The sequence below is a fragment of the Colius striatus genome, chromosome 12 (assembly GCF_028858725.1).
Source record: "Colius striatus isolate bColStr4 chromosome 12, bColStr4.1.hap1, whole genome shotgun sequence".
Classification (NCBI taxonomy): Eukaryota; Metazoa; Chordata; class Aves; order Coliiformes; family Coliidae; genus Colius; species Colius striatus.
Window position 1 is genome coordinate 25,665,195 of NC_084770.1, and position 283,114 is coordinate 25,948,308.

The 283,114-nt window shown below is 50.2% G+C and overlaps 7 protein-coding genes and 1 long non-coding RNA gene across 16 annotated transcripts; 5 read left to right on the top strand and 3 right to left on the bottom strand.

The window, feature by feature from the left end:
- Nucleotides 1-22,204: 22,204 nt before the first annotated feature.
- Nucleotides 22,205-42,639, top strand: KY (kyphoscoliosis peptidase). Its single transcript, XM_062005930.1, has 12 exons — nt 22,205-22,337; nt 23,258-23,320; nt 25,472-25,534; nt 27,613-27,730; nt 28,142-28,155; nt 28,575-28,625; nt 30,411-30,493; nt 30,779-30,887; nt 32,999-33,116; nt 39,007-39,195; nt 40,199-40,389; nt 41,554-42,639. Exons 1-12 carry the CDS (start codon nt 22,205-22,207, stop codon nt 42,453-42,455), a joined length of 2,034 nt encoding a protein of 677 aa, XP_061861914.1. The 3' UTR covers nt 42,456-42,639.
- A 4,276-nt stretch (nt 42,640-46,915) lies between these two features.
- CEP63 (centrosomal protein 63) lies at nt 46,916-68,068 on the bottom strand. Of its 4 annotated transcripts, none has more exons than XM_062005516.1 (15): nt 68,015-68,068; nt 65,958-66,093; nt 64,100-64,280; nt 62,785-62,880; nt 60,561-60,677; nt 59,603-59,716; nt 56,997-57,230; nt 56,617-56,762; nt 55,702-55,836; nt 54,952-55,066; nt 52,932-53,129; nt 52,404-52,490; nt 49,867-50,072; nt 48,995-49,301; nt 46,916-47,424 (listed from the first exon to the last, which is right to left on the bottom strand). In XM_062005516.1, exons 2-15 carry the CDS (start codon nt 65,999-66,001, stop codon nt 47,266-47,268), a joined length of 2,139 nt encoding a protein of 712 aa, XP_061861500.1. In that variant the 5' UTR covers nt 66,002-66,093; nt 68,015-68,068; the 3' UTR covers nt 46,916-47,265. The 4 variants fall into 4 exon arrangements, with proteins under 4 accessions (XP_061861500.1, XP_061861498.1, XP_061861497.1 ...); XM_062005514.1 differs by having other exon boundaries at nt 67,957-68,039; XM_062005513.1 differs by lacking the exon at nt 68,015-68,068 and adding an exon at nt 66,847-66,896.
- Nucleotides 68,069-68,078: 10 nt separating this feature from the next.
- ANAPC13 (anaphase promoting complex subunit 13) lies at nt 68,079-71,414 on the top strand. Of its 2 annotated transcripts, none has more exons than XM_062005519.1 (3): nt 68,079-68,119; nt 68,805-68,930; nt 70,964-71,414. In XM_062005519.1, exons 2-3 carry the CDS (start codon nt 68,832-68,834, stop codon nt 71,087-71,089), a joined length of 225 nt encoding a protein of 74 aa, XP_061861503.1. In that variant the 5' UTR covers nt 68,079-68,119; nt 68,805-68,831; the 3' UTR covers nt 71,090-71,414. The 2 variants fall into 2 exon arrangements, with proteins under 2 accessions (XP_061861503.1, XP_061861502.1); XM_062005518.1 differs by lacking the exon at nt 68,079-68,119 and adding an exon at nt 68,195-68,326.
- LOC133626430 (uncharacterized) lies at nt 69,832-86,621 on the bottom strand. 2 transcript variants are annotated; one of them, XR_009819509.1, is made up of 6 exons: nt 86,410-86,621; nt 86,112-86,305; nt 73,351-73,439; nt 72,764-72,946; nt 71,924-72,082; nt 69,832-70,536 (listed from the first exon to the last, which is right to left on the bottom strand). It is a non-coding gene; the product is annotated as an uncharacterized LOC133626430 (long non-coding RNA). The 2 variants fall into 2 exon arrangements; XR_009819508.1 differs by lacking the exon at nt 86,112-86,305.
- Nucleotides 73,555-86,434, top strand: LOC104550794 (lipase member H). Its single transcript, XM_010195656.2, has 10 exons — nt 73,555-73,606; nt 76,764-77,131; nt 77,860-77,968; nt 78,066-78,167; nt 79,645-79,734; nt 80,646-80,813; nt 81,843-81,938; nt 83,491-83,602; nt 84,658-84,831; nt 86,278-86,434. The coding sequence occupies exons 1-10, from the start codon at nt 73,555-73,557 to the stop codon at nt 86,360-86,362; spliced, it is 1,356 nt and encodes a 451-aa protein (XP_010193958.2). The 3' UTR covers nt 86,363-86,434.
- Nucleotides 86,622-87,288: 667 nt separating the features above from the next.
- Nucleotides 87,289-89,324, top strand: TMEM41A (transmembrane protein 41A). The gene is made up of 5 exons (XM_062005529.1): nt 87,289-87,415; nt 87,490-87,643; nt 87,907-88,068; nt 88,506-88,644; nt 88,936-89,324. Exons 1-5 carry the CDS (start codon nt 87,318-87,320, stop codon nt 89,154-89,156), a joined length of 774 nt encoding a protein of 257 aa, XP_061861513.1. The 5' UTR covers nt 87,289-87,317; the 3' UTR covers nt 89,157-89,324.
- A 1,285-nt stretch (nt 89,325-90,609) lies between these two features.
- Nucleotides 90,610-170,699, bottom strand: MAP3K13 (mitogen-activated protein kinase kinase kinase 13). 4 transcript variants are annotated; one of them, XM_062005525.1, is made up of 17 exons: nt 170,642-170,699; nt 161,767-161,883; nt 140,741-140,886; nt 117,631-118,205; nt 110,492-110,675; nt 109,889-110,080; nt 108,903-109,061; nt 106,318-106,476; nt 104,637-104,745; nt 103,660-103,769; nt 102,466-102,582; nt 101,796-101,933; nt 99,660-100,395; nt 97,941-98,011; nt 95,219-95,516; nt 94,243-94,340; nt 90,610-94,154 (listed from the first exon to the last, which is right to left on the bottom strand). In XM_062005525.1, the coding sequence occupies exons 4-17, from the start codon at nt 118,130-118,132 to the stop codon at nt 94,118-94,120; spliced, it is 2,910 nt and encodes a 969-aa protein (XP_061861509.1). In that variant the 5' UTR covers nt 118,133-118,205; nt 140,741-140,886; nt 161,767-161,883; nt 170,642-170,699; the 3' UTR covers nt 90,610-94,117. The 4 variants fall into 4 exon arrangements, with proteins under 4 accessions (XP_061861509.1, XP_061861512.1, XP_061861510.1 ...); XM_062005528.1 differs by having other exon boundaries at nt 90,610-94,340; XM_062005526.1 differs by lacking the exons at nt 161,767-161,883; nt 170,642-170,699 and adding an exon at nt 152,608-152,650.
- Nucleotides 170,700-177,195: 6,496 nt separating this feature from the next.
- Nucleotides 177,196-181,555, top strand: LOC133626404 (coiled-coil domain-containing protein 183-like). The gene is made up of 14 exons (XM_062005308.1): nt 177,196-177,262; nt 177,364-177,485; nt 177,627-177,725; nt 178,107-178,274; nt 178,385-178,489; nt 178,661-178,783; nt 179,173-179,274; nt 179,427-179,487; nt 179,571-179,671; nt 179,933-180,095; nt 180,471-180,631; nt 180,727-180,852; nt 181,098-181,194; nt 181,449-181,555. Exons 1-14 carry the CDS (start codon nt 177,196-177,198, stop codon nt 181,553-181,555), a joined length of 1,602 nt encoding a protein of 533 aa, XP_061861292.1.
- Nucleotides 181,556-283,114: the final 101,559 nt, after the last annotated feature.

Here is a 283,114-nt window from a genome sequence, read left to right on the forward strand (position 1 = left end):
GGTGCTCTTCCTCCCTTTAAATAAGGGACTCTTCAACACTGATTGAGCCTGGGGAAATGTTTTCATCTAAGTAGAAGGGGGAAGGGAGAAGGGAGGGAGATACAGGTGGAGGGAGGGAAAACACAAACAGCTTTTTTACTTGGACAAAAATCACAGCTTTCAGATCAAAACCTGCAAAGACTGAGCAGAGCCTGAAAGAAACCAACCCACCCCACTTTTAACTGTTACCTACATTTCCATGTTTAAAGCCCAACAAGGAAACCAAATAGTTTCCATTTACAAATCCTGGGGTTTGGTTACAAAAAGCCAATTAGAAAAAGCTGCTTTGGGATAAAAATAATCAGGCTGCTCTGATCTCTCAGCCAAAACTTGAAGCTTATTCAGGGGTAAGCTCTGCACACCAACAAGCACGTGCTGGAACAGCTTGTGAAGTACCATCACTTGCAGCCAGATGATTTCACTGTGGGCAAAAGGATGATCTCCACCAGAGCAGCATCCCCTGCCCCTGCCTGTTTGCCAGCTTCTGCCACAGCCCAGCCTGGGCAGGCAATGGCCTGCAGCAGGGAAGGGTAACAGAGCAGTGAGGCACATTTTCCAGTTAGAAGACATCGTCCTAGCAAAGTCAGAACACATCTGCTGCCTCTCTGCAGCCATTCCTCCTGCCTGTGTGCCCAGCCCCCTTTCCATGTTGCACCTCGCTGCCTCAGGCCCCCCCCCAGGCAGAGGCAGCTCAGCACAGCCTTTGGGACAGGTCTCAAGGAAAGCTCTGCCCCTGAGCACGGGGCACTGGGAAGGTCTGTCCCCACCACTACAGCCTCAGCCTACCCTGACATGGAACAGAATCGTAGAATCAGTTTGGTGTGAAAAGCCCCTGAAGCTGCTGCAGTCCCAGCCCTGCCCTCACCCTGCCCAGCCCAGCACTGACCCACAGCCCTCAGCACCTCAGCTCCATGGCTTTGGGATCCCTCCAGGGCTGGGCACTCCCCCAGCTCCCTGGGCAGCCTGGCACAGGGGCTCACACCCCTCTCAGGGAAACAGTTCTGCCTCAGCTCCAACCTCAACCTCCCCTTGGCCAACTGGAGCCCCTTTCCTCTGGTCCTGTCATTCAATACTGGGGAGCAGAGCCTGCAACTCCCTGGCAGGAGGCTGCAGTGAGCTGGGGGTCAGGGAGTGCTCCTGTCTCCCCTCAGCCTCCTCTTCTCCAGGCTCCACACCCCCATTCCCTCAGCCCCTCCCCAGCCCCCTGTGCTCCAGCCCCTTCCCCAGCTCTGTGCCCAGCTCTGGCCACGCTGCAGCCCCTCAGTGTCCCTGTGGCAGTGAGTGAGGGGCCCAGCACTGAGCACAGCCCTGGAGCTGCAGCATCCTCCAGCCCAGGCAGCAGCTGACAGGTCCAGCAGTGGGTGGGGAGCTGTGTAGCCCCTCAGCATGGAGAAGGGCTCCTTGCAGGTACAGTTTAGCTGAGCCCCCTTGGTTTGCACCCGAGACAGGAGAACTGCTTGAGCCTTCACCCAGACCAGCTGCCTCCACTCCCTTAGGCAGACTCCAGCCACCCTGTTCCAGGCCAGCACCCCGAGTTCCCTCAGGCCACAGAGCTGCCTGAGGTTTTCTCCCACCAACCTCTGGAGGTCAGCAACCGGCAGCGCTGGGGCTCTGCCTTGGCAGCCGCTGCCGGGGAAAACAAACCCACACAAAACACAACCCCACCAGCCAGGAAAGAAATGCGATGCACAGAGGGACCCTGGGGTCTGGGCACAGGGCTCTCCCTCCATACCACAGGTGACCCCAAACATTTGCAGGAGCCAGACACATACCCCCCTGCACCACCCTCCCTCCCTGCAGGACCTTCCTCCTTCATAGGAAAGGCTTCCTGGCCAAAGGCTGCTTTGCCCAGGGTCTCGTGCCTGTTTGCCCACAAAGCAGCCCCTTTGCTGGGAACAGGGAACAAATCCACATTTCACTTTGCCAGCCTCCAACGTCATTTTCTCATTCTGTGCCTGAAGGACACTCCAGCAAACCCTTTACAGCTAAATCATTACTGAATTTACAGAGGTTAGGAGTAGATGGTAATGTAGAAAAACCCACCCTTGGTAAATTTATTACCTGGAATCTGACATTGGCTTGCATAAATCTCAGTGCTCCTGGTAAATACAAAGACTTCCAGTAAATGAAAGACACCAAAGAAACTGTAGGTTGCCTGGTGTGGAGGGAGAGCAAGGCAGAGACCACATCCAGCCCTGTTAGAAACCCCCAGCACAACCCACTGTTGTTGGAAACATCTCCCTCAGAGAGGTAAACACTGGGGGAGGAAAGTCCAGGCAGAGGTTAACATCACTCACACTTAAAACCAGACTGAAATTCTGTGGGTTTTAACCTGCCAGGAGGCTGCAGGGAGCTGGGGGTCAGGCTCTGCTCCCCAAGAATGAAGGACAGGACATATGGAAAGAGCCTCCAGTTGCCCCAGGGGAGGCTGAGGTTGGAGCTGAGGCAGAACTGTCTCCCTGAGAGGGGTGTCAGCCCCTGTGCCAGGCTGCCCAGGGAGCTGGGAGAGTGCCCAGCCCTGGAGGGATCCCAGAGCCGTGGGGCTGAGGTGCTGAGGGCTGTGGGTCAGTGCTGGGCTGGGCAGGGTGAGAGGAGAGCTGAGACTCCAGCAGCTTCAAGGGCTTTTCCAGCCAAAATGAGTCCATGATTCTCTGGTTATTCCTCCCACACAAGGGTATGGCCAGAGGCTGCCCAAAGGCCGTCCTGCCTCAGCCCTCAGCGCTGCCTCTGCCTTCTCAAGGAGAGCTGAGCCTTTTGGCACATGTGGTCTTCTCTGCAGAGTCAAGTCTGCTGAGAGCTGCCCTAAAGCCCTCAGCAAAGCCCCAACATGCCATCCATCAATCACTACTCCAATACACATATCCCTTTGCTGCCCCTCACCAGCAGTGAGCCAGGCCAACGTGTGCCAGAGCACGGGAATGGGCACACTGCTGCTGCCTTGGGGCCAGGCAGCACCTCAGGGCTGGCACACACCAGCTCTAACCAAACCTCCCATTTCATCACTGTATGTATAAAATCATCTACTTCATTCTCTCTTAAAAAAAGCCCAAATCCCTGAGTGGGGAAGCACAGCACAGCAGACAAGCTGAGCCGTGAGCCCCTGATCTTGGTATGAGACGCTGCACTCAAACACAACGACGCAAGGAGTGGAACGTACCAATTTGGGTAAGTGCTGAGGGCCTGAGAGGGTGTGTGCTCTCAGCCCAGGCTGAGCTGCTTGCCTTAACTTCTATGTGTATTTACAGTGCCAGCTTGTTTGCATTGCTGATGAGCTGAGAAGCTAATCAGCTCTTCCAGCACACACAATCAGTCTCTCTGCTCTGGGCTGGGTGAGGCCACCGGAGCTGCCAACCACCATTAAACTGCTCAATGGAGCAGGGGAAGGCTGCTGCCCACACCAGGCACTGGCAGCAGATGCTCCCTGGAGCCAGGAGGGCAGCTGGGCACCGTGTGGAGCTGGAGGTGGGTGAGCACCGACGGCACCGGCCGCCGTGGGACCGCATCTGTGAGGCCGTTACAGTTCCAAGCCCGAGCGTTGGCTCAACTCGTCTCGCTGGATGTCAGCGCTCCCATTCCCTCACCTCAAACCCACTTGAGTAATCAACTCTGAAGCTAATGACTCGGGCCCCAAATCAGCAAAGTACTTGAGCACATGCTGAAGTCCCATCGAAAGGAACGAGCCGCGAGCGGGCGCTTTGCTCGGAGGGGAGGGGAGGGGGCTTTACGTCAAAAGGAGCAGGGAGCCGGATCAAATTAGGTGTAATGGTTTATGGCAGCAAATCCTACCTGCTCAAGTGGCCTCTGAGCACCCTCACAGGGACCTGTCTGAAGCACAGGAAACGTAAAACCGTAGAGCTGGCTTTGTTTTGTTGGCAACCAGACTCCAAAAGGCTCCAGGGGACAGCCCTGGGAGCCCAGCTCCTGCACACCCTGCAGCTGTGCTGTGAGAGCAGCTCCTGGGCAGGGCAGGCGGGCAGGGACTGAAGGGCACAGCACCCACACTCACCCCAAGCGGGACCAGCGTGACCAGTGTGTCTGCGTGGTGCCACGCTCAAGCACTGGGATCCCCCCAGAGAGCTGCAGCCAGGCTCTGACCAGCACAGCTCCCCACAATGGCACAGCAGGCAGGGTCACAGCCTGGGGACCCCGAGATGAGCCCCCTCCTCACCAGCAGCACTGCCCTGGCTGTTCCAAACACGAGTGCCCGGGCAGGACTGCGTCTGCACATTCCCTCAGCGGCATGGTCTGTGGTCCCACCGCACCAATGCCCCTGGGCTCACACAAACCCTGCATCCCACCTCCCACCACTGCTACCCAGTGACAGGAGGAGCAAAGATCAAGCTTCCCTGTCCACTGGAGAACAGGAACAGCCTTTGCTGCTGCCAAGGGCAGCACCTGGCCCTGGCAGGTTGTGCAGGTAAGCACCCAGCACTGAAACCTGCCCACAGCCTCGCTGGGCAACAGGCCTGTTGAGCCCCAGGCCGTGGGACTGCAGAGATGCACCAATGTGCATATGTATCAATAACCAACCTGGTGGAAGCAGACAGTTCCCCTGGAAGTTTTCCAGCACCTGGATATCTTTATTATGGTGAATTACTTAGGTCAAAGCCCTAACTTGTGTAAACTGGCACAGCTCTGCTGAAATCAATACCCCTACGCCAGCTCCTGCTGTTTGATGAGGTGGCCCAGGATCTCTATATTGGTTTTACTGTCTGCTGCCATCATCTCCCCAGCTCCCATTTCAGGGTCTTTTGCTGAAGTTTGTCTTCATAAAGAAATTCAACCAGGAGGCAAGTGCTCAGGCTAAAAGAAGGTGTCAAGAGGGATGAGAGGGAGGGAGGGAGAGAGGGAGAAGGTGAGATGTGCTGTGCTGGAACTGCTCAGTGCTGAGATGCACATCCAGCCAGCATCCATCCCCCAGCTGCTGGAAGTCAGTTCAGCCCAGAGACAGGGACACCAGGGAGGCTTTTGGAAGCAGTAACAAAGACTGAGCTACTCGGGTAGGCTGAGCAGAGCTGACCCTGAAGGTACAAGGCACTGCTGCCCTGCACCAACACAGTGCCTCAGGCTCTACCCTCTCCTCTGTGGATTAAAGAGCAAAATGCAACCCCATCCCTCCAGCTAACCTAGCCAGAACTGCTCTAAGCAAACTGAGAGGCTCAACATGTACCTAGCAGTTCTTAAAAGTTACCAGATGCTTTTCATTTTCAGCTTGAGTTGCTTGTGGAGTCCTGGGCAGAGGGACCCGAACAGCTTTCCATGTAACTGAGAAGTCCAGCTGCATTCACCATCTTAGGGAGGATTTGATTCTTTGGGTCTTCCAGCACTTTGGAGATTGCTCTTTGGTTTCCCCAGGTCTGACACTTCCTCTTAAGCCCACCTAAAGTGGTGTCCAGGCCAGAGACTGAGCACGGGGCCAGCTGGGACATGGAGGACCAAGAGAAGTTCTTGCTCTCTCACGTGCACACAGAGTGAAGAGACCCCTGCAAAAACAACAGGGAAAACCCTCTTTATTAGAACTGCCTTTTGCAGAGAGTCAAAAGCAAAGTCACAACAGGCATCTTTTACAGAGGCAGCTGCAGGCAGCGGGGTGAAAGAGAAGGCCACGCTCGGCCTCTGCAGCGGGGCTGAACCAGCTTACGTGTTAATCCCAGTGTGAGCAACCAGAGCTGGCAGCAGCCAGGGCCAGTTGTCTGACTTCAGCATTTGGCAGAGAGGGACAGATGAACAAAAATATGTAGTGCAGGAGCTGGCTGCCCAGAGCCACGGGGCCTTCGCTGTCAGCACATGGAGCCTGACGGGAAAACAAACACCGAGAACATCTTGGGCTTGGAGAGCGATCCCTGAGCTCCAGGCACAGCTCCCCCGTGTCTGTGCAACACCTGAGGCACAGCAGGGCAGCGAGGGCGAAGAAGGGGCTTTGGCAGGAGGGAGGTGATGTGGGGGGCTGTGTTCCAGGGGGTGGCAGCTCCATGCTCTCACGGGATGGCTGGTGCCAGCCCTGGGCTGGAGCTGCCGTCCCCACGGATGCCTCTGCAAAGGCCACCTGTGCATGTGCCACACGGCAAGACACGGCTGGCACCCAGCTGGCAGCACGGACAGGCAGGCAGGGAGGGTGCCAGGCAGCCTGCAGGTCTAAATAAGGCCACAGAGGTAAAGGCAGGATCATTTGGACAGTTGAGGTTTCATCTTAATGGATATCACAAGGGAGAAAACAGCCCTGATGGGCAAAGGGTGCACTGGGCTGCACGGGACAACGGGGTTTGTGGCTGCCCCTCGCTGAGGAAACGAAGCACATCCACATCTGTGCACCCCTCCCCACCCCACAACTTGGTGGGTGATCTCAGGCAGGTCAGAGGAGGGAATCAGCAACTTCATCAACCCCCTGGATGAGGGGACAGAGTGACCCTCAGGAAGTTCCCTGATGACACCAAACTGAGAGGACTGGCTGATTCCCCAGAGGCTGTGCTGCCTCCAGTGAGATCTGGGCAGGTTGATAGCTGGATATAGAGGAACCTCCTGAGGGTCACCAAGGGCAAGGGCAGAGTCCTGCAGCTAGGCAGGAACAACCCCATGCACCAGCACAGGCTGGGGGTGACCTGCTGGAGAGCAGCTCTGCAGAGAGAGACCTGGCAGTGCTGGTGGGCTGCAAATAAACATGAGCAGCAACGTGCCCTCGTGGGCAAGAGCCAGTGGCAGCCTGAGGGCATCAAGAAGAGTGTGGGCATAGAGAATTCTATGAGTCTATGTCTCCCTTCCTCCTCAGGGAAGTGGAGACAGCCAGGTTGGGCACAGTCCCACTCACAGAGCCTGCTGGTACCCCAGAACACAAACTCCACTTGTGCCCTCTGGCCAGCAGCTGCCCAGAGGCTTTAGATCTGTATCTATCTAAGCTTTAAGGCAAAACCAAGTAGGAATGGCTGAATACTGATCCTGCTCCTCTTCCCAGCAGTGCATCCACCAAAGCCTCTCTATTTGCAGCAAAACAAAGCCTAAACTATTTCCACTGCTGCAGCCAAAGGGCCAAACCCCAGCTGCACTCCTCCAGCGCCCTTCCGATTTGTATTTCAAACTCTACCCTTCAGCTTCTCCAGCTTGAACAGCCCAGATCTCCAAGCACCTCACAGGGGTGTACCTCACCTTCTCCCAAAAATCACCCCACTCAGCAGTTCTGGGCCAGATCAGGCAGCTGTCTGCTGGAAATAATCAGGGTGGGAGCTGGTGGTGCCTTGGCACGCTGGAGGCTTCAGCCAGCCCTTCTTTTACAGGTCTGTGCTTCTGCACCAGGGTAAACTCACTGCCACTTCAGCAGATTGGCTCAGGGATGGCTAACTGGGGAAAGCTGAGCAAACCAGTCCTTGGAAATAACTGCAGCAGGGAGCCTCACATCTGTCCATCCCTCTGAAGGAAGAAGCCAGCCCATTTTCTCACACTTTCAATGTGGAAATCATCATTTCCCACAGCACAACCTGACTCCAAACCCTCCCAAGCATTTGCTGGCAAACCATGGCACCAGCGCATCCACTCTGAAACCAAGAGGGTGAACTTCCCTCTCTCTCAAAGGCCCTACTTCAGAGGACAGAAGGGTTTCCTCACTCCTCCTGAGGTTGGCTGGTGCCTGACATCACCCCTGGACTCCAGCACCCAGCAGTACCTGTGGGGAGGAAGGTGGTGTGCCCGAGAGGAGGGGTGCCAGGTGAAACCCGTCACCAAGCAGAATCACAGCAGCAATTGCTTCACAGGCTGGTTTTTTTCCTGGTCTGTTCTAAATCTCCTTTGGATTTGGGGCCAGAGGGGTTGCCCAGCTCCTGTTGCAGTCCCACTGGCTCTGCCATGGCATGGGGGAATGCAAAGTGAAACGTGGGCCAGGTGAGGAGCAGCGGGGCTGGAAGGCAAGCTGCAATATTTCCCTTTTGAAAGAGCAGCCGGGCAGGAGCTGGAAGTGACGTGGCAATTGATCTGACTTGTGCAGAACAGCACTGCAAAGCACACTGTTAGGGATCAGCTGCCCATTGCCATTTCTGTTTCACAGGGTTGATGGCAGGCTCCAGCTGCCCCAAGGGACAGGAGAAACAGCACAGCCCTCCTAACAAAGCACCAAGAGCACGAACCACCCCACCAGCAGCGTTTGTGAGTGGAAAAGCCCTCCCCAGGCGCTCACCCGGAGCTGCTGCTCTCCCACAGGCCCTCTCAGGAGAAAAGGCAGCTCTAAGCCCCTCAACTTCTCCCTTCACTGTGCCAGTGGGTGGGCTCAGCTGGCAGCCCTGGGGCTGGCTATTGGCATGAGCTGCAACACATGTGGGTGCCCACCGAGCCACACAGCCCTGGCTCATGGGAGCAAACGCGGCGGCTGAGCCCATCACCACAGCTTCAGACACCAAGGGGAAGGTGGGTGCACTGCTCCTGAAGCTGAGGGGTCTCCAGCCATTTACCCAGTGCTCAGGCTGCTCCCACCTCTCTGTATTTGGACACTGAGTGGAAGCTCATCTGGAAATGACCGTGTTTTAAGCCTGATGGGCCTGAGCCCAAGCATTGCCCTTGGTGCTTTTAACAGCGCGGCACCTCTCTGGTGTCTGTGCAGACAGGCAATGTCATCTTCCTGCAGCTCTCTTAACTGCTTATCGATCCCAAAGAGCCTTGGAATGGATTTCTCTGGCTAGCTATCATCCTGCACAGCCTGGGAGATCCCTTCTAAAGCAGACATCTCACTTATAGCTTTATTTACTGCGAATGAGCAATTAAGCCATCCCAGGTCGATTTATAGCCAGCACAGATAACTCCTCTTAACACAAGCCAAGGCCAGTTTAACTTCTGGATGCTTTCCTCTTACCAAGTGCAAAAAAACCACCCCCAACACAACCCCAAACCCAACAACCCAGCATTTGGGAGCATTTTTCAAGTCTCTAGGCCAAATTCAAACCTCATGTGTGATCAGTGGGAAATGATTCCCCAGAAATGTGCCTGACGGATTACCACTGAGCTCACTTGCAGCCACAAAGTCAGAGCTCAGCTCATCCAGCTGTATCTGCTGAAAGCCACATGCTGAGGGTGGTATTTGGGATGTGGGTGCTTTCAGTACCCAGAGGGACTGAAACCTACAGCTCTGTATTCAGGACAGCAGGGAGGTTCTGCTCCCCCTCTGCTCTGCCCTGCTGAGGCCTCATCTGGAGGGCTGTGTCCAGTTCTGGGCTCCCCAGCTCAAGAGGGACAGGGAACTGCTGGAGAGAGGCCAGTGCAGGGCTCCCAAGGTCAGCACCCCAGCACACAAAGCCCCCCATGGGCCTGAGCCTCTGTTCCAACAGTTTTTGATGGATAATGGTTTGTGCTTTATGGCAAATCACCCAGACTGATGCAGAGCTGCACTTGGTTCATTCTTGCAACTGTCAGCAGCGAATTAATCAGGTTGGAGACTGATCCAAGCTCCCAATAACACCCAGCTTTTCCACATTATCAAATCCATTTGCCATTACCTGTTAGGGCAGGTGGAGTTGCAGCTGGTGGATCACCTCCATGTCGCTGAGTGTGCTCCTTCCAGCCAGCCAACAGCCCTCCGAGAGCACGAGTGCCTGAGGGGTGTCCTCTCAGGGTCACAGCCTGTCAATAGTTAAAGAAAACCTCTTTTAAACTCACTTCTTTATGCCATGGCAGGACAGAGCATAAAGACTGGGGCGAGCAAGGGGGAAGCACTACGCACTTCTGCCTTAAGAAGCTGCTGCACAGCGCTGGTTTTTAACAGACATTGTACCAGTGGCCGCCTTTCCTCTCAAGAGATGGTTTGTTGGGTCAGAAACAGGCTTAATCTCACCTTTCCCCAGCCAAGCTCTGCTGCATTTGGCTCAGCAGCAGGTGCTGATGTGCCCAATGTGCTGGGATGCAGCCCACCTTCCCCCACAGCCCCCGCCAAAGTGCTGCTGTGGCCAGGCAGCTCTCTCCTCCTGCTCATTAGCTGAACACCCAGTTTCTGGTTTTGGCCTCATTTGTTCCCTGGCATGAGATGCTTCCCTGGCTGGTGGCCTGGAGACTGTTTCTGAGGGTCCTACAAGAACGATGGGAGCATCCCCTCAGCTGCTCACACCCTGAGCACCCCCTGGCACGGATCAGAGCCTCGCTGCATCCCAGGGACAGTGGGAAACATCTCAAGGTGCTGCTTTGTCCTAATGGTACTCTTAGAAAGGTCCTAAATAAGACATAAATCAATCAAAACCTCGATGATAGCCTGGTGATTTCAGAGCTGAACACGGGGGTGGGCTACACCGTGCATGCCAGCCCTGCTAAGGTGCTGTTGCTGCCTCGGGGTTCAGTTGCCTGAGTGAAGTGAGATGAGTTTGTTTGCCAGCCCTATCAGTGTTCCCAGAGCAGCAGTTCTGGGGTGTTTGCGTGGAGCACTCCGGTGACAGCCCCGAGAGGGCTTTGAAAGGCAGCCACAGCCTGCCTCAGTAAACAGCTCCTGCCTCAGTAAACAGCTCCTCCCTGCACTACTGCAGGTGCCACCACCCAGCAAACCTGCTTCCCGTATGCTCTCCACTCCCCAGCCCTCCCAGCAGCAGAGGGGAATGGGCAGGTAACTTGTCCCAGCTTGTTTACCCCATGCTTCTGTGTGCTCTGTGTTCCCTGCACATATCTGCACTTCCTGATGAATTCCCACACATGCTTTCAGGCAAAAAAAACCACCCCAGCCCACGTTTCAGCCTGTGCATCTGCAGCAAACCCATCCAGGTGAAGGGAGCTCCTCCTTTGTGAGCTCACGCAAAGGGCACCGCAGCCGGGACTCCAGCTCCTGGGTACAAAGATCAGCCCCAGCCGGAGCACCTGCTTCACCTCCCGTCTTCCTTTTCCCATAACTCACCCCACTTAAGGAAAGCAAAGCTGTGACCTGCTTCACCAAGTCCCAGCAGCCCAGAGGCCTTGCTCACATCCTCACCTCCATATGGGAAACATCAGAAGCTTCTGCATCGCCTGGGCAAGGAGGTAACGACCGTCCCGGGAGGCTCAGCACCCACAGGGCTTCAGTAGGCATTGTCCCCTGGGATGGGAGGTGTGCTGGTGTAGACTGGGAGCACTGGGACAGCCCCTGTGAGCCTTTTGCTGGTACAGCTTACCCGGCTCTTTGCTCCCAGACATAAAACAAGAGGGGAACAGAATCAAGACCTCCACCCCTTCTGGTTTTTTCCCCCTGCAAGCACTTGGGATGATGTCTGAATGTTAATTCAGCAACTTGCAGGGCAGCAGCCTTATTGTATGGTGACAAATTAATTTAGGAGTGAAAGAAAACCCAGCCCCATTCAGCATGTGCAATAGAGTATTACTTCCTGCAGCATTAATTGGTGGCATGGGCACGGTGTTACTGGGGGCATACTTCTGTGAGGCTTCATTTCCTTAAAAGCAGGGCACTTAATTAGGCAGGAAGGGCCTGGCAGCACTGAGCACAGCCAGGCAACAGCTACACTGGAGGCTGGTGAGCTGTGGGTGGAAATGCCAGCACTCCCCTGGCACCTGAGCATCCCTTTACTCCGAGGCAGGTGTTGAGGGTTTGCACCAGCTGAGCACCTGCCCCCTCTGTGTTTGAGCACAGGAGGAGGATTCGCCTCATCTAAGCAATATATGGCAACATTTAGTCATCAGCATTGGTTTCTGAAGGCAGCTGAGTTCCTGAGGGTGCCTTTTCTGAGTGATGCCCTCGGTAAGGCAGTCCCTCAGGCAGCGCTGGGGCCGTGCTGCCGTCAGCCCTGTGATGACACAGGCCCCATAAATCACAGCCCTTCTGCACACACCAGAATTGCCTGTGAGTTTCTTCTTCACCTGAGGGACTCTGGGTGGGAAAGCACCCACCCATCCTAAAAGCAAACAACGTGAAGCTTCATGTGAAGCATCTTATCCTCCCTCCCTGGTCTCATCCATCTCATAGCACCAAGACAGCTCAGCCTCCTCCTCCTCCAACAGCCACCCTCCAGCCCTGGCACATGGAGGATGCCCATGACACAGCACTGTGGGGCTGAAACTGGCCCTGAGGGCAGTGTAGATGTTCCCTGTGCAAAGCTCTGGCGCTTCCTCAGCGCCCTCCCATCTCTCCCCTGACCAGGAACGCTGTGCTGCCATTCAGTGAGATCTGGGCAGGCTGAGAGTTGGGCACAGAGGAACCTGCTGTGGTTCACCAAGGGCAAGGGCAGAGTCCTGCAGCTGGGGAGGAACAAGCCCCTGCACCAGCACAGGCTGGGGATGACCTGCTGGAGAGCAGCTCTGCAGAGAGACCTGGCAGTGCTGGTGGGCAGCAAATAAACATGAGCAGCAACATGCCCCCGTGGGCAAGAGTCAATGGAAGCCTGGGGGCATCAAGAGGAGTGTGGGCAGCAGGTTGAGGGAGGTTCTGCTCCCCCTCTGCTCTGCCCTGCTGAGGCCTCATCTGGAGTCCTGTGTCCAGTTCTGGGCTCCCCAGCTCCAGAGGGACAGGGAACTGCTGCAGAGAGGCCAGTGCAGGGACACCAAGATGCTGAGGGGATGGAACATGTGTGTGAGGAGGAAAGGCTGCGGGACCTGGGGCTGTTGAGCCTGGGGAAGAGAAGCCTGAGCTCAGGGGCACCTTAGCAACGCTGAGAAATACCTCAAGGGTGGGTGTCAGGAAGATGGAACCAGTCTTTCAGTGACAGGACAAGGGGTAACAGGTCAGAGGATGCTGCAGGACTGTAACCAAAATAAGAACTCAAAAAAATGGCAATGACTGCAGAAAGGTGCTGGAGAGGCAGCCAGCTCCCACTGGCACCAGAGGAGCCTGTCCTCCTTCCTCCCCCAGCAGCATTCGTCAGCACTGAGGCAGAATTAAGGCTGCAGTTTCTTCAGTCTGAGTCAGAAATATGCTTGGGCCTTTCGCTGGAAAAACAAAAACGCTTCCCCCAGCCAAGATCCTGCAGAATTACTGTCTCCTGGGCCTTTGCTGTAAAGCACAGTCAATACTTCTTTATGGGGTCAGAATGAAAACAGACAAGGGCTCTGATATCACCAGTGCGATGAGTTACGACACTTCTTAACCACCCTAAAAGCATCTTTTATCATTTTAAGCAGCATGAGATGTATAGAACCAGGGAAGGAGTTCATCTGGAAGCATTGCTGGGATCTGCCAGCCCAAGGCACAGCTTGAGCACCAACATTCCACCTCCTTTGTGACTTCTCGCTAGCAACAAAAAGAGCTGAGAAGTCCAAACTGAGTGTGTCCAGGGGTGCTCTGACCTGGCACAAGGATGGGTTACCCTGAGCAAACCTTCCCACGTTTTACAGTGCCTCAGAATTTCTTCTCAGACGATACCCCTTGGACACAAGCACTGTGTGCTCATATAAACCCGACCCTTTCAGAGCTGCCCTGCGCGCTCCTTGGGGGTTGCAGATAAACCCAGCACGAAACATTTCAGCCAACAGCTTCAGGATGACTTGTGGGTAAAATTCAGGGCTGAGGGCAGCAGAAAAGAGGCAGGCTCAGAAAATGAAGCGCTAAAGAGAAACGTGGCTCTAACCTCAGCTCCACAGCAGGTTCACGAGATGCTTCACCCCCAGACCCCAGCCCTCACTCTCCAGGACGCAGGCAGGAGCTCAGATGACCTCTTTAAGGGGTGCCAAGGTCCCCGAGGACAAAAACTAGAGGTGCAGCAGTGACTTTAGCTGCCAGAATCCTAAAAAAAAACCACCCCCCAAGTCCTGTGGGTCAGCAAATAGCAGAAATGTTCTAGGATTTAGGGGAAAAAAACCCTCCTGCTCCAGGGGCCTCGTATAAAAGGCCCTTCCGACAGGTAACTTGATAACTCTGTCATCAAACTGCCACTGAAGCGGCTCAGAAACAGCTTGAGGCCTCAAGTCATAGCTGATAGCTGGTGGCAATGAATTTCCCAAGGCAGGGCTCCCGGGATTAACATTTACCAAAGTCACGAGACCCTGACGGATCCTGACGCTAAGTCTCATGACCTTTCAGTCAACTAGATTCAGGTTTCTTTTTCTCTGACTCTTGCTGTGCTTTTGGGATGGGGATAAAAGCCCTTGATGGGTGTAGGGAACACTGCAGGGAGCCACTGTCGCCCATTTCTTGCCCTAGACTCCATCCTGGTAGGCTGTGGTTGATGTTTAGGTGGCTCTTTCCAGCGCTGACACGTTTTAGCAAGCCTTGTTTTTAAACCAAATGGCGAAAGATTCCAAACCCTGGTTGAAATGAATCTCCCTTTGAAGCTCAGTCTGACCAAACCCAGCATTAAGCAGGTCCTGAAGTACCTCCAAGCCCTCTGGTCTCGCTGATGCAGGAGTGGCTTTACCCATTTTACAAGGAGAGGACTGAGACTCCAAGACACAAGTTAGAGAGCTCCCTAACGCTGAGGTCCTGAAGCACAACCCCTTGCTGCACCCTGTCCCTGGGCACACAGTGCCCAAGCAGCCTTCATTCGACCCTTTCACCACCTTTCTGCCTTTGGTAACGATTCCCCCTGAAAAGTCAGAGCTGAGTGCAGGGAAAGCCTCACAGGGCAGAGCATTAGCTGGGGTGGCTGAAATCAAAGTGCAGAGTCAGGGGGTCGGTGGCTGAGCAAAAGCCCTTTTCCTGCCTCTCTTCTGCCTTGCCAAGGTGTGTATTTTGGATTACAAGTCCCATTTCTGACTGAGGCACTCACTGCTGCTCCCAGAGTGGGAGGACAGGGGCCGCTCCTGCTCCCCCTCGTCCTCCTCACCATCCCCACGCCCCTCCCGGCCCTTGGCTCTACTCTCAGGGCAGCAACCCTCGACATCCCCTTCAAATGCCCACGTTCAGCAGCCCGCCACGTTCTGCCTGGCTGGCTGCTGCCCTGCAAGCTGCCAGGCTGGATGGAGCCCAGGGCACGGGGCTGCCGGCCCGGCACGGCTCAGCCCCTCACAGCCCACTCCCATGGCCAGACGAGCCTGGAGAAGGCAGAGCTGGAGGGACACAGCCAGCTCCTCTCTGCAGCCCTCCAGCTCCTGTTCCCCTGGTGCTGGGCAGCCACACACTGTGTGCTGCAGCCCTGGGCCTGGCACGGCGCGGAGCAGATGGTCAGAGCAGCTTGGCCCGTGGCCACCGGCAGCCCCCGGCTCCTTGCCTCACGTGGTTTTCAGCGTGCCACCTGGGCCTCCCGTGAGCCAGCCAGGCCGGCCAGGACACCAGGCGGCCAGGGGCAAAGCCAGAGCCGCTGCTGGGGATGTGGCAGGGGTTAACACTGAACAGTCCCCCGAAACTAGCAGGGTCGTGGTGCCCTGGCATCTCCATCTGCCACGGGACTCTGCCCCTGCTGCAGCCTGAGCAATGGGTGGCTGTGGGCAGATGCTGCAGGGACGGCCATCCCCAGCAATGCTGCGTGGCAGGAGGACTGCAGGACCTCAGGCAAATCCTCAGGGGCCTCATTGTCACCCAGGAATCACCTGCTCTAGGTGATGCAGTCTTGCCCCGCTGCTGCCCAGAGGTCCCAGGAAGCATCTGCTGCTGTGTGCCCCTAAGACAAGGGCCCAAGGGGCAGCAAACAGCAGAGCTGGGCTTGTGGAGAGGGATGCAGGAGGAACAGGGGGAGAGGGAGCAATACAGGGACAGAAAGCAGGTCCTGTGCCCAGCTGAGGGGCCAGAGGGCTGCAGGGAGCCACGTGCAGGCAGCTACAAGCATCACTTGGGTGCTTCCACCCCCACAAATCAGAGGGTTTGCACCGTCACCAGTTAACTGGGGGTTTTCTCACCAAGAGCAGTAGCTGCTGTGGGCAATGCAGGAGGGTCCCCACGGCGCTGGGGCTGGGCTGGGAGTCCCTGCAGCCCTCAGCCCCTGTGCCCTCCCCAGCAGAGCCCGTGGGAGGAGAGGCAGCAGCAGCAGCACTCCAGCTTCCTGGCACTCGGAGAATCTCCTGGATCGTGTTACCTCCATGTGTCCTTGGCTCATCTCTGTACAGTTGAAAAACACTGTAAGGGGAGGGGGGGACAGTTAATTGAGACAACAGTCCTGCAGAGCAAAACCCAGGGCAACAGCTCCTTTCCATTATGCTTAACTGGAGCCCCATTGCTTTAACCAAACCAGCCTATTGGCACAGCCCTGCTTTTGGGTGCTGCTCTGCAGCTCACCTGAGCCTGCCAGACAGGATGAGAGGGGCTCTGCTGCCCAACCAAGACCTACATTGCCCCCAGGCTGCTCAACAACATTAAAAGGCTGAGGAGGGACCTCATCAACACAGTACCTAAAGGATGGGTGTCAGGAGGATGAGGGGACACTTGTTTCTGTGGTGCCCAGTGACAGCACTGGGGGTGATGGACATCAGCTGGAACACAAACAGTTCCCCTGGCACAGGAGGAGAAAGTCCTTTGGTGCTGAGCTGAGGGAGCCCTGGCCCAGGCTGCCCAGGGAGGGTGTGGAGTCTAGGAAGAAAATCAACTCTATCCCAGCTGAAACCACAGTGGTCACAGGGATTGGGTCTTTTTTAGCTTGAGTAACCCCAGAGCAGACAGGGACACAAATTAGGAGAGTGAGACTCTGAGCCCAAAGCTCCCAACGCAGCCCCAAGCCTGCAGGCCAGGAGAAGGCAAAAGATGCTGCCATGTGCATGTCACCAATGGCTCCCTGCTTGAGATAAACCCTGGGAAAGAAGCAAAGCACAGACCTGTTGAACTACTCACTTCCAGGCAGGCAGCTTGGCTGCTTGAGAACTGCAAGCTGACAGTCATATTACCCTTGCAGGCTCTGCCACTGCTGTGGGACAAGAGATGACGACAAAGCTGACAACCTCAGTAAGTCTGTTGTGGGACCAGCACTACCAGTAGATCAGATGACACTGGTATTTAAAGATGTAACCCAAAGTATAGCATGCTGGGGGTTCCTGGAGCTCTAGCTCCAATACTCAAGCCAACATGCTGTTGCTTTCCCCTCCTTCTTTCCCCCATTTCTTTGTCTTTCTCCAAGCAAAGCACGATGCATCTCAGCAGACTCACATCACACCACCCAACACTCTGCTTCCTGAAACTCTGCAGGCATAACAAAACACAGAGTGGGGGGTTTTGGTCAGCTCTCCAAAGCACAATCTAACCATGTTTTCTCCTGTTTCCAACAGCTGAGGTGGAGGTGGGAGCAGCAACCGGCCGGGACAGACAGCCCAGCTCCACGGGTGAGCTCATTCCTTCCCGAGCACAGAAATCTTTCCTCACTGCTTTCTTCTCTCCTGGAGCTGAAGGGATCTATTTCAGTGCTGCTGATGTTGCTTAGGATGCCCTGGCTTCCTGCCAGGTCTGTGACAAGTTAGAGATGCCCATCAGGCATCTCTGTGGCAACCCCAGGGTGCTCATTCCAGCCAGGAATGCTACAGGCTGTGGGGCTGGCATTTTGGGTGGCCAGGCAGCCTGAGAGAAGGAGAAGCCCTCAAGGAAGGCAGGAGATGTGCTCTAGGGCCATGGCACCAGTGCCAGCTTGACAGAGCAAACCCATGTGTTTGCCTCCTGGCCCACAGCATAATGCGGGGAAGGGGCAGCTCCAGCCACCAGCTCCAAACCCGCCTGCACATGTTCCTGTGCCCCCTGATCGGGGGGAACCTGCTTGAGCAGGGGCTTGGGCTGGAGGAGCTCTGTAGAGCCCTTCCAACCCCTACCATTCTATGACTGTATGAAAGCAGGAGAAGCCTTCAGAAGTGTTTGCAGCCCTCTCTCTCTGAGCTGAACAGAGTTGTGACACTTGTGTTTCCTGAGCCACAGCCCTACTCCTCACCCAGTGCCGTACTCGCCACACGGCTACTTCCAGCACCTCTGTGCAGTGGAACAAGTGCTGTGCCAGATCACTAGCCAGGGGCCAGCCAGGCTTGGCTTTTATAGACCAGCAAGCCCACTTTATAGAGACACTGTCTCCTGCCAGAGGCTCTCCCACCCGAGGCAAGCAGACTCCAGCTTCAAAGCATCGCCCTGGCTGTGTCTCACCCTGGAGGTCGTGGCATTCGATTCCATTCTGCACCAACCCTCATTATCTCCCTGCAATCTAAATACACCCTGACCTCTACTCACAGGACTATCCCAGCCATCATTTAGCTTCCTGGTTGTGTGGATACCAGGAAACTGAATCCATGGGTTGAGAGTTCAGTGGAAAGTTCTGCTGCCGTCTTAAATCATAAAGCACAGCTGCTGACACAGCAGAAGCTGCGAAACCAACGGAGCATCTGAGCAGTCTGGGCTTTGGAAGCCGCTGGGAGGAGAAAAGCAGTGTCTTGCAGCTCTGTTGGAGAGAGGAAGAAACGACAGGAAGGCCAAAAGAGCAGATTAAAACTCATCAGAGCCCAATTGTGATGCGTTACACAACCTGAATGCTCCCAAGTTAACTCGCCATTGAGAGAGAGAAGGGCAGCTGAGATTCAATGGCTACACATGCAAAGTAATGCCTGGGAAAGGAAAACATCCAAAAAAACCCAGACTCCACATAAATATGCACACACACACACACAATAATGGGCCCTAAATGAGCTATTCTGAGTCCAGAGACGGATCTTTGTGGATAGTTCTGTGCAAATGGGCGCTGGGTGTGAGGGAAACAGCGAAGCTGGTGCTGGGATGGGGCTCCAACAGCCAGGGCATGGAGAGCAGGACAGGAACCATGGCCATGCCTGCACATGGAGCAGCACACGTGGGTCCCCTGTCTCACAGGGGCATGGAGGAGGAGGAGCAGCAGTGGGTAAGAACTGCCCCAAGGCCCTGCAGCTTGGAGGCAGCTGCTGCTGCCGCCTTCACCGATGGAGCTGGGAGCAGAAACAGAACCTGACAAAAGAACCATCGGCACCAAATGAAAGGCAAAAGCTTTAAAGCAATGAGCTGCCAAAGATGTCACCAAAGACCTGTTCCAAGCCAAATGGGATCCATCTTTAGGTGACATCAGTGTTGCCTCCACTGGAGTTACATGGAATCATTTCAGCTGGAAGAGACCTCTGAGATCATCGAGCCCAGCCCAGGCTTCCTCTCCAGACACCAGAGACCCTGTAACACCAAGGTGTAAGCCATCTTCCCTGGGGTGGACAGCCACAGCAGGTGAGGAGAAGGTGCCCCATGTCTGTGCACTAAGAAGGGCAGCCTTAGCACTTTTTCCAGGTGCAGGCATCTACAACACTCTTGGAGAAGCATTTGGACACCCTCAGCCACAGCCCTGGCAGGAGCAAGGTCTCCAGCAGCACCCTCCAGCACGGTGCAAGCAGAGCATCTTCCCACCACACCTTCTGCTGGAGCCTTCAAGGACCAGCAGCAAAGGCAACACACCTGCACAAGAGTTAAAAATGCCTTCTCAGGGAACACAGCCTGCAATTTTCCTTCTTACCCAACGAGTTTCAAATCACCTGATTCTTGCTCCACATTCGTCCCGTCTCTCTCCCCCAGCTCACCCCTGGAGAAATGACAGCCATGTGGTAAATACATGTAATCAATGCCTCTCTGATAGCTCTTCTTGTTCTCTGGCCATTAATTCATCTTCCTGGGACTTAGGTGAACATTTTCAACCCTGCAGCCAATTCCAAGAGCTGCCTTTAAGTTTCAAATCAACACAGCAGTAAAAGGCTTTTTTTCCTTTCCCCTCCTCAAAATGCAGCAATTTTTTCTTGTTTGGCTTCACAAATCTGCTGCCACACAGATGCTGCTGGTTGTGACCTTATCCCAAGGCCAATGACAGGCTTCCTATGCATGAGAAATCACACAGCCACGTCAAGCCCTCAAAGCAGGGCTTGCTGCTGCGGGGGGAGGCGGCAGCACCCACCTCCATCCAGCAAAGCCTCTGCCCTCTCCTAAAGACACGGCCACAAACCCTCCCTTCCCTCTCTCGAGGTAGCCTTTTGTTGGGGGAAAAAGGGAAGAGAAAAGAAAATGCAGGAGAGCCTTCCAGAAACAGCTCCCTTCTCCCCGGTGCCCGTTTATCGAGGGGAGCAGAACCTTGCTGCAGATGCTGTGGCTGTGCTGGGAGCGGGATTTGGCTGCAGGCAGCCAGGGCTGGTGCTCAGCCCGCAGTACCGCAGCGGCCAGCAGCAGCCAGCTCACCGCTAAGGGGAAGAAAAGCAAGCTCTGCTGATTTTTACCACCCGCCTGGAAGGAAAGCAGGGGCAGGACCCGAGGCAGCAGCCACCATGTGCTCGGCTGTGGAAGCTCCAGCTCAGAGCTACCAGGGAAGAGCATCGGCGGGAGCGTGGAGCGTCTGCAGCGAGGGCAGCTCAGCGCTCAGGCTGACACGGCAACCACGGAAACCTCCTTCTACCAACGTCCCCGGCACAGGGGGGTACTTTCCTTTGTGTTGTCACCCTCCTGGAGCTGGAGAGGAAGGAGGCTGGGAGCAGAGCTGCGGGATGTGCAGGGCAATGGCTGTGGATGGGAGGCAGCAGCGTGCCAGGAGGATGCGTTGGGTCTGGCTCACACCAGGACTAAGGTTCAGCTGCGCTGAGGAAATGTGGAGGAAATCAGCCCATCCCACCTGGGAACGGGAGGGACCTGCAGGAGCAAGGGCTGAGGTCGGGCGAGAGCTGGGCCAGGGGGGAGGAAAGGGTGCTGCTGTGCGGGCAGCTCGGGGCCAGCGACAGGTGAGGGGGGGAGGGGGGTAAAGGCCAACGGGCAGATGGTGAAACTGTGATTAGAAAGTCACTGCAGCCATAAATCTCAGGGACCCGAACCGGAGACGGGCGAGCCCCAGATGGCTCGGAAAGTGCCTGGCACAGCCCGGCACGTCTTGGCGTGCGGCCGTCCCTCCTGCTCCTCCTCAGGTCCAGCCGCCTCCGCTGAGCTCCTTACAGCTGGAGCTCAACCGGGGATGCCCGAAGCTAAAACTGCTCCAGGGAACAAACTAAAGAGCAAAAACCACTTCCCAGACCCCACCAGCGCCGTTACCCGTCCCCAGCACGGGTCTGTCGCCGTGTCACTGGGGGTTAGGTGACCACCCCTGGTGGCAGGGATGCTGCGGGCACGGTGCAGGGGGGCACACGGGGTGCAGGGCCATGCAACGGTGCAAAGCTGGATGGAGGAAGGGTGCCACGCTATTTCTGGATCAGCTGCAGAGCTGCTGAGAGCTGGATTTGCAGGCAAGCACGGGGGCATATCAGCTGTCCGTGCTTTGGAAGGGGCTCAGGAACGGCGAAGGGGCAGGAGATTGGGAGGGGGCAGGATTTATATAGAGATCCACGGGGAAAACCCGTGTCTCTGAGCACGAGTAACCTAACACCGGGCAGTAGTAGCGGCCCCTGCCCGCAGACCCGGGACGACAACAGCCAGAGGCACGGGCTGTGCCTCCCCGCTGCGACACGCACGGAGCGGCCCCGCGCTCCCGCCCAGCTCCCGACCCCCGCAGCCCCCCAGCTCTGCCCGAGGCCGGCGGCGTGTCCCCGGCGCACAGGTGCCGCAGCTCCCCCGGGAGCGCGGGCAGGGCCGAGCCGAGCCGGGCCGGGCCGAGGCGCCGGGGCTGGCAGCGCCGACAGCACCGCGGCCAGGGATAAAATTAGAGCTCGTGTCCCTGCCAGCCTCTGCTCGGAGCTGCAGGCACCCGCGGGGTCCCGCTGCTCACCGCGCGTTGCGGGCTTGGGAGGGGTTCTGCAAGCGCAGCTTCGCTCCGGGAGCGGGGCCGCCCGGGCTGCTCGGGCACAGGGAGCTGGCGATTCGCTTCGGGCTCCTCTGGGCCGGGCCGGCTCTCACCCTGCCCTTCCCTCTGTCACTGTGGCAGCCCTGCACACGCGGGTCCTTCCCCCTGCTCGTGCCCCCTCCCTGAGCTGCCGCGCTGCTCTGCCTCCTGCAGCGCTCAGCCTCGTTGTTCCTGCTCCTAAGCATCCTTTATGTTTCTTTGCCGGGGGAGCGGATCAAAAGACAAAGCCTTTTAAGGTTTCGTGGCGGGGCAGGGAAGCGAATCCCCCCCAGCGCTGCCGGGGGATTTGAGTGCAGACAAGTGCTTAAAGCCGGTAAAGGGCAGAGAGAAGGGGAGGGGGAGCCGGGGGCACGCTCTGAAACCAGAACCACCACCCCCGGGGGCCAAAACACAGCTCCTTCCTCTGCTTTAGGAAACGGATCCCTGCCGCGGTTTCCTTTCCAAGGTGCCTTGTAAGCCGCTGCCTCCGTGCCGGCGCTGGCAGAGCCCCGATGGTGCTGGCGGCGCGGCCAGCGCGGGGCTGCTGCAGCGCGGGGGGCTCCCGGCCGCCGGCTCCGCAGCGCAGCCCCTGCCCCGCGCGCATGGGGACCGTGGCCATGACGGCAGATCCCAGCGCCCTAACCATCAATCTGCTGCTCATTGTCCAGCTCGAGGAGGCGGCGGGCAAGCAGAGGGGGCAGAGGGGGAGGCCGGCGGAGGGCTGCCGGGGCGCAGGTAGGTCGGGGTGCGGGGGAGGGCTGCGCGGAGCTGCGGCCGCGGAGCGGAGTTTGGGGGAGGTTCCCTTCCCCCCAGTCTCTTTCTCCTCTTTGGCTTTGCGGACATGCTGCAGACCCCCTAACGTCAGGCTTTGGGGGTTTTGCTCGGTGCCGTCGCCCGTGCTCCCCGCGCAGGAGGGTCCCGGCGCGCACAAGGCTGCGTGTTGCTGGGGGTCCGGCTGGGGTTGCTGGGTGCAGGAGGAGGGGACACGCACACAGATACTAAGCTGAGGATACTAATGCGTCGCTGTGCCCTGCCACAGCCCCGAGATGCCTCCCAAGGCTCAGGAGCCGGGCAGCTTCACCCTGGACCAGCGCCTACTACAGCAGAACACAGGGAAAACTCTTCTGTTTGAAACGTGTGGAGCCTTTGTCTCCAAAGATAACCACCCTGAGCCATTTATAGCTACAGTTTGGGACAGGTTCCCTGGCCCTGCTCCTGTCCCTTCAGGGGATATTCCAAAAAGCTGTGCTCTGCAACTGTAAGGGAGCCCTCCCTGCAGAAGTAAAAGAGTCTTCCTGCTCTAAAACCCTGAGCAAAAGCCAGGCTTTGAGCCACCCAGTTCCAGACTAACAAGGGTAGGCAAAGCTGACACAGGAGTCATGCTCATGCTTCACCTAACACGGCAGCCAGCACCCACCCAGATAAACCTAAGCCCTGTCAAAACATCTCAGAGCTGGACTATTGCACTTCTTTCCTTTCCTACTGTAGCAACGGGGGCTATAACAAACTCTGCAGGCAAGGCAGAGAAGGGGGATCCCAGTGACACCTGGGTTCAGTCGGAATGGTGGCTTACATGAAAGGTTTTGGGGCCTCCAGGCAGTGCCAAAGCTCACTGCAGGAGGCCAGCCTGCCACCCTCATGTTGGTATTTTCTAGGTCTGCAGGACGATGGCAATGGAAACAGCAGAGCACAGCCACCTCAGGGGACAGACCTTAACGGTAAGCCACATCTTCTCACTCCACTGCCACTGGCCCCACACCCTGCCACATTGATTTGCAAGCTTTTAGCACCCAGCTGTGCCTCTGGAGCAGCAACATGCTGCAAACAACTCATCCTTTCCCAGCACTTTGGGCTGGCTTTGAGCCACGTGCCATGGGAAGTGTCCCCTCCATCCCTCCTCTGCCCTGTGGTGGGGACACAGGGCTGTGGCACCACCAAGCCAGCACACAGCCACGTGCAGAGGACTCTCCCACGAGCTGCCCTGGAGCTCAGCCATATTGCAGGTGTACAGAGCTCTTATGTTTCACAGCCAGCTGAGAAATTCAGTGCTTCAAATTGCTCAGGTTGCAGATAGAGCTTCCAGAGACTTCCTCAGCACTCACACAGCTTAAGGCGGCATCTGGCATGGGCAAGAAACCTTTGGGGTTTCAACCCATCTATCCACCAGTCCCCTCTCATCTGCCCCAGTGCTGAGCACAAGGCAGGTGGGATTGCTGGCCAGGAGCAATGTGACTACTGGTCTTGAGTGTTCTGCTGCCAGCTGCTCACCCCTCTGCCCTGAAAGGGTTCAGAAGGAGCATCTGAAGAGGTTACCCTGGCTGCAGGACTGGGGTGCAACAGGACAGAGCAGCTCCCAGGGAAGGGAATCAGCCCCTCTGACTTGCTGTCCTGGTAGTCTCAGCCTAAGGTGGTGTCATAGGGGCAAAGATAAAGCGAGACAACAGGTAATTCTCACAGTACCAAAGAGTGGGTTTGAGTTGTACCAAAGAGAAGCTTTGCTTCCCAGGCATCAGGAGCAGATAAAAGCCACAGCTGTGTCCAGAACCATGCCCATAGGAGCCCTGGTCCAAGCCCCCCTCAAATCAGTGGGGGCTGGATGGCACTCACAAGCCTTGGGCAAGCCATGGTTCATGGCAAGATACAACTCTGAGGCTGGTTTGGATTTTTCTTTACAAACCTGATGCTCTCAGACACTAGATAACAAAAGCCTCCACTCTGGGAGGCAAGACAAGTATTCAGCCCTCTCCCTCTCCTCTGTCACACTCCAGAGGGTCTGCAGCCACAGCACAAGCACAAGCCAGAGCCTCCAGATGAGCACAAGCATTGACCATTTAACACCCTGAACTAACAGCAGGAAGACTTGGTGTGCATGTGGGAAACCTTCCCTTCAGCCCTACCTTAGGCACAGTCTGGATGCCTGTGAGGACTACTGCAGAGCAAGCAGAGCTTCCTTTCACCAGCCCTGTTAGCATCTGCATGAAGCCTTGGACACCACTGGCAGTATTTACAAACAGCATTGCACAAGCACCCTGGCCCACAGCTCTCACTCCAGCCCTTCCCTGGGCTGCATCTCAGAGTCAGAATCATTTTGGCTGGAAAAGCCCCTGAAGCTGCTGCAGTCCCAGCCCTGCCCTCACCCTGCCCAGCCCAGCACTGACCACAGCCCTCAGCACCTCAGCTCCAGGGCTCTGGGATCCCTCCAGGGCTGGGCACTCCCCCAGCTCCCTGGGCAGCCTGGCACAGGGGCTGACACCCCTCTCAGGGAAACAGTTCTGCCTCAGCTCCAACCTCAACCTCCCCTGGGGCAACTCCAGCCCCTTTCCTCTGGTCCTGTCATTCACTGCTGGGGAGCAGAGACTGCAACTCCCTGACAGGAGGCTGCAGTGAGCTGGGGGTCAGAGAGTGCTGCTGTCTCCCCTCAGCCTCCTCTTCTCCAGGCTCAACACCCCCATTCCCTCAGCCCCTCCCCAGCCCCTTGTGCTCCAGCCCCTTCCCCAGCTCTGTGCCCGGCTCTGGCCACGCTGCAGCCCCTCAGTGTCCCTGTGGCAGTGAGTGAGGTGCCCAGCACTGAGCACAGCCCTGGAGCTGCAGCCTCCCCAGGGCCCAGCACAGGGGGACAATCCCTGCCCTGCTCCTGCTGCCACCCCAGTGCTGATCCCAGCCAGGATGCCCTTGACCTTGCCCCTCTGGGCACGCTGCTGGACATCCCTCGTGAGCGGGGCCAGGCGCTCCTGGACCACGAGCAATTGGGTCAGGCTTTGTGTGTTGTTACTTACCTGGCTGCTGAGCAAAGGCACAGATTTAACCCTCCCATGCTGGGCATTTTCACTCTCTTGGAGGCACTGAGATGCTTTTCTTTGTGTAAGCAGGCCGGCGAGTCTCCAGGGAGTCCTGCAAGCAGACACAGACCCTCACCTCCTACACCAACGAAGGTATGTGGCCACCCGGGGGCTGTGGGGGCTTCAGAGCAGGACTTCAGTGAGCTCCCTCCCAAGCTCTGCCTGTCATAAAATAACCTCAGAACACTCCAAAAGAGAGAGATAAAAAAACAAAAGCCCCACTCTGACAATGTTATGATCTTGAGAGCAAAGAATCAACATCCCAGAGGAGCCTGGAGAACCCTTGGGTCTCCGTGGATGCATGGAGGTGGGTCCTGAAGCAGCTGGGTTCCCACCATCCCCCTGACCACCAGGACACAGCACAGCCAGGATCAGAAAGCACAGCAAGAACATACTCCTGCCAATATCAGATATTGCCAGTGCTGATGGAAGGGTACAAGGGCTGGGAGAAATAACACTGGCACAAGTTTAGCTCGAGACAGCTGGCTGCAGAAATCCATTCACAGGGTAGATCCTTGCAAGGAACCAACCCTGCACTGGAGCAGGAGCAGTGCTGGGTCAGCTGCACCCCAGAGCACACACACTGGCCAAGGACTGCTCAGGCCACAGAGAACAAGGAGCAGAGCAAGTGTTTCTTTCTGAAGGAGAGCTTGATTTAAAAACCCAGCATCAGTACCTCTTGCATGCCATCAGCTGTCAAAGCAAAGGATGTAGCACGTGGGAAAACTCGTGGGGAATGCCATTTTCCCCATTTGTTAAATGCCTTTTAGGCTTCCTGGCAGGAGCCCTCTCTGTTAGATCTGGTTCTTGAAAAGAAAGAGGTTTAACTAATGGGGGGGAGGGGGGAACATGGAGAAGAGAACCCACCAACCCACAGATAATCTTGAGAAATGAAGAAGGATCCATGGACATATGAACAACCTGAAGGAAACCACACTGCTTGCACACAGCCACCCCCTTGGAGAAACAACTTCATTTTACCTTCAAATTGCCTGTCAGAATGCAGCAGCCAGCTCTCATCCTCACACCCTGATATCTGCAGTCAGCCCACAACTGGAGCCAAGCTCCAGCCTTTAAAAGGGGTAGGGGGATACAGTTTTGACAGTTTGTCTTGCTTTCTGCTTTTAGGGCTTAAAAGACATCAAACCTTTCTGTGTAATCACAGGAGATGCTTAAATCTCAAGGGTTGGAAGGGAAAGCTCATCCAGCCCAACCCCTCTGCCAGAGCAGGACCACCTAGAGCAGGTCACACAGGAACTCGTCCCTGAAGTTACATGCTGTGGGAAAATTGATGATGAAAGTGCAGGTTTCTTACCTAAGGAGCTGTTTCCAAGAGGTGGCTTTCAAGGGAAACCCCAAATGTCACAGGAATTTGGATGACATTGCAGGAGGTAACATGTAGGACTGGATGGCAGCTCTGAGGTGCATCATCAGCTTGACCTTCAGTCTCCAAAGTCACCTCTGGCTGATCCACAAGCATGTGCAGATCCTCCTGGAGCCTGGGGGCTTGCAAAACCACCTGAAATATCTGGCCAAAAAAAGGGCAGTCTCTGTCAAAAACCTCATGCAATTCCAATAAGACTGTCCTGAACTTTCTTCCCCTTGCACTTCTCTGAAACTGCCCCCAGGTTTGCAGGTGAGGTTGCTCTGGAGCATCTCAGCACACGGGGCAGGAGTCCTTCAGCACGGCCAGGACGCTGCCTCTGACTTGTTTGCCTTTGCCAAACAAGTTCATACCAAGAGTCAAACCACTTCCATAGCACTCAGCCTTCCTCTGTTTGATCCCAAGAAAAATCCATGGCAGGAATTGATTCCTTGCTTACTGCTTAGCCAGGGCTATTGAATACGGTGATTAAGCTTTTCTTTCCCCAAGCTGCCAGGGAACCCTTGCTGGGGACCTCCTGCTTTATTTACCAGCTGCTTTATCACCTGGTTGGGTTAGAACAGGCTGAATTGTCTCTTCTGAGAATCACAAGTCACACTGGAGGTGGCCACAGGCTTTCTGACCATACAGTCTATCTTAAGGGTGCTTTGTTTTGCCCAAGTGCTTTGATACCTTCTCGATCACCAGGGCTGCTGCTTCTGAAGTTCAGAGTTGGCTTGCAGAGACAGTGCTGCCTGCTGGGAACTTTTCCCTTTCTTAGGGAGTTTGTCATCAATTTTCTTTGCAGGAACCCAAGTGACAGTGGAGATTCATCCCAAGGATACAACTCCACAACTCTTCAAGAAACTCTCCTTTGGAAAAGGTACATCCTGGGCTTTCAGCCCTGGGGCAGAGAGGGTGGGAGGGTGAAAGGGCCATATCCTTCCCTCTGCAGAAAGAGGTAAATCCCACAATGGTGGAGGTTGGAAGGGCCCTGCAGAGTTCATCCTGGTCCTGGGCCAGGGGGTTGTTCTCCTCCTGCAGCCCTGGGATAAGATGGGCAGTGACAGTCTGGGGGCCACAGTGTCCCTCAGAAATCCTCCAGCTGCTGCAGAGCTCTCTGCAGGGTTATCATCTGGGGCTCAGCTCTCCCTTCTTCCATGCCTGGAGAGGTTTGCCTTCGGGGTGGGCAGGGGTTGGACGTCCCCAGGGGCTGAATGTCCCCAGCCTTCAGGCTAGAACAGGAGATGCCTGAGCGCTGGGGAATGTGGCCTCTGCAGAGCTGTAGAGGGGTGGGAGGGGATGCAGAGTACACTGCAGCCCCCTCCCCTTGGCAGCCACACTCCTCAGGGTGCTGACATCCATGTCCCAAGGGAATGGGCACTCACCACAGGACTTGGGGGTGATGGACATGAGCTGGAACACAAACAGTTCCCTTGGCACAGGAGGAGAAAGTCCTTTGGTGCTGAGCTGAGGGAGCCCTGGCCCAGGCTGCCCAGGGAGGGTGTGGAGGCTCCCAGAGAGAGGTTCCCAAACCCACCTGGACACATTCCTGTGCCCCCTGAGCCAGGGGAACCTGCTTGAGCAGGGGCTGGGGCTGGAGCAGCTCTGCAGGGCCCTTCCCACCCCCATTTACCATGCTGGGATGCTGTGAAAGCCTCCACTCCAGCTTTTCCCACCCAGCCCTGCTCCCCAGAATCACTTCTTTCCATCACTCTTCCTTCTCCTGCCACCAGCTGCTCACCTCACGCTCCCTTCCCCGTTTTCCAGGGTTCCGGAGGACCGAAGCCCCGCGGCCCCCGGGAGGAAAAGACCTACACGGTACCTACCTGCTGTCCCCTCAGCACACCCTGCTGCTGCCTCACCAGGGCAGCCCCACACAGGGAGCACATCACTCCTGCAAGCAAAGCTTGCCCTGCTGCCAGCCCAGACTGAATGGCATGGGCAAGGGGTTTGCTTCCCATTGCCAGGAGGAGCACTCAGCATTCTCCAGGGACGGTTCTGGGGTGCCTGAGGCTTTCCCCAGGCTACTGAGGGAGGCAAACAGGAACAATGGACCCTGCAGCTGCAGGGAGCCTTGGCAGCTCTATCCTGGCAGAGACAAAAAAAGCTGATAACCCATCCTGTTCCCAACAGGCAAAAAGTAACTTTCAGAGCTGTGCGAGAGTGGGAACTATGAAATACATAAATCTGCTTTGGCTCTCTTCAGGTCAGTGTAACAGCCCTTAACGGCAATGAGAGAGCTAAACAAACAGGCCTTGCTGAAGAAACAGATGCCCTGTGCCTACCTGCTGATCTTGGCACAGGGATGCTGCTGTGTTGTGCCTGGCAGGCTGCAGCATCCCTGGGATGTGGGATGCCCCACAACCCCTCTCTGGGGCAGAGGTTTCCAAGCAGAGCGGGGCTCATGTGAACAAAGCACCTCTGTGAGTCAGGAATAGACCTTCTGGCCCCCTCCCCAGCTGGCCAGAGCTGGCAGCCATGGGGCCAGAGCCCCATTTGAGAGAGATGGGGAGGGATCAGGTCATGAATATAGATTGCAGAAGCACTGCTGGCTTCTCAGCTAGGACAGGACGCTCTCAGAGCCTCTTGTGCATCAGCGAGCAGGCAGAGGGGCATCCTGCTTGCCTGGCAAGGGGCAGGAATGAAGTAGCATGCAACCAGCCAAAACCCAGGGCAGTTCACTCCCTGGCAGCTCCTTCCAGGCAACCAGTGTCCCTACAGCACCACTCACCCACCTCTCCCAGCACTCTGGGAGTCACACAACAGCATTTTCCCTTTGGGATCTCTTTTTTTTTAAGCCCTTTGTTCTTTTCTCCAGAGAAATAACGATCCTACAGAGACAGCTGGAAGAATCTCTTTAGTCCTAAATGGCTTTGACAGGCTCTGACAGGGGGACAGATTGCTGTAGAGCTCAGTTCTCACCAGCTCAGAAGGGAGGGCTGAGCAGACGGCGGTCCAGGGCAGACGTCCACCCGATACCTCTGTGCGCTGAGCTAGAGCTGCAGCACTCAGGTGGCTCTGATGAGAGACAACAGTGTCAGCTCCCTCAGAAACTGTTAGAAAATCAGTTAACTGATTAATTAGGGCAAGTTATTAACCCTTCATGCCCACTGAGGAGATCTGGGAGGCTACAGCCTGCAAAGATGCAGGCACAGCAGTGGCAGTCCGACTGCTCCCCACGTTGAATCAGCACAGGACTGTGGCCCTTTCCTGTGCCAAACAGTCATTGCTTTCAGCAAAACTACCGGAGAAATCCAGCTCTTTGCTGGTTTTGTTTCTTCAAGTTCCATTTTTTGGACTTCCAGGACTCCCACAGCACAGATTTTCCCTGGTACTTCAGCCTTAAACCTCACGCGCCTCAGCCCAACAGCCCGGGGTTTCCTATGCTGGGACAGAGTGCCAGAGACACAGGGGCCCCTCTGCTCCAGCATGGCCCAAATTATACCAGACTAGACAGGATGGCTCCTGCTCCCTGTGCAGCTGGCAGGGACCTCTGCGAGTGCCCTCGTGTCCTCTGCTCCCTGAGCACCCTGCACCGGGCTCTCAGGCAGCCAAACACATCCCCTCCCCTTCCCCAGACAATGACAGCTTGTTTCTCCCCAGCATATCCGTGGGACAAATCCTCTTTGAAATCCATGCCAGTAGATCTGCAGCAATTTGAGAAGCTGGATGCCTATGCATTAAAAGTAAGTCTTGCTTTTGCTTCTGTCCCTCTCCCAGCTCTGACCTACTGGGGCCCAAAAATCTCCCAAATGAGTGAAAAACCATTTCTCCCCTCCCTCAAACCTCATAATGAGAGATCCCACTATGACCAAAAAGACTTGCTGGAAATAGAGGGGTGCAGCTTTGTGTTTCTGAGTGAAGCTCGAGTTAGAGCAGTCTCCCGGCAGGTGGGGTCTCGCTGGCTTCAGGAGAAGAAAGGAGATCTCCCACAGCAAGGTCTTCACCACAGTTTTCCTCCTCACAAACAGGTGAATGTCCAGAACAGCGTGGAGGAACTGGTGAAAGCTCTGCTGAGACAAGCCCGGAGTGATCTGGAGAAGGTCCGAGCCATCTGGATGTGGATCTGCCATCACATCGGTAGGCTGAGAGCTTCGCGGCTGCTGTCACCCCCCCTGCGGTTCCCCACCACCCTGGGGGCTGGGTGGCTGGGAGGGACCAAAGCTTTCTGGTCCAGAAATGGGACTCAGAGATTCTCTCACCAACCAGGCCCTACAAAGCTCCTGTGGCAATGATCTCTTTCCACATGAGGAATCTGTAACTCCTGCCTGACTTGAAGGTCTAACAGTACCAGTCCCTCCTCCCTAAGCAGCCAGAGCACAAAGCCAGGCTACCAAGCACGTTAGCTGTCACAATCACAGCACCTCAAGTTTCATCTCCCCCACTGTCCTGACCCCCCACCTCCCAGTGCAGCCCCTCCTCTGTCCCTTCCCACCACTGAAGTGTCAGAAACAACTAAGATGTGAAGAGGCTGAGGAAGGAGGAGGCAGCATCATCCACAGCCTCTCCAGTCTGGCACTTCAGAGAGGGCAAAAGGCTCCTTTGCTCCCCCAAACTCCTTGGGGCTGGGGGGGAACTGGATGTGCAACATGACTGCCTTTTGCATGGCACATGCACAAATGCTTCTTTCCCATTGAGTCTTGGGGGCAGAAGGGGAGAAGTACAGCTCTTCCTCCTCTTACCTCTTAGCTGTGCCAAGGGGCTGTGGTGTGGTTTGCCAGAGAGCAGCAGGGCAATGTGGGAAGCACTGGCCTAATCCCATGCCCGCTGAGGTCAGCAGAGCTGTGCCAGCAGCTGCAGGGTTGGCATAGTTTGGTCTGTCCCAAGCAGCTTTAATCTTGCCCTTAAACGTGCAGACTGCATCTCCTGAAACTGGGCATCTGACTCATCCCAGTGCCAAGCTCCAGGCAGCCCCTGGTCACTCACAGCCTTGTGGCATGACACTCATGCCACTAACTCGTTTCTGCCTCCCACTGCCTGGGCTGCATCCCACTGGGGATGGCTGCTCTGGTTTGAGTCTGCCCATTGACCTCACACAGGTTCCCAGGCTGCCCCTGACCCCTGACAGGTATGCTGGGACAGCCTCAGGAGGTTTTGTTACACCATCTTGGCCCTGGTTCTCTTTCCTTCCTGCAGAGACTGATCCCTGGTTACATGCATGGGAAATAAACACTGTCAGGAATCTAAACTGGCTCACAAAAATGCAATGTCTCTACCCTGGAAGAGCATCCTAACTCCCTCCTTGTTTGGATTTGAAGTGAGAAGACTGCTCCCTGGGTGTCTCTTCCCACCCAATCCAGCTCCCTGCCTGTGAAGGGCAGCTACCTCCATGCAGCAGCAGCACTAAAAGAAACCATTTTAGCTATTATTTCTAGTATAACTACAGAACCACATGCAGGCAGCCAGCTCTCCCAACCCCTCAAAGCGCTCTGCAGCTCTGCTGGTGGCCCAGTGAAGAGCCCAGGTGGAGAAAGCCACCAGCAGCCCCCTGAGCCAGCCGTCAGCTGAGCCCCTTGGATAGAAGGGCAGCACTTGCAGCATTTCATCAGCAAAGCACACACAGAGAGTTGCCAGTCTTTTTCCTCTTGCACAGCATTAAAGGGAGCTGATGCAGCATTCCTTAGAGCTTTGTCAGAGCTTTGTGTTCATATTTTAAGGAAGAGGTTATGGACCTGGCCAAGGTTGGTTGGTATTGAATTAACCTTCCCAGACCAGTTCCTCCAGCTCTGGCTGCAGGAACCCTCCTGTGCCTCTTCTGCATTCATTCCACCACCATTTCCTACCCTTCCAGGCATTAACATGACTCACTTGAAACAAATCCTTCCAAGTTATTTCCCAACAAGCTGCTTTCCAGGTATTTTAAAGACAAATTGCCTGTAAAGAGTGCACAAAGCTCAAAGGTTTCCTTAAACAGAGCCACAGCCCGAGTCCCCCTAACGCAGAGCGCTTTGCTTTCTGTGGGGACCTCTCGAGGTTGGTGGATGTCCCTACCCAAGGGCAGCCCCTAAAACACCCCCCAGAGTTTTCTTCCCGTGTGGATTTAACCTCTGAATCCCAGCTCAGGCTTAGAGGAGGTGAGCAACTGTCCTTGACGTCCTTGCACAGCACACACACGCCACAGCCTGCGTTTCCCTGCTCAGCCCATTGCCTCAGGCTTCTAAAGGAACCTTCCCCTGTGTTCCCTCCTGCAGAATACGATGTAGTGGGTTACCACAACAAAAGCCAAGCGTCCATCGAGCCCATGGACGTGCTGCAGAGGGGGAAGAGCATCTGTGAAGGATACGCCGGGCTCTTCGAGCGGATGTGCAGGTAAATCGGGTTCAGAAGCGTTCAGTGCCAGGGTGAGCTCCTGTTCCTTGTCACCCCCTGCCTCTTCTGTCTGCCTTTGCATTCACTGATGTGACTTTAAGCAGGACGTGGAACTTTAGCTCTCAAGCCACGCTGTGGAAAACCAGCAAGTCCCAGAAAGGTCAAGTTTTGCTTTCTCCTCCATCCCCCCACCCCCTCCTCAGCATAATTTACTTTGTGCCATCTGCTGAGCTTCGCGTTGCATTAACATAATGGCAGATGAAAACACAGAGCTAATTTGGTTAGAAGCAGCCAGGGTTCTTCCTTTGAGTGCCTGTGTGTGAAGGTTAAAAGCATGGCAATACTTGAACAAGGAGTGTTGTCTCCCACAGGCTCCCATGCAACAGGCAGGCAGAGTGCCAGGAGCAGGGACACTGCCTCACGCTCATCCCACTGTTTGCTGCAGCCACTCTCAGCTCCCCTGAGGCCAACACTGCAGTTCCCATGTTATAGCTGTGTCAGCATGTAGTGACTAAAATCCATTCCCCTGCCTACAAAACCTTGTTGACTTCACTGGGGATTAGTTGCATCAGTGAGTGGGGTTTCTCCCACAAATAAGTCACAAGGGCATTTGAGAGAGGAGGCAGCCCCTTCCTTCCCTGGCTGGGAGCACAGGTGCCTTCAATGTGAATTCAGCACAAATCCCTTCTCACTCACATTCCTCCAACCCAGAAAAGAAAGGAGATGGTCACTGCACAAAGCCACAACAGCAAAGACCTCACCTCTCACAGCTGTATGCAATAGTTTGGCTTAGAGGAGTAGTGAAGGCAATGAAGGTGCCTGGCAAGTTTGGGAGCAGCTTTATGTAGAAGGGTTGTCCAAGAGGTAAAAAAAACCAACCTGGAAGGGTTTCCTAACACCAGAAAGTAATGGTGTGGCTTCCTAAGAGTGTGGGCTTGCATGATGGTTCTGTCAGGGAGCAGCTTCTCAGGAGAGCAGCTTCCATTTACAAGATAGCTTGGGGAAAGAAATGAAAGGGCAGTTACTGTTTGGCATGTGTGAGTAACAACTGGCTTCCCACGCCATTCAGAGAGATTTGGGATGGTTTTCACCACAAAGCAAACACCTTTTTCAGGGAAAAGGACAGATTAGTTCAAAAGTACTGTACCAGATGCTGAGGTGGAGAGTGCTTCCAAGCAGTAATGTATCCCACGCTGCAGGATCCTGCTTTCTAAAGAGTAAAATGAAGAAATAAGGTGAAGCATGACTTTATAACCACATCCCATGGAACAGTTCTTAGCAGTTACAAGTGGGGGGAATTTGCATCTGTTCATTACAAAGCATATGCTTAGTTCATTAGTCTTGCCAAGGATATCTTTTACCATTTAAAGGCTCTGGGGGTTTACTCTCAATTCCTCAGTTCCAGGTTGATTATTCATTTTGTGCTTTGGGAAACCTCCCAGTCACTCAGCCTATTACTTTTGTCAAACATTAGCTAAATGTTTAACTCTTTCCCTGAAGAGCTACAACCAAAGACAACAGCCCTTTCTTGCAAGGGGATCTCCTCATCCCTCCTTCTTGCCTGCTGTTCATCTCCCATGCTGTCTAAGCAGAAGGGCAGGAGGCAGAGAGCAGTCTTTTTGTGGAAAGGTTTTTCAAGGCCAAATTTGGGGGAAAAACCCCATGTTTCAGCATGCTTTTTTTCCCTCCTTATCTCCTGTTGAGGCAACTTAACAAACAGCTCAATTTGTCAGTCACCAGGAGTGCCCCTAAAGGTCCTGCTGGAGTCAACGGTTGACACTGATTGAGTCCTACTTGTCCCAGTGCCAGCAGAGAGGAGAGTTCCTCATGCAGACACCACACTGACACTCCTGACCACAGCTTTGGCAGCCAGGCTTCTTGCCATTAGCTGAGGCTGCTGTCCCAGAGGAAGGAAAGGTGGGCACGGACAGTGGGAAGCTGGCCACGAACCATCAGCTTCCAACCATCAGGTGTGACAGCAGTGAGAAGCAGCACAGGCTCCTGACCAAGATTCAAGCAACATTTATCAAGAACTGGCTTCTCAGCTGACAACTCAACTCAAGGAGGAAATGTGGCTGAGGCAAAACTCATTCATTCCATTCAGGGCAAAACCTAGCAGTCTGGATTTAGGAAGAAACTCACCAGAATTAATGATGAAAGCAAAACAATGATTTGCACCCGGGAGGCTTCAGCAGCATCTCTGGGAGCAAAGCTGACCACACTCCCTACCAGGGATCTGCCCACTGAGCTGCTCATTACTCATAGTTAGCCTGCAAATAATCCAGGTTTCATAATCCTCTTGCTTTTCCCGTTCTCTTCAGTCAGGAGCTTTCCTTCTTTTCAAGCTCAAGAGTGTACACCCACCTACCATGGTATAAACCATTCTGTCTCCCCCTGGAGAAGCCAGATTTGCTTCTCTTTTAGATGAAATCATCAAAGTCAATGTGAAATCAAAGGGAAGAAGGTGCCACTGAATTCCAGGTTCTTTCCTACTCTCTTTGAAGCAGAAAAGAAACACAGCTTTTGACCTCCTTGCTGCACCAAGCAGATCTTGCCAATTGTTTCTTTATTCAGTTCTTCCAGTGCACCTTGCATTGAAGGTCACCTTCTATCATCACATTGCCATTTTAAGCATTTCTGGTGTTCTTCTCAGCCCTGTCTCTGCCAACTTACACAAGAACAGAGACCCAGTCACCCTTCGAACCAATGCAGGATTGGTGAAGCATCTTTTAAGGGATGTTTAGCCTTAGTTCTTTTGCCTGTCCATTGTTAGAGAGAGCACTGTTTAAATGCACCTTTAATGACCTGCCTTGAACACATCCCAGCACAAACCCTTCTGGCTGCTTTGCTAAAGTTCATTGGAAGTGAGAGCACAGAGAGAAGGAAGGGCAGAACTTGTTCCTTACTGTTCCCTCTGAATAGCCCAGCTAACAAGGCTGCCTAGAGAAGCCTAGAAGGATTAGACACCAATCCCCATGAAATTAGTGGGAATTTGGTACTTAGCTGCTGTTAGGCCCCTTCCAAACTCCCAGGATCAAATCTTCCTTAAAGTTCCCAGGCCAGCTCCTGTCTCAGTTACACCCCATAAATCCAGGCTCTCACCAGTCTCATCAGTGGAGTTGCTCCAGATTTACTGCCCGGCTCAAATTTGGCTGAGAGGCGGCTGCAGGCTGGCAGAGACTTTCCAGCCCACCTACCACAGCAGCTTTCTCCATGGCCATTCCTTCCAGGCTCACCACGCTCACTGGCAGTACCCCTGTGCCAGGCAGTGCCTCAGCGTGGCTACACAACAGCCCAGGCTGAACAGGAGCTGGCTGGCACACTCCCTCTCCCTCTGTGCTGGCCATCTTTAGCAGGGGAGGGGGACTCTCACATTTCTCCATGTAACTTTGTCTTCCCTCTGCAGGCTGCCCAAGGTGAGCTCCCAGCTGGCTCTCCCTCAGCCCTCTCTGCAGTTGTCATTCTATTTGTGATGTTCTTTCTAAGGGAACCTGAGAAAGAATGTAAAGAAATGTGATCTCTTTCTTGAGAAGCATAAAAAAAGCCAACACAAAACCATCCAGGTGGGAGTTTAGGATGGATGGGAAGCTGAAGTGACCACCTTCCCCCTAAAGCAGCCCACCTGGATGTGTTCCTGTGTGAGCTGATCTAGGCAGACCTGCTTTAGCAGAGGGGTTGGACTGGATGATCTGCAAAAGTCTCTTTCAGCCCCCACCATGCTGTGATTCTGTGCTTACCTCTGTGAAACAAGCAGGCCTGCCTACAAGCACTGCTGCACTGACAGTCACTAGCCACTGTCCCTTATCAGATCTCCACTTCTTAATGATTCTCTTCCCCATAAATATCACTTTTCTTCTGAGTCAAAGCCACGTTGTGCAGCCACGATATTGCCTCGAAGCGTGCACACTTGATTACTCAGGGTACTTGTTCCATTTATGTGCCTTTCAATGGAAAAGAAAAATGGCAATATCATCCCACACAAAAGACAATTTCTAAGTGAAGCAGTTGTAGATTAATGCTGAAATAAGATGCCAAGGATAGGATCCACTGCTAGCAGCAGCAGAGAGCTTATTAACACAGCACTTCCATAAATCTTATTTACACATCAACACAGATATTCATTAGTTTGTTAAAAAGAGACTCTTTAATCAATTGTACCCTGGGCTAGCACAAGGCTCACACTCTTTGAGGGAACTAAATCAGCATCCATGACCCTGTGAGGCCTGAGATATCTCAGCTGGTGTCAAACACTGGGCTGACAGAGAGAACAGACACGTTTTTAATTCATAATTACACAGGCTAATTGTGGACAGCATCAAAGGGATGCCACTGGGTAACAAGACAGAGAGCAATTAAGCACACTTCATCTTTGTCATCCTCTGCTAACAACACTGAATTGATGGGGCATCACACAAAAAGCAGGGAATGTGCAAAAGCTGGAAGAGAAAAGGCCCTTCCTCCAGTGGGATGTGCTGTCCAGAGGCTGCAAGGGAAAACAGCCCCTGCACAGGCATCCTTACCCACAACTGCTCAAAGGCTGCAAGGGAAAACAGCCCCTGCACATGCATCCTTATCCACAACTGCTCAAAGGCTGCAAGGGAAAACAGCCCCTGCACATGCATCCTTACCCACAACTGCTCAAAGGCTGCAAGGGAAAACAGTCCCTGCACATGCATCCTTACCCACAACTGCTCAAAGGCTGCAAGGGAAAACAGCCCCTGCACAGGCATCCTTACCTACAACTGCTCAAAGGCTGCAAGGGAAAACAGCCCCTGCACAGGCATCCTTACCCACAACTGCTCAAAGGCTGCAAGGGAAAACAGCCCCTGCACAGGCATCCTTACCCACAACTGCTCAAAGGCTGCAAGGGAAAACAGCCCCTGCACATGCATCCTTACCCACAACTGCTCAAAGGATGCAAGGGAAAACAGCCCCTGCACATGCATCCTTACCCACAACTGCTCAAAGGCTGCAAGGGAAAACAGGCCCTGCACATGCATCCTTACCCACAACTGCTCAAAGGATGCAAGGGAAAACAGCCCCTGCACAGGCATCCTTACCCACAACTGCTCAAAGGCTGCAAGGGAAAACAGGCCCTGCACATGCATCCTTACCCACAACTGCTCAAAGGCTGCAAGGGAAAACAGCCCCTGCACATGCATCCTTACCCACAACTGCTCAAAGGCTGCAAGGGAAAACAGGCCCTGCACATGCATCCTTACCCACAACTGCTCAAAGGCTGCAAGGGAAAACAGCCCCTGCACATGCATCCTTACCCACAACTGCTCAAAGGCTGCAAGGGAAAACAGCCCCTGCACATGCATCCTTACCCACAACTGCTCAAAGGCTGCAAGGGAAAACAGGCCCTGCACAGGCATCCTTACCTACAACTGCTCAAAGGCTGCAAGGGAAAACAGCCCCTGCACACCACCTCAGGCATCCTTACCCACAACTGCTCCCCTGTCCCTGCCCCCTGGGACGGGGGTCTCTACAGGATGTCAGTGGTCAGAAGGGAGAACGTGCCCATCCTGAGAGGTGCTGCCAGGCTGCTGTGGGAAGGCAGTTAGAAGAAAGCCATGCAAAGTGCAGAGATTCCCCCCCATCCAGAGAAATGCAGTGCCCCAGGCAGCAGCAAGCTTTGCAAATAGGGAAACAGTGCAACAACCTAAGCATTTAGCACAGTCTGGCACCAGGGTCACAAGTTGGAGGTTTCAGAGACACATATGCTTGGACACTCAAACTCCCCAACTCCCCTGGGACTGAAATGCAAGGAGGCCCCTGAGGAGCTGATGGAGCTGCTCCACTTGACTGGAGTTCTGCAGACTTTGCTCCTCCTTTTGTTCTTCCATAGACAGGTTTAAAACAGAAGTTTCCCATTGTTTCCTTTTAGCATTGCAGGAATCCAGTGCATGAAGCTCTCGGGATACTCTAAGGGGTATGGGTACAAGATGGGGCAGACCTTCACAGGGGACTCTGACCATGCCTGGAATGCTGTCTACCTTGAGGGAAGGTGGCATCTACTCGACAGCACCTGGGGAAGTGGTTCTGTTGATGATTCTTGCACCAAGTTCACCTTCAGGTAAAGAACTGTCCTCTCTGTTAATACATAAACCTACCACAAAGGCAGGAGAAAAGCTGATGGTTTTGGCACGATACATGAAATGTTGGCTCCCACAGCAGGACTCAAAGCTCTGAGCAAGGTTTCTGGGCTGCTTACACAAGGGATGGAGCATGCACCTGCAGAAAGACAGCAGCCCTGAGCAGCAAGCCACTGAACTGCTGAAAGATGAGGAGGGGACTGAAACATCTTTATTATAAAGGAAAGGCTGTGGGACCTAGGGCTGTTCAGCCTGCAAAATAGGCTGAGGGGGGATCTCATCAACACTTCTGAGTAGCTAAAGGAGGGGTATCAGGAGGATGGGGGGATGCTTTTTTCTACAGTAGCCAGTGACAGCACTGGGGGTAATGGACATCAGCTGCAACACAAACAGTTCCCCTGGCACAGGAGGAGAAAGTCTTTTGGTGCTGAGCTGAGGGAGCCCTGGCCCAGGCTGCCCAGGGAGGGTGTGGAGGCTCCTTCTCAGGAGGTTCCCAAACCCACCTGGACACATTCCTGTGCCCCCTGAACGAGGGGAACCTGCTTGAGCAGGGGGTTGGGCTGGAGCAGCTCTGCAGGGCCCTTCCCACCCTCAACATTCTGGGATTCTATGATTCTGTAAAAGTGAACCTCCTTTGCCTGTACATCTCTGGTTTATGCAATACTTCGTGGCACTTAATTCATAGCTTTCAGCTGCCTGAGAGAGGGTGTCCCCACTTTCAGACAGCAGCAGTGCCTCCCTCATTCTTCAGGAGCCCAAGGCTGCAGCAGGGAGTGCAAATATCCTGGCATTACCCAAAAGCTCAGTGTGTGCCCTGGATATGGAAGCCTAAAGCTCAGGTTCCTTCTTTGCCTAGAGAATTTCAAACCCACTAACCTTGGTTTCTCAGCAGCCCAAAACACTCTGACTTCCTCCTGCTCAAGTCATCACCAGGGTGCAAAGGAAGAATCAACTGTTTCTCACCTCTCTTCCTTCTTCTTCCAGGTACAATGAGTTTTACTTTCTGACTCACCCAGCTCTGTTCATTAACAATCACTTCCCAGACAACAGTAACTGGCAGCTTCTCAAACCAACCCTGACGCTGAAGGAGTTTGAGAAGAACATGCTGCACAGCAGTAACTTTTACATGTTGGGCCTGCTGACTGCACACCCAGAGACAGCCATCATCCAAACAGGTAACAGCCTGGGGAGGGCAAGCTGCAGAGCATCTTCCCTCCTGCAGCCCCACATCCACCACACACCGTCCTGCCTGCAGGAAATGACGTTCCCAGCTCTGCTCTGGCAAGCAAACTGCACTCAAAGCTCTTAGGGCTCAGGAGGGGTTGGTTTCTCTCTCTGTCTCTCCTCTCCTCTCCTCTCCTCTCCTCTCCTCTCCTCTCCTCTCCTCTCCTCTCCTCTCCTCTCCTCTCCTCTCCTCTCCTCTCCTCTCCTCTCCTCCTTTTCCCTCTCTCTTTTTTTCCCCAAGCTGTGAAAAACTGTAGTACCCCCTGGGTTTAAAAGAAAGCCTCAGGCAGCAGCTGAAGATGAGTTCCTCTACCAGCTGGCATCAGTGGTGCAAAATGAGAAGTATTGCTATTGTATGTTAGCAGGTCAGTCTTGAAAATGAAATGAAAAACCTTTCCTGGTGTTCCAAAAGCTTGAATTACTGAATAATCCCTACATAGGCACCTCTTTATGCAATCCTGAGCACCCTAAGTCCAGCAGCTCTTCTAACCCAAAACTATTCAGGGTAACACCACTGAAGCACAGGGTCCACATTTACTATCACCTTCCTCAGTTCTTTTAAAAGAATTGCATGAGATGGCTAATTCATGGATGCTCAGAACACAGAGTTAAAGCTTCAAGTCAAAAAACGCTTTAGGATTTAATGTTGTCTTCAAGCTGTTTGGGAACAGGCTCACAGGGAGGTCGATTATCTTCTATGTCCGTACTGGAGGGTTCCTGCACTTTTCTCTGCAGCTTCTCAGAACAGCTACTGGACTAGCAATCAGGTCTAATTGTATCTAATGAAACCCTTCTGGAGCACGAGGGCTGACAGTACTTTCAGTTGTATTTCATATAGGCTTTTATATTCTATAGGACCACAGCTCCATTTCAGAGCATACCAGAACAGGATACATGCACATCTCCAAAACAAAAGGCACTCCTCACTTCATTCTGAGGGACACTGGTCTAAGCAGACAGCTGACAAGCTCTGACCTGTCAACTGCAGCTCTTTGTCTTTACTGTTAGAGAAGCAGCAAGTCACTGGGAGAGATTAGCCTTCCCAGAACGGGGTGTGCATGCAAAGAAAATGGCCTGAAAGTCCCATGCAGCTCCTTTCCTTTTGTATTTTGTAGTCAATGGAAAAGCCTCGGTGTCCGTGGACTGTCGCTCTGCCACGCTGTTTTCGTTTAAGCTGAAGGGAACGGAGGAACGTGGCCTACTGACTTTGAGAAAGCACGGAATGGAGCTGGATATCTACCCCCGGGAGACAGGGAGTCACAAGCTGCAGATCTTTGCCAAGCCTTCCAAAGCCTCAGACGACGTCTACAGCTGCGTGCTGGAGTACGTGGTGGAGTGTGAGTCTGTGGACGAGGCCGTGCGTCTCCCCAAGGACCTGCACCAGCCCGTGGGCCCCAGCTGGTGGACGGAGCGCCAGGGCTTCCTGAGGCCCTCCCAGCCCAGCCCCGTCATCCACAGCAACGACGGACGCTGCGCTCTCACCTTCACGCTGGGCAAAGACATCAGCGTCCTGGCCTCGCTGCACGCGGACGGCGGCAGCCTGCCGGAGGACGCCAGCCGGCGGCACATCATGCAGATCCGCCGCGGGAACCAGATGGAGCTGAAGATCCACCTCCCCCACGCAGGGAGCTTCGTCCTCAAGCTCTACGCCAAGAAGAAATCGGACCCGGGCAATTACGACTACGTCTTCAACTACCTCATCACCTGCCTCAACACTGAGGTGAAGTGGCCGGCTTTCCCTCAGAGCTACAGCAAGTGGCTGGAAGAGTACGAGATCCTGGAGCCGCTGTCCGGCTTGCTGCCGGCGAACCGCAACGTGCAGTTCAAGCTCAGAATGCCCGGGATAGCCAAGGTGCTCGTTCAAGCTGAGAACACTTACCCTCTCACCCAGAGCAGGGGCTACTGGGAGGGAACCTGCAACACCTCGGGATGCAGGGAGCTGTTTGTGATGGTGCACGAGAACGCAAACCACAGCTTTTACTCGCACGTCCTGAAATACGAAGTCGAGAACCAGTAAGGGCCCCTCCTTGTTCTGCCTCAACCAACCTCTCCAACGTGCCCAAAACCAACACAGCTTTAGGAGATTGCTCACTCTCTCCATCCAACCTGTTCTGCCAACGAACGCGGGGCGACACTCGCCGGCTTGTGCAAGATCACAGGCTCAGAGAAGTAAATCCTGTTAAGAAGGGGAGCAGCAGTGGGAGAAATGAAATAAACCCCTCACCTGCGTTTCAGTAATACCACCCAGACAATCACTTTGAAGACTACAACTGACTGTCTGGCCACAGATCATCTTGTGCCAGCAGGGATTACTGGTTTCCAGGCAATGGACCATAAACAAAGTCTTACACTGGCTACCCCAAGATGAATCCACCGAGGTCCGGGGCAGGATGAAGAAAGCACACCCTGGTTTTGAGCAGCGCTACTGGACACGAGGAACTGGGCACAAGCAACTTCAGGCTGTTTTAACCGTGTTTCTGTTTATCTTGAGTTGCACAGTACATCTCAGGAGGGAGAAGTGTTAGGAAGAAGACACAAGATGAAGTTTCCTTGTGCACTTCATTGTCTTACAAACGTCAGCGATGCCGCGAAACTCCTTTTTACACTGACTCTGAAACACAAGAAACAAAAGCATTTCTACCTTTTTATATTAGAGTATTTGAACTGTAAACACTTGTTTTCTTTTCCTGCAATATTAACACTGTAATCCTGTCTCAAGCATAGAGGTGTTTGTATAACTACAGCTACAGTGAAACGGAGAATAAAGGTCTCAAAAAGTCTTTGCTCCTGCTTGCCTGTGCGGTACTGCAGCTGAAAAACAAAGGGGTTGTGTGGAACAGCAGGCTGAGTGACGTTATCAGCATGTAAAAAGCTATTTGGCACTGTACTCTTGGAAAACCCCTACATGCACCAGGGAGAGGTGGTCTCCTAGTGAATCTCACCACAAACACACATCACGAGATCAAGCAGCACTTGCAGAAACGATTCGGGTGTCCCCAGGTGTCAGCATGACCCCAGAGGTGTTATGTTTTGAGCTTCAATTCAACATAAACCTGTTGTGGTTTGTGCATCCTATTTCATTGACCAAACCATACAAATTCCCACTCACAAAGCTGCTCTTTTCCACCCAAAGCCCGTGGGTTATGCCTGCAACTCCTCCTCTGCAGAGACAGGGAGCCCCAAGTTCCACAGGATGGCAAACAGCTCCCTGTCTGCCGCAGGCTCGCTGCCTCTCAGCCCTCCTACATTCCTCCCTCTACCCCAGCAGCCACATCTGAGTCCCTGTTGTAAGCAAGTTGAGCGAGTGTGTGGCTACATGGAGCCACGTTCAAGCAGCAGAACTCTCAGGGAGGATGCAGACTACTGCAGACAGGAGTTGCAAGTAGAAGCACAAAGTGTAAGCTAACTCTACTATGCCAGGAGTAGAGCAATGCTTTGGGGTCTTTTTGTACTTAGAGACAAGGAGGCTCCATGACATAAAAGCAGGTCTAAGTCCTCCCTAACAAAAAAAAAGCTGAGTGTCTTTGCCCTCACAAACTGGCAGCAGCAGCAGCTCCTCCCTGCAGGATCACTAACAAGCCTTGTAGCCCAGCAGGCATCCGCTCCCTGGACGGCAGCACAGACTGAACAGCACAGATGCAAGAAAGACTTGGGGATTTTTTTTTGATTGCCTGAGACCTTGAAGGCCAAAGCAAACTTTGTCTGTAAGCACAGACAGCCCTGGTTTAATCCTGGTGCCTAGCAGAAGAATCCTTTTTTCTTAGATGCCATTTTTCAGAGCAGGGAGGACACGTTTCCACAGCTTTCATTTTACAGGTCAAGCTGATCCAGTTCAATGCATCACTTCTTACAACAGGAGGATAAGGAGGCATCCCAGAGAGCTTAGGAGCTAAAGAAAACTACTGATCCACACAACAGAGTCAGAGATACCAAACTACACACATCCTTCATGAAACCAGATACTTGATGTTCACTTACACAAACAGGCACAAGTGGGCAGCCACAGTAAAGTGCCTTTCACGAGGTCTCTCTCTAACCCTCCACACTCTATTTCTGTCTCAAGATGGCAGGGGAGGGAAAAAGTTATCCCAAGGGAGCAGAGAGAGGACAGCTGATACACTATTGCCCCCTACCTAGCAAGATCTCAGGGAGTGTTCCCTCCTCCCCCAGCAAAACACTGCCAAACTCAGGTACCTGCAGCTACACACCTGGATACAGGCACAGACTCACTTAACTCCTGAAAGCAGAGTGATCCAAAGCCCTGTCACACCCACAGAAGAACATCTGTAGTACACTAAAGACAGGCAGAGCCTGCAACAGCTTCCCACTTTGGAGATGCTGGGCTGGTACAAACACAAGCGCTGCAAACAAATGTCCACGTTTCTGTTTCAAACAGAACACAAACGTCTGGCTCAGCCCTGCAGACGTGTTAGAAATTCTTTAGTGCTGTTGAAGGCACAAAGACACAAAAACCCCCTCTGCAGCTTCATTAATTATAAAGCTTCCAGGGCCAGGGGATTATTCCATGGGATGCTTGACACTGCAAAGGCAGAGAAGGGTGTCTGAGAAACCCTGCAGCCCCAGATAAAAGCACCTCAGAAGCCTGTACTTGCGGTGACATGTCCCTCCAGGATAAACAAGTCTTTTCCTCCTCCCCCTCATAAAACATGCACATTCCTCAGCGCTGCCAACGCTTAACAGCAGGAGAACATCTCTGGGACTGACTCCTCCGTTATCATGGGACTATCAGCTCTTCCATTTCAGCCAGAGCTCTCCCGTGGCAGGCCTTGGGACTGAACAGTTTTTGTCATTCCTACAGCACCCAGAGGTGCAATTCCTTCATGCCAGGAATTCAGATCAGTTTGCAAACTTCTTGCTTCTCAGTGAAGGTAACCTAAGTATGTGTAGAGCAGGTTTTTCAACCAGTGGCAAGAGTATCTCTGTCCTCTCACCTACTCAGGAACAAAAGCAGTTAGGATACCATCAGATGTGCTTCTTTTTCCTTGCTGGCTGTGAGAATGGCACATGCTTCAAAAGGAGCAATGCAGGAAACTGTTCAGCCTCTATCCTCCTGTCCCACTGGAGCACAGCAGCTCCAAAAGCAGCGGGCACACGACCCTGCAGCACTGCACATCTGCAAAGAGAGATGGGGAAAGACACAGTACATTCAGCAGCACACATTCAGCAGTTCCCCTGTTCCAAATTTGACTCATTAGATCACTTGGGATCCAATTTTTACAGCCTACTCCCTGAATAAAGCTACTTATTACATGTATTAGAAGTTGATAACAGCTGCTACTTAAAAGGAGCAGCTTCAGTTTTGCTTCTCACTTCTTCAGAGATATTTGACATATTGATGGTGGCAGGAAAGGGATATGGAAGCAAACATCAACCATGGTTTATCCCCACTCATGGGCAGGTCAACACCTCATTTCAACACTCCACAAGGAGAATCCAGAGTGGATTTGAAGGTTTTATCCTTGTTCAAAAGAACTCCAGAATAAAAGGAGTTTTTGAGTCCAAATGGTTTTGAACTCTGGGACGTAGAACTGCTTGGCCAAGCGCAGTCAGGCCCATTTCATGGCATGAAGAGGCTGCAGCCTGCAGACAGGCAGCTCCTTTTCTGAGCTCACCTCCTAATCCAACAGTTGGCTTTTGCATGCATATGTTGCTTTTGAATTCCTGTTTCTTGACAGCACTAAGCTGCTCTCAGTCCAGGTGAAGCTGAAAACAGGAAGCTTAGAGACACGGACAGGGGACATCTCCATTCCTAGGTCTGCCTGGACAAGGGCTGTGAAGGCTCAGCCACAGAAGAACTGCAAAGTGCCCCTGGAAGAAAGGCAAGTGCATAGGGAAGAGGTTCTGTTTGCTCATTAACAACTTGCTGTCCTTGAGGAAGGACTGAATATACTCCTCAAAACAGATCACAGATGTATTTTAATGCAGCAGCTCAACTTGACTGGACAGCATCTGAGACTGCCTGGATGCCGAGCAGGCTGATATCAGCTTGCACAGGAGCTGCAGCTACCTCTGCTGTACAGATGAATCTCATCTCTTTGCATGTTCCCCTCCCATTCAATTTCATTTCCATTTCCAAATACTCTCTTCTGTAAGAGCTGTGTCCACAGTCAGAATTCAGCCATTCATTCCTTAGCTATTCTGCAATACTTCAAGCAACACGCAAAGCAAGATAGACACCAGATATTATACAAACAGCAAAAGGGCAGAAGATGCAAGAACCAGGAAATACTGAGAAATTCCACTATGGGGAAAGAACTGGAGAAAATACAGGTAGCCTCAAGGAAAGAACCTTCACAAAGAACCTTATGTTTCACTAAGAACATGGCTACGCTGGGAGGGAAAGGATGTTGATCAAAGCTCCCGATGAAAAGGCAAGATAAGCCACAAGAGATTTACCCTGTATTCCTCTTATGAACAAGAAAAGAGGTGGTTTTCCATTCTTTTATTTCAGTGCTTTTACATGTATAAAACATACTTAAAATACTTTACATTAAAATTAGCAAATGGTTTGCTTCTAAAGAACACCTTCATCTTGTGACACTTCCAACCCACGAGCGAGCGCACCGACACATACCTCTGATGCAGCTTCTTGATCTACAGCAAGCTGACTAAAGTGTTTGTGGTGCAATACCCTCCAGTAGATCAAACATGGAGTTCCTCCCCTCAATGCTCACCCTGCTGATTCAGCTCAAACTGGCAGATACAGCCTCTTGCTCAAGCTCTAATGGCAATTGGTTTACAGGTACCTCCCCCGTCGCAGTTTTGAACCATCTAAGTAAACCAGCATTCAAACTGAGCAAGAAACACTACTCCTGGTGTCCAAACTGCCTCACTATCTTCTCACTCTCTTTTTTCAGTTCCTCAACATGAGCATTTAGGCACTCCTGGATGTGCTGAGATCTCAGTTCTTCCTCTTCCAGGTATCTTGCAGCTATGGATCCAACTGGAGCTGTAGGCAGGGGACACTAAAGGGAAACAAAGGGACGTCAGGTACTCCTTCATTCCAGGTTTCACACAGAAACACTGCTGATCCACGAACCACACAACTAAATGTGCTTCTAAAGGGCTCTGGTGTCATTTTTGTCTACTTGGGCAGACTAAGCACTCCAGTCTTATGCTTGTGCACCAAGAGCATACAGCTGGTTATTTCCAAACCCTGGAGTCTCATGGTTTGTCCAAAGCCTGGAACAAAGGGAAGCAGAAGGAAGGCTGCAGACAACAAGAAAATCTCTCCCTCCCAGCTATTGCCCACTGATGAGAATTCCCCTCTCTTCATGTTAAAGGAACTGAGTTAAAGACACTGGAGCCTGATCACAAGCAGGGAGTCTCGGTCAACACCAGGAGAGACGTGTTGTTAAAGACCTTACGTGTACCTCAGAAGAAATAGCAGCCCATTCTCTTCCACTGAACAACATGCCCTAGACCTTCTCAGATCCTGAAGTGGTCTGAAGACCCTGAACTGTTTGCACTTCAGTTCCAAGCTTGCAATCTGAAGAGCTTCCATTTAGAATGTTACAGTTCCTTAAGCTCCCAACACTTGTTTTCTGGACATGCCCACGAGCTCCTTGAAACAATCAAGACCTGCTCCTGGTAGTAAACCTCATCAGGACCTCCAAACCTGACAAGTCTTCACTTATCTGCGCACCAGCCTTAGAGACTCTTCTCTGGGCTCCCCACAAAACAAAAACACTCCTTGGCACTCTTAGCAACAGACAACCAGAGGAAAGAAGACTGAAGGGGCAACACATCTGGAACCAGGACCAACACTCAGGATTCTCCCCTCTCTGAACTACTAAAACACTGTGTGACCCAGGGAAGGGTCCCTCTTCCATTCCCCTCCCTGCCCCTGTCAGCCTACAGCCTGGTCACACAGTGGGTACTGGGATTAGATGGTCTGAACCACCAGAGGAAGCTGCGTGAGTCTGAGTTTCCTGTAGCCTGGGCAAGTGCTCCAGCAACTGATCTGAGGTAAAAGGACAGAGAAAGTCTCAACACTGCTTCCTAGTCAAAAAACACAATCAATGACTGGGAGAAATAACAGCCTCTCCTTGCAGAGCAAAGCATTGACTTCAGCTCTCCTGTCAGACAGCATCAGTAGCTTTAAGTTCAGTGTGCTGACTGCTGCAGTCCCATCCAGAGGGGTCAGACACATCCTGTGCATTACACTGAATACAGCCTTGCAGCACCAGAAACTGTACATTGAAAACTCAGTACTCTGCATCCACTCCCAGCCTCCAATACAGACCCAAGCCAAGAGCTGAGGCATAAGTGACACCAGCAGCCCATGGTACACACTGCAGTACAGCACCAGTATGGAGAGAACCATGAGCTGCTAGAATTAGCTGAGCAATTACACCGAACACAAAGACCAGAGGGTTCTGAAGAATTAACATATGACTCCCATTGTTCAAGCATTAACCATCCAGCAGTGGTTTTCTCTCCATTTCAGGTCTGATGTGTTGCTTACAGAGTCATATACTCTGTGAGGCCAAATCATACACCCAAAAAGCAACCAGCTTCTACCCAACTGCTTACCAAAAGTACAGATTCTCTCTGATGGTTTGACATGGACTGCTTAGATGTTTCATCTGAAAAATCTTTGCTTCCATCCAGCACTTGGTGCAAAGTATCTGCTTCCAGAGAGGTGCCCAAAGCAAGTGACTCCAAGTGGTTCTTCCTGCAGCCCTGAGAGGGCAGCTCGCCCTTCTCAGAGGTCATAGTTCCCATTTCAGCAGCCTCATGTCTCTGGGGCTCCCCTTGATGATGCTGAACAGTCCCCTCAGGCTTGTGCTCTGTTGTCTCTGCTTGTTCATCATGTTTGTGCTGTGCTTCCCCAGTTGTCCTGGAAGGCAGGTTTACATAACTGTTAGTTTGCCTCTCAGCAGCTGAATATCAGCAAAAGCGTGTGCAGAGATAACCAATAACACAGATTTTACTACCAACAGCCCTGGCAATCCCACTGGCTCTTGTTTGCATGGAACTTCCAGAGTCCCATCTAGTCTTTAGGGAATTCTCTCTCACTCTTCTGCTATTATAGATACCAAAAACTTACAGCCTGCACATGCTGGTAGTGTAGAAGAGGGAGCACAGGCACCTGGGTCAAATCTAATCTCTTCATGAAAAAGAGCACTCACTGCTTCTCAGGCAGAGGAAAAGGCAAAGGCAGGCAAAAGGCAATCAAACACAGGCTGGCTTTGCACAACACAAGCCAGCTGGGACTAAAAGCTCCTGCACTACATAAAGCATAAAGGCAGATTCCAAACCAGCCCTGGTGTTCTGCTCTAAGTATGACGTGCTGGCGATAGATAATACATGTAAAACACATCACTAAAAGGCCACACATCCCCACACCCTCTGCTCTCCTTCCTCATAAGGAAGCAGCATCCTTGGGGTGATGGAGCACTCACCTGCACTGCACATCCCCAGCCTGAGGCTCTTTGTCTTGCACGTGCTGAGCAGTGCCCTGGGGCTCACCCTGGCAGATCTCCCGAGGGAGCTCCAGTTTTGCTCTGGCCTCTGCCAGATCCTTCCGCAGCTGCTGGTTCTCAGCTTTTAATGTATTTAGTTCCAAAGCAGAGTCTTCACTGAGTGCTCCTCCAGGAACATCTTTTCCCTAACAGACAAGAGAAGGGCTGGAGTCAGAACTTCCAATTGGCAAGACACCAAGTCAAATCCAGAGCAAAGGCTGGTGAGCGATTCCTTCAGGCGTATCCTCTGATCTCAGTTTTGACTGGCAACATTTTCAAGGCTTTCATAAGAGCAGATCAATGGCATATGCCTCATCGTGCCTGCCTCCAGACAAGCTGTGCTGATCTGCCTAGGCAGGGAAGTCCCTCTCACCACTGGATGCTTTTGAAAGCAGGGAAGTACAGATCAAGAAGAGTTCAGATGTATCTGCCTCTGGCCTTGGGATGATGAGAAGGACTACATGCCCTCAAGTTCTTCTCCAGCTGTATACTCTAGGATCATCTTATCTCAGCTAAGGTGCAAGCCTCTCAGCCAAAGCTGGGAACACTCAGGTGACACCCCCATAAACTGTCTCCTGAGCAGCTCCCTGGGTGCCTGAGCAGCAGGCTCTGCCAGATGCTTCCTCCAGGGGTGAGGAAACACACACCCCAGGGCCTCACCAGCTGATAAGTAGCTCCCACTCCGTGTGAAACTACTTTCCCTGTGATCTACCAGCAGAGCTGATTGCAAGAATGCTTCTAGATTTCCTCCCTCAACTTAGCAAAGGCCTCTGGGAATAATTACACAAGACTGTGCATACACCTCCCCACCTGGCACCACCCAGAGTCCTGGAGAAACCTTCACTGCTGAAAGTGAATGATTCTTTTCTACTTTTGCAAAGCCTGAATAACATACTTACCTCCATCTTCTCCTTACCAGGCTCAGTGGATACCATTTCCACTGTTTCTACTCCTGTGACATTCCCACTTTCTGTCTTGCCAACTCTGTTACATTCAGATGCTTAATTCATTCTCACTGCTGTTGCATCTGAGGACTTTCAACACGTGCACTAGGAGAAGTGGTCCAAAACCAGGAGCTCCTGTGCCACAGTGCTCTGAGGCTTTTGCTTTATTTCTTGGGTTTTTTTACAAAGAAAACCCAAAACCAAATAACAAGCCCTCAGGTTTCCTGCTTTGCATTTTGCTATTAAGTTTTTGGCAAGTCAGGCAGGCAAAAGCTCAGCAGGCACTTTGAGCAGGATGGAATGGGCTTTAGGTCATTTCAGTCTCCAATCAGCCCTCCAGAAAGATCTGGTTTTAGTCCATCTCACCAGCCACAAGCTTCTGTTCAATGTTTTCCCAAGGACTTGGCACATTTGACAATCACCTCAAACTATTATTAGGTGCTGAGTATTTCCTTCCCACAGATCTGACAGGATAAAAAGCTCTGATGGTGTATTACCCTTCAGTTTTCAGCTGTCTGAACACACACGAAGCATCCAACTTGGTTTATCTGAGATAAAACTTGCAAACCAACCATTTCTGCCTTCAGGCAGGCACTAAAATGAACCACCTTCAAGGTGTTATTCCTGCCCAGATTGCATCTGTGCCATGCAGGCTCTCCTCCTCCCCCCTGGAGGTGGTGGCTTCACCAGCCTCAAGAGTGAGCATGAGCCAGCAGCGTGCCCAGGTGGCCAAGAAGGCCAGTGGCATCCTGGCTTGTAACAGCACTGGTGTGGCAGCAGCTCCAGGGCTGTGCTCAGTGCTGGGCCCCTCACTCACTGCCACAGGGACACTGAGGGGCTGCAGCGTGGCCAGAGCTGGGCACAGAGCTGGGGAAGGGGCTGGAGCACAAGGGGCTGGGGAGGAGCTGAGGGAATGGGGGTGCTGAGCCTGGAGAAGAGGAGGCTGAGGGGACACAGCAGCACTCTCTGACACTCCCTGACAGGAGGCTACAGGGAGCTAGGAGTTGGCCTCTTCTCTCTACAGCAGCTTCAAGGGCTTTATCAACACAAATGATTCTATGATCAGCAGGAGCCCTTTTCCCAGCACACCGTCCCAAGACATCCAACTCCTATTACCAGGCTGCAAACTGGAGTGGAAGGGACAGCCCTGCAGAATGGCTCCTCACCAGGAGGGGAACATGCTCTCAGCCCAGCAACTGCAAGGACCAGAGCAGTTACAGCTCTGAGACAGGTCAAAAGGACACCATGGATTTAGAATCAGAAGTTTGAGGTAGAGTGGCATAAGATGGAAATGTAACAAAATGTACTGAAGCACACGGGCCACACTCCATGGAGAAGAAGCTGAGCTAATGGCTCTGTTTCTGTCTTCTACTCACTCTGACCAAACAAGATGCTCGTTATTTCTGTTAATTATTTCCTCATAAATTGCCCCTTTTGCTTGGGTTTTAAGTTCACTAAACTCTATCAAGCTTCCTGTTCCCAGGCAGCGATACACAGCACCAATCCCTTCCCACCTCTGTCCCTGATGCAAACCTCTGGCACAGCACACTCTGTTTTCTCCAGCATCTCTGACAGTTGGCGGTTTTCCAGCCTCAAGGTTTCCAGCTGGACCAGAATTACCTTGAGGAGACAAGAAGCAAACAACAAGCTCAGAAACAAGAGCTCAAACACAACACATGCCCACAACACCCTACAGGCATTTTCCACCCTCAATTCAAGCACAAGTGCAAAGCAAGTTTTGGGCTGTTAGTTCTGCAGGGAAAGCCACACAAACGGCCATGCATGGTCACTGAGGTCAGCTTTCAAAGATGTCATCATCCAGGCCTGGTTAGCATGAGTGACCTCAAAGAATTCTGTGGGACTGTCAGTTTCTGGTTTGAAAAGAAGCAAGATCGATTCAGTCAAGATCATACATTAGCAGATCTCATCAGAAGAGTCTCAAAGTCATTGTTCAGAGGATGAAGACAGAAGGAAAGTATTAACAGAGCCAAGGGCTAGGATGGCATTCCAAGCCTTCAGATCCCTTAAAGAGACAGCAGAGGAGTCTTCTGCCTTCCTTACCCTGTGCTCCACTGCCTTCCTCTCTGCTCTTTCCACCTCTGCTCTCAGCCGTTGCTCGAGGTCTGACGTGTTGCTGCTTGCAGACGCAATTGCCACGTCCCGCTGCTGTAGCTCTTGTGTCAGCACCGAGATTTCCCTCCTCATCCCTTCTAGCTCACTGTTGTGAGTTTGTTCAGCTTGAGAGAGCTGCTCCTTCAGCTGCAGGAAGATATGCACACGCCACCCATGAGCTTTTAAAAGGTGTTTCAGCACGAAAGTAAAAGCACTGCACATGGTAATGTGAATTCTAAGCAGTGGAAAACCAGAAGCTCTGTGTAACAAGCCCTTGAGCATCATCGTCTTTCTTGATTTAAAACCACCTCATCCCAATCTTTTCCCACAACATAAACTGCCAACTGGGGCAAGACATAAGTTACATGCTGTGGAGTACTTGAGAGGACCCATAATTGATCAAATCACAAAGTCTTTAGCTCACCATTCTGCCCCTGTGGTCAACAACAGATACTCAAAGGTTTACCGTCACTAGGCAAGCACGGTAACACTTTCATAATATAACCTGGCTCCTGAGGCAGAGATAAAAATAGCTCTAGCCAGACTTTTTTTGCCATTAATTTGCCCTGAGTCTTTTTAATCAGTATCAGACTGCAGCAACTAAAGCTACCCATGGCAAGCTTCCACACGCCAGCTATACACAGGGTAAAAATACACCTCTTTGTTTTCATAGCTCCATTTGATGACCACTAGTCCCTGCATTATGAGAGAATAATCATTCCCTATTTACTTTCCACATGACAGGCGCGATTTTATTTTTAGTACTTTCAATCTCATTTATCTCTCCCAACTTTGCCACGTCCTATTCCATGCAGCTGTTCCTTGTGTAAAAACCACTCCATCCTCTTGGTCATCTTTTTCCATACCTTATCTCGTTTTCCAGACTCTTGTTTGAGGTGGCAGGCTTGCCCTGCATCCAATATTCTGGGAGGCACACTGTGTATTTATTCAGTGACATAACAAAACAACATTGCATCATTTCTTCCCTGCTATTCCATCCCATTAGGCAGAAATATTAACCACCCAAACCTCCAGGATTCTTCTGAGAATTACAACCACTCTAGCAAATGGGACCAGATGATCTCTGCCTAGCCATGTAAATACTATACATATGGTGATTTATCTCCATGTCACCTCAATGCCTCCCAAGTATATAAAATAGAAACAACCACAATAAATCTCCCTTTCCTCCCCAGCAGCCTGTAGGAGATTCATTTACCGCGTGGCTGTTTCAATGTGTAACCAAGAACGTGTGGCTGGCGAGATGTGCAGCTCTGTGCATCCTGAATAAAGGAGGACAGATTTGCACAGAAGTCAGATTTTTCACTCAAGTCCAATAAGGTTTTTTCTCTAAGCAGGCTCAAGTGCAAGCTCTCACACTAACTCATCTAGCCCACTATTGAAAGCCAGGCATTCTGGAGGGCTTGCACAGATCAGTAAGGTGAGGGCCTTGTGGTAGATGGGCTCCTCCATTCCTTGCAGCCGTTGAATTCACATCTAGGTACCAAGCCTGAAACAAACTCCCTTATTCACAAACTAGGACATATTTGAAGCTTTGCCTCAAGTGTGATAGGACATATTACAGCAAAAGGCAACTCTCTGTCTCTGTTCTTCCTCCTGTCGAGAGCCAGTATTAGGCTTAAACTCGGGACTCCAGGCGGTAGTTTCTTTGCATATTTACCCCTCCAGCACTAATTCAAGAATCCCCACACTGCAGAGAAGTACTGTGATGTAGGGATAGGCCTAAGAGATGCTCACAAAGCAAACTGCACAGTCACATCCAGAAACCTGCAGAGCTGTCCTCTCAGCTCCCTCTTTGCCAGGCCAGCCTACCCCTGCCTCCACTCCACTCCTGGCCTTTGGTCCCCCCAGGAGCTTTGCTAACCCTGCTGCTTAGGCAGATGACACACACCAGGACAGCTGACTCCACAAGTGCCTTTCCCACTCTCCAAGCACAAAGCCACTTTACCTTTTTAATCTCTGCCTGTGACTCAGTCTGGTGCTCTTCCATTGACTGCAGCTCTTTGATACTGTCATCCAGTTCTTCACTCAGCTGTACACACCTTGCCTTTGCAGACACCAGGCTGGGTGCCAAATGTAAAACTACAGATTAGAATACCCCAAGGACGATATGATCAGAGAAACTTTGATCTTCCAAGCAGTCTCCTATGTCCACTGTAACAGAAGCTGGTCTCTTAAGCCCCAAGTTCCCTCCCAACTCTTTGGTTTTGTTTGCCAAAATCATTTCAAAAGAGATCATGAAGCTGATCTATCAGATAATAGCTGTTTCTTGGTTGCTGCTTTACCATACTAAGATTGCAAACTTCCCATGCAAACATAGTCTGAAAACCACAAACTCAGAGAGGAAGAGTTGTTTACAATTCTTATTTAACTGGAAGGTCTAGATCTGGTTCTCACCAGCTGACTAACAAAGACTCCTTAACCTATTATGAGTGAAGGTGCCAAGCCTACTCAGGTTAAAACACTGAAAAACACCCACAGAGTGCAGTGAAAAGTAGCAAACCAATTAGCAAAACAGTCTGTTACACAGCAAAATGAATAGCATTTGATTTCTTTAGCCCTTTGATACTTAAAATAAGCCTACCAAAAAAAAATCAGTGGGACTGGTTCACTTGATGAATACAGTATGTAAGGATAATAATACCATATTATTATCCACATTTCCTTGCACATCCAGGGGAAGCAAGCAGGTGGCTACCTGTTCTCAAGGTGAGTCACCTCTGACTCCAAGTGCTGTTCCTTCTTCTGGGCAACATCCAGCTGCAGTAGCAGATGCTCCAGCTCCAGCCCGGGAGAAGACAATTGTTTCTCTTGCAAACGTTCCTCCAAGGCCCTTAAGCAGAAACATAAACTTTAATCTGAGTGCAGTCATGTCAGAGTTCACAGATACACGGAACACAACCATCATTTGCTTGGCACTCTTTGAGAAACACACAAAACCCAACAGTAGGTGACACCTGTGTGCACTGTGAATAAGCAAACAAACCAGCAGGATGACAGCCCCCTGTCTGAGTCCAGGCTGATTAAAAAGGACTCCATCCTATCTGCTGTTGGCCTGCCTGATCCAGACAGCTTCCCTGCCATTAGCTGACACCCAGCCTGCAAGAGGCAGCGTGGCTGTGAGGAAACATATGCCAAACCTTTTGACACAGCCATCAGACACCTATAACTCTTCCATGTTGCCAGTGCAGAAGGGCCCACGTGTAGTTAACTTACCAAGACTCTAATCTGACCTCACTAAATCAGTGAGAATTTTCACCTATGTTAACAAGCACATTATTAAATCCTGAAAGTTCCCCAGCACTTGACTGAAAATGCCTGGGGGGGGCAGAAAAAAGACCTCAAAAGCCCTGTGCTGCCTCCAGAAACACAGCCAAGCAGAAAGCTGACTCTTTCCTCCTTCTTCACTTAGTGTCAGTTGATTTCAAAAGCAATGCAATTTGGCAAATGCTGCAAGGAAGCACAGCACTTGTGAGGATCTACAGTGTGCCGTTCTATATATCAAGCAATACACATCCAGTCGTGTGGAAGCGCTTCTACTGTCCTCAGTGGGAAAACCTCAAATCTAGATGTGGAGTCAAGAGCACAAGTTCCAGTCAGACACAGACACTACCTGATGAGGAGCTCTTTTGTGCAAAGAGTTTCAGTCACCCTGTCCAGGTCTTTCTGTAACTGCTCCTGGTACATCCTGGAGCTCTCAATGAAATCTTCTTGAGACTGCAAAGTGGCTCTAAGTTCCATCTTCTCATCCTGTAGCACCTGGATGGGAGGGAGAAGGAAGGAGAGTTCCAAGATGGACCAAACCAGTTTGCTGTAACGCAATGAGAGGTTGATCAGGAACTCTTGGAAATACTGCAGAGCACCACATGGGTACAAAGAGAGTTTTGAGGCCAATCAGCAACTTTACAAAGGCTGTAGAAAGAGATGGGAGCTCTGGGATGAAGAGTCTCCCTGCTGCTTTCTATTCCATTTCCTAACAGTGCCTCTGCTGACCTCTATCATTTTCTTGGATTGCCTTAATTCTTCCTGAAGCCTTTGCTGATCTTCCAGGATCATCCGATTGTCTTCAGTCAGGTTGTCCACTCTCAGGTTGAGCCTCTGCACCTCCAGCTCGTTGGCAGAGATGGTGTCCTCAGCCCTCTCCAGCTTGCTGGTTAGGTGCTGGATTTCTGAGCGGCTGGCCAGCTCCACCGACTCCAGGATCTGCTTCCGATTGTCAAGCTGAGTCTGCCAAGAGCAACTGGTTTGCATTAAAGCTAAATGGTGGGAAACACAGTATCAAAACTACATTTCCAAGCACCGCTCATCTGTCTAACGAGCCACCTTAAGCTAAGCAACACTGCCTTTCAGGGAATTAGGGACACTATTGTTCCAGGCTTACATGATGGGTAAAACTTCTAAAGGCAAGGAGAATTAAAAGAGTAAGACCTCTGATTCCCAAAGGAGTTCAAAGGGAACCTGCCAAAAGGGGATCTCATGTTGTCTGAGTATGAGCAATGTAAGAACAAAGCTGCCTCCCATTTTTCGATCCTTAACCTAAGGCTAGGCCAGGAGAAAAAGAGCAACACTTAAGGAACACCTAAAAAGGTTTGTAAATACCATATACAAGCTGAAGATGATCCATTTGTTAATTCCACACCAGGACAGAAAGCAACTCTTGGTGCACAATGAAGAACAAAACCACAACCACCAAAGAGATCACACAAACTGGGTTTAACAGTCAATCATGTTTGACTTTATGCATAAATAACTGGTTCTAACAGCTTACAAGAATGCTCACTTTGAATGCCTCAATGTTTTCATGGCAGGCAAGAAAAGTTATCAGGAATATTATGACTAGAAAAACAATACAAGCTCTATTATTTATAGGCACAATACTTCATTTCATAGCATTTCTTTCCACACAGCTAGCTGGTGAGATTTAACAAGTCAGCTCTCATACAAGCCTCTGAGAATATTCAGTTCATATATTCTCTTTTCACAGAGTACTTTGTGATTTTTTTAAAGGCTGAAACAAAACATTTGAGTAGTCTTTTACTCCCCATTTCCAAGAGCAGCAATTCCTGCCAGCTTCAGAACCTTCAGTGCCTTGATTTGTTGCCTGACACATAATGTCTCAACTCAGAAAACTACAGAACTGTGCATTTGGAAGACTGTGGTAGAACTCTGGTTACAGCCTTCTCACTATTTGAGTAGTCATGACAGAAAACTTAATCAGGAGGGGCAAGAGATTAAAGAGCCTTTCTTCACTCAAGAAACCAAAGCAGCAAGCTCCTTGAATATTTAATTCTGCATTAAGACAACATTTCAGCTGTCTCCTATTTCCAGCCACAGAACATGCAGGACAGCACAGAATTCCAAGCTTCACCTGCTGACTTTAAAGGCTGCAGATGCTACAGGAAGGTGCCCATCACTGGGGAAGAATGCCAGGCTTCCCTAAGCTGTCAGAGATACAGGGGGAAGCCAGCTAAGGGGAAGTGCTGCATGGTCACAGATCTCAGCTTGACTTTGTGACAGAAAAAAAATAACCAGCCAACCATATAAAACACACAGAAGTATCCAAGGCAAAAAAATAGCACTTTCGTGCTGAGCTTTTCAAAGAACTTGAGGATTCAGGCAGCCTGTTCAAGGTACCTGTTTATCTAAGTCATCTAGACCGGTTAGGAAAAAATCTCCCCACAGTCCTGTTTTCTTGCTGCACAGCAAGAAGGGTTTCTCTGTGCTCCAGTGTAGCAGCACGCACTCCAAGGACACATCTGTTCCCAGACAGTTGAGCTATCAATGATACAAGGCCTTCTGTTCAATGACTCTCTGCATGTGTAGATCTACTAGTGTCAGCCTCTCACAAAGGCCCTGTCAGAGCCAGTTTCAATCCTGTCATCACAACCTTCTTCCTTGCAGGAGCTTCCACTCAAGAGCAACTCAGGAGCCCATTAAGTGGAAAGCCCCCAGCACGAGCTTCTTATCAGTGTCTGCTGTGATTGTGTCAGTGTGACTTCACAGCTGTGCTCTAGGTCAATTCATCTTGCTCTGCTGCAGCACCACTAACTCACTGAAGGACTAGGTTTTTAGGAAAGGCAGCCCCACTACTTCTTGCCTTTAAAAGACTTTAAACAAAAAAGAAAGGGGAGGGGGTGTCTGGTTGAAAACATCTGTTACCTCAGCACTTTGTGGAACACTTTTTTCCAACATTATCCTTTGAGCTGGACCCACAAGGTACACATTCAGCTAGTGGCAGGTACACAGCTTTGAACTAGACAACATGATGTAACAGCCAACTTAAAAGTGTTATATGCTGTGGTCTCTGCCTCTTAGGGAAAGCTTCATTCTCCTGTCCTCTCTGGTAATCAGAGGGGTGACAGGGAGAGTTGCACAAGGTTTATCTAACCTCTGCTGACAGATTCCAGATCTTTTTTCCATGCAGCACTCATACAAGTAAACCTTATTCCACCAGGGCATTAAAGGTCATTTCAATGGCAACCTAAACTGGATTCAAGCCTGAGAGATTTCATTAGTCTCTCCCTTTCCCCAGCACACCCCTTCCCTTCCCGCCTGCTGCTACAAACAAAACAAAAACTTTGAGCAGATATTAATTGTACCTGAATGAGCTCAGACTGCTCAGCCAAAGCCTTCCTCTGTGCCTCCAGTGATGCCACCTGCTGCTGGTAAAGCAAACGCTGCTTCTCCCAGGCAAGTGATTTCTGACGAAACTCCTGCAAGGACAGCAGGGGTGGCTGGAGCAGCAGGGCCAGCCCGTTGACGAGGCCCCCTTCTAGTTCAGCTCCATGTTTGCTTTCTCTCTCCACCACATCTCACACACCTTTCCCCACAGCAGGGAAACCATTAGCCAGTCATTTGATGCACCAACTCAGCAGTGTAAAACCCCTCACACACTGTGCTTGCTGTGTTTCTTCCCCTCCCGAGTGAAAGCCTCAGTGTCAATTACGGCTGTTTACAAATGTTAAGTGCTAAAAGAGTCATAGTTGCTTGCATGGGTTTGCTGTCAGAGGCTTAACAATTCAGACTGGCTTTAGCTTCCAAACGTTTTGCTATTGAAATCACTAAGATGACAAGTATGAACTAGAGAATTTTAATGCTAATCTCTGCTCCAGAAATTGGACACTACATCAGTCAGATGTGACTGTTAACCACATCTTCAGGGCACAGCAGAAGGAACTGGAGTGTGCCTGAGTTGAAAGATTAAAAGGTGAGACAGAGTTGAGAAGAACTTTGACATGTTGCTCCCTTCTCCTCAAAGGCATGAGATGACAACCTCACCGCACTGCAATTCATTCCATCCATGTAATTAATTGCCCTGCAGCACCTTCTTCCTTTTATTTACTCTAAAAATAAGAATAGCAGCATTCTGCGTCCTCAGAGGCCCAACACAGCAAAGTGCCTTTATGACACAAAAAGCTGAGAAGAGCTACACCTGGAGAGCACTTCTAAACAGGATTTATAATCCACTTCCTAGGTGACAATTCAGTCACAAGTGAAGCCCACAAAGTCAGTTAATACATACAAACTGTAATTAGCACTTTCTTCTCCACTAGATACCTCCAGCTTCCTGGTCAGCCGGCTCATTTCAAACTGCTCCTCCCCTTCTTGCCTCTTGGTAGCTTCTCTTAGTTGTTTCTTCTGCAGTTTCTCATAGCTCCTCCTCAGCCTAGACAACTGCAAAGAGAAGGAACTTCGTTCTAGGCCTCAAGGCAAGAATTAAACAGCACTTTGAAAGAAAGCACACAAAAACAGCTTCACACAAACAATTCCCCTAATCAAAGCCACACAGCTTGCAAGTGAAGACTTCCATTTGTCTAACGAGCCTATTATACTGACAGGACTGCAAAATGTGCTGAGTTGTACAAGAGCAGCAAGATGTCACTGAAGACGTGACATCAGCAGCTCTAATTAGACCTCTGTCTTACTCCTGTTAAAACATGACTAAAATATTGATGATGGAGGTTTCCACGATGATGGAAGCTGCTTATCCAGCAAGAGCATGGCAGCCCTGTCTCTGCAGGTGTCTCCCAGGTGCAGTGCTAGCAGGCAGAACCTGTGGCTGATCTCCTCATACAGAGGGGCACTCCACACCATGCAGGGAGTGGGAGGTAGTTCTACACTGAGGCACAACCTCCTGTGTGATTAAAATACACTTGTGAAGGCCAGGTGGGAACTGGAACTCTTCTGCTTAGTGGGAGAAGGGAGATTGGAGAATTGCCATTATACATAACATCAGCACTGCTTTATCTGTCACTTTCTGCCCAGATACACTATGTACTTCACAATGAGTGGAGAATGCCAACAGAAAACATCACTCCTACGCCTACTGCTACAACACTGAACTCCCATCAGGAGCAGGAATGAGGACAAAACTCTTGACATTTAAGTGACCCTCTTGTGCAAATCATCACTTGCAACTCGTATGGAATTTTCCATCTGATTAGCTCCCCCCAGCTTGACTATTAAATATAAAGTTCCCAAGCAGCCAGATGAATGTGAGAAAGTCACCATTCCCATTTTACTGGTGGAGAAAGCTAAGCCTGGGGATGAGCAGAAGGGCTGGGAGAAGATAAAAAGGTCTTCATACACTTGTCACAAAAGGTTCTCCAGAACCCTGAGCAAGCACTTAGGCATGTTCAATGGGAATGGACAGACACGCAGGCTTAGAGTTAATATACCAACATCTTTTGCCAAGCATGTCAGAAGATTACAAGCACAGCTTGCTTCTTTCCACAGTCTCAGTGAGTTAAGACACTGTACCTGTAATTGTACTGGCAATGGTGGTAAACTGAGACAGAAAGAATTTCCCCAGACAGTACTAAGAACAGAAGACTGAGGAATACTGGAGCTCAATGTCATCAACATTAATACCATGTGGGTAAAATACCAACATTGTGCAACTTTGGCCACAACAAACACTTTATTTTTAGCCTTAGCAATTTAGGCAGATCTGCCAATGCACTTCAGCTTTGCTTTGCAGCTTATCCACAATTCCAGTGAGAACATCCAGGGTACTAGGACTGTCATACTGACTGGCAAAGTGTTTTAAATGAGGACAGATGCCTTTTGTCATCAGAGACTACCAAATTAACTTCCAGCTTACAGTGAGCATGAAGTAGGCCCAAGCCTCCAGAGAAAACAGGGCAATGCTCTGCTAGCTGTTTGTACCATTTCACTCACTCCTACTGACAAGCAGGTGGAGACAAGGCCAACAGTGAAGGCACAAACGTGGAATGCTATTGTACCACCTGCAGGACATTCCACAAAGAGAATTTACTGACTGCAGAGATGAAAGCTCTGAAATTCTTTTCAAAAAAATGCTAAGTATACTTAGTTTTTATTAAATGTACTGACTCATATGCCTTGAGAGAACTAAATCCTTACCAACACAATCAGAGTCAACGGAGGCAAAAAGATGAGAGACTGCATACCATCCCCATCTTTTGACTCCATCCCATCAAGGCCACTTACACCACCACCCTCTTTTAATGTCACGAGATGTCTAACACAGGAAAATTGCACCAATACATTTAGCACACATTTCTATTCCCAACTGTTCATCACCAAGTCCCTCTAAGTGCAAAAACCCAGCCCTCATGAAGCATAACAACGTCACTTTGTCTATGCTCAGTGCTCTTGTTTAGTAATAACATCAACACTAGAAGAACAGAAGTTTTCAAACCATGTCATTATAACAGAAGTAATGATGCAAAGTCTTTCATGTATCAGACAGCAGGTCATTTCACAACTAAAAACCTACTCTTCTCTTTCTGCAACTCACCTCCTCTTGGAATTTCTTCAGCTGTTGCTCATATTCTCTAACCATGTCCTGTTTAGCTTTTTCCAAGTCTTCCACCTGTCGACGCAAGGTGCCAACCTGAGTGAGTTAGAGAGCAAATAAAAGGACAGAAGTGGCCTTTGTTGTCAGAAGGTACCAGGGTTAGTTTTAATTTCATAAATACACGTTACAGTAGGAGTGGTAAATGACTACTAAAAGATGCCAGTAGCTCAGTATGATAACCTGTATGATCGCAATCACAATTCTTGCAAATGAAAATCCTGTGCCATGACTCCAGATTTGACAACAAACATTCCAGAACTTGCCATGCAGACCAGAAGCAGCACCTGACCACATGAACAAGAAACTACAGAGCTCTTAAACCCTCTGTTAGGCTGTCACATTTCTCTTTATTTTACTAGATTTACTGCCAGTTACTAAATTACTAAGAAGCAGTTCTTGGGTCATTTTGAGGACGTATATTTTGGGGTACAGGCACCTCAAAAACCCAACTGCTTGTGCAGTTATGAGCTGGCTTTCAACCCAAGAAGTCAAAGCAACTTCATCAGAGCTGACAAAACACAATGAGTAGCAAAGCACCTGATGAAAGATAGGACACAGCAGCTATGAATGTAAGGACAAATTTTAAACACTTTCAGAAAAAATGTGGATCTTAAGATGCAGCCACCCAGCCTCCTGCTGGTTTCCTCTGATCCAAGAAAAGATACATCACTTCATGTGCACAGGAGAGAGTTTACGGTCCACAACAAAGAACTTCACTTACTGATATTGTCTCCACTGACAAGAATTTTTTTTGCACTTCCCCCAGGCCTTTAATTAAAGGCTCCAAAACCTGAGCTGCATAAAACAGCCCCTGGAGAATGTCCCAGCAATACCTTGATGTAGTTTGCTCTATCAAAGGCTTTTTCTACCACTGGCTGCAGGTCACTGGGCTGTTGATTACTGTTGTTGCCAGATTTGGTGTCTCTGGGTTCAATTCAATCTGTAGACTTCCACCAACCCTTAGGGAGCAGACCACTTGACTTTCATTGAATTGTGAATCGCACAACTTGTTCCAAAAGACTCCTTTGGAGATTCTGTCCCCAATTTCCAACTATGAGACAGGCTCCTGTCTCGCTTAGCACAGCTCTTTGCTAAAAGTTAACCCCTTTCTTTTGGCTCAGCTTTTAAATATTAGGGAAAAAAATCCAACCAAAACAACCTGATGAAACAATAACAAAAGTCCAACTCTCAAATTCAGGTTCGGCCAATACAACATAAACACACATACAAAACACACAGTATGAGCCTGACATACCTCCTTATATTTTTCCTGCAGAGCAGCCCTGGCAGAGGCAAGTTCCTGCTCTCGAACATTCAGGCAAGATTCCAAAGCCTGTGTCTGTCCTTCCCATTCAGCCTTCTTGTGAGCCACCATGATGTCAATCTGCTTCATCAGCTCCTGCAGCTCAGCCTCACAGGAAGTCAAGAACCCACCGCTGCAAGGGAAAGGACTTGAAGTTACAAAACCAGCAATGCCCAGCACAGGTCTGGTGTCCCACAGTAGCAAAGTCATCAGAACAAACTGACTTGCACCAAGAGACCAACTCTGCATATGCAGTGCTTTCAACTCTGTGCTTGCAGAGAAATACACTTATCGCTTACACATTCATCCCATTCTCTACAGCAGCACCTCACAAGTGGAATGTTCATATCACTGGGCAGCGACCTAAATTGGGAAATGACCAACAAAGGATGCTTGTGAAATCCCTGTGAGAACCATGACCTACACACCTTAAATGTAAGGAGCTTATCTTCTACAGAGTGAACTGTTATAAGCCCATATAAACACTTAGTTCTTTTGCCTCAGTACTACACATTATCTAAGTAAACTGGAGAATGTTTTACCCACATTTTGTATTTGCCTTAATTGCTCTCCAGGCAGAGGCATTTTATACCGAGTTTCAGTCACCAGAGAAATCTTACAGCCAAGCTATCAGCTCCTGAAAACAGAAGTTTATCATAAATGCAGACAAATCCCTGAGTAGAGGGGGTTGGATGACAACATGATAATGAAGAATAAAACATTTACAATCCACTGGGAGAGCACGCTCCCTAGTGATGCTGCAGCTTCTCATTTGGTGCAGTAATTATTGATGCCAATCCAACTAACTCCTCTAAAAGTTTGGAAGCTGCTAAGCCAGGCACAATATTAAGGCTTGCAAGACATAGCCCTAGAGGGTGGTGAACTCCACGATGATCTTTACCCCTTTAATTTGCCTGTCAATCAGGCAGCCCTGAAAAGAAATGGAAATCAATAGGTGAAGGCAGTGAAATTTCTCTGTTCCCACAGAGCATATGCACATTTCACAATTTGGCAGTTTTTCCATAGGGAAAGAAATACTTCTTAAAGGAGCCAAAAACCAGCTACATTTGAAGTTCGCTCTGTCCTGCAAGTTAACAAAAAATTAGCAGCTCCTATGCAGAGCAAGAACAATTCCTTCACAGCACTTCTAGTGTAAAGCTAAGTCTAAACCTGCTTTCAGCAGATAGGGTATCAGTAAACTTGAGTCATATTCTCAGAGATGACTATGAACATGACACAAAGAACTTTTGCTTCACGCTTGTTTAAAACATAAAACATTTTCCCCCCCATTATTGGCATTACAGTCTCTCTCAGGGATCTAGAAGTCTAGGTACTTTCACCTAAGACAGAGCATTCAGGATTCTTCAGGGATGAATGGGACTCTGCAGCTTAACCATGAGCAGGAAACAGTCAATTCTTTTCAATCAAAACAGATCAAGCCATGTCTCATTAACCTTGCAAGGCTGTAATAAAAAACCCTTTTATTCACATCTTTAATTACTACTGCTCCTGATGTTAGGCAGGAAGAAGTGTTTGGCACAAGAGCAACAAAGAGGCAAGGTTTTCAAGACAATGTAAAACTAAATTGCTAACAATTTAGACTGCAACGTGTGGCAAGGGATTGCTGCAAAGCTGGCTCACCGGGACTTTACTTCTGCACCAGCTGGATTTGTCCACCGGCGTGCGCTAGAGGACAAACTCCAGAGCCCTTATTTATGCAACAGGAGCTCTGTCGATACCAGAGGATTTGATGCTGAGTGAGAGGGAAGGTTAATACTTAAACGGTTTTGAATGACTGGTGCATACATACCTCCCCTGCCCATTTCTTTGCATTCCTTCCAGCAAAGCCTCCATCTCCAAATCCAAGTGGCTTTAGAAGCTAGGGAAGTACAGAACAGCAGCGGGCACCCATGGCAATGTACAAACGAGGCTGCTTCTCCATCCAGCTGCAGAACAAGTCCACAGAGGAAAGAGGTTAAAAAAACTACACTTAGCATGTAATTACAACACTTTTGTGATCTTACAAGCCAAGAACCTCTCAAATATGGAAAACAGATTTTTCTGCCAAGAAAAGAAACACCCAATGCAACCAACTATCAAACTTCAACTATCAAATTGCTGTGATATAATCATGTGATGTAACCAATGGAATAACTCAAACAACAGCAGCGAAAGACAATCTGCCGAGGGGCAAACTCAGCACACTGGGACTGGCAGATGTCCTGTCTCCTGGGCACACCGAACTGCAGAGGATTGGGCGCACTCAGGGACTTCCCAGGGGCCAATGCAAGATCCATCTCTGACAGAGGTATGTAACATAGAATGGCAAGGGTTGGAAGGCACCTGCAGAGATCATCCAGTCCAAACCCCCTGCAGAAGCAGCTCCCACGTAGATCAGGTCACACAGGAACGTGTCCAGGTGGGTTTTGAAGCCCTGCAGAGAAGGAGACTCCATACCCTCCCTGGGCAGCCTGGGCCAGGGCTCCCTCACTGAAACAGTGAAAGTTTCTCCTTATGTTTAAATGGAACTGTTTGTGTTCCAGCTTCTTTCCATTACATTTCACTGAGGAAATTCCTATCCCTATTCTGATCCAGCATTTTGTCTCTCTGGTCCTGCTGACTGCACTCCAAGAGAGTGGCCCAGGTGGCAACAGCAGACATCAGGGGTAGCTCTTGTGCTTCATTCTAATCACACCTACCCAGTTTCAGTGGGTAACAGAGAGATCTGATCCTTCACCAGAGAACACCTGCCAAAATTCAAGAAGAAAAACCAGACCCCAGGTCCTTTATCAGCAGCTCCTTCTGTGAGAGGTTGGGATTAGTTCAACACTGAGAGCTTTGATGCCATGAGGAGCCAGACAGCACTCACTTCTGTTAGGCTGTAAGCAGGGCACCCAAGATGCCTGGAAGCTTTGCACACTTGCCAGCTTATTTCCGTTTAAAATCAGACACCTGCAGCCAGTTTTCTGCTACATCAGGTTTGTTGACTTTGTCTTACAAGTTGCTCTCTCAACCTTGCAAGTTGCAAGTTACAGGCAACTGAGTCAAGACTCAGAGAGACACTGCAAGAGGGAATCTTCTCTGCCACTAACTACAGCTGAAGAGACAAGAGCTGGTTTGTCAGTTCTGAAACTGAAGAAAAAAACAAGCGTTTGACGAAAAAAAGAAAAGCAGGAAGAGACAAAACACTTTAAAGCCAACGTGGTTTAGCATATGAACTCAAGAAGGAATGGCAGAGTAGAGCCAACCTGAGCGAACTGGGCAATATTCAGGAGGACTTGAGAATACTGTGACAAAAGGATTGCTTTGCATTTTAAAACCGAAGTAGGATGCAATTCTGAAGCGTTGTTGGAAGCAAGCTTGCAGTGAACAGAAAAGCGGGATGCACGCTGCAGTTATGACTTCCCCGAAGGGCACTAAACACGCCCTGAACCTGCCAGCCGCTGGCAATGCCATCTCCGGCTGCTGCGCGCCCAGCCGGGCGCTGTGGCAGCCAGCTCAGCGCAGCCGCCGCTCCGCCGGGACTGGTGACCCGGCACTCGGGTGGTGCTCCGCGCACAGCCAGGCGGCCTCTCCCCGGCCCCTGCGGACGGAGCCCCTGTGTCCTACCGCGGCCCACCTCCGCAGCGACACTGAGCCCGTCCACACGCGTCCCTCGCTATCAGCCAGGCGCTGCCCGAAGCCCTTCCAGCTCCGCTCCCCGGGGACACGCTCCGCGCTCCCCGGCCCGGCCGCGGGCGGTCGGCGGCCGTTACCGACGGCGGGCGGCAGGCAGCTGGCCGGACTGGGCTCGCCATGCCTCGCCTCACCTCTCCTCCCAGCCAGCACCCCCGCGTCGACCCGTCCGTCTTCCCCCCCACCACCGACCTGACGGCGGGGCCGGGCCGGGCCTCGGCGGCGGGGAGCGCTGCGGCTGCGCGGGGCCCGCGGCTGCGCACTGCCGCGCCGAGCCGCCCGCCGCGGGTGCCCACGGTAGGCGCGGGCAGCGGCAGCCGGGCTGCTGGGGAAGCCGCGGGAGGGGCAGCGGGGTCGCGGGGGTGGGATGTGCTCAGGCCCGTACCGGCGCCCAGCCGGGGCCGCCTCCGGGGTGCCTCGGGGTCCCCGCGGCGCTGCGAGCAGAGCGAGGCCCGTCCGGCGCCCGCCGAGCTCCACGGCCGGGTTGGGTTTCACTGAACACCGGTAAGTTCCAAGCCTGGCGCCTGAATTTCATCCTGGATGTCAGGATTTGGCAGCAGTCTCCGTGCCCTTAATTACTTTGTTCTGACTCTTTCCCAGACACACGAAGGTGCGGGTGAGTTAACTGCTCGGGGACAGCAAGCACTGAGCAGTGGTTTTGTGCAGAACTAGAGGGGAAGGGGGAGCTCTCGGTCCTCAAGCTCACTCACAAGAGGCTTCTAAAGTTCAGTAGGTTTAAACAGAAGTAAATCTCTATGTAAAACTTGCCAGTTAGTTATGACATTCATCTCTGACGCTTATCAATCTGCAGTTTAGTTTGAGAGTGTTCTTTTCCAACGAAACAGTTCTCCTGTCCTTGTAACCCCTTTTCCAGTGCCTTAGGAAAATCAAAGTTTTCTATTCAAAGGTTAAGCTTCATAGGAATTGGATCAAAACTGGAGCAACTGTGGATGTTGGCGTTACTGACTGCTTTGTGTCCCAGCCGTAGGTGCCGGCGGCTGCCCCAGCGATGGACAGCGAGATGCAAAGGGATGGCAGAATCCTGGACCTGATCGATGACGCGTGGAGGGAAGATAAACTGCCGTACGAGGACGTGGCCATCCCTCTGGTAGGTGAAGTGCTGCTTACCAACCTGAGTGAAGACTGGTGTGTTTATCACAGCCCCTTCCAAGAAATGGCACCGAGAGTATGGCTTGTGGCAGAGGGTTCTCGGGAGGGATCCCACTCGCTCTTTTCTTGTCCTAATGTGCCAGTCATTGCTGTGTGCCTAGGAGGATGTTGGGGATGTTTTCTCTCCCTCTGACCAGCTGCCTAGTCTCCTCAGAACTGGAATGCCCTTCCCATTGCAGGGTTCTAGGCTTGGCATCAGGGAGAAGTGGAATTGTCCTTTCTCTGTGCTTCCCACTCACATTACCCGTGTTTGAGGTGGCTTCCCAGTTGCTTTGTAAAACACGGAGGATTGGTTGCATGCTCACAGCTGCAGTTTTGGTTACACTTTATTTCCACTTCCTGAAATTCCATTTTTAAAAGCTAAATGTTTTTCAAACCTCTTCCAAATGAGTCTCTCCCAGATGCAGCCTTGCTGTTGCCAGTCCAATGAACCTACCTGCAGTAGGACTCTTGCTTGAGCTCATCCAGTGTACAGCTTCTTGTGCAGCTACAAGGCCAGCGAAGTGCAGCTGGGGAAAAGCCACCCCTCCCTCATCCCACAAGGCCCAGAGTTGAAGCTTCACATCTTCCACACTGATGCCTTTCCATAGCAATTTTGAATCTCCCTGGGAAGTCAGAGGCACCTGAGCATTCTCCTTGTTCTCCCTGGTATGCAAAAGCCTGGCTCTACAAGCTTTAGCCCTTAGACCAGTGTCTTTTCAGAGAGGGCAAGGAGCGGATACACACCTCCAAAATCCACATATACAGTACACAGGTTTTCCTGCCAAGATTTGGGCCCGAGGGAATGATCTTGAAGAAGTGTGGTTCTCAGATACAACAGCCCAGTCCCCCTTTGCTTGGGATAACCTTTATTAGGCAGGCAGAACATCAAAATTGTTTAGGTTGATAAAGACTTAAAAAAATCATATTATGAACCAGTTCCTTGCTTTTACTCTGTGTCCAAACATTACTGTTTCTCTCCTCACAGCCATTTCTTGAGCTACTTACAGTCACATATAGAGGGCAGCCTCAGAGCAGGGAGCCTCAGCTACTAACAATAGGAAGAAAGGCTTGGCTGTGGGTATAAAAATCCACAGGGATGGAATTGACTCTGATCACTTACTAAACCAGCACAAGTTCGCAGGAGAGTTACTCAGCAGCACTGTAAGGGAGCAAACAGATTGGCTGTGAAGTGGCATTTGAGACTGTCCTGAGCATCTGATGCAGTGCTCAGTGGAGAGATTCCTGGGAACTCAGAAGGCTCCAATTATATGCTGGTTTCAAAACTGAAATATTTAGCTCGTGGTGGGCCCAGAGACCTAGAACTCAGAATTCTTGCCCAAATGGCACCTAGCAGAATAGCACACACTGTGTGGCTGCACCAATACAGCAACACAGAAAACAAACGATACAAGGAAGGGAAATGAAGTCTCAGCTAAGCTATGCCGCCTCCTTACTCTGCTGTGAGCAGCTCTGCATTGCACCTGGTAGGGCTTTCTGACTTCTCCTATTGATACAGCACAGCCACACCCAAGTTCAGCACGTAGACAGGAGGGATTTCTCACCTGCAGTAAGAAAACAACATGTTACAGAACCAGTTGTCTTAATCACAGCTAGAGGAAATGCAGTATCTGCATTCTTGGCAACAGCAGAAGAAACCCTTTGCAAACAAGCAATGCAGTAACTGCATCCTATTGTTAATTATTCTGCATGTTCTCCTTCCTCACTGCATGTAGAGCAGTCTGAGTCTATAGCAAGGCCCCAGGATCCAGGAAAGTAAATTCACCTTCCAGATTTCTGTGAGAAGAACATTGGTGATAAGTGGGCTGGGTAATGTTTTGAAGCAGATCAGTGTCTGGTGTGCAGTGTTCAGGTGCACCCTCTGGTCTCGTTTGTGGATTTCTGTATTTATCCATGTCAAGTCTGAGCAACCTGCTCCTTTCAGGAAGTGTATTACGTGTGTAATGCATTGTTTCTCTGTTCTGTTCTCAGAATGAGCTTCCTGAACCAGAGCAAGACAACGGTGGCACAACCGAGTCTGTGAAAGAACAAGAGATGAAGTGGACAGATTTGGCTCTCCAGTATCTCCATGAAAACATTCCACCTACAGGAAACTAGTGAACTGGTGAGATTTCCTGCAGTGGATGCAGGAATGGAGTATAAAAACATGTCCTTCAGCTCACTGCCACTGTCATACACTTCTCTAAGCAGCGTTTCTGAAGAAGGATTGGATTCAAACAATGGTTCTGCTCACAGTGACCCAGCAGTTTCAAATGCCTGTGTGACAAGTGTGGCATAACAATGGCTTCCTGACACCTCAGACCTAACAGCACAATGTTTCTCATGTAAAATTCCTTCAGATCCTCTGCTAAATTGTTTTGATGTTGATGCCAATTGGGATCTTAAATGTTTTCCACATATGATAAAAGTAGTTTTTACTGTCTCAAGTTGTGATTGATTTCAGAGCTCACAATGGGATCCTTTCTGACTCTGAAGGCTTATGTCCCAAGAAATATTGCTCTGTGTTCTCTGGTTTAGGGTTCAGTCAGTTACCATCTTTAACGAGTGTGTGGCTGAGCAAGGTTGCATGGGGCAGGCATGAAAGGTGGTCAGCAGGATTCAAGAGCTGGAAGTAAACACCAGTAGTTATTGGAAGTCACCTCAGGATTTCATGTGGTGACAGATAGCATTGCCAGTGCTGACATCCAGGGTATGTTTGCCAACCTGCATACTGTAAACAGTCTAATTGATGCTAAAATGGTTGTTACTCAAAATCATTGTCTTTTGAGGGATGACTGACTGAGATTTACAAGGCAGAGCCTGCCAGTCTTAGCACCACCTACTGAACTGACAGCCACTTGGCTGAGCTATCTCAGATGGGAGATGGGAATCTGAGGAAAGTGGTGGGGAAAAGAAACACGTGGGGTTTAGCTTCAGGCAATAAAGTGTTACCTCTTTTTTTTGTGCTGAGAAGAAAGGCAAGGCTCTCTTGATTTCTTTCTCTCATTTTATCTCTGATTCTCAAATGTCTCTTGCAATAGGTAAAAGCCTTCTGTTCATCTTGCATGTTTCACTGTTGGACTGATTCCTTCACACCATTGGCAGAACTTGCTAAGGAGAAAATATTTTGACACAGTTTAGAATAACTGGTAGAGGTGAGAAAGGAACTGAAAGGAAAACAATATTTCAAATGGTTTTCTTTTGCCAGTGCATCAGAAAAAGCACTTTCCTGGAGCTTGCAGCTTCCAGCCTCCACAGGAATTTTTTGCTGTCATTTCTCAATGTTTCTCCTCTTCAAAATAGCAATAAAAACCAACTTTTGCCCATGTGATTAGCAAATGGAATCACAGCACAGCGAGTGTCCTGTGACACTGTGATTGCTGAGTTGCATGAGGACCGAGGGCTCAAGGTGCTTTGAAAAACTCCTGTATCTTGTTGCTGGGTGCAGTCCTCTGAGGTGTAATCTGTGCCTGCACCAGGCAAGCAGCATGCCCTTGTCTGAACAAGAAGGAGCTGTAGCCAGCCAACAAGCAGAGTTAAGGATTAACCCAAGAATTAGCAAAGTCAAGAAGCTCAGTATGTACCACAGAGACTAAAGGAACAGCTATGCAGCTGGGAGCTGAAAGAGTTCAGCTCCACATTGTATCATCACAGGGGAGAAAACAGAGCCTGTGCTTAATGAGGTGTTTCTGCTCCTGCCCACGTTCCTTTTCCCTGGCCTACCGTGGAAGGGTTTGCTAACAAAAGATAAGGCAAAGCTACGACACAGCTGCCACCCCTGTTCTCTCTCACCTCTTTATGATCTCCCCATCGCCCCTCATCTTTCCAGTTTTGCCACTAGATCTTCCAGCTCCAATTTCAGATTTGTTTCCTGCCCCTGACGGTTGTCCTTGCATCTGCCATCTTCTTCCCATCCAGCAGGTAAAAAGCCTTTCTTACTCCAGTTACAGCCGGCTTCATCAGGCTCCAGCAGGTCTGCAGGAAAAATGTGGTGGGGATGCAGATGGACGAGCACTGTGCAAGACAGCGGTTACTTGGCAGCCCAAGGGAGGCCCAGACTGACTCAAAGTGCTCTGGGGAGCTGGAGGGCCATGGGAGGACAGGGATTGTCATGAATACTACCAACGTAGGGCCCTGTGAAACCAAGTGCTGGCCCTGCCCAGATGCTTATCAGGCTTGCAGTGACACCTACATTCTCTGCTGCCTTTTGACATTCTTTGCAAAAGACAAATAGAGGTGCAGTAATTCTCTTCCTTTCAATGTGTGGTCACATTGGTGCTTACAGCATGATACCAAACCACTTGTGTCTTAGATTAGTCATTCCCCAGGGCAAACTATATTTAAAATATGGAAACCTGGTAGAATAGAAGGTGCCCCACCTTTTTAAGAAGAAGCTTTAGTTGTATAACTAAAGACTGGTCTTCATTTCTTGGTTGGTAACTTCCTCCTTGCACCACACCTACTGTTCCTGGCAGGAAAAAAAAAAAGAGAGCAAAGTGTTGACAGAGACAGCAAACACCTGACAAAGAAATTGTGGGATCCTTGAAACCTTTTCCCTGTGGAAGTTCCATGTGGAAGTCCGTATGCTGAGGCTGTGTGCCGTGTTCATCTGCCTTCTGTGTGGGGTGAAAACAGGTAAGAAATCAATCATCTGCTTGGAATGATTTTATCAAATAGAACACGCTTTCTGTGCTTTGCAGAAACAGGAATATGTCTGTCCTCTGCATTACAGTTACTGTATAAGGGTTTTCACTAGCCTTATTTCTTTGGGGAAAGCTAATTAGATTGGTTACATGCAAGCAGTTGGCTCTAAGAGTTCCAATTGTAAAACCAGAGACATTTTTATGATCTTTTCCTCACTTTGCAAATATTTCTCTCCAATAAGTGCTACCCATCAACACTGAAAGTGTCATTAGAAACCTTCAGAGAAGAGTGATTTCTTTGCAGCAGTGTCTTACATGACAGATGTGAAGGAGGAACTACCATTTATGAACAAAAAGCCTCATTTGATATCCTCACAGCCCTATCAAGAATCAACCCGTGTAACAATAAACAAATGTGCTGCCTTGTGTTAGCATACACATGGGAGCAAGTCACGTTATAGCTCTCTGCTTTGTAGGGAAAACAAAGGGGGTTAGAAAAAACACCCAACCACCAGTATTCTTATAAATACTAACTTGTATTGCATCGGGTTCTCTGGAGCAATCTTGGGGTCACACTTGGCTTACTTTGTAAAATATACTGTAGGAAATGTGGTCATAAGAAGTGGGAAAAGAGAACTGTGTGAAAAGGCATGAAAGAAACCCAGGCAGATACTGAAGACCAGTTTAAGAGGTAGAGGGCACACTCTCACTGTGGAGAAGTGAGGCAAATCTTCACTTAACACCACTGGAGAAAGTACTTCAGTAGCACTGCCTGCAGTAAATCCCAATGAGTCTCCCTGGGATTAGTCTCATGGCTGCTACACTCCTCCCTGGGAGTATATCACTTCAGAATAGATACATGTATGTAGCTTTAGAACCAAGTTACTCTGAAGATGCCTCACCAGTGCCTCCAGAGGCTGATCTCAAGCTTGAGACAAAAGATGCCCAGCTCCCATGTAGGAACATGGGTTTTAACAGACCGGTGTGGCCCCTGCTATAGGTGCTGAGATGTCAGAGCTTGATGCCCAGGATATTAGTGTTTGCTGTCCTATTTTATTCATCAGAAAACAGAGCAGAGGAACTGCCTGAAGCTGTTTGGCAAGCCAATGGCTTATTGGGACATTGTTATTGGGACATTGGGTTAATTGCCATATTTATTCACCTTTCCTCAAGGGAAATGGGCTGTTGGACGTGAGTTAAGCACAGTGCCAAGTCCACCTCACTTAATTTGTTTGCAGAGTTAATCTCAATAAGCCTCTTGCTCCATCACAGAAATCCTGTTGCAGTTTCAAAGACACTTCCAGCCATTTGGGTAGGATTCACTGTGCTTATCAGAATGAAGAGCAAAGCCAGGATAACTGGCTGTCCTCCTGTGTCAGCTTTTGTAACACATGGTGGATGAGTCTGGGATATGCACCAGCCTGCCAGAGGAGAAGAAGCTGGCAGGTTTCCCCCCCCACTATTAGCCCTGATCTGATTTTGTTAATCAAAATAGAACAAATCTAACAGACTTGGTGCAGATGTAACAAAGCTTTTTAAACAGTTCCCGTGTAAGGTATTAGCAAATGCCAATCAGCTCTTGAAAAGCTTTTCTTTGCCAGAAGGTTTGGGCTGTGCTGGTGACAAACACAGTGCTCCTCTGGGCAAGTCTCAGCACAATGCAGAAGATACAGAAACAAATTAAGCAACCAGTGCAATCTTGCACCATACAGAAGTCAGGCTTGCCTGGCATTTCTACTTCTGTTACTACAGCTTCAGTGGTGGTAAAGAAGATTAACAATACTATAATTAAAACAATTTCTAGATACCAGTAAAAAAAATGAATCTAATAGTATTTTGTTACGTTGCAGTAGCACTTAGAGGACAGCTGTTGAGTACCACTGTGTCTGCTGGTGTGAATCAGCAAAAATGATAACTTCTCTCTGCTAGTTACTTTGAGATCTCCACGTGAGCAGAGGCTTAGGAGAACTCCTGCTGCTTTTTCTCTGGAGCATCCTGGCTCTCTAAGAAGAAGGTGAGAGCAAGCTGTCGAGCAGACAGCCCCTCAGGTCACCTTTCCTCTCACAAGCAGGACGCAGAGCCACAGTGCCCCGGAGAGCCCTGACTGAAGAACTGCAGAGGCACAACACCCTCAGTTCAAAACTCAAAGGTTTTAACCAATGTTAACTGGGCCTGGCCAAGGTTCATTTTCCACTCCTGTTATTCATGTTTTACCACAAGCTTCATACAGGGACTCCATGGATTTGAAACATTACAATTTATTTCTGAATTTATGGGAGCAATTTAAAATATCCAGTTGGACTTGAATACAACATCCTTTAGCCTATTAACTTTTATTTCTGGAGCTCCAGGGGCTTCTACAGAGTAATTAGCAGAACTATGGCTATTGAGCAGATTGTTTGATGTGCTGGGCATAGAACATTTACATCCTTCTCATGCTGCTGATTTGCACAGGAGGAGAAAAGGGAAAGTTGCTCATTGTAGAAACTGAGAGTTTCATCATTTAGAAATTCCAATGAAGAGAGTATTGGAGATTTGCTAGAGCACAGTTAGCTTGCAGCTGCAGGTTTTCTAAACCCTTCTACCTACTGCACAGGTCTTCACACAACAGAGGTCAGAAAGACATCTCTAGCAACTGCAGTCTGAGTAATTCTTGCAGCCCAGGGCACACGTGTGAGAGAGACATTCTCTCCCACAAGGTTCTTCAATAAGACTATGGGAATTTGGGAAAAAGGATTGGGAGCTGGGAAGAGGCTAGAAAATCTGAGAGGGCCTTCACAAGCAGTGTCTGTCTGGAGACAGTTACTCCATTCCCTGCCAGTGCCCTGTCTGGAGACAGTTACTCCATTCCCTGCCAGTGCCCTGCCCTAACATGAGTCCTCTGCCCCAACACTATGGTGTTGTCTGGGGTTGTTGCAACCCAGGACCCAGCCCAGAGCCTTGTTGAACCTCCACGTGCTGCCTTTTTTCCAACATGGTAAGGACACCTAAGTTTCAGGCTAACCCCACTCACGGACATGATGGAGAGGAAATAAGCAGCCCTGGCTTAGACAGCATGCAACATCTGTTCCTGTGCTGGGCTGGCAGGTAGGAAAGGTGAAAGCAAGCACACTGGTGTTACCTCAGGATTGCCACACTGCTCTTTTCAGATCCTGGGGAGACATGCCCTGCATTCACAGCTCTCAGCATCAGCAATGCTTTGGTAGGAACCGACCTGAAGGTGAAGCTGCTGCTCTACACCAGACAGAACCAAAACTGTGCTGAAGAGCTTAATTCAACAGCCTCCAGGTACCTAGATGTGACCAAGAAAACAACCTTCATCATCCACGGATACCGACTCACAGGCTCTGCCCCTGTCTGGATCCCTGACTTGGTGCATCTTCTGCTTTCTGTAGAAGACATGAATGTGATCCTTGTGGATTGGAACCGGGGAGCAACAACTCTCATCTACAGTAATGCTTCCAGAAACTGCAAAAAAGTTGCTGAGATTCTGAAGAAATTTATTGATGAAATGCTGGTAAGTTGAATGTTCACACTATGACACAGCCATTGGCACATGCTGTGGAAAGGGCCCAAAGAAAGGGTCTGAAAATGCTCCCTTTAAAGAAGCAACTTTCAAGTTAAATGCCTGGGAAGATGAAAATCCTGAAAAGGAATACATTAACTTTTGGAAGTGCAGCTATACTGCAGTGCCAAATTCTACCTCTAGACTCGGTACAATGGCCATTTGTTGCAATATTCAGCTTACACTCTTAAACCCTCACATTTCTGAATAAACAACTCTACAGATATGTTTTCCCATGCACAGAAACTCTACTTCCACTTTTTGTAAGTCCAAAAGTCAGCTTAAGGGTATCAGCTACAGTTTGCAGCTCCTCTGAGCTGTTGCACAGTCAATGACAACACTGTACCATTATGATCATTCTGTCTGGTATCACCTTGTAGGAACCACGTGTGTGCAGCTGGAGTTGTGTGGACCATAAATACCTGCTCCTGTCCACACTTACAGTCACTGTCCCAGGAAAATGCAACCATTGCCTGAACTGTTGTCATTGCAGCTCTTTCAGCTACTGGCCTCAAGCATCAGTGCTGGATGTACTGGGGGACTAGCAAAGGGAGAACATTTACATAGCATGGAATACACCAAGGGAAAGTCTGGGAAAAACAGGGAGGTGATTTTACATTCCTCATCTTGATATTTTTTATGCCTTTCACTTGCTTAAAATCTGTGACCACAAATTGCAGGTTGCTGGAGCATCACTTGCCTCCTTGCACATGATAGGAGTGAGCCTGGGAGCACACATCTCTGGCTTTGTGGGACAGATGTTCCAAGGAACACTTGGAAGAATCACAGGTAAGCCCTTCCCCTGGCAGTCCTCCTGCTTGGAGGGGAGCTGTGGGCTGTGAGCTGCAGGGTGTTGAGCGATGGACACATGGGGGTTCTATTGCAGGCCTTGACCCCGCAGGACCCCTGTACAGAGGAAAGCCGCCGGGGGAGAGGCTCGATCCCACAGACGCACAGTTTGTTGACGTCATTCATTCTGACACTGACGGTATGTGACATTTCTCCTCTTTACCATGACCATAGAATCACAGAAACCCTGAATAGTGGGGGTGGGAAGGGCCCTGCAGAGCTCATCCAGCTCAACCCCCTGCTCAGGCAGGTTCCCCTCGCTCAGGGGGCACAGGAATGTGTCCAGGTGACACATTCCAGGAACCTCCCAAGAAGGAGCCTCCACACCCTCCCTGGGCAGCCTGGGCCAGGGCTCCCTCACCTCAGCACCAAAGGAGCTTCTCCTACTGTTTCAGTAGAACTGCTTGTGTTCCAGCTTATGTCCATTACCCCCATCCTGTCAGTGGGCTACTACACAAAAAAAGTGCTACCCCATCCTCCTGACACCTACCCTTTAGGTACTTGTAAGTGTTGATGGATCTCCCCTCAGTCTTCTCTTCTCCATGCTGAACAGCCTCAGGGTCCACAGCCTTTCCTCCTCACAGAGCTGTTTCAGTCCCCTCAGCATCCTGGGAGCCCTCCACGCACTGGCCTTTCTCCAGCAGTTCTCTGTCCCTCTTGAGCTGGGGAGCCCAGAACTAGACACAGGACTCCAGATGAGGCCTCCCCATGGCAGAGCAGAGGGTGAACAGAACCTCCCTTGACCTGCTGCCCACACTCTTCTTGATACATTGCAGAACTGAGGCAATGCAGACACTAATGGGAAGCAGGGGAAAGCAGGGGCTCTGCTAGGCAGCAGTGCTGGGGCATCCTCGCTCCTTTGGCCCAAGAGAACAGCAGTCTCCTTCCCTGGTGCTCTGTGGCCCTGCTCTGCCCACACTGTCATCAGCACTCCCTTGGGAGCTGCTGGTTTATTTGTTTTGAAACGTGCTGCTGTTTCACAGCAATTCTGGCCTCGTGGCCCATGAAGCACAAGGCCTTGGTCAGTGGTGCAGGAGCGCCCACAGCACACAGCCCCAAGGGAGCAGTTCCACACTGCGGGGTCAGGCTGCCAGCCAGTCACACAGCCCAGTGCCTCACACATCACATCAGCCATCTCTGATCCCAGGGCTCCCTACTTGACGGAATAAACATCCAGCCAGGCCAGCAGTGCCATGCAAACCCTCCAGTCTGCTCCCACTGGCATCCTGCCCCTAGCACTTGACTTTCTCACCTCATTGCTGCTGCTCATCTTCTCCTAGCCCTTCCGAGAACCCAGGCTTCAGCAGCACAGCAATGCCCAGTGTCTCACATCCCTTTTCCTCTCCAACAGGCAGTGACACTAAAAGGCCAAATTTCGTCCTCTCAGGCACACAGAGTTGTTTCTGGTGTTTAATACCATTGCTAAAGTGACATAGCTGGGTCCCAGCCATTTGGCCTGCTGCCTGGATAGATGAATGATGCTAATACTCCTGTACAGGCTGCCATCCTGAGCAAATCAACTAGGTTTTTCTTCTGGGTAGTTTCTTACATTTCCTCCTTCTGCATTTTCCAATTCACTGTTCCCTCCCCACACCCCTGATGTTTTCTTTTCTCAGGACTAGGTTACACAGAAGCACTGGGCCACATAGACTTCTACCCCAATGGTGGGACCGACCAGCCTGGCTGTCCACTGACCATATTTTCTGGTAATTCATTCTACTTTGAATTGCACACACACTGACAAAAGGCTTCCAAGCAGAAAAAGAGGAGAAGACCAGAGAAATGCCATCACTGCTTAGAAAATAGATGGAAAGCATATTCTGGGAAAGCCATGACACAGCAATCCCTTCCCAGCACTGATGTAAGAGGAGTTTGGCTGATGTGCACCAGGCAGGTATATGAGTGAGGGGTGACCTTTCTGCTCTTACTCACAAATTCAAATAGGATTAATTTTTCCACGCAAAAAATTATCAGGTAGATCTGTGGCTTCCTTTTGTTGCTGCATTTAAAAAACTCGTGGTAAAGCACCTTTCTTGTCAGTAAGCAATAGTGCAGTCTGCCTGGTACAGCCCCAATGCAAGAATGCTTTTTTCCTTCCCAGCCCACCTGCACTGGTTTTGTGAAACCTGGGTGAAAAAGATACCTTACAGGAGGAAAGGCAGTAATGCAAACTGAACCCTTATCAGACTGGAGAGAATCTACACAGGAAACCAGCCTGAAACAAAAATCCATAGGAAATGAGGCTTCACCCCTCCTGCAGCAACTCAGCTGACTAGTTATGACTTTCATTTTTAAACCAAAATGGCAAAGCCCTGTGCAATATTCAGCTGTCAGGCCTGTGCTCAGAGAGGAGAGCATCCAAAATGGACCAGGATCCAAAGCTGGATCCTCTGGAACTGCAGTAACAATATGCATAAATGTATTTTTAAAAACAAAGACAAGTAGTAAAGTAGACAAAGGCAGAGCTGAGTGCACTCTGGTGCCCACTCACTGTTCTGCCACAGCCCAGTGCTCCCCAGTGTTCACACTGGTCAGTGACCCTGCTGTGCCCCTTTCTGGCAGGGCATTAATACCCTTCTCCTGCTAACAAAGTCTTTCTTCTCTGTGTATGGTTAAGGACTGCAGTATTTTAAGTGTGACCACCAGAGGTCTGTTCTCCTGTTCATGGCGTCGCTGAAGCAGAGCTGCAACATCACTGGGTACCCGTGTGACTCCTACAGAAAGTACAGGCATGGCAAGTGTACCAGCTGTGAAAGCTTCTGGCCCATGCCATGCCCCATCCTAGGTAAGGAGCCAGGGACCCCTGAACACGTGCATCTGACACAGCTGCCCACCAGTACCGTAATGGGGTGTGTGACAAACGTTTTGCTGAAGGACTAACACACCGTGGTGCTTTGCAAAAGCATGTAAGTTCTTTCCTGGGAGGTTTGTGGGATCGTCCCTCCTTGAGCAAAGGTACACGCTGCAGGCCAGAGGCCTGAGAAGTCATGGCCTAGAATGGAAATCTGCACGTAAAGGATCCAGCAGTGGCCAAAACAAGACTTGGGGTCCTTATACTAAACTCACAGAATCTCAAGGGTTGGAAGGAACCTGGAGAGCTCATCCAGTGCAACCCCCCTGCCAGAGCAGGACCACATAGAGCAGGTCACACAGGAACTCACCCACCTGGGTTTGAACGTCTCCAGAGGGAGACTCCACAGCCCATCTGGGCAGCCCCTGCCAGTGCTCCCTCAGCTCAACAGGGAAGAAATTCTTCCTTACAAATTAACATCAATTAGCTGTGGAGTTTGAGGGACAGGGGCATGCTCTTGCTACAACCCAATCTTTTCTACAAAGCTTTTGGCACCACAGCCCCTCTTGACTCTCAAGGGAATGGCAGGGGGGTGAACAAAGGGTATTCTGCTTGTTTTTGTAACTGCCCCACAGAGATGTCCCAGCCTGGAAACGTCAGCCCAGCTTCAGGCTGCCAGTGTGGAAATGATGCTTTGACATTTCCAGAAATGAACTGGCAAAGCTGAGGCTGCACTGCCAAGTGAAATCCTACATGACCACAGACAGCAGCTATGAACAAAAGACCAACCTTGATAAGTGCTGAACAGAACCAGGCGTATTTAGATACTCAGTTGGCTTTAGTAACACAAGTACAAGACTTACACAAGGACCCATTTGAGTACAGGAGTGTGTGTCACGGGAACATCCTGCAGGTGAATAGCAATATATTACTTCTTAAATACTTGCTTTGTGATTCTCAGCAATTTAGTTGTTTATATCCCTGTGCAGTAACTCTGTTTTCTTTTCAAACTGCCATCTATAGGTTATGATGTCCACAAGTGGAAAGACTATTTAACACAACAGAACCATGCAGGGACAAGCATGTTTTTTGATACAGCAGACAAAGAGCCATTTTGTAGTAAGTGACTAAGCCCTCTGAGATGATTTTTCTTTGTGTATTGCCTCCTCCAGCAACCATTGTTTGAGATGGTTACTTGCTGTTGACACCATGGCCAGAGTTTTAGAAACAAAGCCAGTGGCTGCTGGAATTGTGTCCAGCTGCAGTCTTGCCATTACATCCCTTACCTGCCTGGTGCTGTGAAGGACAACTGCTCGCTAGGGATCTGCAAGAGCAGGCTCACCTTGCTTACAGTGCCAGGAAATTTGTTGAGAACATGCAAATGAAGCATAACAGTGTAGTTCCTAAACTGTGTCTCAAAACAAGACACGTCTCTTGTGCAAGAGGTGTGTGGGAATGATGACAGTCGGGGACGTGCTCTGAGGTGAACAGGTAGAACAGCTACCCTGGCCAAAAATGAAAGGCACAGGGAGAATCTCCCTGGACTGGGCACTGCTGAGGCTGCACCTCAAGTGCTGTGTTCAGTTTTAGGCCTCTCATTAGAAGAAAGACATTTTGGTGCTGCAGCATGACCAGAGCCGGGCAGCAGAGCCAGGGAAGGGGCTGGAGCACAAGAGTGCTAGGGAGGGGCTGAGGGAATGGGAGTGTGAAGCCTGGAGAAGAGGAGGCTGAGAGGAGACAGGAGCACTCTCTGACACTCCCTGACAGGAAGCTGCAGTCAGCTGGAGGTCATGCTCTTCTCTCCAGTAATGAATGACAGGACAAGAGGAAAGGGGCTGGAGTTGCCCCAGGGGATGTAGAGGTTGGAGCTGAGGCAGAACTGTTTCCCTGAGAGGGGTGTGAGCCCCTGTGCCAGGCTGCCCCAGGAGCTGGGGGAGTGCCCAGCCCTGGAGGGACCTGTGGAGCTGAGGTGCTGAGGTCCAGGGCTTAGTGGTGGGCTGGGCAGGGTGAGGGCAGGGCTGGGACTGCAGTAGCTTCAACGGCTTTAACAACCAAAATGATTCTATGATTCTATTCTAATGATTCTTTCCAACCAAAATGATTCTATGATTCTATTCTAATGATTCTTTCCAACCAAAATGATTCTATGAGATGGCCCAGGCAGGGGGGTCAGTGAAAAAAGGTTTCACCCTCATGATGGCCAAAGTAGCAAGCTTTGGGCAGGGACTATGGTCTGAGCTCCAGTGCTGGTAAGCAAGTGACCAGAGTAATTCTGCTCAGATAATTCTGCTCAGTGACAAGGGAAACAAATGAGAGGTACAGGGAACAGAAAGGAAGAGGCTCAGAGGCAGACTGGAGAAAGAAAGGGCACTCTGAAAATGAATGGTGAAAGGCAGCGTGCTGAAAGCTCTACAGAGCCCATCTTGCCTGCCACTTGTGTAACCCTTGCTCTAGTGCTTTCCCACTCACCTCTTACCATTTCTATTAGAAACCTCTGCAAAAGAAGTAGTAGGAGGAAGAAATTTTAGAGTTAAATTGAAGAAGTTGCATCAGACAATGGGAGAAAGATGTAGTGCACCTGCACATCAGGCATCAGCCAGGAACACAGCCCAGCTGGAACGCACAGTGAGCGTGCAGAGTCTAACCACACTCACTTCTTTCCTTACCTCAGTGTATCACTACTTTGTGGATATCACTACGTGGAACAAAGACACCAGAAGAGGCACCTTCAGCATTGTGCTAGCTGATGAAACGGGAAAGAAGGCAGAAGCTAAAGTTAACCCGTAAGTGTGGCCAATCCGATGGTCTGTAAATGTCAGCAAATCACTTGGTACAACTGGACCTGAGAGAAGGCAAGATACCCTCCTCTAATTTCCCTGCTAACACTTGATAGTGTACATGCCTTAGGGCTTTCCTGCAATTTTCACAGACTCTCTCAGTACACACCAACTGACAGCCCAGCCCTTCGGTTTGGGCCCTTCTCCCTCTTCTTAAGGACTTAAGTAGACAATCTTAGCCAGGAGAACGGCTGTCCTAGGCTTCCACTTAAAGCAGGAGGAAAAATATGTCTCCCCCTCTTTCCTTCCCCTTGCAGGACATGTTTCCTTCCAGCTCTGGATGCCCAAGGCAGCTGGGCTGAACCTGGGCCTGAATACGCAACATCCAAATCAATTCATTGCACTTGGAGAGGCAAATCAATGACTGGTATTTAGGTGGACATGCAAAGTCCTGATTGATCTAAACACACTTCAGCCAAACAAGCCCTGCTCAACTAGTTTTCCTAAGTGTCTCTCAGCTATATCTGCTCACACTGGAGCAATCTCATAGCTCCCTGGGGCTGCAGGACAGGACCACCAGCTGTGCTGAGCTGCGACAGCCTGCCTGGCAGCACGCTCATACACACCCCTTGGAAAGATTCAGACTTGCCCTATTTTCAGGCCCTCTAAAATGTCTAAACAAGGCCAGCCATTTTGAGTGTTGCAATCAGGACACACTCGCGGTCACATCTGCACTCTTCACCTCACAAGAGAAACCTTCAACTATGGCCATACAACCAGACAGATAAGGAAGGTGCTTGTTGCGAGCAGCTCTGCTGATTTTGCACCAAGACCAGGGCATATTTCACATGAATCTCAATGTGGAAATGGCCATTCTGTCAAAAAGGACCAAAGTCAAACCCCAGCCCCGTCAGGCTTCACATCTTTAAGCCTGTGCTGCTTTCCTGTGCTGAGGAGATGGCTTAATCTCTATCAATTTTGCTCTAATACTACACTGCATATATTAAAACTGGTGCTATTCCCTTGGTGACTCTCTGACCCTTTGTCTGCTTTATCTTTAGAGAAGCTGCAGCTTTTCAGCAGTACGACCAAATCACTTTGCTAATTGGATTTGACCAGGATTTGGAAAACATAGAAAGAATTTCCTTGACATTTTCCACAGGATCTGTCATTGGCCCCAAATTCAAACTCAGGATCCTCCAAATGAGGTTCCGGTCACTTACAAACCCAGGAAGGTAAGTAGAGGTTTACAAACCATTTCTGTTGTTGCAGACTGGACAGAAGTAAATGAACTTCCCTAGATTCATGACCTGGCTGAGTTTGTCCAGAAGAATCAGATTTATTTCACTTTTAGTAATTCTTGTATATCCACCCTCTGTGAATGCACACAAATCCCAAAGCTGAATACCTACTTGAACACAGAGGTTGTCTTGCTGTACTGAAAATGTATAAAACGTGGTCTGACGTTTTAACCTTTGGTCAGGAAAATTACTTTTGAGAAGCTGCCCAGGCCTGAACTCTGGGCTGAAGGTAAATGCAGCTCTCAGGGAAATACAGATGCCCAGCCCCAAATACACATTTTATAGCCCAGTCAACTTCCATGTCTAGTCAGGCACAGAGATTAATTTACACCTGGAATTCCAGTAACTGGGACATAGCTGGCTGCTATGCCCCAAAGCAATGACTACTGGTCCTACCCATCAGCTTCCCTGAGTTCTAGGGCACTGTTGAAGGATGGGATCTCTACCTGAGCTCAGCAAGCACAGGTCTCCTAGGCTGACCTTGTGTTCAAGGACATCAAGCCATACCACACTTTACATTTGGGTTAAAACAAGACTGCATATCACAGAGTGAGAAGGGTGAAGCAAAAACACAAGGACAAGAGCTGCAGACCGTGTTTCTGTGCAGTTTGTGAAGGAAGGTCTGCTACACTTATCTCAGCCTTGAAATAAGAAGATTTTGTATGTCTAATAAGCAAAGTCCTTCTGCACTTCTCACCACTGACACTCCCTTTCTCCTGTTCTACATCTCCACAGTCACTTTCACCCACAGATCTACATTTAACCTTTACCAAAACACATGCAAATATTGAAATGTTTCATTACAGGCTGTCCAGTCTTCCCTAGGAAGGGCTGCTACAGGCTATGAGCAACGTTTAATGACTATTTGAAATACTATCAGGTAATGAGGGAAGTTCTGCCCTCTTTCCTCGCTGTTGCAGTACTAATGCTCATGTGGCCCCAGGTGAAAGCCTAAGTATCTCCTCTGGTTTCTGGCTGGGCTACCTCTAAGCCAGATCAACACTTAGCCTCAGCTCAGAGTGGTGGCACCAGCCCTAATGCTGACAACCAGGGAACTGGCAAGACCCCCATTTGTGGACAAACAAATGTAGACCAGCTTAAAAGGAACCATGAACTCTGTAGTCAACACTTCAGCTTGCCTACTGGCTTTTGTGTTCTTTTTTCCACAAGGTAAAATGAAAGATAACATAGAACAGAATGAAGTACCGAGGTACCTCTGATGCCGTCTGTAGGTCAACCTCACGGTGGACTTAAAGCTAGTTGTCTTGAGAACACAACTGATTTTATGTAGGCCTCCAGCATGCCAGGAGATTTGACGAGGGGACAATATCAGAAAGGCTAGGTTTTCACTTCTGGCTCATGTTGGCTGTTTCCATGCAGACCACAGCTATGCAGATATGACCTTGTCCTGATGGAGAACACCAAAAAAACCTTCAAGCCCATCCCATGTTGGAGCAGGAGCTGAGACCCGAGTGCGTTACCTCTGAACACCGCAGCCATGGGAGGGCTCACCTGTGAGTTCCTCGGAGCCTTCTGTTGGAGAGCGAGCGCCGGCACGGTGCGGCCGCTGTGTTACCGCGGAGATTCATAAACGAGGCCGCAGAGGTGACAAAAAAATCATGGCACCGTGTGTTTCTGCAGCGTGTCTCTGCAACTGCTGCCGCGGCGGGGCCGGCCCGCGCCCGGCACGGGGGAGCCCGGGGCCGAGCCCTCAGCGGCAGCGCCCGCCCTCCGCCTCACGGCCTCTCACATAGTCCCACCTCCCCTCACGGCCTTGTCCCGCCCCGCCTGCTCCTCCTCCCCGAGTCATGGCCTCCTCCAGCCTTCCCCGGCTCCTCCTCCCCGAGTCATGGCCTCCTCCAGCCTTCCCTGGCTCCTCCTCCCCGAGTCATGGCCTCCTCCAGCCTTCCCCGGCTCCTCCTCCCCGAGTCATGGCCTCCTCCAGCCTTCCCCGGCTCCTCCTCCCCGAGTCATGGCCTCCTCCAGCCTTCCCCGGCTCCTCCTCCCCGAGTCATGGCCTCCTCCAGCCTTCCCCTGCTCCTCCTCCCCTCACGGCCCGTCCCTCCTTCCCCTCCGGCGTCACCGCCCCTCACGGCCTCGTCCCGCCTTTCACATAATGCCACCTCCCCTCACGGCCTCGTCCCGCCCCCGGGCTCCCCCCGCGCCTCCCAGCCCCGTCCCCACCGCCCCCGGGCTCCTCCCGCCCCTCACAGCCTCGTCCCGCCTCTCCTACAGCCTCACCGCCCCTCACGGCCCCGTCCCGCCTCCCCGGGCTCCCCCCGCCCCTCACGGCCTCGTCCCGCCCCCGGGCTCCCACCGCACCTCCCAGCCCCGTCCCCACCGCCCCCGGGCTCCCAGCGCGGCCGCGCCCCGGCCCGGCGCCTGCGCTCGGCCGCGGAGCGCAGCGGGCGCATGGCGGGATGTGGCGGCGGCTGCTCGGGCTGCTGCTCGTCTTTGCGGCCGCCACGGCCGCTCTGTGGCTGCTGTCGGCGCAGCTGGGCGCGGGGCAGGCGCGCAGGTAGGTGCGGGCGGCGCGGGGGGCGAAGCGGGCCGCTCTCCCGGCTCCGCTCCTCAGCCCGCGCTCCTCCTCAGGCCGCTGCGGTTCCCGTCGGACCTGGAGGAGCTGCGGGAGTTGGCCGAGGCGCTGCGGGACTACGAGCGGCAGCACCGGGGCGCGGCGCTGGCCCTCTTCTGCGCGGCTTACCTCTACAAGCAGAGCTTCGCCATCCCCGGCTCCAGCCTCCTGGTACGGCCAAAGCGGGAGGGACGGAGGGGGCCGGGAGGGGAGGCAGGGCGGGAGCCAGCGAACCCCTCGCAGGGACCCTTCGCCCCCCAGCCCAGCCCCGAGCAGGCGCTGCCAGCTGCGGCAGGGGGCAAGGTCGGTGTCTTGCTGGGCGAGTGACAGGCGCAGGCGGGTGCCCCCGATGCCCTGGAGAGGCTGAGGGCAGCCAGGCCGAGGGGACGGGCCCGTGTGTCCCCGGGCGCTCACTCGGTGCTGTGTCCCGGCAGAACGTCCTGGCAGGAGCGCTCTTTGGGCCGTGGACTGGGCTGGTGCTGTGCTCGGCCCTAACGTCTGTGGGAGCGACCCTCTGCTACCTGCTGTCTGCCGCCTTTGGAAAGCAGTTTGTCGTCAGCTACTTCCCTGATAAAGTGGCTCTGCTGCAAAGAAAGGTGAGAAGAGGCTGGGTGCTGCAGACACCCAGAGGGCCCCTGGGCGATTAGTAAAAAACTGAACGCCTGCAGGGGATGCAGCAGGTCAGTTCAAGGCCTCTGACACAACCTGCTCTCCTGAGAGCAAGCCCCAGGTCCCCAGGAAAAGCAGAAGTGAGACAGTGGATTGATGGCCAAGGCCCTGTGCTCCAGAACTGCCTCCACACATCCTGTGCTGTGTTGTACAGCTGGAGGCGGATCTGCTGTTGATTTCCCAATGTCTCATTTGGGTTAGATCTCATTCTCACTGCTTGCATGGAGGGGGCTGGCTCAGCATCAGGCTCCCAGACATACATCAGTTCTGACGTTACACTGCGCCGCGTTAGAATAAACCTTCCCTTTCCTCATTGAGATGTTATCTGAAGAGCAGAAATCATTGGGAATGTTTCTCTTGGCAGGTAGAAGAGAACAGGAGCTGCTTACTTTTCTTCTTGTTGTTCCTGAGGCTGTTTCCTATGACGCCAAACTGGTTTCTGAATCTCTCAGCTCCTATTTTAAACATCCCCATCTCCCAGTTCTTCTTCTCTGTTCTCATAGGTAAGGCCTGGGGAGATGTGTTGAGTGGGCAGCATGACATTGCCTCTCTCCTACTCAGCAAGCCCTGGGCAGGCAGAGCAAAGCCTGAGCTGGGGCAGCAGAGGTGACTCTGACCTATTTACCTCTTTGCCTTCACACGTGCATCACCCATGCAGCAACGTTTTCAATCACAGCCTGTTGTGTCTATGTGAACGCAGACCCTTGTGCCCCAGCCTTGGGCAAGGGCACCCTGGAGCTAATTTTACACAGAGGGGGATTCTAACAGGCTTTTTCCTGCTCTGATTCTTTCAGGTCTTACACCCTATAATTTCATCTGTGTGCAGACAGGAGCCATTCTGTCACAAATCACCTCTTTGGATGCTATCTTCTCCTGGGACACGCTGCTCAAACTGCTTGCAATGGCTGTGGCAGCATTGATACCAGGGACCCTCATCAAGAAATACAGCAAGAAGCACTTAAAGCTGGATGGAGACAAGCACACTCAGTTACTCAATGGCAAAAAGAGCTCGTGAGGACTCAGGTGCTGTTCCAGCAGGTTCCATTCTGCATGCTCTGTGCCACTGTGGACCAAGAACCACGACAAGTGCAGTTTTTAATGATCCTTCTCATCTCTGAGGAGTGTAAAGATCTGATTTGTAATGAATGTTTTGACTGTGCAGGTGTCTGCACAGAGAGCACTATCCCGGGCCTTTGTGAATGCTTCTGGTAGCTGCCTGTTTTGTCTCCCCTGTGCCTGAGGGTGTTGCCAGGACAAACGTGGGGATGGCAAATCAGAACCTCTTAGCCCCTCTGAGTTCTTGAACAGCGATGGCCCTCCCAGCCCAAGTCACAGGCTTCCCACCCAGGGCAGCTTTTGGGAGCCCAGCTAGGCTGGAGGCTGGGACTGATGGGGCAGCAGAGAGCTGCTGCTGGCTCTGAGAGCACGCAGGCTGGGTTCCTGCCCCCTCTCATCCCCAACGCCTGGGCTGTTTTTCAGCACAGCTCTGGCAGCAGTGTTTCCCAGGTTTAGGCAGGCCCTATTCTGGCCCTGCCCTCTGCAAACTCTGCAAACAGCATTTTTGGCTTACAATGACAAGCTCTCTCCTTCTGTGCTGCTGGGGGTAGTACAAGCGCCCAGATGAAAAAGAAAGATGGTTCAGAGTCCCTGCACGTTCTCTAGGAGAGCTGCATGGTTGTAAAAGACCCTTCCTCTGTCCTCTGATGTTCCATGAGTGCACACAGCAGCGAAATCATTCACCAGCTGCCAGCTCAGAGCTACCTGTATGTATCACTCAGGTCAGAACACACAAGATTGTTGTTGAGGCCTCTCCGGGGCTGCTCCTCCCCACAAAGACTAAAAAGAAAGGAACGGATGTGATTTGGCCTTGAGAAGCACCTTTAACCCTACACATCTGCTAATGTGTAACTTGAAGGTTTCCAAATAAGCAGACAAGGTCTGTCCGTGGTGCTGGAGCCCAGCAGCCCCCAGGGATGATCCTGTGCTCCTGGGTTTTTGGTGTGTGGACCTCCTTGTGCTCTCCCTCAGTTTGCCATTGGGAGGAGGCAGATGAGACACCCTGCAACACTCAGGGAAGCTGACAAGAGTGAATGCTTCAGCCCTTTTAGCACCTTCTCCAGCAGCAGGGTTGGAACTGAGTGGGACAGCAGGGTTACCAGGAGAGGTCACAGTTGCAGATCCAATTCCCCAGCTCAATAATGCAAAAAATCATTTGACAAGAGCAAAAGTCAATGCCTGGGGTCACCTGGGTGCTTGGTTGGCTGTGTGTGCCTAACCCAGCTTGCACCCTCCTGCTGGGAGCTCCCAGTAATTCCAGTGCAGAGACAGGTATCAACAAGCTGCTTGTTAATATCCTACTAGTTATTAACAGGCTTAGTGACATGATTCCAAAGAACATGAGAAACCATTCCCAGATGACCAGACCAGCCTAAGAAGCATTGAAGTACACTGGCTTTTATTCCATGCATTGTTTGCTTTGATAGTCATTCTTGTTTCCATCACTGTACACTGTTCAATACAAAAAGAAAATAATCAAGTTTGTCTCAGGAATCTGCAGAGCAGGGAGGAGAGAGAGAGATGAACACTACTGGACAGGGCCAGGATGAAATGGCTACTTAACACGACAGTAGGGAAAGGCAACATTCAGCTCTGGGAGAAAATCTAGGCTAGTGTTGAGGAGCTGTCAGCAGCCACGAGAGCTGGGCTGGGGTAGGTGGGATGCTGAAGAGGGAACTTCTGCCCTGCAAAGGGGGGTTGCTGCCAGGAGGAAGGAGGCCCTTTCACATCCCTGTCCAACCCATACCTTGCCAGGAGAAGAAGGGTGAGGAGCTCCAGCTCCATACAGCAACGTGGAGATCCCCCTCTGTGTGCAATTCTGGGGGAGAGGGGGCACTATGGAAAATGCCCCCTGCAGAACTGCCAGCACCCATCCTGGTGCTGAACCACTCCTGCCCCACACAGCCGAGGGCAGGGGGTGCAGGAGGCGGCTGTGGTGACACCTCCCTGGGCACAGGGGTTGGGTTTAGGTGAGGGCAGCCCCACTGGCAGTCCCACAGGGATGCTGCATAGTAGAGGAGCAATCTGGGTGTGTAAAGAAACCAGAGCTGCAAATGCGCTGAAGGGCTGAGATCTGCTTTGCCAGGCTGCACGAGGGGCCAGCACGTCCCTGGGGCAAGGAGGAGGAGGAATCAGCACATCTCTAGCTCAACTGGGCGAGAAGGCTCCCAAAATCCCAGCCATCAAAGCTGCTGTGCTTCTCTGCAGGTCCAAGGGAGCTTCATCACACGGGGGAGGAGCTTTAAGCAGAGACCACAGGCACCAAAACCCCTCTGGGATGTTTTTGTTAGGGACTGAATCACAGCAGGGCCTGCATAGAGACTCTGGAGGCAGCTCTGCATGGGGCTGTGGCCAGTGGGCACTGCAGGGCCCTGGCCTGGGCTGACTGGCACTGCCCACAGGCAGCCACCAGCCCTGCGTGGGATGCCTGCCAGGCCCCAGAGACACTGGCTCTCCAGAGGCCTCTGCTGGGGGGGACGTGGATGGGAGTTTTCAACCTCTCTTTAAGTATCAGTTTGGTCTTTGTGTATGTGACATGCACACACTTCTCCACTGCTGAATTCCTGCACCCCAGCCTCCAGCCTCCTGAGTAACCATCTGCGCTACCCCTTCTGCACCAAAACCCCTCTCACACCGCAACAGCAAAGCCATCTCTGGCCCTGGCACCTCCTCCTGCTGCTGGCCAAGAGTCAGAGAACATTGGGGAAGAGAAACAAGGCATGGGAAGAGAGAATAAACAAGAAACAAGCCAGGAAAGAGCTTCACTCCCCACAGCATTCTGTCTCCACCCAGAGCTGAGTATTGCTGCTGCAGGCAGGGGCGAGCTGGTTGCTGTTTGGTCCTGCGTGGGTGACCCACCCTGGGGATCCACTGCTGGCCACCCCTCACCTCATACCTGCTGCCCAGAGCAATGGCACTCCTCTCCATGGGTCCTTTTGGATGCTCTTGCTGAGGAAGGGAGAATCTCATGACAGTTACTCACTTTGTGATCAACTCAAAAGCACTCCCTGATCACCAGCTCAGGGACAACCAACTCTACTGGCAACACCAGCAACAGGGAGGAACAGCCCAGGGGGCTGCCTGCATCCAGCCCTGCAGCTGGGACCCGAGAGGCAGCACCTCAGAGCAGCTCTGATCCCACTGGGGAGGAGGTAACACCACACAGACAGATTGCAATTGTGCTAACAGGGTGAAGCCAACCTTCTGATCTACAGAAATGATAATAAATAATAAAATAACATCATAACTTAAGATCTGTGTGTAGTCCAGCTACAGAAATTGAAAAAATACGGGATAATTTAACTCATACAATACTGCTCTCTGGAGAAGTAAGACATCTTTCCTTCATTTTGCCATCAGGCTATAAATTACCACAGTTTCAATCCAAACTCAATAGTTTAACATAATAATGTAAACAAACAAAGCAACAGAAGTACCTGTCCGTGGTCCACTCCTGCTGTTCACCTCAGGCTGCTGTGCCAGTCTGCAGAGCAGTGCCCGCTCCCGGGGGCAGAGGGAAAGCTCTCGCAGGGGGACGTCAACTAGGGGGCAAGGGGGGGCTGTGGGAAGGGGGACAACGTGCTCTAGCGTTTTGTTCTCTTTAAATATTGATTTAGAAGAGTAGTGTTTGAAGGGAAGGCACTATGAGTTCTATCAGAAAACCATGTTGTTCTCCTCTGCCACCGCCACAAGCCAGGACTATCCTCACTCCCACCTGCAGAGTTTCAGCTTGAAGGAGAAACAGAGGCCTCGGGGTCGCACCCGAGACGCGGCTGTGCCACAGCCACCATCGAGATTCCCTGCTGCAACCTGCTTTTGCACAAAGCCTCACAGGCAGCTCTTAATGCTTTCGAGAATGTACAGTGACTACGGAGACAGAGCAGGGCTGATGCTCCCCTCCAGGCCAGTGATTCCCAGTCTTCCCCCTCAACACACAGCTCTCTGCTGGTTCTCGACGCTGTGGAAGGTGAGAGACTGCTTCTCCAAGTTCAGCACAGGTGCCTCCAGTGTCCTCCCCATGAGAGGGCTCAGGCTCTGCAGAATGTGCTTTCCACCATTTGCAAGTTCTTGCTTTTCCAACACTGGTTTGATTGACTTCTTTTGAGTGACTGAAACAGACAGGAGGTAAGAGGAGGAAGTAAACTGGGAAATGGCACACTGCATCTGAGAAAGGTCTCCCTGCTCAGCCGGAGATGGACACTGCCAGGGTTGAAGCAAGGACGATGGTAAGAAGTGCTCTTGTACCAATTCTCGAGGACAAGGTTAGAATACATTTGCAGGATCTCACAACAAAATGCTGCTTTATAAAAAAAACAAAAAAAGAAACAAAAAATCCTGGAAAGAAACCCCACCATTACATTCCTGGGGATGCATCGACTCAGAAGACCCTGGATGTTAGCACCTCGGCACCAATTTTCTCCAGGAACATGTCCACCTTCTGATTAAAAATGACCCAGCTGGTTATACTGAATGCTCTTTTTGTTCACAGGTTACCCTACAGTAAGGTCTTTTTATGCTTCCTCATTTGATAAGACTTGAGTGGTTTAGTGTTCTTGATCTGTTCTCCAGTCTTCAGGGCCACGAGGCCTGGTCCCCTGTGAAAGCAGCGAGAGAATCCTCCCCGTGTTGCGCACACAGCTGTCCAGGCAGGACTCCCAGGATGGTTCTCTGTCATGTGCTTGCTTTCTCAACTGATTTTTTTTGTGTGTGTTTTTGTTTTTTTTTTTTGCAACAAGTCTGTGTGTCTATAAATACAATCCACTCTTTACAGTAAAAAGTGTTAAAATGTCAAAAAAATAAATATCCATGTTACAGTAACTAGATTATTCAATAAAATACATCCCTGCCATTCTTGATTGAAATGCTCAAAGAGAATTAATTTCATTTGGACATTTTTCCAGAGATTCGGGTTATTGCAAATCACTCCTGGGGTGGGAAGGAGAAGCATCTTCTCTTCCTGTAAAGTGTGATGAAGGGGAATGAAGTGGAATCTCAGGGAAATCAAACTGCCGGTCTCGGGAAGCTTTGGGGGAGATCTGTATTACCAAGTAGCGGAGCTGCAGGGCTTATTGGTCCTGACTGTGGCATCAGAACACTCCCCTTCAGAAGAGTCACAGTCTGATTCTCCAAACTGTGCTTGGTTCTGCAAAGCAAAAAGAAAGGAGAAGACTTGAGCAATGTTCCTGCACTGCAGATCAGCCACACCATCCCAGTCCCTCACGGCAGCCAGGCGAAGGGCAGTACCGGCAGACGAGAGGGTGGCAGCACACAGGAGACAGCAGCAGCACACTACCATCCTACCAGGGGGCACTTGTGTCCCCTCAACAAGGAGGCAGGAGAAAAAGCAGCTGGCCAGTGCATGACCAAATAGCCAGAGCTGTGAGAAGTCAGGGCAGCAGGTTCTGTGCTGCCCTTCCCAGACACTTGACAGTAAGGGAGAGAAAACAACTCCAGTTTCGTCAGCAAGGCTGCTGATGGGCAGGCTTGAGGCAGACAGTTTATATCCATTCTGTTTCATTATCTGCTTTATGGGCAATTTTTTATCCCACTCAGTGCAACTGCAGATCTGATGGCCTCGGCAAATGATCTTCAGCTTTGTCTGTGCTGCTCTCCCCTGTCTACTCATCTGGCCAAGGATGAGAACAACTGGGTATTTAAAGCAGTTGCTCTGCTATAGTACATCTACCACAGCATTTCCCAGGCAGTCATCCAACTTTCTGGCCCTTGGATTCTTTTCTGCAACATTTATCTATCTTTCATTATTTGACAGGAGGAAGTGGGGATAACTAAACTTAGAGCTTTTAGGAAGAACTATTTCCCTGAGAGGGGTGTGAGCCCCTGTGCCAGGCTGCCCAGGGAGCTGGGGGAGTGCCCAGCCCTGGAGGGATCCCAAAGCCGTGGGGCTGAGGTGCTGAGGGCTGTGGCTTAGTGCTGGGCTGGGCAGGGTGAGGGCAGGGCTGGGACTCCAGCAGCTTCAAGGGCTTTATCAACCAAAACAATTCTATGATTTTAGGAACTCACCTCACAGCTGTGTTCATCTGCACAAAGTTTGCCCAGAGACATCTGAGTCTTCACCCTCCGCACAGCGCACTCTTTGTCTGAAAGACCATCAGACTGGGTGGAGATTTCAATGGGGATCTCAGGGGTCTGTGACAGCATGTCCTCCAGCTTCTCAGCCAGCTCATCTTCCAGCTTGGCAGCCTGCTCATCTGGGCTGTTGGAATGATCACTCGTGTTCCCCTCCTCTCCATCTGACACGGAGAAGTTCTCTGAGCTGAAGGTTGAGTAGGACTGACAGCTACTGATGCAGCGGTGAGGTCTGCAAACCAGGAGAGCAGATGTGCGTTCAGCTTCTATCACAGTGCCTCTGATTGCAAAGGAAAACCAACTTCCTAGCTGCTGTGTTTGGCTACTTGGCTGCAACTGGTGCTACACTCCTCTCCCGGTGCCTGCTCAGCCCTGAGGGAGCCTGTGCCCAGGAGCCCACTGCCAGCTGGAGAAGGCTCAGCTTTTCAGTGGGCAGGTTTCTGGGCACACTCTAACTTCACAGAGTAAGAGAGAGCTAGTGAGCCTGTGCAGTGTTAGGATGCTCCCTCTCTAACACGTACAAGGGTAACAGGCAGCTTCCTCTTGAGACATATCACAATCAAGCCCCTCACAACATTGGTGGTGTGGTGGACATGGAGTCGCTGCTACATCCTTACATGGGTTCCCCAGCAAACATCTCTTCTTCCTTTCTGAAGCATGTGATGCAGAGCAGGTTTTTACACCTTTACTTTTAACTGGCATCTTCAGCACACCACGAGCAGGGCTCACTCCCTGCAACAGGCAGCCCAGGATATTCAGTCCCGTTCCCCTGGCAGACAGCGCTCGGGCACAGTGCACACAATACTGCCTGGTTGCTTCTCCATGCTGGGCTAAGAGCTGGATCCATCCAAAAACGTCTCTGACCAAAACAGGTCCTATCCCTACACAAGCCTTTACATCAACTCTGCAAGAGCTTCTTCCCACCCTAAGAACACATCTCCAGCTGAGTCATAACTGATCTGTAAGGCTGGCATCAAGAGCTCTGCAAAGTGTTGAGCTGCCTTTCACATCTTGGAGCTGTGGAAATCTACCACCTTTTGACTGATTCATCTGTTCTACATCTGATTCATCTCTGCTACATGTTTGCATTAGTAGATCTAGCCTGGAGCATATTTTTCCTCAACAGTCCTTTTTCCTACAGAAAGGCTGTACTGTAGGGTTCAAGCAAATTGACAGGTACAGGTAGGAGTACCAGCATCCCCTGGCAGTGATCCCAACAGCCAGGCTAGGATTTAGGTATGTGTGCTCAAAAAATGTGTGAGCTCACAGTTACCTCAGTGTGGAAATCACCTTGTGACAGGACTGAACAGCAACGGGACAAAACATCAGCTGACTGAACGTGCCAAGAGACCCACAACTGGCCATCACACCCAATTCATTCAGGAGAGGCAATTTGTCTTCTGAGTTCATACATCACAGAAGCAGCAGCAATCACACCAGAGGCGTGTGAGCCAGGAAACACCCAGCCCAGAGTGCTGCCTCCAGCCTGAGGCTGGAAGAAAGAACCTGGGAGAAGTCTGAGGCCAGGGTGTGCAGACAGAGCTTGCTTTCCCCTGGTGTATCTTCCTGGTTTGTCCCACTCAGCAAATCAGACTTCTGAGCTGAAGATCAAACCTGGATGACAGTGCCCAACGGCCACTGATGCATCTCTAAGCTGTACATTTAACACTTATGACCTGTTTGTGTTCCGATTTCCACAGCACACCTTGGAAATGAGCTCCACATCTGGGAAATGGTTGGGATGCAAAAAAGCACTTCCTCCTGTTCACTGTAACCCCCCTGTTTGATTCACTAGGTGTCCCTAACGTGAACTGACTATTCCTTGTCTATTTTATCTACATAAATTACTATTTCATGCACCTCCAGTACCATTTCTTCTCCTGCTTGAGAAACATTTCTCTTGGATTTAACCTCCTCTTCTGTGGAAACCATCTCTAACCATTCCTGTCACGCTCCTCAGTACCTTTTCAAATTTTACCACAGTCTTTGAGTAGAGGCTTTTAGGATTCAAGCTGGGAGTGTGCCACAGATGTATGCAACAGCAGACAGGCTTTTCTTTCCTCTTCTGCCCCTCTCCTATCAACCTTTAACCTATTTACCCATTTCTGAATTTCCAAGAAGCTCCTTTCATAAAGCAATTCTATGATCTCTTTCCTCAGCACAGGACTGTAGAGCCTGCTACCATATAAGCTTAGGCAGGAACACCCCTTCAAATGTCTTTTTCCAGGAGACACTGTCAAATATGATGAGCTGTGTCATCACCTAGATCTCTGATCCTACTTGAATTCAACTCTGAAGACGCTGGAGTCAGTCCCATTGCAGCAACAGTTAATAAACAACATGTGAAAGAGTCCAACAGCCAGTAAGCCTGGTTCTGGTTCTTATTTGTATAGGCTGGATAACACTATCAAGCATGATCAGGTTGTGCTACAAGCAGCCTGCAGCAGAAAAGCTGTGCTGGAGAGAACACCACAGAACAGGCTGAAAGCAGCGAGTGAGCACAGAGGATGAGAGCTGAGGGTGGATGCCATGCACTGAATGCAACCCTGCTCTTTTGCCAAGACATTCCACAGCATCAACACTGGTGTGCAGCTGCTGTGACAGTTGTCCTGAGTTTTGTCCCACCAAGAGAGACTAGAATGAATTCACCTTTTACCTTTGTCTACGAGGAAACTCCACTTCACTGTCTACTTCGCCCTCTTCCTCTTCTGAAGAGTCATCACCGCTCTGGCAGAAAGCAAGGACAAGAGTGGGGTCATGTTTGGGAAAGAACAAACATACAACTGCAGAGATGCCCTTTGGTCCTCCAGGACAAAGTCCTTGTGCCAACAGGCTGCAATAACCCAGACAAGAAAATAAGCAGCACACACTGCCTCAGACAACTTAGGAGGAGATTCCTTCAGGCCATCTTGTGGCTGCCATTGCTGAATTTGGAGTGATTGACTTTGAAATGCCCTGGAGTACTCCAGCAGGCATTGAACACGTAATGTTCTGTATTTTTACAGAAACAATCCAAGTAGTTAGTCTGACACAGGCATTATTGAGCTGATGTGGCACTCCTGACTTCACAACTTCACCCCTTTTCTAGGTGAGCCCACCACAAGGCAGGACAGGGGCTGACACAGCCTTTGCCGGCGGGTTTCACCAACTAGAGAACTTGTGGTTTATTCCATTACCTACTTCAGTGAGCACAGAACCTTTTCTTCTCCTTTTCCTACTCAAATCTTCCCCCTGCACTCTTCTTCTTTTTACAGCCTCCTCCTATCATATCTAAACTGACAACACTTGCCTCTGTCCTACCCATCTGTAACACAAAGTCCTCCTCCCTTCACTCTGGGCCCAAACAACACTTTTGGTGTGCTACTCATCCTCTTCTTCGCTTCTCCACCCAGGCCCAGTTTTCCTGCTCTTTGAACTCCACTCACATCGGTTCCTACTTCTCCCATCTCCAGGATGGAAGCAGGAGGAACAGAGAACTGCTCTGTTTCTGTACAGTTGTGCTGTAACATCGTTCTGAGCCTTGCAAGATCTCCACAGAAACACAAGACAACTATGGCTTTTGGTCAAGGGGGACAGTTGACAAGGCCAGGTACAGCGAAAGACCATGGCTGATGTTCAGCTTCTGTTCCAAGGCTCAGAAGTGCTACAGATTCTCAGTGAAACTGATGCACGACATTCACATCACCAAAAGAATGCATTTACCCCTTCCTTTGCTTTGAGAAAGGCTTGAAAAGGCTGGGGTTGTTTCAACAAGGGGAGCTCAGTAGCCTAGGTTTTGGCTCAAATAAAAGCTGCCTAAATTGCAAGTAACAGATATAACCAGGCCCTATCAAAACCAGATTTGACAACCCCTGTTGTTTGCAGCATACTCTGATATGCCTGCAGTGCTTCTCAACAAAAGGTATGTCCCAGTGACACAGCAAAGTTCAGACAGGCATGAGACATTCTTCAGAGAAAGTTGTACACACAGCTCTACGTGTGTGGGAAACGCGACATCGCTACCATCCTGTGTCCAGACACCAGCCTGTGCTACACACCTTCCTTTGAGAGGGAAAGGAGGAGCAAGCCGGACTCCTAAGGCTGGACTCTGTCTCAAAGGTCTCTTCCAGCTGAAACAAACTACTTCACTGTGAGGCGAGGGAGCCCAGGCCCAGGCTGCCCAGGGAGGGTGTGGAGGCTCCTTCCTTGGAGGGCTTCAAGACCCACCTGGACACATTCCTGTGTGCCCTGATCTAGGTGGGAGCTGCTTCTGCAGGGGGTTGGACTGGATGAGCTCTGCAGGTCCCTTCCAACCCCACCATTGTGTGACTCTATGGTTGTGTGATTCTAAGCTTCGGGGCAGTTTCTTTTTCAAACCCCTACGCTTTGTCCTTACCTTCTGGAGGGGCCTTGCTTTGCAAGGCAGCGCTGAAGCAGCCATGTGCTGGGGAGTGCCTAGGGTGGACGCTGACTGGCAGTTGCTGAAGCCTTCATCCTCCATCTTCTCAATGAACTGTGCGTTCTCGTACAGCGGAACGGCTGCCGGCGACTGCGAGCGGCTCCTGTCAGAAGCCACCTGTCCCTGCCCACCGTCCTCCTCCCTGCACTGAAGGCAGGAGTCGTAGGGATCCGCTCTGCAGCACTCCCAGCCCCCGGCTCCGCTCTCCTTGCTCTCCAGGCTCCTGCGGCAATCGGCCTCCACGGCGGCGGAGATGAGGTCGGGGCTGGAGCCGGAGACGCGGCGCTGAGCGTGGTTGCTGAGGGGGCTGCGCAGCGCCGCCGCCGGCCCGAAGTACCGCAGGTTGTTGGCGCAGGCGGCGATGTCCTGCCCGTGCGCGTGCAGCCGGGAGTGCTGCCCGTGGGGGAGGCCGTGGCCAGGCTGCTGCGGCAGGCCCGGCTGGTGGGGGTGAGGAGGAGGGGGGGGTGGGGATGCATCGTCTTGCGCTGGCTGGTTTTTCAAGATCCCTGCGAAGTCGTTGTAGCTGCCTTTGCTGTTCCCTCGGCGGTGACGGGGTTTGCTGCGGTAGCGGCTTTTGCCGCTCAACGTCGACATTTTGGGACTTCCTGAGACTGGTGAGCTGTTGGACGCTGCTTCCGTGCTGGGTATGCCCTCTGACTTGAGCAGATCCGGCCTGAGAGACAGGCAGCACAAATTACACACTGAACAACACAACAAGAAAAGGCCATGGGCTGGGAGCCAGATGTAACCATCAGCACACTCTGCTCTGCCCTCAGGACACCACATCTACAATAGTGTGTCCAGTTCTGGGCCCCTCAGTTCCAGAAGGACAGGGAGCTGCTGGAGAGAGTTCAGTGCAGGGCCACTGAGATGATAGAGTGGAGCATCTCCCTTGTGCTGAAAGGCTGAGGGAGCTGGGGCTCTGTAGCTTGGAGGAGACTGAGGGGTGACCTCTTTCATGGTTACAGATACATCAAGGGTGGGTTTGAGGAGGATGGATCGAGGCTGCTCTCAATGATGGCCAATGACAGGACAAGGGGCAATTGGTATAAACTGGAACAGAAGAGGTTCCAAAGAAACACAAGGAAGAATTTCTTCCCTGTTCAGTGAGGGAGCACTGGCAGGGGCTGCCCAGATGGGCTGTGGAGTCTCCTTCTCTGGAGACATTCAAACCCACCTGGGTGAGCTCCTGTGTGCCCTGCTCTAGGTGGTGCTGCTCTGGCAGGGGGGTTGCACTGGATGAGCTTTCAAGGTCCCTTCCAACCCTTGAGATTCCCTGATTCTAAAACCTACAGGCTTCCCTCTCCTTCAGCTCTTTGACTTCTGTGTTTTAGCTTCCTTTAATCCTCTTCACTCTATGCTCTTTCTGTTCAGCCCATCATGCTCTACACTCATTTCTTACTGCTTTTTCCAAGATCCAGTATTGCCATGTACTCTCCCTTCTGCTCTTATTTTGAAGTCCTGCTCCCAAAATAGCTCCTTCAGGACCTTGGTGTAGGACATGTCTCTTAGTGGTGCATACACAATGAGCACAACAGGGCCTCAACCTGCTGATGGTTACCATCAGCTCATTTCAGAAGCACACGCAGATGTTCATTCAGAAAAATTATTATTCACTGTTAATCAGCACTGTCTAAATCCTGGGAATTCCAGAAAAGGATAAAACAGACAGCTCCACTGAAAAAAACCAAAATAAACTCTCACTTTCTGAAAGTCGTGCAGAAGAGAAACAGCTGAAAGGACAGCGCAAACTCCCTGATCTCAAATCCCACTTCAATGCCTTTACAACGAATCCATCATCCCTGAAGCTGGCTGATTCCCACAACCCTCACCCTGCTTATTACCATCCAAGTCCTGGCAAGCTCCTTTGTTTGGACACACATTAGATAGCTCCTGTCAGAGAGTTTCCCAAGTAGAAGGGATAATCAAACAATTGTGGTGCTGAGGTTCAGAGTAGGCCCAAGAGCAAAAAGCCCTTTGGTTTGTCATCAGACTCCAAGGGAAGCAAGCTGCCTGCTCACCTCAGTGGGGAATTACTTCTGGTTCCTGGCATAGAACTCTGCTCCTTCTTACCGTTTAGTCTGGCTGCCTGGTTTATGGGAGACTCCTTTCCTCTTCATCAGCTTCTCCACTGTATTGGGGTGGATTATTGGTCTGACTGGGTGCCGTTTGTAAGTCCCGGGGTACTTCTTTTCCACTGCTTGTTCCCTCCTGAAACATCAGGGAAAAAAACCAACACCAAAATCAAACCACATCAGTTCTCTCTTTATCCAACTGCAGCTCCTGCTGGACAGAAACACAGCTGCACTGTGAGCACACTGTGTGCCTGCTTCTCAGCTACTGCTGGGTGCAGCACAACAGGCTGTTCTGGGAGAGGACACAGTCATTTGCTGAATTCTCTCTGCAGAGATCAGGCAGTTGGAACAAAGCCCTGGTGCACAGTCCAGAAGCAGCACTGCTTTTCTCTTTACAAAGGGGCCAAAGGATGCCAACACCACCATGTGGGGAAGGTGTCTTTCTCCCAGTCAGTAAACACTGGGTGAAGAGAAGTGCACTAAGTGGTCTGCAGTAATCTGCTCTGAAGCTGCCTCCCTCTGCTTGCCAGCTCTTTCTTTACCCTGGAACTTTGTCAGGTGACACTAAACCTACAAACACCACTTTGGTGTTCAGAATTGAAGTGCTGGGGTTGCTTTTCCCTTCTGCATGCACATTGCCCCGTGTCATTCTGCCCACAGATACGTACTTTATGAGCTCCTTCTCACGGACCTCCAGCTGCAGCATAATAGCACTGAGCTCCATGTATAAGTTATTGGCTCGTTCCAACTTCCTCTCGTAGTGCTCGCGGATATCCAAGGCGTGTCTGAAAACCAGACAAGTCATTACTCCACAGGCCATGGACCAAGAGAGAAGAATAGAGGTTCTTAAGGAAAAGGCTTTCTGAAAGTCATATTTGCTGTCTGCATTGCACTGAACTCCAGATAGAGCCAACTGTGAATGACGACCGAGAGCTGGATCCCGCAATGAATCATGCTGATTTAGAAAGCCTTTAACAGTCTTGAAAGAGTGGCAACTGCAAATACCTCACATGCATCCATGAGCCCTTTGCCTGAGCTCTGATCATCCTGTTTGCACAGAGAGGGGGCTAAATCAGCTTCTAAAGAAAGAGGGGAAGAAGTCATCTGTTTGTAATTGAAGCCATACACCACTACAGTATTTTTGCAGCAGTCACCTTGAGCCCCAGCTGAAAGATGTGACCATCAAAAGCTCCCTAGGACTGGGGGAACACTGATCAACAACTACATCATGCTCCTTGAGCACAGCTTCCTTTGGTTTCTCAGCCTTGACACACAACTCTTTACTTGCTGGTTGATGTTTCTCTATTGTAACTGTATTTGCAGATTTATATCACAGAAGATAACACTTTCCCTTTCTTAAATAAACATTTTGCTCTCATTTTTAAGTCAGTCGAATGTTTAAAATGCATTTCAGTGGGCTGACAGCGTGTTCACTCCCCGTGGGCTGAGAATGTGCTCACTTCTCTGTGAATAACTAATCCAAAGAAAACATCAGAGCCCTGAAAGCTCACAGCAAACTGCAACATGCCTTTTCCACTGAGATGGATGCACCTGCTTCAGTGCTGTTCTCATCAACACCGAAACTCAGACAGAAATACTCCCTGGTAAACACACAAGCCTTTGCCTCCCTTGCCTGGGGCAAACTGTTCAGGCTGCCCAAGGGCAGGGACAGTTTCCACTGTTTCTCTATAGTTTTCCCTCAGCCAAGCAGTGCTCATGGCCTAGGAGCATGAGAATACTCAAGGGTTCTGAAGCATAGGGCCCTCTGACAAAAAACTGAGGGAGCTGGGACCATCTAGTTGAAGAAAAGAAATCTGGATAGGGAAAAAGTGAGCAGTAAAGATGAAAGACTATCAACAGACCTCAGCTCTTCTCTTCTACGACGAATCAGCTCTTCATCCAGCCGGTGGATACACGTCCCTTCACTTTTAATCTTCTCAAAATGTTTCTTCACTTCTTCTCTCCATTCAGCCTAGGAAAGCAACCTACTTTCAGGTATTTACAAAGCACTGGGATCCCTGGTTGTACCAAAGAAAAGCTCTTGGGCAACATTCTTTGTGTCTACAGAAAGTTACAGGTTTGGGTTGAAGATGTGTTTCGGTTAGCTGAATTGTTCTGGGAGCTTCAGCACCTTCCAGTGGTGTTTCCAGTGTTGTGAATTAGCTCATGTCCAGCCATTAGATCATTTAAAACACATCTGCACTTTCTAAAAAAATACTTTTCAAATTTCCTACAGCTCTTTGCCCCAAGACAATGTTTTCTTTCCTTCTGGTATTCCAAGTAGACAGAAAGCCTTATGACTTGGAAATCTATGTTCATGACAAAGACATCACAGGGGTGATACTAACTCTATTTGCCCCTTGAAGCCCTGGTTCTTGCAGTTTTAATACCCACACCACTTCCTCTCATGCATCCCAGCACTGTACAGGTTTCATTTCCATTCCCTCCTAAGAGCAGACAACAGCTCACTGCATAGGGCTCAGAGGAATCACCAAGAATTAGAACTTCCCCCAAAGTTCCAGAGTCTTTGACCCACTGGCTGCCCTGCTCATCTTCATCATAAATGGAAAGGTTCTACTCTCAGCAGTCTTGTGATCTCCAGGGAGCAGAACCTCTGAAGTCAGTGGCCTCAGGGAGAAGGAGACCACGTTGAGTTTTGGACTAAAGCTGGCAGAGGTCTCAGTTGTGAAAGCTTTGGTATGAGATTTCAAAACACCCCTCAATTTGCCTCTCCCCAGGAATCAAACTGAAAGCATGGATCTGCACTCAATGCAGCCTCCAAAACCACGTCCTTGGAGCTAACTCTAACACTCCTGGGACAGAGCCATTCTCCAGTTACCTGTGATTTGAAGTAGGTTTCCTGAGGAGTAGCCAGCACGTCAGCAGATGCGATGTCCAGGTGCATCAGTGTCTGCCGGAAGGAGGGTCGGTTCCGTGGCTTGCTCTGCCTGGAGCACAACAGACAAATGCCCCACCATGAGAGGAGGCTAACCCTTCTGAAAGGCTTTCTCACTAGAACATACTCTCTGCATCGTGTAGCTGTGTAGAGCAAAGGAGCTTTTCTGGCTGTCTCTTTCGCTGAGTAGGAGTTTATTGTGCTAGAGGTGTTTTGTATTCAGCTTTTGCTTTGGGATGATCTATTCTGAGCCAACAAAGGGGACGTGACTACACAGTGAAAGGTAGGATGCAAACTGAAACTGTTCCCAACTTGTTCATCAAGAAGAAACAGACCTCAGTTCATCATCCTGTTAATTTCCCAGTTTTATAATGGGAATTATCAATCTAGTGGAAACGACAACTTACATTCAAGAGAACAGGGTGTCTACAAACACTAAATGTATCCTTGTTGCCACACAGTACATGGCTGAGCCTATAATGCACTGAACGGCTCTGTAAGACCCCATTCAAGCACAAAACCATTTGTATCATTGAAAGATCAGCACACTAGCTTGAAGTCTGAACCTACCAGACTTGCTGCACAGACTCAGTTCTTCTGAGGACTTCAGCCACCTTTCCCCCACAGAGCACCCACTTCCACTAGATGGGGACACCAGTGCATGGAGTGAGTGTGCAGAGCTGCACCAGCTGCTGCCTGCCCTCTGCAGCCCTGTGCAGAGGTGCAGCAGGCAGAGCAGCTCTCCCTGACACCCAACAGCAGGACCTTCTGCAACTCCAGAGCAGTTGCAGCCACTGGCCTGGTTTTCCCTTTGTGCCATCAAGAGGATGGCTGGTAAAACTCGTGGGGTGGGAAAATGCTAGAAGACCACTTACACGGTGCCAAGATGCAATTACAAAGACAAAGCATTCATGTAGAACTCCAAAGAGTTTCAACTGTAATCTGACACATGAAGGAAACTGAAAGCATTTTCCATATCTGTACATGTAAGAATCCTGGTTTCATACACAAAGCTCCAATTTCTCTTTAACCAGCTCAAGAGTCAGTCACACACAAGGGAATTTCAGAGTGAAAAATCATTTTCTTCCACTCTGGAGCCAGTCTCAAGAAATTTTACCCATACCTTTCCTCAGTTCCTTTTCTCTTTCCACAGCTCTCTTGTATCATGTACTTTGCTACAACAAAGCAGTCACCTCTGTGAAGGCTCCTGAACATGAACTTCATACTGCCTGCTCCTGATTCACAATGGACAGGCAACGCCTGGCTAAGAGCCATCCTACAGGGGCTCCCACCAAGCTCTGCTCCCCCACTTCTATTAACTCCTCACTGTTCTCAATAGTCTCCACTTGCTCCCTGCCCTGCCCCATCTACCCAGCAAACCAGACAGGTTTCCTCCTGCTTCCTCTAAGCTCTAAATGTCCCAGGCCTGTTGCTACAAGGAAGAAGAATCCAGTATGTGAAAACTTACCACTCTTGTGACAAGTGAGATAATTTTTAAGAGCCCTCTGTCTACTTTGGGCTCAACACTCCCACCATGACTCTGGTTCTATTGGTTTTGCTGAGAGCTCTTGCAAGAGCTGTGAGTCAGTCCTAGGTCTGTGCAGTGTGGGGTTCAGGCTCTTACCAGGTCTGCTTCATGAGGATTTTGAAGCCATCTGGGCAGGTGGAAGGGACAGGAAGGTGCAGGCTGTTACTGCCCACTCCCCAAATGATGGCTGAAGAGTCCACGTCCTTGTAGGGAATCTCTCCTGTAAGCAGCTCCCACAAAACCACTCCAAAGGACCTGATGAAGAAGTAAACCAGGACAAAAGCTTCTGAGTGAAATCAACTTAACAGAAACATCTGGAGCTTGAAGAAAAACTGTTTGGCAAAACAGTATGACTGATCTGAAATTGCAAGCAGGTGCAACAGTGTTTACATACTAGTTTTTAACCAAGAGTAGCTATTTCACACACCAGCACTGGTCTGAACACGAAACCCCATTGGTTTTCCCCTCACTCTTTGCTATCTCTTTGTGAGATATATTAAATCTTACTCCTGTTAAATGGCAAGGAAAGTCAGCTTTTCTGAGACAGACAGGCTGTCCTTATTGCTAAGAACAGGCATCTACTACTGGACAGACAGAACCAAGAAGTGTCAACAAAGGTTTGGTTGGGTTTTTCATTTTATATATCACTTCTCTTTTTTCTCCCCAAGCCTAAAGCTCCCTCTGGTGTTATTTATTCTCCTAGGTAAGAGTTTAATAGGTTTGAGACTCTGTGCTGTAACTACTGTAATGCAAATGTTAAGAAACAAATGGAACACACCTAAGTGCTAAAGTAAGACAAAAACAATTAGGAGAACTCTGCCTGGAAGAGAAACTCCTGTTACAAGAACTGAAAGACATACCTCCCTTTGCCTCTCTTCCTCAGTGAAGTGAGCAGTAAGGAACAATTCATTTCTAACAGCAAACAGTTATTTGTTTTATTTACAATCTTCACCCAATAAATCACCAAAGAACTACCAAACCAGTCACTGCAGAGGTACACAGAACCCTGTAGAGAACCAACGCTGCCCTTACTTGCACATTACCAACCAGGCTGAGGTACAACCGTCTCCATTTCAAACCCAGAGGTTATCATCTCACCTGCATGGTAACTAATAAGCTGACAAAGGATTTAAGACTCCTGATAAGACTATAAGTTTTTCCAGTATGTTGTTAAAGATGAGAGAGAGAGAGGACACACACAAGCAGCCTAAGAACTGTTCTCATTTGTTGCTGGCACTCATGAACGTCGCTTTTACTCATCTTGAAGGAAGAATGGATGGCAAGGAAGAGTTTGAGTAACCACCACTGCAGCAGACTTGTGAGGAACTTGCACCTGAAGCATCTCTAGGTTTGCATCATGGAGCATCATCTCTAAGTCACTAAGGAAAGAAGTAAAGGAGTGCTCATGGCCCTCAGCAGAATTAGCCACCTGTTTTTATTGGATGCTCCACACATATTCCTGAACCTAAGGCACACTGAGGGTGGAAATCCACCACCACTCCTCCTGGGAAACCTGTGATTCAAAGGGAGGCACTCAGCAGACAACTGGTGAGTGTATTTCTCTTTCCCAAACCACCTCAGAGTTTTTTGTAGAAGAGCTGGCTGTGCTGCAGCCTGCAATGTCCCCACAGGATGACCACACACAACACTGTGGGCACAGAAAGAGCCCCAGACAGCAGGTTACAAGATTTTCCCTTTCCCTACAGGAAATCTTGACTTAATGTCATGACCCAGGTCTTAGCTAGAAGACAAGCAGCAGGCTGCTGCCTGACTCCCCTCATGCTCAGAACCACCCATGGCACTGACATGCTGCCTAGGGGAAGTGGCAGCATTTGAAGCTAAAAAAACCCCACAAGGAAAATTCATCCTAGCTGCAAAAGCAGGGAGAAGGGTGTTTCTCTTGGCTCCTGACATTTAATATGCAGAAATAACAAGGCTGAAACAGAAATGCAGATCCCTTGAGGACCCTGAAACCTGTGAAGAGGCATCCCAAAGGAGCTCCAAGGCTGAGTCCTCTCTCAAGCATTCCTCAGTGTCATGGAGATCCAAACCTCTCCTCATGTTCCTTTGGGCACAGAACACAGTTCACATGCGACAGAAAAACTCTTACAATGTGTGCTGGTTTCCTTCCTCTTTGATCCAGGGTTAGATTCACTCAACTGTAACCCTGTGGTTGTACAAGTAACAGCCAAGTCCAATATGTAGAAAGCAAAAGGTGGTCGGATCCTTCAAGCTAGCAGAGTACAGGCCTCCCTACAGCTCAAACGTGGCCTTGAGGAGAGTAGAAAGCTGGTGAAAAATACCCATTCTGCTGAAGCTGCTGAGGGGGCCCCTGTGCACTAGAACTGGAAGAAGGTCCTGGCCTGGATAATGACACAGGAAAGAACTGTTGCATTTGCTTCCTTAAGACCCTGCAAGGTACAGACAGCCTGCACTGAGTCTTACTAGGCACCTTCCAATCTCAGCACACAGCCTTTACACAGGCATCCCATTTCTCTCTCCACCATAGCCCGTGCTTCAGTGACAAAGTTCATGGCACTAAGCAGGTGGAGAAAGGAATGACCCACCACATAGCAAACCATCTCCATGCCTACAATGAGAAGAGTGCTGAACATGTAAGTGCTGGGAAACCAAGCAGCTAAACAGAAGGTGAAGACAGTCAAACATCAGTAACTACTCACCAGATATCCACCTTCTCAGAGACGGGCTCATTGCGTATCACCTCAGGGGCCATCCAAGCCACAGTTCCAGCAAAGGACATTTTGGTACTTTTATCACTCAGTTCTTTAGATGTACCAAAATCTGAAATTTTTACCGCATCTGTGTGTGTAACTAAAACACTGGAGGGGGAGGAAAAAACAAAACAAACCACAAACAAATCAGCATTTTGCAATCTGTCTTGTACCACAACAACTGGGAGTAAATCCCTTCTTCAACAGCAACAGTTGATGAGGCCACGCTCTTCACAACTGCAGTACAAGAAAACAGATCATGCATTTTCACCAATGAAAGCATTCCCTCTCTTTGGAGTGGTTGTGTTTTGTGCCTCTAAATGCTACAGGTCAAAAAAAATCCATCCTGATAGAATTGCAAATTAACAAGTCACTGAAGATTCACTATATCTGGGGATTTTAGTAGAGCTGAACCTTAAACTGCACTGTAAACCATCTGAAAGTATTATCTTAACACACTGCCACAGTCATGTTAGAGGCTAAAGGAGTGATAAACCTCTAGGGAATAAGAGCATAAACCTCTAGGGAATAAGAACATAAACATCTCTAGGGAATAAGAACATAAGGAGCCAAATAATTCTAAGACAGAAAGCAACAGAGAAAAATGCATTCCAGAAAACCAGAGGAATAACAAAAGAACAAATGAGAAAGGAAAATGAAATCAGCAACAGAATATCCCACTTTCAAAAAGGGCCAGACACCATCAAATCATTAAAAATATTTCCTGACAGCTATTTATCACGTAAGACATTGGTAAAATTTCCAGTCCTGTTAAACTGCAGCACAGGAGGGGGTTGGCAATAGGTTTCATTAGTTTCATTCTCATTCGAGCCAACACAGAAAAAAGCAACAGGGCTTTGGACTTGACCTTTAAACTATATCTCCAGAAAAGAAAAGGACAACCACAACTAGGTTGTAAGTAGCTAGAGACTCACTTTGGTGACTTGAGGTCTCGATGGATGATTTTGTGAAGGTGCAGATAATTCATCCCACTTGCAATGCCCGTGGACCAATCCACGAGCAGTCGCGGGGTGACTTTCCGCCCTGCTCTCAGGACTTCGTAGAGCTGCCCGTGTGCACAGTACTCCATGATAATACAGTAGCACGGGGCTTGAGTGCAAACTCCTCTGTCAAAGAGAACACACAGCTAGTGAGGATCAGTACAGGAAAAGTCCCAGAGCATCTCTCAAAGGTGGCAACGGAGGGGCACGAGTACCACCTATTTGCCTTGGTGAAGCTCTAACAGCTTTCCTTCCTGCATAAGAAGGGGAATTTTCCTGCATGCTTTGAACAGGAGGAACCAGGCTTGTGACAGGGGTAGGTTTCCTTCAGCTTCCACACCTGCAGATTTGTAGGGTTCACAGCAGGTATCTTGGGGAAGAAGAGTGTCCACAGCTTTGTTTTCCCAACAACTTATGAGGGAGAACGGCCGCTCATTTTGTTCTATAGAAAGCTTAGTCCCTGGATTTTAAAATACACACACGCAAGTGGCTCCTCCCTAGCTAAAAGGCACATTTCTAACAAGTTTCACAACCTACTTGAATGCAATGATGTTGGGGTGTTTGAGTTTCCTCAGGTGCTTGATGTCTGTTTCATTCTGATCTCTCACTTTCTTGATGGCCACCTCCTCTGCCCTGAATTTGCCCAGGAAGACAGCTCCTTGTGCACCGCTGCCCAGCCACTGCAGCTCTGAGATCTCCTCAAATGGCACCTCCCAGGTGTCTAGGCAGAAGCAAGTAAAACAAACAACATCAGAGATCAAAGCCACAAAATGTTCTGCTGCAAGATCACAGTGGGATAGTACCCAGCATCTCCCTTGCTAAATCTCAAGGTGGACTTTTCTGGGGGTGGTGGATGATATTTTGCATTGACAACTGAGCAAAAAAGCCAAAAAAGACAGGTCTCCCCACTTCCCCTGAAACAGGGCAAAAAAGAGGAAATAAAAGGGAAAAATCAGAGGTGAAAAGTTGTAAAACACAGATCAGCAACCACCAAGTTGCCCAACACATAGCACATGAACCACCGCCACCACCAGTCACAGAAGTGGGTCTCTCCAAAACCAACATTGTGTATATCAGTGTCAAACAGGCAAAAAAGGCCCCAAGCGATTCCTTCTCTTAGGAATGCATCTTGTAGGGAGCCTGTCAGAGTGGTCCAGCAGCACTGCATGAGCTGCTTCAAGACAGTTGTACCCATTGGAACAAAAAGCTTTGCTGCCTGAGAGTCACCTTGAAACTTAACATCCCACAAACAGCAAGACAAAAGGCAGGCAATCATTTATTTACTGTAACTCAATAAATGTTTAAGTTTAGAGAATAAATTATTTAGCAGCAAAACCAAGAAGTAACCCACTGTTTGCTGAACTAAAAGAAGGCTGTGCCTGTACAGATCCCTATTTCAGATCACAGGAACATGTCTTGTTTCATCCAGACTCTGAAGTCTGGGAAGACACTGGGGTCTTCCCAGGGCTGCAACTGGGACCATGCATAACTGTTTGGTTTAGATACCATCGCTGCTGAAGGGAAACTGTCTGTGTACTGATCCTGACTCCAGCCTTTCCCTCACACCATTCCTGGGACAGATAGACACTCGCTGGATGTCTCCTGCCAAACGGCTGCTCTGCAGGCATGGCCCAGGAAAGGCAGCTCCCATCACAGCCAGACCCCAGAGCTCCTTCTTATCCCTGAACTGGGACAAACCAAACATTCTTCATCTACAGCAAAAATTTCCTTCAACTCTGCAGGGCCAAGTTCAATCCTCAGCACGTGTTTCTGCACAGACACAAGTCTCCTTTTCACACAGAGATCTGCTTGCAGCCTGCTGTTGTACACAAGCATTAAGGCAGCGCAGGCAGCGCTCAGCTGAAATGCATCACAGCTAAGTAACCCCAGGAACTCTGGATTTGCTGCACATGATTCCTATCCTCAGTGTTCAAGAATGCAGTGACACTGTGAAGGTGATATTGCCTATCAGCAAACTTGTCTTTAGGTACTGAAGCAAGAAATGCCTGTCCCTATAAGAACCCAACAGAAACTGATGCACAAAACACGCTGTGACCACCATCTTGACCATGGAACGTTTCAAGCATTTTAAAACACTCAGTGTTCTTCTTCACCAAACAACTTGAACAATATTTTGTCACCATAGTTATAATTGGTATTTAATTCTTTAGATACTTGGACATTAAACGCACAGGGATTTCATATGAAGAAAAATAAGGATACTAATAAATAAGATGTGTTTCCATTTCATTCACAAATACATTGCTTCTGAAAGAAGGCGGCAACTCTAAGTTGATTTTGATGCTTGTTGACAAACAGTTGACATCAAAACTAAAGCATTGTACTGAAAGAGCTGTTACTTCCCATGTGAGAGAACATGACCTTTCCTGCACAAGGCACACAACAGAACAGTCATTTATTTCCCTGAAGCATCCAAAGTAATGGGTAACTACACTGCTGTCACTTAAGAGCTCTAATTTGCTCCTAATATTACATAATTAAGCTCCACAATGGCAAAAGCAGGGAGAGAGTGTAGAAAAAGTAAGTGAAAGCTCATGTGCTTGCTCTTGCAAAGTCATCTCGTGTGTGATTGGTAAGATGGATCCTTTCCCACATCCCATCAGCACCCTCATGATCACAGGGCTGACACAGGGAAGAAGTTTCAGTTTAGCAACAAGCTGGAACACAAAGAGGTCTTAAACACAAGGAGAAATTCCTTTGGTGTTGAAAAGAAACCCCTGGCCCAGGCTGCCCAGGGAGGGTGTGGAGGCTCCTTCTCCGGAGGTTCCCAAACCCTCCTGTGCCCCCTGAGCGAGGGGAACCTGCTTTAGCAGGGGCTGGGGTGGATGAGCTCTGTAGGGCCCTTCTAACCTCCACCACTCTGGGATTCTATGATTCTAATAATGAGTGTTCACACTCTACACCTTTGGGAATGTCAAGAACAAGGAGATGAACCATATGTAACATATAATGCCACAGCAAGAAAACAGAACTAAAAAAAAAGCCCTTTCACCGTATAGGAACATGTTACTACCTTTCAAGACAGACAGATCAGTGATTTGTTTGGCTCCCGTAACACACCAAGCACTGAAAAGCTTCCCAAAGAAGGTTGTGCTGGCAGAGAAAAGCACTGGACTGTGTTTGATTGAAAACCTGTATTAGAGTTAGTGCTGCAAACCTGCATAGTCTACTACAATCCAAACACACCAATTAAAGAAGGCATCGAAATCACCCTGTGTGTGTGCTCCCTACAGCTCCCTGGGACCATCCTCAAGGACAACTGGCTGAGAAGGGGCACCATGACAAAGTTAATCTTATCAGTTCTGCAGAAGGGCAATGGACAAGGCTGGAAAAGAAAGGTCTCAACACATTGTCAGCTGAAAACAGTGGTCATGGACATCATCCTGAGAGCAAGTACAAAGCTCTCCCACTGCCTATACAGCCCCACAGTACCCTGAAGCACAGAACAGTGAATTACAGCCGTCCCAGCTACAATACATGTACACAGGAGGTACAGTCAGACACAGCACACTAGAGGTGATGAAAAGATCTCTGTCACCTCAACCAAGAGCTTGAAACAGAAAGGGTCTCACACAGACCCGCTGCAAGAACTCGGGCACATGGCTACAATGCCTAAACACAGCTAAGTCAAAGTGTCTGTCCAGAAGTGAAACATCTTGGATGGACTGCAGGGTGGCTAGGAAACACATTTGGACACTCATCAGACTAGACTGTACTGCCAGCCTCCCTTCCAACCCCTACTGTTCTGTGAATCTGTGAGTTGGCTAAACATCCTTTGAGATTGCCTGGGCTGCAGGGCCTGCTACAGCTCTCCTAGCACTACCCCCTCCTCCAGAAGAAGAGACGAGGATCTCTCCCTTCAGGGTGCAGCAGTTTTTATTCCAGACTTTTCTGGGCCTAAAGAAACCAGTGGTTATACTGAAGTGTAACAGCAGCAGGAATTACGCAAGAGCTTGTGTTTCTAAGGTGATTAAGAACCATTTGAGTAGAATGATGGGAATCTGTTTCCCATGGGGAAGAAAGGCAGGAGCAGCCTGAGCCATCCAGGCAATCTATCTGAAGCAAGCTTTTGCCCTTTGCCAGCAGCACTGGCTGCTCGCCAGCACTGGCATGATGACAAGAAGCATCTCTGGTTTACAGAAACCCCACAAACACAGGCACTACTTCATAAAGCACCTTGCTCTCCAGGTTTACAAATGCACACAATGACAGTAAACACATAACTTGTGAAAGGGGAGCTGAAAGCAACTCCTGAAGCCAAATTCTTAATTCCAAAGGAAATGGCTCAGAAGTTTAATGAGTCCATAGAAAACACAAACAAGTTTTACTGTGAAGTGCTGGAGTTCCAATGAGTCAAGTGAAATAAGTGGTAGACACATAGAACTAAGCATATACCTCCCTGAAAGCATTCCCCAACAGCCTTTAGAAATCAGGGCAAACAATTGGAAAAACAGTCAGGAGTGATTTTTATGGGTCAAACCCCAAATCCTTCAAGCTCAGCTGACCAACTGGCAGCCAGGGGCCAATCCAAAAGCAACGGCTCCCTGCAGGAATGCCAACTCACCAAGCAGGCAGGGCACTTAACACCAGCCTTTGGCACTGCTGAGTCAACCAGCAGACCACCCTGCAGCAGCTTCCAGCTGAGCAAACTCTGCCCAGTGTGGGTCCTTCAGGGAAACACAGAAACAAACTTGATGAGCATCTCAGATGTTGAGGAGGAAACTCAAGCAGTGATAACAAGGAATCTGATATAAGTCTTATATTTTCCCTCTTTCACCAAACCACAAGGCAAGCCTTTGCAGACAATATGGACTCAAGTACCACACACTTGCAAAAGGTACAAAACCTGTTTATGTTTTACCACCACATCCTAGAGTCTGGGCCTACAGGAGAGCCAAAAGTACTCAGAAGGATCTGCAGGCAACGTGACATTCCCTGGGGCAGCAGGTCCAAACTGGATGCCTGCCCCAGTTATTGGCCCAGCCCAACACAAAGGATTGTTCTGGTTTAAAAGTAGGTGTTTCATGAAGAGGGAAGAAAAAAAAAAACAACTAAAAACCACCTGCACAGATCTATGGCCACAGCCCAAAGCTCTAAATAAGCTCCCAGGGGAACAAAAAGCCACCACAAGCCCCTCACTACTGCTGGAAGGTCCAGAGACATCTCAGCCTGCCTTCTCCAAACACGTAATACCTGCACAAACACAGATTTTTCTCTTCCCTCATGTGGAAGAAACACATCCTCTGTGCTCTTGCTAAAAGTCAGCAGGAATAAAAGGAATCACATACCTCAGTTACTAGTTGGCTTCTATGTAGGTGACATGCCCAGAAAGATTTTCTGGTGGCAAGAAGCACAATGAGATCATGTGAAAAACAAAACATAGATATTCTGACCAAATCCTCAAGTTTTAGCACAGAAGCAGTTTAAAAAGGCTTATCCTTGGAGAACAGAAGTGTACTGTTACCACCAGAGAGATCTGTCCAACTGAGCAGCTCCAGAGGGAAAAAAATAATCAAAAACAAACAAAAAAATTTGTCTTTGACTCTCATTTATGACTGTGAAGATACTGAGGATGCAGCTAAACCACACAGGCCACGTACAGCAAATCCTAATTAATCTTCAGCCTCACCACATCTGTAGCCATTTCAGACTTGCCCTTTTAGGAAGGGCCTAATGCCAAGGGCAAACTGCAAAGTGTCCATAAATCTGTGGCTCTAAACGTGCTCATGACACTGAGAACAGCAAGATACTTCTATGCATACAAAGAGAAGCTCTATGTGCACCCCCCAAACACAACAACACTCTCAGCTGCTCGTTTTCATTAGTTGGTGCTTCAATCTTTTTCTATCAGTGGCTTTTCACACAAAAGAAAGTGTCCCCTGTGGGCCATCAAAGCACATATTAAACTGTGGTCTCCAATGCATCTGCTGTCCCAATTATATGCAAAATACAATCTCTTTGCCTCACAGGTAGGTTTCCTGAAGCTGCCCACCTGAGCTTTCAGGCACACACAAGCACGTGGTGGCTCAGAAGCAGCCAGTGATGAGGAGTCTGTCCTACTGAGATAGTGCTTGGTCAGAAGAGCCACAGAGTTGCTGGAAGCAGCCCATGTAACTCTGCACCTGTGTCCTTTTTGAAAGGCTTCAGCCTCACTTCAAAAGGTTGAACATGCAAACAAAAGCAGCAAACCACAAATATACTGACAGCATGCCTCCTTTGAATGTTACCTGGATGCTCTAAGCTCCTTTTCCCTCACAAGGGAGGCTCCCCAGGCCACGAGCCATGTCTGCCACAGCCACCACTTCTGGCTCCACACACTGTGCCACTACCCTGATAGTCTTAATTCCTCAAGGAATTTTCAGTCCCTTCTTTTATTTATAGACTCACCCACATATGACATATTGAGTTTACAACATGCAGACAAAACTTAGAGTTAACTTTGTCACAGGATTTCAAACCCAAGTGAACTCTTGCTGAGCACAGAGGTCTGAGAGACAAGAGGCTGCTGCTTACGAGGCACCAGCCATTCTGCAGTGGTCTCCCTGCCCAGAGTTAGGAACTGGAAACAACTTACTCTACGAAGAAGGAGCAAGTTTATTTCGAAGCAACATGTTTATTTCACCCAACACGTTATTTAACAGCCCTGCTCCCTCATATCAGGAACTGCTCCCTACCCCAGCTCTGGGGTTTAGATATGAACCACTTAGATGGGTTTTCTGATCACATATCTTACAGTTTGTCCATGCCAGATTAGTACTGAGTCATGAACACAACAACATAGGAGATTTCTACCCCTGGTATAGTACAGTAGCCAGGCTGTTCCCATTTCAATAAGCAACCATTCCAGCTCCTTAATTCTAACGACAGCTTGTTCTTTCCCCATCTGCCACTTCCCTCCCCCTGTGCTAGGGGAGAAATTGGACACCAAAGGCAGAGCATACTCTGCTCTTCAGCTTTCAGCAACCCCCAAAGATCCATGAATGCAACTGACTGGGACATTACTTATTCCCAAACTACATATTCTATGTATAAATATTTATACATCTAAAGGGAAAAGGTATAAGCTTTAAAGGATGTATTTCAGGAACTGCAAGTACTGAATGATATCTTCAAGAGTAAAATTACTCCTGAAAAGAAAGACATGAAAGTTTATGTAATATGCCCAGAAAGAAGCAACACTTCTGACAATTGGTGGTCAACTAAAGACAGTCTTTATACACACAGGTAGAAATGCCTATGTCAATGTTTTTCACCTAGCATGAAGAAAAAGTGCAGAAATTAAGTAGTTGGTACAATCCCTGCGTTCAACACAATTCTTCCCCATCCTCACTTACACAAATACTCAGTTCAGATTCAGACCTTGTCACAATGCTCCAAGGCTTGAGGCAGAGCAGGCAACTGGTTTTGACTCCACCACAGAATGGTAGGGGTGGAAGGGACATTTAGAGCTCATCTAGTCCAACCTCCTGCTAAAGCAGACCCACCTAGATCAGGTGGCTGTTGGCTGTACAGTACAGGATTTCTCTTTGCAAACCCACAGCAGGGCTGTGCGAGCTCAAAACAGTCACACAGAAAGCTGAGAAACAGCCCTGAGGTTGCTTTCCCCATCTTCACATCTTCCCCCAAAAGCAACCAAGGTTTGCTTCCCTCCTTACCTTGCTGTTGCAGTTTGTAGTCAGTCGAGTAAGCCTTGCCTATGATGTTCCACACGGGCCTGAGACAACCAAAAAGTCCCTCCAGAAAGCCACCGCTCCCACTGCCTGATCTGTTGAACTGCACTTTAACATCATCCGCCCCGCTGTTGCTTTCTCCATCCACAGTGTTCCTGTTGCCCTGAGGAATGGCTGTTTCAGACTCGTCCTGCTCTCGCAGCTGCAGCACGCTGTTCTCAAACTGGTCCCTGGAGTCCTCGCTGATGCTGGTCAGCACTGCCGCAGTCACCGGGCTGCTCATGTTGTCGATGAGGTCTGCCTGCAGCAAGCCCTTCTCACGCACGTCCTCGATGAGCTCGGGGGACGGGTGGTTTGCAGTAGGTGCATGTTCATCGTGTAACCTGCTAAAGTCTTTATCTTCACAGAAAGCTTTGCCAATTGAGTTTGGAGAGGAAGACAAGCTCAGGCGCTCCTGGGTGCTGGCCATGATGCCGTGAGTGTGCATCAAGGAGATGGGCTGAGTTGGTACTTAGAGAATTAGTACAGCACAATTCAGATGTGACACGTGGACCCAGTACCTGAAATGACAGCAGAAAAAAAAACAACTTTCGCATTTTTATTTAGGTATTTTTTCACTACTGCACTTTCGTGGAGGCGAGCTGATAATTAACCAGCCATTCCAGACAACTGGTGATACTTAGTAAATAATTACTGGCCTAAAAAAAAGCAAATAAATTATTCCAACAGAAACTCCACTCACGCAGTACTCTCAGTGACCTACTGCACGAATTGCCTGGTAAATAAACACCATGGGTCTTCAACAAAAGCCTAAAGGTCAAAACCATGAAAGACTCTGTGCAGCAAAGAGCTGTTTCTGTGTGGTTGCTGTAACATTTATCAGACTGAAGCTGACCCATAGGTGTTTCCCACACTGTCTCAGTCCACAAGCTCAGGATTCCTCTGCAAACCTTTGAGATGAAGTGTTAGAGAGGCAAAGCTCAGCGACACAGGTACCTTGAGTCCACCAAGGGATATCACCATCTGGTCCTATAGTTTAATCCTTTCTAGCTCAATATTTAAAGATACATTACATTCTCTCGCCAGGTACACACCATCCTCAGAAACAACTAAGAGTTACAGAGCTCCACAGGATAATTTCTTCTCTGACCTCCACCCTTCCACAGCCTGAAGAGGATATTCTCACACTGCTCTGCTTTCTCCCTACATCTAAGTTCAGAGCTGGTGTCCCTTTAAAAGCCCCCCTATCTCTCTTCTCTTGCTCCATGCTCCACTGAAAGACCCTTTTTCCACAGCCCAGCATAGTGCCAGCTCTCTACAGAGCCAGACCAAGAGCTGCCCACTGGCAAAGCACTATTCTGGGGTAGTGCCACTTCTGGAACATGAGTCTAACTTTGTGCCAGAAGTAATTAAGTGCATTCAGCCTGTAAACCAGAACAAAGTCCGATTTTAAATCCCACATGAAGCTGGGGATGGGGGGTGGGGGTGGGCCTGAAGAGGAAATATTTTGTTAAAAAATAAGATCAGTTTCACTGGGTGCAAAGTCCCCAACTCTACAAACAGCCACTGAAAGGAAGAAGCCAATCCAAAGGGAGCAGCTCAGCCCCAGAACTTCAAGATGAGATCATTGCAGAGATGAGAGGTAAGTCCTTCAGCCTGGTGTAAGAAAAGCTCACGTTCAGCCCCTCTCTAACAGCAGATGCAGCAAATGGGACCAGCCAGGAGCCTGGTTTAAGTTCCAGTACTTTGCCTGATCACATGGGTTCTGCATAAAAGTTTTATGAGAAGAATGTGATTTAGGTTGAAAACTTGTTTTCTTGTAAATAAACCACAATTGCAAGCAAGGTAAAAACTACAGCACAGTAAAGGAGCTGAATCAGACCTGTATAGGAAGCTCAAGAATTGGTTACCCCTGACCTACTCAGTTCCCCAGCATGGGAAGCTGCAGGATGACTGCAGTAGTATGGTTACCACTGGTAGTAAGTGTTATATGATCACAGATTTTGTTGTTGATGCAAAGAAGATAAAGGGAAACGTTTCAGACCTGACCAGAATTTCAGCAAAACACCAAAACAACTCCAATTCAGCATTCCTGGACAGCCCCTGCTCATTTCCAAGAGCCTGAGACACACAAACCATTCTTTAAACAACAGCAAAATGTGGCCAGTGTTCCTACAGAGAGATCTGCTTTTCATAACACAGCACATTAAGCAATGTAAATAAAACATCAGCCACTTTCATCTGCGGAAACCCCCTCGAGTAAGAGCCAAAACAAGAGTCTGAGGTAACCCTATCCCAAAATCTCACAAATTTAAACAATGGGAAATGCATTAAGGAGTAAATGAAACTAGAAGGATAAAATTGCTGTTGAATGTCTCTCAGTACACTAATACAATCTAGCATTTTGCTTTTACGTTTCTGTGTCTTTTTCTGACTTCGGAATGACCGATTGTGTAGGTTTAACTGAGAAGCAACAGCTTTTCCTCTACGTATTGTGTATTTTCCTAGTTTCTAAACACATTACCAGCATTGTACATGGTTACTCCTCTCACCATGCATCTCCCAGTATTGCCTGGGAAAGTCTTTCTTCCATGCTGCTGCTGAAGCCCCACAACACAGAGACATCGTGCTGCTAATAGCCCTGACCCTCACTCAGTTCACTCCTACCACACACCTGCAGCCTCCCTCCAAGATCAGGGCTCAATACAGCAGACTGAGAAAGTGCACACAGACAATTCCTTTATTTGTTCTCAATAAAAGAATGAGGTTTAAGCAAGTTGTGTGCTTTTTCTGTGATCACAGAATCACAAGCATATTGGCTGTAAAGGACCCCTGGAAATTAGCAGGTTCAACCTCCCTCCTACCTGCTGCAGGGCTGTGACAACACAGCTCAGTCATGGCTTTGATAACCCAGCCAAGAACAAACCCCCAGATTGGGGGACAACAGGTCTGTTTTACCAGAGCAAATTGCCTTCTCCAAGGCTCAGATGTCTTGAGTAGAATTAAAAAAGCCTTTAAGCATAGTGTTCTGTCATCTAATCTGCCACTGTATCTGCTTCATTGGGAGAGAAAGAATGCACAAGTTACAAAACTATTTCCAAATGAGCATGATACAGCCTTATTTAGGTACTGATGTAAGCAGCCTGATTTTTCAGAGGTGTAGTGAAATCACTGCTTCTAGAGTACGAGATGACAGCACTTGCTTCAAAACAACTTTGTGTCAATACCACTTGAAGTGGTCCACATACATCAGTGGGGGTTACAGGGCAGTTTCTCACACAATGCATCAATGCTGACTAGTTGGGGAAATGATTTTTACAATTATCTTATCATACAGTAAATTCTGCAACATGCATCCTCCTGCCTTAGCAAAATTTCATTTAACACAGGCAAATGAGGCTGTCTTCAACCTTGACATCTGATCAAACCAAGGGTGAAGACCATTTTTCAAGCTTTATCATCATGCCTCCCCCACTCTTCTGGTCAGAGTACCAAAGATATAGCTGAGAATGTTCATATTGAACTCCTCCCAATAAAAGAAATCTTAAGGTTCATTCAATGCAAAGAAAGACATTTTCTTTTTGAAGTTGTATTATATACAGACTGTTTGCCATTTGGGATGTTTAAGATCTCTATGTGCCTCTAACTTTTAGGATGGAGAGCACAGTCAAGCAGTGTTGTGTTTCTATCTCAGTGATGCTCCTGCTGTAGCAGTCTTCAAGTCAGAAGCTGAAAGCTCTGTGTGTGTAGGAGGATTGTGTGCATATTTAAGATACTAAGATTTCATGAAGTACTGCTGCAAGATCAGACTTCAAGGTAGACCCTCCAACTTTAACTGTTTCAATGAGTTCATGCACTCTGCAGCTAACAAATTTGGCTTAGGTCTGTAAGGAAATTTGAGGCTCGGCATAATTTTGTATGATCAAAACTTTTCATCAATGACTCCATTTCCAGGCAAAACCCCAGACTATGCCCAGACAAAACAGGCACAAAGTGCACCTCTTCCAGGAGATGCAAAACCGCAACTCAACACATCAGACAGCCCAAGCTGCAGTTTAAAACCATTAGAGAAACGGCAGTTTAACCAAATCAACACCAGGGCAGGTGAATCAGTTATCACAAGGCACGCTCTCACATTGCTACTGTGTCTACTCCTGCAAACATATCCCTAGTGAGTGTTCACACCTCAAGCACATGGCTGTCTATACAAGCCCAGTATTTCTGAGAGCACCAAAGCAACAGTGAGGTTTGAAGACATGGCAGAGTTAAAGAAACGCCTTGCATGGACCCTAAAGGAAGTTTCTCCTTTATGAGCTGTGCTAAAAATAGAATAGCAAATCACAACTCCAGATACAGCACCCAAACAACATGTTAGTATGCGGTGATGGTTGCCCTAAGTACAAAGCAGTCGCAGCTCAGTTTCCCAACAGCACAAATGTCTGGTAACACGGTTAGTTTCCTTCTAACAGGACCTCCCCAGTCAAGCATTTTCTACACTTGCACTTCCAACCACAAAGAAAATAAAAGCAACTCTCTGATCCACGTTTACAGGCTGAAAAAGAGCAGCTGGCAGAAACTAGCTGGCAAATAACAGGGACAGATGAGATTCCTGTCCATAGCACTACTTACATTCAAGTCCTGGAGCTCCCTTGCTTTTTCCTGGTACTCAGTGTGGCTTCCTCCTGGCTGCATTAGGCACAGCAAGGTAACTACATCTTTCCATGCCGATAACACAACTGCAATTTATGTGTGTATCATCCCAAGATTAATGCAATACTCCTGCCTTGGGCCAACACTTTAAAATGTTCTAGATTCTAACAAAAAAAAGCAAAAAGCATGCTTATAAGACAAAGTTATCTTGCTACACGTATCTTGCAACAGAGTTCTCCTGCTCCCTACAATTATCTCTCAATTTCTACAAGGAATATTTACAATAGGTTGATACACAGTCCTCTCCCATCTCTTGACCTTCCAGACCATACAACTTGAGCACAGGAAAGCACTGGTTGTTGCTGAGTTAGCAAGTACCAGAGCTTTGCTTGTCACTGCCAACCTTTGGATTTTGAAATCATGTGATTTTATTATAGAGGATTCCAACAAACTTTTCCTGGTCTCGTGGTGAGGAAAATGCTGTATGAGCAGACCTCTTGTGCTGTACTTGGATTTACTTTCTGTGGCATATATGCTTGTGTTTTGCATGCCTGTTTTGAACACAAACTGCAATGGCAGATTTATTAACAGAGAAGGAGTTTCACACCATCAAAATGCAAAATTTGTTCTCACAGGTTTGGTTGTGGTTTTTAAGTCACATTATTTAGAGAAGCAATTGCAAAGGAACATATCCTGAAGCGTCACCCAGAATTGCTCTGCCTTTCTTTAATCTTCTCCAGGAAAAAAAGAAGAGGAGGGAAAAAGTAATAAAGCTTTACTTTATGAAGTTTTGAAAAGACAAACTATACTATCAAGCTAGCCCATACTCTCTCAGTGCAGACCAGCCCTCCTTAGAGCAAAGCTTTAAGCTAATGGAGTAGCCCAAGGCACAAGCTTTGGCTTTTTAATCTATCAGTTTTTGGCCTGACACACTGCTCCTTCAAGGAAGTCCATTTCTTCTACATCAGGACATACATCCCACCTCACACTCACCTGAGTGCTCAGCCATAACCCAGCCTTATTTTTAAACATCATAATTATTACATTGTCAAAACCAAAGGGATTTCTGATAAAACAGTTGAAAAACTCTTCATTTGTCCCACTTGAGATTTGCTGACTGTGGCTGCAACAGCTCTGAACACATTTATGCACGTACCCTAACTCACTCTACCAGAGAACTGCAGATTTATCTGGGAAAACCAAAAGGTTGTAACACTGGCACTTCTTTATGCTTTACCCTGTTCCTTCTGGTTGTCAGATAAGCACACCACCATTTCTGTACCTTCTGCAGAATACTGACTGAAATACATTCTTCTAATTCTTTTCTCCAGTAAATATTTGGATGCCACCTCAAGACTAACTTTTGCAGGCACTATAATCCCCATCTGAGCTAGGTGATAGCAATTGCTCAGGGTTCACAACTATCATCATCATTTTAAATGTTAACAGACTATTTTAGCATGGCCAGAGACATTAAGCTCATGAGACCACAGAACTGAAACCATGTTGTATGCAGCTATGTCCATATTATCACAACAGAAACTTAAGCTCATGTGCCTCCTGATTCAAGTTAGTCTTTATTTGATATATTTGGTCTATCATTTTGAACAGAAGTGATTTCACATTTGTAATACACTTTTGTCTGTCACTGTATCACTGAGGAAGAGAACTACTTTCTGGTCTGAACCCTTTCTGACAACAACAAAAATAGCACGGTATAGCAGCCAAGAAATAATCCTAATGGTTGAACTCAAGCTCTGTGCACAGAGCCAGCTGGAGGTTTGCTATGCACCTTATATATTATTATATATTCCAACTAAGCTTGTTAGAATAGAAATAAGTGGCATCTAGACTACAGAGTAAGAATAAACCATACCACAGCAGACTGACAGGCACATCTCTCCCCATTTCCTGCCTCCAACACCCAAGAATAAGACCTGCAGCCAGGGAAACCTCACCAGGACAGGGCCACCCAGCTCCCTGGAATCTGCAGCTCCGTGACTCTCTTCTCCATCTGAAACATACAGTGGGATTTTTCTATTCTATAGTCCACTAAGTATTTACCCAGAACACTTTGGCAACCACTGTGCTGTAGCACAGAGTTTTGTAGCTTGACTGTGTGTTGCATAAAGATAACACCAACTCTTCTTCACTTTGCAACTTGCATCTAATTCCTTTCTTTGAACAACCTTTCAGTGTTTCACTATTTATCCTCCTAATGTCAGCTGTGATTTTATGAACCATTTCATCCTCCAACATCCTTATTCAAGTAAAAACAAAATTCCCATTCTACTTTCTTATTCCCAATATGAAAGTTGCTGTGTATCTTTGATCACCTCTCACATCTTCTCCGTTTCTCTTTTATCACCTTAGAGTTGGGGGAGTAAGATAACAGACAGAAACCCCAAAGTGGACACACCACAGAAACACACAAAGGCATAATGATCACTTTTGTTCTTTGTTGCTTTCCTGCTTGTTCCTCTAATGCTATCTGGTGTCTAAGCATGCTTCAGGATGCTGAACTAACTTCCCTGGGTATCTTAAAAACTTAAGATGTCATTCTTGAGCACTGTAAGTTAGGTCAGAGCCTAATTCCTAGGTACAGGACGTCAACATTCAATCAACCCTAAGTTTGATCATCATACCATCCAAGTTCACAAGAGCCTTCCAGTGCTCTCTGCAAGTGTTACATGTTTATCACCCTGAACACCTTACTTCTATAGTCTCACAGCCTACATGCTCTTGCTTCAGAACCTTCCTAAATTGTCAGGGTAAGGGAAGAAAAGGTGGGAAGAATATGAGCAGTGCAATCTCCAAAGCAGAGCCATATGACACCTCCTTTTAGCAAAAAAATGTTTCAACATTACTATTTACCCCTACTCTTATATCACTTAACCAAACCTTCACCTGTGAGATGGGCATCCCTGTGATTTTATAGCTGTTTAGTTTCTTTAAGAGTCTCTGGTAAGTACCCTTGATAAACTCCCACGAGAGTGTATCAACCAGATCTCCTTTTCTGACGTGTCCTTGACTCCTCCAATGAAACTTAGTAGATTCCCAAGGCATTACTTCACCTTAAGAGAAGTGTGTGAGTCTTATCCCAATATGAAACTTGTGCACCTGCACTAGTTCTCAGCATAGGAATGAACTGCTACCTCCACAAGCACTAGGAAATATTTAACTAGGAACTCCTTCAACACAAGGTTATGAATTGGGGAGGGTGGGAGGGAGAGAAGTGCTTGATTTGGAAAAAGAAATGAAGCATCCACTTCTATTTTTGGCACCAGGAACATGCAAAGCAAAAGAAATATCTTTCCAAACAAGGCAGACAAAGAGCCATCCACCCTCCCTTGTATTCAGGGAGACCTCTTCAGCTGATTTCCATGAAAGCAAGGTTGATTCCTATTTCACCTGCTACCAGCTTTGCAAAGCACAGTCTGGGGAGTGAGCAGCTTACATAATGGCATATTTTCAGCACTACATACAGAAATGCTTCCTCTATCCTCTAGAAGGTATTTTTGGATCTGCTAAAATGCGACTGTGTTCTTCCAGGGCTTTGCATTCTTCTGCTCAGAAATTGCATAATCTGATGCCATAGGAAATAAGTGATGTTGCATAATGATTCTCACAGTCACTGCAGGATTTTGGTGCCACACATTTGTGGCAGAGCTGCCCTTCTCTGTGCTTCTGAACTGAGGCCCTCATTTTTTTGAAGGAGGGATGACTTCTCAACCACCTGCCTTTGGAGGGTAGGGCTGGGGCTAACAAACCAAGCATCACCTTGCACCATGCCCTTACAAGAACCTCTCTTGACAAAAACCAGTTTAAACTTTGTATGCACATTTGCTACTTGTGTTTTCCCCACACTTTGGTTGTTGGTGTGTCTTGAGCAATGTATATACATGAGACACCAGAAGTTTCATATACAATGTTCTGGTATCTAGTTGACCATTGATACCCTCCATCACAGGCTCATCAATACTACTGTAAAACACTCAGCTGGTTTAAGAGACAGACTAAATGCTGATTTGCCTTTTGTACTGCTGAATTACTACTAGAATCTGTCTTGGATCAAAATTCAGAACTGACCTTAAGTTACAGTGTCCTCTTCCATTTTTCCAGCTGTCTTTGGAGCATGAAACAACTTTTCAAACCCAATCACAGACTTCAGGCTCTGCCTTACTCCTTTTCTCTCTTCATCCTTCACAACTCTGCACCTTTTTTCTTGCCTCATTAAAGATCCATGTTATATTACTAATAACAATTACAGATTAAAGGATTTAAACTCATGTATTTCACAACCAGAAAACCCAGGAAAATCTCACATTGAAGTTCACAGACGCCATACAGCCCCTTCGACATTGACGCACGAAGCCATTAAAATGCTCCCATGCTACCAACAAATAGTATCTTGACATTTTCCCCACTTACAGAACCAAAACATCGTATTTTCCTCCAAGGAGCAGTGTTAAGATTAATTAATGTCTGAAAGATCTTTGATTCATTCAGTAGATTCCCCAAAAATCACACTTTGGTATTGATCTTTGTCCTCAAACTCTCACTTTAGGTTGTGTGAGGCATCAGACCGGTCTCAGGTATATTCACTCACATGCTTGTTCTTATTTTTGTAGTAGATATGAATTATTCAGTGTTTGCAAAGCACTTTTGACATGTAAAAGCTGTGCACACCAACTTCTCAGCACTAACGGTTTACATGCTTCACACTCAGTATTAAAGTAACTAAACAACTATTCATCAAAGCACAAAAAATACTGGAGTAGGTGCTCTGCTCTGATCTCTATCAACACTACGCTGGGTACCAGAATGTGTGCGCCTGATGGAAGGGGACTCTTGAAACCCAGCTGGCAGATCTCAGGTGAGAAATGACAGTAGCACTGGGTTATACTTAGCAAGCACCACACAGGAGCAAAGAGGATTACTCCTCAATAGAGAAGCAAGCACAATGACTTGCTCAGGAGCTTCTATTAAGCCTGTATTACCAACACAGAGTAAGGGGTTAGAGCAGCATCCGAAAGCTGTGATCCTATTCTTAGGCCACTAAAGCGTTATGTGATGGTAACACAATCAAGACAGCACACACAACTCTGTCACAGACTGAAGAACGGCTGAGGAGCCCCCAGAGGCCTTCACAGAAAGCCTGCAGGGACCTTCCAAAGCAGCACTCAGACCCTTGGGTCATCTCTACTGGATCACTCCAGCTGAAACCTAACATCAGACAGTCTCCTCAGGCACATAAGGGTGGTGAGGTGAGATTTGCCGTGTTTCAGCAGGAAAGGCACAGTTGTATAGCTGCATTACTGATTTTGGTGTCCTCTAGAAGGTAAGGGAGTAATCAGCTGGGGACAGGAAAGGTCAAGCATCCTAGGAATGAAGAAAATGCCCACACAGAGAGACCTCCATTCCTCAAGCCCACTATGCTGGAAGAAGCCCAAGCTCTCACCCACACCCTTTTCCCTTCTCTTTCTTTCCCTTACAGCACCTCTCACCCTGAGCTAGCGACTGCTCCAGAAGAAACAGCACAATTCCAGGTTCACAGGAAGATTATAAAACCTGTGTACTTTACACAGAAAACTCTGTTCTTCACCCTGGCCTACACCCAGCTGTTGCTAATGCCTTTGAACCCTCTCCAACAACCTACTTTTCAGTTGAAGTTGTAAACAGGGAAAGAGGACAGAGGTCAAAATGCATGTGGAGTATTTACAGGGGTGAAGTGCACACAGCCCTTCTGCTCCTGGCCCACCTCGGTACTTCTGCCACAGCTGCCGACTTGCTGTTCAACTCAAGGCAGCACAAGTTTTAGGAGAAATATTTGTTCCCCTCTCAAAAAAACCTGGGAGTGATTTGCTGTAATGTCACAACAGCAGCCTACAAAAGCCTAAGCCCATGCACGGGACAGATCTGTCAAGGAGGGATTAAAAATAGTCCCATAAGCTGGCCAGGGCTTGAATAAGTGCCAAACTCCTGAGAGTTTCAGCCTTTTCTGAGGATGCACAGGTAACATTTGCCTTAGCTGACTCGTTTTGGTTCAGTTACAGCTGAGAAGCTCCCTGGAAGTTGTAAGAGCAGTATGCCTCCTGCCATCATCCTTCAAATGGGGGGGCTCAGGTGCCAGCTAGGCTAAAGTGTTCCATGCACAGCAAGGTTCAGGCATCTTACCCTGGCCCCAAAGACCAGAGCCAAAGAGGAACCTGCACTGACGTTAAACCTGCTCACACGGTCGATGTCAAACTTTGACTGTTTCATAGAAAAGCTTTATTTTAAAACTCTGACATTTTGAGAAGCCCCACTGCTTGAATTCTACTCCACACACCTTGACTGCAGAAAGCCAGACACAAACAACTCCAATCTAATCAATCATCACCATTTGCTGTAAAATAAAGTCATCAGAATCAACAGAATCTTAAGGGTTTGGGGGAACCTTGAAAGATCATCTAGTCCAACCCCGCTGCCAGAGCAGGACCACCTAGAATAAGACACACAAGAAAACTGTTAAAACCTTTCTCATCCTGCTACTGCTTACAGCAGAACCATAATTGAATAATCACTAATTGTGAAAGGGCTTACCTATGAACAGATTTTCAAAGAAACCATTACTCAATTTTCTGATCCACTGGAGATAAGCCACTTACCGAATCTTGACAACAGGAAACAAAAGAGGAAGGTTAAAAATGCAATCAGGATAAAAAAAGGCAACCCAAACAGTATTTTTAAACACAAGTTCACACACGGCTGAGAAGTGGAAAGAGTCCCTGCCGTATATTCTGTGCTAGAAGGTATTTGCTAATTCCAGGCACAGGGGTCAAAATGAATGCCAGCTATAAATTTAACTATCAGGCAGCAGGGCACAAAGACAGATCTGAATGACCAGACCATTCTAGATCAAAGAATCAGACTGGAGGCCCAAAAGAGAGGAAACAAAACTGGTGTTAAAGCTAAACAAACAAACAGAACCTCCTGCTATACTAAAATCACGTTTTCTTTCTTTTTCACAGCCCAAGTCTGTTAAAGAAGCAGAGGTTCAAAGGGTCGTGTCTCTCTAGAAACAAAAACCCGCATACATTTGGGGACACAGCACAAAGGAGAGTAACAAAAACTTCAAAACCAACGACAACTTTAACCTCCCCAGTCTAAGATCTCCCAAGATGTCCGTGGCTATACACACAGCAGTTATGGTGAGAAGTGCCCAGAGCTTTGAGGCTAACTGGCTGAATCTATAATTTCATTCATTCATTGGGGTGTTCATTTCAAATACTGTTGTGTTTTCTCCCTCAAAATTATCGCTCAAAAGGCGTTCCTTCAGCTGTCGCTACCGAGCAGGCTGCCTGTGGATAAAACCAGTATCTCCAAACACGTGGGCCTGATGTCATCTTTCTTCTCATCAACTTAAACCATCCAATTTATCATTTACTTGAGAGATGTGTGGCTCGATACGATTAAACTATTGCAGTACCTAAATCACACCCCCTGCCACCCCTCCTCTTCCCACTAAAAATAAAGAGTAGCTCTGCTCAATTCATTGGCAGAAAACATGACATCATGCCCCGTCCAGGTAAGCAAGACTATGACAAATCTTGCCCCAGTGAACAGGATGGGTGAACTGCGATGGCACTCTCAGCTGTCTCATCTACTAGGAAAAGGAGGGGTGAAAAGAAAATAAATATCATGTGCTCAAGCACAACAGAGACAGCTCAAACTGCTGTTTTCAATAATGAAAGAAAGAGATTCCCCCCCAGCTGACAGAAACAGAAACATGTCTTCTTCATCTCAGAAATACAGTTAATTTATTTATTACTGCCACACAACAGATGAATTGTTTGATTAGCCCACAAGGAGAAAAAAAAATATTACAGCCTTCTAGAAGGCAACAAAATACAATTCTGCTTCTTTCTGCTACCTCCAGTGAATCTCGTGTCATTCTCTGTGCATTCCATGTACATCCATTCTCCATTGCCGTTCCCTTCCCCTTTAAAAGGGGGGCACGAGAAGATAAGGTGCAAGATTGCAACTGAAAAATGTCTAGCACACTGACAAGCAAAAGGACAGGCCAGCTATCAGATTTATATGCAGGGAGAGAGAAATTAAGGCTTCACGTTTCCTCTTCTCTCAGCATCATTTTTTTTTTCAGCCCTTTCACATCAGAAAAGCAACATCCATCTGTCCTCCTGGAATAAATGGCGAAAGGGTAACGCTGACCAGCAAACACACACACACACACGCTTAAAAAGACAGACATTTTCATCTGAATACTTACAAGGATTCCGATTCCCTCCATGACGCTCCATTTTCTTCTTTTAAAAAGATGGAAGGCAAAAAAAAAAAAAGAGGGGGGAAAAAAAAAAAGGAAGTGTTGCAAAATAAAAGGAAATTCCACCCACACAATCCTGCAGCCTGCTGCAAAGAAGCACAGAAGCGTGCTGACGTCACGGATTCATGAATGGATGTAAAATCGGGCTGCTCGGGGATTCGGCACCGCGAGAGGCAGCGGGCGCGGGGCGGCGGGACCGGAGCGGCCCCCGGGGGCTCGCCCGCACACCCCGAACAATGCGGCCGCAACCGAAGGGAGGCCGTTGGGTAAAAATGGCATCGGGAGGATGGGGCGAGGAACATCCTTCAAGTTTGTGCCCCTCCGTGCGGTTTGGATAACAACGGCGTATCAAATGACAGCCATCTGTTACGCGACTCCAACGCGGCTAGCAAGCAGAAAAGGGGTTCAGCATCTCTCTGGCTTCTTTCAGCAGTACAGACCCTGGGTGTTGTTATTAAAATAACTAAATATCAGCACGTCCTGGGAGGAAGCTGCAGGGAGAACAATGGAGGGCTTGTATTTGATTAGTGATGCAAAAGCACCAACAAAATAAAACCAGGGGCACTGACAACATGATGCACTCGACTCTGAAACATTCCCAACAGCCGGCAGACAGGCTCACAACAGCAGAAGCAAATCAGAGCACCCACAGTTTCACCCTTGCAGCTACGTAAGGAGCGTTGGGCACAAGATCCACATATCACAGCCCAAAGCCATTTCCCTATCATTATTAGTTCCAGTGAACATACTTAACTCTGCACACCAGATGCAAAGAAGCAGGGTGTTGTTTTTGGACACCCAAATAAATGGCCATGTCCTGGTGAATGCATGTAAGAGCTGCTGTGATTAACTGGCATCTAGACAGGGGAAGAGCACAAGTGTTCCCTTAACTTTATATCTTTGAAATATGAAGGAAGGAGAGGAAGGATCAGCATAAATAGGAATTAAGGTCAAGGTTTGAAGGAAAAGCTGTAAGCTATGCAATTACACCATCTGAATTCTGGTTTCCCAGAATTCATTCATTTGGTCTCTAAAACTCCTCCTAAACAACTGATAGTCTACAAATGAAGAGACAGAGTTTCCATTATTTTCACCATCCCTTTTCCTAGCAAGTAGGAAGCAATTCTGCCAAAATAAGATGTCCCAAAACTTACTCTGGTGGAGCACACCATAAGAGAAAGTATGAGAGAATCCCACCTTCCCTTATGGAACCTGGGTAATGTCCCCAAATGAGCCAGGACAGGCTGTAACAACAGTGCAGATGTGGGATTAGAAATCAAAGATTTTGTGCTACTTGATATGATGTGAGCCAGCACCACTGACAGCAGCTTGTGTGGAGGGAGGGCAGGATGCAAAAGCCTTCCTGAAGGCCAACAGTCACACCTACAGAGAACAACACTAGCCTAAAAACGCACTTAGATGAGGTGACAGGTAGGTTTTTGTATGCATTAAGACAGGGTGTATGTGTGTGGGGGGGTGTTAATGCTTTTTTAATGTGGAGCAAAGAGCACGACAGTCAGGCCAGTACATCCAGTTCTCCTCTACCAAAAGAACTGGCTTGGGAATCTATGGACATCTGCTTCCCAGCACATCTTCAGCACTTGGTTGTATCATAGTGAATTATTAGATCCTATTACTTCACCAAAGACTTGCGTTGATAGGAATATATTGGTATGCTCTGAATTCAACAGCAGCCACATTAAATTAAGCTTGGCTTTTAAACAGAGCTTTATAAAGCTGTCCAGGGAAAACAAAAATGAATGCAAGTTCTTGTTACCTATTTTCAAGATCAAAGCAAAGCACCAGTTAAAGAAGAGGCCTTTCTTCAGCAAAAGTTAAGAGTCACAGAACATAAAGCATGAGACTTCTACCCCGAGAGTACCACAACCACAGATCAATCACTATTATATATGAGAAGAAACAGGAGTGGAGGTATGGGGAGACATGTCTTCTTCAAAGGGATCATTTCATGTCTTGATTTCAAACCCCCATTGCATCAGGTTACTTTGCACCTAGACCTGCTCCCTCTGCCCTACCAGAGTGCCCAACACACTGCTTTACGACCCACATCACCAACATGGTACAACAATGACAGCTTCCAGATTTCCTTGGCATTTTTGAAAAAGAACAAAAGTATTAATTTACTCCCTTTACCCTGCAGGAAAAAGGGATAAACTCAGGAACTAGAAGTGGGAGCACAGCACCCCTTTCACATGCAAGAATTGGCTGAAAGGGAGAAATATTGGTACAGAACAAGGAGAGTCAGAATGAAAATAGAAAGGGAAAGAATTTTTAGAGGTTTCCAAAGGTTAACTGCAGTGACATTTAAAAAACCCCAAATATCCAGCAGGGAAAATAAGTGGGAACAGAACACCAGGAAGACTCCAGTAGAGGAAAGGAGCTTGCACATAGAGTTTGAGATGTTCTCCTCTGGGGTGCCTTGGTTCAGCACAGCAACGCTCAACATCTCAACAGCTCAGGTGAAAATTTTCCAACATATAGGTCCTGAATTTAATGTGAGATAACTACCTTAACTCATTATGAAAGAAAAAACAATCATTGGCCTAAAATTGATGGCAGTTACAAGACTGTTGGTGGCCAAATAACAGCATCAGAAAACGAGGCAGTTGCAACCAGTTGCATGTTTTAACTGTACATGTTCCACAGCTCTGGTGATGTCTCAGGGGTAACTAAGCAGAGCAATATTAGCAAGAGAAATCATAGAATGGTAGGGGTTGAAAGGGACCTTTAGAGATCATCTAGTCCAACTTCCCCGCAGAAGCAGGTTCACCTAGATCAGGTCGTACAGGAACATCAGACAAAAACACTGGGAAAAGCAGTGAATTCTGCAGTATCAGATGCCCAAACACCATTCTATGGATAAGGTTACTTCAGTATTAGTGTGAACACAGGAAAAAAAATACCTACTAACCTCAACAAGGGTCTAAGATATTCTAAAACCTCAGAGTTCTTAAGAGCCCATATAAATGCCAGTGAAAAGTTCACAGGTACCAGGATTTCTGAAAGGTAACCAAGAAACTAGAGCACTAGGAGAGAGATGCAACGGGCAAAACTGGTGGTAATGGGTGCACAAGAATATTCCTTTGCCATATTTGAAAGAGACAAGATAATTAAGCTCTTCCAAGCCAATTAGTAACTAATAGGAATGTTATACAGCATCTGCTAGGCGTAACATTTCAAGTTGGCACATCATATTAATTTGAGCCCCGTCCTAAAATAATTATTTAACAAGTTCTCCAATCTTGTGACCTTCAATTTTAATAAACTGGAAAATACTAAAATCACAGAAGAGAATAATGATGTTATGCCAATACTCAAAAATAGCATATGTTTGCTAATTATAGGACTTGGTAACTTGATGCTGATTTGGGGCAAAAAAAATCCTAATAGAACCTCAGTTTGGAAGGGGATGGTTTTGCTGCATTGGACCAAATGCCTGTTTATCTCAGCATCCCATCTCCCATGGTGGCCAGTAATAAACACACAAGTAAGAAGGAAATGAAAGCAGATGCCTAACACTTCTTGTGGTATGTCCCACTACCAGAGCGGGACATGAGAAAAGGGATGAAAGTGACTCAAAGGCTAATTTCATAATTATACATCAACAAGGCTGTTTATAAACACACTCAGCACACACTTGGAGGTACAGGAGGGAATCCACTGTGAAAACGTTCTAGCTGGGTGAATAAATAGCTGAAATGGAACTGCAAATGATTCTCTAATGGAGAGAGCCTAGGAAAATACTTACATGGGTAAGATGGCCAGAGGGGACATTTTATTGTCAAGTTCTAAAATCCATAAAATCTTTGGATGTTTTGAATGTCCTAATGTGGAGTGGGCAACAGGAAGGAAGACTAAAACAACAAAATCCAATTATCTTTAAATCATGTTTAAATTACATTTAAATGATGTCTTCCCCAGATCTGAGACTTTGAGAAGTCCTCTCTGCAAAGGCAGGTGAACCAGACTGGCAGATGAGCCCCATATGGATTAAGAGGCTGCCTTGGGGTAGGATAAAGGTAGGGTGTACATTTTGGTGAGCAAGTTGCTGCTGCACAGTCAATAGGGGTATTGGAACTGGAACAAGGCTCGGACTCTCTCAGATGAGAAACAGCAGAGCTGCTTCTGCTCACAAAACAGCATGTCAGCCATGCTGAGATGCTTAGGTCTGCTTAAAAGTGAAAGCAGAGAGAGGTGGCTACAAAATCATAGATGCAAAATATCCTGAGAGAAAGCTGCCCATTTCATCAAGGGTCTACCCAAAAGCTATTCAAACAAACTCATGGATTTGTACCCCCACCCTACAATCTTCAAAAGTGCTATCAAGTGAGGCTTCTTACAGAAAATCCATCTTCTGTGCAGTGCCAGTTGGTTTTTCTGACTGACATTAAAGGCACTAAAAGACAATGACAAGACAAATGTACTACGTCTTCCCTTGTTTAATTCTGAGGCTGGTACGGATTCTTTAAGGAGTTTCTGGGTGGTTTTCCCCAGCAAACTTGCCCTTTCAGATTCACCCTGCCTTTCAGGCTCTCAACCGAGAAGGCATGCCACTACAAGGTTAAGAACATTCACTGATGAGGCTGGGGAAGTGCAAAAGATTACCAGGAAGAATTTTATCTTCTTGAAGGACAGCCCAGCTCCTCAGACATTAGGAGAAGCTGTGGAACCCCATTAGGAAAGAAAACACTGCTACATCCAAGACATTCCAGCCCATTTCCTTGCTGCTAAAAAGGCAGTTAATGCAGCAAGTGAACAACAGTCTTCCCAGATTTACAGTCATCGTGGCCAGCTGGCAGGAAGCACAGAGGAGACACATGAAGCAGAACATGCACACAGACACCACCTTTGTGTCTGGGGAAGCTGCAAACTAATGTCTTCCGCCTTGGGGGAACTCTGTCACCTGAACCTGCATGGACCTGGCCACGTCCTTTCCCTTAGCCAGGGGTATGTGAGGACATTGATCTATATCTCTTTCCAAGCTGCCCATCTGTTTGTACAAAACCTGTAGGAATTCTGTTATCTTGAAACCTCCATCATTGACATGTGGTTGAAATCAGACAATGGGCTGTAAAATTATCAAGGAGAGGATGAACAAACAGGAAGCCTGCCTAAATGCAGATAGTCAGGAGTAGCAAAATACAACTCAAGAGATTAAAGTGTGTTTGTTTATTTACTGTTTTTTTTTCTTCTGTAAGTAATCTGTAGAAACCCTGAGCAGAGGCCTTGTGAGGAAAGCAGATCTATTTGTTCAGGGAATTGGTCACAAAATAATATTCCTCCCAGAGAACATCCCATCTTCCACAGCAATAATTAATCCTAATGGAATTGCAAGCAGTGGAAATATTAAAAACAAAATTTAAAATGAAGTATGTGTAATTACCAGTTATAAGGGACATTTTTAAAGCCAGCTGAGCTACAGTCACCTTTCCTCTTCCAGGTCAGGAGCTTGCAAAAGAAATGAGAGATTTGACAACAGAGCGTCAGTATCGGTGCCATGTGGAAAGAAGAGTTGTATTATTTATGGTATTCCCACAAAAAGGCATGGATGAAAAGGCAGCTATAGCAGGGAGGAACTAATGACACTAGAGAAATGATTTAAAAATGTGGTATGATTTGCCAAGGTCAAGGTTTGTGCAGAGGAAAAAAAGTCACCTGCATAAATATAGAAACCACTGCTGAGCAGCTGTTCTGTTGATAAGGAATTGGGATAGAGATGATCACAGACCAAGCACAAAGTATAAACATCAAGTTGTCACAAACAAGGCAATTTCTATCCTTTGACAGGAGTACAAATTCCCAATCTACTCAGCTTTGATAAAGCCTTTGTTAAAGTCCATTTTTAGCTCAGGCTTGTCAAGAGAGAGAAAAACCATTCCCGAACTAAAAGACAAGAGTGTTAATAAGGTGAGCTACGAGGGATGAGTGAGCTAACTCATTGAGGCTGCTCAATTTGAATAGAGTAAGAAGAATAGCTTAGATTGAGATATATTACTAATGAATATACAAACAGTTACTGCAAATAAAGAGGAAACCTATCCTCCACATCTATGGTGAGTAAAAAAAGTAATGGACCCACACTGCAACAAGAAAATTGATTTAGGCTATTAGGACTTCTCTAAACTGTAAACAGAGTGAAGTATCAGCCTCAAGAAGTCATGTTGCATCCTATATTAGGAGAGAAAGGGAAAAAACAATCATTTCAAGATCTGTCCAGCAACAGTGATGATGCTTTGTGCAGAGGGTCAAGATGGTCTCTCGGAACCTCTCAGATCTCTTGAAGACACTGGAGCACTAAAAGCTTTGCAGCAAGTTCAGAAGCTAAAAAATTCATGTGATCTTTTGCAGTATGAGGTTTTGACAAATTAAATCTCTCCATCCTTGGAATATTATTCAGATTTCTACCAAAAAAACCCAAAACCAACCAACAACAAAACCAAGTCAAGCAAGATCCCACAACAAAACCTGAACTGCTGAAAGGCTGTTACAGCAGAACTCAAGCACTGATGTCAGACTGACAGAATTAAGGCACTAAACTTAGTACTAACACTTTTCTTTGTAGTAGTGTGGTAAAGTTCCTTCAAGAACCATGGATCAGCCCTATGTAAATATTCTCAAGACAAAAAAAACCCTGCTCAGCATCTTCCTCCAGAGCTGGTGTCACTCATGAAGCTATCAGTAACTTCAGAGCTTACTGCTTTTTTTTCCTCTCTTTCTCCCAAGAGTATTCTTCTATTCCTCCACTGCTAAATGCAAATCCTAGAAGAGGCTTCTTGATCTCTCTGAAGTATCACAACACAGAATTACTCACTTCATGAAGAGTTACAGCAATACCTTAAATAGTCACAATCACGATTAACAGATTTTTGGTCCAAAATCTTAAGATTGAGAACAATAAACATCAGCAGTGGTGATTTTGATCCTTGTTTTCAAGAGCAACGTTGGACAATGCAGTACCATGTAGACAGCAGCCCAAGGCAGGACATTCTCCCAGGAGTTGCTGCATGGCATACCAAATACTTGCTTTCTGAACTAAGCCACCAAGTTGACCTCAAGGGACAGCCAAAAATTAAACAGCTTTCACCAAAAGAGCACGTAAAAGCTACCCACTGTCCCAATACTGCAACTCAATCAAACCATCAACTTGATACTGCACAGGATTTGCCCATCCAGGGAAAATAAGTAAATTAAGGTTGTGGCTAAGGAGAAAGAATAACAGCCATGTTGGGAGACATATCAGCTGAAGCATTAAGCCTGGAACCTCCCAGGACAAGTCTTTCACATGAGTGTTTTATAACCTACAGTTTAAAAAGGTGATTGCACTTCCCTTCAAGCAGAGAAATGTGAGCCTGCTCAAACTCCAATTTCCCCCTTATTAGTAAGGAAACATTTACAGAAAGTGCTTGTATACTTGGCACAAAAGAAATAATATGACAGACTACACGATTAGAAGCTTGCCTGGTTCATTTGCTCTCCTACTTCATGCCATCTCTAAGTGTCACAGTCCTCCTTAGGAGCCATACTTTCTATCCTTAAGCCACCTCTATTAGCCTGCTGCTCTGCATCCAGCACTCCAACATTGAGTCCCTCATCTACAGACTAAAAAACAGAAGATAAATAAAGAAGCAATGTTGTTGAAGCAACTGTCAGTAAGGAAGCAAGGACACGGTGGTTGATGCAACTAATTGCTTTCACTGAGATGAAACCAGGTTCAAATCAAGGGAGAATTTAATCCTTCGGTAAATTACTTCACCTCAATTATAGCTTGTAATGAGAGACAGCTAGAGTCTAAATATATGGATGCTCTGCCTCTACAGCACCCACCACTCCTCACAGAACAGTAAAAACTGACAGGTTTTGTATTAAGAAATGAATCCCAAAATGCAGCTCCATCTCACATCTTCCTGCAATCCTCCTCAGAGGTGGCTCAGGCACCTCCTGAAACTTATGTATCTGTAGCATTCTCTGCATGAAGTATCTCTTTATGACAAAGATCATACAAACACTAAGGAAATGGATAGAACAGAAGCATTTTTCAGTCTCCTTGAGTGACTCAACTAAATGTTTTCTGGAGTTATTTAAATATCCATTCCCTAACTAGAGAAAACTTTAGATTGTTTTAGTCAGACAAGAAAAAGTGATTTTTCAGCTTGAATCTATCTGGAAAAGAAACTTCTTCTCAAAAAATTATTCCTCTAGACTTAATTCCTAAAATGTTACACAATTTGCTGCCTTTCATTTCTTCACACAGGGATATCACAGAATGGTAGGGGTTGATGAATGTTTGGTAACATTCAAGTCCCACCATTTAATTTTTAATGCATAAAATAGATGTAATTAAAAACCTGCATATGTGACACATTCTACAGATGATACCTTCTTAGGAACAGCAGTACCCAAAACCACAGTAAGTATCATGTTAACATTGAAGGCAATAACACAAAAAACCTTCAAAACCTCACACAGAGACAAGAGTAGAGAAAATGAGACAAAAAGAAACCTCCTGTCATTTACATCACATTTGAAAACTGACAGCAAGATGATAGACAGTATATGTGAACATCAAATGTTATCTTAAAGCTCCTAATCCTGTGCCCTAAGTGGTCAGTGTCAGTCTGGTGTGTCCCAAGGTGTTCTTACATGGCTGGCCACTCCTCAAAAGATGAAATTGTATTTAGCCAACACGATCAACCTGTGAGACTGGGCTCCTTTTCAGTCAGAGCTCCTTGCCAAATACAGACCTCAGCCTCATGGGGAACTCCCTGAAGGAGGAACACCAAGTTTCCTTAGAATATGAACTAGAATGTTTTCAGTAAGGGAAACTCAAAGAAACCAGGTCAGTCAGACTAGAAAATAGGGTTTATATACAACTCTCCCTGCCTGCTGTGCCACCTTGGTTCCAGGTTTCCATGTAGCCCTCTGTTCAAATTGCAGCAAACAGTTCTCTGGTCCCTAGGGAAGTTTCTCATCACCTCTGAGCGTTGCCTGCTTCTCAGTGCTACCTTTGTCTCCCTGTATGAACTGCAGGCTCATGGCTGCCTATTGCATCTCTCACTCCCCCCTCCTCCCCTGCCCTGTTTAGCCTTCTAAAGTTCCTCTCCCTGAGCTAAACCCGGCTGTTCCCAGACAGCAGTCACCTCCTCCATGACATAGGCTCTGTCTTCTCAAAGACAGGCAGCACAGTTGTGAACAGAAGTACAAACCAAAGAAATGCTGCCTACCACAGAAGTGACATGCAACTTTTTAATGAATCCCCCTTCACTGTAACAAACCAGGCTGTGAGCTTGCTAAAGCAAGTCCCTGATCGTGGCTGACACTTGCCAAGGGGAAGTACCCGAGGCAGGACACCAGAGATGCACAAGCTCTGTGCTGCCTATGCCAACAGACATCAGCCACAGGAACAAGTGAGCCAGATAACCTGAATACCTATGCAGAGCAGTTACCTCCAATACTAAAAAGTTGGATATTACTTTAGACATTGGACATCATTGTGGAAATTATGAACAGCTGCTTCAAAACAAACAAACAGCTAAAACCATGTAGTTCTTACATTAATGAACCTACACCTGCTCACACTTCAAAATGAACCACAGCATTTTTGGCAAGTCTCCTGGTGTCCCGACTCCAGCTACAACAGCCTGGATTCCTGTGAGGACATCTGCACTCTCCAGCCAATCACCCCAGGAAGTACAATGGAAAAGCACTTACAACAATAGAAAAATAATGTATCAAAGTCACCCCCTCACAAAATCAATAAACATGAATTAATATATTCAAATGCTTCCAGAGTTCAAGCTACATTTGAAAGAACTAAACACTGTAAGATTAACTTCAACTCAGTCTATGCAAACACCTCTTTGGCAGTTGTCCCTTCATGTTCACTCACATCTGAACTGGTTCCCATGAGGCATCTGCAACTGAGCAAGTTCAGCAGGGAAATGGCTCTGGACACAGTATAAAACGAGAAGGTAAACTTACCCCTTGCCTCCTATTGAAAGGAAAGCACACCTACAACTTAATGACAACTGCAGGACTGTGTTAGTAACCAGTCAAGCTTCTGACTGGTTACTAGAGTTTAAACCTAACAACTGCTGATACCTGATCATTTTTCCAGATGCACTGAAAGCCCATGTCCTCTTGGCTTACTGCACATGTGCCTCTTCTTCAAGTCAGGTAAGTCGAGCTGTTCTCTGAAGTTGCACCATGAATAATGTTTAGGACAGTCCAGCACTGAATTCTTCTCACTAGAAAGAAGCACAAGAAAACTCAGAATCCTATTGAGCAAAAAGGTATTTAAATAAATGCTCCCACCATCCATCCAAAACATCCCATTAACACATCCTGATGTTACATGGCACACTTAAATGCAGCAGAAAGCATCCAAAATTAAGCATGCACTTTGAAAAAGAAGCTAGGAGTAGTACAAGACCTCAACACATTTAGTACATCCTTTCTTAGCATAGGCACACAGTCTATAATCCTTTTACGGTACAATCTTAATCTAAATTAAGCATGTGGCTCACAGCAGAAGAGCTCACAGCAGAAGAGCTCACAGCTTTCCACACTGCAGACTTACATCATTCACCACTGAATTAGAGTTTAAAATAACACACTTCAAGATAATCTATTAAGGATAATTTACACTTTATTTTACACCTAAACGCCAAGCTATTTGTTTTTCTAATTGTAAGGAAATTTTAGGAGAAGCAAAAATGATTACAGTCCTCCCACATACAAACAACTCCTGACATATTATTCCTCTTGATATCAGAAACGTGCATGCAAAGAGACAACAAATACCAAGACTTCCAAGTCTGAGCCTACTGCATCATCTTCCCACTCCACAAAAAAAATCTAAAAGGCTGCAAAGCTTGGCCTAGTTCTTCCTACTATTAATCAGCACCTGGAAATTACACAACTGGCTAGCATAGCCTTTAATGCAAACACTAAACTAACTGCTCTTTAAAAGAAATTCTCTCTACCTGCAAACATTGTTTTCCTTGTTTTCTTAATCACCACAGACATGACAGGGCTTCTGTAACACTGAAGAAGGGATTCAGTAATTGCAGCACAACTGTCTTGCCACAATTAAAAGACTTCAGATAACAAAAGCTACGTGGCCTTGCAAGAACATAGGCACCATCTGCCTCAAGTCATGCACCACATGTGATTCAGCTGGTCTCAATAGCACTTCCAAAGTTTATGAAGTTCAGCATATTCCTAATCTTTTGCAGAAGTAGGAATAAGCAATCACTTATTCCCCTCCCATGTCAAAAGTGCACACTTCAATTTACAAGAATCACAGAATCTCAAGGGCTGGGAGGGATCTCAAAAGCTCATCCAGTGCAACCCCCTGCCAAGCAGCACCACCTAGAGCAGGGCACACAGGAACTCACCCAGGTGGGTTTGAATGTCTCCAGAGAAGGAGACTCCACAGCCCATCTGGGCAGCCCCTGCCAGTGCTCCCTCACCTCAACAGGGAAGAAATTCTTCCTTGTGTTTCTTTGGAACCTCTTGTGTTCCAGTTTATACCAATTGCCCCTTGTCCTGTCATTGGCCATCACTGAGCACAGCCTGGCTCCAGCCTCCTCACACCCACCCTTGATGTATCTGTAACCATGAATGAGCTCACCCCTCAGGCTCCTCTTCTCCTAGCTGCAGAGCCCCAGCTCCCTCAGCCTTTCATCACAAGGGAGATGCTCCACTCTATCATCTCAGTGGCCCTGCACTGAACTCTCTCCAGCAGCTCCCTGTCCTTCTGCAACTGAGGGGCCCAGAACTGGACACAATATCCCAGATGTGGTCCCACAAGGGCAGAGCAGAGGGGGAGCAGAACCTCTCTGACCTACTGCCCACAGCCCTTCTAACCCACCCCAGGCTGCCATGGGCCTTCTTGCCCACGAGGGCACGTTGCTGGCTCATGCTCATCCTGCTGCCCCCAGCACCCCCAGGATGCTTTCCCCTACACTGCTCTTAAAGAGTTCACTCCCCAACCTGTACTGGTACAGGAGATTGTTCTTTCCCAGATGCAAGACTCTACATTTGCCTCGTTGAACTTCAATAGATTTCTCCCTGCCCAAATCTCCAGCTTGTCCAGGTCATGTTGAAGCTTAACTTTCAGGATCACTTACAAAATTATGTAGCAAAACACTATAATGAGATCTATAACAACAATCCTTAGCATGAAGGAAAGTGCCCCCAGCACTCCTGCATAGGAGACAGCAATGACTATCAGCAGGAGCTGTTTGTTTTTCAGATGTTACCATCAAAAGCAACTGTTCCTGCCTATGTGACCACCAGTAATTAAAAGTGGAAGAATAAAGGAATAGCAGAAAAAGCTGTGAAGAGTGTGGGGTGAATTGCTCTGTGGGAGGGACCCCTAGAAAGCCATCTCAAAAGTACAACTGTGAATTGGCCATTACAATTACACACACAGCTTAGGACAATAACAGCTGCACTGTATTACAGGAAAGAAACACAAAAATCTCTATTTCAGAGAAACAGTTCACAATTATAGCAGCTAAATGATTTTGTTCCATGTGCCTTAAACTACTAACCAAGAGGTAGAAAACTACTGACCAAGGGGTAGCAAAAAGAAGTCCTGCAAAACAAATTCCCAGCACTAATAACTCAACTTGGCATGTATCTGCTGGTCTTTCACCAACACCACTTTAAGTCTTGTTGCCACTGTTACTTCATTTTAGCACTGTATTGGTCTTCTTATCTTCCCTAATTTGCCACAAAACCAGACAAGGTCATTCCACATTCCTTGTAAGAGAAATCTTGTGAAGTCAAGGTCAGGCCACACTCAGAGGCTGTATTTGGGCAGTAAAAATGAGGATGACGATACCACGGTATTCTTGCACAAGGAAGTATCAGTTTGCAACCTCCTTTACCCTGTACCAGCCCTGTATTAACCATTGCTTTACAGAATAACTTCCAGGTCAATCAGCTTGCTGGAGGCAGCATGTCCATACTGGGAATGACAGGCACACGACTGTAGTAAATCTGCTTATTTGCACCCCTCCACCACCAGCAGCAGAAGGAAATCCCACCAGTGCACCAAAGGCTCTTGCTAAACCTTCACATGGCATTTTTTACATGAGTGGCAATGCTCCTCATGGACAACTTCTCCCATCTTACTCAACAATGTGCAGAGAACAACAAAACCCCGAGTCAGATCAGTCAGCAGAGCTCTGCTGTACATTACCCCAGGCTGAAACAACCATTTATCAATACCAGCATTATTCTAGTAGGAGCTGGTGCCAAAGTAGTTTTACAAAAGCACCCAGTCAACAACTCACTGGCACCAGTACAGTGGCCACACAGACACATCCTAAGAGTGAGATGGGGACACGACACAAGCGAGACGTGGTATCCAAATTCCATTGAAGTGTAGACAATTGATCACACCAAACCAGCTGAAGATGTACTCATCTTGTCACAGATCATATTGAACACCTAGCAAAAAACACCTTCTACAACTAGGGGACATATAACACAGGCATACAGATTAATTCCTAATTAGCACACTGCTAAGAACAATGTTTATCAAGCAGTTCATAACTCCTTCCAACAGCAGTAAAGGTGGACACTTTAAGATAAAAACCAGAGTAACTACACAAACAGGTTTATTAGACAAATTTATGCTGTTTAAATATTAAAAATACAAATATTTGCCTTTGCTTACAAGAGAGTTACACGGTTCTAATGAATCAATGAAAAATAAAAGGCCAAAAAGCCAGTAATTACATTTTTTCACCACTGTTTTAAGACAATAATGGTTCATGCAAACACACCAAGGTGTACCTTCTGGCTTAAAAACCCCAAATATTCTAAATTGATGTTATGGATGAAACGATAATAAAGACTCAAGAGAATCAAAAACACAGACACAAAAAAGAGAGTTTGTAGTTGATGACAGTTTTAAACACAACTCATATCTAGAGAATAGCACATAAAATTGGAGAGACGTTGGTAAAAGCCAGGAGATACTAGATGCCTGAAGTTGGCAAGATGCCACTGGGATCAGTTATTCAGTTTTACATGAAAATACACAGCCTTCTAAGGACAGATTTTAAAACATCTTTTGCTACCTGCTAGCAAAGAGAGGAATTGTCAGTGGCCTAGATGAGAAGCAACTTTTGAGGCTGAAGGACTTTTACCACCGGATGAGTTTAGCTCTTCCTGCACTTCCATTTACCACTACCTTTTATAGTATTTGATTGGCTTTTAGCACTTGCTTTCCAGATTCAACCCAAAAGATTTTATGCATCTATAAGCCACTACAGAAGACAGCATTGTGTATAGCAGATGTAAGCTCTTAAGGATGCATAAATGCATTACCCACTTGGTAAAAACCACTAATATGAATAGAACAGATAGAAAACCCAAATGTAAGCAACACAGAAATGATACAAACTGCAAACAGGGTTACAAAACATACCCACTGATTGGAATTTTTTTTCCCCCTCTAACATTATCATCTTGGACCCAAGGAATGACTTCAATCTAGTATTCCTCAGCCTAACAAAACACCAGCAGCACTCTGAGTATTTGGATTGAAATGCTAAGCTCTGCAGACGGATTTTGTTTAAAGAACTGAACAAATAAAACATTATTTCCTTTGAAATCCTTCTACTTGTGGTTGAAGCCAAACTGTACTGAAATCAACAGGACTGTTAGCATTGTTTTCAACAGAGCTTGGATTTCATTTCCTGTGCCCAACTTCAGATCTGCTAAAGATGCTGCCAACCACCATCACCTGCTTCTGCACTCTCACCATCACATCAAGTATTTTGCACAAAACATTTTGAAGCAAATACTTACAGAGAAGGCTGCATAAATAGCATGAAATTAGCAGTTGTGGCTGATTTCTTCAGAGAGTAAACTTTGTGTCCCCAGCCTGGTTGCTGTGCCTGGATTAATGCCACTCCTGTACAATGCCCAGGCCTTGGGAAGTCTCTATCCCAACTCAGCAAGGTGGGAGTGTTTGTTATTTTAACTGTTGGTTGATAAGAGCTATCAGCAAGTTTTCAAAGGTTAAACTCAACACATTTAACATGGCAAAACTCCAGAGAAAGCACCAGGAAAATGTTGAATCTGTGTTCCCTCTCCAGGTCCCTCCAGCAAAGGCCAGAACTATTTCATAGACCACGACCTGCAGTGCAGTCCTGCAAAGAAAGTTACACCACAACTCCTGCTCAAAGCAACCCCAACCAAAAATGTCTTTGGAAGCCAGTGAGAAAGCAGCAAAAGCCTTTCAAAGGAGAAGCTTGCTTTGTCTGCTACACAGAATCATAGAATGGTAGGGTTGGAAGGGACCTTTAGAGATCATCCGGTCAAACCCCAGTGTAGAAGCAGCTCCCACCTAGATCAGGTCACACAGGAATGTGTCCAGGAGGGTCTTGAAGACCTCCAAGGAAGGAGCCTCCACACCCTCCCTGGGCAGCCTGTGCCAGGGCTCCCTCACCTTCACAGTAAAATAGTTTTTTTCTTATGTTTAAATGGAAGTGTTTGTGTTCCAGCTTCATCCCATCACCCCTTGTCCTGTTGCTAGATACCATCGAAAAAAGTGCTGCCCCAAGCTCCTGACACCCACCAGTGAGATATTGGTAAATGTCAATAAGATCCCCCCTCAGTCTCCTCTTTTCTAGACTAAACAGCCCCAGTTCCTGCAGCCTTTCCTCCTATGAAACATATTCCAGTCCCCACTTTCTGCCATGCAGGACAGGAAAGCTGACCAAAATCTTTAGGTTTCTTCCTTAAATACAAGGCAATTTCAGTGCCGTTGCCAAATTTATCACTGACACCACAGCTCTGTGAGAATGCACAGCAAAACAAAATAAAATCCTCAGTTTAAGGCCTTCTATGACTTTTTTCTATCCCAAACAAGCTACTGAACCTTAAAGAGCTGATGCAACTCCTAACCAGAAAAAAACCCAACCCAGAGTTACAGACTCATTACTAATTCATCCTGGCTGAAGCTGCACACCAGCAGCTGCTGCCTCTCTCAATTAACAGCAAATATTGAGCAGTATTGTCATTCAAGGGTGTTTACTGCCTGCTGCCCTGTCCACCATCCTGCTTTCAAAGCCTTCTGGCACAATTTAAACTATCAATATTAATAAAAAGCTCTTGTAGTTTAACCCCTTATGTGTCAGCAGACTGTAGCAGAAGTGCTTCACTCCATATAACCATTAGATGTTTGGCAGTAGTTGAAGCCTGAAGATGTAAGGTATAACCAAAATGGTGCTGGTAATTCAGATGCCCACAGGGTGCTTGGCTTGGGCAAAAGGTCTGAGCAAAAGTGTGAGAGGTGATGGGAGCATCTCCAGCAGGGCAGCTCTCCTCAGAAATAAATGCCAAAAAGATGAAACAAAAGAGGAGAAAAGGAGGAGATCAAACATCCAGCCTCTGTTAATGAAGATTTGAAAACAAACAAACAACAAAAAGAGGGGAAATAAAACTCAGGATCCATCCTTTCTTTACGGAGACCAGAACCATGCTGTGACTCCTGGTGACCCCATCTCTGCACAGGGAAACATAAAAGAGCCCACATTTGCACCTTGTCATCCAACCTGCTAGTGTGCCCACAGTCATGCTGCCTTTTGGACAGACTGGTTTTAAAACAAATGATTATACAAACAATGCAAGCAACTGGAAACAAGTGCTTCTCCCATGATGCCTCCACAGGTACTTCAGTGCTCTGCTCGCTTTGTGGTGTTGAGTTTGCTGGAAGCCACTTAGGTACAAATGACTGTACATATTTTATATTTCATTTACACAAAGTCTTCCCAGCAAATCAGCAGGCAGGAGCATCTCAGAGGCTCTCCTATGAGCTTACTGCCAACTGGGCCAGGGCCAACATGTAGATACCAGCAACTCAGGGAAGAGAGGGGATGCTGAGCCAGCTGAATTAGACTGCAAGGTGTGCCCTGGTGATTTAGACATTACATGGAAAGATCAAGTAGCTTCTGTATGGAATTCATTACATTAAAACCTAGAATAACACCATTCAAGCTGATATTGAAATGGGAAGAATTCACTTATTTCTGAGGTATTAGACCTTTGTAGTAGGGGTTCTGCAGAGGCAACTGCAGTATACACATGGGAGCTCCAAGAAACAACACTGAGGGACATGTCAAACATACAAGGGAATGGCTTTGCAAACTGAGCAGGTAAAAACAGCCTTGGGATCTGGCCAGGACTTCCTGAGCCTCTGCAAGCATACTCTTCTTGCTTTAGCTCATTTGGTTTTAAATCTCCTCATTTTTCAGGTCCCCTCTACCTGTATCATGTGCAAGTCTAATACCCTGTCTGGCTTGTTAGGAGGAATCATTCCCTCTAGGTTCCTCCACCACCTTTGTGTTGATAATGTCTGAGGTCTTCAGATATATTAGGTGATATGACTAATACCTGCCATCTGTTCATTGTTACCTTCCTCTCTCCTCTTCTCCTTAAGAGGAGTCATCAGCAAAGTGCTTGTTCTACTTGATCTATTTTAGGAGTATGGGCTTTCAGCATCCATGCAGCACTCTCTTCAGCTAAAAAAAGTTAAATCAAGGAAACAGACCATGCTCTGGCAGGGAAAACTGAGTATTTGCAACATCCCTCATGTCCTGTAAATGGCTCTGACTAGGCTCAGGAACAACCCTTACTTCTGCAGAAGTTCTCTTTGCTCCCAGCATGCCCAAGAAACAGAACCACTGCCCAGGTGTCACTCCAGGCTTCAGGCCACATAAGAGCCTACAGATAAAATCCAGCCCTTTGAAGGCTCTCTGCAGAAACTAAGCCAGTCAACACAGTTTACAGCATCAGTGGGCAACATGCTGCAGCTCTTGGTTACCGGGTTTGATGAATAGGGAGTTCCTAATTCCACCACCTTGGTATAGACCACTGAAAACAGAAAAAGGTACAAAGAACTGAAGCCAGATTTCTGCTCATCAGGCTGGAGTGAAATACTCCAACTCACAGGGAATATTAAGCATTAATTATACCAACAGCTGCTCCCCATAAGCTATGGTTAAGGACAAAACAAACAGGACACACAAAGGAAAGATGGGCTGGAAAGGAAAGAGGCCAATGGAGGATATTTTTGCTGTATTTCTTGCAGGAGCTATGTCAAAGTGCAAAGAAAAAAAGCACTGTAGGAGGCTGAAAGACTTGGCATAGAGCAGTGAGGAGTCTCTGGCCCCATAAATGTTTAATTTGAGCAAAGCAGCAGTTTCATAGTAAGCACAGTTCTGCTGCTGCTGAACTGCTTTGATTTCTAAATGACACAAAGCGAAAACAAAAGTATAAAAACAGGAGAAAAAAATAACAGGTAGATTTTTATACCTGGCACTACAGATGCAACATGCACAAGGCAGCAACAGCCTCATGTCTCTCCCTTCACTACTGCACAACACAACAGCACAAGAAGTGGCAACATAGACAGAGCTCTGAAGTAGTTATGTCAGTTCCACAGCTTTGACAGTTCTACACAGTGCTGGGGATAACATCACCTGAGGATAAGAGCTATTGCACTGCACCTTAGAAAACAGCAGGTGCTGCAAATCTTTGATTAAAGGCAGCATGTTGCCTGCTGAGGAAACTGAAACTGTAAAACCACAGAATGAAGATGCATGGGGAATACTGAAGAAAATCAATCCACAGAGCTCTGGGAGCAGAAAAGGGACCCACCTTGCAACATTGCCCTTCAAAAAAGGGCTGATTTCCTCTGTACCATTTCCCCTGCTAATAAAACCCATCAGTGAGCATCACCCCTTTACCATCATCTCCTTAAGTTATTCTCATCTCACTCTAAGCAGCAAGCTCAAACTCATTAAATCAATCTGTGAAGGGAGAAACTACAAAAAGAACTGCAGCTTCACTAAAATCAAAGGATCAGTTAAACCCAGAGTTCATCTCAAGAGCATGACTGTATTTTATTACAATTATGTCACTTCTCCTAAGCTACTATCCATGAGTATGGAATGGTCAAGCACTGAGGAAGAGCAGAAAAGCTCTTTGCTTTTGCCTCAGCCTCATATAGCTGAACGCATCAATAAGCTAGGAAAGAACAAACGAGAAGTGCTCCAGACCCTACTGAAATCTGCCCAGCCTCTGGAAATCCTCCACACAACTAATACAGGGCATGCCAGCAGTACAGGGTTTCTCGTGTTAAAGTATGAACAGACTTTCAAGCACACACACTAGCAGTCTTGTATTTTGCACTCTCCTCAAGGCTGGAAGTATGTTTTAGGAAGCAACCACAAGTTTCAGAAGTAGTTTCAATATTTTCATCTTTCCTGAGGTAGTGGAGGGAAAAAAATACACACCAGAAAAAGCAGAAACAGAAACCCACAGCACAAACTCAATTAACCTACAAATACACAACTAAATGTTGCAAGAACATCTACAGCAGAACCTTCTTTTTCACTACAATTAGCCACTGGCAATGAACTTGCAAAGTCAAGACAGTCTTCTTAGGGTCTTCTACATACATCTTATGTAGGGATGTATCACCACTCACACAACAGGACCTCAGTTTTCACTACTGGCTGCTTTGAATTTCCAGCTTCCCAAAAGCTGATGTCACATGGCATTTCTCCTTGCAAAACAGTGACCTTTGTGGGCAAACCCAGTGCTAAAAAGATACAGGTGACAACCAAAATGATGGTGCAGCATGCCACTCAAATGACAGAAAACGTGAGATCTTTACATTGACACATTATGGTAGGATTCTACTGCATTTGCCATCTCCTGTGACACAATCAGGCTTTATTTTTTCTTATGAGAAAACTCTCTTACTCTGAATACAAGACAGATGGTACTGAGCAAGAGAAACACTTGTCCCATATCTTACCAAACGCTGGTTGATGACCTCACCCTCACACAGAAGCTGCACAAGACGGAACTCTCCAAGGGAGCAGTCCATGCACAGACTCACAAAACACCTTCATGAGACTCAGCCTTAGTCATACTTTGTGACATTCAGCTACAGGGCAGATCCTTCCTTCCAAAGATCAAGATGGCCTCCCAGATCAGGACCCTCTGTCTCAGAAGAAAGCACAAACACATGAAGTAGTCTGAGGCACAGCTATGCAAAACCTTCTGAAGTGTTTCTTGGGCAATTAGTAAAGCTAACAGCCATCACCAGAGTTATATTTTACATCTTATTTCTCAGTCAAGAGCCAAAAAGAAGCTTCTCTCCATGTCCAGCTGACAACACCAGCAGTAGCTCCATTCTTCCAGGCCAGAATCTGCTGTGAATATTGCCTGAATACATTCCCACTGGGGTCTGGTAACTGTCTGTAATTGTTGGCAGCAGTTAGGGGCCAAGGGAGCCTCCCTTGTGCCAAATGGCAGACAGAACAAAACAAAACAATTGCACCTTGCATATACCACAACACTTGAACCTACATTGCCTTGAAGGGGTCACTGTGTTGGCATTCAGGCTGAAGAAAATAGGTTAAAAGAGGGAAAAAGAATATTTTAGAACAGCTGTACTCAACTACTGAAGCTGCTTAAAAGCAAAATGACTGAAAAGGTGCTCTGTCCTTTACAGCAGATTTGAAGGGGAGGAAATACCACATAAGCATTTGTGAGCAAAACATGACAGGTGAATCACATGCCTACAGACCTGCATATGGGCAGTGATCCTAGGCAAGACTTTGGTATCAGTTTTACAACCCTGATAACATTCAGTCCAAAACTACAGTCCCAGCTTGCCAGAAATGTATTTCTGACTGAGCAGAGTTAACAAAATACACACCATTAACAGAAAATACAGGTTAAGCAACTCTGTGTGTGTCTGTGTGTGTGTGTGTGTCAGGTTCAGCCACATCGACATAGACTGTCAGACATTGTTTTCCCCCCATTTTCTTCAACCAGAAAGGGTTCAGGAGTTTAAGTTTTTCACAGGAAATTCTTCACACAAGCTGATCAATATAAAGTAATTTTTGGAAAAAAAACTATTGATGTTCTATTGTGGTACATTTTCCCCCCCACTCTTAGCAGGTATCTGTTTGAGCTGAGTTGCAAATCTGAAGGTCAAAGCTCCGTGCTGACATGGATTTGTTGACTGTCCCCAGGAAGACCAAGAAAATAGTGAAAGCAGCATCCAGAAAGAAGGCTGGAAGAGAACTCAGTATGCTTCAGTATGCCTTGCAAAGACTACACAGGTTTCTGACTGGGACATAAAGATGAAACAACCCTTGAGAAGTTGTCCTGTTCACCTGCTGACTAATTGCTAGCCATTGTGTAGAAAGATAACAAGCTGAACATATAACCCAGTACATTTCAAGGCTGAAGAGCTGGAGAGCAATAGTAAAGTGGCCTTTGATATCAAGGTCTTTGCTGTTGCAGTTCCAGTACAAACTTTCTTGCTCCAAGCAATCACTTCATCTCACATGATTCCCAGAAAGACCAAATTCTACTTCAGAGACCAAAAGCAGCTCAGGAAGCATTTTCTCTCAAAAAAACATCTTGCAAACACGAGGCACAGTAATGGGGTTTTTTCCCCTGTCAGTTGCCCAAGGTAACAAATGTAATCAAGACAAAGATATAAAATAAGACTCTGGAGATAGTTACAGCCTAATACAGGTATGGTTTCTCTAGGTTGACCTTTGTGAATATAATCATCTAGGATGACATGGACCATTTAGCATATTAGAAGAGCTTGCTGAGAAGAAAAGAACACTTACTGATCACTGCTGCCTCCCCTTTGAGTTTGCTTTATATCTTCTTCTGTGTAAGAAAAGGGGTTGTTCAAACTTCTTCCTTCCCACACGCTTCATTGGGAGGCATCAGAGAAACATATTCACTGCTCTGCACAGTTCAAGAGCAAATGTGTTGTACAGATAATGACTCTCAACTACACAAGAGGATATGTATTTTCATCTGAGAACCACAGAAACTAACCTTGATGCTGAAAAGTGTAGACCAGAGGGAGACAGAAAGCTGGAGTAGAAGGACTGTACCTTCAGCCAAGCGTGAGAGGAGTTCTTCATGCTCCAGACGGGTTATCAGTCCAGGCTGTGAAGACACAGGCAGTGGAAATCTGTTCCCTAGGCCCTGTGACACCTCCTGCAAGCCTCAACACACTGGCGTGTCTTCTTATTCTGGTAAGAGCCTGACATAGAAAATCCCTGAAATGAGGTAAGGGAAGGACAGAAGCAGCAAATGAGTTGCTCAGAACTATTTTACATTCACAACCCATTTGTCAAGGGGAATCAGAGAATGATGGAACAAAGCATGGTGGTTTCTGAAGATAGCAGCTGTGTTCCTCGTCCCTCTTTGCATGGATCTTGACAACCAGGCCAGACACTAGAGTTAGCCATGAAGGTATTGCTACTGATTACCCACGCAGCCATGTCAGCATTTAGCAATTGTTTTAAATTCATCACTTCAAATATCAGCCAGAATGCTGATGGCAGAATAAAAATACACTGCTATCAGAAATGATGTCTGAAGATAAGTCCTCAAGCACAATGCTGAGTGTCTTGCAAGGGTTGAGCAGAACATCTCTTCCTTTAGTGAAGAGCCCCATCATTTCTTCTAACAGGTTATTGACTGCTGACTAGGACTAGAAGGTTGACAGCCAAGAAGCACAGTGGTCACTGGTTGTGGCTACAGAGCAAACAGTCTTTGCACATGCAGACACACATGGGGCTGTTTAATACCTATCCTTCCACACTACACCTTTCCATTCCTTCCAGTTGCTGTCTTGTTACGCTCACACTTCAAAAAGAGACTATCCATTCTTTTTACTGAGTAACTCCCAGGAAGTCAGTACAGGTTGTTGCAATGAGATAGATATACCCCTCTCACAAGCCCCTACTCTGAGCATCAGGGGAAGCAAAGCCATCAGGTCTCCTGTGTAACCAGTGTACTGCCCTTTGGTGGTACAAGGTGGGAGAAAAATGGTTCATAATGGCTCATACATCAGGCTTCATAACAGAGAAGCAGCCTTTCTTGACAAACATGCAGGTCAAAGAAACTCACACATTCTTTTGGCATGTGTGTCTTACTGAAAACACTTGGTTTGCTTAGTCTCATTTTATTTTAAAGCACCAGGAAGAAAATCATTCCTAAACCATTTACATCCTTCAGCAACATCAGCTTATCTTCACTGGTAACTGCTACTCACTCTTCTTCCATTCTAACTTCTGGTACATTTTTGTACTCCCTCCTCTCACCACCAAGAGTGAAAGCTGACACTTCCCTCACCCATTTTTCCCCTCTTGTCGAAACCTTATTTCCACTGCTCTAATGGTTCTTGACTTAACTGGGACAAGGAAAATTATTCTGGGCTTCTCTGTCCTAACAGTCAGGCGATTCTGTATTAACCATCCAGAGTACTGAAAAATCATCCCGAAGCCCCAGGCAACTGTTCTAACACTCCCTTAAATTCATGGTTTATTTAAAACTGCCCATTTTTTTCTGGACATGTCTGTAGCCATATATATATATATATATATATACACACATAAAGTACTTCCTTTGGCATAAAAATCCTTCAGTGCTAATAAAATTCACTGCTGCACATAGCAAAGTTCATTTCACAGCATCCACTCCAAGAGGTCCCAATAAGCTGCATTTCTATCCAACATCAGAACACAGCTACTTCTTAAGCAAGGTGGTTTTTCCTCATGTTTTTAAGCAACCATTCTATGATTCTAATATCCAGAACTATTTATAATGCTGACAAACAGAAGTCTTAGTAAACATTATACATTAATAAAATGTAGAATTTTCTCTACTAGTTTAGACATGCAGTTGAAGGACTTGACTTTGAAAAGCTGCCTACACTGCTCTTTTCTCAGGCTGTTTCAATCTAGGGTGGCACATCCAGCTCCCTAAAAATGGAGGAGGGGGATTCAAGTAGGCAGGGTATATTGTTCTTGAACTCTGACCTTACCTTTGCATCATCCAGTGCCCAGTATCAATACCAGTAAAAAAAATGTTGGTGCAAAGAGAGACAAAGTAGTTTTGTACAACCCCATTTTTTTCACAGCAATGTAATTAACAATTTGGTTTGACTCATCTACAGCAGCAGCAGTTTTCAAAGTACAACATGTGTAGCTCTGAAGATGAGAGTTCTTTCCAGAGTACCCCAAAATGAAAACCTGCAGTGGCAAACATCCCAACTCCATTAGAGAGCCTTGCATTTCTGGGGCACAAACAACAAAGTGGAGCTTTCTTTTGTAGACTGTGAGAAAGTAAACCCATTCCATTTTTCAGATGGCACTTCTCATAAACCACAAGTCATTTTAACTGCAAGAGACAGCATGCTAGATAAATGTATTATCACTTTCTAGAAGGAAAGTGCATGCAGACAAGTCTTTCCTTTGAGTTACATTACCTAAGTTTTGAAACTCTTCTATGAGGTAAAATCAGGTCTGCTTTCAGTTTTCTGGAGTCTGTATCTGAAACCCAACCATGACCTGAGTACATCATTGTTACACTGTTCAGCTTCTCAAAGTACAGTATTCCTCCATCCACAAGCAAGGAATTAAGCACCAGCTTATTTTGCTGTCTCCCTTTTGCCCATCCTGATGCTGGAAAAGTGTGCTGCCTGAAGGCTGATATCAGTACAGGGCTAAGCAAATACAGATACCAGTATAATAACTTTTTGCATCAGTCAGCCAGTGCAAGCACAGCTGTCTAGAAAGCACACAGTGGCCCCACACACATCATAGCAGGTTTCAGGTGGTAAGCTATGCACACTGAATAGGTTACAGCTACAATGGACAAAACACACAACCCACATGACACCATCTGTGTGTGTCTCCTGACTGTCTCACCAGCAGCACAGGAACACAATAATGCTTTTAGGTACCTGCCAGCAGCAGGCTTCAGTTTGCATACAGGCTCTTATTACTAACAAATTAAATAGTCCCCAGCACCCTGAGTTGTCATACTCACCATCTCTTCTACAACACCCCTTTGAGAGAACCAATTCACAGTCCTTACTGCAGTAAAGAACAGGTCAGTACAACAGGGTCAGAGAAGGACTTGCCATTACCAAACACACAGCAAAACACACTGGTACATCCATTTAATCAGCAAGTGTGATTGGGGTTTGGGTGAGGGTTTTTGCCTTTATTTTTGGTAGGTTTTTTTAATCTCAGCAGTACTAGGTCTAGTAGTGTTTACAGAAGACATCATCTCTCTTCACTTTTACAAAGAACTATGGTCACAGAATCATAGAATGGTTTCAGCTGGAAAAGACCTTTAAGCTCATGGAGTGCAGCCTTTGTCCCAGTCCTACCAACCACCAGACCTCAATGCAACACCCCCCAGGCTCTGAAACCCCTCCAGGGACGGTGACTCCAGCACCTCCATGAGCAGCCTGTTCCAATGCCCGACAATCCTGTCAGCCAAATTCCTCCTAATGTGCAGCCCAGGTCCTCTCACAAAAAGGCAGGCAAATGTATTTGCAAAGCTATATACCTGTGTCAAAGTCTTAAAGCTTCCAGTTTATTGCAAGCCTTTTTTTGATCCATATATTGCTGGCAAGGGTATGCCCAAGACTCCAGCGCTCTCCTGATTTCAGACAGCTGTATGTGAATTCCCACCATGGATATTCTGGCAGCACAAGCATTACTGTAGGTGAAGTTAATTACAAAGCTCATCATATTGTGAATGGCACCCCTCAGAGCCAGCACCTCCCAACTTCTGTGAGAGGGCACTTCAAATGCAGGAAAAAACCTTGAAACCAAGGAACGTGCTGCTAGTTGACACAGCAGCAGAGATTGCCTGCTCTTGCCTTTACAGAGTAACACAGCATCCCAGAATGGTAAATGGGGCTGGAAGGGCCCTGCAGAGCTGCTACAGCCCCAGCCCCTGCTACAGCAGGTTCCCCTCACTCAGGGGGCACAGGAACGTGCCCAGGTAGGGTTGGAAACCTGCTGAGAAGGAGCCTCCACACCCTCCCTGGGCAGCCTGGGCCAGGGCTCCCTCAGCTCAGCACCAAAGGACTTTCTCCTCCTGTGCCAGTGGAACTTGCTGTGTTCCAGCTTGTGCAAGTTACCCCTTGCCACTACAGAAAAAGACTGCCCCATTTTGCCTCGACTTTGAGGTATTTATCAGCATTGATGAGGTCCCCTCTCAGCTTTCTCTTCTCCATGCTGAACAGCCCCAGGTTCTGCAGCCTTTCCTCCTCACAGACCTTTCCCAGTCCCCTTGGCATCTTTGTAGCCCTGCACTGGCCTCTCTCCAGCACTTCCCTGTCTCTCTTGAGCTGGGGAGCCCAGAACTGGACACAGGACTCCAGATGAGGCCCCACCAGGGCAGAGGAGAAAATAACCTGCCTTGAAAGTCATAGGCTGTGACTTTAATCGAAGCACACAGGAGCACATTAATAATCATAGAAAGACCAGTATTAAATTCATTTATTGTAACAAAGCCTTTCTCTGCCCTCATCTTCACTGACTGCATATGTCATAGAAAGGTCAAAATAGCTTAATTTTCTTCTGCACTGGACAAAGAGGCATGAAGAACAGACAGTACATTTAGCTTATTTCATTTTCACTGTGGCTTAAGGAAGAAGAGCAGGAATTGATCATCAAACGGACGGAATCTGGCGGCTTTCATTAAGGTTGTGTAAATTAAAAAGGTAAAACCAGAACTACACTGTGCTTTAGATTAAAAAGATGTATCAAAGACAGCATTTAGATTTCAAGGAAAAACAAACTGTGGTAACACATATTTGAACACAAGAGTTGAGCATCTTTCTGAACACAGGTATTTCAGACTAACAGATAATGCACCAGAGGCAGAGACCAAGTCAAGTGTTAAGTGAAGTATGTAAAAACTTATCGTGCCTCTTATCAGTAACACCTAACTTCTTAATCTGGGAGTGCTGAGCAAGTGCTATTTTAATAGCAATCTAATTGTTTCAAGCATGATGTACTTGAGAAACAGTATTTTCTCATTTGATAAGGCAACACGCAAATATCATCACCTTGCAAACATACAATTAATTGAATGCTGCACCTCATCACTACACATGATCACACTGTAACTAACTCTCTTCTAAAATACATCCACACAGTATTTAAATGTAGGAAAAACATACCTTTTTAACACAAGAAGCTGGAAAAACACCAAAGGAATCTGAAGTGATACCTCTTTTTCTCCTCCATTGGGATAAAAGTTTTTCCCAGTTTATCCCCTTAACTGATAGCTTGAAGGGCACTACTTACCAAACTGATTTTCTAAACTTAGTAAGATCATGCAGTAGCTTTTCAGTCTGGACTCTTATTCTCTAACAGAAATGGGCTGCATACTCTTGGCACAGCAAGGTCCCCGACCAGGAATTCCTGAAGTTATGTTAATGGCATGGAAAGTTAATTACAGTGCAGTGGCTGTGGAATACAGCTCTAAGAACAGCAGGCCTCAGGCTGATGTTGATAGTAGATAGTACAGATTCCTTTGCCATTAAGGGAATCCTATTGCTCCATGGTAATATTTCACATCCAGTTGAAGCCAAACAAATGGTTCCCAACACAACAAATGAAACATCTAAGAAAGCCTACGATTGTTTAGCAACCAAGCTGTCAAATCAGCAGCTATAAATTCAACACAGGCACAAATGTGATGGATCTTCCTCTAGGAAATTTGGTGTGTCTCAGGCTGCTTACACTACTTGTACCACAACAGAGTTGCATCTAATGTGCTTTCAGTTTAGAACATGAAATCCTCGAGATGACCAGAGAAGGGAGACAACCCCATCTCTAGAGATGGCTGGGAGTGCTCCCCTTGGCAGAGGGGAAATAAGCAATGCTCTGAAGATAGTATCAGTAAAAGCAAAGGAGTACCTAGTAGTTTATGCAGTGCTTCTCCTCTGGTCTCCAGTGGCCTGGACAGCTTCCCCAAAACGGTCTCAGCTATCCAGCACTGAAAAAGTTCCCTCTCCCAGAGGAAGTAAGGATGGCACTGATTTTGGCTGGGCAGCATCAGACCAGTAGATAATATGGCCTACTCTTTCCCCAGCAGAGCTTCCCAGTGAGCACAAGCACTTGCAGCTTAGGTAGTGGGGACAGGACACTTCAAGTGTCCTCTTCAAGGAGACAGCAACTTACCAGCATTACTCAGCCATCCTTGGGCTGGAGCAGCTGCTGAGGAAGCACAGACCTCCAGTCCCAAAGCCCTGTCTGCAGCAGCCACTCGTCCTTAAAGGCAGTCAAGCAGGAACAAAATGCTGATACCTGCTCCAGGGACAGCTCTGGTGCTCCCATGGGAAGCCAGAGATGTGCTTCCTCTGGTGCCTGTCCTGCAGGAAGGATGGAATCAGGGCAGGCACCAGATCCAGCTTGTAGGCCATCTGTTAAACCATGAAGCCACCTCAGATCAAGAGGAGGCTTCGAGCCAAGAATCATTACCAACTGTTTTACTGGAAACATCCCCAAATGTTTTCCAGCTGCCACTGAAAACAGATCCTCTAACACAGTTGGAACAGCTACTAGCTCTAGTGGAGGTGTCTCTTTACAAGTGCACACTGTGAGAAGACCCTGTGCTGACAAAACCTGCTGGGGTTCTGATAGCAGCTAAGAAACTAGCACGTCAACAATAAGCAAGAAATAGGAACAAGTGCTCACAGGGAGGAGCATCCATCCATTTAGGCTTACTGATCAGTATGTAAACAGGTAATAGAAGAGCTTATGAAATCACTGGGAACTCAGTTCCTCCTGACCTCAAAGAACAAAGAAGCTTTATAGAAGCAAAATATTCTCTTTTCACTTGCTCTCGTCTTTTACCCTGTTGCAGAATCCTTCTCCACAGATTAAAATTGCACTTTTCATAAGACATGAAAGCAGAAGAAGAAGAGAGCAAAAAGAAGAGGAGGTATTTTTATTCACTCACATCAAAAAGTACAGACTACACTAGCATGAATATTTCCAAGTGCCATTCCCTAGTTTTCTAGATTTTACTGTCAAAAAGGTTTACAGATAATGTCTTCCAAAACATCCTTCATCCACACGTGTGTTCTGACTACAGACATCTGCAATCACTGAGCCATGACAACGACTTTTTAATATTGAAGATACAAATAGTTATTTGTGCAGAAGTCATAGAACACACTTAAAATGTCCTTCCTCCCCAACAATCAAAGATTATATTATACAAATACGTGATCAGTCACAGCCTCGTTGCATCCAAGGAACACAATGGAGAAGAAACTATGGCACTCCAAGGCCTACAAGCACATTTTGAATGTTTAGACTGCATAGTACAAACAAAAAAAAGGAGGTTTTTTTTCCCCCCACACAAGAAACACTCAACACTTATGGCTCTTGGAACACATCCTCCTTTTCTCTAGCATTAGATTAACTTCCACATTATTAGGCAGAAAGCATGCAACACCAATAGCAAGTTCATATTGAAAGTCTTCAGGAGTTCTCAGTAACAATACAAACTAAAAATCCAGTTGTCTCAGCTCACAAAAAAGACATTCAGTTGACCTTAGCTTGCACTTCTGAGCACTTCAATACTACTTTCCCCCACATATATCTATAAGGAGCACCAAGGACAACACACACTTACAATTAATGAAAAATGGATCAGAAAGAAAGCTGCTGGACTGGGAACATGGACTCAGAACAAGGAATCACTTTCCTCCATGGCTGATTTTCCATACAAAGTCTCCCATGGCTTTAATGTTTATAATTCAAGTTACTCACACATGCTCCCAAAACACTGCACAGCTTATCCTAATGAATCTGAAGAGGTCACTTGCAAATCTGAAGAGGTCACTTGAAAAACACAGGCCATCAGGCAATACAAGGGAACCCTTTAGAACTCAGTCATAACTTTGAGTTTTGAGGGTTTGGGTTGCCATTCTTCTATGCAGAATTGTACAGATTACACCTGAGATCAAATAGCACAAATCAATGTGAACAGTACTTCTCTTTCCACCTACAAGCCTTTTCTTCCTTGAGTTGTAAGGCGCCTGACACTGCAGCCCCATCAACCTCCATCAGGTACTACGCTAAAGAGAGGCTCATCAGCACTACCAAACACACACAGACAGTTAAACTGACAGGCACAATGACACACAGCTTCAAATCTAAAAGGAAAACCGAGGGAAAACCACAGGAAAACCCAGTGCAGTCTAGGTTGACTTTCTATCAGCCCTTTTCCCTTACACCAAAAAGCATTTAGGCACAAGAGGCCTATGATTTGAATGCTGAACAATTTAAAGCGACTTCTGTGCAGATATAGAATGACAACTGACAACCACCTAAACTTCTTTTCCACCCCTTACACTCCACTGTTAGCTTTGAGTTTGTAGGTTGTCCATGCCAAAAAATAGAAAAACTAGCAATAAATTAGCCAACAGAAATGCAAAATTGTTAAGACTCATTGAAAATCAGATGTAACGCTCCTGTAAGCGGGCAAACTTGGGCTTACATAGGCTCATGGATTCTTTTGCTATGTTATTTATTAAAGTGACAGTAAAGTCTAAACTAAGATATTTCAAACCTTAACTGTTTGTCTCAGAAATCCTGGTTGTATTTCAATGTGGAGTGCAAGATTTTTTCCCATTTTTATTTCTGTTATTAAAGGATTTTAAAACGATATTGCACGGTCACTGCCTACAGCCCTAAGGGGATGAGGACAATAATAACATAAAAGATATCACAAACTCTATAACATATTATTTTTATTTAGTTTCATTAAACCACTGTGTTCTTGGGGGAAATTAATTTACCATCTTTGATATTCAAGCACTCTTCAGCTACTTTGAACGCCGATAGTATTATTTGAGGGACGACTGGAACAGAATTTGAACATGCCTTACCTAAACTAATACATTCACCCAATTAAACAAAAGTTTGTCTTACAAACTTAACTTTCCCATCCTGCAAACAAAAACAGTCGTGTTTCCTCCACTCACCAAAAAATACCTGTGTTCCAAACAATTCACTCCTTTCACTTAAGCACTTGAGATTTTTAAGAGCTTCTAAATGAATCACAATGACTGAGCATGGTGGAAAACGTTACCTGCTTTCTACACATTCCTCACAGAGATAAATACACATTTTGGCAAGCATGTTTCTGTGGGCTGTGCTGAAACAAGGACAGACTCAAGACATCAAGCAGTTCACTTGTCACATACAAAACCTACTCACCTTCAAGACACGTTAGTTTCCAGTAGAAAATTTTCAACAGGCTCATTTTGGAAGATGTAATGGTCCATCAGTTTGTGTTGTTAACTCTCTCAGCTTTTCCTCTCAGAAACTGATGTTCTAGAGATAGAAAAAGAATTTCAATTGAAAATACAGTGCTTTCAGACAAGATGCTACATTAAACAGACATTAGATTTTTCCTGCTTTTTACCAGTCACACTGACAGGTCACTTGAAACTAACCTGATGGGTCCAGCCACTGAATCACTATCTTGTCCTATCTCAAAGAAGGCAGTCAGGGGTTCTTTATTTATCCTTGCAACCCTAGCAGCTTCCACAATTGCTGTCTACATTACAGTAGCACATTGAGAATTTATCCTTTAAAAACTGGGAAGGGTGAAGTGACCTAAAGTCACACTGGTGCCACAACTGAGAATTGCACTGCTACCAAAAGTCCCTTTTCACTCTCTCTGCTATGTTTTAAATACTGACACATATTTATTACACTTAAGATTTATCTCAAAAGCATGAACATTGAACTTCTCTGATGAATTCTAACAAGGTTCCCTCAATAATGGATTAGCTTCCTTAACCTTGTTAGAGACACTTGGTTCCAACTGTGCAGCACAACCAGGGCAATTCTTCACCTGTTTGGGTTTCTAAGGAGATTGATATATTTTTGGAAAATAAGGCTGAAAAGACAAAGCCAAAGCACCAGGATTTTAAATAAGCAAATGCCACATTAGAAACAAATTCCCTAGGAAGCCCATTTTGCAGCCAAAATAATGAGATCGCTAGCAAGAATCATCCTGAGTACATAAATGGTGTGTTACAAGATTAACCAAGGTCACGTTCCCTTATATCCAGCTTTATAAGAAGATTCCTCTCCTGAAAAGTTAACCCTAGGGCTCCATCCAAATTAAGAACACATTGTTGATGTACATCAGTACAAACTGAATCAAGGCATGCTAGAGCCAATTTAAGTGCTGACTGCTCAAGGAAAGGCCACTTGTCTTCTAAGTGAGAGAAATTTGCATTTGAGAGCCACCCAGACTTTGTGACTGCTGCTGCTGGATGTTCAGAGATAACTGTCAACTCGTTAAAATTCAACATTAAAAGTATATTAAATATGCAAACCTTAATGGAATTGGACTAGCAGCTATTTAGGCAGATAACATTTTGAGGCTGCGTGTCCTGCAGTTCCTGTTACCAATATTCTGTCCTTTTCAAAGTGTCTGTGAGAGACACAAAGCTACTCAAGGCAGTGAGACTCTCCTCCTCTATTCAGATTATGCAAGTCACACTCGCAAGGTTCCCACTAGCCAGGACATCTAGGAAAAGACATCTACTTCCCAACAGTTACAGCTCAGTAGATACCGTCCATTTCACTTGCACAAGATTGCTTGGGATGCAGGGGATCCCCAAGATTTTCTCCCCCTGTGGCCGTATCTGTAGGGCAAGTCTCACACATCTTTGCAGTCTCACAGAGGTCTTGCAGATACCCCAGACTCACAGCTGTAGAGTTGGAAAGAACTACAAAAAGAGAACTAGAGCGTCATACAAACAATGGAGGTAAGAAAAACAGTCACTTCAAAGCAACTCTCCTGTAACTTCAGGTACCTTTGCGTATGAGCAGCCTGTGTGTGGAGCTCTGCTTGGAGCTACGCTTCAGTTACCTGAAAACAAGCATCAGAGTCCTTCATGTACACAGCAATCTCAGTACATTTTGCTTCACAAAATGCAGTTTCATTCCTGGATGACTCTGCAAAGTCCCAGTGCTTGGTAAAGACCTCAACAAACCTCCAGGTTTTTGCTGTAGAGTGACATCAGACTTGGAAGTGCTCTTCACTAATACTATCAGCATAATCTGAGCTAGCCCAGGGGGAAAGGAGGACAAGGCATAGCTCTCATCATGCAAAGCATAAACAAGCTCCTAAGAGCCTCTAATGCAGCTCCATGTGACTCTGGCAATAGCCTTGCTCTCTGGTTGTACTTCAAAGAATGTCTGGAAGATTTAATCCCTTAACTATTTCACTGTGAGGGTGAGGGAGCAGTGGAAAAGGCTGCCCAGAGGGGGTGTGGAGGCTCCTTCCTTGGAGGTCTTCAAGACCTGCCTGGACATGTTCCTATGTGACCTAATCTAGGTGAACCTGCTTCTGCAGGGGGGTTGGACTAGATGATCTCTAAAGGTCCCTTCCAACTCCTACCATTCTATGATTCTAAGTATGCAAAAAAAAAAAAAAAAAAGAGAGCCTTCTCTCAACAAACAAGTGTGGTACAGCACCTTTGCCTTGGAAATGCAAGGCTTGAGAAAACAGACTGAAATGAAACCTCAGGGAGCCACCTGGAAAAAGCATGACTTGCCAGAAAATATGACGAGAGGTATGAAGTACTGTGGCCTCTGAAGAGAATATTGATCCTGCTGATGCCAAAGAGGCAAAACTGGTCATTTGGCTGAGCAGGTTGTTTACTACCATCTTTCCTGGCACTGATGACAGTCTTGTGCTTGAGAAGAGTGGGCTGTTTTAAGTGTCAAGAACTACCCAGCACCCAGACCATACAACGCAACACCAATCTGAAGTTAGGGTTTTCTTTCAGTCCTACAACCATGTGAGTCTCCCACAAAACAGACAGAAGGTTCAAGGATAGTTTGGCCAGGAGGGAAGCAATAAAATCATCCATCCTTCATCTGATGAAGCACAAGGCATCATGTGTTGCAAAAGCTTGAGTAGCAGCCAATATGGGGTCAGACACACAATAGCCTCCCACTTCATAAATCAAGAAGCCCGGGCTTAGATTTAGTTTTTTTGAAAGAGAATTGACAGTTCCTGTTAGAAATTAAGGCAAATAGATCCACTTAATGGTAATCTTGTCTCTGAAGATGGAACAGACCGAATGTCACACTCAAGAGTCTGAAGAATGATCTTTGCTGCTTCAGTGTGTTCAGAATCACAGGAAAGCAGCCAGCTCACCAGCAAGCTCAAGGCACTAGTCCCAAAGTCAATTACTCCCTGACAAAGCAAAGGAAATGCCACACAAATGTTTTCATCTCTGAAGGACATCAGGATGAGTTCTGTTGCAACTTACACATTCTGGCCCCAGACACATAGGAAAAAAAATGGCTCTGCAAACATTCCCTATGGCTCCAAGTGCTAGGAGGCTTCTATACAGGTATCTCCTCAGTTGACTGCCTAGCTGGTCAGCTCACTGAGATCCTGAACTCAACTGCACTGAACAGGGCCCATCAATAGTTCAAACTACCTCTTGCCCAGTGAGCTCTTGCCCCCAGGAATGGGCAATGGATGACTGAATATAAAAAATACTTGTAGCTTACAGTCAGTACTTTTATTCAATGTTCTGCCCATCAGGCTGCAGGAGGAGTCTCGAATCACAAGAGACACTTAACCAGCATCAGTCTTTCCTCCCATTACAGACAGGCATGTACTTTGAAACTACACAACATTGTACCTTGAGGAATGTACACAACCCATTAAACAAGTACTCTACTTCTAAGTGAACCAGGAAGGTCAAAGTACTCCATGTCAGCTCTACGACACACTAACCTTCAGTCAGGAAGGTATGAAGAGAGAGAAGTCCTCCCAGTAACCCTATTACTAAAGCAATCTTTAAGCATTCCCACTCCCTAAGGAACGGCCTAATGCCACTGAGCAACATTGCAAACTTCAGCAGTCGGGCTTCTGCAAGGTAGGAAACAAATGATGTTAAGGAAAGTTTAGAAATCAAATCAGGACTTCTGCCTGCTGAAGTCCATGGCACCACCAGCATGATACACCAGCACATTGTCTTCTCCACCTTTACCAACACTGAGGTGTGACACTGATCTGAAGTCAGCAGCAGCAGTGGTTACACAGCACCAGCAGGAAACTGCTCTTTGAGGGCTACTGGAGTAGTCCAGAAATAGAGAGGGATATAATTGAGAGAAAAATTCATCACCTTTAGCACTCCTTTAGCATCTTGCCACAGACCAAAGACCAAAACCATAGTGCCCACAGTGCCAGGCACCAAATAATACAGTGATTGTGCAATTGGATATGACAGGTTGGCACAGTGATCCAGGGCTGCAGATGTCAGGGGCGCTAACCTGCTAAGACAGTAGCAGCCCTAACTCACAAGTCTTTCAAATGCGAACAAGACGTCTCCTGGCGACCACAACAAAGCAATGGAGTAAAATGAAAGTTTCCTTCATCAACTTGCTGCTGGATGACCTGGCTAACATGTCTTTACAGAATGCAGGATCCAGCACAGCGACACCAAAGCTGACATTGCTACACTCCTCTCTGCTCAGCTCTGAGGTTAGATAGACTGACCACCTTCTCCCCGAGGGAACTCCAAAAATAGCATCCTCTAATTTAGTGGAGTCTATGCCTGAATAAACTACAGGCAGAGGTCTTTGTTCACAGCTGACATCACAGCAGTTCGCTAACTCGGGAGACAGATCCAAGGAGAAATATAGACCACACATGCAGAGAAAAAAAGATATCCAGACTCCAAAGATATCATAGATCAGATTTGCAGAGTCAGGAAACAAACATCCATTAAAATGACCTGCCTGCAAGTGCTGGGGTACAGTTCAAAGTGAGTCAGATGTGCTAAGGGGAAGAAAAATATGCTTCAGCTAAAAGTTAAGATGTTGGGATTTCTTCTCACTAAACTGCTCAATGGATCATTAGAAAAAAAATCTTTGTGATGGAACTATTCAGACATTTGTAATTAGCTCTCAAAGTAATCCTCTGATCACCATCTGGAGTTCAGCCTAAATCTCAGCCTCAGTCACACCAAACAGCCACGCATCTTTGAAATACACCTGCAAATGAATCACATCACAGCAATAAATCACAAAGGGGAAAAAGATGGCCTTTTACTCCACGGGCATCTCACAGATGAACACACGTTCCAGAATACCCAGAGAATGAGGAAGGAGCAATCCATGCCCATCGTAGTTAGGGAAATGGTTTAAATATATGTAAAAAGGCAGGATGTAGCAAACCAATCCTACATCTAAAATGTTTCTTCCATTGAAACCGGAGTTCATAGCAAATGAAGCTGACACACAACATGCCCAACCTTCTTCCAATAAGACGGGAGAAAAATCTTCCTACAACTAGATCCTGACAGTAAACCAAACTTAAGAAAGCTATAACATAACTTACTCCCTCACTTGTGTATAAACAGCTCACAGTATCTATTACAGGATGCAGAAACTCCCTTCACCTAAAGCACCTTAGATGACTAGCCCTTTCCTTTTTTCTCCCCTAACATCACCCAATTAGCTTGAGATGCCTATCCTCCACTGCAAAGAAAGTCTAAGATGCTTCCTATCTACAAAGCCTCTTAGCTTGAGAAAAAAGAAGTTTTCTTTAATATACAGCTCTGTGTTGCATGCTGAGCAACATGGCAAAGAACTCACAAATGCTATGTACCACATCACCAGTGAAAATCAATTCTCTCACTGGTTCCAGAGGAATTCTTCTGTTTTCAATGCAGTTTAGCAACTAGACCTTAGATCTTTGTAAGTAAGACCATCACAGCAAGGAAAGGGGCATGGAGGAGGCCAGAAATACTGGAGCAGTTATGCTCAATCTGTGTCTGAAAGTGACTCTTTGCAAGATGGAGAAAGGCTTATTTTTTCAAGTGATCACATGTACACAAAACACAAAGAGCCTTCTATCCTGGGAGGCATGATCCCACCTCCTGACAGCTGGCACACAGCATTCCTTCCAGCTAAAGGTATGTTTAAGCATCAATAAGAGCAAGATGAGAAAGATCACCAGACTTGGCACCAGTGATAAGACCACAAATTCTACTCATTTCACTGTCTACAGAGACAGAGAAGGACTGTCATCATCCTCAGGCGTGAACTTAATTACCTACTCACATCATGCAACAGAGACGACTAAGAGTGGGCAGGAGTGCACCACAGGAAGATTTATGCTTATGTAGTCAAAGACTAACCTGCAAAAACAAAACCTAACATTTTTTTACATCCTTATTTCAGTTTTTTCTTTAAATAGCATTTTAATTCATTTTTACCTTCCACAGAGAAAAGGAGGAGACAGAGGAATTTATGTTTAACTGGTTAAAAGTAACACCAAGCTGAGCCTCCTCTGCAGCGTGAGCTGCTTCTGTGCACACCTAGCTTGCTTTCAGCTTGGTAAGGGGTAACCTTAAGTTGTCACTATCTTTGCTATGATACCAGGCTCCTCCTGGCTGCAGTTTCAGCAAGGGTTATTCAAGACTAAAGTCCTGTACAGCAAGCTAAATATTTAACTTAGGCACTGTACTGCTGAGACCCACCTAGATTGTTTGATATAGTAACTTATTAAAGCTTACGCTGTCTTTTCTAACAAAGAATAATACAGGGTCATTTATCTTCTCTCTGAGAAGTTGTAATGGTAAATTCTACAAGGACAGCAGTCAGGTTCAGCTGTAATCATTTTAGGAAGGGACCAAAAAGCACATGTTTTCGTGAAAAGACTTCAGTGTCATGTGCATATACCACAGAACAGGTTCAAGACAGGGCAGGAGCCACAGTGCAAAAGTCATTTAAAACTAAATGACACCAAGCTCTGGAAATCCAGCATTTCTTCATTAAGTATTTCAACACTGCTATTAAGCCATTAAACTACATTACGAAGGTTATATAAAACTCTTGAACATTATAAGGAGAACTATTTCTTCCCCACTAAATAGCTGAATAACATCTGCTGTACTAACACAAGTTTTTAAATAATACAATAAACAAAAGGCTGATTCTTTTTTCCAGGACATTTGTCCTTAGACTTTGTTAATCAAACCATTTAGATGCAAAAAAAAAGTTTCTTTGACTGCCTCTGATGTAAATAAAGTTTTGCTAACAGTCTCATCTTTTAGCATCTTATGGACAGATACTGTTCTGATATCAGGAACAGCTGTTAAAATCCAGCTCAGACCAAAACTGAACAAGGGAAAGTAATTTTTTGTTTACTACATCCGCTTCAATTCTTTATGCACCCAGAGTTTGAGTTGAGATGCAATTTATTTACTTATTGCAAGTACTCCCATCTTCCTATTAAGCAACGTCTGCTTTTGTGCTCTAAAACAAAACATCTGTTTTAGTATCAGTGGAGTTACAGGCGATAATCACACAGGTTACACTTCTAAAAACTCCCCGGTTCTACATTTGTAACCCTCTACATGTACCAGATTGGTCATCACCCAAAAGGACACTTTTTCAGGAAACAGAGTACAAAAGAGTAGAGAAAGGGAGGGCTGAGAACATCAGCCACGTCATTGAATAAAGAGACAGTATTGCACAGCTTTTATCTACAAAAGCAGTGCAACAAAACCATTTAAAAACACCCCACCACCCAGAAAAACAACTGCAAACGCTAGGCCCGCTCATCTCTCGTGTAGAGCAGCCTCAGGGAACACTTTCACAAGCAGCTTAACTGATTTGGACCCATAGCCCTACCTAGCTGGGCAGACCTGCCTCTCCCTGTTACAGCATTAGCGCAGACATCCAGTCAGCTTAGCTGACTGGTCTTAAGTTTCCAGCAGGAAAACTCACACAATGCACTACACTTTCTGTGTAGTGCTAATTGCTGTCTCATTTGGCAGGTGAATCCAGACAGCCACATAACCACTTGTGCCCGAAAGAAAGAGGCAAGGACAATGGACAGAGAGCTAGAAAAGGCTAGTGAGCCCTTTCCAGCAATATCATCTCCTTAAGCCTGTTCTCTTGAAATTCAACACTTACTGACACAGTTACCATGAAAAGGTAAACCTTCCCATCTGAAATACCTCTTTGGAGCAATCAGGAATCAAATCCATCTCAGGCTGAATGGGGGGGGTATTTACTTTTTCACTCTGCTTTGAGAATGAGATCAGCATGTTAAGGCCACTTTAACTCTGAAGCAGTAAAACTAGAGGATACAAGGACCACTGCAAATGAAGTCACAACAAGGTCTTAAGTTTCCAGCAGGAAAACTCACACAGTGCTCAGGCCAGAAAGAAGGCCGACAGGTTCCTACTCATTTCCCCTAAAGGTTTTATTGCCATTGCACTATGCTTGCAAGCCATTTAGCAAAAATAAGCTACAAGTACTAAACTCTGCGCTGGGAACTGCCTCTCTCAGTAAGAACAGAAGATGCTGTCTCCCTTCACAGTTCTAAGTGCTGTGTTTCTTACCAGTTACCACTCTGCTGGGCTAAGCCAGAGACAGTCTAAGCACAACATCTGCTAAAGCAAATCCCTCTCAGTCTTCCAAAGTTCCGCCACATGAATAAAGCCTAGAAATCCCTACGTTTTGGGGGGCGTGGGGTCCTTTTTTTTTTTTCCTGAACCCTGCACACAGAAGCTTCTGCTGGGACGTTTGTTCGTTTTATCAACAGCCTCCCAGACGTTCTCCTCAGACAGGGATTACAGCACACACCATTCCGTACTAATCTGCTGCAGATTCCACCTAGAGTTTTCCCTCGGCGCTTCCTCCTTCCCGAGAAGGGCAAACAATGCCCTGCGATTATTCGTCTGCCTCAACACAGACATCACTCACACTTCGCTTGGTTACAAGGCCGAGGATCAGCCAGCGCCACGGACGCGACTGCCACGTCTGTCGGTTTTAAACACGCAACTCTCCCTCCTTTTAAACAAACAAAAGAAAACAATCCGCATCCGTGGCAGCGCACACATCCCGTCCAGACCCCGCACGGCAGAACCGACCCCAGAGCGCTCGGTGAGGCGGCGGCCGCGCCGGGCGGGGGAGAGCGAATGGAGCCGCCGGAGCCGCTCACCTCAGGGGCGACCCCCGCCGCCGCGGCCCTTCCCGCGCCGACCCTCCCCGCTGACCGACCGTCTGGAAACCCCCGGCCCGGCCGCGTTACCTGGGCACCGCGCCGGCCGCCCGCAGCACCGCCCCGATCCGTCCCGCCCAGCCCCGCTCGGCGCCGGCCCCGCGGCTCCCGCGTCACTTCCGAGGCGGCGCCGCACGGAGCGCGCCGGCCGTTGCGCGGGCGCGGCGGTTCGGCCCGAGCGGGACACGCGGCCTGCGCTGCACCGGCCCGGGCACGAAGCACTGCCGGCAGCTCACGGACACTGTGGCTCGGGCAGCGCTTCTACCAGTCCCATCGACTGGCTCCCGCCTGCCACATGGCTTTGTGACAGTCAAGACGGAGTAGCAGGTCACACACCATTTCCTCAGGGAATAAGGGGGCTTCATTTTATTCCTTGGATCTATGCACAGCTGGGAGGCGTTACAACAAACGTGGCAAAGGATGGGAATGGGGAGCACCAAAGGGAACGGCCGCAGCTGGGCTTGATCTTTCCCATGCAATTAGTCCTGGGGGGAAGTGAAACCCTGACCAGACACTGGGGGGAAGATGCACCAGGAATTTCAAAGAGGAGGAAGGGGGTCAGAGGATGCTCCCCAAATGCCCGGCACCCTCCTGGCCGACTCTGAGGTTCCCCTGGGGATTTCCCACTGGGCGCAGCCCCAGCTGTCCCCCACACACAGCCACGGGTCCCCAGCTGTGACACCCCCAGTTTCCCCACCCTCCCACCCTGGGACTGCAGTTTCCCTGCGCAGTAGCTCTCCACTCATGACACAACTCGTCCTGGGTCTCAGCACATACTGGAGCCTTCTTCCATCTGAAGGTTATGGCAGATGCCCCTGAGCCGTGGGGCTGGTGCAATGGGAAGAGGGGGGGGCATTTCCTCAAGCCTGGGGGCAAAGAAAGGGTTCCACTGCTTTGGTCTGCAGGTGGGAAGCATCAGCCTTTATTTCTACTTGCTACCTCTGCTCAGGCACAGATGCAGGAGGTTGAACCCACAGTCCCTCTCAGCTACTAAAATACTACATGTGTCCAACAGAAACTGGATGGGAGGGAAGAGCTGTGGTGACTAAGGCTTCCATGTAGTGGACAAGGCCTGGAGTGGCTGATGGAGGGCCTTGAGGGGCTGCAGGCGCTGGGTGAGGGTGTGCTGGCCCCCGCTCGACCGCTGCACCTTGGGGAACTTGAGCTCAGCCACCTGCTTCCTGTGGGATAGGGCAGGATGAGGGTTAGTGCCCGGCACCAGTCCCCCCGTGCTTCCCCCTGCTACAGCAGAGGACAGCGGGGGACAGGGGCTGGGCTGTGCCAGCTGCTGCAGGGCTTCCTTTCAGCACCTCCTTTTACAGACCCTCTGGGCACATCTCTCCCTGTCCCCTACCTGTGGCCCTGCTGCTGCTGCTGTTGTGGCGGCTCTGGCTTGACGAGGGCGAACTGCCTGACGGGCCGAGAGGGGAGCGGTGGCAGGGATGGGAGGGTCACGACGGGCCTGCGGAGGGCAGAAGCTGGAGGTGGGTGATGGAGGACAAACAATCCAGCCTGGCTCAGGGCAGAGCCCCAAATCCCATGGGCTTGGACCCCACAGCATCCCCCTGCAGCTGCCACGGGGATGGGTCTCCGTCCCTCCACTATGGGCAGGGCAGCCGAGGGGCCTTGGCAGGGTTGGATCGCCAAGCAGACCCCCCACCCCCCTGTGCCCAGCACCCATCTGCCCCATCCCACCCGCACAGCCCCAGACCTGCCCCAGCTACTCACGGGCCAGGCACCGGGACGTTCGTGATGTTGTCACAGGATAGGCAGTGGGAGTGTTGCCTGGGGAGTAGAGAAGTGCAGGGTGGGCTCTGGGGTGGCAGAGCCATGCCCAAAGAGCAGCCCGGGCTTCCCCAGGGCAGGTTCCAGCTGTTGTGGGGGAACCCTGGGCTGTGGGGCCGGGTTTGTCCAGGGGGGATGAGGGGGGAGGCGTTGGGTGTGAGCTCCCTCCTGGGAAAAAGCTCCACCACCGTCGCCATCGCACTCACGTCCTAATGCCCGCAGCACTGTTACCCTCCTTTCTGTTCTCCAGCTGCTCCAGGAGGCTCTTGCAGTACTGCTCCAGCTGCTGCTTCAAGGGCTTTAGCTCCCCACGGTCCAGCTGCAGAGGGACACACACCCTGAGGCAGCTGCCCCGGGCTGGGACACTGCAATGCCCAGGGCAAAGCCGCGAGGGAGGATCCTCAGAGGGATCCATCAGCGGTGCCAGGTTGGCACGGTGGGGACGAGCCACTTCTCACCTTGTCCTTCATGTTTTTGGTGAGCTGCCGCCAGCCCTGCTCCTGGTGCTTCACCTGGCTCTGCAGCTCCTGGATGGTCTCATCCAGCTTCCACATGTGGACATTAAACTGTGTGCAGCTGACTTTGTTGTCCACTTCAGCTTGAAATGCCTTCTGGCAAGAGGGAAAGCAGGAGAGTGGTGGGTAAGGGATGGAGGCAGGATGGGCAGGGGCAGCTCCCAGCGGGAGCAGGAGAAGGAGAGGTGGCTACACAGCCCCACTTGGCCCATCACCCCTGTGGGGTCAGTGCCACCAGTGGAAGGGACGCGGGGCGAGAGCGAGGGACCTGGCGAGGGACCCGCAGCCGCTCTGGAAAACCTCCTGCCCTGCCCGACCCGTTCTGCCAGCGAGCACCCAAGGGACAAGGGGCGTCTGGCCCCCTGCCCGGGACCCCCTTGGCTGCCACCGGGGCCCCTCGAGGACGAACCTTTTCTGTTTCTGTCGTCAGCTGCACCTTGTCTGCTTTTTCCTTCTCCAGTCTTGTCACGTGCTGGAACAGGCCCTGTCAACACACACAGCATCCCATGGCACCGTGGCAGGGTTGGGGCTGCCTCTTAACCAGCTGAGCACCCTCTGCTCCCTCCTCTCTTCCCAAAAACCTATGGCAAAGCTGCTTTGAACCTCCACAGGGCTGCCAGTGGCTTGGCAGAGGGACAAAGCCTTTGTGGTCCCCAGCCTGGAGGATAATCTGGCCCCAAGGGGGTTTCAGACACCAGCCTCCATCTCCTGCTGCTGCTTCTGATGGCCTTTCAGCAGCTTCTCTGTGACGGAGCTCTGCTTCTTAATGTCCTCCTGCAGCTGCTCAATGATGTCCTGCCTCTGTCTCTGCAGCTGCTCCTCCTGCTTCAGGGAGGAAGACGACAATGTGGTGCCTTTCCAGGGGGGTCATGGCAGCCCCCTCTCATGACCACCGTGCCAGCATCTCCCTACCTGTCTGCTCTCCAGCTGCTGCGTCGCCTCCTTACCAGACACCTGGGACTTTAAGGACTCCACCAGCACCTTGAGCTTCTGCTGGCGCTGGTAGAGCGTCTTCATCTGTGCGCTGGTGTTGGCACTGGAGCTGCAATATGCTTCCAGCGCCTGCTCCGTGCTCTGCACCTTCGTCCTCAGCTGGTCCAGCTGCAGGAAGGGAAGAGGGCATCAGCTCTGAGAGGGGATGGATGTGGCCAACGAGACCAGGTGCCGTGGAGGCTTGATGGCTGCATCCAGCCCGAGGCCCTGGCTGGGACCCCCACCAGTAACCCCCTGCTGAGATGAAAGGCAGTGGCAGCGCTCCCCCTCACCTGGCCCTGCAGCTCAGTGGACACCGAGGCCGCCAACTGCTCCAGCGTGGCCTTGGTCGCTTCTTGCCGCTCTTGCAGCTCCTCCAGCTGCTGCTTCACTTCCACCTGCGTGGCCCTGGTCAGGGAGATGGGGATGCAGGCAGGCTGAGCCTCTATGGGGGTTCTGGGGATGTCACTTGCCCTGAAAGCAGGATGCTCCGAGCCCCCCTGGGCTCCCTTGCTGCCCTGCAGGGTAGGAAACCCTCTCCCGTCCCTTTACCTCAGTTCCAGGCTGGGCTGGTTGCTGTCCTCCTCTTTCTGGTCATCTCTAGCCTGCCTCCCTTCAACACAGGCCTCCTTCAGCTGCCTGATCTGGGAGCAGCAGGGGGGCACAGTCAGGGCACGGCTGTCCACGTTGTTCCAGCATGGGGACCCTCTGGCTGCCTCCTCCCTGCCCACACCCACTGCCACTCACCTCCTCCTCCTTGCTCTGCAGGTTGTTCTGCTGATCCTTCAACTGGCCCTGCAGATCCTTCACCTGGCCCTGCAGATCCTTCACCTGGCCCTGCAGCTCAGCCAGGAGTCTGTTGGTGTTCTCCTGGTCTATAGAGACATGGTCCAAGGGGTCATGTCGTCAGTGAGGGGGACGCGTCGTCAGTGAGGGGGACGTGGCCCTCACTCTGCCTGTCCCCTTGCCAAACACCCCCCACCAGCCCCCGAGGGCTTGTACCTCTTGGGTGCAGCTTCTCCAGCTCAGCCTGGGCTGCTTTGGTGGCTTCCAGCTGCGATCTGGGCAAAGCCTGGTGTCCTTCCTCGGCACTTGTGCCAGCCGTCTGCGTGGGGAGCAGGTTGCTGGGCAGAGGTGCAGCAGCAAGGGCAGACCCAGGGACCCCCTAGTCCTCTCCCCAGACCTGCCAGCCTGTCCCCAGACCCTCTGGCTTGGCACTTTGGTCCCTCTCCCGCAGCTGGGATGCCCCAGCACTCACCCCGACACTCACCCCTGGCCTCCTCCTCCCGCTTTGCTGCCCACCAGGCACATCCTCCAGCCCCTGCCAGCACACCCTGTTACCCACCTCCTCCGCCGTGCCGGGGGACAAGCCCTTGCTTTCCTTCATCGTTTCCTGTGGAAGGAGGGAAGGAAGGGGTGCAGGGGTCAGCCCGGCCACGGAGCCGGGAGCACAGGACCGCTGACCCCTGGCAGCACGATCCCTGGGGACCGTGCCCTGATGCAGAGGGACGGGGTGCCCTGGTCCCCAAGGGATGCAGCCCCCTCCCCCGGGGCTCGTGGCCGTACCATGTCACTCTCCAGCTTGGCCACCTGGTCACGGAGGCCCAGCAGCCACCTGGCAGCGTCCTGGAGCTTCTCCTGGAGTGGGGTGAGGAGAAGGGACGTCAGTCCGGACACGCAAAGGGCATTTAGAAGCAGCAGCCACAAACGAAGTCGGGCACAGAGAGAGGGATGCGGGACAGGGCTGTGCCTGAGGGCCGTGGTCTTAGGACAGGGCGGGATCTTTATCTGCACTCCTTCCCAGCACCCATGTTTCTTTGTTTATGGCTATTGAATTGACAAGTGCCTGGGCGTCGCGTTGGCTGGTGCCCACAGCTCCTTCTTTAGCACCAGCCTGGCTGCAGTGCCTGCTGACGCCCACCCTGGGCAGCGCTGGCGGGTGGAGCGGGGGCTCCAGGGGAGCTCCCCTTGGGACACCCTTCCCGCTCTCCCCTCCTGGTGCCCTTCGCGCCGGGTGACCCCTGGGGCTGTGGGGCAGCGGCCGGGGCGGCAGGGCCATGGGGAGAGGAGCAGGGAGGGAAGCGAGGGCCCAGCTTTCTCCCCGGGGCAGGGGCAGAAGCTCACCAAGCCAAGAGCCTCCGGGAGCGCCTGGACGTCCGCTGCCATGCGCAACTGCGCCGCCTTCACCGCGTCGAGATCCGCGAGGAGCTCTGGGGACGGAGCCCTGGCCTAGAGAGGGGGGTGCTGGTGAGATCTGTGGCCTGGGACAGGGGACGCTGGGGCCAAGCTCGGGCAGGATGGGATGGTGGGCAGGATGTGGCCCCTCTCCAGACACGGAGCCACCAGAGCAGAGTTTCAGCCGCGGCTCTTCCTCCCCAACACTGCGTCCCTTGCCCGCAGGGAAGCCCCACGTGCCGCTGTCAGCGTGGCCTGAAGCCAGCCCTTGGGCTAAGGGCAGCGCAGTGGCGGCACCGTGCCCGGGGCAGGGGCTGGCTCGGGGGGAAGCACCTTGGGACAGGGACGGGCCTCTACCTCGGAGATGACACTCACCCTGCCTTCAGTCTTCCTCTGCTCCACGGCAGTGTCGGAAGGGTGTCTGGCAGACCCCTGCGGAGTGTCCTTCTGGGGCAGCAGCTCCTTCTGGGGCTGCTGTTCCCCCATCTCCTGGGCTTGCTGCCTGGAGTTCTGCAGTTCCAGGTGGCGCACAATATCCTTCAGGATACTGTACAGGCCACTCGTGTCGAGGGATAAAGACAAGGGCTTTTTTAAGACATCGTCCAGCTTCTGATCCAGGGCGTGGAATTCCATGTCTGCTGCCGTGAGTGGAACCCTGAGCCGCTCCTGTCTCAACACTGGCAATCAGTCTGCCCGAGGGGCCTGAGGGGCGGGAGGGATGGCAGACAGAGCTGCCAACCTTCCTCCTTCTCCTTCGAGCCTCAGTCTCGGACTGCTGACACGGGCAGCGGGCTGGGCTTTTGTACCCGTAGCGACTTGTGATGTCAGAGACTCTCTGAGTGACGTCTCTCTCCAGTGACGTCTTCAGAGCGCAGTGAGGTCACAGGAGCTGCTCTGTGCTCAGTGGATGACAGGAGCTGCTCTGTGGTCAGTGGGTCACAGGAGCTGCTCTGCAGAGGGAGGTACAACTACCTGTCCTGTGCCCAGCAGAGTCACACTACCTGTCGCGTGCCCAGCGGGGTCACAGCAGTTGTTCTGTACTGGGTGGATCACAGGAGCTGCTCTGTGCCCAGCAGGGTCACAGGACCTACCCAGTTGCCAGCCCTCATGGAGGGCCGAGGCAGGAGCCCTGGCACCATGCAGGGCCGCAAGACCAACCTCAGCCAGCATGTCCTGGAGCTGTGTGATAGCATCACTCTGCAAGGTGCTGTCCCCGGGGCACGGTGGGGATGGAGTGGGGTGGGCGGGGGGCTCCTTGTCCCCCCATCGTGCTCAGGGTACCAACAGCATCTTCCTGTCCTGCAGAGCAAGCGCGGAAGCTGTCGCGGCACCGCTGCGAGGAAAAGCTGTGCCGGCAGGGAGAGCTGCTCCCGCCCCTGCGTCAGGCGCTGGCCGAGGACGTGCGCGCCCTGCGCAGTGCCCAGAAGGTACCCGCGGGGCCCGGCTGCTGTCCCCCTGCCTGCTGCTGGCCCTGCAGAGCCAGCTTCTCCTGGGGCCTCTCCAGGGGCAGGCGGGGCAGCCCTCGGATGGGACCATGCCAACAGCCTAACGAGCTCTCTTGCCCACAGCCCAAGGGAGCTCTGTCCTGCCCACGGCACAAGCTCACCCTCAGCGAGGCTTGCCGAGAGCCAGCCCTGGGCATCGCTTTGGCCGGACAGACGGCGGAGGTGAGGGCAGGGGGCGGTGGGCGGTGGCTGCCGCCAGGGGCTGGGGCTCCGGGGATGCTGCGAAGAACAGGGTGCAGGGAGGGAGCCGGCGCTGGCACAAGGAATGGTGCTGCACAGGGCTGGTGCGGCGACACACGGGCCGTTCACGCCTGGCCCCACGTGCCCTTCCCACCGCGGGATCCATCTGTGCAGCTCCTCCTTTAGCTCCCTGTGCAGAGCCTTTGCCCCAGCAGAGCTGGGCATCGCGGCCTGCATGGCCCTGGGGCTGCCCGGCTTGCCACAGGGTCCAGCCGCAGCCCTGGGAGAGAGACGCTGTCCCTGCCCTTGGCTGCCTGTCCCGAGGTTATGACGCTGGCAAACACGCTTCACGTGCCCATCCAGGTAGCCAAGGAAAAGCTCCAGGCCAAAATCCACGACCGGGCCAACACCTGCAACATGCTGCTGTACCAGCTGAGGCAGCGGAGCCAGGTGCGGGACGAGCTGCAGAGGCGGCTGCAGCAGCTGCAGGAGGCTGAGAGGATGGAAAAGCAGCACCAGGCGCAGAAGAAGGTACCCTGGTCCCCTTCCTGGGCTGGCAGCAGCCGGCCGGGGGCTTTACTCCATGCCCCACGCTCCCCGCGGGTGGCTCACCCGTGTCCCGTCCCCCCGGCTCTGCCCAGGAGATTCGGCGGCTGCAGAACAACATCGCCAAGATGCGCGTGAAAACGCAGGAGGCGCAGAAGATGACGCGCCTGTACCTGGCGGAGCGGGATGCCCTGAGGAAGGTGAGCTCCTCCTCCCCGGGCCATCAGCCCACCCACCGCCCCTGCAGAGGCACGGGGGTGCCCCCCAGCTGGGCCAGCCCGTCCCGCTCCCCTCCAGCCCCTGTCACAGCACAGGGCACGCCTGGGGCTCCCCGGGCTGCCGCTGACGTGCCGGGGCTCCCTCTGTCCCAGGAGCTGGCCAACCTGCCCCCGCACCTGGACCTCATGAGCCACACGGCCGAGCTGTACCAGGGTGAACTGGAAGACATGGAGCTCCTGGCCTCGGATACCCTCAGAGCCGCCGCTGCAGCCAAGGTAGGAGAGGCCAGGGCACCTCAGGGCCCTTTCCCGCCCTCCACAGCCCGCGGACGGCTCCACGGGGCTGGGCTGACGAGCCTTCCTGTCATAAGGCGCAAAAGAGACCCAGCTGAGCCTGCCCACAGCACCCACAGAAACCTTCACAGCTCCTCCCGGGTCTCTTGGTCATTCCTGGGCCAGGTTGGAGAGTGCCAGCCCGAAACACCAGCCATGCTGAAGGCAGAGCGCTCCATCCACCAGCCCCGCTCGTCCAGTTTCCCTCCCTGACAGCTGACACACGGGCCAGGGAGCGGAAGGGAGTCCTTTTGCATGCTGGCCATCCCAGCAGCTCATAAAGGGCCGTTCTAGCTTTGCCATCCTCTTCTCCCTTCTCTGTTACGCTCCAGGTGGACTTGGCCAAGGCAGAAACTCGCTTCCTTGAAGACAGAGAGTGGATGCAGGATTCCTTGGCCGCCCAGAGGCGGCTCCAAGCCCAACCCTTGCTCAAGGTAGTAAGTCACCTGGTGGCAGTGAGCTGGGGGGACCCGCCCCAGGCAGGGCTGTGGGCAGATGGCAGGCACCAGTGCTGAGCCCCCCATGCTGGGGGCTGCCCTCCCCGAGGGTGCCAGAGCTCAGGGGGTAACAAGGAACATCCTTGCAGGAAGCCCGACCCAAGTTCAACTTGGACTCGCTGAGCCTGCGCTCACAGGACTCGGTGATGGGTGAGCGCCTGCCGGGGTGGGAGGGGGGTGGGAGGTGGGTGCAGCCACGGGCCTCCTGCCCTGACACTTCTCTCCCACCCCAGCTGCCAACCTGCAGGCAGCCCGGGCCCAGAGGGAGCACAGGGAACGCGTGGCCCGGACGGTGGAAAGAGCCAAGACTGTGACGCAGTCCTCCCACATCTGGGTAAGTACGAAGCCGTCTCCAGGGAACCCTGGGGCTGCTGGAGCCCCAGGCTGCTGAGAGCCCTCTGCTTGCCCTGCTTCCTTGTGGGGTCGACTGCTCGTCTGCCCCTGGGGCTCCCCAAAGCCCCTCTCGCCTGGGCGGGAATGGAGCCGCTTTTCTCCACAGCACGAGCCGGCAGCGGCCCCTGGTGCCACGGCCCAGGGACGGACCCTGTAGCCTGCAGCAGTGCCATGGGCTGAGCCCTCGTGCTTCCCCCTCCAGGAGATCCCCAGCAGGCTCCTGGAATGGGAGCAGTCCACAGTGTACCTGCAGAAGTATATCAAGGAGCTGAAGGAGAAGAAGCAGGCACTGAAGGAGACACTGAAGGAGCTGGAGCTGAAGCGAGACAGCATGAAGTTTCAGCCCCCCAACAGAATCAGGTGCCACTGGCCTTGTGACAGTCCTGCCAAGCGGGCCACCCCGTTTGGCAGGGACACGTGCCTCATGGGTGTCCCAGCCGGGCACCCCTTCCTCACTCCTGCCCCAGACACCCCCTCCTCCTGCACTGGGAGGTTTTGTGAGCAGGCTGCTGCCCCAGCTCTGCTGCTGGCAGGGCACCCAAAGCTCCCACTGGGGCCGCAGGAGGACCCCGGCTCCTCGCCTGGCCTGGCAAGCGGTACCAGCAGCGTGGAGTTGGGTTGCAGGCAGCAGCTCTGCTCTGCACTTGGAGGGCGTGGGGGGGAACCTGAGCAGCTTCTGCTACAGCTTTTTGCCACTGCATCCCTGTGCACTTGTATGGATGTGACTGTGTTTGGCTGCAGCCCGTTGGAGGAGGAGCTGAGGCTAAAATGGCAGCAGGAAGAGGCTCGGCTGGAGCACATGCGAGCCCAGACTAAGAAGAACATGGAGCTCCTGCTTGAGGTTGAAAACGGAGTGGACGACCTCCAGTTCCGCCTGCGCGGCGTCACCGTGCCCGGCCAGGTACCCGAGTGGGCTGCGGCAACGGCACAGCACCCCGTCTCCCCGTGTGGCCCCCCACCAAGCTTGTTGTTCTCTCTCGCTCTCTCTGCCTCCAGGATGACTCTGCCCAGGCCATGGGGCTGGTGGAGAAGCTCCAGGCCTGTGGGCAGAAGCTGCAGTACCTGGCACAGCACGTGGCCAACCTGCCCCCCGACAGCTACAGCCGCGACGAGGACAATGAGGTGTGCAGGGGCTCCATCCCTGCCGGGCCCTTTGGGGACCCCCACTGGTCTCTCTCAGACGGCCCAATCCAAGCCAGTCTCCCAGATGGAGAGACGCTGGCCCGGGGAACAGCCGTGGAGCAGTTCAGCTCCACGGGGCACTGGGCACTGTGGGCTGTCCCCCCAGGGGAACTCTCACGTGGGGCACCCCGTGGCTCGTAACACCCCCCTCCCCTGCAGCGATTAACTCAGGGTTTCTTTCACAGACCTTTGTGAAGGTCAGAGAAGTCCTTGAGGAAAGGGCTGCCAAAGACCCCAACAACCTGAAGGTTTCCTTGGAGGGCAGTGGCGGTTCTGCCCGAGGTAGGAGCCCTGGGCAGCGTCACACCTGTGTGTAACAAAGCGGGAGCTGTTCCCAGTGCCACAGCCGTGGCATCGCCAGCTCCTGCAGCTCTCCCTGGCACGCCGAGGGGGAAGAGCCCGGCGGCAGTGCCTGTGCCCGAGGGCTCGGCCCCAGGGCTCTCTGGGATGCCCCGGCCCTCCAACCTGTGCTAGCTCTGCCCTGGGACACGGGCATGGGCACGGCCTCAGCCTGTGCCTCTCCATCTCTCCTCCAGACTCCTCCCACCTTGACGACTGTGACGAGCGGGTCCCCACCAGGGCAGACATCAAGAAGCAGGGGCTGCTCCTGGTCCAAAGGAGGAAGAGAAGGGGCTATTACTAGCACCTGTCCCTCGGGGGCTCTTCATGTTTCACACCACCGTTTCATTCCTCATGTTTAATAAAGCAGAGCTTTATCACTTATCAGCTACTTTTGCCCTGTGAGTACCTGTGACCCCTGGGCTCCCTTGCTGCCCTGCAGGGTAGGAAACCCTCTCCCGTTCCTTTACCTCAGTTCCAGGCTGGGCTGGTTGCTGTCCTCCTCTTTCTGGTCATCTGCAGCCTGCCTCCCTTCAACACAGGCCTCCTTCAGCTGCCTGATCTGGGAGCAGCAGGGGGGCTCAGTCAGGGCACGGCCGTCCACGTTGTGCCAGCGCGGGGACCCTCTGGCCGAGCCTCTTTCTGTCAGGAGGGTCCTGGGCCTTAGGAGGGAGAAACAGCCGCAGCCAGCTTCCCACATCTATCTCCTGGCTTCTGAATGCTCCTGTGTCCAGGGGGTGACACAGGTCCCTCACTGCCAGGTGACACTCCGCCCCTGGACGGAGATATGGGCTTTACGATGACACGCGAACCAAGGGGATTACGTGCAGGGCGAGTGTCAGGAGGACGGAGCCAGGCTTTTCTCAGTGGTGAGCGATAACAGGACCAGGGCCAAGGGTGTCACCATTCCCTGCTGCAATCCGTTTTGCAGAAGCTAAACCCCCCTCCGGCAGTTCAGGGAGGCTGGGGGCGGCCGGGCTGAACTCCTGACCGATGTCCCGTCCAAGCGGTTCTCACCATCACATCTGATGTGTTCTCGGGGATACGATTCAGACTCGCACCGCAGTCAAGGGCTAAACTATTTTCCCTACAACAACCAACAAGGCCAGGCGAAAGCGGAGACTAAAGGAAAGAGCGAGCGAGAGCAAAGCCGCCCGAGCCAGCAGCGCCCAGCCACGGCGCCCCACTGCCCGCTGGCCTCTCCGTCCGACGGCCTCGGCAGGGCGCGGCGCGGGGAAAGCGCTGAGGGGCGGCGGCGCGAGCCCACAGCGTCCCGCCTCCCTCGCCCTGCGCTCCGCTCCGGCGGCGGCGGCGGCTGCTCTCCGCTCAGCCTCTGCTGTCCGCGCCGCTCGCTGCCGCCTGCCCGCAGCCGTCTCTGGAGGCTCCCGAGACGTCCTGGACGCTCCGAGCCCCCCCTCCTCCGCACGCCTCTGGCTCCGTGTCCGGCTGCCGCCGGGCCGGGGCGCCTGCGCTGAGGCGGTTTGTGCTCAGGCAGCGGGACGCGCGCGCCGAGGCGACAGCGGCCGGCACCGGCAGAACCCGCCCCGCTGCCGGCCGTGCCGGGCCGCGATGGTAGCGCCTCACACACGGCTAGGGCTGCGACAGGAGCCGTTCCCAAGCAGCGTATGGCAAAGGCTTCTTCCCCCAGCAACCAACAGTGAGAGAAAGGGGAGAAGGAAAATTACAGGAGCCCCAGGGAGTCCCGGCAGTTGGCTGGTTTCTCGCCCTCCCCTCCCCGCCTGACAGGGCCTCGTCCAGCAGCTCCTGAAATGTCCACACAGGCACGGCTGGTGGTGTAACTGCAACTCTTCTGCCTGCTGAAGCCCTGTGGGGAACGCGAGCCTTTCTGTCAGGAGGGTCCTGGGGGCAAATTTAGGCAGAGTGGGAAAGAACAAAAGAATGTTGGATATGAGTAGCTGTTAATGCTTCCTGGGACATTCTTGGGGAATGATCCCCTGTGCCTGGTGCAGTGTCAAATAAAGGACATTTCTGCTTATCCAAACAAAATTACAAACGAATAAAACCACCTGCTACTGCCACAGGGCTCACAGCAGCAACCAGGGTAAAAAACCCCTGCAGTGGGACCACAGCAGCTCTGGAAGCACCAGCAAGGCCCAGTGTTGAAGCATCCCTTGAATGGGGGACAAGGAGAGTCCGGAGATGAGGAGAGCCCCATCGTGACAAAACCTCCAAGGGAGAAAAAGCCCCCAGATGGGGCTGATCCCTGGAGGGGAAGCAGGGGTGCAGGTGTTCCTGGGGTACAGCTGGGACACAGGAGCAGCAAAAGGGGGCAAAGGATGGCAATGGAGATGAGCAGGGGCCGGCCGCAGCTGGGCTTGATCTTACACATGCAATTAATCCTGGGGGGCAGTTGAAACCCTCTGACGCCTGACCACAAGCTGGGGAGAAGATGCACCAGGAATTTCAAAGAGGAGGAAGGGGGTCAGGGGATGCTCCCCAGATGCCCGGCACCCTCCTGGCCGACTCTGAGGTTCCCCTGGGGATTTCTCACTGGGCGCAGCCCCAGCTGTCCCCCACACACAGCCACGGGTCCCCAGCTGTGACACCCCCAGTTTCCCCACCCTCCCACCCTGGGACTGCAGTTTCCCTGCGCAGTAGCTCTCCACTCATGACACAACTCGTCCTGGGTCTCAGCACATACTGGAGCCTTCTTCCATCTGAAGGTTATGGCAGATGCCCCTGAGCCGTGGGGCTGGTGCAATGGGAAGAGGGGGGGGCATTTCCTCAAGCCTGGGGGCAAAGAAAGGGTTCCACTGCTTTGGTCTGCAGGTGGGAAGCATCAGCCTTTATTTCTACTTGCTACCTCTGCTCAGGCACAGATGCAGGAGGTTGAACCCCCAGTCCCTCTCAGCTACTAAAATACTGCATGTGTCCAACGGGAACTGGATGGGAGGGAAGAGCTGTGGTGACTAAGGCTTCCACCTAGGGGACGAGGCCTGGAGTGGCTGATGGAGGGCCTTGAGGGGCTGCAGGCGCTGGGTGAGGGTGTGCTGGCCCCCGCTCGACCGCTGCACCTTGGGGAACTTGAGCTCAGCCAAGGCCTGGTTGCTGTCCTCCTCTTTCTGGTCATCTGCAGCCTGCTTCCTTTCAACACAGGCCTCCTTCAGCTGCCTGATCTGGGAGCAGCAGGGGGGCACAGTCAGGGCACGGCTGTCCACGTTGTGCCAGCATGGGGACCCTCTGGCTGCCTCCTCCCTGCCCACACCCACTGCCACTCACCTCCTCCTCCTTGCTCTGCAGGTTGTTCTGCAGATCCTTCACCTGGCCCTGCAGATCCTTCAACTGGCCCTGCAGCTCAGCCAGGAGTCTGTTGGTGTTCTCCTGGTCTAGAGAGACATGGTCCAAGGGGTCATGTCGTCAGTGACGGGGACACGTCGTCAGTGAGGGGGACGCGTCGTCAGTGAGGGGGACGTGGCCCTCACTCTGCCTGTCCCCTTGCCAAACACCCCCCACCAGCCCCCCAGGGCTTGTACCTCTCAGGTGCAGCTTCTCCAGCTCAGCCTGGGCTGCTTTGGTGGCTTCCAGCTGGGATCGGGACAAAGCCTGGCGTCCTTCCATGTCACTCTCCAGCTTGGCCACCTGGTCACGGAGGCCCAGCAGCCACCCGGCAGCGTCCTGGAGCTTCTCCTGGAGTGGGGTGAGGAGAAGGGACGTCAGTCCGGACACGCAAAGGGCATTTAGAAGCAGCAGCCACAAACGAAGTCGGGCACAGAGAGAGGGATGCGGGACAGGGCTGTGCCTGAGGGCCGTGGTCTTAGGACAGGGCGGGATCTTTATCTGCACTCCTTCCCAGCACCCATGTTTCTTTCTTTATGGCTATTGAATTGACAAGTGCCTGGGCGTCGCGTTGGCTGGTGCCCACAGCTCCTTCTTTAGCACCAGCCTGGCTGCAGTGCCTGCTGACGCCCACCCTGGGCAGCGCTGGCGGGTGGAGCGGGGGCTCCAGGGGAGCTCCCCTTGGGACACCCTTCCCGCTCTCCCCTCCTGGTGCCCTTCGCGCCGGGTGACCCCTGGGGCTGTGGGGCAGCGGCCGGGGCGGCAGGGCCATGGGGAGAGGGGCAGGGAGGGAAGCGAGGGCCCAGCTTTCTCCCCGGGGCAGGGGCAGAAGCTCACCAAGCCAAGAGCCTCCGGGAGCGCCTGGACGTCCGCTGCCATGCGCAACTGCGCCGCCTTCACCGCGTCGAGATCCGCGAGGAGCTCTGGGGACGGAGCCCTGGCCTAGAGAGGGGGGTGCTGGTGAGATCTGTGGCCTGGGACAGGGGACGCTGGGGCCAAGCTCGGGCAGGATGGGATGGTGGGCAGGATGTGGCCCCTCTCCAGACACGGAGCCACCAGAGCAGAGTTTCAGCCGCGGCTCTTCCTCCCCAACACTGCGTCCCTTGCCCGCAGGGAAGCCCCACGTGCCGCTGTCAGCGTGGCCTGAAGCCAGCCCTTGGGCTAAGGGCAGCGCAGTGGCGGCACCGTGCCCGGGGCAGGGGCTGGCTCGGGGGGAAGCACCTTGGGACAGGGACGGGCCTCTACCTCGGAGATGACACTCACCCTGCCTTCAGTCTTCCTCTGCTCCACGGCAGTGTCGGAAGGGTGTCTGGCAGACCCCTGCAGAGTGTCCTTCTGGGGCAGCAGCTCCTTCTGGGGCTGCTGATCCCCCATCTCCTGGGCTTGCTGCCTGGAGTTCTGCAGTTCCAGGTGGCGCACAATATCCTTCAGGATACTGTACAGGCCACTCGTGTCGAGGGATACAGAGAAGGGCTTTTTTAAGACATCGTCCAGCTTCTGATCCAGGGCGTCGAATTCCATGTCTGCTGCCGTGAGTGGAACCCTGAGCTGCTCCTGTCTCAACACTGGCAATCAGTCTGCCCGAGGGGCCTGAGGGGCGGGAGGGATGGCAGACAGAGCTGCCAACCTTCCTCCTTCTCCTTCGAGCCTCAGTCTCGGACTGCTGACACGGGCAGCGGGCTGGGCTTTTGTACCCGCAGTGACTTGTGATGTCAGAGACTCTCTGAGTGACGTCTCTCTCCAGTGACGTCTTCAGAGCGCAGTGAGGTCACAGGAGCTGTTCAGTGCTCAGCCCCCCAACAGAATCAGGTGCCACTGGCCTTGTGACAGTCCTGCTGTTATTGAGGAATCAGCCTCTAAAACTTTCTTAAACGAACAGAATTTTATTAAGCCAATTATAGCAAGCGATAAAAGGGCAAACAGCGCTGGGTGACCAGGGGAAGTTCAGCAGTTCCACCACGGCACACCTTCGCTTTATCGGCTCGAGTTTATATAGGTTTTACAAATGTCCATGCTCCCAAAATTCCATAACAACGATCTCTGATTGGACAGTCCCAGGTGTTCACGCGTAGATCATGCTCGGGTTTTCCCCTCTGGTTGGTGAGAGGTCTGGCCGAGTTGTTATGCCGAATATGGTGTGTCTGTCGAAACTTCCAGCCCCTGTTGCATCAGCTGTCTCAATTCATCGGAGCCACGCCTCGCCAGCATCTCAGGCCCAAAACCACATTTCTAAGACTAACAAACAATTAACTTTCTTTGGACAAACCTTCAATTATTACAATCAAGGTCCAGTAACATTGTGTTAACTAACATCCATTTAATTGATCAATAAAGCTTCATCTTTTATTACAATTCCCCCTGAAAGCTTCCCTAATCAAAACTTTCGCTCTGAGTACCGGACGGCGATCACCCCAAGGAAAACGAGAGACCGACTTGCTGCAAAAACATGAGGCGAGCTTTATTGCGGAGCTCCGGGTCGTCTCATATCTCACGCAGGAGGTAGAGGAGGCGGCCCCGAGGCCCCAGGGGGAGGGTTTATATAGTGTGGGGAAGGAGAGTGGAAAATCCCAGCACACCTGCACAACAATAGTGTGGGAAGGAGAGTGGAAAATCCCAGCACACCTGCACAACAATAATGTGGGGAAGGAGAGTGGAAAATCCCAGCACACCTGCATCAGCCCCATCCGATACAAACCCCAAACATACCCGAACATGCCCAGACATGCCCAAACGAGCCAAACAAGCCCAAACAAGCCCCAACCCAGGTCACCCTGATAGCGTAAGGAAGGGGAGGGGGGTAATGTCCTTAGTTTATCCTGCGGTTTCTGATGCCATTTTGGTTCGTATTTTTCTTTCATTCCCCACTCCTTTTTGTTAATAATTCTAATCTTAGAATTCATGTTCACGCTCCAGGGTACTTGAGTTGGTCTTATTACCAATCCTATCTTCTAACAAAAACAACTAATCTACTAATTATTGTAGCAAAGCAAAGCTGGAGACCGGTTGCTCAGGGCGAGCCATCCACGCAGATCCCCAGTCTCTTGTCAAACTTATCTGACAGAGGTTTTCAGGCTACTTCAGTCTTCTTCTTATGTAACCTTCTCCCATAAGTCGGCTGATGCTGCGCTTTTCTCTGGCAATGATTCCTAAAATACACTTGTAAACAACATAAATCATAGCCACTAATACAACAAACATAATCACATCTTGGATGACCGAAGAAATCCACCCGGTAATGTTGAGCCCTAGTGAATCAAATAGTGCACCTACCCAATTTTCCTGAGCCTCTTCTTCAGTCTCCTTGGTTTCAGTTTCAACCTTTTCTAATTGCGAGGTATCTTTTTCTACTTCTAGTTTCATGTTTGGAATATGGAGACAGCAATGTTCAATCTTCCTACCCAAATATCCACAAACCCCATGTTCTTTTAATAACAGCATGTCTAAAGTCATTCGATTTTGCAATGCCATTTTGCTAGCTGCCTGTAGCTGTAAATTCATATCTTATATGTGAAAAATTCATATCGTATATGTGATAAATGAAGTATCCCCGAGCAGGATTCCGGTTGAGTTTAGGAATTTATTGGATGAATAAGAGCAAGCAAACAGCGCTGGGTGCACTGAGAGCCTCTGCTCTATCAGGACGCACACCCGTCACATCCCGAGTTCGCATTAAGTAGGGAAGGCCTTATACGTATTCATGACTTTTCCTCGAAGGGGCTGAAAAATGTTAATCTTTTATGGGAAAGGGTCCTCTGCTTCTCGCGCATGCTTTGTTCCATCTCGGGGGTCTTTTTCACCCTCTTTAGGTGGTCGTCGGAGGAAGTCAGTAGTCTTCCTCACGGTGTCCCCCAGGCGACCTCCATGTGTATATCTCTGCAAAACTGGTTCAAGCTAATCTCCCCAAAACATCTGCCAAGCTGCTGTTACAAGAAGCAGAAACACCCTCCTTATCAAAACCTGGTTCAAGCTAGTCTTCCAGGACACCTGTCAAGCTGCCGTTACGAAAAGCAAGAACAAGTTACACAAGAACAAATAAAGTTACCAAAAATTATCATCCATATTCGTTGATCCACATTGACACGAATCAAGGGAACACATTTCACAATCCCCCATTTTCTTTTTGATACTATTGATTCGTGTTTTAGCTTCTAACTGAGTTAATACTTGTTTGATTGATATCAATTTTATCAACTTCCATCTTGTGTCCCTGTAGCTGGGTCATAATAATTAATGATTCGTTCAGGGGGCCATTCATTATCTTTCCACTTTTGTGCTCCCCCTATTAATATACTTCTCTTTCTTCGGTTCAGGGTCTCATACAAAGGTATTCCCAAATGAATATTTTTCATTTTTGGCAGCAAGAAAAAGGCGGGTTGGATCATTCCAATGGTACAGCTACCTCTCCATCTCTTTGGTAATTCGTTATATGCTCTTTGCCCACATATCCAAAATAGCCCATCAGGAGACTTCCAATTGCTATTTGTTTTTCTAGGGTTTTCCCAAAAGGACTTCAAATCCCTAATTTCTTCAAATGGGTTTGCATTCATTTTGTTTTTCCAACATTGAGTTTGATTGCCAGGGCAGTTGGTAGTCCAATACCCATCGGGTGACTTTGGCCACCAGGTACTACTTGTTGAGTTAGTGGTCAAGATCGTTTTGCAAGGTGTATGTCCAACATATTGTGTAAAATCACTGCTATTTCTAGATATACAAAACTGGCCTATTACTTCATGACTTAGCACCCATCCTTCAGGTCTGTTTGTGCTGGATTTATGGGTGTTGTTCCATTCCAATAATTGTTGGGGTTCCACACTCTCTCCTCTCCATGGCCACTGCTCAGTCATCTGAGACCCTCCACATATCCAACAAGAGGATACATTCAATTCTGTAGCTATTTTCTGCATCAAATCTACAAATAAATTCTGTCCTTTAGTTGGTAAATCCCATGTGCTCATCCTTTCTTTGAGTTTTTCATATAATGATTTTGAAGTTGAAGGAGGTCGTTTGCGATTTGTTTTTAATCTTCGTGTAACATTCTTTACTAATTCTTCTTTAAATCTATCTTGTTGTCCTCCTCCATCTGAATACCCCCACATTCCTCCTTGAGTGAAACATATATATTTCTCTCCCTTGGGACAAGTTCCATAGCCATAGACTACTCTTCCTGTCTTGTCGCCAAGATTCTCAGCTACCCAAAGAGTCAATCCCGCTGTTTGGCATTTTTCCAATTGAGTTCTTTTATAACACCCAGCATTTATGTGGGTATGATAGGCCAGAGCTGACACCATTTGTTTCCCATATGCCACTTGTTGCTAGCATTTGGAGCACGAATCGGCTGAAACTCCATGTATGATTAGGTTGATCCATACAAACAAAATCAAACCCCACCTTTTTACTCCTCTGCCTCCACCGCCTACTGGGGTGCTTCCAGCAGCGGGGTTATTCATCTTCACGGCAGCAGGGGTATTCTTCAGGGGTCTCATATGAATCATGCTAAATGAGACTCGTATGGTTTTTGCCAAACTTCAGTATTAAAGAGATTTCCTGGTTTATTTAGTTAGTTTCTAACACGTGGCCTAACAATCCTTTAAACTTGTGTGGAGTTTCTCCCTACCTTATTGTAATAGCACTTTATCTTCAAAGTGTGCTTAGGTGTTGAGGGAGGGAATTTTTCGCAAAATGATCTTATCACCACTCTCAGTTACCATCACAAAGTCTCCTTTGTTGCGTGTTCTTTCAAGATCGTCTGAAGGTCAATTTAGTCTCTCCAGGCTCAGATGCGACTTTCCATTCTTTCACTGGACCTTTTACTCGTGAAACGTGGGTCCATCCCTTTTCAGCAGTTCTCACAGCCATCTCTGTAGTTAATAAAACAAGAAAAGGTCCCTCCCAGAGAGGAGATAAGGTTTCTTCCTTCCATGCTTTTATTAGAACTTTATCTCCTGGTTCTAATTGGTGAATTGCAAACCCAAGCGGTGGAGTCTGGGCTAACATCCCAATTTCCCTTAATTCTTTTAATCTTTTCCCAATGGTTACCACATATTTCTGGATAGTTTGATCCTCAATTGTTCTCTAGAGGCATCCCTTGGGAATAGGGCATGCCATATAACATTTCATATGGTGATAATCCAGTTTCACTGTGAGGTTTAGTTCTTATATTCAAAAGTGCCAATGGCAAGCACTTTGTCCAAGACATTTGGGTCTCAATCATCAATTTAGCTAGCTGTTGTTTTATTGTTTGATTCATCCTTTCTACTTTTCCTGAACTCTGTGGGTGCCAGGGAGTATGGTATTCCCACTGGATACCTAGTGATTGACATAATAATTTTATTACTTTAGAAGTAAAGTGCGTTCCTTGGTCTGAGTCTATGTACTGGATTATCCCATATCTAGGTACTAAGTGTTCTAATAAAATTTTTACTGCCATCTGTGCCGTGGCTCGTGCCACAGGGTAAGCCTCTACCCATTGTGTTAAGTGATCCACGATTACTAGTAAGTATTTTACCCTTCCCACCTTGGGTAATTCTGTAAAATCAACTTGTACTCTTTCAAAAGGTCTATAAGCTGTTTTTCTTCCTCCAGTTGCTACTTGTCGAAATATTTTCTTATTTATCTTTTGACACGTTAAGCAACCCCGTGTAATTTGCTTTGTTATTTCAAAGATTCCAATACAGCCAAATTGTTTAAGAAAATGATCACTTAATGCTTTTGTACCCCAATGCATTTGTGCATGTAAGCGTTCCATAATGTGTCTAGCAAGGGCTTTTGACAACATTTCCCTCCCATCAGGTAACATCCATTTCCCTTGTTCTAATTTGGCCCCTATTTTCTCCAACTTATTTAATTCCTCAGGGGTAAATTTCTTTTCTCTTTGTTCTTGTTCCTTTTCACTGTTGCCTCTCTTAGTTTGTACTACACAGACTTTAATCGTCTGAGCCCTGAGAGCTGCTTCCTGAGCTTCCTTATCTGCTATTTCCTCTAGTTCGGTAATCTAATCCTTTTTGGTGTCCTCTTACATGTACTATGGCTATTTTCTTTGGTTCCCTTAGAGCTTTTAGGATTTTTATTATTAATTCTTGATGTATTAAATTCTTCCCTTGGGTATTAATTAAGCCTCTTTCTTCCCAAATTTTTCCAAAAGTGTGTACTATCCCATATGCATATTTAGAGTCTGTGAATATAGTCCCGCTCTTTCCTTTCAATAATTCTAAGGCCCTATAAAGGGCATACAACTCACAAGCTCGAGCTGACCATGTTGGGCTCAAGGGTCCTGACTCTACTATGTCTAACCCTTTATTTATTATTGCATACCCCGATTTTCTCTTTCCCCCCACCATTCGAGAAGATCCGTCGATGAACAGTATTTCCCCTTCTTTTAGTTCAGTATCTCTTAAGTCAGGTCTAACTTTTGTTTGGGTCTCGATTATTTCTAAACAATTGTGTTGTAGTACCTCTAATGGTTCTCCAAATAAAAATTGTGCTGGGCTCTGTGCAGATGTTACTTTTAATTCTAGGTCAGGGGAATCTATTAATATTGCTTCATATTTTAAAATCCGACTATCCGTTAACCATTTTTCTGCTTTTTGTTGTAAAACTGTCCTAACATTATGTGGGGTGTACACCTTTAAGGGTGCACTGAAGGTAATTTTCCTGGCTTCCTCTATTAATAAAGCCGTCGCGACTAGGGCTTGGAGACAAGCAGGCCATCCTCTGCTTACTGGGTCAAGTAGTTTAGAGCAATATCCCACAGGCTTTTTGGTTCCTGCCCAGTCCTGAGTGAGGACTCCATACGCTGTTTGATTTGAGGTATTTACAAAAAGATAAAAAGGTTTCTCTAAGTCTGGGAGACTCAGTACAGGTGGTTGTATTAATGCACTTTTTATTTCCTCAAATCTCTGGTCATCTTCTGCAAGCCACTTAAGTTGGTTGTTAGTTAATTTGTTATATAAAAATTTTACTTTCTCACTATAATTTCCAAGCCATGGTCTGCAATATCCTAACAATCCTAATATCTGCCGAATTTCTTTTTTTGTTTTTGGTGGTCTTAAAGATAAAATCCCAGATACTCGTTCAGGGTCTAATTTTTTTCTTCCTCTATTTAGCCAATGTCCTAGGTATTTTACTTCTTGTTCTGCAAATTGTAATTTTGACCGGGACACTTTCAATCCTCTCTCTCCCAAAAAGTTTAACAACTTTATGGTAGCCTTTCGAGTCTCTTCCTCAGTTTCCCCTGCCACTAATAGATCATCTACATACTGCAATAATTTAATTTCTTTGGGTATTAAAAAATCCTGCAAAATTCTTTCTAAAGTTTGTCCAAATAAATTTGGTGATTCCGTAAACCCCTGTGACAGCACAGTCCATCTTAGTTGTTGCTTTCGTCCTGTCTCAGGATCCTCCCATTCAAAAGCAAAATAATCTCTGGACCCCTCGTCCAAAGGACAAGCCCAAAATGCATCTTTTAAATCTATCACACTATACCAAGTATATTTTGGAGAAATATGACTGAATAGAGTATAAGGATTTGCCACCACAGGGAATTTAGTGATGGTTCGCTGATTTACAGCCCTTAGATCTTGTACCATTCTATATGATCCATCTGGTTTCTTTACAGGGAGGATAGGTGTATTATGGGGTTGACATACAGGGTTCCAAAGTCCCCTGTTCTAAAAGTCTGTCAACCACTGGTTTTAACCCCTTCCGACCTTCCATGGATATGGGGTATTGTTTGATTCTTATTGGACGATGTGGGTCTATTATTTGAACACTTATGGGGTCCATTTGTATTTTTCCAGTTTCTCCCTCTTTATACCATACTAAGGGATTAATATTCTTCTCATCTTCTTGTGTTAGGGGATATAACTTAATCTGTAACTTGTCCCCTTGACTCTGGATGCTTAGATTTAATTTCAGGATCAGATCTCTCCCCAGTAAATTATATTCTGCTTCAGGGAGTAACAACAAATCATTAAGGTAAATTTTCTTCTCTGACTCTATTTCTACATCTTTTAAAATGGGCACTTTAAAGGGTTCTCCTTTTGCCCCAATTACTGAAATATAATTTTTCTCTTTTTCTATCCCTTTTGGGAGCTTTTGGATGGTTGACTTTTCAGCACCCGTATCGACTAAAAATAAAACTTCTTCCTTATGGGGACCTATTAGTAATTTTATCAAGGGCTCTGTTGATGTTGACGTCCCCAACAAATATAGCCCCTGACTCCCCTATTCCTCTTTAAACATTTTTTCATCTTGTTCCTGTTTTCTACAATTCTTCTGAATATGCCCCTTCTTGTTACAGTAGTAACAGACGGGAATACCAGACCTCTCTCTAGAAGGTCGTCCCTGGGGTGTCATCTCTATTTTCTTTTTCCCTTTCTCCCCAGATGAGATTTCAGTTTTCTTACTCTCTCTTATGGCTGCTACAAAAATTTTTGCTTTTGCTTTTTGCTTTTCTTCGTCCCTCCTTATGTAGACTTTTTGAGCTTCTCTAAGTAATTCCTCTAACCCTCTATTTTGCCAGTCTTCTAATTTTTCCAATTTTCTTCTTATACCCCCCCAAGATTTTGCTACAAATTGTGTTCTAAGGAGTGCAGTCCCAGCCACTGTATTTGGATCTATTCCAGAATACTTTTGTAAACTTTTTCTTAACCTTTCTAACCATTCCGTTGGTGATTCGTTTTTCCCTTGTTCCTCATTAAATGCTTTATTAATGTTTTGTCCTCGGGGGACCGCTTCTCTTATCCCTTGGATAATGAATGTTCTCAGGTCTCTCATGTTCTGCCTCCCTTGGGGTTGTTGGTGATCCCAGTGAGGGTCCATATTTGGCCATTTATGATCCCCAGGAGGTCCAGCCTGATTTTGTCTTTCCAAAATTCTCATTCCAGCTTGTCTAATCATACCCCTTTCCTCAGCAGTAAATAAGATCCCTAGAATGGATTGTATTTCTTCCCAGGTATAAGTACTGGGGCCTAAGAATTGGTCTAATTTCTCAGCTACCCCAAGGGGATCATCTAATAGGGTCCCCATTTCTTTCTTAAAATTTCTTACATCTGTGGTATTTAAAGGGACTGCCACAAACCCAATGCCTCCCTGATTACCTCCGAGGGGTACCTCTCGTAAGGGATATAGAGAAGCTCCCTCAGATGTGGCAGTCCTACTTCTCGTACGTGCAGCCGGAGGTAGATCTAATTCCGGTGCTGTTGGTGGTGGAGTCAGGGGCAACGGTGGCGCTGGTGGAGGTACTACGGCCACTAGAGGGGGAGCCGCCGCCGCAGGTGGATTGTTAGGATATGGAGGCGGTAAGTTATCCAGTGGCTCCCATTTATCATCTTTTTCCTTTACTTTTCCATTTTTATCCCCTTCTTCTTCCTCAAACTTTTCATCTGCTTTCAATGTAAGTATTGAGGCCGGAAAAGGACGTGAAGTCCTCATCCATAATCCTGCATAATCACTTTCGTCCTGACAAGCAGGTTCCTTTGAATTAACGTATATATTTAAGGCCTGGCAAATCCAGTCCTCAAAAGATCCAAAAACAGGCCAAAAGATATGTGGCTTTAAAGGTTTCTTTGGCCATTCAGTCATACAATATTGGACTAATTTTAATTTACTTTTTCCCGAGCAGGTTTCCGGTTGAGTTTAGGAATTTATTGGATGAATAAGAGCAAGCAAACAGCGCTGGGTGCACTGAGAGCCTCTGCTCTATCAGGACGCACACCCGTCACATCCCGAGTTCGCATTAAGTAGGGAAGGCCTTATACGTATTCATGACTTTTCCTCGAAGGGGCTGAAAAATGTTAATCTTTTATGGGAAAGGGTCCTCTGCTTCTCGCGCATGCTTTGTTCCATCTCGGGGGTCTTTTTCACCCTCTTTAGGTGGTCATCGGAGGAAGTCAGTAGTCTTCCTCACGGTGTCCCCCAGGCGACCTCCATGTGTATATCTCTGCAAAACTGGTTCAAGCTAATCTCCCCAAAACATCTGCCAAGCTGCTGTTACAAGAAGCAGAAACACCCTCCTTATCAAAACCTGGTTCAAGCTAGTCTTCCAGGACACCTGTCAAGCTGCCGTTACGAAAAGCAAGAACAAGTTACACAAGAACAAATAAAGTTACCAAAAATTATCATCCATATTCGTTGATCCACATTGACACGAATCAAGGGAACACATTTCACATATACAAAATAAACATCACTCACTAAAACATTCAAAGAGACACATATGACACAGACCAGTCTTCCAAAATATACATGAAACAGACCCCCAAGATATAGCCCAGCAAGACACTCACAGTACAAACCCGACTCCCAAACAAAATGCACAAAAACATTCGTAAAGACATGTAATGTATCCCTATAACAGCATAAGATTTTATAGCAGCATAAACATTTCTTTTTCAATCACTCACGTGGCGCCACACACTCACAAACACTCACAAGCACATTCACACAAAAAGCTCACCTCCAAGGGGTCGTCGTTTCCTGAGGTGTTTGTCGAGATCCCGGACGAGCCCCCAAAATGAAAGCTTCCCTAATCAAAACTTTCGCTCTGAGTACCGGACGGCGATCTCCCCAAGGAAAACGAGAGACCGACTTGCTGCAAAAACATGAGGCGAGCTTTATTGCGGAGCTCCGGGTCGTCTCATATCTCACGCAGGAGGTAGAGGAGGCAGCCCCGAGGCCCCGGCGGGGAGGGTGTATATAGTGTGGGGAAGGAGAGTGGAAAATCCCAGCACACCTGCACAACAATAGTGTGGGGAAGGAGAGTGGAAAATCCCAGCACACCTGCATCAGCCCCATCCGATACAAACCCCAAACATACCCGAACATGCCCAGACATGCCCAAACGAGCCAAACAAGCCCAAACAAGCCCCAACCCAGGTCACCCTGATAGCGTAAGGAGGGGGGGGGGGGTTATGTCCTTAGTTTATCCTGCGGTTTCTGATGCCATTTTGGTTCGTATTTTTCTTTCACCCCCCTTCTTTTATTTCCATTTATTGATCAATCATACGTGGGCATCTTCAGACAATAATGATCGTTGATCTTCCTTATCTATTTCTTGCATAATCATAATACGTACCTTGTCTATCCGATTCATTACCATCCCTATAATTCGATTAATAATACAGGTCAAAGCTAATAATAATAATATCAGGGGATCCGCTATTGTGGATAACAAAGTAGTTAACCATGGGGTTTGGGTAAACCAAGTCTCGTACCAATCTTTCATCTTCTCTCTTTCTTTTTTCCTTTCCTCTATTCTTTCCCTTAATTTCGCCATTGAATCCCGGACCACTCCGGTGTGGTCTGCATAAAAACAGCATTCTTCTTTTAATGCTACACACAATCCCTCTTGTTGCAAAAAGAGAAGATCCAAACCTCTTCTGTTTTGTAATACTGCTTCAGATAATGAGGTTAAAGATCTCTCTAAAGCCGTAATTGACCTTTCAATCCTTTCCAGGTCTTCATCAATTGCCACTTTTAATTCATAAATCTGTTGGCGTTGCGTGATTAGAGCAGCGGTCCCGGTTCCCGCCCCGACTGCTCCCAACCCCAATAAGGTAGCTATCGTTATAGCAGTAATAGGTTCTCGCTTGGTGCCATACATCCTATTTTCTACCCGGTCTATTATCTCTTCCGTTAGGTGATAATACATTCTTGGAAGAATGATTATGGCCGCACAAAATTCGGCAGACTTATTAAACAATTTAAGTGATACACAAGGAGTCAGTCCTGTACGGGAACATATCCATCTGGTTCCATTAGGAGGGATTAAAAATCCATTCTTTTGACTGATGGTCTGGTTATAGGAGCAAATTGCTCTTCTCCAAGTTGGTACATTCCCTATGCATAAGCCGCTCCCAGTTACAAACTCCATGGTTATTCCTCTTTTTTTCATTGTCCAGTCACACTGGGGACTTGTTTGGTCATCACTATGATTATATGTACCGTTTACCACTATGCCTTCATGGAAAGGTGGGTCGACGGTATAACACAGCCAGCACCCCTGAGCGGTCGTGTTAAAGGATGTATGATTTACGGATTTATAAACTTGATTTACTAGGTCCCATAAAGGGTTTGACTGGATCTGGGCCTCAGTTACTGGCCGTGTGGTAGTGACTATCCTTATGGATACCCCCGCAGATGTCCCCAGGAGAGCTGGGGAGGTATTCCCTGAAACAGAAGTAAGTGGGGTGCTTTCCTTTACGACAGAGGGGGCTGTTATCAAAGGAGCCACCGGGGGTGCTAAAGGGGATTTCAGCACAGGGTTAGGTCCTACACCCCGGAGGGTTGTGGGAACCTGCTCCTTTTTTATAAAAAACATGCCTCCCCTATCTTCACGTGGTTCATAATATCGCACTCCCCAGGTTTTCCCAATGAACCACCCCATATGTTCAGGATTTGTCACGTTAAGGACTATATGTTTACAACTGCCATCCTTTGCTTGCTGATTTACCTTGCAAGCATGACGGTGGCACCGGGTTCTTTTTCCCGTCGGGGGAATGCATCCACTAGGTCCCCATGCAACCTTTAAAAACTTGTCAGCGTTTGCCGGAGCCCAGTTTGAGGCGATAGTTTCACAACCCCAATAGGCACAATAATAGTGTCCCGGGCTATTACAGTACGAGGGCCCTGAACTGGGACACATGTAAACCCCACTTTGTCCTGACATGGCTCTATAACTGCTAATTGGCATAATGTTGGAGTAAAAGAGGGCGGTAACTGATGTGGTAACTTGTATTAATTGTTGGTTTTCCCATTGATAGAGGGTCCATTTAAAAGGCTGGTGGGGGTATTGATCTCCCCAGGTCCCACTCAGAGACATTTTTAGGGTTAAGCATATAAGAGCCCACCACTCCATTGCGGCTATTGAACCGATTTCACCTTTTGTGCTGCTCCTTTTACAGCTTATAGAGGCACCTTTTTGTTCCCACAAGTACGTCCCTCTGCCTGGACCCTGGGCCTGTCCTGTAGCTTCAGGGCAGCCGGGTTAGTTATCTTCTCGGCAGCAGTTACAGTCTTCGGGGAAACGCCTCCTCTCCTTCTGTTATCCGAGCCCGAGGAGTCCAGTTAGGCTTGCTTTACCCTTTTATGATTTTCCTTAGCCAACCCAAATGGGCCCTCTTTCCCCTAACCTTAGCTTATACAAGGGGCCGGTACGGAGGTTTTACAACAGATATAGATTACAATAGCCAACCCCAATAGTGCCCCCGCTACCCCTGCAATAATTATCCAAGTTCCTGATAGATTCAGGAGCCGAAAGGTCTACTTTACAAAACGTGCCCCAAGGGTGTAATATTTTTTCGGAAAAGGTGCGGGTATTGGGAGCAAAGGGAGAACCCTTCTCGGTACCCGGAATCAAGGGAGTGGAAATAGAATCCCCATCCCGGATGGGAATAGGGTCCTTCTTATTGTTACCCGAAGCTGAATATAATCTATTAGGAAGAGACTTAATAATTGAAATGGGAATTAATTTAGAAGTAAAAGATCAAAAGATACAAGTAAAGCTATATGCTTTGACGGCAGAAGATGAAGCCCAGATTAACCCTGAGGTATGGTATACTCCGGACTCGATGGGCAAATTGGATATTGCACCCATTACTGTAAAAATACTGAATCCGGAAATACCAATTCGTATTAAACAATATCCCATTTCGCAGGAGGGTAGAAGGGGACTCCAACCAATAATAGATAGACTTTTAGAGCAGGGAGTGTTAGAACCCTGTATGTCGCCTCATAACACCCCCGTACTACCGATAAAGAAACCTGATGGGTCTTACCGGATGGTACAAGACCTCCGTGCAGTAAATAAACGAACGGTGACCCGGTTTCCAGTAGTGGCTAACCCATATAATTTATTGAGCAAGCTCAAACCCAGCTTGATGTGGTACAGTGTTATTGATCTAAAAGACGCTTTTGGGGCATGCCCCTTGAAGGAGGAATGCCGAGACTATTTTGCCTTTGAATGGGAAAACCCCGAAACTTCTCGGAAACAGCAATTTAGGTGGACGGTCCTTCCACAAGGGTTTACTGAGTCTCCGACCCTTTGAGGGCAAGCTTTAGAGCAAGTGTTACAAGATTTGAAACCAGACCCTGGGGCAATACTGATACAATATGTAGATGATTTATTGATAGCAGGAGAAAGCCAGAATAGTGTGCGAGATACTAGTATTAGATTGTTGAACTTTCTGAGCCTAAAGGGTCTGAAAGTGTCAAAATCTAAACTGCAATTTACAGAAGAAGAGGTAAAATATCTGGGGCATTGTCTAAGTGAGGGGACTAAGAGACTGGACCCCGAACGAGTAAATGCTATTTTGTCCCTCCAAGCCCCTAAGAATAAGAGGCAAGTAAGGCAACTTTGGGGTCTTTTTGGATATTGTAGGCAGTGGATTGAAATTTATAGTGGTAAAGTAAAATTTTTATACCACAAGCTGGTGGGAGACGGGTTAATGAAATGGAGCCCAGAGGATGATATACGATTAGAAAACTTAAAAACGGATTTGGTAAATGCCCCTGTTTTAAGTTTGGTCGATATACAAAGACCCTTTTATTTATTTGTAAATACGGAAGGTGGAGTGGCTTTTGGAGTATTAACACAAGAATGGGCGGACAAAAAGAAACCCCTAGGATATTATTCTAAGCTATTAGACCCAGGAAGCCGTGGGTGGCCTACCTGTTTACAGGCCATAGTGGCTACTGCCCTTTTGGTCGAAGAAGTGGGGAAAATCACTATGGGAGGAGAATTAAAAGTATACACCCCCCATAATATACGAGGAGTATTGCAACAAAAAGTTGAGAAATGGATTACAGATGCCAGACTATTGAAATATGAAGGAATCCTATTACATTCCCCAAAACTGGAACTTGAGACTACTAATCTACAGAAGCCGGCACAGTTCCTATATGGGGAACCAAGGGAACCCCTTTTTCACGACTGTATTAAAGTAATAGAATACCAGTCTAAAATTCGGGAGGACTTAGAAGAAGAAGAATTGCCCTGGGGGGAAAAACTATTTGTAGATGGGTCATCTAGAGTGGTAGAAGGAAAAAGGAAATCTGGGTATGCTATAATAGATGGGGACAGCTGGACAACTAAGGAATCGGGACCCCTCAGCCCGAGTTGGTCTGCGCAAGCTTGTGAATTGTTTGCCGTATTGAGGGCTCTCCAATTATTGAAAGGAAAAACTGGAACTATATTTACAGACTCCAAATATGCCTTTGGGGTAGTACATACCTTTGGGAAAATTTGGGAAGAGAGAGGACTGATAACTTCCCAAGGGAAAGGGGTGGTACATGATATTCGGCATAACAACTCGGCCAGACCTCTCACCAATCAGAGGGGAAAACCCGAGCATGATCTACGCGTGAACACCTGGGACTGTCCAATCAGAGATCGTTGTTACGGAATTTTGGGAGCATGGACATTTGTAAAACCTATATAAACTCGAGCCGATAAAGCGAAGGTGTGCCGTGGTGGAACTGCTGAACTTCCCCCGGTCACCCAGTGCTGTTTGCCCTTTTATCGCTTGCTATAATTGGCTTAATAAAATTCTGTTCGTTTAAGAAAGTTTTAGAGGCTGATCCCTCAATAACAGCAGGACTGTCACAAGGCCAGTGGCACCTGATTCTGTTGGGGGGCTGAGCACTGAACAGCTCCTGTGACCTCACTGCGCTCTGAAGACGTCACTGGAGAGAGACGTCACTCAGAGAGTCTCTGACATCACAAGTCGCTGCGGGTACAAAAGCCCAGCCCGCTGCCCGTGTCAGCAGTCCGAGACTGAGGCTCGAAGGAGAAGGAGGAAGGTTGGCAGCTCTGTCTGCCATCCCTCCCGCCCCTCAGGCCCCTCGGGCAGACTGATTGCCAGTGTTGAGACAGGAGCAGCTCAGGGTTCCACTCACGGCAGCAGACATGGAATTCGACGCCCTGGATCAGAAGCTGGACGATGTCTTAAAGATGCCCTTGTCTGTATCCCTCGCCATGAATAGCCTGTACAGTATCCTGAAGGATATTCTGCGCCACCTGGAACTGCAGAACTCCAGGCAGCAAGCCCAGGAGATGGGGGAACAGCAGCCCCAGAAGGAGCTGCTGCCCCAGAAGGACACTCTGCAGGGGTCTGCCAGACACCCTTCCGACACTGCCGTGGAGCAGAGGAAGACTGAAGGCAGGGTGAGTGTCATCTCCGAGGTAGAGGCCTGTCCCTGTCCCAAGGTGCTTCCCCCCGAGCCAGCCCCTGCCCCGGGTGCGGCGCCGCCACTGCGCTGCCCTTAGCCCAAGGGCTGGCTTCAGGCCACGCTGACAGCGGCACGTGGGGCTTCCCTGCGGGCAAGGGACGCAGTGTTGGGGAGGAAGAGCCGCGGCTGAAACTCTGCTCTGGTGGCTCCGTGTCTGGAGAGGGGCCACATCCTGCCCACCATCCCATCCTGCCCGAGCTTGGCCCCAGCGTCCCCTGTCCCAGGCCACAGATCTCACCAGCACCCCCCTCTCTAGGCCAGGGCTCTGTCCCCAGAGCTCCTCGCGGATCTCGACGCGGTGAAGGCGGCGCAGTTGCGCATGGCAGCGGACGTCCAGGCGCTCCCGGAGGCTCTTGGCTTGGTGAGCTTCTGCCCCTGCCCCGGGGAGAGAGCTGGGCCCTCGCTTCCCTCCCTGCCCCTCTCCCCATGGCCCTGCCGCCCCGGCCGCTGCCCCACAGCCCCAGGGGTCACCCGGCGCGAAGGGCACCAGGAGGGGAGAGCGGGAAGGGTGTCCCAAGGGGAGCTCCCCTGGAGCCCCCGCTCCACCCGCCAGCGCTGCCCAGGGTGGGCGTCAGCAGGCACTGCAGCCAGGCTGGTGCTAAAGAAGGAGCTGTGGGCACCAGCCAACGCGACGCCCAGGCACTTGTCAATTCAATAGCCATAAAGAAAGAAACATGGGTGCTGGGAAGGAGTGCAGATAAAGATCCCGCCCTGTCCTAAGACCACGGCCCTCAGGCACAGCCCTGTCCCGCATCCCTCTCTCTGTGCCCGACTTCGTTTGTGGCTGCTGCTTCTAAATGCCCTTTGCGTGTCCGGACTGACGTCCCTTCTCCTCACCCCACTCCAGGAGAAGCTCCAGGACGCTGCCAGGTGGCTGCTGGGCCTCCGTGACCAGGTGGCCAAGCTGGAGAGTGACATGGAAGGACGCCAGGCTTTGCCCAGATCCCAGCTGGAAGCCACCAAAGCAGCCCAGGCTGAGCTGGAGAAGCTGCACCTGAGAGGTACAAGCCCTGGGGGGCTGGTGGGGGCTGTTTGGCAAGGGGACAGGAAGAGTGAGGGCCACGTCCCCCTCACTGACGATGCGTCCCCCTCACTGACAACGTGTCCCCGTCACTGACGACATGACCCCTTGGACCATGTCTCTCTAGACCAGGAGAACACCAACAGACTCCTGGCTGAGCTGCAGGGCCAGGTGAATAATCTGCAGGGCCAGGTGAAGGATCTGCAGGGCCAGGTGAAGGATCTGCAGGGCCAGGTGAAGGATCAGCAGAACAACCTGCAGAGCAAGGAGGAGGAGGTGAGTGGCAGTGGGTGTGGGCACGGAGGAGGCAGCCAGAGAGTCCCCACGCTGGCACAACGTGGACGGCCATGCCCTGACTGTGCCCCCCTGCTGCTCCCAGATCAGGCAGCTGAAGGAGGCCTGTGTTGAAGGGAGGCAGGCTGCAGATGACCAGAAAGAGGAGGACAGCAACCAGGCCTTTCATCTCAGCAGGTGGGTCCTGGTGGGGGTCCCAGCCAGGGCCTCGGGCTGGATGCGGCCATCAAGCCTCCACAGCACCTGGTCTCGTTGGCCACATCCATCCCCTCTCCGAGCTGATACCCTCTTCCCTTCCTGCAGCTGTGACAACATCAAGAACGTCCCGGTGCCTGGCCCGTGAGTAGCTGGGGCAGGTCTGGGGCTGTGCGGGTGGGATGGGGCAGATGGGTGCTGGGCACAGGGGGGTGGGGGGTCTGCTTGGCGATCCAACCCTGCCAAGGCCCCTCGGCTGCCCTGCCCATAGTGGAGGGACGGAGACCCATCCCCGTGGCAGCAGGCAGGGGGATGCTGTGGGGTCCAAGCCCATGGGATTTGGGGCTCTACCCTGAGCCAGGCTGGATTGTTTGTCCTCCATCACCCACCTCCAGCTTCTGCCCTCCGCAGGCCCGTCGTGACCCTCCCATCCCTGCCACCGCTCCCCTCTCGGCCCGTCAGGCAGTTTGTCCTCATCAAGCCGGAGCCACCAGAACAGCAGCAGCAGCAGGGCCACAGGTAGGGGACAGGGAGAGAGGTGCCCAGAGGGTCTGTAAAAGGAGGTGCTGAAAGGAAGCCCTGCAGCAGCTGGCACAGCCCAGCCCCTGTCCCCCCGCTGTCCTCTGCTGTAGCAGGGGGAAGCACGGGGGGGGCTGGTGCTGGGCACTAACCCTCATCCTGCCCTATCCCACAGGAAGCAGGTGGCTAAGCTCAAGTTCCCCAAGGTGCAGCAGTCGAGCGGGAGCCAGCACACCCTCACCCAGCGCCTGCAGCCCCTCAAGGCCCTCCATCAGCCACTCCAGGCCTCGTCCCCTAGGTGGAAGCGTTAGTCACCACAGCTCTTCCCTCCCATCCAGTTCCCGTTGGACACATGCAGTATTTTAGTAGCTGAGAGGGACTGGGGGTTCAACCTCCTGCATCTGTGCCTGAGCAGAGGTAGCAAGTAGAAATAAAGGCTGATGCTTCCCACCTGCAGACCAAAGCAGTGGAACCCTTTCTTTGCCCCCAGGCTTGAGGAAATGCCCCCCCCTCTTCCTATTACACCAGCCCCACGGCTCAGGGGCATCTGCCATAACCTTCAGATGGAAGAAGGCTCCAGTATGTGCTGAGACCCAGGACGAGTTGTGTCATGAGTGGAGAGCTACTGCGCAGGGAAACTGCAGTCCCAGGGTGGGAGGGTGGGGAAACTGGGGGTGTCACAGCTGGGGACCCGTGGCTGTGTGTGGGGGACAGCTGGGGCTGCGCCCAGTGGGAAATCCCCAGGGGAACCTCAGAGTCGGCCAGGAGGGTGCCGGGCATCTGGGGAGCATCCCCTGACCCCCTTCCTCCTCTTTGAAATTCCTGGTGCATCTTCTCCCCAGCTTGTGGTCAGGCGTCAGAGGGTTTCAACTGCCCCCCAGGATTAATTGCATGTGTAAGATCAAGCCCAGCTGCGGCCGGCCCCTGCTCATCTCCATTGCCATCCTTTGCCCCCTTTTGCTGCTCCTGTGTCCCAGCTGTACCCCAGGAACACCTGCACCCCTGCTTCCCCTCCAGGGATCAGCCCCATCTGGGGGCTTTTTCTCCCTTGGAGGTTTTGTCACGATGGGGCTCTCCTCATCTCCGGACTCTCCTTGTCCCCCATTCAAGGGATGCTTCAACACTGGGCCTTGCTGGTGCTTCCAGAGCTGCTGTGGTCCCACTGCAGGGGTTTTTTACCCTGGTTGCTGCTGTGAGCCCTGTGGCAGTAGCAGGTGGTTTTATTCGTTTGTAATTTTGTTTGGATAAGCAGAAATGTCCTTTATTTGACACTGCACCAGGCACAGGGGATCATTCCCCAAGAATGTCCCAGGAAGCATTAACAGCTACTCATATCCAACATTCTTTTGTTCTTTCCCACTCTGCCTAAATTTGCCCCCAGGACCCTCCTGACAGAAAGGCTCGCGTTCCCCACAGGGCTTCAGCAGGCAGAAGAGTTGCAGTTACACCACCAGCCGTGCCTGTGTGGACATTTCAGGAGCTGCTGGACGAGGCCCTGTCAGGCGGGGAGGGGAGGGCGAGAAACCAGCCAACTGCCGGGACTCCCTGGGGCTCCTGTAATTTTCCTTCTCCCCTTTCTCTCACTGTTGGTTGCTGGGGGAAGAAGCCTTTGCCATACGCTGCTTGGGAACGGCTCCTGTCGCAGCCCTAGCCGTGTGTGAGGCGCTACCATCGCGGCCCGGCACGGCCGGCAGCGGGGCGGGTTCTGCCGGTGCCGGCCGCTGTCGCCTCGGCGCGCGCGTCCCGCTGCCTGAGCACAAACCGCCTCAGCGCAGGCGCCCCGGCCCGGCGGCAGCCGGACACGGAGCCAGAGGCGTGCGGAGGAGGGGGGGCTCGGAGCGTCCAGGACGTCTCGGGAGCCTCCAGAGACGGCTGCGGGCAGGCGGCAGCGAGCGGCGCGGACAGCAGAGGCTGAGCGGAGAGCAGCCGCCGCCGCCGCCGGAGCGGAGCGCAGGGCGAGGGAGGCGGGACGCTGTGGGCTCGCGCCGCCGCCCCTCAGCGCTTTCCCCGCGCCGCGCCCTGCCGAGGCCGTCGGACGGAGAGGCCAGCGGGCAGTGGGGCGCCGTGGCTGGGCGCTGCTGGCTCGGGCGGCTTTGCTCTCGCTCGCTCTTTCCTTTAGTCTCCGCTTTCGCCTGGCCTTGTTGGTTGTTGTAGGGAAAATAGTTTAGCCCTTGACTGCGGTGCGAGTCTGAATCGTATCCCCGAGAACACATCAGATGTGATGGTGAGAACCGCTTGGACGGGACATCGGTCAGGAGTTCAGCCCGGCCGCCCCCAGCCTCCCTGAACTGCCGGAGGGGGGTTTAGCTTCTGCAAAACGGATTGCAGCAGGGAATGGTGACACCCTTGGCCCTGGTCCTGTTATCGCTCACCACTGAGAAAAGCCTGGCTCCGTCCTCCTGACACTCGCCCTGCACGTAATCCCCTTGGTTCGCGTGTCATCGTAAAGCCCATATCTCCGTCCAGGGGCGGAGTGTCACCTGGCAGTGAGGGACCTGTGTCACCCCCTGGACACAGGAGCATTCAGAAGCCAGGAGATAGATGTGGGAAGCTGGCTGCGGCTGTTTCTCCCTCCTAAGGCCCAGGACCCTCCTGACAGAAAGAGACTCGGCCAGAGGGTCCCCACGCTGGCACAACGTGGACGGCCGTGCCCTGACTGTGCCCCCCTGCTGCTCCCAGATCAGGCAGCTGAAGGAGGCCTGTGTTGAAGGGAGGCAGGCTGCAGATGACCAGAAAGAGGAGGACAGCAACCAGGCCTTTCATCTCAGCAGGGGGGTCCTGGTGGGGGTCCCAGCCAGGGCCTCGGGCTGGATGCAGCCATCAAACCTCCACGGCACCTGGTCTCGTTGGCCACATCCATCCCCTGTCAGAGCTGATGCCCTCTTCCCTTCCTGCAGCTGGACCAACTGAGGACGAAGGTGCAGAGCACGGAGCAGGCGCTGGAAGCACATCGCAGCTCCAGCGCCGACACCAGTGCACAGATGAAGACGCTCTACCAGCGCCAGAAGCTGCCAGAAGCTACCAGAAGCTCAAGGTGCTGCTGGAGTCCTTAAAGTCCCAGTTGTCTGGTAAGGAGGCGACGCAGCAGCTGGAGAGCAGACAGGTAGGGAGATGCTGGCACGGTGGTCATGAGAGGGGGCTGCCATGACCCCCCTGGAACGGCACCACATTGTCGTCTTCCTCCCTGAAGCAGGAGGAGCAGCTGCAGAGACAGAGGCAGGACATCATTGAGCAGCTGCAGGAGGACATTAAGAAGCAGAGCTCCGTCACAGAGAAGCTGCTGAAAGGCCATCAGAAGCAGCAGCAGGAGATGGAGGCTGGTGTCTGAAACCCCCTTGGGGCCAGAGTATCCTCCAGGCTGGGGACCACAAAGGCTTTGTCCCTCTGCCAAGCCACTGGCAGCCCTGTGGAGGTTCAAAGCAGCTTTGCCATAGGTTTTTGGGAAGAGAGGAGGGAGCAGAGGGTGCTCAGCTGGTTAAGAGGCAGCCCCAACCCTGCCACGGTGCCATGGGATGCTGTGTGTGTTGACAGGGCCTGTTCCAGCACGTGACGAGACTGGAGAAGGAAAAAGCAGACAAGGTGCAGCTGACGACAGAAACAGAAAAGGTTCGTCCTCGAGGGGCCGCGGTGGCAGCCAAGGGGGTCCCGGGCAGGGGGCCAGACGCCCCTTGTCCCTTGGGTGCTCGCTGGCAGAACGGGTCGGGCAGGGCAGGAGGATTTCCAGAGCGGCTGCGGGTCCCTCGCCAGGTCCCTCACTCTCGCCCCGCGTCCCTTCCACTGGTGGCACTGACCCCACAGGGGTGATGGGCCAAGTGGGGCTGTGTAGCCACCTCTCCTTCTCCTGCTCCCGCTGGGAGCTGCCCCTGCCCATCCTGCCTCCATCCCTTACCCACCACTCTCCTGCTTTCCCTCTTTTCTAGAAAGCGTTTCAAGATGAAGTGGACAACAAAGTCAGCTGCACACAGTTTAATGTCCGCATGTCGAAGCTGGATGAGACCATCCAGGAGCTGCAGAGCCAGGTGAAGCACCAGGAGCAGGGCTGGCAGCAGCTCACCAAAAACACGAAGGACAAGGTGAGAAGTGGCTCGTCCCCACCGTGCCAACCTGGCACCGCTGATGGATCCCTCTGAGGATCCTCCCTCGCGGCTTTGCCCTGGGCATTGCAGTGTCCCAGCCCGGGGCAGCTGCCTCAGGGTGTGTGTCCCTCTGCAGCTGGACCGTGGGGAGCTAAAGCCCTTGAAGCAGCAGCTGGAGCAGTACTGCAAGAGCCTCCTGAAGCAGCTGGAGAAGAGAAAGGCGGGTAACTGTGCTGCGGGCATTAGGACGTGAGTGAGATGGCGACGGTGGTGGAGCTTTTTCCCAGGAGGGAGCTCACACCCAACGCTTCCCCCCTCATTCCCCCTGGACAAACCCGGCCCCACAGCCCAGGGTTCCCCCACAACAGCTGGAACCTGCCCTGGGGAAGCCCGGGCTGCTCTTTGGGCATGGCTGTGCCGACCCAGAGCCCACGCTGCACTTTTCTCCTCCCACTGCCTATCTTGTGACAAGATCAAGAACGTCCCGGTGCCTGGCCCGTGAGTAGCTGGGGCAGGTCTGGGGCTGTGCGGGTGGGATGGGGCAGATGGGTGCTGGGCACAGGGGGATGGGGGGTCTGCTTGGCGATCCAACCCTGCCAAGGCCCCTCGGCTGCCCTGCCCTTAGTGGAGGGACGGAGACCCATCCCCGTGGCAGCAGGCAGGGGGATGCTGTGGGGTCCAAGTCCATGGGATTTGGGGCTCTGCCATGAGCCGGGCTGAATTGTTTGTCCTCCATCAACCACCTCCAGCTTCTGTCCTCCGCAGGCCCATCGTGACCCTCCCATCCCTGCCACCGCTCCCCTCTCAGCCTGTTAGGAAGCTCCCCCCCATCAAGCCGGAGCCACCAGAACAGCAGCAGCAGCAGGGCCACAGGTAGGGGACAGGGAGAGAGGTGCCCAGAGGGTCTGTAAAAGGAGGTGCTGAAAGGAAGCCCTGCTGGCACAGCCCAGCCCCTGTCCCTCGCTGTCCTCTGCTGTAGCAGGGAGAAGCACAGGGGAGCTGGTGCCGGGCACTAACCCTCATCCTGCCCTGTCCCACAGGAAGGAGGTGGCTGAGCTCAAGTTCCCCAAGGTGCAGCGGTCGAGCGGGGGCCAGCACACCCTCACCCAGCGCCTGCAGCCCCTCAAGGCCCTCCCTGAGCCAAAGGGGGTGGCCTGCTTGGCAGTGTAATAAAAGATGAAGCTTTATTGATCAATTAAATGGATGTTAGTTAACACAATGTTACTGGACCTTGATTGTAATAATTGAAGATTTGTCCAAAGAAAGTTAATTGTTTGTTAGTCTTAGAAATGTGGTTTTGGGCCTGAGATGCTGGCGAGGCGCGGCTCAGCTGAATTGAGCTGGCTGATGCAACAGGGGCTGGAAGTTTCGGCAGACACACCATGTTCGGCATAACAACTCGGCCAGACCTCTCACCAACCAGAGGGGAAAACCCGAGCATGATCTACGCGTGAACACCTGGGACTGTCCAATCAGAGATCGTTGTTATGGAATTTTGGGAGCATGGACATTTGTAAAACCTATATAAACTCGAGCCGATAAAGCGAAGGTGTGCCGTGGTGGAACTGCTGAACTTCCCCCGGTCACCCAGCGCTGTTTGCCCTTTTATCGCTTGCTATAATTGGCTTAATAAAATTCTGTTCGTTTAAGAAAGTTTTAGAGGCTGATTCCTGAATAACAATTTGGTGCCGTGACTCGGATTCTCGGACTTCGGCGGAGGACCCTCGCACATCGGGCTGGCGCGCCTCGTCTCTTTTTGATGATCCCGGGGTGAGTTGGGGACTCCTCGAGGCCCTTGAATTCCGAACCCTAAATTTTCCGATAATTGGGCAAAGAATTTACACCCCATAACCCTTTGTGCACGAAGAACCGGACAAAGACCCAAGGAGGGGTGAGTGTGAAACGAAGTTCCGTTCGGTTGGGGTGGGTTTCCCGGAGTGTATCAATTGAGACGCCCTCCTTAGAGGAGGAAGCGAAGCGAGTGTGGACCCCGCCGTAAGGTGAGGGCAGGACCCCTAGTAGTGCGGTTCTCACCACCCGCGAGGGAGTGAGCCACGAACGGAGGGTGCGAGTGTGTGAGTGTGTGAGGGCATTCCGGAAGATGGGTCAGAAGAAAAGCAAGTCTTCTGATTCCATAGGGAAGGGACACAGAGAGAGGTCACTAGGTATGGGGAAGGGACCTAAGGAGAGGTCACTAGATATCCCCCGGGAATCCCCGCTGCGACACATGCCTAAAAATTGGGAAAACGTAGCGTGTACAAGATCTAAGGACAAAACCAAAATGATTAATTATTGTATGAAAGTCTGGGGAAATATGAAAATTAGGCCAGGCCATTTCTGTTGGCCGGTTTACGGCTCATTCGAGAACTGGATCTGTCAGGCTCTAAATCTCTATGTTAACGATAAAAAACCCTTCAATCCTGAGGAAAGTGAATATGCTCAGTGTTGGTTACCTGCCGCAGGGATCTTTTTGCTAGATAAGGAAAAACCCCAGCGCAGGAAGAGGGACCCTGAGGAACCTCCAATCCCCCCTCCCCGATATGATCCTCCTCTGGCGGAAAATGTGGAACCATTATCTCCTCCACCCACGGCCCCTGAGGGGGCCTTGGACTCTTCAGAGTCAGACGGGGATGAGGGTTCTCCAGAACCCGTTAAAGGGCCCCGAAGAATTACTAGAAGTCAAACGAGACAGCAACAAACAGCTCCTGGGACTATACAGAAAGAATCGCCAGGGATGGGACGCTATCCCTTACGTGAGGTCGCAATGGGAGGTCCACACCCGGGAGTGGGGTTCGTGTCGATACCTTTAAACTCGGGGGATGTGAGGGATTTTAAAAGGGAAATGGGAAATTTACTAGATGATTCCCTGGGGGTTTCCGAGAGGGTGGACCAGTTCCTGGGACCGAATTTATATACTTGGGATGAGCTACAGGCGATTTTGGGAATATTATTCACGGCCGAAGAGCGAGAAATGATTCGGAGGGCTGGAATGAGAGTGTGGGACCAGCAACATCAACAAGGGCCGGGTGCTGATATTAAATGGCCCCAGCAGCGCCCTAATTGGGATAATCAGAATGCCGAACATCGGGGCCACATGGGGGATCTCCGCACTATTATTGTCCAGGGAATTAGAGAATCTGTTCCCAGAGGGCAGAATATTAACAAAGCCTTTAATGAAAGGCAAAAGAGGGACGAGACTCCCACAGAGTGGCTGGAACAAGATTGAGAAAAAGTTTGCCGTTGTATTCTGGGATGGATGCGGGGACCCCGGCGGGCCAAGTCCTCTTAAAAACCCAATTTGTAGCAAAGTCTTGGCCCGACATTAGAAAGAAATTAGAAAAAATAGACGAGTGGCAAGAGAGAGGGTTGGATGAGTTATTGAGAGAAGCCCAGAAGGTGCATGTGCGAAGGGAAGAAGAGGCGGAAAAAAGGCAAGCCAGAGTCCTGGCAGTAGCGGTCCAGGGGAGGAGAGAGGGACATCCAGCAGAGCATGAGTCCCGACATGTGAACAGACCGCATAAGGGGAATCGGGTGGGACCAAAAGAGCTCAAGGAAGTAGAGTGTTTTTATTGTCAAAAGAAGGGGCATCTGCGTGGGAATTGTAGAAAGCGAATGCAAGATGAAAAGGTTTATCAAGCAGAACAGGGGTGTCAGGGGCTCTATTTGCTGGGGACGTCTAAGAACACGGAGCCCTTGATAAAGTTGAAACTAGGTCCCCAGCATCAAGAAGTGGAGTTCCTGATAGATTCAGGAGCCGAAAGGTCTACTTTACAAAACGTGCCCCAAGGGTGTAATATTTTTTCGGAAAAGGTGCGGGTATTGGGAGCAAAGGGAGAACCCTTCTCGGTACCTGGAATCAAGGGAGTGGAAATACAATCCCCGTCCCGGATGGGAATAGGGTCCTTCTTATTGTTACCCGAAGCTGAATATAATCTATTAGGAAGAGACTTAATAATTGAAATGGGAATTAATTTAGAAGTAAAAGATCAAAAGATACAAGTAAAGCTATATGCTTTGACAGCAGAAGATGAAGCCCAGATTAACCCTGAGGTATGGTATACTCCGGACTCGATGGGCAAATTGGATATTGCACCCATTACTGTAAAAATACTGAATCCGGAAATACCAATTCGTATTAAACAATATCCCATTTCGCAGGAGGGTAGAAGGGGACTCCAACCAATAATAGATAGACTTTTAGAGCAGGGAGTGTTAGAACCCTGTATGTCACCTCATAACACCCCCGTACTACCGATAAAGAAACCTGATGGGTCTTACCGGATGGTACAAGACCTCCGTGCAGTAAATAAACGAACGGTGACCCGGTTTTTGTAAATTCTGCAATTTACAGAAGAAGAGGTAAAATATCTTCCCAGGGGAAAGGGGTGGTACATGACACTCTAATAAAACAAACCTTGGAGGCATTAAGGGGCCCTGCTCGAATAGCAGTTCACGTACGGGGGCATCAGAGAGGAACCTCCCTCCGGGTGAGGGGTAATAACCTGGCAGATGAAGAAGCAAAGAAAGCCGCACTATGGGTACTTAAGGCGGTAGAACAAAACCCCGCACCAACCAGATATGCCATGAAATTCACTAAACCAGAAGAGGAGAAGTTGCGACAGATGGGGATAGTCGAGCAGGAGGGAAAATGGAAGCTGCCTGATGAGAGGGAAATGCTTCCAACAGGGACGGCATGGCGTATTTTAACGAAATACCATAGACAAACTGACTGGGGTGTACAGGCCCTGGTGGACCAATTTTCAAATAAATATATGTCTTTGGGGATATATGATTTAGCAAAAAGTATTGTTGGAGGATGTTTAACCTGTAAAAAGGTAAATAAGCAACATCTGAGGGAAAGGGTTCAAGGGGGAAGGCCCTTGGCTAAGAGACCCTTTGAGAGAGTCCAGGTGGACTTTACGGAACTCCCAAAGGTAGGCAGATATAAGTATCTCTTAGTTTTTGTGGACCATCTGACCCATTTTGTCGAGGCCTTTCCGGTGGCCAGGGCTACAGCAAAAACCGTGGTAAAAGTATTATTGGAACATATTGTCCCCCGATATGGGATTATGTCAGCGATTGACTCAGATAGAGGACCTCATTTTACATCAATTAAAGAGACACTAGAGGCTCTGGGAATTAGGTGGGATACGATCATACTCCCTGGCATCCCCAGAGCTCAGGGAGGGTTGAAAGAGTTAATGGGGAAATAAAGAAACACCTAACTAAACTCATGATAGATACTAAACTGAGTTGGGTACGGTGTATACCTCTGGCTCTTTTAAATATAAGAACGCAACCTAGAACTGATACGGGACTCTCCCCCTTTGAAATGTTGTATGGGATGCCATAGGACTTGGAAATGCCCTTAGAACACCCTAAGGTGGAGGAAAAGACCTTACAAAGGTATCTTGTGGAACTTGTGAAAAGGAGACGGGAGTTGGTAAAACGAGGTATGGTAGCCCAAAGGCCACCTTTGGATATAGCAATACATAATATTAAGCCAGGGGATCAGGTGCTCATAAAAGCATGGAAGGAGTCCTCCTTAACCCCTCGTTGGGAGGGACCTTTTCTCCTTTTACTCACTACAGATTCGGCAATCCGGACGGCCGAAAGGGGTTGGACACACGCCAGCCGAGTGCAGGGTCCCCTCCCGGATACCAACTGGAAGGTCATCGGGAAGCCGGAGGAGCTGAAACTGACCTTTAAACGGGCTGGGCCGTGAGCAAACAAAGCGCATATATAGAAACAGAGACACAGGGTTAAATGAATGATAGGTGTTGAAGTAATTGATGGTGACCCACCAAAATGGTAACTTGGATAATTATTGCAGGGGTAGCGGGGGCACTATTGGGGTTGGCTATTGTAATCTATATCTGTTGTAAAACCTCCGTACCGGCCCCTTGTATAAGCTAAGGTTAGGGGAAAGAGGGCCCATTTGGGTTGGCTAAGGAAAATCATAAAAGGGTAAAGCAAGCCTAACTGGACTCCTCGGGCTCGGATAACAGAAGGAGAGGAGGCGTTTCCCCGAAGACTGTAACTGCTGCCGAGAAGATAACTAACCCGGCTGCCCTGAAGCTACAGGACAGGCCCAGGGTCCAGGCAGAGGGACGTACTTGTGGGAACAAAAAGGTGCCTCTATAAGCTGTAAAAGGAGCAGCACAAAAGGTGAAATCGGTTCAATAGCCGCAATGGAGTGGTGGGCTCTTATATGCTTAACCCTAAAAATGTCTCTGAGTGGGACCTGGGGAGATCAATACCCCCACCAGCCTTTTAAATGGACCCTCTATCAATGGGAAAACCAACAATTAATACAAGTTACCACATCAGTTACCGCCCTCTTTTACTCCAACATTATGCCAATTAGCAGTTATAGAGCCATGTCAGGACAAAGTGGGGTTTACATGTGTCCCAGTTCAGGGCCCTCGTACTGTAATAGCCCGGGACACTATTATTGTGCCTATTGGGGTTGTGAAACTATCGCCTCAAACTGGGCTCCGGCAAACGCTGACAAGTTTTTAAAGGTTGCATGGGGACCTAGTGGATGCATTCCCCCGACGGGAAAAAGAACCCGGTGCCACCGTCATGCTTGCAAGGTAAATCAGCAAGCAAAGGATGGCAGTTGTAAACATATAGTCCTTAACGTGACAAATCCTGAACATATGGGGTGGTTCATTGGGAAAACCTGGGGAGTGCGATATTATGAACCACGTGAAGATAGGGGAGGCATGTTTTTTATAAAAAAGGAGCAGGTTCCCACAACCCTCCGGGCTGTAGGACCTAACCCTGTGCTGAAATCCCCTTTAGCACCCCCGGTGGCTCCTTTGATAACAGCCCCCTCTGTCGTAAAGGAAAGCACCCCACTTACTTCTGTTTCAGGGAATACCTCCCCAGCTCTCCTGGGGACATCTGCGGGGGTATCCATAAGGATAGTCACTACCACACGGCCAGTAACTGAGGCCCAGATCCAGTCAAACCCTTTATGGGACCTAGTAAATCAAGTTTATAAATCCGTAAATCATACATCCTTTAACACGACCGCTCAGGGGTGCTGGCTGTGTTATACCGTCGACCCACCTTTCCATGAAGGCATAGTGGTAAACGGTACATATAATCATAGTGATGACCAAACAAGTCCCCAGTGTGACTGGACAATGAAAAAAAGAGGAATAACCATGGAGTTTGTAACTGGGAGCGGCTTATGCATAGGGAATGTACCAACTTGGAGAAGAGCAATTTGCTCCTATAACCAGACCATCAGTCAAAAGAATGGATTTTTAATCCCTCCTAATGGAACAGATGGATATGTTCCCGTACAGGACTGACTCCTTGTGTATCACTTAAATTGTTTAATAAGTCTGCCGAATTTTGTGCGGCCATAATCATTCTTCCAAGAATGTATTATCACCTAACGGAAGAGATAATAGACCGGGTAGAAAATAGGATGTATGGCACCAAGCGAGAACCTATTACTGCTATAACGATAGCTACCTTATTGGGGTTGGGAGCAGTCGGGGCGGGAACCGGGACCGCTGCTCTAATCACGCAACGCCAACAGATTTATGAATTAAAAGTGGCAATTGATGAAGACCTGGAAAGGATTGAAAGGTCAATTACGGCTTTAGAGAGATCTTTAACCTCATTATCTGAAGCAGTATTACAAAACAGAAGAGGTTTGGATCTTCTCTTTTTGCAACAAGGGGGATTGTGTGTAGCATTAAAAGAAGAATGCTGTTTTTATGCAGACCACACCGGAGTGGTCCGGGATTCAATGGCGAAATTAAGGGAAAGAATAGAGGAAAGGAAAAAAGAAAGAGAGAAGATGAAAGATTGGTACGAGACTTGGTTTACCCAAACCCCATGGTTAACTACTTTGTTATCCACAATAGCGGATCCCCTGATATTATTATTATTAGCTTTGACCGTGGGACCCTGTATTATTAATCGAATTATAGGGATGGTAATGAATCGGATAGACAAGGTACGTATTATGATTATGCAAGAAATAGATAAGGAAGATCAACGATCATTATTGTCTGAAGATGCCCACGTATGATTGATCAATAAATGGAAATAAAAGAAGGGGGGTGAAAGAAAAATACGAACCAAAATGGCATCAGAAACCGCAGGATAAACTAAGGACATAACCCCCCCCCCCCCCCCCCCCCCCCCTTACGCCATCAGGGTGACCTGGGTTGGGGCTTGTTTGGGCTTGTTTGGCTCGTTTGGGCATGTCTGGGCATGTTCGGGTATGTTTGGGGTTTGTATCGGATGGGGCTGATGTGCAGGTGTGCTGGGATTTTCCACTCTCCTTCCCCACACTATTGTTGTGCAGGTGTGCTGGGATTTTCCACTCTCCTTCCCCACACTATATACACCCTCCCCACCGGGGCCTCGGGGCTGCCTCCTCTACCTCCTGCGTGAGATATGAGACGACCCGGAGCTCCGCAATAAAGCTCGCCTCATGTTTTTGCAGCAAGTCGGTCTCTCGTTTTCCTTGGGGAGATCGCCGTCCGGTACTCAGAGCGAAAGTTTTGATTAGGGAAGCTTTCATTTTGGGGGCTCGTCCGGGATCTCGACAAACACCTCAGGAAACGACGACCCCTTGGAGGTGAGCTTTTTGTGTGAATGTGCTTGTGAGTGTTTGTGAGTGTGTGGCGCCACGTGAGTGATTGAAAAAGAAATGTTTATGCTGCTATAAAATCTTATGCTGTTATAGGGATACATTACATGTCTTTACGAATGTTTTTGTGCATTTTGTTTGGGAGTCTGGTTTGTACTGTGAGTGTCTTGCTGGGCTATATCTTGGGGGTCTGTTTCGTGTATATTTTGGAAGACTGGTCTGTGTCATATGTGTCTCTTTGAATGTTTTAGTGAGTGATGTTTATTTTGTATATGTGAAATGTGTTCCCTTGATTCGTGTCAATGTGGATCAACGAATATGGATGATAATTTTTGGTAACTTTATTTGTTCTTGTGTAACTTGTTCTTGCTTTTCGTAACGGCAGCTTGACAGGTGTCCTGGAAGACTAGCTTGAACCAGGTTTTGATAAGGAGGGTGTTTCTGCTTCTTGTAACAGCAGCTTGGCAGATGTTTTGGGGAGATTAGCTTGAACCAGTTTTGCAGAGATATACACATGGAGGTCGCCTGGGGGACACCGTGAGGAAGACTACTGACTTCCTCCGACGACCACCTAAAGAGGGTGAAAAAGACCCCCGAGATGGAACAAAGCATGCGCGAGAAGCAGAGGACCCTTTCCCATAAAAGATTAACATTTTTCAGCCCCTTCGAGGAAAAGTCATGAATACGTATAAGGCCTTCCCTACTTAATGCGAACTCGGGATGTGACGGGTGTGCGTCCTGATAGAGCAGAGGCTCTCAGTGCACCCAGCGCTGTTTGCTTGCTCTTATTCATCCAATAAATTCCTAAACTCAACCGGAAACCTGCTCGGGAAAAAGTAAATTAAAATTAGTCCAATATTGTATGATTGAAGGTCCCCACATCCATCCCAGAATACAACGGCAAACTTTTTCTCAATCTTGTTCCAGCCACTCTGTGGGAGTCTCGTCCCTCTTTTGCCTTTCATTAAAGGCTTTGTTAATATTCTGCCCTCTGGGAACAGATTCTCTAATTCCCTGGACAATAATAGTGCGGAGATCCCCCATGTGGCCCCGATGTTCGGCATTCTGATTATCCCAATTAGGGCGCTGCTGGGGCCATTTAATATCAGCACCCGGCCCTTGTTGATGTTGCTGGTCCCACACTCTCATTCCAGCCCTCTGAATCATTTCTCGCTCTTCGGCCGTGAATAATATTCCCAAAATCGCCTGTAGCTCATCCCAAGTATATAAATTCGGTCCCAGGAACTGGTCCACCCTCTCGGAAACCCCCAGGGGATCATCTAGTAAATTTCCCATTTCCCTTTTAAAATCCCTCACATCCCCCGAGTTTAAAGGCACTGACACGAACCCCACTCCCGGGTGTGGACCTCCCATTGCGACCTCACGTAAGGGATAGCGTCCCATCCCTGGCGATTCTTTCTATATAGTCCCAGGAGCTGTTTGTTGCTGTCTCGTTTGACTTCTAGTAATTCTTCGGGGCCCTTTAACGGGTTCTGGAGAACCCTCATCCCTGTCTGACTCTGAAAAGTCCAAGGCCCCCTCAGGGGCCGTGGGTGGAGGAGATAATGGTTCCACATTTTCCGCCAGAGGAGGATCATATCGGGGAGGGGGGATTGGAGGTTCCTCAGGGTCCCTCTTCCTGCGCTGGGGTTTTTCCTTATCTAGCAAAAAGATCCCTGCGGCAGGTAACCAACACTGAGCATATTCACTTTCCTCAGGATTGAAGGGTTTTTTATCGTTAACATAGAGATTTAGAGCCTGACAGATCCAGTTCTCGAATGAGCCGTAAACCGGCCAACAGAAATGGCCTGGCCTAATTTTCATATTTCCCCAGACTTTCATACAATAATTAATCATTTTGGTTTTGTCCTTAGATCTTGTACACGCTACGTTTTCCCAATTTTTAGGCATGTGTCGCAGCGGGGATTCCCGGGGGATATCTAGTGACCTCTCCTTAGGTCCCTTCCCCATACCTAGTGACCTCTCTCTGTGTCCCTTCCCTATGGAATCAGAAGACTTGCTTTTCTTCTGACCCATCTTCCGGAATGCCCTCACACACTCACACACTCGCACCCTCCGTTCGTGGCTCACTCCCTCGCGGGTGGTGAGAACCGCACTACTAGGGGTCCTGCCCTCACCTTACGGCGGGGTCCACACTCGCTTCGCTTCCTCCTCTAAGGAGGGCGTCTCAATTGACACACTCCGGGAAACCCACCCCAACCGAACGGAACTTCGTTTCACACTCACCCCTCCTTGGGTCTTTGTCCGGTTCTTCGTGCACAAAGGGTTATGGGGTGTAAATTCTTTGCCCAATTATCGGAAAATTTAGGGTTCGGAATTCAAGGGCCTCGAGGAGTCCCCAACTCACCCCAGGATCATCAAAAAGAGACGAGGCGCGCCAGCCCGATGTGCGAGGGTCCTCCGCCGAAGTCCGAGAATCCGAGTCACGGCACCAAATTGTTATTCAGGAATCAGCCTCTAAAACTTTCTTAAACGAACAGAATTTTATTAAGCCAATTATAGCAAGCGATAAAAGGGCAAACAGCGCTGGGTGACCGGGGGAAGTTCAGCAGTTCCACCACGGCACACCTTCGCTTTATCGGCTCGAGTTTATATAGGTTTTACAAATGTCCATGCTCCCAAAATTCCATAACAACGATCTCTGATTGGACAGTCCCAGGTGTTCACGCGTAGATCATGCTCGGGTTTTCCCCTCTGGTTGGTGAGAGGTCTGGCCGAGTTGTTATGCCGAACATGGTGTGTCTGCCGAAACTTCCAGCCCCTGTTGCATCAGCCAGCTCAATTCAGCTGAGCCGCGCCTCGCCAGCATCTCAGGCCCAAAACCACATTTCTAAGACTAACAAACAATTAACTTTCTTTGGACAAATCTTCAATTATTACAATCAAGGTCCAGTAACATTGTGTTAACTAACATCCATTTAATTGATCAATAAAGCTTCATCTTTTATTACACTGCCAAGCAGGCCACCCCCTTTGGCTCAGGGAGGGCCTTGAGGGGCTGCAGGCGCTTGGTGAGGGTGTGCTGGCCCCCGCTCGACCGCTGCACCTTGGGGAACTTGAGCTCAGCCACCTCCTTCCTGTGGGACAGGGCAGGATGAGGGTTAGTGCCCGGCACCAGCTCCCCTGTGCTTCTCCCTGCTACAGCAGAGGACAGCGGGGGACAGGGGCTGGGCTGTGCCAGCAGGGCTTCCTTTCAGCACCTCCTTTTACAGACCCTCTGGGCACCTCTCTCCCTGTCCCCTACCTGTGGCCCCTGCTGCTGCTGCTGTTCTGGTGGCTCCGGCTTGATGGGGGGGAGCTTCCTAACAGGCCGAGAGGGGAGCGGTGGCAGGGATGGGAGGGTCACGATGGGCCTGCGGAGGACAGAAGCTGGAGGTGGGTGATGGAGGACAAACAATCCAGCCCGGCTCATGGCAGAGCCCCAAATCCCATGGGCTTGGACCCCACAGCATCCCCCTGCCTGCTGCCACGGGGATGGGTCTCCGTCCCTCTACTAAGGGCAGGGCAGCCGAGGGGCCTTGGCAGGGTTGGATCGCCAAGCAGACCCCCCACCCCCCTGTGCCCAGCACCCATCTGCCCCATCCCACCCGCACAGCCCCAGACCTGCCCCAGCTACTCACGGGCCAGGCACCGGGACGTTCTTGATCTTGTCACAAGATAGGCAGTGGGAGGAGAAAAGTGCAGCGTGGGCTCTGGGTCGGCACAGCCATGCCCAAAGAGCAGCCCGGGCTTCCCCAGGGCAGGTTCCAGCTGTTGTGGGGGAAACCTGGGCTGTGGGGCCGGGTTTGTCCAGGGGGGATGAGGGGGGAGGCGTTGGGTGTGAGCTCCCTCCTGGGAAAAAGCTCCACCACCGTCGCCATCTCACTCACGTCCTAATGCCCGCAGCACAGTTACCCGCCTTTCTCTTCTCCAGCTGCTTCAGGAGGCTCTTGTAGTACTGCTCCAGCTGCTGCTTCAAGGGCTTTAGCTCCCCACGGTCCAGCTGCAGAGGGACACACACCCTGAGGCAGCTGCCCCGGGCTGGGACACCGCAATGCCCAGGGCAAAGCCGCGAGGGAGGATCCTCAGAGGGATCCATCAGCGGTGCCAGGTTGGCACGGTGGGGACGAGCCACTTCTCACCTTGTCCTTCGTGTTTTTGGTGAGCTGCTGCCAGCCCTGCTCCTGGTGCTTCACCTGGCTCTGCAGCTCCTGGATGGTCTCATCCAGCTTCCACATGTGGACATTAAACTGTGTGCAGCTGACTTTGTTGTCCACTTCATCTTGAAACGCTTTCTAGAAAAGAGGGAAAGCAGGAGAGTGGTGGGTAAGGGATGGAGGCAGGATGGGCAGGGGCAGCTCCCAGCGGGAGCAGGAGAAGGAGAGGTGGCTACACAGCCCCACTTGGCCCATCACCCCTGTGGGGTCAGTGCCACCAGTGGAAGGGACCTGGCGAGGGACCCGCAGCCGCTCTGGAAATCCTCCTGCCCTGCCCGACCCGTTCTGCCAGCGAGCACCCAAGGGACAAGGGGCGTCTGGCCCCCTGCCCGGGACCCCCTTGGCTGCCACCGCGGCCCCTCGAGGACGAACCTTTTCTGTTTCTGTCGTCAGCTGCACCTTGTCTGCTTTTTCCTTCTCCAGTCTCGTCACGTGCTGGAACAGGCCCTGTCAACACACACAGCATCCCATGGCACTGTGGCAGGGTTGGGGCTGCCTCTTAACCAGCTGAGCACCCTCTGCTCCCTCCTCTCTTCCCAAAAACCTATGGCAAAGCTGCTTTGAACCTCCACAGGGCTGCCAGTGGCTTGGCAGAGGGACAAAGCCTTTGTGGTCCCCAGCCTGGAGGATACTCTGGCCCCAAGGGGGTTTCAGACACCAGCCTCCATCTCCTGCTGCTGCTTCTGATGGCCTTTCAGCAGCTTCTCTGTGACGGAGCTCTGCTTCTTAATGTCCTCCTGCAGCTGCTCAATGATGTCCTGCCTCTGTCTCTGCAGCTGCTCCTCCTGCTTCAGGGAGGAAGACGACAATGTGGTGCCGTTCCAGGGGGGTCATGGCAGCCCCCTCTCATGACCACCGTGCCAGCATCTCCCTACCTGTCTGCTCTCCAGCTGCTGTGTCGCCTCCTTACCAGACAACTGGGACTTTAAGGACTCCAGCAGCACCTTGAGCTTCTGGTAGCTTCTGGCAGCTTCTGGCGCTGGTAGAGCGTCTTCATCTGTGCACTGGTGTCGGCGCTGGAGCTGCGATGTGCTTCCAGCGCCTGCTCCGTGCTCTGCACCTTCGTCCTCAGCTGCTCCAGCTGCAGGAAGGGAAGAGGGCATCAGCTCTGACAGGGGATGGATGTGGCCAACGAGACCAGGTGCCGTGGAGGTTTGATGGCCGCATCCAGCCCGAGGCCCTGGCTGGGACCCCCACCAGGACCCCCCTGCTGAGATGAAAGGCCTGGTTGCTGTCCTCCTCTTTCTGGTCATCTCCAGCCTGCCTCCCTTCAACACAGGCCTCCTTCAGCTGCCTGATCTGGGAGCAGCAGGGGGGCTCAGTCAGGGCACGGCCGTCTACGTTGTGCCAGCGCGGGGACCCTCTGGCCGAGCCTCTTTCTGTCAGGAGGGTCCTGGGCCTTAGGAGGGAGAAACAGCCGCAGCCAGCTTCCCACATCTATCTCCTGGCTTCTGAATGCTCCTGTGTCCAGGGGGTGACACAGGTCCCTCACTGCCAGGTGACACTCCGCCCCTGGACGGAGATATGGGCTTTACGATGACACGCGAACCAAGGGGATTACGTGCAGGGCGAGTGTCAGGAGGACGGAGCCAGGCTTTTCTCAGTGGTGAGCGATAACAGGACCAGGGCCAAGGGTGTCACCATTCCCTGCTGCAATCCGTTTTGCAGAAGCTAAACCCCCCTCCGGCAGTTCAGGGAGGCTGGGGGCGGCCGGGCTGAACTCCTGACCGATGTCCCGTCCAAGCGGTTCTCACCATCACATCTGATGTGTTCTCGGGGATACGATTCAGACTCGCACCGCAGTCAAGGGCTAAACTATTTTCCCTACAACAACCAACAAGGCCAGGCGAAAGCGGAGACTAAAGGAAAGAGCGAGCGAGAGCAAAGCCGCCCGAGCCAGCAGCGCCCAGCCACGGCGCCCCACTGCCCGCTGGCCTCTCCGTCCGACGGCCTCGGCAGGGCGCGGCGCGGGGAAAGCGCTGAGGGGCGGCGGCGCGAGCCCACAGCGTCCCGCCTCCCTCGCCCTGCGCTCCGCTCCGGCGGCGGCGGCGGCTGCTCTCCGCTCAGCCTCTGCTGTCCGCGCCGCTCGCTGCCGCCTGCCCGCAGCCGTCTCTGGAGGCTCCCGAGACGTCCTGGACGCTCCGAGCCCCCCCTCCTCCGCACGCCTCTGGCTCCGTGTCCGGCTGCCGCCGGGCCGGGGCGCCTGCGCTGAGGCGGTTTGTGCTCAGGCAGCGGGACGCGCGCGCCGAGGCGACAGCGGCCGGCACCGGCAGAACCCGCCCCGCTGCCGGCCGTGCCGGGCCGCGATGGTAGCGCCTCACACACGGCTAGGGCTGCGACAGGAGCCGTTCCCAAGCAGCGTATGGCAAAGGCTTCTTCCCCCAGCAACCAACAGTGAGAGAAAGGGGAGAAGGAAAATTACAGGAGCCCCAGGGAGTCCCGGCAGTTGGCTGGTTTCTCGCCCTCCCCTCCCCGCCTGACAGGGCCTCGTCCAGCAGCTCCTGAAATGTCCACACAGGCACGGCTGGTGGTGTAACTGCGACTCTTCTGCCTGCTGAAGCCCTGTGGGGAACGCGAGCCTTTCTGTCAGGAGGGTCCTGGGGGCAAATTTAGGCAGAGTGGGAAAGAACAAAAGAATGTTGGATATGAGTAGCTGTTAATGCTTCCTGGGACATTCTTGGGGAATGATCCCCTGTGCCTGGTGCAGTGTCAAATAAAGGACATTTCTGCTTATCCAAACAAAATTACAAACGAATAAAACCACCTGCTACTGCCACAGGGCTCACAGCAGCAACCAGGGTAAAAAACCCCTGCAGTGGGACCACAGCAGCTCTGGAAGCACCAGCAAGGCCCAGTGTTGAAGCATCCCTTGAATGGGGGACAAGGAGAGTCCGGAGATGAGGAGAGCCCCATCGTGACAAAACCTCCAAGGGAGAAAAAGCCCCCAGATGGGGCTGATCCCTGGAGGGGAAGCAGGGGTGCAGGTGTTCCTGGGGTACAGCTGGGACACAGGAGCAGCAAAAGGGGGCAAAGGATGGCAATGGAGATGAGCAGGGGCCGGCCGCAGCTGGGCTTGATCTTACACATGCAATTAATCCTGGGGGGCAGTTGAAACCCTCTGACGCCTGACCACAAGCTGGGGAGAAGATGCACCAGGAATTTCAAAGAGGAGGAAGGGGGTCAGGGGATGCTCCCCAGATGCCCGGCACCCTCCTGGCCGACTCTGAGGTTCCCCTGGGGATTTCCCACTGGGCGCAGCCCCAGCTGTCCCCCACACACAGCCACGGGTCCCCAGCTGTGACACCCCCAGTTTCCCCACCCTCCCACCCTGGGACTGCAGTTTCCCTGCGCAGTAGCTCTCCACTCATGACACAACTCGTCCTGGGTCTCAGCACATACTGGAGCCTTCTTCCATCTGAAGGTTATGGCAGATGCCCCTGAGCCGTGGGGCTGGTGCAATGGGAAGAGGGGGGGGGCATTTCCTCAAGCCTGGGGGCAAAGAAAGGGTTCCACTGCTTTGGTCTGCAGGTGGGAAGCATCAGCCTTTATTTCTACTTGCTACCTCTGCTCAGGCACAGATGCAGGAGGTTGAACCCCCAGTCCCTCTCAGCTACTAAAATACTGCATGTGTCCAACGGGAACTGGATGGGAGGGAAGAGCTGTGGTGACTAAGGCTTCCACCTAGGGGACGAGGCCTGGAGTGGCTGATGGAGGGCCTTGAGGGGCTGCAGGCGCTGGGTGAGGGTGTGCTGGCCCCCGCTCGACCGCTGCACCTTGGGGAACTTGAGCTCAGCCAAGGCCTGGTTGCTGTCCTCCTCTTTCTGGTCATCTGCAGCCTGCTTCCTTTCAACACAGGCCTCCTTCAGCTGCCTGATCTGGGAGCAGCAGGGGGGCACAGTCAGGGCACGGCTGTCCACGTTGTGCCAGCATGGGGACCCTCTGGCTGCCTCCTCCCTGCCCACACCCACTGCCACTCACCTCCTCCTCCTTGCTCTGCAGGTTGTTCTGCAGATCCTTCACCTGGCCCTGCAGATCCTTCAACTGGCCCTGCAGCTCAGCCAGGAGTCTGTTGGTGTTCTCCTGGTCTAGAGAGACATGGTCCAAGGGGTCATGTCGTCAGTGACGGGGACACGTCGTCAGTGAGGGGGACGCGTCGTCAGTGAGGGGGACGTGGCCCTCACTCTGCCTGTCCCCTTGCCAAACACCCCCCACCAGCCCCCCAGGGCTTGTACCTCTCAGGTGCAGCTTCTCCAGCTCAGCCTGGGCTGCTTTGGTGGCTTCCAGCTGGGATCGGGACAAAGCCTGGCGTCCTTCCATGTCACTCTCCAGCTTGGCCACCTGGTCACGGAGGCCCAGCAGCCACCCGGCAGCGTCCTGGAGCTTCTCCTGGAGTGGGGTGAGGAGAAGGGACGTCAGTCCGGACACGCAAAGGGCATTTAGAAGCAGCAGCCACAAACGAAGTCGGGCACAGAGAGAGGGATGCGGGACAGGGCTGTGCCTGAGGGCCGTGGTCTTAGGACAGGGCGGGATCTTTATCTGCACTCCTTCCCAGCACCCATGTTTCTTTCTTTATGGCTATTGAATTGACAAGTGCCTGGGCGTCGCGTTGGCTGGTGCCCACAGCTCCTTCTTTAGCACCAGCCTGGCTGCAGTGCCTGCTGACGCCCACCCTGGGCAGCGCTGGCGGGTGGAGCGGGGGCTCCAGGGGAGCTCCCCTTGGGACACCCTTCCCGCTCTCCCCTCCTGGTGCCCTTCACGCCGGGTGACCCCTGGGGCTGTGGGGCAGCGGCCGGGGCGGCAGGGCCATGGGGAGAGGGGCAGGGAGGGAAGCGAGGGCCCAGCTTTCTCCCCGGGGCAGGGGCAGAAGCTCACCAAGCCAAGAGCCTCCGGGAGCGCCTGGACGTCCGCTGCCATGCGCAACTGCGCCGCCTTCACCGCGTCGAGATCCGCGAGGAGCTCTGGGGACGGAGCCCTGGCCTAGAGAGGGGGGTGCTGGTGAGATCTGTGGCCTGGGACAGGGGACGCTGGGGCCAAGCTCGGGCAGGATGGGATGGTGGGCAGGATGTGGCCCCTCTCCAGACACGGAGCCACCAGAGCAGAGTTTCAGCCGCGGCTCTTCCTCCCCAACACTGCGTCCCTTGCCCGCAGGGAAGCCCCACGTGCCGCTGTCAGCGTGGCCTGAAGCCAGCCCTTGGGCTAAGGGCAGCGCAGTGGCGGCACCGTGCCCGGGGCAGGGGCTGGCTCGGGGGGAAGCACCTTGGGACAGGGACGGGCCTCTACCTCGGAGATGACACTCACCCTGCCTTCAGTCTTCCTCTGCTCCACGGCAGTGTCGGAAGGGTGTCTGGCAGACCCCTGCAGAGTGTCCTTCTGGGGCAGCAGCTCCTTCTGGGGCTGCTGATCCCCCATCTCCTGGGCTTGCTGCCTGGAGTTCTGCAGTTCCAGGTGGCGCACAATATCCTTCAGGATACTGTACAGGCCACTCGTGTCGAGGGATACAGAGAAGGGCTTTTTTAAGACATCGTCCAGCTTCTGATCCAGGGCGTCGAATTCCATGTCTGCTGCCGTGAGTGGAACCCTGAGCTGCTCCTGTCTCAACACTGGCAATCAGTCTGCCCGAGGGGCCTGAGGGGCGGGAGGGATGGCAGACAGAGCTGCCAACCTTCCTCCTTCTCCTTCGAGCCTCAGTCTCGGACTGCTGACACGGGCAGCGGGCTGGGCTTTTGTACCCGCAGTGACTTGTGATGTCAGAGACTCTCTGAGTGACGTCTCTCTCCAGTGACGTCTTCAGAGCGCAGTGAGGTCACAGGAGCTGTTCAGTGCTCAGCCCCCCAACAGAATCAGGTGCCACTGGCCTTGTGACAGTCCTGCTGTTATTGAGGAATCAGCCTCTAAAACTTTCTTAAACGAACAGAATTTTATTAAGCCAATTATAGCAAGCGATAAAAGGGCAAACAGCGCTGGGTGACCAGGGGAAGTTCAGCAGTTCCACCACGGCACACCTTCGCTTTATCGGCTCGAGTTTATATAGGTTTTACAAATGTCCATGCTCCCAAAATTCCATAACAACGATCTCTGATTGGACAGTCCCAGGTGTTCACGCGTAGATCATGCTCGGGTTTTCCCCTCTGGTTGGTGAGAGGTCTGGCCGAGTTGTTATGCCGAATATGGTGTGTCTGTCGAAACTTCCAGCCCCTGTTGCATCAGCTGTCTCAATTCATCGGAGCCACGCCTCGCCAGCATCTCAGGCCCAAAACCACATTTCTAAGACTAACAAACAATTAACTTTCTTTGGACAAACCTTCAATTATTACAATCAAGGTCCAGTAACATTGTGTTAACTAACATCCATTTAATTGATCAATAAAGCTTCATCTTTTATTACAATTCCCCCTGAAAGCTTCCCTAATCAAAACTTTCGCTCTGAGTACCGGACGGCGATCACCCCAAGGAAAACGAGAGACCGACTTGCTGCAAAAACATGAGGCGAGCTTTATTGCGGAGCTCCGGGTCGTCTCATATCTCACGCAGGAGGTAGAGGAGGCGGCCCCGAGGCCCCAGGGGGAGGGTTTATATAGTGTGGGGAAGGAGAGTGGAAAATCCCAGCACACCTGCACAACAATAGTGTGGGAAGGAGAGTGGAAAATCCCAGCACACCTGCACAACAATAATGTGGGGAAGGAGAGTGGAAAATCCCAGCACACCTGCATCAGCCCCATCCGATACAAACCCCAAACATACCCGAACATGCCCAGACATGCCCAAACGAGCCAAACAAGCCCAAACAAGCCCCAACCCAGGTCACCCTGATAGCGTAAGGAAGGGGAGGGGGGTAATGTCCTTAGTTTATCCTGCGGTTTCTGATGCCATTTTGGTTCGTATTTTTCTTTCATTCCCCACTCCTTTTTGTTAATAATTCTAATCTTAGAATTCATGTTCACGCTCCAGGGTACTTGAGTTGGTCTTATTACCAATCCTATCTTCTAACAAAAACAACTAATCTACTAATTATTGTAGCAAAGCAAAGCTGGAGACCGGTTGCTCAGGGCGAGCCATCCACGCAGATCCCCAGTCTCTTGTCAAACTTATCTGACAGAGGTTTTCAGGCTACTTCAGTCTTCTTCTTATGTAACCTTCTCCCATAAGTCGGCTGATGCTGCGCTTTTCTCTGGCAATGATTCCTAAAATACACTTGTAAACAACATAAATCATAGCCACTAATACAACAAACATAATCACATCTTGGATGACCGAAGAAATCCACCCGGTAATGTTGAGCCCTAGTGAATCAAATAGTGCACCTACCCAATTTTCCTGAGCCTCTTCTTCAGTCTCCTTGGTTTCAGTTTCAACCTTTTCTAATTGCGAGGTATCTTTTTCTACTTCTAGTTTCATGTTTGGAATATGGAGACAGCAATGTTCAATCTTCCTACCCAAATATCCACAAACCCCATGTTCTTTTAATAACAGCATGTCTAAAGTCATTCGATTTTGCAATGCCATTTTGCTAGCTGCCTGTAGCTGTAAATTCATATCTTATATGTGAAAAATTCATATCGTATATGTGATAAATGAAGTATCCCCGAGCAGGATTCCGGTTGAGTTTAGGAATTTATTGGATGAATAAGAGCAAGCAAACAGCGCTGGGTGCACTGAGAGCCTCTGCTCTATCAGGACGCACACCCGTCACATCCCGAGTTCGCATTAAGTAGGGAAGGCCTTATACGTATTCATGACTTTTCCTCGAAGGGGCTGAAAAATGTTAATCTTTTATGGGAAAGGGTCCTCTGCTTCTCGCGCATGCTTTGTTCCATCTCGGGGGTCTTTTTCACCCTCTTTAGGTGGTCGTCGGAGGAAGTCAGTAGTCTTCCTCACGGTGTCCCCCAGGCGACCTCCATGTGTATATCTCTGCAAAACTGGTTCAAGCTAATCTCCCCAAAACATCTGCCAAGCTGCTGTTACAAGAAGCAGAAACACCCTCCTTATCAAAACCTGGTTCAAGCTAGTCTTCCAGGACACCTGTCAAGCTGCCGTTACGAAAAGCAAGAACAAGTTACACAAGAACAAATAAAGTTACCAAAAATTATCATCCATATTCGTTGATCCACATTGACACGAATCAAGGGAACACATTTCACAATCCCCCATTTTCTTTTTGATACTATTGATTCGTGTTTTAGCTTCTAACTGAGTTAATACTTGTTTGATTGATATCAATTTTATCAACTTCCATCTTGTGTCCCTGTAGCTGGGTCATAATAATTAATGATTCGTTCAGGGGGCCATTCATTATCTTTCCACTTTTGTGCTCCCCCTATTAATATACTTCTCTTTCTTCGGTTCAGGGTCTCATACAAAGGTATTCCCAAATGAATATTTTTCATTTTTGGCAGCAAGAAAAAGGCGGGTTGGATCATTCCAATGGTACAGCTACCTCTCCATCTCTTTGGTAATTCGTTATATGCTCTTTGCCCACATATCCAAAATAGCCCATCAGGAGACTTCCAATTGCTATTTGTTTTTCTAGGGTTTTCCCAAAAGGACTTCAAATCCCTAATTTCTTCAAATGGGTTTGCATTCATTTTGTTTTTCCAACATTGAGTTTGATTGCCAGGGCAGTTGGTAGTCCAATACCCATCGGGTGACTTTGGCCACCAGGTACTACTTGTTGAGTTAGTGGTCAAGATCGTTTTGCAAGGTGTATGTCCAACATATTGTGTAAAATCACTGCTATTTCTAGATATACAAAACTGGCCTATTACTTCATGACTTAGCACCCATCCTTCAGGTCTGTTTGTGCTGGATTTATGGGTGTTGTTCCATTCCAATAATTGTTGGGGTTCCACACTCTCTCCTCTCCATGGCCACTGCTCAGTCATCTGAGACCCTCCACATATCCAACAAGAGGATACATTCAATTCTGTAGCTATTTTCTGCATCAAATCTACAAATAAATTCTGTCCTTTAGTTGGTAAATCCCATGTGCTCATCCTTTCTTTGAGTTTTTCATATAATGATTTTGAAGTTGAAGGAGGTCGTTTGCGATTTGTTTTTAATCTTCGTGTAACATTCTTTACTAATTCTTCTTTAAATCTATCTTGTTGTCCTCCTCCATCTGAATACCCCCACATTCCTCCTTGAGTGAAACATATATATTTCTCTCCCTTGGGACAAGTTCCATAGCCATAGACTACTCTTCCTGTCTTGTCGCCAAGATTCTCAGCTACCCAAAGAGTCAATCCCGCTGTTTGGCATTTTTCCAATTGAGTTCTTTTATAACACCCAGCATTTATGTGGGTATGATAGGCCAGAGCTGACACCATTTGTTTCCCATATGCCACTTGTTGCTAGCATTTGGAGCACGAATCGGCTGAAACTCCATGTATGATTAGGTTGATCCATACAAACAAAATCAAACCCCACCTTTTTACTCCTCTGCCTCCACCGCCTACTGGGGTGCTTCCAGCAGCGGGGTTATTCATCTTCACGGCAGCAGGGGTATTCTTCAGGGGTCTCATATGAATCATGCTAAATGAGACTCGTATGGTTTTTGCCAAACTTCAGTATTAAAGAGATTTCCTGGTTTATTTAGTTAGTTTCTAACACGTGGCCTAACAATCCTTTAAACTTGTGTGGAGTTTCTCCCTACCTTATTGTAATAGCACTTTATCTTCAAAGTGTGCTTAGGTGTTGAGGGAGGGAATTTTTCGCAAAATGATCTTATCACCACTCTCAGTTACCATCACAAAGTCTCCTTTGTTGCGTGTTCTTTCAAGATCGTCTGAAGGTCAATTTAGTCTCTCCAGGCTCAGATGTGACTTTCCATTCTTTCACTGGACCTTTTACTCGTGAAACGTGGGTCCATCCCTTTTCAGCAGTTCTCACAGCCATCTCTGTAGTTAATAAAACAAGAAAAGGTCCCTCCCAGAGAGGAGATAAGGTTTCTTCCTTCCATGCTTTTATTAGAACTTTATCTCCTGGTTCTAATTGGTGAATTGCAAACCCAAGCGGTGGAGTCTGGGCTAACATCCCAATTTCCCTTAATTCTTTTAATCTTTTCCCAATGGTTACCACATATTTCTGGATAGTTTGATCCTCAATTGTTCTCTAGAGGCATCCCTTGGGAATAGGGCATGCCATATAACATTTCATATGGTGATAATCCAGTTTCACTGTGAGGTTTAGTTCTTATATTCAAAAGTGCCAATGGCAAGCACTTTGTCCAAGACATTTGGGTCTCAATCATCAATTTAGCTAGCTGTTGTTTTATTGTTTGATTCATCCTTTCTACTTTTCCTGAACTCTGTGGGTGCCAGGGAGTATGGTATTCCCACTGGATACCTAGTGATTGACATAATAATTTTATTACTTTAGAAGTAAAGTGCGTTCCTTGGTCTGAGTCTATGTACTGGATTATCCCATATCTAGGTACTAAGTGTTCTAATAAAATTTTTACTGCCATCTGTGCCGTGGCTCGTGCCACAGGGTAAGCCTCTACCCATTGTGTTAAGTGATCCACGATTACTAGTAAGTATTTTACCCTTCCCACCTTGGGTAATTCTGTAAAATCAACTTGTACTCTTTCAAAAGGTCTATAAGCTGTTTTTCTTCCTCCAGTTGCTACTTGTCGAAATATTTTCTTATTTATCTTTTGACACGTTAAGCAACCCCGTGTAATTTGCTTTGTTATTTCAAAGATTCCAATACAGCCAAATTGTTTAAGAAAATGATCACTTAATGCTTTTGTACCCCAATGCATTTGTGCATGTAAGCGTTCCATAATGTGTCTAGCAAGGGCTTTTGACAACATTTCCCTCCCATCAGGTAACATCCATTTCCCTTGTTCTAATTTGGCCCCTATTTTCTCCAACTTATTTAATTCCTCAGGGGTAAATTTCTTTTCTCTTTGTTCTTGTTCCTTTTCACTGTTGCCTCTCTTAGTTTGTACTACACAGACTTTAATCGTCTGAGCCCTGAGAGCTGCTTCCTGAGCTTCCTTATCTGCTATTTCCTCTAGTTCGGTAATCTAATCCTTTTTGGTGTCCTCTTACATGTACTATGGCTATTTTCTTTGGTTCCCTTAGAGCTTTTAGGATTTTTATTATTAATTCTTGATGTATTAAATTCTTCCCTTGGGTATTAATTAAGCCTCTTTCTTCCCAAATTTTTCCAAAAGTGTGTACTATCCCATATGCATATTTAGAGTCTGTGAATATAGTCCCGCTCTTTCCTTTCAATAATTCTAAGGCCCTATAAAGGGCATACAACTCACAAGCTCGAGCTGACCATGTTGGGCTCAAGGGTCCTGACTCTACTATGTCTAACCCTTTATTTATTATTGCATACCCCGATTTTCTCTTTCCCCCCACCATTCGAGAAGATCCGTCGATGAACAGTATTTCCCCTTCTTTTAGTTCAGTATCTCTTAAGTCAGGTCTAACTTTTGTTTGGGTCTCGATTATTTCTAAACAATTGTGTTGTAGTACCTCTAATGGTTCTCCAAATAAAAATTGTGCTGGGCTCTGTGCAGATGTTACTTTTAATTCTAGGTCAGGGGAATCTATTAATATTGCTTCATATTTTAAAATCCGACTATCCGTTAACCATTTTTCTGCTTTTTGTTGTAAAACTGTCCTAACATTATGTGGGGTGTACACCTTTAAGGGTGCACTGAAGGTAATTTTCCTGGCTTCCTCTATTAATAAAGCCGTCGCGACTAGGGCTTGGAGACAAGCAGGCCATCCTCTGCTTACTGGGTCAAGTAGTTTAGAGCAATATCCCACAGGCTTTTTGGTTCCTGCCCAGTCCTGAGTGAGGACTCCATACGCTGTTTGATTTGAGGTATTTACAAAAAGATAAAAAGGTTTCTCTAAGTCTGGGAGACTCAGTACAGGTGGTTGTATTAATGCACTTTTTATTTCCTCAAATCTCTGGTCATCTTCTGCAAGCCACTTAAGTTGGTTGTTAGTTAATTTGTTATATAAAAATTTTACTTTCTCACTATAATTTTCAAGCCATGGTCTGCAATATCCTAACAATCCTAATATCTGCCGAATTTCTTTTTTTGTTTTTGGTGGTCTTAAAGATAAAATCCCAGATACTCGTTCAGGGTGTAATTTTTTTCTTCCTCTATTTAGCCAATGTCCTAGGTATTTTACTTCTTGTTCTGCAAATTGTAATTTTGACCGGGACACTTTCAATCCTCTCTCTCCCAAAAAGTTTAACAACTTTATGGTAGCCTTTCGAGTCTCTTCCTCAGTTTCCCCTGCCACTAATAGATCATCTACATACTGCAATAATTTAATTTCTTTGGGTATTAAAAAATCCTGCAAAATTCTTTCTAAAGTTTGTCCAAATAAATTTGGTGATTCCGTAAACCCCTGTGACAGCACAGTCCATCTTAGTTGTTGCTTTCGTCCTGTCTCAGGATCCTCCCATTCAAAAGCAAAATAATCTCTGGACCCCTCGTCCAAAGGACAAGCCCAAAATGCATCTTTTAAATCTATCACACTATACCAAGTATATTTTGGAGAAATATGACTGAATAGAGTATAAGGATTTGCCACCACAGGGAATTTAGTGATGGTTCGCTGATTTACAGCCCTTAGATCTTGTACCATTCTATATGATCCATCTGGTTTCTTTACAGGGAGGATAGGTGTATTATGGGGTTGACATACAGGGTTCCAAAGTCCCCTGTTCTAAAAGTCTGTCAACCACTGGTTTTAACCCCTTCCGACCTTCCATGGATATGGGGTATTGTTTGATTCTTATTGGACGATGTGGGTCTATTATTTGAACACTTATGGGGTCCATTTGTATTTTTCCAGTTTCTCCCTCTTTATACCATACTAAGGGATTAATATTCTTCTCATCTTCTTGTGTTAGGGGATATAACTTAATCTGTAACTTGTCCCCTTGACTCTGGATGCTTAGATTTAATTTCAGGATCAGATCTCTCCCCAGTAAATTATATTCTGCTTCAGGGAGTAACAACAAATCATTAAGGTAAATTTTCTTCTCTGACTCTATTTCTACATCTTTTAAAATGGGCACTTTAAAGGGTTCTCCTTTTGCCCCAATTACTGAAATATAATTTTTCTCTTTTTCTATCCCTTTTGGGAGCTTTTGGATGGTTGACTTTTCAGCACCCGTATCGACTAAAAATAAAACTTCTTCCTTATGGGGACCTATTAGTAATTTTATCAAGGGCTCTGTTGATGTTGACGTCCCCAACAAATATAGCCCCTGACTCCCCTATTCCTCTTTAAACATTTTTTCATCTTGTTCCTGTTTTCTACAATTCTTCTGAATATGCCCCTTCTTGTTACAGTAGTAACAGACGGGAATACCAGACCTCTCTCTAGAAGGTCGTCCCTGGGGTGTCATCTCTATTTTCTTTTTCCCTTTCTCCCCAGATGAGATTTCAGTTTTCTTACTCTCTCTTATGGCTGCTACAAAAATTTTTGCTTTTGCTTTTTGCTTTTCTTCGTCCCTCCTTATGTAGACTTTTTGAGCTTCTCTAAGTAATTCCTCTAACCCTCTATTTTGCCAGTCTTCTAATTTTTCCAATTTTCTTCTTATACCCCCCCAAGATTTTGCTACAAATTGTGTTCTAAGGAGTGCAGTCCCAGCCACTGTATTTGGATCTATTCCAGAATACTTTTGTAAACTTTTTCTTAACCTTTCTAACCATTCCGTTGGTGATTCGTTTTTCCCTTGTTCCTCATTAAATGCTTTATTAATGTTTTGTCCTCGGGGGACCGCTTCTCTTATCCCTTGGATAATGAATGTTCTCAGGTCTCTCATGTTCTGCCTCCCTTGGGGTTGTTGGTGATCCCAGTGAGGGTCCATATTTGGCCATTTATGATCCCCAGGAGGTCCAGCCTGATTTTGTCTTTCCAAAATTCTCATTCCAGCTTGTCTAATCATACCCCTTTCCTCAGCAGTAAATAAGATCCCTAGAATGGATTGTATTTCTTCCCAGGTATAAGTACTGGGGCCTAAGAATTGGTCTAATTTTTCAGCTACCCCAAGGGGATCATCTAATAGGGTCCCCATTTCTTTCTTAAAATTTCTTACATCTGTGGTATTTAAAGGGACTGCCACAAACCCAATGCCTCCCTGATTACCTCCGAGGGGTACCTCTCGTAAGGGATATAGAGAAGCTCCCTCAGATGTGGCAGTCCTACTTCTCGTACGTGCAGCCGGAGGTAGATCTAATTCCGGTGCTGTTGGTGGTGGAGTCAGGGGCAACGGTGGCGCTGGTGGAGGTACTACGGCCACTAGAGGGGGAGCCGCCGCCGCAGGTGGATTGTTAGGATATGGAGGCGGTAAGTTATCCAGTGGCTCCCATTTATCATCTTTTTCCTTTACTTTTCCATTTTTATCCCCTTCTTCTTCCTCAAACTTTTCATCTGCTTTCAATGTAAGTATTGAGGCCGGAAAAGGACGTGAAGTCCTCATCCATAATCCTGCATAATCACTTTCGTCCTGACAAGCAGGTTCCTTTGAATTAACGTATATATTTAAGGCCTGGCAAATCCAGTCCTCAAAAGATCCAAAAACAGGCCAAAAGATATGTGGCTTTAAAGGTTTCTTTGGCCATTCAGTCATACAATATTGGACTAATTTTAATTTACTTTTTCCCGAGCAGGTTTCCGGTTGAGTTTAGGAATTTATTGGATGAATAAGAGCAAGCAAACAGCGCTGGGTGCACTGAGAGCCTCTGCTCTATCAGGACGCACACCCGTCACATCCCGAGTTCGCATTAAGTAGGGAAGGCCTTATACGTATTCATGACTTTTCCTCGAAGGGGCTGAAAAATGTTAATCTTTTATGGGAAAGGGTCCTCTGCTTCTCGCGCATGCTTTGTTCCATCTCGGGGGTCTTTTTCACCCTCTTTAGGTGGTCGTCGGAGGAAGTCAGTAGTCTTCCTCACGGTGTCCCCCAGGCGACCTCCATGTGTATATCTCTGCAAAACTGGTTCAAGCTAATCTCCCCAAAACATCTGCCAAGCTGCTGTTACAAGAAGCAGAAACACCCTCCTTATCAAAACCTGGTTCAAGCTAGTCTTCCAGGACACCTGTCAAGCTGCCGTTACGAAAAGCAAGAACAAGTTACACAAGAACAAATAAAGTTACCAAAAATTATCATCCATATTCATTGATCCACATTGACACGAATCAAGGGAACACATTTCACATATACAAAATAAACATCACTCACTAAAACATTCAAAGAGACACATATGACACAGACCAGTCTTCCAAAATATACATGAAACAGACCCCCAAGATATAGCCCAGCAAGACACTCACAGTACAAACCCGACTCCCAAACAAAATGCACAAAAACATTCGTAAAGACATGTAATGTATCCCTATAACAGCATAAGATTTTATAGCAGCATAAACATTTCTTTTTCAATCACTCACGTGGCGCCACACACTCACAAACACTCACAAGCACATTCACACAAAAAGCTCACCTCCAAGGGGTCGTCGTTTCCTGAGGTGTTTGTCGAGATCCCGGACGAGCCCCCAAAATGAAAGCTTCCCTAATCAAAACTTTCGCTCTGAGTACCGGACGGCGATCTCCCCAAGGAAAACGAGAGACCGACTTGCTGCAAAAACATGAGGCGAGCTTTATTGCGGAGCTCCGGGTCGTCTCATATCTCACGCAGGAGGTAGAGGAGGCAGCCCCGAGGCCCCGGCGGGGAGGGTGTATATAGTGTGGGGAAGGAGAGTGGAAAATCCCAGCACACCTGCACAACAATAGTGTGGGGAAGGAGAGTGGAAAATCCCAGCACACCTGCATCAGCCCCATCCGATACAAACCCCAAACATACCCGAACATGCCCAGACATGCCCAAACGAGCCAAACAAGCCCAAACAAGCCCCAACCCAGGTCACCCTGATAGCGTAAGGAGGGGGGGGGGGGGTTATGTCCTTAGTTTATCCTGCGGTTTCTGATGCCATTTTGGTTCGTATTTTTCTTTCACCCCCCTTCTTTTATTTCCATTTATTGATCAATCATACGTGGGCATCTTCAGACAATAATGATCGTTGATCTTCCTTATCTATTTCTTGCATAATCATAATACGTACCTTGTCTATCCGATTCATTACCATCCCTATAATTCGATTAATAATACAGGTCAAAGCTAATAATAATAATATCAGGGGATCCGCTATTGTGGATAACAAAGTAGTTAACCATGGGGTTTGGGTAAACCAAGTCTCGTACCAATCTTTCATCTTCTCTCTTTCTTTTTTCCTTTCCTCTATTCTTTCCCTTAATTTCGCCATTGAATCCCGGACCACTCCGGTGTGGTCTGCATAAAAACAGCATTCTTCTTTTAATGCTACACACAATCCCTCTTGTTGCAAAAAGAGAAGATCCAAACCTCTTCTGTTTTGTAATACTGCTTCAGATAATGAGGTTAAAGATCTCTCTAAAGCCGTAATTGACCTTTCAATCCTTTCCAGGTCTTCATCAATTGCCACTTTTAATTCATAAATCTGTTGGCGTTGCGTGATTAGAGCAGCGGTCCCGGTTCCCGCCCCGACTGCTCCCAACCCCAATAAGGTAGCTATCGTTATAGCAGTAATAGGTTCTCGCTTGGTGCCATACATCCTATTTTCTACCCGGTCTATTATCTCTTCCGTTAGGTGATAATACATTCTTGGAAGAATGATTATGGCCGCACAAAATTCGGCAGACTTATTAAACAATTTAAGTGATACACAAGGAGTCAGTCCTGTACGGGAACATATCCATCTGGTTCCATTAGGAGGGATTAAAAATCCATTCTTTTGACTGATGGTCTGGTTATAGGAGCAAATTGCTCTTCTCCAAGTTGGTACATTCCCTATGCATAAGCCGCTCCCAGTTACAAACTCCATGGTTATTCCTCTTTTTTTCATTGTCCAGTCACACTGGGGACTTGTTTGGTCATCACTATGATTATATGTACCGTTTACCACTATGCCTTCATGGAAAGGTGGGTCGACGGTATAACACAGCCAGCACCCCTGAGCGGTCGTGTTAAAGGATGTATGATTTACGGATTTATAAACTTGATTTACTAGGTCCCATAAAGGGTTTGACTGGATCTGGGCCTCAGTTACTGGCCGTGTGGTAGTGACTATCCTTATGGATACCCCCGCAGATGTCCCCAGGAGAGCTGGGGAGGTATTCCCTGAAACAGAAGTAAGTGGGGTGCTTTCCTTTACGACAGAGGGGGCTGTTATCAAAGGAGCCACCGGGGGTGCTAAAGGGGATTTCAGCACAGGGTTAGGTCCTACACCCCGGAGGGTTGTGGGAACCTGCTCCTTTTTTATAAAAAACATGCCTCCCCTATCTTCACGTGGTTCATAATATCGCACTCCCCAGGTTTTCCCAATGAACCACCCCATATGTTCAGGATTTGTCACGTTAAGGACTATATGTTTACAACTGCCATCCTTTGCTTGCTGATTTACCTTGCAAGCATGACGGTGGCACCGGGTTCTTTTTCCCGTCGGGGGAATGCATCCACTAGGTCCCCACGCAACCTTTAAAAACTTGTCAGCGTTTGCCGGAGCCCAGTTTGAGGCGATAGTTTCACAACCCCAATAGGCACAATAATAGTGTCCCGGGCTATTACAGTACGAGGGCCCTGAACTGGGACACATGTAAACCCCACTTTGTCCTGACATGGCTCTATAACTGCTAATTGGCATAATGTTGGAGTAAAAGAGGGCGGTAACTGATGTGGTAACTTGTATTAATTGTTGGTTTTCCCATTGATAGAGGGTCCATTTAAAAGGCTGGTGGGGGTATTGATCTCCCCAGGTCCCACTCAGAGACATTTTTAGGGTTAAGCATATAAGAGCCCACCACTCCATTGCGGCTATTGAACCGATTTCACCTTTTGTGCTGCTCCTTTTACAGCTTATAGAGGCACCTTTTTGTTCCCACAAGTACGTCCCTCTGCCTGGACCCTGGGCCTGTCCTGTAGCTTCAGGGCAGCCGGGTTAGTTATCTTCTCGGCAGCAGTTACAGTCTTCGGGGAAACGCCTCCTCTCCTTCTGTTATCCGAGCCCGAGGAGTCCAGTTAGGCTTGCTTTACCCTTTTATGATTTTCCTTAGCCAACCCAAATGGGCCCTCTTTCCCCTAACCTTAGCTTATACAAGGGGCCGGTACGGAGGTTTTACAACAGATATAGATTACAATAGCCAACCCCAATAGTGCCCCTGCTACCCCTGCAATAATTATCCAAGTTCCTGATAGATTCAGGAGCCGAAAGGTCTACTTTACAAAACGTGCCCCAAGGGTGTAATATTTTTTCGGAAAAGGTGCGGGTATTGGGAGCAAAGGGAGAACCCTTCTCGGTACCCGGAATCAAGGGAGTGGAAATAGAATCCCCGTCCCGGATGGGAATAGGGTCCTTCTTATTGTTACCCGAAGCTGAATATAATCTATTAGGAAGAGACTTAATAATTGAAATGGGAATTAATTTAGAAGTAAAAGATCAAAAGATACAAGTAAAGCTATATGCTTTGACGGCAGAAGATGAAGCCCAGATTAACCCTGAGGTATGGTATACTCCGGACTCGATGGGCAAATTGGATATTGCACCCATTACTGTAAAAATACTGAATCCGGAAATACCAATTCGTATTAAACAATATCCCATTTCGCAGGAGGGTAGAAGGGGACTCCAACCAATAATAGATAGACTTTTAGAGCAGGGAGTGTTAGAACCCTGTATGTCGCCTCGTAACACCCCCGTACTACCGATAAAGAAACCTGATGGGTCTTACCGGATGGTACAAGACCTCCGTGCAGTAAATAAACGAACGGTGACCCGGTTTCCAGTAGTGGCTAACCCATATAATTTATTGAGCAAGCTCAAACCCAGCTTGATGTGGTACAGTGTTATTGATCTAAAAGACGCTTTTGGGGCATGCCCCTTGAAGGAGGAATGCCGAGACTATTTTGCCTTTGAATGGGAAAACCCCGAAACTTCTCGGAAACAGCAATTTAGGTGGACGGTCCTTCCACAAGGGTTTACTGAGTCTCCGACCCTTTGAGGGCAAGCTTTAGAGCAAGTGTTACAAGATTTGAAACCAGACCCTGGGGCAATACTGATACAATATGTAGATGATTTATTGATAGCAGGAGAAAGCCAGAATAGTGTGCGAGATACTAGTATTAGATTGTTGAACTTTCTGAGCCTAAAGGGTCTGAAAGTGTCAAAATCTAAACTGCAATTTACAGAAGAAGAGGTAAAATATCTGGGGCATTGTCTAAGTGAGGGGACTAAGAGACTGGACCCCGAACGAGTAAATGCTATTTTGTCCCTCCAAGCCCCTAAGAATAAGAGGCAAGTAAGGCAACTTTGGGGTCTTTTTGGATATTGTAGGCAGTGGATTGAAATTTATAGTGGTAAAGTAAAATTTTTATACCACAAGCTGGTGGGAGACGGGTTAATGAAATGGAGCCCAGAGGATGATATACGATTAGAAAACTTAAAAACAGATTTGGTAAATGCCCCTGTTTTAAGTTTGGTCGATATACAAAGACCCTTTTATTTATTTGTAAATACGGAAGGTGGAGTGGCTTTTGGAGTATTAACACAAGAATGGGCGGACAAAAAGAAACCCCTAGGATATTATTCTAAGCTATTAGACCCAGGAAGCCGTGGGTGGCCTACCTGTTTACAGGCCATAGTGGCTACTGCCCTTTTGGTCGAAGAAGTGGGGAAAATCACTATGGGAGGAGAATTAAAAGTATACACCCCCCATAATATACGAGGAGTATTGCAACAAAAAGTTGAGAAATGGATTACAGATGCCAGACTATTGAAATATGAAGGAATCCTATTACATTCCCCAAAACTGGAACTTGAGACTACTAATCTACAGAAGCCGGCACAGTTCCTATATGGGGAACCAAGGGAACCCCTTTTTCACGACTGTATTAAAGTAATAGAATACCAGTCTAAAATTCGGGAGGACTTAGAAGAAGAAGAATTGCCCTGGGGGGAAAAACTATTTGTAGATGGGTCATCTAGAGTGGTAGAAGGAAAAAGGAAATCTGGGTATGCTATAATAGATGGGGACAGCTGGACAACTAAGGAATCGGGACCCCTCAGCCCGAGTTGGTCTGCGCAAGCTTGTGAATTGTTTGCCGTATTGAGGGCTCTCCAATTATTGAAAGGAAAAACTGGAACTATATTTACAGACTCCAAATATGCCTTTGGGGTAGTACATACCTTTGGGAAAATTTGGGAAGAGAGAGGACTGATAACTTCCCAAGGGAAAGGGGTGGTACATGATATTCGGCATAACAACTCGGCCAGACCTCTCACCAATCAGAGGGGAAAACCCGAGCATGATCTACGCGTGAACACCTGGGACTGTCCAATCAGAGATCGTTGTTACGGAATTTTGGGAGCATGGACATTTGTAAAACCTATATAAACTCGAGCCGATAAAGCGAAGGTGTGCCGTGGTGGAACTGCTGAACTTCCCCCGGTCACCCAGTGCTGTTTGCCCTTTTATCGCTTGCTATAATTGGCTTAATAAAATTCTGTTCGTTTAAGAAAGTTTTAGAGGCTGATCCCTCAATAACAGCAGGACTGTCACAAGGCCAGTGGCACCTGATTCTGTTGGGGGGCTGAGCACTGAACAGCTCCTGTGACCTCACTGCGCTCTGAAGACGTCACTGGAGAGAGACGTCACTCAGAGAGTCTCTGACATCACAAGTCGCTGCGGGTACAAAAGCCCAGCCCGCTGCCCGTGTCAGCAGTCCGAGACTGAGGCTCGAAGGAGAAGGAGGAAGGTTGGCAGCTCTGTCTGCCATCCCTCCCGCCCCTCAGGCCCCTCGGGCAGACTGATTGCCAGTGTTGAGACAGGAGCAGCTCAGGGTTCCACTCACGGCAGCAGACATGGAATTCGACGCCCTGGATCAGAAGCTGGACGATGTCTTAAAGATGCCCTTGTCTGTATCCCTCGCCATGAATAGCCTGTACAGTATCCTGAAGGATATTCTGCGCCACCTGGAACTGCAGAACTCCAGGCAGCAAGCCCAGGAGATGGGGGAACAGCAGCCCCAGAAGGAGCTGCTGCCCCAGAAGGACACTCCGCAGGGGTCTGCCAGACACCCTTCCGACACTGCCGTGGAGCAGAGGAAGACTGAAGGCAGGGTGAGTGTCATCTCCGAGGTAGAGGCCTGTCCCTGTCCCAAGGTGCTTCCCCCCGAGCCAGCCCCTGCCCCGGGTGCGGCGCCGCCACTGCGCTGCCCTTAGCCCAAGGGCTGGCTTCAGGCCACGCTGACAGCGGCACGTGGGGCTTCCCTGCGGGCAAGGGACGCAGTGTTGGGGAGGAAGAGCCGCGGCTGAAACTCTGCTCTGGTGGCTCCGTGTCTGGAGAGGGGCCACATCCTGCCCACCATCCCATCCTGCCCGAGCTTGGCCCCAGCGTCCCCTGTCCCAGGCCACAGATCTCACCAGCACCCCCCTCTCTAGGCCAGGGCTCTGTCCCCAGAGCTCCTCGCGGATCTCGACGCGGTGAAGGCGGCGCAGTTGCGCATGGCAGCGGACGTCCAGGCGCTCCCGGAGGCTCTTGGCTTGGTGAGCTTCTGCCCCTGCCCCGGGGAGAGAGCTGGGCCCTCGCTTCCCTCCCTGCCCCTCTCCCCATGGCCCTGCCGCCCCGGCCGCTGCCCCACAGCCCCAGGGGTCACCCGGCGCGAAGGGCACCAGGAGGGGAGAGCGGGAAGGGTGTCCCAAGGGGAGCTCCCCTGGAGCCCCCGCTCCACCCGCCAGCGCTGCCCAGGGTGGGCGTCAGCAGGCACTGCAGCCAGGCTGGTGCTAAAGAAGGAGCTGTGGGCACCAGCCAACGTGACGCCCAGGCACTTGTCAATTCAATAGCCATAAAGAAAGAAACATGGGTGCTGGGAAGGAGTGCAGATAAAGATCCCGCCCTGTCCTAAGACCACGGCCCTCAGGCACAGCCCTGTCCCGCATCCCTCTCTCTGTGCCCGACTTCGTTTGTGGCTGCTGCTTCTAAATGCCCTTTGCGTGTCCGGACTGACGTCCCTTCTCCTCACCCCACTCCAGGAGAAGCTCCAGGACGCTGCCAGGTGGCTGCTGGGCCTCCGTGACCAGGTGGCCAAGCTGGAGAGTGACATGGAAGGACGCCAGGCTTTGCCCAGATCCCAGCTGGAAGCCACCAAAGCAGCCCAGGCTGAGCTGGAGAAGCTGCACCTGAGAGGTACAAGCCCTGGGGGGCTGGTGGGGGCTGTTTGGCAAGGGGACAGGAAGAGTGAGGGCCACGTCCCCGTCACTGACGACGCGTCCCCCTCACTGACGACGTGTCCCCGTCACTGACGACATGACCCCTTGGACCATGTCTCTCTAGACCAGGAGAACACCAACAGACTCCTGGCTGAGCTGCAGGGCCAGGTGAATAATCTGCAGGGCCAGGTGAAGGATCTGCAGGGCCAGGTGAAGGATCTGCAGGGCCAGGTGAAGGATCAGCAGAACAACCTGCAGAGCAAGGAGGAGGAGGTGAGTGGCAGTGGGTGTGGGCACGGAGGAGGCAGCCAGAGAGTCCCCACGCTGGCACAACGTGGACGGCCATGCCCTGACTGTGCCCCCCTGCTGCTCCCAGATCAGGCAGCTGAAGGAGGCCTGTGTTGAAGGGAGGCAGGCTGCAGATGACCAGAAAGAGGAGGACAGCAACCAGGCCTTTCATCTCAGCAGGTGGGTCCTGGTGGGGGTCCCAGCCAGGGCCTCGGGCTGGATGCGGCCATCAAGCCTCCACAGCACCTGGTCTCGTTGGCCACATCCATCCCCTCTCCGAGCTGATACCCTCTTCCCTTCCTGCAGCTGTGACAACATCAAGAACGTCCCGGTGCCTGGCCCGTGAGTAGCTGGGGCAGGTCTGGGGCTGTGCGGGTGGGATGGGGCAGATGGGTGCTGGGCACAGGGGGGTGGGGGGTCTGCTTGGCGATCCAACCCTGCCAAGGCCCCTCGGCTGCCCTGCCCATAGTGGAGGGACGGAGACCCATCCCCGTGGCAGCAGGCAGGGGGATGCTGTGGGGTCCAAGCCCATGGGATTTGGGGCTCTACCCTGAGCCAGGCTGGATTGTTTGTCCTCCATCACCCACCTCCAGCTTCTGCCCTCCGCAGGCCCGTCGTGACCCTCCCATCCCTGCCACCGCTCCCCTCTCGGCCCGTCAGGCAGTTTGTCCTCATCAAGCCGGAGCCACCAGAACAGCAGCAGCAGCAGGGCCACAGGTAGGGGACAGGGAGAGAGGTGCCCAGAGGGTCTGTAAAAGGAGGTGCTGAAAGGAAGCCCTGCAGCAGCTGGCACAGCCCAGCCCCTGTCCCCCCGCTGTCCTCTGCTGTAGCAGGGGGAAGCACGGGGGGGGCTGGTGCTGGGCACTAACCCTCATCCTGCCCTATCCCACAGGAAGCAGGTGGCTAAGCTCAAGTTCCCCAAGGTGCAGCAGTCGAGCGGGAGCCAGCACACCCTCACCCAGCGCCTGCAGCCCCTCAAGGCCCTCCATCAGCCACTCCAGGCCTCGTCCCCTAGGTGGAAGCGTTAGTCACCACAGCTCTTCCCTCCCATCCAGTTCCCGTTGGACACATGCAGTATTTTAGGAGCTGAGAGGGACTGGGGGTTCAACCTCCTGCATCTGTGCCTGAGCAGAGGTAGCAAGTAGAAATAAAGGCTGATGCTTCCCACCTGCAGACCAAAGCAGTGGAACCCTTTCTTTGCCCCCAGGCTTGAGGAAATGCCCCCCCCTCTTCCTATTACACCAGCCCCACGGCTCAGGGGCATCTGCCATAACCTTCAGATGGAAGAAGGCTCCAGTATGTGCTGAGACCCAGGACGAGTTGTGTCATGAGTGGAGAGCTACTGCGCAGGGAAACTGCAGTCCCAGGGTGGGAGGGTGGGGAAACTGGGGGTGTCACAGCTGGGGACCCGTGGCTGTGTGTGGGGGACAGCTGGGGCTGCGCCCAGTGGGAAATCCCCAGGGGAACCTCAGAGTCGGCCAGGAGGGTGCCGGGCATCTGGGGAGCATCCCCTGACCCCCTTCCTCCTCTTTGAAATTCCTGGTGCATCTTCTCCCCAGCTTGTGGTCAGGCGTCAGAGGGTTTCAACTGCCCCCCAGGATTAATTGCATGTGTAAGATCAAGCCCAGCTGCGGCCGGCCCCTGCTCATCTCCATTGCCATCCTTTGCCCCCTTTTGCTGCTCCTGTGTCCCAGCTGTACCCCAGGAACACCTGCACCCCTGCTTCCCCTCCAGGGATCAGCCCCATCTGGGGGCTTTTTCTCCCTTGGAGGTTTTGTCACGATGGGGCTCTCCTCATCTCCGGACTCTCCTTGTCCCCCATTCAAGGGATGCTTCAACACTGGGCCTTGCTGGTGCTTCCAGAGCTGCTGTGGTCCCACTGCAGGGGTTTTTTACCCTGGTTGCTGCTGTGAGCCCTGTGGCAGTAGCAGGTGGTTTTATTCGTTTGTAATTTTGTTTGGATAAGCAGAAATGTCCTTTATTTGACACTGCACCAGGCACAGGGGATCATTCCCCAAGAATGTCCCAGGAAGCATTAACAGCTACTCATATCCAACATTCTTTTGTTCTTTCCCACTCTGCCTAAATTTGCCCCCAGGACCCTCCTGACAGAAAGGCTCGCGTTCCCCACAGGGCTTCAGCAGGCAGAAGAGTCGCAGTTACACCACCAGCCGTGCCTGTGTGGACATTTCAGGAGCTGCTGGACGAGGCCCTGTCAGGCGGGGAGGGGAGGGCGAGAAACCAGCCAACTGCCGGGACTCCCTGGGGCTCCTGTAATTTTCCTTCTCCCCTTTCTCTCACTGTTGGTTGCTGGGGGAAGAAGCCTTTGCCATACGCTGCTTGGGAACGGCTCCTGTCGCAGCCCTAGCCGTGTGTGAGGCGCTACCATCGCGGCCCGGCACGGCCGGCAGCGGGGCGGGTTCTGCCGGTGCCGGCCGCTGTCGCCTCGGCGCGCGCGTCCCGCTGCCTGAGCACAAACCGCCTCAGCGCAGGCGCCCCGGCCCGGCGGCAGCCGGACACGGAGCCAGAGGCGTGCGGAGGAGGGGGGGCTCGGAGCGTCCAGGACGTCTCGGGAGCCTCCAGAGACGGCTGCGGGCAGGCGGCAGCGAGCGGCGCGGACAGCAGAGGCTGAGCGGAGAGCAGCCGCCGCCGCCGCCGGAGCGGAGCGCAGGGCGAGGGAGGCGGGACGCTGTGGGCTCGCGCCGCCGCCCCTCAGCGCTTTCCCCGCGCCGCGCCCTGCCGAGGCCGTCGGACGGAGAGGCCAGCGGGCAGTGGGGCGCCGTGGCTGGGCGCTGCTGGCTCGGGCGGCTTTGCTCTCGCTCGCTCTTTCCTTTAGTCTCCGCTTTCGCCTGGCCTTGTTGGTTGTTGTAGGGAAAATAGTTTAGCCCTTGACTGCGGTGCGAGTCTGAATCGTATCCCCGAGAACACATCAGATGTGATGGTGAGAACCGCTTGGACGGGACATCGGTCAGGAGTTCAGCCCGGCCGCCCCCAGCCTCCCTGAACTGCCGGAGGGGGGTTTAGCTTCTGCAAAACGGATTGCAGCAGGGAATGGTGACACCCTTGGCCCTGGTCCTGGTGGGGGTCCCAGCCAGGGCCTCGGGCTGGATGCAGCCATCAAACCTCCACGGCACCTGGTCTCGTTGGCCACATCCATCCCCTGTCAGAGCTGATGCCCTCTTCCCTTCCTGCAGCTGGACCAACTGAGGACGAAGGTGCAGAGCACGGAGCAGGCGCTGGAAGCACATCGCAGCTCCAGCGCCGACACCAGTGCACAGATGAAGACGCTCTACCAGCGCCAGAAGCTGCCAGAAGCTCAAGGTGCTGCTGGAGTCCTTAAAGTCCCAGGTGTCTGGTAAGGAGGCGACGCAGCAGCTGGAGAGCAGACAGGTAGGGAGATGCTGGCACGGTGGTCATGAGAGGGGGCTGCCATGACCCCCCTGGAACGGCACCACATTGTCGTCTTCCTCCCTGAAGCAGGAGGAGCAGCTGCAGAGACAGAGGCAGGACATCATTGAGCAGCTGCAGGAGGACATTAAGAAGCAGAGCTCCGTCACAGAGAAGCTGCTGAAAGGCCATCAGAAGCAGCAGCAGGAGATGGAGGCTGGTGTCTGAAACCCCCTTGGGGCCAGAGTATCCTCCAGGCTGGGGACCACAAAGGCTTTGTCCCTCTGCCAAGCCACTGGCAGCCCTGTGGAGGTTCAAAGCAGCTTTGCCATAGGTTTTTGGGAAGAGAGGAGGGAGCAGAGGGTGCTCAGCTGGTTAAGAGGCAGCCCCAACCCTGCCACGGTGCCATGGGATGCTGTGTGTGTTGACAGGGCCTGTTCCAGCACGTGACGAGACTGGAGAAGGAAAAAGCAGACAAGGTGCAGCTGACGACAGAAACAGAAAAGGTTTGTCCTCGAGGGGCCGCGGTGGCAGCCAAGGGGGTCCCGGGCAGGGGGCCAGACGCCCCTTGTCCCTTGGGTGCTCGCTGGCAGAACGGGTCGGGCAGGGCAGGAGGATTTCCAGAGCGGCTGCGGGTCCCTCGCCAGGTCCCTCACTCTCGCCCCGCGTCCCTTCCACTGGTGGCACTGACCCCACAGGGGTGATGGGCCAAGTGGGGCTGTGTAGCCACCTCTCCTTCTCCTGCTCCCGCTGGGAGCTGCTCCTGCCCATCCTGCCTCCATCCCTTACCCACCACTCTCCTGCTTTCCCTCTTTTCTAGAAAGCGTTTCAAGATGAAGTGGACAACAAAGTCAGCTGCACACAGTTTAATGTCCACATGTGGAAGCTGGATGAGACCATCCAGGAGCTGCAGAGCCAGGTGAAGCACCAGGAGCAGGGCTGGCAGCAGCTCACCAAAAACACGAAGGACAAGGTGAGAAGTGGCTCGTCCCCACCGTGCCAACCTGGCACCGCTGATGGATCCCTCTGAGGATCCTCCCTCGCGGCTTTGCCCTGGGCATTGCGGTGTCCCAGCCCGGGGCAGCTGCCTCAGGGTGTGTGTCCCTCTGCAGCTGGACCGTGGGGAGCTAAAGCCCTTGAAGCAGCAGCTGGAGCAGTACTACAAGAGCCTCCTGAAGCAGCTGGAGAAGAGAAAGGCGGGTAACTGTGCTGCGGGCATTAGGACGTGAGTGAGATGGCGACGGTGGTGGAGCTTTTTCCCAGGAGGGAGCTCACACCCAACGCCTCCCCCCTCATCCCCCCTGGACAAACCCGGCCCCACAGCCCAGGGTTCCCCCACAACAGCTGGAACCTGCCCTGGGGAAGCCCGGGCTGCTCTTTGGGCATGGCTGTGCCGACCCAGAGCCCACGCTGCACTTTTCTCCTCCCACTGCCTATCTTGTGACAAGATCAAGAACGTCCCGGTGCCTGGCCCGTGAGTAGCTGGGGCAGGTCTGGGGCTGTGCGGGTGGGATGGGGCAGATGGGTGCTGGGCACAGGGGGGTGGGGGGTCTGCTTGGCGATCCAACCCTGCCAAGGCCCCTCGGCTGCCCTGCCCTTAGTAGAGGGACGGAGACCCATCCCCGTGGCAGCAGGCAGGGGGATGCTGTGGGGTCCAAGCCCATGGGATTTGGGGCTCTGCCATGAGCCGGGCTGGATTGTTTGTCCTCCATCACCCACCTCCAGCTTCTGTCCTCCGCAGGCCCATCGTGACCCTCCCATCCCTGCCACCGCTCCCCTCTCGGCCTGTTAGGAAGCTCCCCCCCATCAAGCCGGAGCCACCAGAACAGCAGCAGCAGCAGGGCCACAGGTAGGGGACAGGGAGAGAGGTGCCCAGAGGGTCTGTAAAAGGAGGTGCTGAAAGGAAGCCCTGCAGCAGCTGGCACAGCCCAGCCCCTGTCCCCCGCTGTCCTCTGCTGTAGCAGGGAGAAGCACAGGGGAGCTGGTGCCGGGCACTAACCCTCATCCTGCCCTGTCCCACAGGAAGGAGGTGGCTGAGCTCAAGTTCCCCAAGGTGCAGCGGTCGAGCGGGGGCCAGCACACCCTCACCAAGCGCCTGCAGCCCCTCAAGGCCCTCCCTGAGCCAAAGGGGGTGGCCTGCTTGGCAGTGTAATAAAAGATGAAGCTTTATTGATCAATTAAATGGATGTTAGTTAACACAATGTTACTGGACCTTGATTGTAATAATTGAAGATTTGTCCAAAGAAAGTTAATTGTTTGTTAGTCTTAGAAATGTGGTTTTGGGCCTGAGATGCTGGCGAGGCGCGGCTCAGCTGAATTGAGCTGGCTGATGCAACAGGGGCTGGAAGTTTCGGCAGACACACCATGTTCGGCATAACAACTCGGCCAGACCTCTCACCAACCAGAGGGGAAAACCCGAGCATGATCTACGCGTGAACACCTGGGACTGTCCAATCAGAGATCGTTGTTATGGAATTTTGGGAGCATGGACATTTGTAAAACCTATATAAACTCGAGCCGATAAAGCGAAGGTGTGCCGTGGTGGAACTGCTGAACTTCCCCCGGTCACCCAGCGCTGTTTGCCCTTTTATCGCTTGCTATAATTGGCTTAATAAAATTCTGTTCGTTTAAGAAAGTTTTAGAGGCTGATTCCTGAATAACAATTTGGTGCCGTGACTCGGATTCTCGGACTTCGGCGGAGGACCCTCGCACATCGGGCTGGCGCGCCTCGTCTCTTTTTGATGATCCCGGGGTGAGTTGGGGAGTCCTCGAGGCCCTTGAATTCCGAACCCTAAATTTTCCGATAATTGGGCAAAGAATTTACACCCCATAACCCTTTGTGCACGAAGAACCGGACGAAGACCCAAGGAGGGGTGAGTGTGAAACGAAGTTCCGTTCGGTTGGGGTGGGTTTCCTGGAGTGTGTCAATTGAGACGCCCTCCTTAGAGGAGGAAGCGAAGCGAGTGTGGACCCCGCCGTAAGGTGAGGGCAGGACCCCTAGTAGTGCGGTTCTCACCACCCGCGAGGGAGTGAGCCACGAACGGAGGGTGCGAGTGTGTGAGTGTGTGAGGGCATTCCGGAAGATGGGTCAGAAGAAAAGCAAGTCTTCTGATTCCATAGGGAAGGGACACAGAGAGAGGTCACTAGGTATGGGGAAGGGACCTAAGGAGAGGTCACTAGATATCCCCCGGGAATCCCCGCTGCGACACATGCCTAAAAATTGGGAAAACGTAGCGTGTACAAGATCTAAGGACAAAACCAAAATGATTAATTATTGTATGAAGGTCTGGGGAAATAAGAAAATTAGGCCAGGCCATTTCTGTTGGCCGGTTTACGGCTCATTCGAGAACTGGATCTGTCAGGCTCTAAATCTCTATGTTAACGATAAAAAACCCTTCAATCCTGAGGAAAGTGAATATGCTCAGTGTTGGTTACCTGCCGCAGGGATCTTTTTGCTAGATAAGGAAAAACCCCAGCGCAGGAAGAGGGACCCTGAGGAACCTCCAATCCCCCCTCCCCGATATGATCCTCCTCTGGCGGAAAATGTGGAACCATTATCTCCTCCACCCACGGCCCCTGAGGGGGCCTTGGACTCTTCAGAGTCAGACGGGGATGAGGGTTCTCCAGAACCCGTTAAAGGGCCCCGAAGAATTACTAGAAGTCAAACGAGACAGCAACAAACAGCTCCTGGGACTATACAGAAAGAATCGCCAGGGATGGGACGCTATCCCTTACGTGAGGTCGCAATGGGAGGTCCACACCCGGGAGTGGGGTTCGTGTCGGTGCCTTTAAACTCGGGGGATGTGAGGGATTTTAAAAGGGAAATGGGAAATTTACTAGATGATCCCCTGGGGGTTTCCGAGAGGGTGGACCAGTTCCTGTACCGAATTTATATACTTGGGATGAGCTACAGGCGATTTTGGGAATATTATTCACGACCGAAGAGCGAGAAATGATTCGGAGGGCTGGAATGAGAGTGTGGGACCAGCAACATCAACAAGGGCCGGGTGCTGATATTAAATGGCCCCAGCAGCGCCCTATTTGGAATAATCAGAATGCCGAACATTGGGGCCACATGGGGGATCTCCGCACTATTATTGTCCAGGGAATTAGAGAATATTAACAAAGCCTTTAATGAAAGGCAAAAGAGGGACGAGACTCCCACAGAGTGGCTGGAACAAGATTGAGAAAAAGTTTGCCGTTGTATTCTGGGATGGATGCGGGGACCCCGGCGGGCCAAGTCCTCTTAAAAACCCAATTTGTAGCAAAGTCTTGGCCCGACATTAGAAAGAAATTAGAAAAAAATAGACGAGTGGCAAGAGAGAGGGTTGGATGAGTTATTGAGAGAAGCCCAGAAGGTGCATGTGCGAAGGGAAGAAGAGGCGGAAAAAAGGCAAGCCAGAGTCCTGGCAGTAGCGGTCCAGGGGAGGAGAGAGGGACATCCAGCAGAGCATGAGTCCCGACATGTGAACAGACCGCATAAGGGGAATCGGGTGGGACCAAAAGAGCTCAAGGAAGTAGAGTGTTTTTATTGTCAAAAGAAGGGGCATCTGCGTGGGAATTGTAGAAAGCGAATGCAGGATGAAAAGGTTTATCAAGCAGAACAGGGGTGTCAGGGGCTCTATTTGCTGGGGACGTCTAAGAACACGGAGCCCTTGATAAAGTTGAAACTAGGTCCCCAGCATCAAGAAGTGGAGTTCCTGATAGATTCAGGAGCCGAAAGGTCTACTTTACAAAACGTGCCCCAAGGGTGTAATATTTTTTCGGAAAAGGTGCGGGTATTGGGAGCAAAGGGAGAACCCTTCTCGGTACCCGGAATCAAGGGAGTGGAAATACAATCCCCGTCCCGGATGGGAATAGGGTCCTTCTTATTGTTACCCGAAGCTGAATATAATCTATTAGGAAGAGACTTAATAATTGAAATGGGAATTAATTTAGAAGTAAAAGATCAAAAGATACAAGTAAAGCTATATGCTTTGACGGCAGAAGATGAAGCCCAGATTAACCCTGAGGTATGGTATACTCCGGACTCGATGGGCAAATTGGATATTGCACCCATTACTGTAAAAATACTGAATCCGGAAATACCAATTCGTATTAAACAATATCCCATTTCGCAGGAGGGTAGAAGGGGACTCCAACCAATAATAGATAGACTTTTAGAGCAGGGAGTGTTAGAACCCTGTATGTCACCTCATAACACCCCCGTACTACCGATAAAGAAACCTGATGGGTCTTACCGGATGGTACAAGACCTCCGTGCAGTAAATAAACGAACGGTGACCCGGTTTTTGTAAATTCTGCAATTTACAGAAGAAGAGGTAAAATATCTTCCCAGGGGAAAGGGGTGGTACATGACACTCTAATAAAACAAACCTTGGAGGCATTAAGGGGCCCTGCTCGAATAGCAGTAGTTCACGTACGGGGGCATCAGAGAGGAACCTCCCTCCGGGTGAGGGGTAATAACCTGGCAGATGAAGAAGCAAAGAAAGCCGCACTATGGGTACTTAAGGCGGTAGAACAAAACCCCGCACCAACCAGATATGCCATGAAATTCACTAAACCAGAAGAGGAGAAGTTGCGACAGATGGGGATAGTCGAGCAGGAGGGAAAATGGAAGCTGCCTGATGAGAGGGAAATGCTTCCAACAGGGACGGCATGGCGTATTTTAACGAAATACCATAGACAAACTGACTGGGGTGTACAGGCCCTGGTGGACCAATTTTCAAATAAATATATGTCTTTGGGGATATATGATTTAGCAAAAAGTATTGTTGGAGGATGTTTAACCTGTAAAAAGGTAAATAAGCAACATCTGAGGGAAAGGGTTCAAGGGGGAAGGCCCTTGGCTAAGAGACCCTTTGAGAGAGTCCAGGTGGACTTTACGGAACTCCCAAAGGTAGGCAGATATAAGTATCTCTTAGTTTTTGTGGACCATCTGACCCATTTTGTCGAGGCCTTTCCGGTGGCCAGGGCTACAGCAAAAACCGTGGTAAAAGTATTATTGGAACATATTGTCCCCCGATATGGGATTATGTCAGCGATTGACTCAGATAGAGGACCTCATTTTACATCAATTAAAGAGACACTAGAGGCTCTGGGAATTAGGTGGGATACGATCATACTCCCTGGCATCCCCAGAGCTCAGGGAGGGTTGAAAGAGTTAATGGGGAAATAAAGAAACACCTAACTAAACTCATGATAGATACTAAACTGAGTTGGGTACGGTGTATACCTCTGGCTCTTTTAAATATAAGAACGCAACCTAGAACTGATACGGGACTCTCCCCCTTTGAAATGTTGTATGGGATGCCATAGGACTTGGAAATGCCCTTAGAACACCCTAAGGTGGAGGAAAAGACCTTACAAAGGTATCTTGTGGAACTTGTGAAAAGGAGGCGGGAGTTGGTAAAACGAGGTATGGTAGCCCAAAGGCCACCTTTGGATATAGCAATACATAATATTAAGCCAGGGGATCAGGTGCTCATAAAAGCATGGAAGGAGTCCTCCTTAACCCCTCGTTGGGAGGGACCTTTTCTCCTTTTACTCACTACAGATTCGGCAATCCGGACGGCCGAAAGGGGTTGGACACACGCCAGCCGAGTGCAGGGTCCCCTCCCGGATACCAACTGGAAGGTCATCGGGAAGCCGGAGGAGCTGAAACTGACCTTTAAACGGGCTGGGCCGTGAGCAAACAAAGCGCATATATAGAAACAGAGACACAGGGTTAAATGAATGATAGGTGTTGAAGTAATTGATGGTGACCCACCAAAATGGTAACTTGGATAATTATTGCAGGGGTAGCGGGGGCACTATTGGGGTTGGCTATTGTAATCTATATCTGTTGTAAAACCTCCGTACCGGCCCCTTGTATAAGCTAAGGTTAGGGGAAAGAGGGCCCATTTGGGTTGGCTAAGGAAAATCATAAAAGGGTAAAGCAAGCCTAACTGGACTCCTCGGGCTCGGATAACAGAAGGAGAGGAGGCGTTTCCCCGAAGACTGTAACTGCTGCCGAGAAGATAACTAACCCGGCTGCCCTGAAGCTACAGGACAGGCCCAGGGTCCAGGCAGAGGGACGTACTTGTGGGAACAAAAAGGTGCCTCTATAAGCTGTAAAAGGAGCAGCACAAAAGGTGAAATCGGTTCAATAGCCGCAATGGAGTGGTGGGCTCTTATATGCTTAACCCTAAAAATGTCTCTGAGTGGGACCTGGGGAGATCAATACCCCCACCAGCCTTTTAAATGGACCCTCTATCAATGGGAAAACCAACAATTAATACAAGTTACCACATCAGGGGCGCCCTCTTTTACTCCAACATTATGCCAATTAGCAGTTATAGAGCCATGTCAGGACAAAGTGGGGTTTACATGTGTCCCAGTTCAGGGCCCTCGTACTGTAATAGCCCGGGACACTATTATTGTGCCTATTGGGGTTGTGAAACTATCGCCTCAAACTGGGCTCCGGCAAACGCTGACAAGTTTTTAAAGGTTGCATGGGGACCTAGTGGATGCATTCCCCCGATGGGAAAAAGAACCCGGTGCCACCGTCATGCTTGCAAGGTAAATCAGCAAGCAAAGGATGGCAGTTGTAAACATATAGTCCTTAACGTGACAAATCCTGAACATATGGGGTGGTTCATTGGGAAAACCTGGGGAGTGCGATATTATGAACCACGTGAAGATAGGGGAGGCATGTTTTTTATAAAAAAGGAGCAGGTTCCCACAACCCTCCGGGGTGTAGGACCTAACCCTGTGCTGAAATCCCCTTTAGCACCCCCGGTGGCTCCTTTGATAACAGCCCCCTCTGTCGTAAAGGAAAGCACCCCACTTACTTCTGTTTCAGGGAATACCTCCCCAGCTCTCCTGGGGACATCTGCGGGGGTATCCATAAGGATAGTCACTACCACACGGCCAGTAACTGAGGCCCAGATCCAGTCAAACCCTTTATGGGACCTAGTAAATCAAGTTTATAAATCCATAAATCATACATCCTTTAACACGACCGCTCAGGGGTGCTGGCTGTGTTATACCGTCGACCCACCTTTCCATGAAGGCATAGTGGTAAACGGTACATATAATCATAGTGATGACCAAACAAGTCCCCAGTGTGACTGGACAATGAAAAAAAGAGGAATAACCATGGAGTTTGTAACTGGGAGCGGCTTATGCATAGGGAATGTACCAACTTGGAGAAGAGCAATTTGCTCCTATAACCAGACCATCAGTCAAAAGAATGGATTTTTAATCCCTCCTAATGGAACCAGATGGATATGTTCCCGTACAGGACTGACTCCTTGTGTATCACTTAAATTGTTTAATAAGTCTGCCGAATTTTGTGCGGCCATAATCGTTCTTCCAAGAATGTATTATCACCTAACGGAAGAGATAATAGACCGGGTAGAAAATAGGATGTATGGCACCAAGCGAGAACCTATTACTGCTATAACGATAGCTACCTTATTGGGGTTGGGAGCAGTCGGGGCGGGAACCGGGACCGCTGCTCTAATCACGCAACGCCAACAGATTTATGAATTAAAAGTGGCAATTGATGAAGACCTGGAAAGGATTGAAAGGTCAATTACGGCTTTAGAGAGATCTTTAACCTCATTATCTGAAGCAGTATTACAAAACAGAAGAGGTTTGGATCTTCTCTTTTTGCAACAAGGGGGATTGTGTGTAGCATTAAAAGAAGAATGCTGTTTTTATGCAGACCACACCGGAGTGGTCCGGGATTCAATGGCGAAATTAAGGGAAAGAATAGAGGAAAGGAAAAAAGAAAGAGAGAAGATGAAAGATTGGTACGAGACTTGGTTTACCCAAACCCCATGGTTAACTACTTTGTTATCCACAATAGCGGATCCCCTGATATTATTATTATTAGCTTTGACCTGTATTATTAATCGAATTATAGGGATGGTAACGAATCGGATAGACAAGGTACGTATTATGATTTTGCAAGAAATAGATAAGGAAGATCAACGATCATTATTGTCTGAAGATGCCCACGTATGATTGATCAATAAATGGAAATAAAAGAAGGGGGGTGAAAGAAAAATACGAACCAAAATGGCATCAGAAACCGCAGGATAAACTAAGGACATAACCCCCCCCCCCCTCTTTACGCCATCAGGGTGACCTGGGTTGGGGCTTGTTTGGGCTTGTTTGGCTCGTTTGGGCATGTCTGGGCATGTTCGGGTATGTTTGGGGTTTGTATCGGATGGGGCTGATGTGCAGGTGCGCTGGGATTTTCCACTCTCCTTCCCCACATTATTGTTGTGCAGGTGTGCTGGGATTTTCCACTCTCCTTCCCCACACTATATACACCCTCCCCACCGGGGCCTCGGGGCTGCCTCCTCTACCTCCTGCGTGAGATATGAGACGACCCGGAGCTCCGCAATAAAGCTCGCCTCATGTTTTTGCAGCAAGTCGGTCTCTCGTTTTCCTTGGGGAGATCGCCGTCCGGTACTCAGAGCGAAAGTTTTGATTAGGGAAGCTTTCATTTTGGGGGCTCGTCCGGGATCTCGACAAACACCTCAGGAAACGACGACCCCTTGGAGGTGAGCTTTTTGTGTGAATGTGCTTGTGAGTGTTTGTGAGTGTGTGGCGCCACGTGAGTGATTGAAAAAGAAATGTTTATGCTGCTATAAAATCTTATGCTGTTATAGGGATACATTACATGTCTTTACGAATGTTTTTGTGCATTTTGTTTGGGAGTCTGGTTTGTACTGTGAGTGTCTTGCTGGGCTATATCTTGGGGGTCTGTTTCGTGTATATTTTGGAAGACTGGTCTGTGTCATATGTGTCTCTTTGAATGTTTTAGTGAGTGATGTTTATTTTGTGTATGTGAAATGTGTTCCCTTGATTCGTGTCAATGTGGATCAACGAATATGGATGATAATTTTTGGTAACTTTATTTGTTCTTGTGTAACTTGTTCTTGCTTTTCGTAACGGCAGCTTGACAGGTGTCCTGGAAGACTAGCTTGAACCAGGTTTTGATAAGGAGGGTGTTTCTGCTTCTTGTAACAGCAGCTTGGCAGATGTTTTGGGGAGATTAGCTTGAACCAGTTTTGCAGAGATATACACATGGAGGTCGCCTGGGGGACACCGTGAGGAAGACTACTGACTTCCTCCGACGACCACCTAAAGAGGGTGAAAAAGACCCCCGAGATGGAACAAAGCATGCGCGAGAAGCAGAGGACCCTTTCCCATAAAAGATTAACATTTTTCAGCCCCTTCGAGGAAAAGTCATGAATACGTATAAGGCCTTCCCTACTTAATGCGAACTCGGGATGTGACGGGTGTGCGTCCTGATAGAGCAGAGGCTCTCAGTGCACCCAGCGCTGTTTGCTTGCTCTTATTCATCCAATAAATTCCTAAACTCAACCGGAATCCTGCTCGGGAAAAAGTAAATTAAAATTAGTCCAATATTGTATGATTGAAGGTCCCCACATCCATCCCAGAATACAACGGCAAACTTTTTCTCAATCTTGTTCCAGCCACTCTGTGGGAGTCTCGTCCCTCTTTTGCCTTTCATTAAAGGCTTTGTTAATATTCTGCCCTCTGGGAACAGATTCTCTAATTCCCTGGACAATAATAGTGCGGAGATCCCCCATGTGGCCCCGATGTTCGGCATTCTGATTATCCCAATTAGGGCGCTGCTGGGGCCATTTAATATCAGCACCCGGCCCTTGTTGATGTTGCTGGTCCCACACTCTCATTCCAGCCCTCTGAATCATTTCTCGCTCTTCGGCCGTGAATAATATTCCCAAAATCGCCTGTAGCTCATCCCAAGTATATAAATTCGGTCCCAGGAACTGGTCCACCCTCTCGGAAACCCCCAGGGGATCATCTAGTAAATTTCCCATTTCCCTTTTAAAATCCCTCACATCCCCCGAGTTTAAAGGTACCGACACGAACCCCACTCCCGGGTGTGGACCTCCCATTGCGACCTCACGTAAGGGATAGCGTCCCATCCCTGGCGATTCTTTCTGTATAGTCCCAGGAGCTGTTTCTTGCTGTCTCGTTTGACTTCTAGTAATTCTTCGGGGCCCTTTAACGGGTTCTGGAGAACCCTCATCCCCGTCTGACTCTGAAGAGTCCAAGGCCCCCTCAGGGGCCGTGGGTGGAGGAGATAATGGTTCCACATTTTCCGCCAGAGGAGGATCATATCGGGGAGGGGGGATTGGAGGTTCCTCAGGGTCCCTCTTCCTGCGCTGGGGTTTTTCCTTATCTAGCAAAAAGATCCCTGCGGCAGGTAACCAACACTGAGCATATTCACTTTCCTCAGGATTGAAGGGTTTTTTATCGTTAACATAGAGATTTAGAGCCTGACAGATCCAGTTCTCGAATGAGCCGTAAACCGGCCAACAGAAATGGCCTGGCCTAATTTTCTTATTTCCCCAGACCTTCATACAATAATTAATCATTTTGGTTTTGTCCTTAGATCTTGTACACGCTACGTTTTCCCAATTTTTAGGCATGTGTCGCAGCGGGGATTCCCGGGGGATATCTAGTGACCTCTCCTTAGGTCCCTTCCCCATACCTAGTGACCTCTCTCTGTGTCCCTTCCCTATGGAATCAGAAGACTTGCTTTTCTTCTGACCCATCTTCCGGAATGCCCTCACACACTCACACACTCGCACCCTCCGTTCGTGGCTCACTCCCTCGCGGGTGGTGAGAACCGCACTACTAGGGGTCCTGCCCTCACCTTACGGCGGGGTCCACACTCGCTTCGCTTCCTCCTCTAAGGAGGGCGTCTCAATTGACACACTCCAGGAAACCCACCCCAACCGAACGGAACTTCGTTTCACACTCACCCCTCCTTGGGTCTTCGTCCGGTTCTTCGTGCACAAAGGGTTATGGGGTGTAAATTCTTTGCCCAATTATCGGAAAATTTAGGGTTCGGAATTCAAGGGCCTCGAGGACTCCCCAACTCACCCCGGGATCATCAAAAAGAGACGAGGCGCGCCAGCCCGATGTGCGAGGGTCCTCCGCCGAAGTCCGAGAATCCGAGTCACGGCACCAAATTGTTATTCAGGAATCAGCCTCTAAAACTTTCTTAAACGAACAGAATTTTATTAAGCCAATTATAGCAAGCGATAAAAGGGCAAACAGCGCTGGGTGACCGGGGGAAGTTCAGCAGTTCCACCACGGCACACCTTCGCTTTATCGGCTCGAGTTTATATAGGTTTTACAAATGTCCATGCTCCCAAAATTCCATAACAACGATCTCTGATTGGACAGTCCCAGGTGTTCACGCGTAGATCATGCTCGGGTTTTCCCCTCTGGTTGGTGAGAGGTCTGGCCGAGTTGTTATGCCGAACATGGTGTGTCTGCCGAAACTTCCAGCCCCTGTTGCATCAGCCAGCTCAATTCAGCTGAGCCGCGCCTCGCCAGCATCTCAGGCCCAAAACCACATTTCTAAGACTAACAAACAATTAACTTTCTTTGGACAAATCTTCAATTATTACAATCAAGGTCCAGTAACATTGTGTTAACTAACATCCATTTAATTGATCAATAAAGCTTCATCTTTTATTACACTGCCAAGCAGGCCACCCCCTTTGGCTCAGGGAGGGCCTTGAGGGGCTGCAGGCGCTTGGTGAGGGTGTGCTGGCCCCCGCTCGACCGCTGCACCTTGGGGAACTTGAGCTCAGCCACCTCCTTCCTGTGGGACAGGGCAGGATGAGGGTTAGTGCCCGGCACCAGCTCCCCTGTGCTTCTCCCTGCTACAGCAGAGGACAGCGGGGGACAGGGGCTGGGCTGTGCCAGCTGCTGCAGGGCTTCCTTTCAGCACCTCCTTTTACAGACCCTCTGGGCACCTCTCTCCCTGTCCCCTACCTGTGGCCCTGCTGCTGCTGCTGTTCTGGTGGCTCCGGCTTGATGGGGGGGAGCTTCCTAACAGGCCGAGAGGGGAGCGGTGGCAGGGATGGGAGGGTCACGATGGGCCTGCGGAGGACAGAAGCTGGAGGTGGGTGATGGAGGACAAACAATCCAGCCCGGCTCATGGCAGAGCCCCAAATCCCATGGGCTTGGACCCCACAGCATCCCCCTGCCTGCTGCCACGGGGATGGGTCTCCGTCCCTCTACTAAGGGCAGGGCAGCCGAGGGGCCTTGGCAGGGTTGGATCGCCAAGCAGACCCCCCACCCCCCTGTGCCCAGCACCCATCTGCCCCATCCCACCCGCACAGCCCCAGACCTGCCCCAGCTACTCACGGGCCAGGCACCGGGACGTTCTTGATCTTGTCACAAGATAGGCAGTGGGAGGAGAAAAGTGCAGCGTGGGCTCTGGGTCGGCACAGCCATGCCCAAAGAGCAGCCCGGGCTTCCCCAGGGCAGGTTCCAGCTGTTGTGGGGGAACCCTGGGCTGTGGGGCCGGGTTTGTCCAGGGGGGATGAGGGGGGAGGCGTTGGGTGTGAGCTCCCTCCTGGGAAAAAGCTCCACCACCGTCGCCATCTCACTCACGTCCTAATGCCCGCAGCACAGTTACCCGCCTTTCTCTTCTCCAGCTGCTTCAGGAGGCTCTTGCAGTACTGCTCCAGCTGCTGCTTCAAGGGCTTTAGCTCCCCACGGTCCAGCTGCAGAGGGACACACACCCTGAGGCAGCTGCCCCGGGCTGGGACACCGCAATGCCCAGGGCAAAGCCGCGAGGGAGGATCCTCAGAGGGATCCATCAGCGGTGCCAGGTTGGCACGGTGGGGACGAGCCACTTCTCACCTTGTCCTTCGTGTTTTTGGTGAGCTGCTGCCAGCCCTGCTCCTGGTGCTTCACCTGGCTCTGCAGCTCCTGGATGGTCTCATCCAGCTTCCACATGTGGACATTAAACTGTGTGCAGCTGACTTTGTTGTCCACTTCATCTTGAAACGCTTTCTAGAAAAGAGGGAAAGCAGGAGAGTGGTGGGTAAGGGATGGAGGCAGGATGGGCAGGAGCAGCTCCCAGCGGGAGCAGGAGAAGGAGAGGTGGCTACACAGCCCCACTTGGCCCATCACCCCTGTGGGGTCAGTGCCACCAGTGGAAGGGACGCGGGGCGAGAGTGAGGGACCTGGCGAGGGACCCGCAGCCGCTCTGGAAATCCTCCTGCCCTGCCCGACCCGTTCTGCCAGCGAGCACCCAAGGGACAAGGGGCGTCTGGCCCCCTGCCCGGGACCCCCTTGGCTGCCACCGCGGCCCCTCGAGGACGAACCTTTTCTGTTTCTGTCGTCAGCTGCACCTTGTCTGCTTTTTCCTTCTCCAGTCTCGTCACGTGCTGGAACAGGCCCTGTCAACACACACAGCATCCCATGGCACCGTGGCAGGGTTGGGGCTGCCTCTTAACCAGCTGAGCACCCTCTGCTCCCTCCTCTCTTCCCAAAAACCTATGGCAAAGCTGCTTTGAACCTCCACAGGGCTGCCAGTGGCTTGGCAGAGGGACAAAGCCTTTGTGGTCCCCAGCCTGGAGGATACTCTGGCCCCAAGGGGGTTTCAGACACCAGCCTCCATCTCCTGCTGCTGCTTCTGATGGCCTTTCAGCAGCTTCTCTGTGACGGAGCTCTGCTTCTTAATGTCCTCCTGCAGCTGCTCAATGATGTCCTGCCTCTGTCTCTGCAGCTGCTCCTCCTGCTTCAGGGAGGAAGACGACAATGTGGTGCCGTTCCAGGGGGGTCATGGCAGCCCCCCCTCATGACCACCGTGCCAGCATCTCCCTACCTGTCTGCTCTCCAGCTGCTGCGTCGCCTCCTTACCAGACACCTGGGACTTTAAGGACTCCAGCAGCACCTTGAGCTTCTGGCAGCTTCTGGCGCTGGTAGAGCGTCTTCATCTGTGCACTGGTGTCGGCGCTGGAGCTGCGATGTGCTTCCAGCGCCTGCTCCGTGCTCTGCACCTTCGTCCTCAGTTGGTCCAGCTGCAGGAAGGGAAGAGGGCATCAGCTCTGACAGGGGATGGATGTGGCCAACGAGACCAGGTGCCGTGGAGGTTTGATGGCTGCATCCAGCCCGAGGCCCTGGCTGGGACCCCCACCAGGACCAGGGCCAAGGGTGTCACCATTCCCTGCTGCAATCCGTTTTGCAGAAGCTAAACCCCCCTCCGGCAGTTCAGGGAGGCTGGGGGCGGCCGGGCTGAACTCCTGACCGATGTCCCGTCCAAGCGGTTCTCACCATCACATCTGATGTGTTCTCGGGGATACGATTCAGACTCGCACCGCAGTCAAGGGCTAAACTATTTTCCCTACAACAACCAACAAGGCCAGGCGAAAGCGGAGACTAAAGGAAAGAGCGAGCGAGAGCAAAGCCGCCCGAGCCAGCAGCGCCCAGCCACGGCGCCCCACTGCCCGCTGGCCTCTCCGTCCGACGGCCTCGGCAGGGCGCGGCGCGGGGAAAGCGCTGAGGGGCGGCGGCGCGAGCCCACAGCGTCCCGCCTCCCTCGCCCTGCGCTCCGCTCCGGCGGCGGCGGCGGCTGCTCTCCGCTCAGCCTCTGCTGTCCGCGCCGCTCGCTGCCGCCTGCCCGCAGCCGTCTCTGGAGGCTCCCGAGACGTCCTGGACGCTCCGAGCCCCCCCTCCTCCGCACGCCTCTGGCTCCGTGTCCGGCTGCCGCCGGGCCGGGGCGCCTGCGCTGAGGCGGTTTGTGCTCAGGCAGCGGGACGCGCGCGCCGAGGCGACAGCGGCCGGCACCGGCAGAACCCGCCCCGCTGCCGGCCGTGCCGGGCCGCGATGGTAGCGCCTCACACACGGCTAGGGCTGCGACAGGAGCCGTTCCCAAGCAGCGTATGGCAAAGGCTTCTTCCCCCAGCAACCAACAGTGAGAGAAAGGGGAGAAGGAAAATTACAGGAGCCCCAGGGAGTCCCGGCAGTTGGCTGGTTTCTCGCCCTCCCCTCCCCGCCTGACAGGGCCTCGTCCAGCAGCTCCTGAAATGTCCACACAGGCACGGCTGGTGGTGTAACTGCGACTCTTCTGCCTGCTGAAGCCCTGTGGGGAACGCGAGCCTTTCTGTCAGGAGGGTCCTGGGGGCAAATTTAGGCAGAGTGGGAAAGAACAAAAGAATGTTGGATATGAGTAGCTGTTAATGCTTCCTGGGACATTCTTGGGGAATGATCCCCTGTGCCTGGTGCAGTGTCAAATAAAGGACATTTCTGCTTATCCAAACAAAATTACAAACGAATAAAACCACCTGCTACTGCCACAGGGCTCACAGCAGCAACCAGGGTAAAAAACCCCTGCAGTGGGACCACAGCAGCTCTGGAAGCACCAGCAAGGCCCAGTGTTGAAGCATCCCTTGAATGGGGGACAAGGAGAGTCCGGAGATGAGGAGAGCCCCATCGTGACAAAACCTCCAAGGGAGAAAAAGCCCCCAGATGGGGCTGATCCCTGGAGGGGAAGCAGGGGTGCAGGTGTTCCTGGGGTACAGCTGGGACACAGGAGCAGCAAAAGGGGGCAAAGGATGGCAATGGAGATGAGCAGGGGCCGGCCGCAGCTGGGCTTGATCTTACACATGCAATTAATCCTGGGGGGCAGTTGAAACCCTCTGACGCCTGACCACAAGCTGGGGAGAAGATGCACCAGGAATTTCAAAGAGGAGGAAGGGGGTCAGGGGATGCTCCCCAGATGCCCGGCACCCTCCTGGCCGACTCTGAGGTTCCCCTGGGGATTTCCCACTGGGCGCAGCCCCAGCTGTCCCCCACACACAGCCACGGGTCCCCAGCTGTGACACCCCCAGTTTCCCCACCCTCCCACCCTGGGACTGCAGTTTCCCTGCGCAGTAGCTCTCCACTCATGACACAACTCGTCCTGGGTCTCAGCACATACTGGAGCCTTCTTCCATCTGAAGGTTATGGCAGATGCCCCTGAGCCGTGGGGCTGGTGTAATAGGAAGAGGGGGGGGCATTTCCTCAAGCCTGGGGGCAAAGAAAGGGTTCCACTGCTTTGGTCTGCAGGTGGGAAGCATCAGCCTTTATTTCTACTTGCTACCTCTGCTCAGGCACAGATGCAGGAGGTTGAACCCACAGTCCCTCTCAGCTACTAAAATACTACATGTGTCCAACGGAAACTGGATGGGAGGGAAGAGCTGTGGTGACTAACGCTTCCACCTATGGGACGAGGCCTGGAGTGGCTGATGGAGGGCCTTGAGGGGCTGCAGGCGCTGGGTGAGGGTGTGCTGGCCCCCGCTCGACCGCTGCACCTTGGGGAACTTGAGCTCAGCCACCTCCTTCCTGTGGGATAGGGCAGGATGAGGGTTAGTGCCCGGCACCAGTCCCCCCGTGCTTCCCCCTGCTACAGCAGAGGACAGCGGGGGACAGGGGCTGGGCTGTGCCAGCTGCTGCAGGGCTTCCTTTCAGCACCTCCTTTTACAGACCCTCTGGGCACATCTCTGCTCCCCTGCCCTGCCCAGCTCCCCCAAACCCGTCTGCACCTCCCACTCGGGCCACAGCCCTCCCTCCTGGGGCAGGGTCCACCCTGCACCCCAGGGACAGGGACAGCTCCCCGTGTCCCCTACCTGTGGCCCTGCTGCTGCTGCTGTTCTGGTGGCTCCGGCTTGATGAGGGTGAACTGCCTGACGGGCCGGGAGGGGAACCGTGGCAGGGATGGGAGGGTCACGATGGGCCTGCGGAGGGCAGAAGCTGGAGGTGGGTGATGGAGGCAGAGCCCCAAATCCCATGGGCTTGGACCCCACAGCATCCCCCTGCCTGCTGCCACGGGGATGGGTCTCCGTCCCTCCACTATGGGCAGGGCAGCCGAGGAGCCTTGGCAGGGTTGGATCGCCAAGCAGACTCCCCACCCCCTGTGCCCAGCACCCATCTGCCCCATCCCACCCGCACAGCCCCAGACCTGCCCCAGCTACTCACGGGCCAGGCACCGGGACGTTCGTGATGTTGTCACAGGATAGGCAGTGGGAGTATTGCCTGGGGAGGAGAGAAGTGCAGGGTGGGCTCTGGGGCGGCACAGCCATGCCCAAAGAGCAGCCCGGGCTTCCCCAGGGCAGGTTCCAGCTGTTGTGGGGGAACCCTGGGCTGTGGGGCCGGGTTTGTCCAGGGGGGATGAGGGGGGAGGCGTTGGGTGTGAGCTCCCTCCTGGGAAAAAGCTCCACCACCGTCGCCATCTCACTCACGTCCTAATGCCCGCAGCACTGTTACCCTCCTTTCTGTTCTCCAGTTGCTTCAGGAGGCTCTTGCAGTACTGCTCCAGCTGCTGCTTCAAGGGCTTTAGCTCCCCACGGTCCAGCTGCAGAGGGACACACACCCTGAGGCAGCTGCCCCGGGCTGGGACACCGCAATGCCCAGGGCAAAGCCGCGAGGGAGGATCCTCAGAGGGATCCATCAGCGGTGCCAGGTTGGCACGGTGGGGACGAGCCACTTCTCACCTTGTCCTTCATGTTTTTGGTGAGCTGCTGCCAGCCCTGCTCCTGGTGCTTCACCTGGCTCTGCAGCTCCTGGATGGTCTCATCCAGCTTCCACATGTGGACATTAAACTGTGTGCAGCTGACTTTGTTGTCCACTTCATCTTGAAACGCTTTCTAGAAAAGAGGGAAAGCAGGAGTGTGATGGGTAAGGGATGGAGGCAGGATGGGCAGGAGCAGCTCCCAGCGGGAGCAGGAGAAGGAGAGGTGGCTACACAGCCCCACTTGGCCCATCACCTCTGTGGGGTCAGTGCCACCAGTGGAAGGGACGCGCGGCGAGAGCGAGGGACCTGGTGAGGGACCCGCAGCCGCGCTGGAAATCCTCCTGCCCTGCCCGACCCGTTCTGCCAGCGAGCACCCAAGGGACAAGGGGCTTCTGGCCCCCTGCCCAGGACCCCCTTGGCTGCCACCGGGGCCCCTCGAGGACAAACCTTTTCTGTTTCTGTCGTCAGCTGCACCTTGTCTGCTTTTTCCTTCTCCAGTCTCATCACGTGCTGGAACAGGCCCTGTCAACACACACAGCATCCCATGGCACCGTGGCAGGGTTGGGGCTGCCTCTTAACCAGCTGAGCACCCTCTGCTCCCTCCTCTCTTCCCAAAAACCTATGGCAAAGCTGCTTTGAACCTCCACAGGGCTGCCAGTGGCTTGGCAGAGGGACAAAGCCTTTGTGGTCCCCAGCCTGGAGGATACTCTGGCCCCAAGGGGGTTTCAGACACCAGCCTCCATCTCCTGCTGCTGCTTCTGATGGCCTTTCAGCAGCTTCTCTGTGACGGAGCTCTGCTTCTTAATGTCCTCCTGCAGCTGCTCAATGGTGTCCTGCCTCTGTCTCTGCAGCTGCTCCTCCTGCTTCAGGGAGGAAGATGATAATGTGGTGCCGTTCCAGGGGGGTCATGGCAGCCCCCTCTCATGACCACCGTGCCAGCATCTCCCTACCTGTCTGCTCTCCAGCTGCTGCGTCGCCTCCTTACCAGACACCTGGGACTTTAAGGACTCCAGCAGCACCTTGAGCTTCTGCTGGCGCTGGTAGAGCGTCTTCATCTGTGCGCTGGTGTTGGCGCTGGAGCTGCGATGTGCTTCCAGCGCCTGCTCCGTGCTCTGCACCTTCGTCCTCAGCTGCTCCAGCTGCAGGAAGGGAAGAGGGCATCAGCTCTGAGAGGGGATGGATGTGGCCAACGAGACCAGGTGCCGTGGAGGCTTGATGGCTGCATCCAGCCCGAGGGCCTGGCTGGGACCCCCACCAGGACCCCCCTGCTGAGATGAAAGGCCTGGTTGCTGTCTTCCTCTTTCTGGTCATCTGCAGCCTGCCTCCCTTCAACACAGGCCTCCTTCAGCTGCCTGGTCTGGGAGCAGCAGAGGGGCACAGTCAGGGCACGGCTGTCCACGTTGTGCCAGCGCGGGGACCCTCTGGCTGCCTCCTCCGTGCCCACACCCACTGCCACTCACCTCCTCCTCCTTGCTCTGCAGGTTGTTCTGCAGATCCTTCACCTGGCCCTGCAGATTATTCACCTGGCCCTGCAGATTATTCACCTGGCCCTGCAGCTCAGCCAGGAGTCTGTTGGTGTTGTCCTGGTCTAGAGAGATATGGTCCAAGGGGTCATGTAGTCAGTGAGGGGGACGCTTCGTCAGTGAGGGGGACGTGGCCCTCACTCTGCCTGTCCCCTTGCCAAACACCCCCCCACCAGCCCCCCAGGGCTTGTACCTCTCAGGTGCAGCTTCTCCAGCTCAGCCTGGGCTGCTTTGGTGGCTTCCAGCTGGGATCTGGACAAAGCCTGGTGTCCTTCCATGTCACTCTCCAGCTTGGCCACCTGGTCACGGAGGCCCAGCAGCCACCCGGCAGCGTCCTGGAGATTCTCCTGGAGTGGGGTGAGGAGAAGGGACGTCAGTCTGGACACGGGAAGGGCATTTAGAAGCAGCCGCCACAAACGAAGTCGGGCACAGAGAGAGGGATGCGGGGCAGGGCTGTGCCTGAGAGCCGTGGTCTTAGGACATGGCGGGATCTTTATCTGCACTCCTTCGCAGCACCCATGTTTCTTTGTTTATGGCTGTTGAATTGACAAGTGCCTGGGCGTCGCGTTGGCTGGTGCCCACAGCTCCTTCTTTAGCACCAGCCTGGCTGCAGTGCCTGCTGACGCCCACCCTGGGCAGCGCTGGCGGGTGGAGCGGGGGCTCCAGGGGAGCTCCCCTTGGGACACCCTTCCCGCTCTCCCCTCCTGGTGCCCTTCGCGCCGGGTGACCCCTGGGGCTGTGGGGCAGCGGCCGGGGCGGCAGGGCCATGGGGAGAGGGGCAGGGAGGGAAGCGAGGGCCCAGCTCTCTCCCCGGGGCAGGGGCAGAAGCTCACCAAGCCAAGAGCCTCCGGGAGCGCCTGGACGTTCTGCAGTTTCAGGTGGTGCAGAATATCCTTCAGGATACTGTACAGGCCACTCATGTCGAGGGATAAAGACAAGGGCTTTTTTAAGACATCGTCCAGCTTCTGATCCAGGGCGTCGAATTCCATGTCTGCTGCCGTGCGCGGAACCCTGAGCTGCTCCTGTCTCAACACTGGCAATCAGTCTGCCCGAGGGGCCTGAGGGGCGGGAGGGATGGCAGACAGAGCTGCCAACCTTCCTCCTTCTCCTTCGAGCCTCAGTCTCGGACTGCTGACACGGGCAGCGGGCTGGGCTTTTGTACCCGCAGTGACTTGTGATGTCAGAGACTCTCTGAGTGACATCTCTCTCCAGTGACGTCTTCAGAGCGCAGTGAGGTCACAGGAGCTGTTCAGTGCTCAGTCCCCCAACAGAATCAGGTGCCACTGGCCTTGTGACAGTCCTGCTGGTATTGAGGAATCAGCCTCTAAAACTTTCTTAAACGAACAGAATTTTATTAAGCCAATTATAGCAAGCGATAAAAGGGCAAACAGCGCTGGGTGACCGGGGGAAGTTCAGCAGTTCCACCACGGCACACCTTCGCTTTATCGGCTCGAGTTTATATAGGTTTTACAAATGTCCATGCTCCCAAAATTCCATAACAACGATCTCTGATTGGACAGTCCCAGGTGTTCACGCGTAGATCATGCTCGGGTTTTCCCCTCTGGTTGGTGAGAGGTCTGGCCGAGTTGTTATGCCGAATATGGTGTGTCTGCCGAAACTTCCAGCCCCTGTTGCATCAGCCGTCTCAATTCATCGGAGCCACGCCTCGCCAGCATCTCAGGCCCAAAACCACATTTCTAAGACTAACAAACAATTAACTTTCTTTGGACAAACCTTCAATTATTACAATCAAGGTCCAGTAACATTGTGTTAACTAACATCCATTTAATTGATCAATAAAGCTTCATCTTTTATTACAATTCCACCCTTCTTTTATTTCCATTTATTGATCAATCATACGTGGGCATCTTCAGACAATAATGATCGTTGATCTTCCTTATCTATTTCTTGCAAAATCATAATACGTACCTTGTCTATCCGATTCGTTACCATCCCTATAATTCGATTAATAATACAGGTCAAAGCTAATAATAATAATATCAGGGGATCCGCTATTGTGGATAACAAAGTAGTTAACCATGGGGTTTGGGTAAACCAAGTCTCGTACCAATCTTTCATCTTCTCTCTTTCTTTTTTCCTTTCCTCTATTCTTTCCCTTAATTTCGCCATTGAATCCCGGACCACTCCGGTGTGGTCTGCATAAAAACAGCGTTCTTCTTTTAATGCTACACACAATCCCCCTTGTTGCAAAAAGAGAAGATCCAAACCTCTTCTGTTTTGTAATACTGCTTCAGATAATGAGGTTAAAGATCTCTCTAAAGCCGTAATTGACCTTTCAATCCTTTCCAGGTCTTCATCAATTGCCACTTTTAATTCATAAATCTGTTGGCGTTGCGTGATTAGAGCAGCGGTCCCGGTTCCCGCCCCGACTGCTCCCAACCCCAATAAGGTAGCTATCGTTATAGCAGTAATAGGTTCTCGCTTGGTGCCATACATCCTATTTTCTACCCGGTCTATTATCTCTTCCGTTAGGTGATAATACATTCTTGGAAGAACGATTATGGCCGCACAAAATTCGGCAGACTTATTAAACAATTTAAGTGATACACAAGGAGTCAGTCCTGTACGGGAACATATCCATCTGGTTCCATTAGGAGGGATTAAAAATCCATTCTTTTGACTGATGGTCTGGTTATAGGAGCAAATTGCTCTTCTCCAAGTTGGTACATTCCCTATGCATAAGCCGCTCCCAGTTACAAACTCCATGGTTATTCCTCTTTTTTTCATTGTCCAGTCACACTGGGGACTTGTTTGGTCATCACTATGATTATATGTACCGTTTACCACTATGCCTTCATGGAAAGGTGGGTCGACGGTATAACACAGCCAGCACCCCTGAGCGGTCGTGTTAAAGGATGTATGATTTATGGATTTATAAACTTGATTTACTAGGTCCCATAAAGGGTTTGACTGGATCTGGGCCTCAGTTACTGGCCGTGTGGTAGTGACTATCCTTATGGATACCCCCGCAGATGTCCCCAGGAGAGCTGGGGAGGTATTCCCTGAAACAGAAGTAAGTGGGGTGCTTTCCTTTACGACAGAGGGGGCTGTTATCAAAGGAGCCACCGGGGGTGCTAAAGGGGATTTCAGCACAGGGTTAGGTCCTACACCCCGGAGGGTTGTGGGAACCTGCTCCTTTTTTATAAAAAACATGCCTCCCCTATCTTCACGTGGTTCATAATATCGCACTCCCCAGGTTTTCCCAATGAACCACCCCATATGTTCAGGATTTGTCACGTTAAGGACTATATGTTTACAACTGCCATCCTTTGCTTGCTGATTTACCTTGCAAGCATGACGGTGGCACCGGGTTCTTTTTCCCGTCGGGGGAATGCATCCACTAGGTCCCCACGCAACCTTTAAAAACTTGTCAGCGTTTGCCGGAGCCCAGTTTGAGGCGATAGTTTCACAACCCCAATAGGCACAATAATAGTGTCCCGGGCTATTACAGTACGAGGGCCCTGAACTGGGACACATGTAAACCCCACTTTGTCCTGACATGGCTCTATAACTGCTAATTGGCATAATGTTGGAGTAAAAGAGGGCGGTAACTGATGTGGTAACTTGTATTAATTGTTGGTTTTCCCATTGATAGAGGGTCCATTTAAAAGGCTGGTGGGGGTATTGATCTCCCCAGGTCCCACTCAGAGACATTTTTAGGGTTAAGCATATAAGAGCCCACCACTCCATTGCGGCTATTGAACCGATTTCACCTTTTGTGCTGCTCCTTTTACAGCTTATAGAGGCACCTTTTTGTTCCCACAAGTACGTCCCTCTGCCTGGACCCTGGGCCTGTCCTGTAGCTTCAGGGCAGCCGGGTTAGTTATCTTCTCGGCAGCAGTTACAGTCTTCGGGGAAACGCCTCCTCTCCTTCTGTTATCCGAGCCCGAGGAGTCCAGTTAGGCTTGCTTTACCCTTTTATGATTTTCCTTAGCCAACCCAAATGGGCCCTCTTTCCCCTAACCTTAGCTTATACAAGGGGCCGGTACGGAGGTTTTACAACAGATATAGATTACAATAGCCAACCCCAATAGTGCCCCCGCTACCCCTGCAATAATTATCCAAGTTACCATTTTGGTGGGTCACCATCAATTACTTCAACACCTATCATTCATTTAACCCTGTGTCTCTGTTTCTATATATGCGCTTTGTTTGCTCACGGCCCAGCCCGTTTAAAGGTCAGTTTCAGCTCCTCCGGCTTCCCGATGACCTTCCAGTTGGTATCCGGGAGGGGACCCTGCACTCGGCTGGCGTGTGTCCAACCCCTTTCGGCCGTCCGGATTGCCGAATCTGTAGTGAGTAAAAGGAGAAAAGGTCCCTCCCAACGAGGGGTTAAGGAGGACTCCTTCCATGCTTTTATGAGCACCTGATCCCCTGGCTTAATATTATGTATTGCTATATCCAAAGGTGGCCTTTGGGCTACCATACCTCGTTTTACCAACTCCCGCCTCCTTTTCACAAGTTCCACAAGATACCTTTGTAAGGTCTTTTCCTCCACCTTAGGGTGTTCTAAGGGCATTTCCAAGTCCTATGGCATCCCATACAACATTTCAAAGGGGGAGAGTCCCGTATCAGTTCTAGGTTGCGTTCTTATATTTAAAAGAGCCAGAGGTATACACCGTACCCAACTCAGTTTAGTATCTATCATGAGTTTAGTTAGGTGTTTCTTTATTTCCCCATTAACTCTTTCAACCCTCCCTGAGCTCTGGGGATGCCAGGGAGTATGATCGTATCCCACCTAATTCCCAGAGCCTCTAGTGTCTCTTTAATTGATGTAAAATGAGGTCCTCTATCTGAGTCAATCGCTGACATAATCCCATATCGGGGGACAATATGTTCCAATAATACTTTTACCACGGTTTTTGCTGTAGCCCTGGCCACCGGAAAGGCCTCGACAAAATGGGTCAGATGGTCCACAAAAACTAAGAGATACTTATATCTGCCTACCTTTGGGAGTTCCGTAAAGTCCACCTGGACTCTCTCAAAGGGTCTCTTAGCCAAGGGCCTTCCCCCTTGAACCCTTTCCCTCAGATGTTGCTTATTTACCTTTTTACAGGTTAAACATCCTCCAACAATACTTTTTGCTAAATCATATATCCCCAAAGACATATATTTATTTGAAAATTGGTCCACCAGGGCCTGTACACCCCAGTCAGTTTGTCTATGGTATTTCGTTAAAATACGCCATGCCGTCCCTGTTGGAAGCATTTCCCTCTCATCAGGCAGCTTCCATTTTCCCTCCTGCTTGACTATCCCCATCTGTCGCAACTTCTCCTCTTCTGGTTTAGTGAATTTCATGGCATATCTGGTTGGTGCGGGGTTTTGTTCTACCGCCTTAAGTACCCATAGTGCGGCTTTCTTTGCTTCTTCATCTGCCAGGTTATTACCCCTCACCCGGAGGGAGGTTCCTCTCTGATGCCCCCGTACGTGAACTACTGCTATTCGAGCAGGGCCCCTTAATGCCTCCAAGGTTTGTTTTATTAGAGTGTCATGTACCACCCCTTTCCCCTGGGAAGATATTTTACCTCTTCTTCTGTAAATTGCAGAATTTACAAAAACCGGGTCACCGTTCGTTTATTTACTGCACGGAGGTCTTGTACCATCCGGTAAGACCCATCAGGTTTCTTTATCGGTAGTACGGGGGTGTTATGAGGTGACATACAGGGTTCTAACACTCCCTGCTCTAAAAGTCTATCTATTATTGGTTGGAGTCCCCTTCTACCCTCCTGCGAAATGGGATATTGTTTAATACGAATTGGTATTTCCGGATTCAGTATTTTTACAGTAATGGGTGCAATATCCAATTTGCCCATCGAGTCCGGAGTATACCATACCTCAGGGTTAATCTGGGCTTCATCTTCTGCCGTCAAAGCATATAGCTTTACTTGTATCTTTTGATCTTTTACTTCTAAATTAATTCCCATTTCAATTATTAAGTCTCTTCCTAATAGATTATATTCAGCTTCGGGTAACAATAAGAAGGACCCTATTCCCATCCGGGACGGGGATTGTATTTCCACTCCCTTGATTCCGGGTACCGAGAAGGGTTCTCCCTTTGCTCCCAATACCCGCACCTTTTCCGAAAAAATATTACACCCTTGGGGCACGTTTTGTAAAGTAGACCTTTCGGCTCCTGAATCTATCAGGAACTCCACTTCTTGATGCTGGGGACCTAGTTTCAACTTTATCAAGGGCTCCGTGTTCTTAGACGTCCCCAGCAAATAGAGCCCCTGACACCCCTGTTCTGCTTGATAAACCTTTTCATCTTGCATTCGCTTTCTACAATTCCGACGCAGATGCCCCTTCTTTTGACAATAAAAACACTCTACTTCCTTGAGCTCTTTTGGTCCCACCCGATTCCCCTTATGCGGTCTGTTCACATGTCGGGACTCATGCTCTGCTGGATGTCCCTCTCTCCTCCCCTGGACCGCTACTGCCAGGACTCTGGCTTGCCTTTTTTCCGCCTCTTCTTCCCTTCGCACATGCACCTTCTGGGCTTCTCTCAATAACTCATCCAACCCTCTCTCTTGCCACTCGTCTATTTTTTCTAATTTCTTTCTAATGTCGGGCCAAGACTTTGCTACAAATTGGGTTTTTAAGAGGACTTGGCCCGCCGGGGTCCCCGCATCCATCCCAGAATACAACGGCAAACTTTTTCTCAATCTTGTTCCAGCCACTCTGTGGGAGTCTCGTCCCTCTTTTGCCTTTCATTAAAGGCTTTGTTAATATTCTGCCCTCTGGGAACAGATTCTCTAATTCCCTGGACAATAATAGTGCGGAGATCCCCCATGTGGCCCCGATGTTCGGCATTCTGATTATCCCAATTAGGGCGCTGCTGGGGCCATTTAATATCAGCACCTGGCCCTTGTTGATGTTGCTGGTCCCACACTCTCATTCCAGCCCTCCGAATCATTTCTCGCTCTTCGGCCGTGAATAATATTCCCAAAATCGCCTGTAGCTCATCCCAAGTATATAAATTCGGTCCCAGGAACTGGTCCACCCTCTCGGAAACCCCCAGGGGATCATCTAGTAAATTTCCCATTTCCCTTTTAAAATCCCTCACATCCCCCGAGTTTAAAGGCACCGACACGAACCCCACTCCCGGTTGTGGACCTCCCATTGCGACCTCACGTAAGGGATAGCGTCCCATCCCTGGCGATTCTTTCTGTATAGTCCCAGGAGCTGTTTGTTGCTGTCTCGTTTGACTTCTAGTAATTCTTCGGGGCCCTTTAACGGGTTCTGGAGAACCCTCATCCCCGTCTGACTCTGAAGAGTCCAAGGCCCCCTCAGGGGCCGTGGGTGGAGGAGATAATGGTTCCACATTTTCCGCCAGAGGAGGATCATATCGGGGAGGGGGGATTGGAGGTTCCTCAGGGTCCCTCTTCCTGCGCTGGGGTTTTTCCTTATCTAGCAAAAAGATCCCTGCGGCAGGTAACCAACACTGAGCATATTCACTTTCCTCAGGATTGAAGGGTTTTTTATCGTTAACATAGAGATTTAGAGCCTGACAGATCCAGTTCTCGAATGAGCCGTAAACCGGCCAACAGAAATGGCCTGGCCTAATTTTCTTATTTCCCCAGACCTTCATACAATAATTAATCATTTTGGTTTTGTCCTTAGATCTTGTACACGCTACGTTTTCCCAATTTTTAGGCATGTGTCGCAGCGGGGATTCCCGGGGGATATCTAGTGACCTCTCCTTAGGTCCCTTCCCCATACCTAGTGACCTCTCTCTGTGTCCCTTCCCTATGGAATCAGAAGACTTGCTTTTCTTCTGACCCATCTTCCGGAATGCCCTCACACACTCACACACTCGCACCCTCCGTTCGTGGCTCACTCCCTCGCGGGTGGTGAGAACCGCACTACTAGGGGTCCTGCCCTCACCTTACGGCGGGGTCCACACTCGCTTCGCTTCCTCCTCTAAGGAGGGCGTCTCAATTGACACACTCCAGGAAACCCACCCCAACCGAACGGAACTTCGTTTCACACTCACCCCTCCTTGGGTCTTCGTCCGGTTCTTCGTGCACAAAGGGTTATGGGGTGTAAATTCTTTGCCCAATTATCGGAAAATTTAGGGTTCGGAATTCAAGGGCCTCGAGGACTCCCCAACTCACCCCGGGATCATCAAAAAGAGACGAGGCGCGCCAGCCCGATGTGCGAGGGTCCTCCGCCGAAGTCCGAGAATCCGAGTCACGGCACCAAATTGTTATTCAGGAATCAGCCTCTAAAACTTTCTTAAACGAACAGAATTTTATTAAGCCAATTATAGCAAGCGATAAAAGGGCAAACAGCGCTGGGTGACCGGGGGAAGTTCAGCAGTTCCACCACGGCACACCTTCGCTTTATCGGCTCGAGTTTATATAGGTTTTACAAATGTCCATGCTCCCAAAATTCCATAACAATGATCTCTGATTGGACAGTCCCAGGTGTTCACGCGTAGATCATGCTCGGGTTTTCCCCTCTGGTTGGTGAGAGGTCTGGCCGAGTTGTTATGCCGAACATGGTGTGTCTGCCGAAACTTCCAGCCCCTGTTGCATCAGCCAGCTCAATTCAGCTGAGCCGCGCCTCGCCAGCATCTCAGGCCCAACACCACATTTCTAAGACTAACAAACAATTAACTTTCTTTGGACAAACCTTCAATTATTACAATCAAGGTCCAGTAACATTGTGTTAACTAACATCCATTTAATTGATCAATAAAGCTTCATCTTTTATTACACTGCCAAGCAGGCCACCCCCTTTGGCTCAGGGAGGGCCTTGAGGGGCTGCAGGCGCTTGGTGAGGGTGTGCTGGCCCCCGCTCGACCGCTGCACCTTGGGGAACTTGAGCTCAGCCACCTCCTTCCTGTGGGACAGGGCAGGATGAGGGTTAGTGCCCGGCACCAGCTCCCCCGTGCTTCTCCCTGCTACAGCAGAGGACAGCGGGGGACAGGGGCTGGGCTGTGCCAGCAGGGCTTCCTTTCAGCACCTCCTTTTACAGACCCTCTGGGCACCTCTCTCCCTGTCCCCTACCTGTGGCCCTGCTGCTGCTGCTGTTCTGGTGGCTCCGGCTTGATGGGGGGGAGCTTCCTAACAGGCCGAGAGGGGAGCGGTGGCAGGGATGGGAAGGTCACGATGGGCCTGCGGAGGGCAGAAGCTGGAGGTGGGTGATGGAGGACAAACAATCCAGCCCGGCTCATGGCAGAGCCCCAAATCCCATGGGCTTGGACCCCACAGCATCCCCCTGCCTGCTGCCACGGGGATGGGTCTCCGTCCCTCTACTAAGGGCAGGGCAGCCGAGGGGCCTTGGCAGGGTTGGATCGCCAAGCAGACCCCCCACCCCCCTGTGCCCAGCACCCATCTGCCCCATCCCACCCGCACAGCCCCAGACCTGCCCCAGCTACTCACGGGCCAGGCACCGGGACGTTCGTGATGTTGTCACAGGATAGGCAGTGGGAGTATTGCCTGGGGAGGAGAGAAGTGCAGGGTGGGCTCTGGGGCGGCACAGCCATGCCCAAAGAGCAGCCCGGGCTTCCCCAGGGCAGGTTCCAGCTGTTGTGGGGGAACCCTGGGCTGTGGGGTCGGGTTTGTCCAGGGGGGATGAGGGGGGAGGCGTTGGGTGTGAGCTCCCTCCTGGGAAAAAGCTCCACCACCGTCGCCATCTCACTCACGTCCTAATGCCCGCAGCACAGTTACCCGCCTTTCTTTTCTCCAGCTGCTTCAGGAGGCTCTTGCAGTACTGCTCCAGCTGCTGCTTCAAGGGCTTTAGCTCCCCACGGTCCAGCTGCAGAGGGACACACACCCTGAGGCAGCTGCCCCGGGCTGGGACACTGCAATGCCCAGGGCAAAGCCGCGAGGGAGGATCCTCAGAGGGATCCATCAGCGGTGCCAGGTTGGCACGGTGGGGACGAGCCACTTCTCACCTTGTCCTTCGTGTTTTTGGTGAGCTGCTGCCAGCCCTGCTCCTGGTGCTTCACCTGGCTCTGCAGCTCCTGGATGGTCTCATCCAGCTTCCACATGTGGACATTAAACTGTGTGCAGCTGACTTTGTTGTCCACTTCATCTTGAAACGCTTTCTAGAAAAGAGGGAAAGCAGGAGAGTGGTGGGTAAGGGATGGAGGCAGGATGGGCAGGGGCAGCTCCCAGCGGGAGCAGGAGAAGGAGAGGTGGCTACACAGCCCCACTTGGCCCATCACCCCTGTGGGGTCAGTGCCACCAGTGGAAGGGACGCGGGGCGAGAGCGAGGGACCTGGCGAGGGACCCGCAGCCGCTCTGGAAATCCTCCTGCCCTGCCCGACCCGTTCTGCCAGCGAGCACCCAAGGGACAAGGGGCATCTGGCCCCCTGCCCAGGACCCCCTTGGCTGCCACCGCGGCCCCTCGAGGACAAACCTTTTCTGTTTCTGTCGTCAGCTGCACCTTGTCTGCTTTTTCCTTCTCCAGTCTCGTCACGTGCTGGAACAGGCCCTGTCAACACACACAGCATCCCATGGCACCGTGGCAGGGTTGGGGCTGCCTCTTAACCAGCTGAGCACCCTCTGCTCCCTCCTCTCTTCCCTTAAACCTATGGCAAAGCTGCTTTGAACCTCCACAGGGCTGCCAGTGGCTTGGCAGAGGGACAAAGCCTTTGTGGTCCCCAGCCTGGAGGATACTCTGGCCCCAAGGGGGTTTCAGACACCAGCCTCCATCTCCTGCTGCTGCTTCTGATGGCCTTTCAGCAGCTTCTCTGTGACGGAGCTCTGCTTCTTAATGTCCTCCTGCAGCTGCTCAATGATGTCCTGCCTCTGTCTCTGCAGCTGCTCCTCCTGCTTCAGGGAGGAAGACGACAATGTGGTGCCGTTCCAGGGGGGTCATGGCAGCCCCCTCTCATGACCACCGTGCCAGCATCTCCCTACCTGTCTGCTCTCCAGCTGCTGTGTCGCCTCCTTACCAGACAACTGGGACTTTAAGGACTCCAGCAGCACCTTGAGCTTCTGGTAGCTTCTGGCAGCTTCTGGCGCTGGTAGAGCGTCTTCATCTGTGCACTGGTGTCGGCGCTGGAGCTGCGATGTGCTTCCAGCGCCTGCTCCGTGCTCTGCACCTTCGTCCTCAGTTGGTCCAGCTGCAGGAAGGGAAGAGGGCATCAGCTCTGAGAGGGGATGGATGTGGCCAACGAGACCAGGTGCCGTGGAGGTTTGATGGCCGCATCCAGCCCGAGGCCCTGGCTGGGACCCCCACCAGGACCCCCCTGCTGAGATGGAAGGCCTGGTTGCTGTCCTCCTCTTTCTGGTCATCTCCAGCCTGCCTCCCTTCAACACAGGCCTCCTTCAGCTGCCTGATCTGGGAGCAGCAGGGGGGCACAGTCAGGGCACGGCCGTCCACGTTGTGCCAGCGTGGGGACGCTCTGGCCGAGCCTCTTTCTGTCAGGAGGGTCCTGGGCCTTAGGAGGGAGAAACAGCCGCAGCCAGCTTCCCACATCTATCTCCTGGCTTCTGAATGCTCCTGTGTCCAGGGGGTGACACAGGTCCCTCACTGCCAGGTGACACTCCGCCCCTGGACGGAGATATGGGCTTTACGATGACACGCGAACCAAGGGGATTACGTGCAGGGCGAGTGTCAGGAGGACGGAGCCAGGCTTTTCTCAGTGGTGAGCGATAACAGGACCAGGGCCAAGGGTGTCACCATTCCCTGCTGCAATCCGTTTTGCAGAAGCTAAACCCCCCTCCGGCAGTTCAGGGAGGCTGGGGGCGGCCGGGCTGAACTCCTGACCGATGTCCCGTCCAAGCGGTTCTCACCTTCACATCTGATGTGTTCTCGGGGATACGATTCAGACTCGCACCGCAGTCAAGGGCTAAACTATTTTCCCTACAACAACCAACAAGGCCAGGCGAAAGCGGAGACTAAAGGAAAGAGCGAGCGAGAGCAAAGCCGCCCGAGCCAGCAGCGCCCAGCCACGGCGCCCCACTGCCCGCTGGCCTCTCCGTCCAACGGCCTCGGCAGGGCGCGGCGCGGGGAAAGCGCTGAGGGGCGGCGGCGCGAGCCCACAGCGTCCCGCCTCCCTCGCCCTGCGCTCCGCTCCGGCGGCGGCGGCGGCTGCTCTCCGCTCAGCCTCTGCTGTCCGCGCCGCTCGCTGCCGCCTGCCCGCAGCCGTCTCTGGAGGCTCCCGAGACGTCCTGGACGCTCCGAGCCCCCCCTCCTCCGCACGCCTCTGGCTCCGTGTCCGGCTGCCGCCGGGCCGGGGCGCCTGCGCTGAGGCGGTTTGTGCTCAGGCAGCGGGACGCGCGCGCCGAGGCGACAGCGGCCGGCACCGGCAGAACCCGCCCCGCTGCCGGCCGTGCCGGGCCGCGATGGTAGCGCCTCACACACGGCTAGGGCTGCGACAGGAGCCGTTCCCAAGCAGCGTATGGCAAAGGCTTCTTCCCCCAGCAACCAACAGTGAGAGAAAGGGGAGAAGGAAAATTACAGGAGCCCCAGGGAGTCCCGGCAGTTGGCTGGTTTCTCGCCCTCCCCTCCCCGCCTGACAGGGCCTCGTCCAGCAGCTCCTGAAATGTCCACACAGGCACGGCTGGTGGTGTAACTGCGACTCTTCTGCCTGCTGAAGCCCTGTGGGGAACGCGAGCCTTTCTGTCAGGAGGGTCCTGGGGGCAAATTTAGGCAGAGTGGGAAAGAACAAAAGAATGTTGGATATGAGTAGCTGTTAATGCTTCCTGGGACATTCTTGGGGAATGATCCCCTGTGCCTGGTGCAGTGTCAAATAAAGGACATTTCTGCTTATCCAAACAAAATTACAAACGAATAAAACCACCTGCTACTGCCACAGGGCTCACAGCAGCAACCAGGGTAAAAAACCCCTGCAGTGGGACCACAGCAGCTCTGGAAGCACCAGCAAGGCCCAGTGTTGAAGCATCCCTTGAATGGGGGACAAGGAGAGTCCGGAGATGAGGAGAGCCCCATCGTGACAAAACCTCCAAGGGAGAAAAAGCCCCCAGATGGGGCTGATCCCTGGAGGGGAAGCAGGGGTGCAGGTGTTCCTGGGGTACAGCTGGGACACAGGAGCAGCAAAAGGGGGCAAAGGATGGCAATGGAGATGAGCAGGGGCCGGCCGCAGCTGGGCTTGATCTTACACATGCAATTAATCCTGGGGGGCAGTTGAAACCCTCTGACGCCTGACCACAAGCTGGGGAGAAGATGCACCAGGAATTTCAAAGAGGAGGAAGGGGGTCAGGGGATGCTCCCCAGATGCCCGGCACCCTCCTGGCCGACTCTGAGGTTCCCCTGGGGATTTCCCACTGGGCGCAGCCCCAGCTGTCCCCCACACACAGCCACGGGTCCCCAGCTGTGACACCCCCAGTTTCCCCACCCTCCCACCCTGGGACTGCAGTTTCCCTGCGCAGTAGCTCTCCACTCATGACACAACTCGTCCTGGGTCTCAGCACATACTGGAGCCTTCTTCCATCTGAAGGTTATGGCAGATGCCCCTGAGCCGTGGGGCTGGTGTAATAGGAAGGGGGGGGCATTTCCTCAAGCCTGGGGGCAAAGAAAGGGTTCCACTGCTTTGGTCTGCAGGTGGGAAGCATCAGCCTTTATTTCTACTTGCTACCTCTGCTCAGGCACAGATGCAGGAGGTTGAACCCACAGTCCCTCTCAGCTACTAAAATACTACATGTGTCCAACGGAAACTGGATGGGAGGGAAGAGCTGTGGTGACTAACGCTTCCACCTATGGGACGAGGCCTGGAGTGGCTGATGGAGGGCCTTGAGGGGCTGCAGGCGCTGGGTGAGGGTGTGCTGGCCCCCGCTCGACCGCTGCACCTTGGGGAACTTGAGCTCAGCCACCTCCTTCCTGTGGGATAGGGCAGGATGAGGGTTAGTGCCCGGCACCAGTCCCCCCGTGCTTCCCCCTGCTACAGCAGAGGACAGCGGGGGACAGGGGCTGGGCTGTGCCAGCTGCTGCAGGGCTTCCTTTCAGCACCTCCTTTTACAGACCCTCTGGGCACATCTCTGCTCCCCTGCCCTGCCCAGCTCCCCCAAACCCGTCTGCACCTCCCACCCGGGCCACAGCCCTCCCTCCTGGGGCAGGGTCCACCCTGCACCCCAGGGACAGGGACAGCTCCCCGTGTCCCCTACCTGTGGCCCTGCTGCTGCTGCTGTTCTGGTGGCTCCGGCTTGATGAGGGTGAACTGCCTGACGGGCCGGGAGGGGAACCGTGGCAGGGATGGGAGGGTCACGATGGGCCTGCGGAGGGCAGAAGCTGGAGGTGGGTGATGGAGGCAGAGCCCCAAATCCCATGGGCTTGGACCCCACAGCATCCCCCTGCCTGCTGCCACGGGGATGGGTCTCCGTCCCTCCACTATGGGCAGGGCAGCCGAGGGGCCTTGGCAGGGTTGGATCGCCAAGCAGACCCCCCACCCCCTGTGCCCAGCACCCATCTGCCCCATCCCACCCACACAGCCCCAGACCTGCCCCAGCTACTCACGGGCCAGGCACCGGGACGTTCGTGATGTTGTCACAGGATAGGCAGTGGGAGTATTGCCTGGGGAGGAGAGAAGTGCAGGGTGGGCTCTGGGGTGGCACAGCCATGCCCAAAGAGCAGCCCGGGCTTCCCCAGGGCAGGTTCCAGCTGTTGTGGGGGAACCCTGGGCTGTGGGGCCGGGTTTGTCCAGGGGGGATGAGGGGGGAGGCGTTGGGTGTGAGCTCCCTCCTGGGAAAAAGCTCCACCACCGTCGCCATCTCACTCACGTCCTAATGCCCGCAGCACTGTTACCCTCCTTTCTGTTCTCCAGTTGCTTCAGGAGGCTCTTGCAGTACTGCTCCAGCTGCTGCTTCAAGGGCTTTAGCTCCCCACGGTCCAGCTGCAGAGGGACACACACCCTGAGGCAGCTGCCCCGGGCTGGGACACCGCAATGCCCAGGGCAAAGCCGCGAGGGAGGATCCTCAGAGGGATCCATCAGCGGTGCCAGGTTGGCACGGTGGGGACGAGCCACTTCTCACCTTGTCCTTCATGTTTTTGGTGAGCTGCTGCCAGCCCTGCTCCTGGTGCTTCACCTGGCTCTGCAGCTCCTGGATGGTCTCATCCAGCTTCCACATGTGGACATTAAACTGTGTGCAGCTGACTTTGTTGTCCACTTCAGCTTGAAAAGCCTTCTGGCAAGAAGGAAAGCAGGAGTGTGATGGGTAAGGGATGGAGGCAGGATGGGCAGGAGCAGCTCCCAGCGGGAGCAGGAGAAGGAGAGGTGGCTACACAGCCCCACTTGGCCCATCACCTCTGTGGGGTCAGTGCCACCAGTGGAAGGGACGCGCGGCGAGAGCAAGGGACCTGGTGAGGGACCCGCAGCCGCTCTGGAAATCCTCCTGCCCTGCCCGACCCGTTCTGCCAGCGAGCACCCAAGGGACAAGGGGCATCTGGCCCCCTGCCCAGGACCCCCTTGGCTGCCACCGCGGCCCCTCGAGGACAAACCTTTTCTGTTTCTGTCGTCAGCTGCACCTTGTCTGCTTTTTCCTTCTCCAGTCTCGTCACGTGCTGGAACAGGCCCTGTCAACACACACAGCATCCCATGGCACCGTGGCAGGGTTGGGGCTGCCTCTTAACCAGCTGAGCACCCTCTGCTCCCTCCTCTCTTCCCAAAAACCTATGGCAAAGCTGCTTTGAACCTCCACAGGGCTGCCAGTGGCTTGGCAGAGGGACAAAGCCTTTGTGGTCCCCAGCCTGGAGGATACTCTGGCCCCAAGGGGGTTTCAGACACCAGCCTCCATCTCCTGCTGCTGCTTCTGATGGCCTTTCAGCAGCTTCTCTGTGACGGAGCTCTGCTTCTTAATGTCCTCCTGCAGCTGCTCAATGGTGTCCTGCCTCTGTCTCTGCAGCTGCTCCTCCTGCTTCAGGGAGGAAGATGATAATGTGGTGCCGTTCCAGGGGGGTCATGGCAGCCCCCTCTCATGACCACCGTGCCAGCATCTCCCTACCTGTCTGCTCTCCAGCTGCTGCGTCGCCTCCTTACCAGACACCTGGGACTTTAAGGACTCCAGCAGCACCTTGAGCTTCTGCTGGCGCTGGTAGAGCGTCTTCATCTGTGCGCTGGTGTTGGCGCTGGAGCTGCGATGTTCTTCCAGCGCCTGCTCCGTGCTCTGCACCTTCGTCCTCAGCTGCTCCAGCTGCAGGAAGGGAAGAGGGCATCAGCTCTGAGAGGGGATGGATGTGGCCAACGAGACCAGGTGCCGTGGAGGCTTGATGGCTGCATCCAGCCCGAGGGCCTGGCTGGGACCCCCACCAGGACCCCCCTGCTGAGATGAAAGGCCTGGTTGCTGTCTTCCTCTTTCTGGTCATCTGCAGCCTGCCTCCCTTCAACACAGGCCTCCTTCAGCTGCCTGGTCTGGGAGCAGCAGAGGGGCACAGTCAGGGCACGGCTGTCCACGTTGTGCCAGCGCGGGGACCCTCTGGCTGCCTCCTCCGTGCCCACACCCACTGCCACTCACCTCCTCCTCCTTGCTCTGCAGGTTGTTCTGCTGATCCTTCACCTGGCCCTGCAGATCCTTCACCTGGCCCTGCAGATTATTCACCTGGCCCTGCAGATTATTCACCTGGCCCTG

Bases quoted from the DNA above. Each gene is read 5' to 3' on its own strand.
- KY (XM_062005930.1), top strand. From the start codon at position 22,205: ATGGGGACCGTGGCCATGACGGCAGATCCCAGCGCCCTAACCATCAAT. The intron at 23,321-25,471 runs GTAAGCCACATC...TTGTGTAAGCAG, and splicing joins TCAGGGGACAGACCTTAACG to GCCGGCGAGTCTCCAGGGAG. The intron at 28,626-30,410 runs GTACCTACCTGC...GTTTCTCCCCAG, and splicing joins GGGAGGAAAAGACCTACACG to CATATCCGTGGGACAAATCC.
- CEP63 (XM_062005516.1), bottom strand. From the start codon at position 66,001: ATGGAGGCTTTGCTGGAAGGAATGCAAAGAAATGGGCAGGGGAG. The intron at 53,130-54,951 runs GTAAAGTGGCTT...ATCTTCCTGCAG, and splicing joins CACAGGCAGAGATTAAAAAG to CTGAAGGAGCAGCTCTCTCA. The intron at 50,073-52,403 runs GTTTGCATCAGG...CTTGTCTGTTAG, and splicing joins CAGAGTGTGCTGTGCCAGAG to GGAAAAGATGTTCCTGGAGG.
- ANAPC13 (XM_062005519.1), top strand. From the start codon at position 68,832: ATGGACAGCGAGATGCAAAGGGATGGCAGAATCCTGGACCTGATCGAT. The intron at 68,931-70,963 runs GTAGGTGAAGTG...TTCTGTTCTCAG, and splicing joins AGGACGTGGCCATCCCTCTG to AATGAGCTTCCTGAACCAGA.
- LOC104550794 (XM_010195656.2), top strand. From the start codon at position 73,555: ATGCTGAGGCTGTGTGCCGTGTTCATCTGCCTTCTGTGTGGGGTGAAA. The intron at 73,607-76,763 runs GTAAGAAATCAA...TGCTCTTTTCAG, and splicing joins TCTGTGTGGGGTGAAAACAG to ATCCTGGGGAGACATGCCCT. The intron at 83,603-84,657 runs GTAAGTGTGGCC...CTTTATCTTTAG, and splicing joins GCAGAAGCTAAAGTTAACCC to AGAAGCTGCAGCTTTTCAGC.
- TMEM41A (XM_062005529.1), top strand. From the start codon at position 87,318: ATGTGGCGGCGGCTGCTCGGGCTGCTGCTCGTCTTTGCGGCCGCCACG. The intron at 87,416-87,489 runs GTAGGTGCGGGC...GCTCCTCCTCAG, and splicing joins GGCGCGGGGCAGGCGCGCAG to GCCGCTGCGGTTCCCGTCGG. The intron at 87,644-87,906 runs GTACGGCCAAAG...GTGTCCCGGCAG, and splicing joins TCCCCGGCTCCAGCCTCCTG to AACGTCCTGGCAGGAGCGCT.
- MAP3K13 (XM_062005525.1), bottom strand. From the start codon at position 118,132: ATGCACACTCACGGCATCATGGCCAGCACCCAGGAGCGCCTGAGCTTG. The intron at 104,746-106,317 runs GTAAGAGCCTGA...GTTGTGCTCCAG, and splicing joins ATCCTCATGAAGCAGACCTG to GCAGAGCAAGCCACGGAACC. The intron at 94,341-95,218 runs GTGAGTTCCTAA...TTTGCTTTGCAG, and splicing joins CAGATGAACACAGCTGTGAG to AACCAAGCACAGTTTGGAGA.
- LOC133626404 (XM_062005308.1), top strand. From the start codon at position 177,196: ATGCAGGGCCGCAAGACCAACCTCAGCCAGCATGTCCTGGAGCTGTGT. The intron at 177,726-178,106 runs GTGAGGGCAGGG...GTGCCCATCCAG, and splicing joins TGGCCGGACAGACGGCGGAG to GTAGCCAAGGAAAAGCTCCA. The intron at 179,275-179,426 runs GTAGTAAGTCAC...ACATCCTTGCAG, and splicing joins AAGCCCAACCCTTGCTCAAG to GAAGCCCGACCCAAGTTCAA.